General features: G+C 37.3%; 1 protein-coding gene across 3 annotated transcripts; it reads right to left on the bottom strand.

The window, feature by feature from the left end:
* Nucleotides 1–45,791: 45,791 nt before the first annotated feature.
* LOC131031589 (uncharacterized) lies at nucleotides 45,792–180,270 on the bottom strand. 3 transcript variants are annotated; one of them, XM_057962739.2, is made up of 4 exons: nucleotides 179,384–180,262; nucleotides 133,277–133,390; nucleotides 79,397–79,646; nucleotides 45,792–46,247 (listed from the first exon to the last, which is right to left on the bottom strand). In XM_057962739.2, exons 1-4 carry the CDS (start codon nucleotides 180,130–180,132, stop codon nucleotides 46,080–46,082), a joined length of 1,281 nt encoding a protein of 426 aa, XP_057818722.2. In that variant the 5' UTR covers nucleotides 180,133–180,262; the 3' UTR covers nucleotides 45,792–46,079. The 3 variants fall into 3 exon arrangements, with proteins under 3 accessions (XP_057818722.2, XP_059063329.1, XP_057818723.1); XM_057962740.2 differs by lacking the exon at nucleotides 45,792–46,247 and adding an exon at nucleotides 50,232–50,773 and having other exon boundaries at nucleotides 179,384–180,270; XM_059207346.1 differs by lacking the exon at nucleotides 133,277–133,390 and having other exon boundaries at nucleotides 179,384–180,254.
* Nucleotides 180,271–288,358: the final 108,088 nt, after the last annotated feature.

Genomic DNA, 288,358 nt, shown 5'->3' with positions numbered 1-288,358 from the left:
TGCATAACATTGTAGTTTGTATATGAGACACTTAGGGAGATGTGCATACATTGGGAGTGTGTATGTTGGAATATTTTATTATTTCTCCTTACCTACCCTTGCATCTCATTGGGTCACGTGCCATCATTGTGTTCTATCTTGTCTCTTAGCCTTGCCTTTATAAGCAGGCTCATCATACAATTTTTGTATGATCCAGTTGATCTCATTTTGCTCTTGATTAGAATATAGATTATTCTTATCAAAATTATTGTCTCTCTTTTGTGCTATTCAATGTGCTCTTGATCTTGGCCATTTTCAACAAATTCTTACACTAACAATAAGTGTAACAATTTCAAGCACATAGCTAATTTTTGTAGAGTTAATTTTTTTGATCCTCCAAGATAAAATAAGAAAGAAGAATCTTTTGACAAGAAAAAGGATGAACCAAACAAAGTTTGGAAAAAGAAAGAGCAAAAGGAGAGATCTATGCTTGTACAAGTGGAACTACATGCTCAAGATGAGAGAAACCAGTGGTATATTGATAGAGGATGCCCAACTCACGTTGCCTAGCAACAAAAGAAAATTTCTCTTTTTGAAAAGGGTGAATGAAGGAATGGTAAAATTTGGAGACAATGCTACAACAAACATAAAAGGCGGTACACTCGGTCTATAAGATAGAAGAACTAAAAACAAGAAGGTGTTTTATATGTTGAAGGGCTAAAGAATTATCTACTAAGTGTGAGTCAAATGTGTGACAAAGGGCACACCTTTACATTTCATTCTGGAGGATGCAAAATTATGAAAGATGGAAAACTAATAGCTGATGCTTATAGTTAGGATGGAAATCTCTACACTCTTAATGAGGTTGGAAGTGAAAATGGCTACATGGGACATGAAGATGAGAGTTGGTTGTGGTACAAGAGGATGGGACACCTTATTTTTTATAATGTCGTGAAGACTAACAAAACGAAAGCCCCAAGGGACATGCCAAAATTAGTAAAACCATCAAATACCATTTTCAAACAATGTCAATATAGGAAAAAAGAAGGACAAGCTTCAAATTGAAGGAGTATTCTACATCAAAACCTTGTGGGCTCACAAGGACAAAAAGATTGCAAGGTGAGTACTCTTTCATGTTTTTAATTGATGATTATTCTAGGATGACATGGGTTGCATTTCTTAAAGAAAAATCTAAATAAATTGAGAAGTTTAAGGCATTCAAAGTCTTAGTAGAAAATGAAATAAGACTAAAGATCAAATGCCTTAGATTTGATAGAGGAGGAAAATTTTCCTCAAACGAGTGAAGAATATTATGAAAGGAATGGGATACAAAGATAATATTCAATTGCAAGGACTTCATAGAAAAATGTAGTAGAGAGAAAAAAAATAGTACCATCCAAGGTATGGCAAGAGACATACTCAATGAATACAAGATAACTAATACTTTTTGCAAAGAATCGGTTCATACAATTGTATACATCTCCAACTGAGCACAAATTAGGGTAACTAACAACAAAACTCCTTATGAACTTGAAAAGGAAGGTCTGCATCAGTAAAGTATTTCAATTTTTTGAGAGTAAATACTATATAATAATGGATGAAGAAGATTTAAGGCAAAATTTGATTCTAGAAGTGATGAAACTATCTTTCTTGGATATTCCACAAGAAGCAAAGTTTACTGGTGCTATAACAAGAGAATGCACAAAGTTGTTGAAATTGCTAATATGAGGGTCGAAAAAGAGAAGCATAAAAGAGAAGATAGCATAAGAAATTGATTATCAAATCATAAAAAGCTACAAAGAAGAAGAGATGGAGGTTGGATCTAAAATTGAAGAAGAACTACAAGATAATACAAGAACTTCATCCAAGGCACCACCCAAGAGACCATCTAGGTTTGTTCAAAAGAACCATCCTAAAGATTTGATTATTGGAGATAAAAGTACAAAAATTCAAACAAGAAGAAGACTTGCTAATACAATAGAGAATTAAGCCTACATTCGATTTCTAAAAAGGACCAAAGAACTTCTTAAAAGCAAGTGAAGATAAGAATTGGACCGAACAGAAAAGAATGAGACTTGGGAGCTTGTCCTAAGACCTAAGGACAAGAATATTATTGGAACCAAGTGGATGTTTCACAAGCTAAATGAAGATGGGGAAATCACATGGAATAAAGAAAGACTCGTGTGCAAAGGCTATGCACAAGCTGAAGAAGTCGATTTTGAAGAAACATTCCCCCCTACTGCAAGATTAGAGTCTATCAGAATGATCTTAGCTCTTGCAAGTTTCAAGAATTTCAAAGTTTACCAAATGGACATCAAAACATCTTTCTTAGTGGAGACCTTGAAGAGGAATAATATATTGAACAACCTAAAGGATTCATCTTATTAGAGAATAAAGATTATGTGTGTAGACTGGAGAAGGCCCTCTATAGGCTAAAGAAAGCTCCAAGAGCTTGGTATTCAAGATTAGACAAGTACCTCCAAGAATAAGGCTTCAAAAGAGGAGTAGCAAACACCAAATTGTATATCAAGAATGAAGAAGATAAGTTGTTAATTTTTGTGGTATATGTTGGTTATATCATCTTTGGGGTGACAAGAATAAGATGTGTCAAGACTCTGCTTCCAACATGCAAATTTAATTTGAAATGTCAATGATAGGTGAGCTTTCTTTCTTGGTTTACAAATTTCCCAATCAGATAAAGGAATTTTTATTTCTCAAACCAAGTATGTTAAAAAATGTTGAAGAAATTTAAGATGGAAGACTATAATCCACTAAATACACCTATGGTTACTAGTTGCAAATTGAGAAAAGATGACAAATCTCCTATAGAAAATCAGACAATGTATAGAACTATGATTGAAATTTTGTTATATAACATAGCTATGAGGCTCAACATTATGCTTAGGTCAGCTCTGAAATAAAGCCATGTTAATGTAGTCAAGAAAATAATGAAATATTTGAAAGGGACTATGGATTTTGGATCAAGTGGCATCCAAGAGATGAAGATTTCACCCTTACAACATACATGGATGTTGATTGTGCTGGCAATGTTCATCATAGAAAAAGAACTAGTGGAGGTGCATTCTTTCTTGGAAATTGTCTTGTATTTTGGATAACCAAGAAACAAGCATTAGTTTCACTATCTAAAGTAGAGGAAGAATATATTTTCATAGTAGCATGTTGTACACAAGTTCTATGGATATAAAAAGCATTGAAAGCATCAAAGTTGAGTATGAGAACCCCATTTCCATACTGTGTGATAATACGAGTGCCATTAACATCTCAAAGAATCTAGTTATGCATTCCAAGACGAAGCATATTTCGATTAAGTATCATCTTTTTAGGGAGAAAGTACTTGAGCAACATCCTCAGAGGAACACACTACCTTTGCATGCATTCTTGTTCATATTGACATCTCTGCTCCTCTCCCGGGTGATGTGGTTCTTATGGTGGGGGATAGGCCTTGGTCTCAACTGTTGGATTTTGAAGGCCTCCCCTTTCGCTACAGAAGATGCTTCTCTACTGGCCATCTTGCTTCGGGTTTCTCTTCTCCACAACACAAAGGGGTTTCTACCTGGTGGAAGAATGCTACTGATGACCACTTAACAATACATGCTATGGATTTTGCATTTGTTGGCTCCTCCCATGGGGATTATGTTGTGCCCCCCACAGCTCCTATTGCTCCTTCTGATGTTTTTGTGGCCTCGTCTCTGGAGGCCCCCACTTCCACTTCTCTTGTCCTACAGCCCTCCCCTACTGTTGGATCTGCTCTTGCTACTGCTGATCTATCACAACCTATTGTTGTTGATGTTCAGCATCCCCCTTCAGCCCTCTTCCAACCTTCTGTTGTCTCCAGTGTTGTTGACCTTGTGGGGGCCCTTCTGGTGGATCTTAGCATTACCTCGTATGTGGTTGCTCGTAGGAGAAATAGGAGATCTTCTCCCCTACCCCATACCCCCCCTCATGGGGTTTGGGGTGCTCCGTCCCCCCCTTGAGTGGGGTTTGTACCATGGTTGGTTGTTTGTTCCTTTCCGCCTTTGGGATGCGGTTCTCTTCCAACATCATCTCTCTTGATGTTGTTTTTTGTTAAGGGTCAGTGCCCTAGTTAACGTTGTTTTTTTAATAAAAAACAAGTAAATTTGGAATATGTTGCTACAAAGGAGTAGATTGTAGATATTTTCACAAAGCCTCTTCCAAAAGAGACTTGAGTATCTAAGGGAGGAATTGGGAGTGATGTCACTCTTATCCATTCACTAAGTCTTTCAAGAGAAGCAGGGGGAGCTATTCATTGCCTTATTCACTTAGCCCTAGATACTATTTTCCATTGATGTTAGAGGGGGATAAGTTTGTGTAAGAGGGAACATCTCAATCAAGTGGTTTATTTCAAGTTAGCATGTTGCTTTCAAAATATTTTTCTTACAAGGGTTGCCATCAATGACAATGGGAGAAATTGTTGAATTATATTGTCATTGATGTCAAAGATAGATGTCTATTAAAAGTAGAAGATTAAGGGAAAAAAAAAATCGTCATATAAATAAGAAAAAAAATAAAATTAATGCAACATTATATGGTCAACTTGGTTTGGATTTTTGGAGTCTTTTATTACAATAAAATAAAGTAAATATTAAGGTTGACCCTCCTCTTGAACCTGGCACCTATTTTTGGGAGGTGCTTTTTAAATTAAATAAATAAAATATACCTTGGCCAACCTCAGTTGAATGCCCACCTTTAGAAAAGATTTTAAATCAATTAAAATTAATAATTAGAATTTTGCTACTAGCTGACCATCATGCAAAGATTTTTTTAAATCAAAAAGAAAATTAAATAACTTTGTTGGCTGACCTAGGTGAAGAGGCATGTCCATTGGTTTGAAAAGGACTTTTCTTGGGTATAAATATTGGTTATTTGGAGGTTATTTCAGTATCCATTCATTGAATATCTTCCCAATCTAGAGGATATAATAAGAGCATAAAATCAAACCTCTAGAGAGCATATTTAAAAGAAGAAATTCAAAACATTAAGGGTAGATTGCAAGAGTAGAAAATCAAATGTTTTAAGGGTTGATCCATGAATAAAGATTAGGTCCTTTGAGAGCACAAATCAGAGAAGACAATGACCAGATTTGTGAGATTTCTTTAAAGATTATATTTCAAAACTGAGTGGAGGTTTAAGAAGAGAATTTCAAGGAAAACTATGGGAAGATTTTGTTGAAGACATTGAAGGGATCTAGGGTAGATCTAACAACTATCACTTTCTTTTCAAAGGTTGGTGCCTTCTACTTTTCAAATTCAAGAGGTTGGAGCCTCTCACTCAAAGAAATTGGTGTCTCTTGTTGAGTTGGTGCTCAATGGATGGGATTGGTGCCTACAAAGTTACAAGAAATTTCTTATAAAAAACAATATTTGGTCGTGGTTTTCTCTTGCAATGGTTTCCATGTAAAATTGTGTGTGCATCTTGTATTCAAATTCGCTAGATCTTGCTTGTGTGGATGTTTTGATTATTGCTTATGATTTATAAAGTCATAAATTAAAAAATTATTCTTATACAGATTAACCGCCACTCTCAAAACATGTGTCTGCATTTTTTCTTCAATGATATTTTATAAATTTCAATGAACTAATTTGATTTCCCCAAAATAAAAATAGAGGCATTGATTGTTAATGATGCGATTATCCTTCTAATTAACTATAGCTTATTTGAAGTTGAAAATATTGATATGAACTCTAGGACTTGGCGTCAAATTGAACAATGCAATGGATAAGATGGTAAAATAAAAGCACTCCACTCACTATGTCATCCCTCAGCTAGTGTGGTCATCATCCCCTTATTAGTCTGAATCTCAAACATATAGGTAGCATGATACTTCTAAGAATGCATGCAAATATACTGGTTCTAGGACAACTTGTAACCATAACAAACAATTTTGTCAATCACATTTTCTAAAATTAGCTAAAAAACTATCAAACCTATTTTTGTGCTTGACCAATGGTTTAATTTTTAATTGCAATCATTTTATCCATCAATTGTGGCATAATTTTCAATTGTGTCATTTGACCGACCATTTGCAAAGCAATATTGCAATCGCATCATTTCTAATGTCAATTGCGGTAGGCATTTTTAATTGCACCAAAATGCTCATTAATTGTGGCGCAAAATCATTTGTGCCCTTATAGTCATTTGCAAACATATAAAATAGCTGGGTCAAAGCACATCATTTGCAGGAAATCGTTTGTTAATTTTTCTAAATCACATTTATTGTGTTTCTTTCAACATCATCTATGTCAAAACACATTATGATTCACAATTGATTATTCATTTTTCTAGGCCTAATGAATGCACTTAAAGCAACAATTCAGAAGTTGAGAGTTAGATACATATTGCATTAGGCACTAAGCTACATGCCCATATGTTCAAAATTTCTTTGTGAAGTGATTAACTACTGGAATGCTCGCCATCACATTGGCTACTTCAATCTCCAAGGGCTTTGGAGCTTTGAAAATCTATAAACAAGTTGAGTGCAAATGAAGACAAATGATCCCCAAGCCTCCTATATATAGCCATCCAAACCCTATTTCTTTCCATTTTACATCCTACATGCCCTACCATCCTAGTCCTAACTTGTCAAATGTTGCCCCCTTTTGACCTATTCCATTCTAATTTACCATCTTCTGCAACCTAATCTATCCAACCTTTTTTATCGTTTGACCTAAAACTATTTTTTTTCCCAAACTCTCAAAGGGGCATCCAACCTCCATCTCTCAGTCCACTGAAGAAAACTAACACATATCATCACCGCATTTTCTATACTTTCTTTGAAACAACACTAAAATACATTGTCTCAAAGAGGGGTAAAATGTAGACACGTAAAAACTACTAACACATTACTCCATTTCTCATCATTTCATAATAATTAAATGATTTTATTATTTAATTATTTAAATTTTATTTTTCCTCCATTTCTACTATAATTAAATAAGTTATAATCTTTAATTAATTCACTAATTTGTCATTTTCAAAGTTATTTACTTAGCTGATTATTCCTTCATAAATTGAATAAATTATCTTAATTTATTTGATTCCCCTTTCTAAATATATTTCTTCTAAAAAGAAAAAGTTATCAATTTATTTATTTTTCCCATGCACTTTCCACCTCATCACTTAAATGCCACTCACTTCTAGTCCAATATTCAATCAAATCAATCTTCTCTCTAATCTATTCAGTCTACTTACAATTGCTCACACTTCTCTAATCAATCAATTCTACTTCACTCGTCCTCTCAATCAGTTCACTCAAATCAAGCAATCATTTAACTCCTCAAATTTACCAATCAATTTCTCTCAATCATTCTCATCTTTGATCTATCTACTCAATCTCAATCGTTGATCAATATTAGGAACAATCTATAGATTCAACCTTTATTCATCTTATTTATTCTCCAAATATCTTTATACTCTTGTGATCATAGTTATTATAAGTGCTTTATGCAAAATTTTGAGAGCAATTATACTATTACTCTTCAAGGTGCAACTGAAAAGCAACGAAGATAAGATAGATGATTGCATGAGTTTACTATTGTTGGTTTGATTCGTTAATTATGCAATTACTTTAACACTTCATTAAGTAAATTGACTTGATTGCGATTGGGTTCTTACTATCTATAATTTATTTATTCACAATTCATTTCATGTCAATAGTTGTCATTTGCAACACAAAATGGAAAACCACTATTCAAATTAAAAAGGGAAGCTCCTTGTAAATAAAACTAACTTAAAGTTGAACAATATGTGCTTTCAATTTACAATTTGTATAAATGTTTATTGAGATGTATTATTATGTGTCAAGAATTTATTTATTTTGGCAAATTCTTAAGCTTTCTATACAATGTTGATGAGCTCTAAGATATAGCTCGTGCACTGAGTTCTACATTTAATTTAACATATCATTCATGTTTTTGTGTTCGCCTATTCAATTTCATGTGTACTTATCTCACTCAGTTTCTATTTTTAACTAAACAATGTAAACATGTAGTCAAAGGATTTGTTTTACATAAATAAATAAATAAACACATAATATCCCTTGTCTAATGTTGAAAGAGCATATTAGTCTTTTACCCTTGTCAAATCTTGAAAGATGTGCATTTACATTTAATTTATCATAAACATGAACCACTACAAAGTTCATTATATAAATTATCTATTGAAAATACATATTGTTTATTTTTATATTAGTTTTTAATTGAAAAAGTCTATTTTATTTTATATCACATCTAGGAAGTGTGAATTAAAATACTAACAATATGTATATCAAGTATATGTGTGTGTGTATGCATACATGTGTGTGTGTGTGTGTACACATATACACACATATGTATGTATGTATGCACACACACATATGTATACAGACAAACACACACACACATACATATATATACATATACATACACATACATGTGTCTGTTTGTATATGCATATACCAATGCATATATTTATTTTATGTGTATGTATGTATAAATGTGTGTACACACATATGTTATGTATGTACAAAGGTGTATAGATAAGCATTTTATACATATAGATATATAGTTTGTATTATATACACATATATACATGTTATATGTATACATATGTGTGTATTATGTTTATGTACACATGTACATTGTAATGTCCCCTTATGTTATTCTTTATGAAATAGGGATCAATTAACTTTATCCATCAATTGCAAGAGACTTCTTTCCTTGAAAAACTCAAATAATTCTTAAGGTAATAATAATAGAAGTTATTTGATTGCAAAAAAATAGTTTATGATGTCACTTAATGAATGATTCTCCTTATAGAATATAATTGATACCACTTATATTTAGATATTATATGTTATATGGTTTTTATTAGTAAAGCAGCGTTAACTAGGGCGTTGACCCTTCACATGGTAAAAAAACTATCAAAAGAAAACAAGCAACATCAAGAGAGATGATGTTGGCAAAGAGAACAACAATCCAAAGGCGGTGACAAAAAAATACAGTAGGACAGGCAAGGAATCCTATCCAACCGGAGGACAAAAAGACCCCACTCAAGGGGGGGAGAGCCACCCGACCCCCAACAAGGGGGAGTTAGGGGCAGAGAAGAAGACTTCCCCTTTCACCTACAAGAAACCACAGTCCAAGCAATGTTGTCAATAGGTCCATCAAAAGAGAGATCAACTGAAAGGGACCCCACAGGGATACAAACAAAGGTGTCAGTAGAGTGCTACAACAGAACAACGGGAGGTTGTTGTAGAGCAGAAATAGGTTGTGACGAAACAACAGTAGCAGAAGCAGATCCAACAGTAGGAGATCGAGGTTGTGGGACTGGAGAAGCAAAAGAGGGGACCTCGGGAGATGAGGCCACAAAAGGAGCGGTAGGAGCATCAGTAGCCATGAGGGGCACAACATCGACATCATCCTCATGGGAGGAGTCAGATGATTGGTAGAGAAGCATCTCCTGCAGTGAAAGGGGAGGCCCTCAAAGTCCAATAGTTGTGTTTAAGGCATATCCCCCACCATGAGAACCATCTCTATAATGTCACTTTCTACCGAGGGCAAGGATAATAAAAATCGGAGATTGGGTGAGGGCAAGGCAATGATGGGCAGGTCTCAGTACCTCCGACACCCCTTTGTATGCTACCAAAATTACTGCCCGCCGGTATGGTTCGATACAGTAACCCGTCGACTCGAACTCGCCCCTACCCCCTATCCCTACAATTTATAGGGGGTAGGTCTAAGGACTTCTTGAATTCGCCAGTGAACAAGTCGAGCCTGCTTACACATCCTCATGACATCTAGGGTGGGCGGGAATTATAGCTAGTCCCACACAAGGTGACGATCCAAAGCTACCAGGTGTAGATTTACTTTTTAGAATCATATCATGTAGCTTACCTTGTACGGTTAATGGATTCACCAATATGAGGATAGGCCAATGGATAATTCCAATAAGGACCCTTGCCGAATAGTAGGGGGCTAGCCCTCCAATTAACCAGTTAATTAATTCGGCCCCACTATTTTCGGCTGGATAAACCTGCAAGAAGGCGAATAGTAGGGGGCTAGAATTTGTTAGAATAACAATTCCAGTTGCATTTAGCACCCTACGGAATAATGGCAACCTCTACCAGGTTAATTAATTCTGGGTTATGAGCCCCTACTATTTGAAGAGGCCGCCCTAGACCACCTATGCCCATGCCTCTGCTCCTGGGTCCAGTGCTAGCTAAATCTTATCCCCACGTCATGTTGTGGAAAGGTCGTATATAATAGATGGCTCTTGATGCTTCTATCTCTGCTACTGGTTCTATGGCTAGGACTGGGTCTCGCTCCGGTTCTGCAAGAACGTTTAGTCATGCCAGAAATTCCAGCGAGGCAACCCACTAGCCTTTTCTCCATGAACAACTTAGGGGCGGTGGGTTCACCATCCAGATGAACCATGTGCATGTTATGTATAGAATCGAGTGCGTCACTTTAGCGGGCTTGATAGGGGTGGGAGGAGAGATTCATCGTGGAGGTCAGGGTGGGTTGTTAGTACTCGAAGCAACAGAACAGATCGATCATCCGGATGCATGTGGGGAGAATGGCTCCTTGTTTTATCGGTAGCTCTACTTCTCGTTGTTTTGTCTTTCCAATTAAGGTCCCTCTCTGTGTATTAACTACACTTCCTGGAACACGTGTGTATCCCGTATTTGTTGCTTCCTAAGAGAGGAGAGGAGATATCAATGTCGTCAAGAATGCAAGAAAAGGTAGTGTGGTCCATTGAGGACATAGCTTCATCGACCTTCAGGACGTGGCCAATAGAGTTACCGATAGCCTCATAACAAGAGTGCTCCCAAAAATGAAGAGGGAGATTGATGAGTTGGACCCAATCTAGGCGCACATTAAGTGGTTTAGTGAGAGGGTTAAAAGAAGTTGTCCAAGGCTTAACAGAGAGGGAGTGCACTCCCCAAGCCCACAACATGCCCAAAACCAAATCTCGATCAGCGGAAGAAGTGAAGGAAGAAACAAAAAAGCCTTTAGCACAAGGGAAAATCTCAATATTAAGAGCAACCAAAGATCGCTAAGAGTCACTTACCCAGCAATGAAGGTTCGGTAGAGAAGGTCAAAGCCAAAAGAATTTGTACACAGGAGCACAACATTGGTAGAACCCAATGTTGTCCACGACATCCTACCCACAAACCACCACATGGGAGGATTTGGCACAAGGAAGAGGACGAACCCCCTTCGAGGGTTGGGTGGAAGATCTGGCCACACGAGAAAAGCTACGCTTGCCAGCAGGTTTGGGCAAAGAACCAACAACATCAACAGGTTTGGGCGAAGCTGCAACCCCAGCAGCTAGAGAGCTGATAGCAGCAGTACCCACAGCCGGAGAACTAGGGAGCATTGGTGTTGCACTCGGAAAAAACCCCATGGGGAACATGGGGGGCCTCAGCAACAACCAACTGAAGAGCATCAGGCCAAACAACAACAACAACATCAGACAGACTATGGATCATAGGAGCAGACACCCCTATGCGAGAAGGAAGGGGGGGAAGTCCGAAGACGAGGGAATGCCCAAGACATTCGCAACAGAAAACCCTTGAGAAGCAAAAACCATCGTCAAACCAGAGGCACTGACAACAGCGTTCAAAAGCAAAGAGGCGAGAGAGCTGTCATTCAAATGCAAAAAGGCGGGAGAGTCGTTGGGGAGAACCGAGAGAGTCATCATGTTATTCTATATCATCATCTATCGTATTGTTATATGTTATATGCTATCTCGATTATGGCACTTGGATATATGCAAAATGGTCTTCAATAAGATATATATATATATATATATATATGTGAGAGAGAGAGAGAGAGAGAGAGATATATGCAACTATGATTGTATTAGATACTGCTGTCCCTGATATAGCTTGAAGGAATATGCAAATGAGATACCAAATCGGCAGAAATGAAGAGAGAGTGTTGCTCTTTCAGAAGTGTTACTGTGTGATGTATGCTTCGAATCTCCTTCCTTAGGTTATAGCAATAATGCTATAAGAGTTGTGTCTGATCTGGCAAATGGAACTTACGCTGATAATGGTCTTAAATCACTAACAGTGATGAGATATAATTGTGGTCTCTGATTGTCACTTGAAACTCGTGCAATAGTGGTTTTGTTTCTAATATACACTTAAAAGTGCGCACCCGTAGTGCCAAAGGAAATGAAATCTCAAGAGAGAAGATCCGTTAGGATACAAATAAAAGAAAAGACGAATTCCAATGTCTGCTTGAACGAGTTTGAACTCCCTTATGTATCTTGCAAGATGGGAATGATTACATTCTAAGAGATATGTCTCATCTTAATTAGATATCTCTATAATTAGATCGCATCTCCTCATAACATAAGCAGATCAATTTAATATGCAAATCGTAACAATTCATGCTTAAGGACTATTTGTTAAGTCTTAACTAATTGTCGCCATTAATTACTCCAAAGGCACATGTTATCTTTGTGTTAGTCGATGTCCTTTGGTTGTTATCTCTTAATCACTGCTACATTAATTCAAATCGATTGTCATTATTCATTAACTATTGCTTGGTCTAATTGCTCGAACATGGTTCATGAGAATTGATATTCCTTTTGGCTTCTTATTGCAGCGATGATGATGATGTAGATATACTTATCAGGCTTAATCATCCTTTGATGGATATTGGATCGGTTTAGTTGATGCCTTACTCTGATCATTTTCCTTTGACATGGACTACCAGATCCTCTTATGTAATGATATGCTTCGTGATAATGATGATACCTTGTCAGATATCATATGGCAACGATAATAAAGAATGGATGTATATATGGTTGATGAGGTATGGATATGTATTGTCTTCATGATGATTCATGATGAAGAGGGATTGGCATAAAAGATCTTCATGATTACTTGTATCACCAGCATTATGGTCACTACTTCAGTATGGATCATACCTCCTTCGTGTTGTCTTGATGATGATGTTGAAATACCATCTTTTGAGCATATAAGGTTATGCATCTATTGTTGGTTACGTCGATCATATTTTATCAATGTAATTCATGGTAGGGTCATTATCTGTGTATGTGTGAGATGGGTAATTAGCAAAGTCATCATATGTGACATTATGTGAGTTTGGTATTTTGTATACTCTTAAAGCCTTCATTCCTTGATGAGTGGATAACATATCAACTTCTTGTTTTACTAACATCCTATCTTATATGCTTCACTTGGGTCCTTGATAGGAAAATCGTGAAGTCTTATGGAATAAGGCAATTTTCCACAATGTTTCTATGCTACGATTGTTATAAATATATAACTAACTATTAGTACTATTACAAATTGTTATCTTCTAACTTCTAGCTAATTGAGGATGCTTTTAAGGCTGCCACCTGTTGTAATGTTTTCACACATCGCGTCATTGCAAATGGGGACCCCCTACTTTTTAAGCCCTCTCGGTCTTTTGGTTTTTTGTTGTTGGGTCTTTTCGCGACAGTCTCCTTAGTTTGCGAGTGTTTGGGGATCATTTTGATTAAGTTTGCTTTTTGTTTGAGCAAATTTGGCTAAGTCTAGGGCTCGTTTTGTAAATTTTAGGGTTTCTGCCTTTAGTCCTAGATTTTAGGGGTTTCTTTTAGGGTTTTAGAAAAACTAAACATGTCACTAGAATTAGGACCCCTCAAGGAACCTCCTAGTAAAATTTGAGCCAAAACGGAGCAACTTTCTATTTTTAGAAAGTTCCTATTTTTTAGGGATTTTAGTGAGTCCTAGAATGTCTTCATTTTGCCAAAAATCAAACTTACTATTTTTAGTAAGTTTGTATTTATAGTAAGTCATTCATGTTTCCTATTTTGGGGTCTAACGCTGACATTTTGAAAAGTTTCTATTGTTGGAAAGATTATTTCTGACAGGACCATTTGGGCAATCGTTGAAGATCAACCATTCACGACTATTTCTAAATCCGGAATGTTTGAAAAGCAAACAAAATCACTCAAAAATGGTTGTGTGTTGGCATCACGTCTTGGAGTGGAAAGCTCAAAAAATCATCCAAGTGTGGAAAGCAACGTAAGATCCTTCAGTAAGTCAATCTGACATCCAAATGAAGGATTTTGGCATCAGGGAAGGAAGAAAGATGAATTTGCTTCCCTCAGGCAATCCAACACCCAAATCAGGAAGAAGGCGCCAAAAGTGAGGGTTCATGGAAAGTTCAAAATGCATTGAATTCCTTCCTCCTAGCAAAATTCCTCCCTAAGACAAGGGAGGGCGCTAAAATCAGTAAGTCATGGAGAATCCAAAAACAAGTGAAATTCCTTCCTCAGGTGAAAATTCTGCCCTAAGACAAGGAAGGGCGCTAAACTCACATCCCCATGGAGAAATGGAAGAAGTGCAAGATTCCAAGACTAAGGCAAAATTCTGCCCTAGGCCTAGGAGAGGCGCCAAAATGAAGAATGCATGGAGAGACGAAAAATCATGAATTCCTCCTTCCTTGCCAAAATCCGCCCCAAGCCAAGGTAAGGCGCCCAAATGGAATGCTCTTGGAATGATGAAGAAAAGGAGAAATTCCTACTTCCTTGGAACATAGCGCCCATGAAGTAGAAGGGGCACCAAAATGTAGTATGCATGGAGGGATAGAAAAATTGTGAATTCCTTGGCCTAGGTAAAATTCCACCCTAGCACTGTGGAGGGCGCCAAAAGTCAAGTAGCAAGGAAATTTTGGAAGTCATTGAATTCCTTGACCAAAGGGAAATAGCGCCCTAGGGAAGAAGGAGGCGCCAAAGGGAAGTAATGAAGGAGAAAATTAAAAATCATGAATTCTTCCCTCAATGCAGAAAACCGCCCAAAGTGTCAAGAGGGCACCAAACAGAGGTATCCATGGAGAGCAAGAATTTCATCCATCAAAGTCAAAATTCTATACCCAGTTAGGAAAATTGAAAAATTCTTCCAAGGCTTGGAAATGATGAATTCCACCATGAAGAGTCAATTCCATGCCTAAGTTGGAAAATTGAAAATTTGTCTAAAGCATGAAAATCCAAAGGTCAAGGAGGAAGGAAAAGCAGAAATCCCCTCGGGTAATTTTTTGAAATTTCAATTTTTAGACACCAAATCTTATCAGAATCCGAAATTTTTTGCAGATTTGGAATCGTGAGAGAATTCTCTCTCTCTTGGACCTGGGTCCTAAATTTTAGGAAAATTCCTAAAAAATAGGAAATGTGGCAAATTGATGAAAAAGCTCCATGTGGGCATGATGAATTCAAAGAACAAAAAAATTTCATCCTCAAGGAACAAATTTCCAAAATTTCTTCTCCAATTCCAAAATGTGCCTAAGGTTGGAAGCAAGACGTAAAAATCAAGGTTTAGGAAGAAAAATTCAAAATTCAAAAAAAATCCTTCCTCAGGGAAGAATTGCGCCCAAGAAGAAGAAATTCCAAGAAAGTGGAAAAATTCACTAAGTGTTGGAAATTCTTTCCTTCAGGACAAAATTCTAGGAAAGTGAAAATTGACTAAGTGTTGGAAATTCCTTTTCCTTCATGACAAAATTCTTGGGAAATGTGAAATTTGGCTAAGGCATGAAGGAATTCCTTCCTCAAGGGGTAAAGTAGAATTAAGGTTTTAAGGAGGAATTTTTCCTCCTCATCAAAATTCCTTCACCATAGAGAAAATGTGCCCTTGGAAAGGAATGGTCGCCAAATGAAGGTAAGGAAGGAATTTTCCTTCCAAGATGAAATTCCTCCATGACATGAAAATTTCACCCAAAGAAGAAAATGAAAATTTGAAGGCAAAGAAGGAATCGAAGATGAACAAAATGAGAAAATTCCCCTCCGGAAAAAAACTGAAAAATCCATTTTTGGGCATCAAATCTTATCCAAATTTTAAAATTCTTTCAGATTTGGGTTTCGTGGGAGAATTTTCTCTCTCCTAGAACCTACAACCCTATTTTTGGAAAGTTCCTAAAAAATAGGAGATGGTGGAAAATTATGAAAAATCTCTTCCAGAGCAAGGAAACTTCAGGAAACTTCAAGAAAATTCATGGATCAAATTCTTCTCTCCTGAAGTTTTCTCTCTCCAAGGTTTTCTTGCCAAGTGGCAGTCAAGTCGACACACGTTGAATTAATGAAGCATCTCTTTGCATGCAGCCGTCACATTTATGGCATTATGACAGATTCCTTCTGCATGCAGTCGTCACGTTCAAGAGATGATGGTGCATTCATGGCATCATGGCCGATTTTTGCATGAGGGTACATTCATTGCATAGTGGGCACTTTTTGAGTGTAATGGTTAATTAATGCTTTATGAGTGCCATTTTTGGCAGGATTGTAATTAATTATACATGGGCTTAGTGGGTATTAATTATTGATTCCCACCTTGTTGCATCTTGAGTGAGGAATCTTCTAGGGTGAAACCCTAATTAGGGTTTTGCATGTAATCATGGCCTGAGGCCTATATAAAGGGGTGACCCCCTCATTTGTAAGAGGAGGGAGCTTTGTATAGAATTATTGCGATAATTTTTTGAGAAAATAACAGTGAAACATTGTTCTTTGATGGTGTCTACTTAAGTTATTTTTTTTAAACTTGCATGGTTTCACCTTCCTCATTTATAGTAGAGTTTTATTTTCTAAGTTATTAGATAAAGTGCTTTGATTTCAATGGAAAATGTAATGGTGTTCAATAAATTTCTATGCTTCATACTTTTTGCATCTTGTTGATTGTAAGTTGCAGTGTAAAGTTTGCCTAAGCCACTAGATTTGTGCTAAGTTCGGTTGTGGATAGTCGTTCAGATTGCATCATTTTGGGTATTCAAATGCACTTTCTCGATTTGAAAATCCTTCAACATCCTCAAAAGATTGCACCGGTTCTTGCGGAGTTGTAGTTTATCTTGGCAACAAGAGCTTGGTTTATTTGGAATTTGTCCACCATAGCACTATTCATTGTTATCTGAAGAGGGGAAAAAGATGGAAGAAGAACGAAGGGACAAAAGGAGGTTAGAATGCAAATAAATCAAACAATGACACAATACGAATGCAAATAACCAACTTTATACCTTGTCTTTCACCTCTCCCTCGGATTGATCTTGATGAAGTGGAGGATGTGCCCTTTGATGCTCCACTTGATGTGTTCTTTGCTTAATTTGGATGTGGATTGCTCTCCTTTGCTCAACAAGATTATGTTTGGATTGGATTTGGATGATGAGGATGGATAAGATGAATTGGATTAGATGATTGAAGGATTACGAGGGCATTATGAGGGCATGATGAGAAGAAGATAGAAGAGAAATGGACAACATGACAACGTATGAGAAGTGGGTGCTTTGTGAGGAGATGACACTCCAATTTTTAGATTGGAGGAGACCAAAATGAAGGGCCAAGATTGATTTGGTTATGGAGGGTTGAGATTGATTTGAAATGGTGGGCATGGATCAAGGATGCCTTGGAAGAATAAAAAGGAATACAAAATTCATTTGGGAAAGGGGAGAGGAATTAAAAAATTCCAAAATAAAGGATTCATGGAAGGATTCTAAGAAATTTGAATTTTTTTTAGGGACTCAATGTTGATGTGACATGATGGAGGGATTCAAACAAATTTGAATTTCTTTGAGAGGCTCAAGATTCATGTGACATGAGTGGGGAATATAAAATTGTGAAATAATGATAAATGGGATTAAGAGAGATTCTAGAAGAACTAATTAGGTTAAGTGGGGATTAGGAAAAGTGATTTGTAGGAAATCACATGACTAGGTTAATTAATTAATTAACTGAGTGGGTTTAGAAGAAATAATTATTGGAGGTACTTTAGAAGAATAGGGAAATAATTAATTTGTTTGATAAATTAATTATTGGACAATAGTGACAGGATTAATTAAATTAGATTTAATTGGCACTCAGAAAAATAAGGATAACATAATTAAATTAATTAATTACGTTGACAAGCTTAAATTAATTAAATATTAATTTTAGGTGTCTACATTATCATTACCCTTGGGAATAGATTTAGATCCTTCTAAACCCTTTCCCCTTTATTTTCAATTCATTTTAGTTCGTTCGAAGCAGAAGCATTGCAAAATTATCATATTTGATGATGGAGTTCTAGCCACAACAAAGAAGTGAAAAAACGATCCAAACGTAAGGCCCCTTGGATTACCAGCAATCACATTAGCCAACTGAGTCATGTCTGTAGCATAAAGGAACCTTGGAGTCGATTGTTTGAACTTTCCTGCAATCTTAGCATGCAATCGTACTTTGATCAAAAGAAAGTGAAGTGACCGTTAGGCAACTTTATTCTGTGTTAGGCACTGTCATAAAAAACACGTCAACAGAATTGTCGCTAGAGGGAGGGCTAAATACGCAAACTCCTGATTCTATCATTTCAAATTTGCAAAGGTTATCTCAAGCCATTTTTTTACCCTTCTCCACAGCCAACAAAATTGGCACTAGAGGCAAGGTCGAACATCAAATCGTTCATTTTCACAAGTGTAGAAATTCAATTTGGCTGGAACTAGCATGAGCTTTCAAGTGTAGAATAAGAGATATGTTAGATCTCAACAAAAGTGAAAAATTAAAAAATCCCCCAAAAAAACAGAAAATTGAAAAAAAAAAAAAAAAAAGAAGATTTCTCAATGGAGCAGCTTCACCAAAATGAGCAGGAAGTTGACATTCTTCAACTATGATGGAGATTCAATGCGCAATTACATCCACAAAGTTTGTCCAAATTTCCATCAAGGAATAATTGTAGAATTCATAACACCGGTGGACACAATGAGATGCATTGTTTAACATTTATGTCAAGGATGGAATTACCCTTGCAAGAAAAAATTTCCTTTTCAAAAGTACATGAGCCCATTGTACCAGGAAAAGTAGAACTCGAGGCTTCAATTGGTGAAAGTGAATTTTTCATGAGGTTTAAGGAGATGGTTGAGAAAGGATTAAGTATTGAGAAAGACTTGTGCATAGAGGACATCTTGCTTCCATGTTGATGTAGGATCCATAATACCTCCCATTTTGAGGTCACATGTCCATCACACAGGGAAGTTATTTACCAAGCTAAGATGCAGGACAATCAACATAGTTTAGTCAAGAGAAAATTTGCATACTTTATGACGTGGAAAGAAACACTTGCTGAAGTGGAGGTTGACAAAGCAATGGAAGATGCTCAAACAAATGCAAGCAATGTTTCCACAGTCACGCAAGAAGAGATGCTCCTTGATGAAGAAGTTCGTTCGTGCATGCTCCAAATGGAAGAAATGATAAGCAGCTTGAGGCAGGAAGGAATATGTGATAGTCAATGGGTCGTTGAGATGGAAGTCGATTATGAAATGCAATTCAAGTCGGCGCTTGACCCATTGCTCAAAATCCAAGAATTGTTAAAATAAATTGAGATACGTGAGATGCCGATCGAGGAACAAGTTGTCGTGATAGAAGTAAAGAATGAAGAGCAATTCGGGTTGGGGCTCAACTCGTTATCAAATATTCAAAAGGAGATAGTTGGAGAAATGCCCTCTATTTCCAAGTTCCCATTCAAATCCAGCTCACACCATAGTTTTCTCACCATTGAATGTAATCCCAATCTGCATATTTCAGATGCAAGTGGGATGATACATCACCAGCTCCGACCTCTTGATGAAGTAGTGAATGACATGCAATAATTCTCGCCCATGCTCAAAAACCACCAAGTTGTCTCTTTCCTTGCTCCTAAATTTGAAAGTTATGAATTTGATTATGGAAATTTAGGAAGAAGAACTTGTTTATGGATTGATCATGGTCCCGATGAGTTGCCACAGTTGATAATATTTCCTGAAGTTTTGCTTGAGTTTGAGATTTGTATTGTGAAAGATTACTTTTCCGAGTTTAAAGATAAATTTGCAAGGCTTCGAACCATGACTAATGCCCAGTTGCTCATGCGCATCCTGAGAAATCATATTAGGAATTGTATATATTTAGGTTTTGTGAGTATTGTCCGTTCGAAAAAAAATAAAATTATTAGATTAGGTTTCCTTTTTGTTTGTTTGTTTGTTCGTTCCCCCTATGGGTTTTGGCTTTCCTTTGGTTTGTTTTCCTTTTGTTTGCTTTGGGTTTTGGTTTTGGTTTTGGTTTTCATCTTTTGGTGTTGGTTTCCCTTGAGCTTGTCCACTCAAGTGGTTTTGCTTAGGTTTAGGTTTTTTGAGTGGCTTAAACTGTTCGGAGTCCTTGTTTGTGCAGGGGTGGTGGTATTGTTCCTTGATGTTGTTCCGCCTATGTTTTCCATGACATCTGAACACTTGCTCTAAGTCATTTAAATCTCTTAGGAGCGGTCATGGCCAATGAAGATCTTACATCTTGCTTCAACGCCACTGGAATCTCCAAACCCATAGTAGGTTTCATTGCCTACAAGCCAAAGGAATTGATGGAAATAAAATGAAATATCAAAAGAAAGATGAAAAATGAAAAGAACTATCAAAATATTGGCTTTGGGAATATGCAGTAACTCCACTGGGGCTATGGACGCCTGGCTGGCAGCGGAGCAATATTCGTGGAATTTCAAAGACAACCTCATCCGAGCTATAGATGCTTGACTGGCAGCGAGGCAATGTCCCAAATGGTTTTGAAGTATAGAAAACTTTAGCTTGCCATGACTGATCTTAGGAATTTTGGATAGTCTTCAGAGATTGAATTAATGCATATGCACACACTTAGGCAAACATGCTTTAATCTAGGTTCTAGTCCTAAGTGTTTTTCAACACTTCACCCATGAATTGGATTTTGTCTTTGAAATGTTCATGAACATTTATTTGGGTGAGGGGCTAGATGTTGTGATGTTTTCACACATTGCCCCATTGCAAATGGGGGCCCCCTACTTTTTAGGCCCTCTAGGTCTTTTGGTTTTTTGTTGTTGGGTCTTTTCACGACAATCTCGTCAGTTTCCTCAATTTGCGAGTGTTTGGGAGTCAATTTGATTAAGTTTGCTTTTCGTTTGAGCAAATTTGGCCAAGTCTAGGGCTCATTTTGTCAATTTTAGGGTTTCTACCTTTAGTCAAAGAGATTAGGGGTTTCTTTTAGGGTTTTGGAAAAACTGAACATATCACTGGAATTAGACCCCTCAAGGAACCTCCCAGTAAAATTTGAGTAAAAATGGAGCTAGAAAGTTCCTTATTTTTGGGGATTTTACTGAGTCCCAAAATGTCTTCATTTTGCCAAAACTCAAACTTACTATTTTTAGTAAGTTTCTATTTATAGTAAGTCTTTCATGTGTCCTGTTTGGGATCTAACACTGACATTTTGAAAAGTTTCTATTGTTGAAAATATTATTTCTGACACGACCATTCGGGCAAGTGATAAAGATAAAGCATTCATGACTATTTTGAAATCTGGAAGGATTGAAAAGTAGACATAATCGGTCAAAAATGCCTAAGTGTTGGCATCAAGTCCTGGAGTGGAAAGCTCAAAAAATCATCCAAGTGTGGAAAGCAATGTAAAATCCTTCAGTATGTCAATCTGACATCCAAATGAAGGAGTCTGGCATCAGGGAAGGAAGAAAGATGAATTTCCTTCCCTCAAGCAATCCAGCGCCCAAATCAAGAAGAAGGCGCCAAAAGTGAGGGGTCATGGAAAGTTCAAAATGCATTGAATTTCTTCCTCCTAGCAAAATTCTGCCCTAAGAGAAGGGAGGGCGCTAAAATTAGTAAGTCATGGAGAATCCAAAAACAAGTGAAATTCCTTCCTCGGGTGAAAATTCTGCCCTAAGACAAGGAAGGGCGCTAAACTCACATCCCCATGGAGAAATGGAAGAAGTGCAAGTTTCCAATACTAAGGCAAAATTCCACAGTAGGCCTAGGAGAGGCGCTAAAATGAAGAATGCATGGAGAGACGAAAAATCATGAATTCCTCCTTCCTTGCCAAAATCCACCCCAAGCCAAGCTAAGGTGCCCAAATTGAATGCTCTTGGAATGATGAAGAAAAGGAGAAATTCCTCCTTCCTTGGAACATAGCACCCATGAAGTAGAAGGGGCACCAAAATGTACTATGCATGGAGGGTTAGAAAAATTGTGAATTCCTTAGCCTAGGTAAAATTCTGCCCTAGCACTATGGAGGGTGCCAAAAGTCAAGTAGCAAGGAAAATTTGGAAGTCATTGAATTCCTTGACCAAAGTAGCAAGGAAAATTTGGAAGTCATTGAATTCCTTGACCAAAGGGAAATAGCGCCCTAGGGAAGAAGGAGGCACCAAAGAAAGGTAATGAAGGAGAAAGTTAAAAATCATGAATTCCTCCCTCAATGCAGAATACCACCCAAAGTGTCAGGAGTGCACCAAACAAAGGTATACAAGGAGAGCAAGAATTTCATCCATCAAAGTCAAAATTCTATACCCAGTTAGGAAAATTGAAAATTCTTCCAAGGCTTGGAAATGATGAATTCCACCATGGAGAGTGAATTCCATGCCTAAGTTGGAAAATTGAAAATTTGTCTAAGGCATGAAAATCCAAAGGTCAAGGAGGAAGGAAAAGTAGAAATCCCCTTGGGAAATTTTTTAAAATTTCCATTTATAAACACCAAGTCTTATCAGAATCCATATTTTTTTGTAGATTTGGAATCGTGAGATAATTCTCTCTCTCGAACCTGGGTCCTAAATTTTAGGAAAATTCCTAAAAAATACAAAATGTGGCAAATTGATGAAAAAGCTCCCTGCGGACATGATGAATTCAAAGAGCACAAAAATTCTATCCTGGAGGAACAAATTTTCAGAATTTCTTCTCCAATTCCAAAATGTGCCCAAGGTTGGAAGCAAGATGTAAAAATCAAGGTTCAGGAAGAAAATTTCAAAATTCAAAACAATTCCTTCCTTAGGGAAGAATTGCGCCCAAGAAGAAGAAATTCCAAGAAAGTGGAAAAATTAATTAAGTGTTGGAAATTCCTGTTAATCCTATGAGGATCCGGTTAATATTGAGAGGGGGGGTTGAATTTGTATTAACACCAATTTAAAACTTTAAAGCCAAATCAAACTTGCAACAAATCTAACTTCATTTACCACATATGCCAATTCATTAAACAATACCAGTAATCTTTGATAAACTACTATAACCGATATATTCAGAAATAATGAATAAAATAAGATATTCAATAACATCACATGAAAATCATTCCACACATGAACACAATAATTTTGACGTGGAAACCCAAATAGGGAAAAACCATGGTGGGAGTTAGTACCCACAAAAATTTGTATTATTTTGAAGTACGCCATGTAGGAGCTTAGCCATGTTAGGAGCTTACAATACGCCCTGTTACGAGCGGACCCTATTAGGAGTCACCCGGTTAAGGGATTTGGAGGTGCAACCCGACTAACAGCTTATGATCTGTTAGGATCAACCTCATGAGAGGATCTACCACTCTTTTTGAGAACTACCTTGTTAGGCGATTTACAAGGTTAAGGACTGTCAGGACCTACCTGGTTAAAGGATTTAATCTGTTGTAATTGTTAGAGAACAACAGTGAAAAAGTGATCTGTTACTTGCACTTCTCAGCTTGCTAAATAAGATCCAGTTATGATTCACCTTTGCAACTCTCGGGCAAATCTCACTCTTCTCTGGTACGGCTTCACACTCTTCTCTAAGACCACCGACACAATAAACATCAGCTAAGCCAACATAGATAATGCTTTCCACGAAGTCGGCCACTAAACCCTAAATTACATCATAGATCATCACATATCTTTACAATTCATTGCAGATCATCATGTGGATCATTACAATCAATTACAAATCAATGTCAGTCGTTGAATGATCATAAGTCGTCACGACAAGTCGATCTGGTACAAAGTCAAACCCTTAGCTCACTCCGCTAAGCACTTTGCACATTCCCAAGAAATTCTCTCTCCAAACGCGCCAAAACATCTTTCAAACATTTCATGCAGTTTGTGTCGCGTTATCATCAACACATGAACTTGTTGTCGATCACCGCCATAACAAAAATCATTACCGGTTTGATGATTTGATCACCGATTCTAAAACCCTTCTTAAACCCTAGCAAAACTTCATCAGAAATTAGAAACATGCCTTCTGATAGTCATCACAAGATGCGGTTCCGGTCAAATACTCATTACCATTTCACAGACTTTCGTATATTGTTAGTAAACCTTATCTCCAGTAGACTAAATCACTTAGATGACAAACCAAACATCAAGAAACATCAGTTGCCATCAATGACAACACAAATAACTGATCAAGTCATCTAATCACAAAATCTCAATCTCTTCATCATAGATAGTCTTCTATCCTCTACCGGTGCAGTCATCAGTCTTTAACTGCATCACCTCATCTGCATCAGTGATGTCAATCATGCCAACAATCTCTCCCTTTGGCATTGATGGTAATACCAATTAGATATACCAATCAGATTGCAACACCATCATTTCTACTTGCTATCAGTATCATATCATCTGTCGGTCTCCTTCTTTTGTCTTCTCACCCTAAACCAATACTTCTCCAACTTCTCTAATCCTTTTCTTCTCTCAAATTTGATCTTGTTCTTCTCCCAAATTTGATCTTGTTCTTCTCCCCCTTTGACAGCAATGCCAAAGGTGTAAATGCATCACCGATCTTCTTTACTGTTGCTTCTGTCATCATCATCACTACTTAACCAAATCAAAACATTATATCCAAACATTATATCAGATCATGAAATCAGAACTTTATATCCTAGTTGCTCCCCCTACGAAGTAGCTTGCACATCATCAATCCTTAATGAAGAATAAACATTAGATCCATAGGATTGATGCATCTCCATCATTCTAGTTCTTTCGGTGTAGGGGTCTAACCCCTAGTAAACTCTAAGAAACTCAAATGTAGTCTTCGGTGTAGGGGTCTAACCAAATCAAAACATTATATCCAAACATTATATCAGATCATGAAATCAGAACTTTATATCCTAGTTGCTCCCCCTACGAAGTAGCTTGCACATCATCAATCCTTAATGAAGAATAAACATTAGATCCATAGGATTGATGCATCTCCATCATTCTAGTTCTTTCGGTGTAGGGGTCTAACCCCTAGTAAACTCTAAGAAACTCAAATGTAGTCTTCGGTAAGGGCTTAGTAAACATATCAACTATCTGATCTTTACTCTTCACATATTCCATCTTAATTTGTTTTTCTTGAACTCTTTCCCTTAGAAAATCATACTTCAATTCAATGTGCTTGGTTCTAGCATGAAGTAGAGGATTCTTAGAAATATTTATTGCACTTGTATTATCACAATAGATAGTCACCAGTTCAAACATATCTATTTTGAATCCTTCTAGCACATGTCTCATCCATGTTGCCTGCGTGCAATTCATAGATGCAACAACATACTCTGCTTCAGTTGTAGATTGAGAAACACATGTTTGTTTCTTGCTCATCCATGCCACTAATCTTCCACCAAGAAGAAAGGCTCCACCGGTTGTACTTTTCCGGTCATCCACATTACTAGCCCAATCTGCATCAGTAAAGACATCCAAATTAAAATCTCCTTTATAAGGATACCATAAACCATAGTCTACTGTGCCTTTGAGATACCGAAAAATTCTCTTCACTACCACCAAATGTGTCAACTTAGACTCTTTCTGAAATCTGGCAACTAATCTGGCAACATGAGCAATGTTCGGCCTACTATGAACAACATAGTGCAACTTACCAATCATAGACGTACTCTTTTTCACAAACAGTAGGAGAGTCATCTTGTTTGGACAACTTGCAGCCTATCACCATCAATGTTCCTACCGGTTTGTAGTCTTCCATGCCAAATGTCTTCCACACCTCTTTGGCATACTTGCTCTGACAAATAAAGATACCACCATCTAGTTACTGGACCTGTAACCCAATAAAGAACTCTATTTCACCGATTAGAGACATTTCAAATTCCTTTTTCATTATATCAGCAAAATTCATACACATATCATCATTTCCTCCAAAAATTATGTCATCTACAAACACTTCTGCTATCAGCATCTTGTCTCCATAAGTCTTCAAATAAATGTTGTTGTCCTCACTGGTACGTTGGAATCCAATTTTGATCAGATTTGCATGTCACCTCTCATACCATGCTCTTGATGTCTGCTTTAGACCATACAGTGCTTTATGCAATTTACATGCCATGTCTTTATCATCAGATAGAGAAAATCCATCCAACTGTTTAGTGTAGACTTCTTCTAAAATCTCATTCAGGAAGGTTGATTTGATAAACTTTGAATCCCTTATATGCAGCAAATGCTAGCAACATTCTCACTCCTAATCTAGCAATAGGTGCAAAGGTCTCTCCATAATTCTCACCTTCTTCCTGTGCACACCCTTTGCAGACTAACCTTGCCTTGTTTCTTACAATTTTTCCTTCTTCATCCAACTTATTCCTAAAGACCCATTTTGTTCCAATTACATTCTTATCCTCCGGTCTAGGAACAAGTGACCATGTCTGATTCTTCTCAATTTGATCTAATTCTTCATTCATTGCATTAACCCAATCATCATCTTTTAGTGCTTCCTTTACTGTTTTGGGTTCAATTGTAGATATCAAACAAGAGTTTTCTCTTATTTTCCTCCTTGTTTGCACACCAACATTCTTATCACCAATTATCTCCTCTTGTGAATGGTTCAATCTGATATACCTAGGAAATACTGGTACTGGTTCCTGTATCTTCTGCTTCTTGTTCTTCATTTTCTTCATCGCTGACATCACTTATCGGTTGAGCCCTAATTCTCCATTTGTCGGTTCTTCATTTTTTTGTGCTTCCAGTTCAACAAGCACAAGTTTCTCATCATCTTTTTCAGACTTAGATCTGCTGGTACCTTCTGAGTTTGCAGAGAGATCATCTACCTTCGCATTAGCACTTTCAATAATCTTCTTAGTTTTCTTATTGTAACATTTATATGTCTTACTCTTAGTAGAGTAACCAAGAAATATTCCCAGATTTTGCATCAAATTTCTCAATGTAATTATCTTTCTTAATAAAACATTGACTCCCAAAAATTTTGAAATAACTTACACAAGGAGTTTTTCCATACCATAGCTCATAGGGTGTTTTGTTATTACCTCTTTTTACTAGTACCCAGTTTAAAGTGTATACAGCAGTGTTGACTGCTTCTCTCCAAAACATTTTAGGTACATTACCCTGTAATAGCATGGTTCTAATAGCTTCAACTATTGTTCTGTTCATCCTTTCTGTTATGCCATTCTGTTGTGGTGTCCTTTGTGCTAACATCTGTCTCTTGATACCCTATCTACCACAATACTTAACAAATTCATCAGATGTGAATTCTCCTCTTCGGTTTGATCTTAAACACTTCAAGTTCTTACCAGTTTCATTCTCAACCAGAGCTTTAAATGATTTAAATTTACTAAATGCTTTTCATTTCTCCTTCAAAAATGTCACCCACATCATTTTAGAATAGTCATCGATGAAAATCATAAAATACTTATCACCGTAATAACTCTTTGTTCTCATAGGGCCACAAAGATCGGTATGTACCAAATCTAAAATATTCTCAGAAGTACAATTCTTGCTCTTGAAAGAAATAGAGGTCATCTTACCAATTTGACAATCTTTGCATATCACACTATCTGGTTTAACAAGTTGGGGCAATCCCCTTACAACACTTGACTTGCTTATCTTAACCAAATTATCAAAATTAACATGACAATATATTTTATGCCACAACCAACTGTCTTCCATTCTTGCAACCAAACAATTATTAATATTACTATTCAAATGGAATAAGTTACCTCTAGTTTGCTTCCCGGTAGCAATCAGTTCACCATTACCTCCAAGAATTCTACAGACTCCACTTTTAAACTCAAGCAAATAACCTTTATCATTGAGCTGACCAACACTTAAAAGATTATCCTTTAGACCATCAACCCAAAACACATCATCAGCCTCATGCTTTCGTTTGAAGACTAGTGTCTTAAACAAGCTCCTAGGGCTTGGTATGCAAGATTGGATAAGTACTTACTACAACAAGGTAAAAAGAGGAATAACTTTTCTTGGGTTTCCTGCTGATAAGAGATTGGAAATATTTTGGTAGTTCTATCTTATAATCTCTTATATAAATTTGTTTGGCCCATCCAAGTCACCAACAATTTTTTGGCGACTCTGTTGGGGACATGAACGCATTCGGAAGCCTCACGCTTTCGTTTAAAGACTAGTGTCTTGCTGATTTTTTTTTTAAAAAAAGAGGAATAACTTTTCTTGGGTTTCCTGCTGATAAGAGATTGGAAATATTTTGGTAGTTCTATCTTATAATCTCTTATATAAATTTGTTTGGCCCATCCAAGTCACCAACAGTTTTTTGGCTCCGGTGGGGACACAAATGCATTCGAAAGCCTCACGCTTTCATTTGAAGACTAGTGTCTTGCTGATTTTTTTTTAAAAAAAAAGAGGAATAACTTTTCTTGGGTTTTCTGCTAATAAGAGATTGGAAATATTTTGGTAGTTATATCTTAGAATCTAAGATATAAATTTGTTTGGCCCATCCGAGTCACCAACAGTTTTTTGGCGACTCTGTTGGGGACACAAACGCATTTGGAAGCCTCACGCTTTCGTTTGAAGTCTAGTGTCTTCTTGTTTTCAGAATAAATTTTCTTGGGTTTCTGCTAGGATACAATATGCATTCAAAAGCCTCACGCTTTTGTTTGAAGTATACCGGTATCCTATTCATTGTAATTCTTGTTTTTGTAAATTCTTGTTTTTGTAATTTCTCAAACTTTCACCAAGGATATGTTAAATGGCTGCTCAAGGTCCTTGGGGGAATGTTTTTGGTCTGTTGAATTTGACTCCGCCTTTGCATGCTCTTCCTGATGCTTCGAGAAAGAACTTTCCCAAGTTCTTTGGAGATGGACAGCAACACCCTGATGAACACATTGCTGCTTTCTACATTGCATGTGGTGTTCATGGTGTTGAACACGAAGATGTTTTTGTAAGGCTATTTATGGAGACTCTCCAAGGTATTGCAGCTGATTGGTTTTATAACCTTTCTGCTGGTTCGATTATATCTTGGGCCACACTTAAAGTCAAGTTTGAAGAGAGGTTCAAGCCTGTAGAAGATGTACATGCATTGTTAGCTCAATTGGCTCAAATGAAAAAAGAGTCACATGAACCCATGCGGGATTTTGTGGCTAAATTCAATAAGTTGTGTAACAAAATTTCAGCTATTGCTCAACCTACTGTTGCAAATTTGACGTGCTTCTTCATCAATTCTCAAGTGCCAGAAGTATGTTTCTTGTTGAGAAGGGAAGTTACAAGAGGCCTTGCAGCAGCGCAAGCCTTGGCAATTGATATTGAAGATGATCTTATCCTTGCTAGTAAGATAAAGATAGAATCAAATGGGTCCAAAGAAATCTCTTCATTGGGATCATGGGCTACCAAGAGAACAGATCCCATGGTGCAAAAGTTGGCTAATGAGTTGATTGCCCTCAAAAGGCAAATAGCTCAAGGTGTATTCTCTTCCCCTTATGATGGCATTCCAATGAGGCCATACCCAAATATAGCTCCTAGTTATGTAGCTGAAAATCAAGATAAGCTTCCTTCAACACTAGAAGGGCTTGCTCTTAAGGCACCACCAACAAATGTAGCAGTGGAGGATTCTGAATTTGAACAAAGTAATCTTGCTAGTCTCTTCCAAGAACATGAGGAAGCAGAAGTAGCTGGCGACTCTCAAATCTGGTTTATGCGGTTCTAGAAAGGTGATGAACAAAAAGAATGGATCATGTCGGATACCATGGACAATGCACAACAAGAGGTTGAAGGCCACTCTTCCAAGATGCTGATAAAGGAGGAGAATCATGTCATGGTATGTGAAAAGATGATTTATGAACATAAAGACAATTCTATTTTGAAGTTTGGAAAGTTTGATGAGAGTTGTCATGAAGCAAATTTCAGCTCTCCTATTCAAAAGAGTAAAGAAAACATTGAAGAGGATACATTTTGGGATGAGATGGAACTATTTTGTTCAAGATTTGATGCCAAACCGATATCCTATAAGTTAAAAGATCATGAGTAGCTTGAGAAAGATGAAAATCAAGAATCTATTTTCCAAGATGGAGGTTTTGATATTTGTTCAAGTCCTCAAGAAAGTTCTATAGAAGAATCTTGTTCAAGTATTGTTGATGATTCTCTCAAATCTGAAGTTTGTAAATAACATACCGAGGAATGCAATGCAGTCATGGTTTCATTTGAATCACATGAAGATCTTTCTGTCCAGCATAAGGTTATGGTTGAAGAAGTAGCTGATAAAGATGTAATCAGCAAGAAGAATTCTCTTTTTGTACGATCAAGAGGATGTCCAATCAGACATCTTTCTTGGTTGGAAGTCAATGGGAGGACAAAAGTTTCAGTTTTTCTTGAGCCGGTAGATACACTTGTGTCGCGCACCATGGTGGGAACCTCGGAGCACACCAAGGTGGGCACCGCACCTGCCTTCAAAAATTTCCAGAAAAGACAAAAAAAATTGAGATTATAGAATTTCCAACTTGCGAGATAGTAAAAAAAAAAAAAAAAATTGAAGAAAACGCGGGTGCCATCTTGTTCCCGCCCGAGTGCCCACCCTGGTGCGTAGCCCAGCCAAGGTGTGCGCACCTATTGAAGAGGCCAAACATGCATTTTCGGCTAAGCAAGAGCAGTCTAGTTTCAAAAATCTACTTTGGAGCAGCAGTATATATGATTCATTTCAAGAGGAAGGTGAATTTGTTCATCTTTTCCAAGGAGTGTTGCATCAAGTTCTGGTACAATTGTTTGTTCTTCAATTGGTTGTGGCTGCTCATGATCATGCAAGGTACCATAAGTTATTGAAGAAAGGCAACTATTTTGTTGAGCCAGTGAATGGTTTCATTTGAAAAGTTTTCTTTGTGGCTAGTTTAGGATAGGTAGGTTTCCATATTCAATAAGTGCAGTTGCACAAGTTAGCATCTTAGTTAGTTGCTTTGCCTCAGTCATATCATTCGTCTTGTCATCCGTGTCTTTGTTGCTTGACTCTGTAACCCAATGGATACTAAGGCACTTAGAGTTTTGGATTCTACTCCCTTCAATCGCTCCAACAATCAAATGAAGTTCCCCAGTCAGAGCCAGTTGCTGTCCTCATTTTTGTTTTAAAAAATAAGGACCATTACATGGAATTTTTGTGAAATTTTTTTTAAAATTACTCTGTGGCACACTTCCCGAGGTAGAATTTTGACTAATCCTTGGACTTGCTTAATCCTCAGTCCATCCTCGAACCACGTTTCAAATTTCGTCGCATTCTGGATTCGTTTGCTATGTCTTTCCTTCAATTTCAGGTTTTTTCTCCCTGACTGCAGGTGGAAAATTTCTCTTGAATTGCAAGTTTTAATGATTTCTATTGTTTTAGTCTTTGTAGGGAAATTTTTGGCTAATTACAAGTGCACTTTATTGAAAAATAAGAACTTGTAATTTGCTTTTTATTTCCCCCTTGATGCTTTTTGGCTTTTTAAGTTAAAATAGGGATTTTTTGGATAAATTACAAGTAAACTTGTAATTCTTTTCTAAAACCCCTACTTAATGTCTTTTGCTTGTAATAGGGATTTTAAACCTCTATTACATATGTGCAAGTTATTAAAACTTGTTGTAGGGATTTTATTTTCCCTTTACAAGTAATTTGTAACTTGCACATCTCTCCCCAAAACCCGATTTTGCCTAGAATTGAAATAAAGTGACATTTTAAACTGCTATTTTGCTCAAAAAACCCGATTTTCTCCATAAAGTGCAAATTGGGGAATTTTAAACTTGTAATTGCATTTTTAAAACCCAATTTTGCCTTGTTGATGGAAAAAGTGAAATTTTAAACTTGCAATTGGATTTTTAAAACCCGATTTTGCCTTGTTGAGAGGAAAGTAACATTTTAAACTTGTTGTTTGGTCTCAAAAACCCGATTTTCCTTATTGCATGCAATTTTAAACTTGTTCTTTTCTAAAAACCCAACCAGCAATATTGGAAGATTTTGTTGAAGATTTCCAACAATTTTTGTGGAAAAATTCAAGGAGGAGGAAGGCGTTTTGGATTCCTTGCTATTTTCATGCATTTTCCAGCTCTCTTCATGCCATTTGGAAGACATTATCGCTAGTTTTATGGGGTTTTAACAGAAAAAATATTTTTTGCCAAAACCATGATTTTCTTTCCCAAGTTGCCACGTTTTCATCTCTCCTTTAGGCATTTTTGCTTATTATGCTAAGGCATTGGGGTTTGATGGAGGATTGATCACTTCTCGTGCCATTAAGTTTGCATCTGGTGCCACGTTTTGCTGCCCAAGGCATTTTGTTAAAATGTGACTAGGGTTTTGGAATGCGGTTAATTTCTTTTTAAGAGTTCTCCTTCCTTCTTTCAAAGATTGATCATCTTTTTGAAGAGGCATTTTCAGTTTGAAGCAAGGTTTGATTTCTTTTCTTACTTTGTTTCATTTTCTTGTTTTCTTGTCTTCTTGTTTTTCCTTTCTGGTTGTAAATTTGTATATGATAATTTTTCCCCAAAATTCGGTTTTGTGAGAGGAATTTTCCCCTTGCAAGGCAATTTGTGGATTGCATTGTTCTTCCCCATTTTCCCTCTTTACTTGCATTCGAGATTTAAAAACCTGATTGCATGTAAGATGAAAATAATTGATCTTCCTTTATGGTTGTAATATTTTAACCATCTTTTGTTGAAATTCCAAGTTTCAAAGATGAAAAATACCCATTTTTCCAAAATTGGGTTTTTAAAACTTGATTACAAGTAAAAGTTCTTCCCATTTTTCATGTGATCAACATGGAAAAGTTCTTCAAAAATCCATTCATAACAATCCGCACTTGTTTTTGGTCATAAGCTTCATTTCCCTCATATCAAGATCCCTATTCCCACCATTTCATCCACTCATTTCACAACTTCATTCATTTTCCCCATTTAAAGTCTACCTGCGGTCAGCCATCTAGAACCCAGAATTGGTCCAAAATGCACTAAACACTTGAAAATGAGTTTTAAGGCCCAATTACAAGTGCAAACTTGTGTTTACCCATTACACATATGAAGTTGCATGTTTGTTCTCCACAATTGCAAGTTAATGCTCTTGTTTTCCCCACACATGTAATGCAGCTTCCAAAACCTGAAATTCACTTGTGAGCCCATTTTTGCATCAATTTATCTCTTCCCTTGTCAGTCTGGTTTGCACACACGATCTACCAAATCAATGGATTAAGGCATGGGCCTTATTTTGCAAGCAGATTTCAAGAATGGAGGATGATACAAAAAAGAGATACAACAACAATTCATAGTTGAGAGCATAGAATGCTTTCAAGACAAAGATGGTCATGACATGAAAAGAGGAAGGCAACCCTTTCCCTCCTGAAAAGATAGTACTACCCCAAGCAAGAAGACAAGGATGCAAGTTCTCGTTCCGATTCAAGATGTCTTTACCAATCCAAAATAGTTCAAGTTCTAGCATCTTGAAGCGACATGAAGATCATCACATACAAAGGATGATGTAGTTAGAGTCACATCTTTAGACACATGGAGTAGTTTTAGTTATGCATTTGTAATTTTGTTTTGATAAATTACATGTAAAAAAATAACTTTGTAATTGCAAGTTAACCCATTACTTGCACTTTTGTAATTACATGTAAAGCAACTACAAGTTGTGTTCAACTAGGACTGTAGTTGGAATAAGTCATAGTTAGTTATTGAATAAGTCTTGGTGCTTGAGAGAATTTATCAAGTTAGTTGGGATCCTCCCACCTTTTTCTCATGACTCCTCTCCTATAAATACTTGAGGGGGTCTATTGTAATTTTTATCTTTTGGAAAGCAAGCAAAAACTCTGCCAAATTTACAGCAAAGAAGTCTTTGAGCTTTCATGTGTGAATTCAAGAATTGAAAGGAATAGAAAGAAATTGCTCAAGCTTTGAGTCTATGTGCTACATACTTGAGTTTGTGTTCTATATTATCTTTCTTGCAAGTGTTTCTTAAAGAGCTTAATCACATCTGATTTGCAGTCTTTGTGTTGCAAGTAGTTGAGGTTAATATAGATTAAAATAAATATTTTGTTGAGAGAAGTTGTAAGTCTTTGTGCTTTCACTTGTTCTTAGGAGAATTTAGGAGTAAATTTTGTGAGAAATAGCTGTGAGTCTTTGAGCTTATACTACTTCTCATTGTTTTAAGTAGAAAAGAATAAGATATTCCAGTCTTTGGGCTGTTATAATTTGTTCTTGATAGCATTAGTATAGAAAAGGGTAGATAAGACTTCACATAATCAAGTCTTTGAGCTTGATATTGTTGTCTCATCCTGAAGGAAGTAACGAAAGTCTTTGCGCTTTCAGGAAACTTCATTTCCTTTCTCTCATTTCATTTTGAAAGTGGTTATTGTTGTTTATATCAAATCGCTATCCTTTTCTATGAAGAAAAAAGGATATTGTCTTTCTTGAAAGAAGAAGAAAGATTGTTGTCCCATCCTATTTTATTTTCAAAGTTGTAGTTAGATAGGGGGAGCCTTCCCTTAATTAGGAGAGTTTTACTCACACGTTGTGGTTGAAACCACAATTTTGTATATTTCCACAAGTGTACAATTTTGTATATTTCCACAAGTGTACAAAATTTTCAACCAACTTAAAAGATTATGCTTTAGACCATCAACCTAAAACACATAATCAACATTACTCTTCCCATTTAGAGAAATTGAACCTTTACCTTTCACCATGCAGGGAGAGTTATTTCCAAATCTAACAACACCACCATCAAATTCATCAAGAGTTATGAACTTACTTTTGTCTCTGGTCATGTGATGAGAGCAGCCACTATCTATAATCCATTCATCACTAGTCTCCATGTGAGATACCAGTGCCTTTTCATCTGTCAGTTCCTCTTTCACAGCTACAAACACAATTTCCTTATTGTCATCTTCATCTTTAGACTCCTCATCGGTCACACCTTCATCTACTACAACATAACATTGATTTTTACCCTTTCCTCTATATTTTCTAAATTTTTCTTTCTTGTCAACATTAGGACAATTAGCAGCAATATGACCAATTTTACTACAAGAGAAACACTTCAAAGTTAGCTTTCCTTTATACTTACCGGTGCCTCTTGGAAATCTCTTTGCAAACAGTGCCTCAAGTTCCATCACTTGATCTTCATTGTCTTCTTTCCCCTATTAACTTCCATGACTTGACCTGCACTCATGATTTGACATATATGTTTTCCTTTTCTAGCAGATGAACCGGTAACAGAAGCTTTAAAGGCAGATTCAGTAGATTTTGTCACACTATTGTGAAAACTATTTAAATCAAAAGTTGTAAGCTTACCAATCAATGAATTAACAGTTACCTTATCCTTTGAAATAGATCTAAGTTTTTGGATTGTAGATACCCTTATAGCATACTAAGGTTGAAGAGTTCTAAGCATTTTACTTACTATTGCGTCATCATCCATTTTACCTCCAGCACTGTTTATGCCACCAACAACTTCTTTGATTCTCTAACCATATTGTGCAATATTTTCTCCTTCAAGCATTCTCATGTCATCGAACTTTCCTCTCAAGCTTTCCTCTTTGTCTCTTTGAACATGCTCATCTCCTCCATAGATTATATCTAACTTTTCTCAAACCTCACCTGTAGTTTCCAATCCTTAAACATCAATATATCCTGAATCAGATAAATTACTAACAATAGCTTCTAAGGTTTGCATATTATCTTGTTGCTCTTTAGGTTCATCCGGTGTCGAGGGAGTAGTAGTAGGAGCAACATATTTTGTTTCAACTTGCTTCCAATATTGTGCACAAAGACCTTTGATGAAGACCTTCATTCTATCTTTCCAAATCTTATAGTTATCCTTGTTGAACTTGGGACCCTCTTCTTCATCATCTCGACTTCCTCAGAATCTTTCCCTCAAGCGGTTAGGCTTTCTACACATAGAGGACCAAAGCTCTGATACCAATTGTTAATCCTATGAGGATCCAGTTAATACTGAGAGGGGGCGGTGAATTAGTATTAACACCAATTTAAAACTTTAAAGCCAAATCAAACTTGCAACAAATCTAACTTCATTTACCACATAAGCCAATTCATTAAATAGTATCGGTAATCTCTGATAAATTGCTATAACCGGTATATTCAGAAATAATGAATAAACTAAGATAATCAATAACATCACATGAAAATTATTCCACACATGAACACCATATTTTTGACGTGGAAACACAAATAGGGAAAAACCACAGTGGGAGTTAGTACCCACAAAGATTTGTACTCTTTTGAAATACACCCTGTTAGGAACTTAGCCCTATTAGGAGCTTACAATACGCCCTGTTAGGAGCAGACCATGTTAGGAGTCACCTGATTAAGGGATTTGGATGTGCAGCCCGATTAGGAGCTTAATGACATGTTAGGATCAAACCTTGTGAGAGGATTTACAACTCTTTTTGAGAACTACCCTGTTAGGAGATTTACAAGATTAAGGCCTGTCAGGACCTACCCGGTTAAGGGATTTAATCTATTGTAATTGTTAGAGAACAACAATGAAAAAGTGATATGTTACTTGCACTTCTCAGTTTGTTAAATCAGATCCAATTATGCTTCAGTATCTGCAACTCTCAAGCAGATCTCACTCTTCTCTGGTACAACTTCACACTCTTCTTTAAGATCAGCAACACAATAAACATCAACTAAGCCAACATAAATAATGTTTTCCACTAAGTCAACCACTAAACCCTAAAGTACATCGTAGATCATCACAAATCTTTACAACTCATTACAGATCATCATGTGGATCATTACAATCAGTTACAAATCAATATCATTCGTCGAATGATCATAAGTCGTCATGGCAAGTAGATCTAGTACAAAGTCAAACCCTTAGCTCACTCTGCTAAGCACTTTGCACATTCCCAAGAAATTCTCTCCAAACGCGCCAAAACATCTTTCAAACATTTCACGCGGTTTGTGCCACATTATCATCAACACATGAACTTGTTGTCGAACACCGCCATACCAAAAATCATTACCGGTTTGATTATTTCATCACCGATTCTAAAACCCTTCTTAAACCTCGGCAAAACTTCATCAGAAATTAGAAACATGCCTTCCGATAGTCATCACAAGATGTGGTTCCGGTCAGATACTCATTACCATGATAAAAGCTTATATTCTAAACCACAAATCACCAATCATCCACTTCAAGTAAAACATTTCTGCATATACCGGTTAAAGTCCTATTTCATAGACTTCTATATATTCTCGGTAAACCCTATCTCCAGTAGACTAAATCACTTAGATGACAAACCAAACATCAATTAACATCATTTAACATCAGTTGCCATTAATGACAACAAAAGTAACTAATCAAGTCATCTAATCACAAAATCTCAATCTCTTCATCACAAATAGTCTTCTATCCTCTACAGGTGTAGTCATCAGTCTTTAACTGCATCACCTCATCTGTATCAGTTATGTCAATCATGCCAACATCCTTCGTTTAGGACAAAATTTTAGGAAAGTGAAAATCAAGTATGTATTGGAAATTCCTTCCTTCAGGACAAAATTTTTGGGAGATGTGAAATTTGGCTAAGGCATGAAGGAATTCCTTCCTCAAGAGGTAAAGTAGAATCAAGGTCAAAATGAGGTTAAGGAGGAATTTTGCCTCCACATCAAAATTCCTTCACCATGGAGAAAATGCGCTCTGAGAAAGGAATAGGCGCCAAATGAAGGTAAGGAAGGAATTTTCCTTCCAAGATGAAATTCCTCCATGACATGAAAATTCCAAGGCAAGCAAGGGATCGAAGATGAACAGAACGAGAAAATTCCCCTCCGGAAAAACTTTGAAAAATCCATTTTTGGGCATCAAATCACATCCAAATTTCAAAATTCTTTCAGATTTCGATTCGTGGGAGAATTTTCTCTCCTGGAACCTAGAACCCTATTTTTTGAAAGTTCCTAAAAAATAGGAGATGGTGGGAAATCATTAAAAATCTCCTCCAAAACAAGGAAACTTCAAGAAACTTCAAGAAAATTCTTCATGGATCAAATTCTTCTCTCCTAAAGTTTTCTCTCTCCAAGGTTTTCTCGCCAAATGGCAAGCGAGTCAATGCACATTGAATTAATGAAGCATCTCTTTGCATGCAGTCGTCATATTTATGGCATTATGACAGATCTCTTCTGCATGCAGTCATCACGTTCAAGAGATGATGGTGCATTTATGGCATCATGGCCGATTTTTGCATGAGGGTGCATTCATTTCATAGTGGGCACTTTTTGAATGTAATGGTTAATTAATGCTTTATGGGTGCCATTTTTGGCAGGATTGTAATTAATTGTACATGGGCTTAGTGGGTATTAATTATTGATTCCCACCTTGTTGCATCTTGAGTGGGGAATCTTCTAGAGTGAAACCCTAATTAGGGTTTTGCATGTAATCATGGCCTGAGGCCTATATAAAGGGGTGACCCCCTCATTTGTAAGAGGAGGGAGCTTTGTATGGAATTATTGTGATAAGTTTTTGAGAAAATAGCAGTGAAACATTGTTCTCTGATGGTTTCCACTTAAGTTATTTTTTTAAAACTTGCATGGTTTCACCTTCCTCACTTAGAGTAGAGTTTTATTTTCTGAGTTGTTAGATAAAGTGCTTTGATTTCAATGGAAAATGTAATGGTGTTCGATAAATTTCTATGGTTCATACTTTTTGCATCTTGCTGATTGTAAGTTGCAGTGTAAAGTTAGCCTGAGCCACTAGATTTGTGCTAAGTTCAGTTGTGGATAGTTGTTTGGATTGCGTCGTTTTGGGTATTCAAATGCACTTTCTCGATTTGAAAATCCTTCAACATCCTCAGAGGATTGCACCGGTTCTTGCGGAGTTGTAGTTTATCTTGGAAAAGCAGAGCTTGGTTTATTTGGAATTTGTCCACCAGAGTACTATTCATTGTTATCATTGCCCTTAGGAATAGAATTAGGTCCTTCTAAACCCTTTCCCCTTTATTTTCAGTTCATTTTAGTTTGTTCGAAGCAGAAGCATTGCAGAATTGCCATATGTGATGATGGAGTTCTAGCCACAATATAGAAGTGAAAAAACGATCCAAACGTAAGGCCCCTTGGATTACCAACAATCACATCAACCAACTGAGTCACGTATGTAGCGTAAAGGAACCTTGGAGTCGATTGTTTGAACGTTTTGCAATCTTAGCATGCAATCGTACTTTGATCAAGAGAGAGTGAAGTCACTGTTAGGCAACTTTATTCTATGTTAGGCACTGTCATAAAAACACATCAACAGAATTGGCACTAGAGGGAGGGCTGAATACGCGAACTCCAAATTCTATCAGTTCAAATTTGTAGAGGTTATCTCAAGACATTTTTTTTACCCTCCTTTGCAGCCAACAAAATTGGCGCTAGAGGGAGGGTCGAACACCAAATCATTCATTTTCACAAATGTAGAAATCCAATTTAGTTGGAACTAGGATGAGCTTTCAAGTGCAGAATCAGAGATATGTTACATCTCTTATATGTCAAAAAATCCAAAAAAAGTGAAAAATTAAAAAATCCCCAAAAAGTGAAAAATTAAAAAATCCCCAAAAAATCAGAAAATTGAAAATTAAAAAAAAAGATTTCTCAATGGAGAAGTTTCACCAAAATGAGCAGGAAGTTGACATTCTTCAACTATGGTGGAGATTGAATGCGCAATTACATCCACGAAGTTTGTCCGAAATCGCATCAAGGAATAGTTGTAGAATTCATAACACTGGTGGACATAATGAGATGCATTGTTCAACATTTATGTCAAGGATGGAATTACCCTTGCAAGAAAAAATTTCTTTTTCAAAAGTATATGAGCCCATTGTACCAGTAAAAGTAGAACTTAAGGCTTCAATTGGTGAAAGTGATTTTTTCATGAGATTCAAGGAGATGGTTGAGAAAGGATTCAGTATTGAGAAAGACTTGTGCGTAGAGGACATCTTGCTTCCGTGTTGGTGTAGGATCCATAATACCACCCATTCTGAGGTCACGTGCCCATCATGCAAGGAAGCTATTTACCAAGCTAAGATGCAAGACAATCAACATAGTTTAGTCAAGACCAAATTTGCATACCTTATGTCGTGGAAAGAAACACCTGTTGAAGTGGAGGTTGACAAAGCAATGGAATATGCTCAAACAAATGCAAGCAATGTTTCCACAATCAAGCAAGAAGAGATGCTCCTTGATGAAGAAGTTCGTTCGTGCATGCTCCAGATGGAAGAAATGATAAACAACTCGAGGCGGGAAGGCATATGTGATAGTCAATGGGCCGCTGAGATGGAAGTAGATTATGAAATGCAATTCAAGTCGGGACTTGACCCCTTGCTCAAGATCCAAGAATTGTTAAAAGAAATTGAGATACGTGAGATGTCAATTGAGGAACAAGTTGTCGTGATAGAAGTAAAGAATGAAGAGTGATTCAGGTTGGGGCTCAACTCGTTATTAAATATTCAAAAGGAGTTAGCTGGAGAAATGTCCTCTATTTCCAAGTTTCCAGTCAAATCCAGCTCACACCACAGTTGCTTGCCATTGAATGTAATCCCAATCTGCATATTTTAGATGCAAGTGGGATGATGCATCACCAGTTCCGACCTCCTAATGAAGCAGTGGATGACATGTAACAATTCCCGCCCATGCTCGAAAACCACCAGGTTGTCTCTTTCCTTGCTCCTGAATTTGAAAGTTATGAATTTGATTATGGAAATTTGGGAAGAAGAACTTGTTTATTGATTGATGATAGTCCCGATGAGTTGCCACAGTTTATAATCTTTCCTAAAGTTTTCCTTGAGTTTGAGATTTGTATTGTGAAAGATTACTTTTCCGAGTTTAAAGATAAATTTGCAAGGCTTTAAACCATGACTAATGCCATGTTGTTGTTGCGCATCCAAAGATATCATGTTAGGAATTGTATATATTTATGTCTTGTGATTATTGTTCGTTCGAAATTTTTGTTTTTATTAGATTAGGTTTCCTTTTTGTTTGTTTGTTTGTTCGTTCCCCCTATGGGTTTTGGCTTTCCTTTGGTTTGTTTTCCTTTTGTTTGCTTTGGATTTTGGTTTCGGTTTTGGTTTTCAGCTTTTGGTGTTGGTTTCCCTTGAGCTCGTCCACTCAAGTGGTTTTGCTTAGGTTTAGGTTTTTTGAGTGGCTTAAACTGTTCGGAGTCCTTGTTTGTGCGGGGGTGGTGGTATTGTTCCTTAATGTTGTTCCGCCTATCTTTTCCACGACATCTGAACACTTGCTCTAAGTCATTTAGATCACTTAGGAGAGGTCATGGCTAGTGAAAATCTTACATCTTGCTTTAGCGCCACTGGAATCTCCAAACCCATAGTAGGTTTCATTGCCTACAAGCCAAAACAATTGACGGAAATAAAATGAAATATCAAAAGAAAGAAAAGAAAACATGAAAAATGAAAAGAACTATCAAAATATTAGCTTTGGGAATATGCGAATAACTCCACAAGGGCTATGGACGCCTTGCTGGCAGCAGAGCAATATTCATGGAATTTCAGAGACAACCTCGTCAAAGCTATGGAAGCTTGACTAGCAGTGAGGCAATGTCTCATATGCTTTTAAAGTATAGATAAGTTTAGCTTGCCATGACTAATCTTAGGAGTTTTGGATGGTCTTTAAAGATTGAATTAATGCATATGCGCACACTTAAGAAAACGTGCTTTAATCAAGGTTCTAGCCCTAAGTGTTTTTCAACACTTCACCCGTGAATTGGATTTTGTCTTTGAAATGTTCATGAACATTTATTCAGGAGGGGGCCTAGATGTCGTGATGTTTTCACACCACCCCATTGTGAATGGGGACCCCCTACTTTTTAAGCCCTCTTGGTCTTTTGGTTTTTTGTTGTTCGACCTTTTCGTGATAGTCTCATCAGTTTCCTCAATTTGCAAGTGTTTGGGTGTCATTTTGATTAAGTATGCTTTTCGTTTGAGCAAATTTGGCTAAGTCTAGGGCTCGTTTTGTCAATTTTAGGGTTTATGCCTTTAGTCCTAAATTTTAGGGGTTTCTTTTAGGGTTTTGGAAAAACTGAACATATCACTGGAATCAGTACCCCTCAAGGAACCTCGTATTAAAATTTGAGCCAAAACAAAGCAACTTTCTATTTTTAGAAAGTTCCTATTTTTTAGGGATTTTAGTGAGTCCCAGAATGTCTTCATTTTGCCAAAAATCAAACTTACTATTTTTAGTAAGTTTGTATTTATAGTAAGTCATTCATGTTTCCTATTTTGGGGTCTAACGCTGACATTTTGAAAAGTTTCTATTGTTGGAAAGATTATTTCTGACAGGACCATTTGGGCAATCGTTGAAGATCAACCATTCACGACTATTTCTAAATCCGAAATGTTTGAAAAGCAAACAAAATCACTCAAAAATGGTTGTGTGTTGGCATCACGTCCTGGAGTGGAAAGCTCAAAAAATCATCCAAGTGTGGAAAGCAACGTAAGATCCTTCAATAAGTCAATCTGACATCCAAATGAAGGATTTTGGCATCAGGGAAGGAAGAAAGATGAATTTGCTTCCCTCAGGCAATCCAACACCCAAATCAGGAAGAAGGCGCCAAAAGTGAGGGTTCATGGAAAGTTCAAAATGCATTGAATTCCTTCCTCCTAGCAAAATTCTGCCCTAAGACAAGGGAGGGCGCTAAAATCAGTAAGTCATGGAGAATCCAAAAACAAGTGAAATTCCTTCCTCGGGGGAAAATTCCGCCCTAAGACAAGGAAGGGCACTAAACTCACATCCCCATGGAGAAATGGAAGAAGTGCAAGATTCCAAGACTAAGGCAAAATTTTGCCCTAGGGCCTAGGAGAGGCACCAAAATGAAGAATGCATGGAGAGACGAAAAATCATGAAATCCTCCTTCCTTGCCAAATTCCGCCCCAAGCCAAGGTAAGGTGCCCAAATGGAATACTCTTGGAATGATGAAGAAAAGGAGAAATTCCTACTTCCTTGGAACATAGCGCCTATGAAGTAGAAGGGGCGCCAAAATTTAGTATGCACGGAGGGATAGAAAAATTGTGAATTCCTTAGCCTGGGTAAAATTCCGCCCTAGCATTGTGGAGGGTGCCAAAAGTCAAGTAGCAAGGAAAATTTGGAAGTCATTGAATTCCTTGACCAAAGGGAAATAGCGCCTAGGGAAGAAGGAGGCGCCAAAGGGACGTAATGAAGGAGAAAGTTAAAAATCATGAATTCCTCACTCAATGCAGAATACCGCCCAAAGTGTCAGGAGTGCACCAAACAGAGGTATCCATGGAGAGCAAGAATTTCATCCATCAAAGTCAAAATTCTATACCCAGTTAGGAAAATTGAAAAATTCTTCCAAGGCTTGGAAATGATGAATTCTACCATGAAGAGTCAATTCCATGCCTAAGTTGGAAAATTCAAAAATTGCTTAAGGCATGAAAATCCAAAAAAAGGAGGAAGGAAAAGCATAAATCCCCTTAGGAATTTTTTTGAAATTCCCATTTTTAGACACCAAATCTTATCAAAATCCGAAATTTTTTGCAGATTTGGAATCGTGAGAGAATTCTCTCTCTCCTAGACTCGGGTCCTAAATTTTAGGAAAATTCCTAAAAAATAAGAAATGCGTCAAATTGATGAAAAAGCTCCCTACGGACATAATGAATTCAAAGAGCACAAAAAATCCATCCTCAAGAAACAAATTTCCAGAATTTCTTCTCAAATTCCAAAATGTGCCCAAGGTTGGAAGCAAGACGTAAAAATCAATGTTCAGGAAGAAAAATTCAAAATTCAAAAAAATTCTTTCCTCAGGGAAGAATTGCGCCGAAGAAGAAGAAATTCCAAGAAACTTGAAAAATTGACTAAGGCATGAAGGAATTCCTTCCTCAAGGGGTAAAGTAGAATCAAGGTCAAAATGAGGTTGAGGAATTTTTCCTCCACATCAAAATTCCTTCACCATGGAGAAAATGCGCTCTAGGAAAGGAATGGGCGCCAAATGAAGGTAAGGAAGGAATTTTCCTTCCAAGATGAAATTCCTCCACGACATGAAAATTTCGCCAAAGGAAGAAGATGAAAATTCCAAGGCAAGGAAGGAATCGAAGATGAATAGAACAAGAATATTCCCCTCGAGAAAAAAATTGAAAAATCCATTTTTGGGCATCAAATCACATCCAAATTTCAAAATTCTTTCAGATTTGGATTCGTGGGAGAATTTTCTCTCTCCTGGAACCTAGAACCCTATTTTTGGAAAGTTCCTAAAAATAGGAGATGGTGGAAAATCATTAAAAATCTCCTTCAGAGCAAGGAAAGTTCGAGAAACTTCAAGAAAATTCTTCATGGATCAAATTCTTCTCTCTTGAAGTTTTATCTCTCCAAGGGTTTCTCGCCAAGTCGCAGCCGAGTCAACGCACGCTGAATTATTGAAGCATCTCTTTGCATGCAATCATCACATTTATGGCATTATGGCATATTCCTTCTGCATGCACCCATCATGTTCAAGAGATGATGGTGCATTTATGGCATCACGGGCGATTTTTGCATGAGGGTACATTCATTGCATAGTGGGCACCTTTTGAATTTAATGGTTAATTAATGCTTTATGGGTGCCATTTTTGGCAGGATTGTAATTAATTGTACATGGGCTTAGTGGGTATTAATTACTGATTCCCACTGTGTTGCATCTTGAGTGGGGAATCTTCTAGGGTGAAACCCTAATTAGTGTTTTGCATGTAATCATGCCCTGAGGCCTATATAAAGGGGTGACCCCCTCATTTGTAAGAGGGAGCTTTGTATGAAATTATTGCGATAAGTTTTTGAGAAAATAACAGTGAAACATTGTTCTCTAATTGTGTCCACTTAAGTTATTTTTTCAAAACTTGCATGGTTTCACCTTCCTCACTTAGAGTAGAGTTTTATTTCCTGAGTTGTTAGATAAAGTGCTTTGTTTTCAATGGAAAATGTAATGGTGTTCGATAAATTTCTATGGTTCATACTTTTTGCATCTTGCTGATTGTAAGTTGCAATGTAAAGTTAGCCTGAGCCACTAGATTTGTGCTAAGTTCAGTTGTGGATAGTCATTTGGATTGCGTCATTTTGGGTATTCAAATGCACTTTCTCGATTTGAAAATCCTTCAACATCCTCAAAAGATTGCACCGGTTCTTGCGGAGTTGTAGTTTATCTTGGCAAAGGAGAGCTTGGTTTATTTGGAATTTGTCGACTAGAGCACTATTCATTGTTATCATTGCCCTTAGGAATAGATTTAGATCCTTCTAAACCCTTTCCCCTTTATTTTCAGTTCATTTTAGTTCATTCGAAGCAGAAGCATCGTAGAATTGCCATATTTGATGATGGAGTTCCAGCCACAGCAAAGAAGTGAAAGAATGACCCAAACATAAGGCCCCTTGGATTACCAACAATCACATCAGCCAACTGAGTAACGTCTGTAGCGTAAAGGAACCTTGGAGTCGATTGTTTGAACTTTCTGCAATCTTAGCATGCAATCGTACTTTGATCAAGAGAGAGTGAAGTGACCGTTAGGCAACTTTATTTTGTGTTAGGCACTATCATAAAAAACACGTCAACACCACCCTTCATCACATAATTGCTTAACATTACTACGTCATAGATAGGGACATCATATACGTTAGCTTATGTGTGTATATATGTATATGTATGAATATATACAATACATATTGTGTATATGCATATATATATACAGACATATATGTGTGTATTTACATATATACATGCATATATATACAATATATGTATGTGTGTGTATATATGAGAGAGGATGACCAGAAGAAGAAAGGAAACTGCATTAAAAGAATATAATGAGCTATGAGAGAGAGAAAAAGGAAACATGGTAAGTTTCAGCATAAATCTGACATAATAAAAACCATCCCAGCAACTTCTAGTTTTGAGATTTGGATATACATCATGTTTTCTGTTCAAGAAAGCATTTCAATATTAACAGAATTAGACAATAAACCCTTGGAGCACTGTCTTCCCCAGATTTTATAAAACAGAATATAATTCTCTTTTATAAAAAATCATTATTTCCAACTAATTGTGGCCAAAAGCTTCACAGATACAACAGGCATGTCAATAATATTCAATGTACATGAACATATAGCCTAATTCAACTATGCAAGCATGATGCCGAATTTCTCACAGAGATAATGAAATGAATTCCCTATTATGATCTTTATTAAGAGCCTCAAATTCATAGCTAAGCGGTATTACAGGCTGAATACTGCCAGGATTCAATGGAAAGAGAGTTCGATAATATCCACCCATAATTACCTGAAGATCACATGTTGAAGCCACCCCAGGCATCTGTCCATGTAAAAGACATTATTCAGAAACAGAAAATTCAAGGTACGAAGAAAGCAACTGAACAACTTACCTATCTCATATAGTTTAGCAGATTCCATGCATAGGTGAAATCCTACACATTATCTTACAACCATGTACATAGCATCCAAAAAAATTCATTCGAAGAAAAATTGCACTCTAAAGTACAAAATCCAAGAAATACAACCCTAACAATCTGTTAGAATCTGGAAGTAATTAAAATTTTGCAAGGGGCGGGACTAGAAAGAAATCCATCCATAAAAGTGATGCTCACTAAGCAACCACTGCCAAACCAATACAAGAAGAAAAATGATCTGAGTATACCATTGCATGACCTTACAGATTATGATCCGAAGAAATTGATACTACTATAGTCAATTAAGTTGTGATGCTAACCTGTATTCACTAACTGACAGAAAGCAAACATGGCCATCTATCAATTAGAATTAGTTCTTCAAGATTCATAGCTTATGAAGATTCCCAGCTCTGTCCATATTAATGATCAGGGGTGTGCAATTCCTTCGTGAGCCAAAAAGTGACATGAAGAGTGCAACCATTGTTAATGTTTTTACTTTCTATAAGTTTCCAGCATGCAGGGATGCAAAAATCAGGAAGATATTTGGAGAGATCCACCATGTCTCATAAGTCATTGCATGGGACCAATTCATCTTAGGTGCAGAGGAACCAGCAAACTATGACAACTTGCGAATAATTAGTTTGTCAAGCCCTCCCCCTCCCCCTCCCCCTTAAGGATTACCACCACCAAATCCGTTTCTCTTGATCATGGAATCCCATTCCTTGCTTCTGGTGTATTGAAGAAGCCCTAAGTGCTGTAAAGTCAACAAACCTTTGATATATAGCATTCTTTTCTACAGGGTACATCCCTCAAACAATCACCATTAAGTCTGACTGTCTCGCAATCTTCTATTTAAAGGATTAGTTCAGACCTCTTCATGTACCATATTGGATCAGTTACATAAGCAGCTATGTGCAATGGTGTAGACAGACCCACTTATATGGAATAACGGATTGCACTTTCAAATTGTAAAACCCTAGTTGGGATCCCTCTCACAAATAGAAGCACTCACATGGCTCATCATGGTACTAAAGGTATCTTACATCTCCCAAGATTTGGAGAATCTGGGATAAGTATCTTATTCCAGGTTCCTGCAACCCGCCCACTAGTCATCATTCAACAGTTATTGCTTTGCTATCCTTGTCCATGTTTTGACTCTCCACTAGGACAATTCACTTAACTAATAAAAGCAGTCTGCATTATTGCAGCTGAATTATCCTCTCTGATAAAAGATAGTAACTAGCGTATCTAGTTTTGATATCATGAGGAATTCTATCTCACATAGACCTCTAAAGTTCTAAACAACTGGGGTGTGGTGACCAGTGATAAACATATGTCCAAGCTTTCACCAACACTTTTATTCAATCAACCTTCAAAATGTCCTTCAATGCATTGCTTAAAGTATGTATGCAACATGGAGCCATACTAAAGCATGCTTCAACTAAAAGAAGTCTCACCAGTTATTTAGGCAGGAGCTTTTGTGCACGTTAGATTTTTTCATTTACAATATACATGAGGGAAACACTGTCCAGCTCATAGAATTGGGATAAGTATTTTACATTTATACAGGAAGAGAACCCTTTATCAAGAAAAAAGTATTCTAGAATGATCTCACAGGAATACATGTAATCATGGGTTCTTTAATAGGACTCATGGATTTATGTTTTAATTGATACGGAAATCAAAAAGTATTAAATATAATTTAAAAGCATTTTTAAACACTTTGGAGGAAAAAATTAATTAAAATAAATAGAGGGCCCAAAAGGCAATTATAAAAGAAAGGCACTACTCAAAGCAAATCATCAAAACTAGTCATTTGACTTTTTCTTTCAAGTTGGATTTGAAACATTCAAGGGCAAAGAACCTTTTGGATTCCATATTTGAATTTGAGGACAAAAACCCTCTTATCCATTGGAGGTGATTCCCTTCCGAAATCACAATTGTGTTGAATTATTACAGGGTTGAGCATTTGTGATATTTTTATATCAAGTGTTGCTAATTTTTTATCATTCTAGAGTTATTCACTTATAGGATACTCTATTTATGATGTTTCCAACCACCATAATGGTTGCACCCAGCTTTTGATCATTGTTTTCAGTTATCATCATCAAGGCACCTAAGGTTTCAAACTATTGCTATTGTTTGAGAAATATTTCAATCATTGGATTAGTTGTAATTCGTGATTCCAACCATCATTTTGGGGAATTTTGTCATTATTGCTGAGATAGGGTTTGGATTTATTGTTTGTTGAGGTTTTTAACAACTGATCGATGTTTCCAACCCTTATAATGGTTGCACCCAACAGTTGATTAATGTTTCCAGCCATATTTGATATTGCGGCCGGTGTTTGAATTATTTTTCTTCTGGTGCAAGTCATATAAGACATTGGATCTACGGCCTGGGGTATTTTTATAGCCTACATCTTGCATCCTAGTGCCATTGTACAATTGTAACTTTGTTGATTTTAAAGATGTCAATGCTAATATTTCTAATAAAGTTTTAGATCTACAAAAAAAATCACATCATTCCTGCCCTATTTCCATTCCTGGAGGAGTTATCCATTGTAGCTGTTAATTTTATAGGGATTTTCAGATATATTGCTGTTATTGGAGTTGCATTGTTATTTTCTGTCAAGAGTTGCTGATTTCTAAGCCCTAATTGCTATTGTAAGTGAAACTATTGATTTGTTCATGAGATGGAACAATAATGCACTTTCATAATTATTTGCAGACCTTTTCATGTGTTGATTTAGGGTTTATTGTTGTTGAAAGTGATTAATTTCCAGTTATTTTAAGCTATCATTTACCATTGTAATCAGATCTGCTATATATTATTGAATGTATGAGGGTTTTAGAATTATAACAGCCCATAGATAAGTAAAAATTGTTGCAATAATTGATTATATTGCATTTGAGGGTTTTTACCAAAGTTCATATCAGCTTGTGGGGTTAGAATTTCTTGTTTGGAGTTGAGTATTTTGATTGACAAGGGTTTTCAAATCATATTATTGCAGATCAGCATTAATTTTAACAGGGTCTGGCACATACATTTGACATTGATTCATTATTTTAGCTTGCACGTGTTTGAAAATTCATCTATTTCTGAAGGTTGTCTGATTGAGGACAAATACAACTTAAGACTGAAGAAATCAATTTAGGACATTTTTCCCAACCAAGATAGGGTACACATGCAAATGATAGCCATGTCTATGTGGATTCATATGTATCTCAAATGCTATAAATAAGGACACAATCTTTGGCTTCCATTCATTAGGTAGTGTTTCAACATTGCCGTGGAAATATTCATGTATTTTAGGGGATTATAAAACAAGTTTGAAGCATATTTTGAAATTGTTCATACTAGTGCATACATATTAACATTATCTATGGTAAAACGAATTATTTTTCCACAATCCATGATAGCTGATAGTTATTGCTTCTGGTTTTGATTTTGTGATTTTTTGCATCAACGTTTTGGATCACACTCTGTGATCCATCATCAGGATGAAAGAATGCTCAAGAATTAGAAACGTTGATGCAAAAAATCACACACAACAAAACCAGAAGCAATAACTATCAGATAATCTAGGGTTTTAGGAGGTTTTTGTCTTTGATATTTAAACCCAAATTTTAAATTTCCAAAATAGTTTTCTTAAATTTAGTTTAGGACATTATAGTGGTACCACAACATATCGCTTAAATTTTATATTTGTAGGAAAATAAAGGAATATTAGCATTAATATTTAGAACTATAATAAATCTTTGAGAGGAAAACATCCAACTCTATACATAAAATTTCTTGACTTGGCAAAAACTCAACAACTTAAAAAGTACTAAAATTTCTTATTAAACCCGTTTTTTTTTGCAAAATTCAATTAAAAAATGTATCAATGAGCCTAAAAACCATGAGGAAGTGTTTTCTATTAAATGTGATTGTTCAATACATATGGATTACAAAATGGCATCATAGTACAAAGCTGGAGAGTGGAAACAAACACAATAGCTAGCTACTAACTAATAACTATTATGAATTTGTGATGATTGTGTTTGAAAATCATCATCATAAATTTCATATCTAGGCAACTTAGACATTACAAGTTAGGAGCAATGGCTTCTTGTATGGCTGCTTGTTGCCTTGCCCTCTCTAATTTCTTTTATCTAGTGCCGTAAGGAGAGCTATCATCTCTCATTTGACCTCTTCAAGAGCTTTTGTACATGGCCCAACATCACAACAAGGAACGCCTGCAAGATGGTGTTTGAGGCGATTGATGCCTCCACTATGCTTCTTCGTGTACCAAGTACAAACAGCAGTCCCTAATACCGGTCCCACTATGGCATATTTCCAAGCAAAGTTATGTCTATCGACAGGTTTCCTTTCAATATTTTGACATGCATTGATGCAGATCCGGATGCCATTGTGATTATTTATCAACCTTCAACATCAATAGAAACAAAAAAAACATAAACATAAGCATAGAGCTAAAGTTGTAAAAAAAATTAATCTAATAATGTATCAATAAGAAAAAAAAATTTATTTGTATCAAATATCTAATTTCATTTACTAAATAATAAAAAGAATATAAAAATGAATTATAAAATATAGTAATTTTTGTTTAAAATTACTAATTTAAATTTCAATATCAAAAAAACATTATGAATAAGTCTGAGATTCAGGTTGACAACAAGGAAGGCGCATCATCTTCTGGCACCAGGATCAAATTGCGAGTTAGTCGGGCAGTAGTGCTTCCTCCTGAGGAGGCGACAATTCGTGGAAAGGAAAAGTCACGGTTTCATATTCAGGTGATCAATCTTGATAATCTAGAAGAAGGGTCGCAATCTGATGATGCTCCTAAGTCTCCAGCTTCGGACTCACCTCATGAGATCCCTTCCTCAGTTTCCATTGAGACACCCCTTTCTCCTCCTGACTTAATGGTGGAAGGGTCTCCTCAAAATGTTGTTCCTATTTCAGCATACGAGCCGCCTCCTGATCATCAACAAGATAGTGTGTTGGAAATTCCTGAAGATACTCCTGCATGTATCCAGCTGTCAAAGATTGATACCTCCACTTCTGGCTTTGAAGAATTTATGAGGCAATCTTCATGCCCATTGGTTACTGAGCAAACCATGGTCGACATCCAAATAGATACTCCTACGATGACCACAGTTGTTCAAACAGAAACTGCTTCTCCTTTGCTTGCAGTTGTTACTGAAGGAGAATTAATGGCTTTACCTCCGTGGCTTAGTTCTTTTACCCCAAAAAGGAAGAAGCAATAAATCTCACCTGATGCCTTTGATTATCAGCAACTGAAACAGTCTAGGCCCAAGGTTGCTAAAAAGGCCAAGACTACCTCCAGAGTAACTGTTGATAGCAACAAGATGAAGGTAGCTGAAATTGTTGAACCTCTTGCAGATAAGCCACTTGAAGAGATGTCAGTTGTTGATTACAAAGTTACAAGGGTAGAATTGGGTAAGCAAACGCACGAGGTGATTAAACATGATGCCCAGTTTTCTGTAGCTTCACTAGTACAGCGGTGCGATGAACTTCTAGCTAAGAAAGACAAGCTAGAAGAGGACAACCAACAACTTGTTGCAGTTGTTCGTAAAATCACAAAACATACTGGTGAAGTGAGTAATCCTTCAAGTTCTACCGAGGCACGAGAATCAATTCGTGGAGTTGAAAGGGCTGCTCAAAAAGTACAAGCATTGGATTCCTGGGTTGATCAGCTTCATGATCTATGTGCACAAGTGCTGAAAGACATTTTTCAAATGATGTCTAAGTTGGAGACTATTGAAGAGAAATTAAGTCATACCTCTGACGCTTTTAAAAAGAATCTGGAAAGTGTTAAAGGTAGTTTGACAATCTGGCACACCATGCCCCAACAACAATTGAGTGTTCTACAGGAGCATGCCATTATCCCTTCCAGGGTCATGTACTTGGAATTTGAAGAGCTTCTAGGCCCTTGTTCTTAAATCCCTCATTGAGGAGATTGATGATGCAATGAGATTATGGGGTGAAGTTTTCCAAGATATTGTTTCTCATTGTGAAAAGGCCTCTTGCAACATAATAAGTCAGGCTGGAGAGCTAATACCAGAAGAAGAAGTTCTTGCAGATTTACAGATGAGGATTCATAATGAATGGAGGAGCGAACAATTCTCAGCTGCTTCAATTCAAATTTTGATGAAACACCAAATCTTTTTGCATGAAATTCAGTCCATCTTGGAGAAGAACAACTCTATGCTCCTCCGATGCCATGATACCATTGTGAAGACCATGGTTGTTGCCAAGAACACCCATGAACTGGATCCTGATGAACTACGAATGATCGTCCAGAAGTTTGAAGGATTCGTGTCTTCACGTGCTGCAGCTTAAGTTTTTTTCAACACTTATTTGTATTTTTCCAGATTTGTAATCTTTTAGTTGTAGTTTTTCTTTTGACAAGTTACATGTAAAAGCTTTTTTGTAAAATGCAAGATAAGTCATTACTTGCACTTTTGTAATTACATGTAAGGCAATTACAGTTTGAGTTCAATTAGGACTGTAGTTGGAATAAGTCATAGTTAGTTATTGAATAAGTCTTGGTGGTTGAGAGAATTTCTCAAGTTAGTTGGGATCCTCCCACCTTTTTCTCAAGACTCCTCTTCTATAAATACTTGAGGGGTCTATTGTAATTTTATCTTTTGGAAAGTAAGCAAAAACTCTGCCGAATTTGCAGCAAAGAAGTCTTTGAGCTTTTATGTGTAAATTGAAGAATTGAAAGGAATAGAAGAAAATTGCTCAAGCTTTGAGTGTTTGTGCTACATTCTTGAGTTTGTGTTCCATATTTCCTTTCTTGCAAGTGTTTCTTTGAGAACTTAATCGAATCTGATTTGCAGTCTTTGAGCTGCAAGTATTGAAGATTAATTTAGTTAAAGTAGAAGTTCTATTGGGAAAAAGTTGTAAGACTTTGTTCTTACACTTGTTCATAACAGAATTTAGAAGTAGATTTTATGAGAAATAGTTGTGAGTCTTTGAGCTTATACTACTTCCCATTGTTTTATGTAGAAAGGATGAGATATTTCAGTCTTTGTGCTGTTATAATTTGTTTCTTAATCAAATTAGTATAGAAAAGGGTAGATAGGACTTCACATAATCAAGCCTTTGAGCTTGATATTGTTGTCCCATCCCGAAGGAAGTGACGGAAGTCTTTGAGCTTTCAAGAAACTTCATTTCCTTTCTCTCATTTCATTTCGAAAGTTGTTACTGTTGTTTTATATCGAATCACTATCACTTTTCTGTGAAGAGAAAAAGATATTGTCTTTCTTGAAAGAAGAAGAAAGATTGTTGTCCTATCCTATTTTATTTTTAAAATTGTAGTTAGATAGGGGGAGCCTTCCCTTAATTAGGAGAGTTTTACTCACACACTATGGTTGAAACCACAATTTTGTATATTTACCCAAGTGTACAAAATTTTCAACCAACATTGAGGTGGATTCATTTGGAATCATTAAGTAGTGTACTTGGTCGATTCCAACTCATACAAGGGGTTTTCACAACGATTCCAGTGGTCAATAAAAGTTTTCATAGACTTTTCTTTAACCGTTTTACCATAAATATATGACCACGACCCTAAACAGAATATTTTTCAATGTATTTTTGCAAGAAATACCAGATGAGCAAGACTTTGACGGCATGGTTTGCATGCACTTCACGGGACAACAACTCTTTTGTTCAGGTCACACTTAAACATTTCTCCCACCCTTGCCATTGGAATATCTATTGTCTTCCATTCGAACAACTTCAATGCCAGCAATAGTTGGTGGTGGGTATCCACTCTTCCATCCATTTGAACAACCTCTCGTTGGGATGTGCGTTCCAGATGAGAGATTTTTCTTATTCTCCTTTAATTAAACTTACTCTATATAAGTTTTAACTTTAAAATTAGGTTTTTAATTTATTATAATTTTATTAAATTTAATATCTTTTATTACTATTATTATTAATAAGCTTACAATTAATTTAATGAATTCTATTGTTTATTAAATTTAGAATAGATAAATTAAATTATATTAATTAATATTAAATTAAATATTATTTAATATTTATTGTTAATTTTATTTATATTATTATCATACATGTGTTGTTTTATGAATGACCTATTAAGTAGTATTTATATTAATAGGTTTTGAAAAATTGTGATAGGAATATAGTTCTACTTTTATTTTGTTAATATTTATTATTAATATTTAACATGTTTAAAAACTAAATAATATCAAATAACTTTATATTAATATGGTATTAAGATAATAGTTAATAAAATTATAAATTTAATATAATATAGATTTATATTATTATGACATTAATATAGTAGTTTTAGCCTTTAGGTATTAGATATGTATATATTTATGATTTTGTATGTTTATGAAACAGGCGTACCCAAAACGTACCCAACACCCTCCAAAAAAATTGTTGTACCCACGTACCGAAACTACGTACCTGTATATGTATCCGTACCCGATTTAGTAACTTAGATTGGTTTGAGTATTGCTATAATATGACCTACCACATGTCCATCCACATGTCTCCATTTATGGAGCTATATGGATATGATGCGCCTAACTTCCTAGATTTGCTACTTGGAGACAGCCAAGTACCTAGCGCCAAGGACTTGTTGCAGGACAGCCAAGATATTATGAGGTCCTTGAGGGAAAACATTCAAAAGGCACAAAATCAACAAAAACAGTATGCTGATCAGCACAGGGTTGAAAGTTCATTTGAGGTCGATGATATGGTATACCTTATGTTACAGCCTTACCGATAGTCCACTCTCAGGAAGAGTGGAGCAGATAAACTTAAGACACATATTATGGACCATTCAAGATCATCAGACATATTGGAGAGGTAGCTTATGAGTTAGAGTTACCTGTAGACAATCGGGTACATAATGTCTTCCATGTGTCTCGCTTTAAGCCGATTGGGCATAATGTGATTCCTTCTACAGTGTTACCACCCCTTGATGAGGAGGGGACATTGATTCTTGTGCTTGAGGCCATAATTTATACTCGAGAGAGGAGATTGAGGAGGGTTATCAAGGAGTATCTAGTGATGTGGAAGGATTTGTCGGTGGAGGATGCAACATGGGAGAGTGTGCAAATCTTACAGCATCCGGAGTTGAGGTTGCTTGAGGACAAGCAATCTTAGGGAAGGCGGACTGTAATGTCCCCTTCCTAAGGACAGATGTTTCTAGCAGGGGTTATCCTATTATTGGGGTCTTGTACGCTGACACAATGGATAGGGAGACCAGTTAACAGTCTTGTAACCCTTTGTGGAGCTTTGGGAGGCATTTCGGGAGTTCAGGGGTAGTCTCCTATTTTTTAAGAGGAGACTATTAGTTGACCACCCGGAGGCCTGTGGAGTATAGCAGGGGGCTTTATGAGCGTTTACAGTTGATCAAAGACAGTCTCCTACTTTTTAAGAGAATCCCTACTTTTTAGGGGGAGATTGGCAGTTGGTCATCCACACCTAGACATCAATGGAGTATCAGTTGGGCCAGTAGATCTCAGTTGTGTTGATGTGTTTTTTACGCACATGCGAACACAGAATAAAATACCAAAAAGTATCCTATCCTCTCTTGAACAAATTTACTCAAGTGTTGAAGATTGGCTTAAGGATCACTTGAAACAACTCTGAGGTTCTAAGATGTCAGGTCACAACGTGTGGATAAGCACAGTTGGTCGTTGTGAATACTGTTTCATCAAGGGGCCTTTTACACAAGAAAAGATTTCATGAAGTACTTTGCGGATGATATGCGGTGAAGCTCCTTCCTAACAAAACTGAATGTTTGTCAAAAAAAAATGGCAAAAGATGAGGGTTTAGAGAAGTTCTAAGCTTTCCTAGGAATGGATGGATGAAGACAACATCAGTGAAACTCTACTAGTCTTTTCTTCGCCATACAAGAATAACTCCACCAAAGCTAGTGCAATCTTCTAAGGATACTTTAAGCTTTTTGAGATTGTTACTAAACATTAGACACCATCACTTGAATGCATATTCATGATTAAGTAACGATTGAACTCAAGCACTTTTAATGATTCCAATTGACCACACAAGACACACTTACAATCAGCAAGAGGCTAGTGGTATGGATTACGAGTTTCACAATACATCAAGTATAACATTCCATCATTCAATCTAAACACTTAAACTAATATCAAAGATTAACTTGAGAGGATAAAGGACCATGCAAGAAGCTTCGAAGATTGAATAGAAACACCATAACTTCAATGTTTTATTAATCCAAAAGCCAAACAACAACAATTCTTCAAGTCCTCTTATCACTCTTGAATCTTATCTCTAATATCTAATCTCTTTCTTACTATTTTTTTAATCAAAATCTCTATTTCTCTATTAACTATTACAAATGAAATGAGTGGAGTTTATATAAGACTCCCAAATACAATGAAGGGCCGAGATTGAATGGAGATCAAGGGCCAAGATTTTGCCACCTAAACCCTAATTAGGGTTTGACACAAATGAAACCCTATCTAGATAGACATCATCATGGAAACAACCAATGAGAAAATAGCATGTGCTAACACAGAAATCGAGGAAGGATCCTGTTGTGCGTTATGCACACCCCACCTCGTCCTAGACAAAGGACCCCCATTGTTGCCCTTCTGCTATTTAGAGCCAAAGAGTGTAAAGTCAAATTTGCAAGATGAGTTTTCGCATTTCATTGTAAAATCCGAGTCTTCCCATGAGCGACAAGTTACTTAAGAAGTTCGGCATTTTTGATAGCTTTGCGGGAATAAGAAGTCATGCATATTGATCTAAATGCCCGAAGTTTGAAGACTTAAGGCAAAGGAGGCGCTTAATAGGGTGAAGGTGAAAGTCGCGTAAAAGGACCGAAATGGCCGACAAGGCAAGTCAAACCGAGTTCGCGCAATTCATCTAAGCAGCCCGATTTTATTAAAAGGGCACTTTAACTTGAAACAAATTCACACACTCTCACCAAAATACCCGAAAATGACTGCGCGATCATGGATATTGGAATTGCAAAAGGGTTCGATCGTTTTGCACAAAACTCGTACATTTCCTCCCGAAATCGTGAATTCATCAGAGAGCCAAAATCACGTGAAAGCCATGAATCGCGAATTTCATCCCCACAAGCCAAAAATAAAAGAGACTCAACTAGCCAAAATCCAAAACTCAACCCTTTATCAATTTTTGCAAGAAATGAAATAAGGGGAAGAAGTTTGCTCATTTCCCTATGGATGGCCGAAAATAGCGAAGTGGGCAAAATCTCACAAAGTTTCTACAGGGCCCGAAATTAACAAGGAAGTCGCTTTAGCTTAAAGGACCCAAAGGCGAAATCGCACATTTTGGTGTAAATGCCCGAATTTTGCATTCAGGCAAAGGGGCATTTAGACCAAGTTCAAATCGTGCACTAAGACCTCAATTGGCCGAAGTTTTAAAACCCAAAGGCAAGTCTCACATTATGGCCCCAAGGCCCGAAATTAACTAAGGAGGGCATTGAAACTTAAAACAGTCAAAATCGCACAAAAGGGCCTAAATGGCTGAAAAAGACATAAGTTGCGCAATTCATCCCATTAACCTGAAATTCACCAAAGAGGGCGTTTTGACCAAAATCGCAATTCAGCTCTATAGCTCGAAATTTGTGAACAAGGCGGCATTTAGAGTTAAGGAAAAAGTTTAGATTGCGCAAAAGGGGAAAGTGCCCAAAGTTTGTAAAAGCGGGGTGATATCACATAAATATAAAATCGCACAATTCACCCAAGAATCCCGAATTTCAAAGGGATGTTTTATAGTTCCGCATTTTTTGAAATTACAAGACAAAGTTCTCTCATTTGTACTCAAAGGCCCGAATTTCACTTAAGGGGGCATTTTAAGTCAGAAAATAAAATCACATATTTTGCTAAAGGGCCCGATTTATGTTTTAGAAGGGGGCTTATTAGGGGGAGATAACAAAGAATAAGGGGTAAATTTAGAATGAACTTTCAAAATGCCAAATCGCACATTTTTAGTAAAAGGCCAAATTTCATTAAGACAAAAGCAAGGGAGCATATTTAAACGTTTCCATTTTGGCCCAAAAGGCCGAGTTCCTCTAGGTCTTGCAATTTTACTTTTGAAACCGAGTTTTCTTCTACTGGAAGCATTTTAAAGTTAAATTTAATGTTTGATAAATTCATTTATTTTATTTTTTGAAATGTTTAATTTAAGTCAAAATCAATTGCTTGCAAAATCAATGACATCGAGAGCTACAACGTCAACTTGAAGCACAAATTGGAGACGCGACTACCCTAAGCGTTGCCAATGAAGAACACACCACAAAGCGCAAGACAAAGCATGGGGAAGCGCACCACCAGACCACAAGGTTGGAGTCCACCAGCCAGACTGAAGACAAAGAACACTCGGAATGTGAAAAAAAATGTGCATTCTCAAAAAGATACACAGCTGGATTTAATTCCAGAAATTCAGTTTCCGAAAACTGAAATTGTTTATTGTGAAAAGAGAGCTGCCTGTGAGCCTCGCCTAATGGATTCAAAATGAGGGGACATAGGTCAATTATCTCCAACTACCGGATAGACCTGAATTGATAACAAATAGTTGTAGGTAGTTGAGAATATGGTTGGGGGGGTAACTGAAAATTGAGTGGGCATGGGTTGAAGCTGCCAAGTTCTAGAAGGCAGATCAAAGCTCTTGGATGCAGTCAATCCTGACCATCGGTTTGAATTATAAAATCTATAAAAGGCAGAGGCCTTTCTTTTGTAAAGGGTTAGATTTTTAGGGTTAGATTGTTAGATTTTAGTTAGAACAAGTTAGAGTTTTGTCGAAAGTTAGATTTTAGAAGTTAGGAGTAGCATAGAAATGTTGCAGAAATTGTTGCAATAGCAGCTAGAATCAATATAATGGACATTGATTTGGTGTTTATCATCTTGGTTTTAGTCTGTTAGCATGGTTTTCTTCAGCAGTTTAGATAGACCTTTTTTTTGGTGTGGAGGTATTTGATGGATTCAGGCTCATACCATTGGGGATATGTTGATTGTGTATCCCTGTGTATGGTTAGTCTGAGCCATAAAAATTGTGTTTAGTTCAATTGCAAGTGTCCATCTGAGTTGCACCAGAATTGGGTGCTTAGCCATGCACCTGCAGTTTGAAAATCTTCTAAGTCCCCTTGAAGATTGCACCGTTCCTGCGAGGTTGTGAGCTATTCTGGCCAAGCAGGGATTGGTTATGTTGAATCCGTCTACTCGCACACTATTCTTGTTAATCTTAGGTCTCTTAACCCTTCTCCTTTGCTTTTATTTTCCAGTTTGAGAATCGCAGCAGACTAGCTTGTTGCAAACGTAAGGCCCCTTGTGCTCCCAGCAAAACACATTGACCGTTGAGCTATCCCGCAGTCAAGAACTGACATTTGGAACCTTGAGGTTGTCCCCTTTGATCGATTAAAAACAGCATTAGGGCTTCCTTATTTCAAGAGAGGATAAGATACTCAATGAATAAATTATATTCTACGTTGGCCGGATAGAGTCGTAGCAATACACGACTTTAGCCACATCAACACATCCTCCAATGAGAAAATGAACTGCCAAGTAGGATCATAACAAACTATCTTCTAGAATCTCGTTTCCTTTCTCTCGTTCCTTTCTAGCATATTCAATGAATCTGGTCACTATGCCATCTATCTCTATCATCGAAATCTCAGGAAGAGACTTCAATTGTTCTTCCATGTGCATGACCTAATTGAAAGCTTTGACGATGGCATTCTCCCATTCAAGTTCAAGTTCTTAAGTCTTGCTGGCTAATACTACAAACTCAAGCATATCATTCAATTGTCCTTTGGTGATCATTCCATCAATCCCATGGAAGATAACTTTTATTCTTTCCTCCAACTCTCTAGCTTCTATGATAGTCCCAGGATCAATCTTTCTTTCCAAAACAATTTGTGCTACTTCAACTATCTTATCATGAATTCGGTGCATATCATCTTGAACTTGACTCCATCCGTTTCCAATCTCTTCAAAAATGATCTTCTTTGTGTGAAGTATACTGCTCCATTGTAGAAAATTGGGAGTAGATCCTTCTCTTCTTATTTTCTCTCTTGACAAAACTTCCCAAGGTGTTTTCCTTATTACTTGCAGTACTGGAATGATGACATCTCTGGCATGAGCAAATGCTTCAAAAGCTTCTATGAGGACATGAGTTCTCCCAAGAACCTTTATGACTGTGTCTAGTGTCTTCATTATGCCCTTCATGAACTTGCTAACTCTAGTGTATGTATCTTCTATCCACGTATCCATCAACTATGTCAAATTCCTCATCTTCTCCATATGATCAACTGACTCTGCAGGAAGCAAGGGTGGCGGTGTAGCTGCTAGGCTCTGATGTCTCAATGGTTGCTGAAATTGCTGGACATAATTCCTCCATGCACTTATCTCCTTTTCTAATCTTCTATTCTTTTCTACTTCAGCTCTCAACATATCATCGAATGCCTTCAATGAATCAGTTGCATCACCTATAGCTTGCTCGGAGGTGAGTGGACCCAACTCAATAGTCTCCATATCATACTCATCTGCTGTGATCTCGCCTTCATACTTCTCAACCCTCGGAGTAGTTATTTGCAACTTCTTTGATCCCGAATCATCTCTAATCACCTTGGACATCTTTGTAGCTTTCCTCTTCTCGGTGACTTCTCGAGTGAGATGGTTGAGGTGCACTCCCACTTGCGCTTGCTTCATCTTTATCATCTACTCTTTCTTCTAAGTGGAATGTCAGTGCTATATTCTGCTCTTTCAACTTCTGGTGTTGTATGTCTATCCATATGTAGGTGTATTCCAAAACTGGTTTCATCAACTCCTTCAAATCAATAACCTCCATATCCACCCATTTGAATTTGATCTCTTTGTCTTCTTTGGTGTAGGCTACTTGGAGATATTTGTCGTCGTCTTGAACTTGGTTGACAATATGAAATAACTTGCATTTTCTGATAAAATCGAGAGATAGCCTGGAATACATCTTCTTCACTTCTACATCATCTTGAACGTTCCTCCAATAGTTCTCTAGCTGCCACCGGTGTCCATATTTCTTTCCCAGAACTTCTTTTACATTATCATATGGATCGAAGCAATCTCTAGGCGTGAATGGATTAAGTGAATGGAATGCTAACTCTCTCTCGGCATCCTCAGCTACATGAATAGAAGAGCATACTTCAATAGAATCTCCAAGCGTGATAAGAAAAGAAACACTGGTTCCATGCTTATGCCTATATGCCTTGACATATGCCACCAATTGTCTCACCACCTCGAGTAACACCACTCTATTTGTTGGGTAGTGCGACAACATGTAGGGAGGAGAAGGACATCCTTGAACTCTGATATATATGAATTTCGGGAACTGGATGAACCATGCACCATGTTGTTCTACCAATGCTTGTGCTTTTGGATTGAGTCTTCGCTGCAATCCACCTCGAAGCGTCCTCGTGATATGCATAGTGAATGCATCATTCACTCTCCTATAGTGTTGTTTTGGTGGATGATTAAGCTGTGGATAACACTCATGCACCTTTATTTCTCCGGGTCTCTTTCCAACTATGCCCGTGTACATAAGTCTTGGATACTCATAATTTCTTGCAAGGGAGTATATGACATAGGAGCTCATATAGAATGTTCTGGTGTGCATCAGCCTCCTTAACTATAGATCAATGTTGTTGTTGATGAGCCTCGCCCAATTGATTGCATTCTTGCCATGAGGGACAATCTCAATGAAGTAGAACATCTAGTCCTCAAAATATGAAGCCTCAAGTGCACCAACCAATCGATGGAGTAGAGTGATGAAATCTCTGAATTCATCATTGAAGTCCACCCTATGTAGTTTGTCGAGCCATCTGCTCCTACCACCTCTACTCTTCTTCAACCAAAACTTGTCAATGATCTTTGCACAAGCATCCGGATCATCATCATAGGCAGACTTAGCTCCTTCCATGCTTATGTAGACCATGCCCTTAGGCTCAGGTAGATGAAATGTTTCACTAATTGTTGTCTCCGAGAGATATGCGAGCACTATTCCATCCTTCGCCACAATTCTTCTTGAGGTAGAGTCGTAATGTTGAACACATTCCACAATCAGCTCATAGCATTGCACCACGGGAGGAAAGCCAGCTGCATTTATGATCCCACTTTCAATCATCTTCTTGGCTGTAGCAATAGGTTCACTTGCGTATGATGGGTGCCTGAACTTCTTGGTCTCGAACTTGCCGAGATTGGTGTCAGCTATTTTGCTCCAATGCAAAGTGATCCTGCTTTTGAATGCACCACTCTTCGAGTCTTCCTTGATGAGTGCCTGACGGGAAAAGGTTTTGCTCAGTTTAGGAGCCACCATCTTTCACCTATGAGTGATGTAAAAGTTAGAGTAGTGGTGAAATATTGATGTAACGAAGCCTATTTACTCAGCTATGAAATGAATCTTGTATCTTAAAAAATATGAAATCAGTTGCTAAATAAGACTGATTTACTCTCCTAGATGAATTAGGGAGGTCTAATTTGCCAAAACAAAATCAATTTCTGACCTTAATCAGACCTGTATCTGATTTTATATCAGTCTAAATGATGCATTTACTTCTGATTTAAACTCAAAATATGATCACTGATATGACTGCTGATGTCTAAGGGTTCGCCATCTCCTTGAATTTGCCTTGATTCCTTGCTATTGAAGGATGAAATTTGCCCTTTAATCTGCTCAAATTCGCCCTTGTAATGATGAATTCGCTGCTCCTTTGGGGTGAATTCGCTGTAGAAGATGATGAATTCACCTTCTTGCTGATAAAATTTACTGATCTGCTCTTGAAGTTCGCTAATTAGAGAGATGAATTTTCTTTGATTGATGTTTGAAATGAAGATTTTCTCTCTCTTATAGGCGATTAGGGAAGGGTGGTGTCTTTTCCCATATTAGGCCGACTTAATCTAATTAAATTAAAACAATAAATTTCATCTTAAGCTGGCCAACTATTGTGACGTTTTCACACATCGTCCCATTGCAAATGGGGACCCTTGCTTTTTTTGCTTTTAGGGTTTGTTTTTTGGTCTTTTAGGGTTTTGTTAGTTAGCCTTTGCATTTTGAGTGTCGCCCAGGTGATCACATGGATAAGCAAGTCCGGCTTGAGTGATGTCTTGATCCTGAAATTTGGCTAAGTCTGGAATGTCCTGAAAATTTGGCTAAGTCTGAAAGTCCTGATCCTGAAATTTGACTAAGTCTGGAAACTGAAAAAACCTCCAAAAACTAGATTTTGCTATATAACTCCTGGAGGTCTGAAACCACTCTCAAACATCCTGAAAGTATATATGGAATATAACTTAAAGTATAAGAAAGAAGAAAGATAGAAGGAAATGTCATTCCATAAAAATTATCCTGATGGAGAGTTCAAAAAGTCAAATGTCGCTCCTGTCCTTCACTGAGGATCCAGAGTGAAAAGCGCTCCTGTCCCTCTCCAAGGGTCCAAGGCGAATCGCTCATGTCCCTCACCAAGGGTCCAGAGCGAAAAAGCTTAGTGGAGTCATTCCTGACCTTGTTTGGACAAATTGGAACATCAAAGGCATGGTGAAGGACGAAATGAGCATGATAGAGCATCGAGACAAGACAATGAAATGATGAAGTTTTTGCCTAGAAGGTCAAATTCGCTCCTGTCCCTCACTGAAGGACCAGAGCGCTTTTCTTTATGTGCACAATTTTTAGACCTTTTTTGGACATTAACTTTTATTCATAGCATGAAGTAAGGTGAAATCTTCCCTAGCAAAGGAATTTCGAGATAAAAAGTGAAGCATTTTGGCCTAGAAGACAAAATTCGCTCCTGTCCCTCACTGAAGGACCGGAGCTTGAATTTCAAATTTGCACTGTTCTTGCAGGATCAAGACAATTTTATGATTTGAAGAGACCAAGGAAAACATCATTTATCCATTGAATATAATTTGGAAGGCTAACAAAGGGCAGATAAGCTTGGATTTGCAAAATCGCTCCTGTCCCTCACCAAGGGACCAAGGCAAAATGCTCCTGTCCCTCTCCAAGGGACCAGAGCGAAGTTATCAAAATTCATTATTTTTTGCCTTATTTTAGCAAATCGCACTAGATGCCAAGTTCGCCAAAAAACTTCGAAATATTTTTAAAAATTCTAAATAAATTGGCATTTAATGAAAAGCGCATAGCATTTAATAATTAATTTTGAGCCTTGGAAAATCGTTTTTTTTAATTAATTGAGGTATTTCGAAATTAATTATTATTAAATTAAAATTTAAAAAGAAGAGCGCTTGAGGTATCATTTTTTATTGCTTAATTAAGTCGGCCTTCTCCTTTTATTAATCTTTGTTTATTTTTTCCACCAAGTCGGCCTATGGGAAATTGCAATGGTAAGCGCCTATATAGTGGGGGTATCTTGAGCGATGTTAATCCATCATTCACTCATTCACTCAAGTGCGATTTGGAGAAGAGCAACAAGGTGCGAAATTTGGTCTAGGAAGGAGCGATTTTTGTTGAAGGCTAGAGGTGGAGCGAATTTTCCTCAAGGCGTTGAAGGCTAGAGGTGGTGAAGTTGATAGAAGAAGCACATTTTGAAGACTTCGATCCACATTTTGCCTAGCAAACTTGCTTAATTTTGCATCTTTTCTTAGATTTAGTTCTCAAGTGGAGGTATGGCGAGATTCTCCTAGTCTCAATTTTGAATTTTCAATTTTCAATTTCAAGTGGCTTAGTTAAATTTAGGAAATGATAATTCAAAGATTTATCATGAGGTTTCCTAATTTAAAACTTAAATCCTCTTTCTAGTCTATATTTCCACGTTGCAAAACATGTTACTAATTTTGAAATGTTGTGTAGGTATCAAGATGGCGACTCCCAAACTCTAAGGATCTACAAGTCGGAAGGCTCTCATCAAGGAAAATCAAGCCAGATCAAGGACGGTCTCCTCCAAGGACGATCAAGCAAGGACAAGGGCGACCTCCTCCAGCCTAGCATAGACAAGGACGGCCTTCTTTGGACTAACGTCATCAAGGGCGACCTTCTCCAATCCAGTATTCCAAGGCAAGGTACATCAATCGTCCTGCACATCAAGGACACAAGAAGTCAGAGCAAAGGGTTCGTTGAAGAAGCAGATAGTTCCAGATGAATTAATTAAAGCTAGCTTCTCAACAACATCAAGTTGAATATCTACCAAGTTACAAGTGTCGGACGAGGTGGCATCCTAGTCATCGCTCATCCAGTCAGTGTGGTCCACCTCAGCATTTCCAGATTCAATGTACCTAACTCATGGAAGGTGGCACAAACTTCTATGTACCTACCCCGGCTATTCATTGGTCGAATTTTCTAGAGAGGACATGTGTCCAAGCAATACAATTTTATCATTGGTCAAGCATTAAATGTTATGTAATGGTTGTAACAAACCCTAATTAGGGTTTTCATTGTAAAATCTTGGCCATTGATCTCGAATTGATCTAAGCCATTGAATTGTATTGAGGGCACTATATAAGCCCTGGCATTTCATTTTGTAAAGGCAATTAGAGAGAGTTAGAATAGTTAGTAAGCAGTTGGAAGTATTAGAATAGCAATTAGAGTAGAGTAGAGAGAGAAGGCAAAGATTGTTGCCAAGATGTTGTTGTAAAAGACTTGTAACTTCATTGAAGAAATGGTGAAATTTATGGGTTGATTCGACAATTTGCATGGTCTTTATACTTCTCATATTTGATTTCATGTTAATAAATGAGTGGAAGAAATGTGCTTGATTGATGGTGGAATTCGTATATCCATACTACTAGCAGTTTGTTGATTGCAGACTTGCCTTGTGTAGTCAACTGGAATCATTCAGCTTAAGCTTAACTTCAATTGTCGCTTCTTCATTGATATGCATCAACCTGATGGTGTCTATGCCTGCAGTGATGATTTGAACATCATAAACCTTTCCTTCGAAGATCGCACTAACCTTGTGGAGATGTTCCTGTGATGTCAAAACGAGACTTAGTTAGAATTCCATCAAAGATCATTCATTGCTCTTACATTCTTAGTGTTAGGATAAGATCCTCTCCTCGCCCTCGTCTTTTTTCCTTTTTTCAAATCAAAGCTAGCAAGAGCCTGTGTTCCAGCAATATTCAAAGCAGATCAGACGTTCAATCATCAAATGTAAGTCCCCTTGTGATTCCAGCAAATCACATCATACCACAGAGAGCTTATCCACACGTAGAGACCCTACATACAAGAACCTTGAAGTCATCCCGATTGATCCTTTTCGCGACATCTTCAGCATTCAGAGGCTTTACTCAAGAGAGGATAAGGTACCCTTGGGTATTTTATTCTGTGTTTGATTGTGTACAAAATACACGTCAACACCGACTTACCTCTTTTGTTTGAATTTTGAATCTTGTTATTGTTTGATTAGTGTATTAAGAAAATTCGCTCATCTATCCCATCTCCTAAAGTTCGCTCATGTGTATCAAATTATGAAGTTAGCTTGTATGTATTGAATTTTGAAGTTCACCCATGTACATTGATCTTTGAAGTTTGCTCATGTAGCTCAATTCCTGAAGTTCACTCACCTCCTCCATTTTGTGAAGTTCAACATGAAGTTCTTGAGGTCTTGGAGAAGAAATGAATTTCAAATGAGCTTCTCTTCAATCCTTTTGTTGTTTCATTGATTTAATCCTTACACTTATACATACACTCAAACAAAGCTCTTAAGGGAAATCCGCTCATCTCCCTCCAATCATGAAGTTCGCTCATGTAGGTGAGTTTATGAAGTTCACTCATGTAGGTGAGTTTATGAAGTTCGCTGATCTCCCTCCAATCATGAAGTTTGCTCATCTCCCTCAAGTAATGTAGTTTGCTCATCTCCCTCAAGTCATGAAGTTCGCTCGTGTGGCTGAGTTCATGAAGGTGAAGTTTTCTCTTAAGTGCTTGAACATGAAATTTGCTCATCTCTCTTTATTCTTGAAGTTCGCTCATCTCCCTTCATTCTTGAAGTTCACTCATCTTGTTGAGTTCATGAAGTTCGCCTTAGGTGTTTGAAGATGAAGTTTGCTCAAGGTAAATGCTATCACATCTCTTTTGCTCCTCTCTACTTCCAACATAGACTTGGCTCATCTACCTCAAATTATGAAGTTCGCTCATGTACCTCCAATTATGAAGTTGAAGATTGCTCCTCTTTTTGCTGCTGAGGGTGTGAAGTAGATTTCAAACCAAGACTAAACTTTCCTTTGCTCACTTTCACTTAGTCTCTCAACTTCAATACATGATAAAATGTTCAACATGAGATCTTAAGATGAGTTTTCACTCAGTGGGAGAAGTGCAAGAAGTTCGTTACATAAGGGGTGCACATGAAGTGAAGTTCGCTCCTCAAGAGGAGCACTTGAAGTGACTCTCTAATTAGCAATTCTTCTTCACTCATGATTGAATTAATGATATCTAGACTTTACAAACTTACTCACTTCACACTCGCACAAGGCTGTCCACCTGACTCCCAGCCTTTTGACCACCTATACTCCTTTGATGCAAAGGCCAATAGCTAAGGACTCTAAGACGACCTAGAAAGCAAGAAAAAAGTGGGGGTCCCCATTTGCAATGGGGTAATGTATGAATACCTCACAACAAGTTGGAGGTGATCGGAGGATGGCCTTGGAATAATAATTAAATATTAAAGTATTAGCTTTAATATTTTAATTAATTGAATAAGTGTTTGTTTTATAATAATATTAATTTATATTATTGGAATAAAGTAATTTAAATAAAGTGTCCAAGGGGACCACCTAGTGGCATGACCCCAAGGACCCTTAATAAGTTGTTTTTGAAACAACTTAATATAATAAAGAAGATATAAGGGGGAATACATTCAGCATGGGAAGATTCTTTTTTTTTTTAATCTTTCAAATGCTAAGGCTAAAGGGGGTTCGAACTTTATGGAGAGCATTCCATAAACATTAAAAAAGGAATATTATAATAAGATGCCATTGAAAACCCTAAAAGAGGGTATGGCAAGAGTGGAGAAGCATAAAGCAACCTTGAGAGTTGTAATTTGACATTATTGGATCATTTTTTTCAGCTTTGGCATTATGAACTTTGGAGCTCTGAGTTTTTTATTGTGGAGATGGAATCCTCTGCAATTTCGAGGTGCCTACAGGTGTGAGAGACCACCCAAGGGCCTTCTTACAGTACAGGGTTTATTTGGAAGCTACCATTTTACAGTTCAGGGAGAGAATTTGCAGAAGATCTAAGAATTTCAAGGGCAGAACAGAGAATTATAGTTGCAGATCCAGTGGATAAGACTCTTCACAATCTAGGAGTACCAACTACTTGCTGTGCATACCCTCATTGCAGCCATGTGTGGGGGTTATTTGTTCCTCTGACGGGGTTATTGGTGCTGATTCAGACCTGCACCTTATATTTCAGACTCAGCCATACCACATTTTGTTGGATGTTTGCCTTTTTGGCAGCCACATGAGACTTAACACAGATCTGGGCAAGGTTTGGCACGATTTTATCAGACCAGCAATTCTTCATATCTGGCCATATCAATTGGAATCAGCAAATCAGTCCCAGACACAAATTTACATCAGCCACTGAAGGGTTTGATTATTCAGCAAAGGCAGATCAGACTTATAGCAGACCTGTAGCTAATTTTCTAGGGTATGTAATTGCCCCCCTGTTGTTAAAATTAAGTCAAATAAAATTGTCTTTACAATTGTATAATTCAATAGTTTTATTTTCCAGCACTCTTTTCTGTTATTACACTTCAATTGTTGTCAAAACTCAAAAAAAAAAAAAAAATTCAGAAAAACTTCCAAAACACAAAAAAAATCAGAAAATAAACAAAAAGAATCCAAAAAACAATCAGACCAGCAAGTGTGATCCAGGAGTGGATCATTTCATTTTACACAGCAATTGTTTTTAGGGTTGAGTTTAGTTGGTTAGTTGGAGCCCTTTGATGCTTTCAAAATTGATTTTTGATCTTTAGAGTTCTCTCCAAACTTCTTAAAAGAGTAGGCTATTTCTATAAAGTCACTTGGTTGCCTCTAACCATCATCCCTAGTCTTCAATATCAATTTGGTATGATCAAAATTGCAAAATAATATCATTTGGGTGCTTTCTACAACTTGGAGATATTAATGAGTTATTTAATTATTATTTCACTTGTTGGAAATAATAAAAGGGACAACTAATGTAATAGATCATTTTAAAAGTGTTGAAAAGTTAGTTCTAATGGATGCCTTTGAAAAGAGGCTTTATTCATGAGAAAACATTATTATTCCTCAAAAGGGTGAAAAGTGCTCCATAAAGTTAGTTATTTTATTTTAGAGCACATAAGAAAAAATAATATTTTATTGCTTGAAAAATTTATAAAAGAAGGCTAAGGGCTCATTGTTTGTATTGTTGATGAGTTTAATTTTTCTGCTGCATTTTGGGAGGGAACTTGTGTTCTTCTCGAAAACCCTTGAGAACTAAAAACCTCTTTAGTTGCAGGTTTCAGTGGTTAAAGATCCTCCCTAGCTGGTTTTTGGTGGTTTCACTTCACAAATCACATTGGAGATTCAATGCAATTTGTTGTTTTCTAAAAAAACATCAAGGTTTTGTTTGGATGTTCATTTTGAGTTTTGGGTTGAGATTTTGATAGATTTCAAAGATTTTACGTGCTGGCCATACTGTGTGAGTTTTTTTGAATATACCCTAGTTGGGCCATACCATCTTTCATGCTTGTGGGGTTTGATATGAGGTTGAATTCATTAAGGTAATTTGGGTTATTATCTCTATTGCTGAGCAATCCCTTTATGCTCTTTTCCAGGTGGGTTTTTCGTTGGTATGAATTTCCAAAGGGCCAACATAGCAAGTTGATGAGTATGGCATGTGATGCATAGGTCCAAGCGCTTCCATTTGGGGGTCTTTTTCAGTATAATATTTGTTGCCCGACATGCCTCTAACTATTTCAGTCATTGAAATGAAGAGCAGATAAAGTTTGGGTGGTTGGATGTTGCCTTTAGCTGGCTGCCCATGTTTTTGGAATTAATTTAATTTGAATGTAAACTGTGAAATTAGGTACAGACCAGAAATCTGCTCTTTGGTGGCCATTTGAGGGCTGTTTGTGTAGAGTTGGAAAGTGTTGTTGTGTTATCCATAATCGGTGAGTGTCTCATGCTATTTAGAAGTGGATTTGAGGAGTTCTATGGCTGTCATTGCCTGTGTTTTTGACCTGCAGAAGACTTGTAATCCTCTTCTTTATCTCTTTTGAAGTGCTAATTCATACTAGGTATGCTTGGATATGTGCAGCAAACTTGGGCTTGCATTTTTAGTATCATTTTATGGCAATACATCAGTTCTAGCTAGTTATTATTTGCGATTTGGAAGCCTTTGGTGAGTGCTGGGAACATATGTTGCTGCTGATGACCTTTGGGGAACAACTCTATTCAGGTTTGGTGTGTTTATGAGTAGCTTAAATTGCTGTTACAGACCTGTTACCTGCTCAAAAATAATTAAATATCAAACTTAAGGATAAAGTAATAATATTTAATTAATCAATTATAAATCAACTACTGATCACTGCCAAATCAAACTGCGAACTGAAGTGCTGGAAATCACTAATCTGAACTGGATTGGAGCTCTGCCCAAGACTGCCAAAAATAGTATTGCCTGAACTGACACTTACTAAAAATAGTAAGTCATGAAAACAACTCCGAAAAACATGCTCGTCGCACCCCGTGAATGAGCTCGGAAAACCCAAAAAAACCTCAATCTAGTCAGCTACCACCAACTTACTAAAAATAGTATGTTCAGAAATCACTTCAGAACAAGATGCATGTTATACCATTGCGAAGCCCCCAAAAAACCCAGAAGAAATCCACAATCGGAATTGAAGAATCCCTACCAGACAAGCATCAATTGGCTCCCACAATATTCCACAAAAATAGGAAACCCTAATTCCTTATTCTAGTCAGCCTACAGGTCTCTGGAAAAGGCTAATGGACCACCAAGTTTCCCTTATTGAGAAGGGGACATTACAGTGCACCCTCCCCAAGATTGCTTGTCAACAAGCAATCGCAAGGCTAGATGCTGTAGAATTTCTTCATTTTCCCAAGTAGCATCCTCAACAGGTAAGTTCTTCCACTTCACCAAGTATTCTCTGATGGTCCTCCTTAGAAAATGTTCTCTGAAATCAAGAATTTCTTCTAGAATAAGCACCAACTCTCCTTCATCCAAAGGAGGTAAATCAGAAGAGACCACAACATTGTGTCCAAGCGCCTTTTTGAGGCATGACACGTGGAAGACATTATGCACTCTGCTACTCACTGGTAGCTCCAACTCATAAGCCACTGCTCCAACTCTCCTGATGACCTTGAACGGACCATAGAAGCATGGCTTGAGTTTCTCCGCTCCACTCTTCTTAAGAGTAGATTGTCTGAAAGGCTGAAGCCTAAGGTAGACCATGTCCCCAACCTCGTATGAGCGCTCTACAGGCTGCTGATCAGCATACAACTTCTGTTGGCTTTGCGCAATTCGGAGATTGTCCTTCAATGCTTTCAGAATATCTTGACACCGTTGAATCATGTCCTTCGCCTGGGAGGCTCTGCTATCACCAAATACGAAGTCAACAAAGCTAGGAGCCTCGTAACCATACAATGCCATGAAAGGGGACATCTTGATGGACATGTGATAAGTGGAGTTGTAACAATATTCTCCCAAATGTAGCCATCTCACCCATGCTTTCTGCTGATTTGAAACATAGTTTCTAAGATAACCTTCCAACCACTTGTTCACTATCTTCGTCTGCCCATCCGTTTGTGGATGATAACTCATGCTTGGAGTAAGCACAGTGCCACACAATTTGAATATTTCCTGCCAAAAAGTGCTTAGGAACTTGATGTCCCTATCACTTACAATGTTTTTAGGCAGCCCATGCAACCTAAACACCTCGTGAAAGAACACATCCGCAACCTGAGCTGTTGTGAATGAACTGGTAATGGCATAGAAATGAGCAAACTTTGTTAATCTGTCTACCACCACATAAATGCAGTCCTTGCCATTCACTCTAGGCAACCCGGTGATGAAGTCCATAGAGATACTTTCCCATTTTTGATTGGCAATAGATAGTGGTTGCAACAATCCAGCAGGTACAATATGTTCATCCTTGTTTATCTGACAAGTATGGCACTCCTTGATGTATCTCAAAACATCATTTTTCAACCCTTTCCAAGAGAATCTCTCTCGGATCTGCCTATAGGTCTTGAAGAAACCTTGATGACTAGCAAGGGGAATGTCATGAAAGGTTTGCAAAACCTTCTCCTTCAACTTGGATTCGAGCAAAATGACTCTACCCTTATACATAATCAACCCATCCACCAAATTGTACTTTTCATCATGAAAAGTACCATCAATAATGCTGGTTCCAAACTGATTTTTGGCATAAACAGCAAGCAACAAGTCCTTCCAGTCTGTAATAAGCTCGTACAATGAGCTCAAATGGGGTCTTCATGAAAGAGCATCTGCCACAACATTGTTTTTGCCTTTGACATTCTCAATGTCAAAGTCGTAAGCTTGTAGCTTACTCACCCATTTTTGTTGTCTCTCATTCAGGTCCTTTCGATGCATGAAATGCTTGAGTCTATTGTGGTCTATCTTCACTACAAACTTGCTTCCCACCAAAAACTACCTGAACTTGGCCAAAGCGTGCATAATCGCAAGCATCTCCGTATCATAGATAGAATATGATCTCTTAGTTCCTCTCAGTTTTCTGCTTTCAAACACAATTGGATGCTTGCCTTGCATCAATACAACTCCAACCCCTTCTCCTGATGCATCACATTGAAGCTCAAAGGGCTTCGAAAAATCAGGTAGAGCCAAAACAGGACATGTACTCATAAGTTCTTTGAACTTGTCAAAGACTTCTTGTGCTTTATCTGACCATGCAAAAGCTCCCTTCTTAGTAAGATCTGTGAGGGGGGCAGCCATCTGAGAATATCCCTTCACAAACCTCCTATAGAAGCCGCATAACCCTAAGAACCCCTTCTGATGCGTTATGTTCTCAGGTGGAGGCCAATCAATGATAGCCTTGATCTTTTCAGGATCAACCTTCACTTCCTCTGCACTGATGATGTGACCGAGATAGAGCAACTCTCTCATGCCAAATTCACACTTCGATTCCTTTGCAAACAATGACTCAGACTCCAGAATGCTAAGTACTTCATCCAAATGTTGTAAGTGCTCGGTCCATGATTTACTAAGTACTTCATCCAATGCTTTCCACAAAGAAATCATCTTGCAAGGTACCCTCCAAAATACTAGTAGCAAATTGATTCTTAGCATTTTCCACAAGAATTTGTTCCTTCCAATTTATTTTAATTTCTATCATAGTGATCAAACGTGGCCTTCTTGATAATGCATCAGCCACTAAATTCTTCTTATCCTTGACATTATCTATGTCAAAATCGTAAGCTTGCAACTTACCCACTTTTGTTGCAATTTATTAAGATCTTTTTGGCTAAGAAAATACTCTAAACTATTATGATCAATTTCAACAACAAATTTATTTCCAACCAGGAACTATCTAGATTCTAAACTTAGACAAAGCATGCATGATGACTAACATTTTCTTGCCATAGATGGAGTAGATCCTCTCCACTCCCCTCAACTTCCTACTCTTGAAGGCAATTGGATGCTTATTTCGCATCAATATAGCACTAATTCCTTCTCTTAAAGCATCACACCCGAGCTCCAAAGGCTTTGTGAAGTCCGGTATAGCCAACACAAGACAAGAGCTCATGACTTTCTTGAATCGGTCATAAGTTTTCTGCATTGATGTAGACCATGCAAATGTCCCCTTTTTGGTCAAATTAGTGAATGGGGCAGCCAACTGTGGAAGTCCCTTCACAAACCTTCTACTGAAGCTACATAAATCAAAGAAACCTATCAAATGAATGAGAGCCTTTGGCGGTGGCCGGTCCAAGATCGCCTGAATCTTCTTTTGATCAATTATCACACCCTTAGAGCTGATCACAGTTAACATGTATATCCCTTTGCATACAAGGATTGGGCTTCAAGAATTATCAAATACTTCATCCAGATGCCTCGTGCTTTTCACAAGTCTTATTGTTTATCAAAATGTCAACAAAGAATACTAAAACAAATTTTTTCAGCTGCTGATTGAAGACTTGGATCATGCAAGATTGGAATATTGTAGGTGCGTTAGTCAAGAGAAAGGCATGACTAGGAACTCATAATGTCCAAAGTTACATCAGAATGCAATTTTCTAGATGTCTTCTCTAGCTCTGATTTGGTGATACCCAGATCTTAAGTCTATTTTTGAAAAATAAACTGCATATGCAATTTATCAATGATTTCAATCCTCAAAATTAGATACCAATTCTTAGACGGTTTCTTGTTTAGAACATGATAATCTATGCACACACGCATAGTTCTATCCTTCTTCACTAGAACAATAGAAGATGCAAAAGAATTTTTGCTAGGACAAATGTATCTTATCTCAAGGAGCTCCTTAACAGCTTTTTCTATCTCTTCCATATGTCTTCTAATGGCAATAAGGAGTGGTAATGACAAGATTTGCTCCTTCCAACTCAATTGCATGGTCTATCCCTCTATCTGGTGGTTTTCTTGGAGGTATTCCACTAAAAACTTTGTTGTTCCTATCCAAAAAAGTCTAAACATCTGCATGATAATCTTTTCATTTTCTGGAGAATGAGTAAGCATAATCAAGCATTGGGTTGCCCACTGTACTTGGACATGACGGAATAATCTCACCATTCTTTTGGTTGTAACAACATGAGGAGTGCCATTAGACATGCCCCTCAATACAACCTTATTACCATCAAAATGGAACTTAAGTTCCATGGTCTGAAACTTTTGAGTAATCTCACCCAATGAGTGAATCCATTTAATAGCATCAATGTCCCCTACTCTCACCACATAAAATTCATCCCTTACTACATAATTCCCAAGTAAGAGGCTCACCTTAAAATTTATTCTAGTGCAATGAAGAGTAAAGCCATCAATAACCCTCATGTTGAATCCTTCAAATTCCTTTGTTTTGAGCCTCCTAGCAACAACTCCATCTATAAAGTTATGGGTGGCTCAATAATCATCAGCACAATGATTCTTTGGTCACACAACATTACATGGATCCTAAAAGGATCATACTTTCGGGTACTTGAAAGTTGGGCAAGTGTACCTACAACCATCTTCTCTTCATTGAGCTATTTTGGTACATTTTCTTTAATATCAGCTTTTCCTCTAAGTTTCTAGTTCTGTTTCGTTGTCAAAAACCACCTCCAAGTAGTGAACTTGGCCTTTCCCAAGGCACCTATGACCAAAAACCCAAAAGTCCTGAAGCATAATTTCTTCCTTCTCAATTCACTTTTGGCCTCATCTTCTAACTTGGGTGAAATCTTTGGCTGATTGTAAGTTTTTTGGAATGGCTCTTTGGATGGGAAGCTCTTCTTTTGAGACTTGTTCATAGGAAGAGTAGATTCAAGAGCTGGAGCCATCTTGATTGCCTCTTGCAGAGATGTAGGCTCAAAGGCTTTGAAGAAGCCCCTTAGTGTCTCTATCAGCCCTTTTGTGAGCAACATAACCTTCTTTCTATGACATCGGGGACCATAACAAGAAGTTTTTGGAAATCAGCAATGTAACTCTCAACCGTGCCATACTTCTTGAGTTGGGCCAACACAGGAAATTATTTGTTGCATCCTTGTATCAAACTCAGTTTTCAATGCAGAAGTAACAACCTTAGTTGCAATTCTATGTGCCTCTCTTAAAGCAATAGTTTTCTATTTTGATCTTATTTCTATTTTTTATGAAACCAAAATAGGGCCTTTGTGCACCCAAGTTGCTTCATCAAGCCTAATTCTTTCTAATAAAAACTATTTTTTTCTGGAGGAAATAGCCCTATCAATGATTTTGACATACTCCTCAAGTGTACCTTCAAACCCAATTTCCTAATTTTCATCACTTCCAAGGAATTGGGGAGGAATTGGCTAAATTTTCACAATGTCTTCCAATCCCAAGGAATTCTTTGCCACTCTTTCAACCCTTTCTTATTGCTTCCTAAATCAAATATACTTATCCTTCTTTTGTCCAATTATTTTTCCTACCTTCACAAGTAATTAAAACCAATCCATCTTCACGATACACCTTTAGAGGGTGATCAATCCTATCTTTGCTTACACCTGCAGATTCTGCAACCTCCTCAATATGCATTTTTCAACAGAGAATTTCTCTTGATTCCTCCATTTTAATGTCTTTTATCGATCTAGGAAAGTAACTTTTGGTCTCCATTCCTACAACATCTTCAAAGGTAGGAGCAGAAATGGAGAACTTTCCTTCCTTACAAACACACAACCACCATCCTTATGTCCTATCTTCCTACACTTTTAACACCTAAAGGCAAGACATTAATAATCCATTTCTTGTTTCCACACCCTTGAAGAACATAGTCTCACTACATGCAAAACTGGATTAGCAAGATTCACATTAACACAAATTCTTGCATAGGATGAAAATTTCTTATTTTGGGTGGCCCATGGAATACCAATTGGGCATCCAATAACAACAACAAATTTCTTCAAAATTCTTCTCTCCCAAAATCCAAGGGAATTTGTACAATCTAATCCACAATGGGACCGAAGTAATCAACTTCACTAGGGGTTTAAACAAAGGTAGCATTGATCTCATGTATAAGCCAAAGTTTTTCATGAACCAACGACCTCAAAGAAATATTTATTCTTTATTGTCTTTTGACTGAAAGGATAATTGAAAAAACCTTTGATTAGATACCTAACATCTGGCCTAAGACAATCTTTCCAGTTCTACCCAATCTATTTCTTGAGATATTCCTTTGCCAACCAAACCCCAATGAATTTGCAGATTTGGGCTCTCTGTGAAAAATCTTCCCTCGCCCTAACCAACTCATAATTCAAAATTTCAGTATTTGGGATATCTTGTGTAATCTTATTAAGGGTCACTTCCCCAAATTCTAACACCTTTTCTTATTTTAAATCTCTCTTACCCACCTGCAAACCATCAAAACTATCAAGAGACCCCCTATACTACCCATTTGAGGTGATGCCCCTTCTCCACATCTAAAATTTTCCTCAAACAATTCATCCTTAAGCCTTCTTTCTCCATTGTTGATATCTAGTACTGCTTGCCTTATCTTAGCTACTTTCCCCTTCTCTATTATTATTCACTCAAACTCTGCTCTTTGATCGTTTGCTGCTTCCCACTCTAAATCTTTCATTGCCTGCACCTTCTCTTCTGCTAACTTTGCCACAACTTCCACCTACTCTGCTCCCTATTCTATTTACTTCTCTACTCTTTTCTTTGCTTACTCCATTTTCACTGTTACCCAACTAGCAGAATAATTCATATAACAAGACAACCAAAATTTGAAAAACCTAAACCTGATGATTAAAATTAATTATTATTATTTTGATCATCTAACATAAAATACAAATATGGTCTTAAATTGAATAAAACAATACAAATCGAAAGGTTTGAAACAAAGTTTGAGTGAGCAAACAAACCAGGCTATCCAAAATTATGCTCATTATATGATTTTTGTATTGAGCCTTGTTGGAATTTTTATAAAATATGCAATTTTCCTTTTTGTGAATGCAATGATGAGACGAGTATGGAATATAGAACGGCAAATGCCAACTCCAATAAATATTGATTAGCAATAATTAATAGCAGAAATAAATAAGGGGAACCCTGGAACATTAATACATTATGGATATTGCAACAGATCTGACAATTAATAATGTTGATATAAATATGGAAACCATCATAAGTCAAACATAATTAATTAATTATTAGGGAAGAAGATCTGAATAATAAATGCTAATATAAATAGGACCGTTGATATAAACATTGGATATACTTGTGTAACAGCAGTAATAAACTCTTAACAAATATTATTCAGTATCTCAGATAATTTTATTTGATTTATTTTTGCAAAATGCCACTCACAAGTGTGTCGTACAATAGTACAAACTGAAAATCAGACCTAAAGGTGGCAATTAAGATGTAGAAATGACAAATTGATGGCTGTATGATACCCTCTTCAACTATAAGACTGCAATTAATGATATGAAGTGGCTGGAATATGATGTACGACTGTGGAATATGCCATGTGGCAGCTGAGATATGTTGTACAGATGCTCAACAAACCCAATCATAGCTGATCAAAGGGTTATGCAGCAGCAATAATGCCCTCAAATTCTTTCACAGTTGCCAATAATAGAATATTACTTGATTTTCTTGCAAATACTGATCGGTCCAATCCTTTACAAACTGAAATCTTCAAATAAATCTCAAGAATCAGCACAAATGTGATCCCTAGATGGAATCACTTCACATGGAAAAGCAGGTTTTCATCCTCCCATTCAACAATAGAAACCAAGAGGTTTTTGGCCCTTCATATCTCTTACACCAATGTGTTTCATCCTTAAGTGCTCAATCTTTGAAAAAGGAATTGAAAAGAATGACAATGGTTGATTGGATTTGACCAATTGCCATCCTTTTATAAATTATTTTGGGCCCTCAATTGCAATTTCTCTTTTCCCTCCAAAGTGTTTAAGAACACTTTTTGAAATAAAATAATACGATTTAAGTTCCTTTTTTTCTAAATAAATTGACTTAGCCAAACCTAAAATATTATTATTGGTAAACATATACGGGATATCCATATGACTAATGAAATAATAAGTTCCCTCAATTTATCCCTTAGCCTACGGGAAATGAAAAAATAGGATGTACGTTCTCCGAATGGATTTAATTCTGAAACGGAGACATGCCAATTTTCGCTTAAAGTGGTATTTTTAACAAATACCTATTTGCTGATCATTATTCTGCAGAGGATAAGGTGCGAGGAGAGAAAAAAAATTGTTGAAGGGTGAACCTAGAACAATCAAATTTAATTCCTAAACCATGTGTACAGCTCTCAATTACAAAATTAATACAATATTCCTATATATGCCCAATCATTCTTGCAAAAAGAAAAATTATAAGTCAAGGATAGCCAAAGATTAACCTGATAGATATCCAACATGTAACCATAGAGATTGGGATACTCAGACAGCTTTTTCTTGCTGCACTTAAAGAGAATGTGATAAACAGGATCAAAGCGAAACATGGTAGTAAATAACCGAACATCTGCAAGTGTTAAGAATTCCCCACACAAATATCTTGAGGAAGCCAAGTGTGCTTCTAAAGTATCTAGTGTATCAAATAGACAATCTACTGCAGTTTCATATGCATCCTGGCTTTGTGCGAATCCACATCTGCAATAAAGAAGACATATAGAATCAACTAATTACATTGAAGCATCAGGTTGAAGCTAATCTGTAAGATTAGATAAATGTTTTATGACAGCACTGACAACCACACAAAATATACTTTTAAAGCAAACAAACTGTTTAGGAAACAAAATGAACATACACCATAGGTATTGTGGAGAAAGAATAAATACTTTATAACATAAAAAACGGAATACTTTCAAATTTCCTAGTTACTCCTAGATGTTAAGAATATATTTTTTTAACAGTGATATTGTAAGGAACCATGTAATGTCCCCATTTGGGATTTACCTTAATTTAGTCCTGAAACAACAATTATAACTTAAAATGAGAATTATAATACATTTATAAATATAATTTCATTGATTCTAAAGACGTTTAACTATAATATTTAACTCATAATGCTAAGAATAATTTTGGAAGATGGAACTTATCTCGGTGACTTCCTTTGATTTATATACTTGTGATATGTGCTTTTATATTGTAGACTTCTGCTTTACTAGATAGATCCAAATCTGAAAATTAAATAGCTAATCCCCATCCCCAAAATGTCCGTCTACTTCTCCTTCTATACCTTCATATTTATTGAAGAGTCACATTCTTATGCATATAGGCAACTCTCTTTCAATGAGACATGTCCCTTTGCAACTAGTCACTGAACTTCAATTTACTATTAATTGCTGTCATTTGTTAATCATGCTGCCAATTATGAACTCACTGTTCTTTAAGGCTTGTCGGCTTATCTTTCTGATGATTATTATGCCAAGGTCTATCCCCTTGAACGTATTATTTCATGATTTATATAGATTACTCCTTAGTCCATAATTGTTATATCTCTTTAATATTAATGATTCATTTGACTTTGTATAGATCTCCAATAGTTCGCATCAGATAGAAATTGCAGTACTGATACAGGAAACCCAAAAATATTACCATAGTTCGATTTAGAAGAGTCTGAAGTTTTATCGCATCTCGATTGATGTCTCCATGTACGTGCGTTCTTATGTTGCCAAGGGTGGATCAATACCATTCTCCTTGGTTGTAATACGATTCCTTGAACACTGCAAAAACATAGTTCTGAATGATTAAGATCATTGCTTATCCTGTTGGTCTGGCTATTATCCTTTAGAAGACGTTCCTGTCGATCTCTCCCCATGGAAGTGATAATGAATGCCTTCTTATATTTTGTAATTGAAATGTTAAGTCACTTTGCAAAAAGAACGACTCCTACCTATCCATCATCGCCTCCCTTTTTAATACTAATCGCATCTCTTCATGTCCCTTGTAATCACTGATAACTACTTAATCACAATCGCTGCTACTTGATATGAATCCCTGGTTTATTGATCTATGTTAATTTTGATGATTAATTGCCTCCTTGAATTAACTAACAATATCCATGGGAATTGTAATTGATAGTTACGATATTTCTCTTAATCGATTAATGATGCTTATCTATCATCTTCTTTGTTATTACTTAACCCATAGATGTCTGATAATAGTTAATCAATTCCTTTCCATTATATCACTAATCTATAGTGATTATTCTTTTGTCATTTTCTCATCGGTAATGGAGATATCACTGAGTATTATCTGTATTATTAGATGCTAAGGTCTTACTTATGATACTTTGTACCTAGCCACTATATTGTATTAAATATTAGTCTTTGATAATCTTACTCAATGTTGTCTGCCTTGTGTAATAAGCAAAGGTCTCAATACAATCATTGCTTTGAGCCAAGTGAGAATTAATTTAGCATTGCTTCTTTAGTCACCGCTGGCGTATAGTTTCATGTGTAATCTGAAAGATCCCAAATTCGCAAGTTTCAAAATGATCAAAGATGCTATCAATTAGGTTTTCATCTCCTTATAACTCCTTTCCCTTTGCAAGTCGAACCCTAAAGAATAATAAAGCTTGCGCTTTATAATTAAAGTGACACTTTCCCAATTATGGCGTCAAACTATAGAAAAATATCACTTTATTGCGAATAAATAGCTTCAAGCATCCAAAAAGACTCCGGGAGGTGAGAATCATGTAGCAAAGTTCAAGACCTTTCCAACGAGTTATAACACATAGGCATATCAAAACAGATGAAGCCAAAAACCCCTTATTACTCCGAAATGGCTATATACATAGCCTTATTTTAATTTATTTAATCGCTAACTTAGGAAATATTTAAATATATTAAAATATTTCCATAGATCCAATAATAGCTCAAAATAACCAACCAAACATGAATCTAACTTTGTCACCTGTCTGTGACTGATGCCGGACAAGATGGGCCAACTGGCAGTCCCATCCCTAAAATCTAGGGATGCTCCTAGAAACTAGGAAACACACCCAATCTTCCTGAAACTGAAACCATGGTATGGTCCCATGGAACCTCAAATATGGAAACTGCCACAACCTCCTAAAAAGTAGGGAATCGCCCTAAAAAGTAGGAACCTCTCTCCAAACACCTGTAACTGCTCAAAAGGATCCTGCTCTACTCCTTGGTCCCTCAGGTGGTCATTCAGTCAACTGCCAGTTCTCCCTAAAAAATAGGAGACCTCCCTAAAATGTAGGAACTGTCGTCCGAAGGTCCAAAATGGCTCATAGAGCCCCTGCAAAGCTCCATGACCCTCAGAATGAGTCCCCTAACCATGTCATTGACCTACGGGAACTCGAATGGTAGGTCAACCCCTGCTCATCTCATGTCACCTAGAAAAGGGGACATTACAATCTTCTCTTCCCGAAGATTGCTTGCCCTCAAGCAATCTGCACCTGCACGCTGAAAACCAATTCACTGGATCCCATATCAATCTGATAAACGTTGCTTCACCCAACCGCTGCGCTACTCTGATATAAACATTTGTATACCCAAAGTGAAACAACTCATCATGGATCCACTGAAGAAATACACCACACATGTCAATACCAGGATCCAAAATCTTTGCACTGTCATATCCATCCATCATGTCAATACTCATTATATTGCTGCTGTGAACCTAAACATCATCTAACCAGCTAAGAACTTCACTCCAATTGAAGCCACAAGTACTAATAACCATCAATGCTGATATGAATCCATCAATGAGCCAATTTCCAACAAGTAAAGTGTGTTGAATACTTTTCCAAGACCTCCAAATAGTTGTTGTAACTTTAACTATATTTCCACAAATTAATGTGCCTTCATTAAAGGTTGCTAAGTAAATGTTTTGTTGAGCCATGTAATAAATGAAGTCCCTTACATGCTGATCTTCATAGCCGACTGTCAAATCTAAGAAAACTGAGTCACCAATCAATAAGTACAACGCTGCCTTATCATATGAAAGAGGTGACAAAATCAAAGGTGCATTGGGAACACCTTCTATGCCAATCAAAGATAACTCATTAGTGGCTGGTCCACTATGAGTCTCATTATCAATTCCATCACCCCCATGTAAAAAATAACCAATATCAGCTGCAAAATCAGAATTAGATAACTCTTGTTCCTCCTTACCAATATGGTGATGAGTATCATGAATGTGCTGAAGTTGAAGCTTGGCCTGATGAGCTATCAACTTGGCTTGCTTGGCTCTTGCCAACCATCCTTCATTCATCCTCTGAGATTGCTCTATATCAGCTATCCCAAAATGCACAAAATCTGATTTATGATGGATTGTATTATTCACATTATCATAACCCATGATTGCACCATGTGTACCTTCAAGTCTAGAATGCAAATCATTATTCTCTTCTCGACCAAAGACTGCCATAGCTTGAGGAAGAGAAGTTATATCACTTTTGTTATGAACCTCGTGGGGTGGCTCGAATGACATGCTAGAGGCTGCTGATTTGCCAAGTTCAACATACACCTCCCCTATCAAGATAGACTCACACACATCCGTCAAACTCTCCTCGGAACCATCACCATTAGGCACTTTTGAGCCTCGGGACTCCTTAATAGTTAGGAGAGTACAACTTTTGATAGTGCCACATTATCACACCATAACTGCTTAAGACTCCCCTATATTTTGTGTCAGCATCTACACTTTCTTTATTATGATATCTCGCCTTGCAATTTATCACTATGTTGATGCTCATACACATGCCAGAATTCTACCCATTTGATTCACTGAAATATCCCATTTACTCAGACATTTAGACAAACAGTTTGCTTGCATGTATGGAATGATGTTTTAAATGTTTGTTTGCAAGGTATGATCATTATTACTGCAGATTGGTATTGCAAGAATTGCCAAGATCTTCATTTCCATGCATTTAACTTAAGAGATTACTGAACTAAAATCAGAATAGTACTCAAATCAGAAATACAGTGAGCATAATTTATTTTCTGACCTTTCATATATTTTTCAAAATAAGATTGATTTTGCAGCACTTAGATAATACCCAGCAAAGAGCAGACCTGTAGATGCCACAATAGGGAATGTAAACAACTCAAATACTTGCTCAGGCTCTTTCCCACATCCAGATTAGATGACAAATCAGATTGTAGATTACTATATGCTCCAGCTGGAAGTGAATAGCTGCTCAAGAATTCTTTAATACTGTCATAAACTCCCAGAAATTAGAGATTTCAGTCACATGCCAATGCTTGACTAAGTGCCCAGCTTCAAACAAAACCCACGTCCACCATTCATGAAAACATAAAATTGCATATAAATTAATAAGCTGGAAACCCCAACGCCTAGGGCACAAATTGTTGGAATCTTTTGCCGTTGCGCCAAAAGCTCGAACTATCAATGCCCAATACAAACACCAGATTTAACCTGACCCACAGGAGGCAATTAAGCCATGTCATGAGTCCTCAAGGAGGTGCTGACCACCAAGTCAACAATCTCCCCCTCAGCACCAACTAAGTCTTCAGCATCCACTGAAGGGAGACTCGAACCCGTGACCCAAGGCTCTAATACCAATTGTTGGAATCATTTGCCATTGTGCCAAAAGCTCGAACTATCAACGCCCAATACAAACGCCAGATTTAACCCGACCCACAGGAGGCAGTTAAGCCATGTCACGAGTCCCCAAGGAGGTGCTCACCACCAAGTCAACAAAAATCACTTATGCCCAACTAACAAGAGAATTATAGCATTTATCTTCCAAGCCAAATCTTGCAAGATATCCAAATAACCTGCAAATCTGCCATCATGAAACCCTCCAAAGAGATTTCCAGTTGAAACCTCCAACAATCTGATAACAAAGGACAATGGTGAATTTTGGGTGAATCCACACCAAAGATGGATTTGGATTTTTTTCCAAACCGCCGAGAAACTCCAAGGGTTTATGTCCTCAAATTTCCTGTAAATGAAAGCCAAAGCTCTCAAGCCTCTCAAAGAGAAATAAAATAAACCAAGTATATGTCAAATGAGCTCCAAATGAGCCCTTTTATAATTCTCCAAGGAAGCTTCTAGAAAACCCTTAATTTTCCCTCTTTTAATATTCATATTTACTTGTAATTGGGAATAATAATCAAGTGACCCCTTATACAATTTTAATTAAGATAAAGTCACTTTATGAATTGATTTTACCTTATATCACCCAATATTGGTGCCTATCTCCATAAAACACTTTATTAAATTATTTCAAACGTTATAATTCCCCAGGCACCAAAATAAAGTCACTTTATGAAATTACTTAAAAATCTCTTTAACCCCCTTTATGTCGTTGATCCGAATTATGGATTCGGATGACAACACCTAAGTGAGAACCTGTGGTATTGTAAATTTTGTTTACAAGAACCAGAAAGCATAAAATTGAAGCAAGCCAAAAAGTAATCTATTCCACTCGAAAATCGAACATATAGAAGTTCATGAGATTCCAAGGGTCATAAAAACCCCTTGAGAATCGAAGTCCAACAGTCACATTTGTTTGTTACATAATAAAATCTAAAACCTACGAAAATTTCAAAAAACTATATGAAATTTTATCCTAACTTTAACTAGGCATAACTTTCTGCTCGGGACTCGAAATTATGAGCCATTTAACTCGTTGGAAAGGTCTCCAAGAGTTGTAGGCGAAATCTTTCGCCACTTTCAAGGGCTAAAAATGCCCTGAAGGCCTTCAAAAATGCCATTTACTAATGTCTAGAAAAACTAAAAAAATATGAAAATATTTTTTCAACTATTTCAGATTTTCTTCTAGATCATTACTTCCCCCTTGGAAAGCAATGGGCCCCATTGCATCAACACTCTGAATGAGATGAGGAAAACGTTCTTGAAGCTGCTCTCTGGTAAACCACTTTCCTTGTTGAGCAATCTGCCCTACTCGAACCACTTTGTACAAGTAAATTTGTTGCTGTTTGAGTGTTTTCACCATGGTGTCTACAATCTAATCGCATTGGAATGGGGTAGCTGCATTTGGATTCAATTCTGTAGTGGAGATTGTTTCTGCCACATCTGCAACATCTAATAGTGGAGGAAAATATGGCTTCAAGAGTTCCACATTGAAGATTGGATGAAGACCCAGAAATGGAGGTAAATTAAGCTCAAAAGCATTATCACCAACTTGCTTGATGATGGTGTATGGCCCATAACGCAGAGGACGAAGCTTCCTATTGGCACCCTGCAATCGTTCCTTCTGGATATGCAACCACACCTTGTCCCCGACTTGAAAATTATGAGGAGTACGATGCTCATCATGTCTATCCTTATACTTCTTATTGGTGTGTTCCAAAATTTCATGAACTTGTTGTTGTAGATGATGAATTCTATCGATGAACTAGGCTGCCTTATCTTCCTCCTTACCAACACGTGGAACCAGATCAAGTTGAATAAGTGGTATGGCAACGTCCATGGGTGCAAGTGGCTGATAACCAAGACAAACCTCAAATGGGTTGTGGCCAGTTGAACTGTGAATTGCCCTGTTGTAGCTATGTTGAACATATGGAAGACTTTCATCCCATGTGCGGGGATGTTTTGAGTGGTACATTCGTAGGATGTGTATGATCATCCGATTCACTACCTCTGTTTGGCCATCTGTTTGAGGGTGGAAAGCAGTAGACTTTGTTAATTTTGTGTCCATCTTTTCCCATAGTGTAAACCAGAACTTACTAAGAAACCTGTTGTCCCTATCCGAGATAATGGTATTCGGCAGACCAAAATGAACCCAAATGTATTCAAAGAATAGCTTTGCAGTGTCCTCTGCAAAAATTGTTTTTTTACATGCCACTATTACTGCCATTTTCGAGAACCTATCTACCACAACATACACACAATCATGGCCTCTTTTGGTGGTAGGAAGACCAGACATATAGTCCATAGAAACTGAGTGCCAAGGTTTTTCAGGAACAGGAAGTGGTGAGTACAGCCCAAGTTTACGATTGGCAGGCTTAGCAATAGCACATGCGGTACAAGCTTGAATATATGAAATAACATCATTTCGCAATTTTGGCCAATAGAAATACTTCTGAAGTATAGCAGTAGTCTTACCTATACCAAAGTGACTAGCAACCTTACTATAGTGAGCTTCCCATATCAACTTTTTGCGTTCTACATTGGGCACACAGATTTGGCCAAGGTGACAAAGCATTCCATCCTGCAAATAGAAGTCATTCACTTCATGTCCCTTCACTAATTGATTATAAACATCTGCAAATTCAACATCGTTCTCATACAAGCAAGCCCAGGCTTCAGTTTGATGACCACATGAGTTCAAAACCATACTTATGGCTGCAATTGGAGGCCTGCTCAAACAGTCTGCTACTTTGTTAGTACTTCCCTTCTTGTGGCGAATATTGAGGTGAAATTGTTGAAGATATGTTGACCATCGTTGATGTCGATCATTCTGCAACTTCCCTTGTGTTTGCAAAAATTGAAGGGGTTTGTGATCTGTGTGGATGACAGTCTCCTTACCCAAAATGTAATGTTTCCACTGCTTACAAGCTTGAACAATAGCATACAGTTCCTTGTTGTAAGTAGCATATTGACGCACTGTATCAGAAAAAGTCTGACTGTGATATGCAACTGGATGACCATGTTGCATGAGGACTACCCCTAGAGCATATTCTGATGCATCTGTTTGTATTTCAAATGACTGTTGCAGGTCAGGAAGAGATAAAACTGGTGCAGAACATAACCTTCGTTTTAGCCCCTCGAATGCTTCTTGTTGAGCACTTGTCCATTTAAACTTTGCTTGTGTCCCTCCCCTCGATGACTGATTTAGAGGCCAAGACAGATGGGAAAATCCCAACACAAATCTGCGATAAAAGTTTGTCAGCCCGAGGAAACTTCGTAACTCTGTGAGATTTCTAGGAGACGGCCAGTCCTTAATCACTTGTATCTTCTCCGGATCAACATGGACACCTTCACTGTCAATAACATATCCTAAGTATCTAATACTCTGCATACCGAAGGAGCACTTTTCTTTGTTTGCATAAAGCCCATGATCTTGTAAGGTTGAGAGAATTTTTTCCACATGTTGCAAATGTTCCTCCCAAGTTTTGCTGAAGATGAGTATGTCATCAAGATATACCACCACGAAGGAATCAGTGAATGGTCTAAGTATATCATTCATCATTCTCATGAATGTCGTTGGAGCATTTGTTAGACCGAAAGGCATCACTAGCCATTCAAACAATCCCTCTTTAGATTTGAAAGTTGTCTTCCACACATCGGCTGATTCAATTGGTACTTGATGGTACCCTGATTTCAAATCAATTTTGGTGAAGAATCGGGCCCCTCTAAGCTGGTCCAAGAGGTCATCTATCCGGGGAAGTGGATACCTATTTTTGATTGAAATTTTATTCAAGGCCCTATAGTCAATACAAAGTCTCCAGGTTCCATCCTTTTTCTTTGCTAGAACAATGGGGCTGCCACAGGGTGATGCACTTGGACGAATATGTCCCTTCTCAATCAATTCTTGTATTTGCTTCTTAATCTCATTATTCTCTAATACTGACCTACGATAGACTGGTTCGTTAGGTAATGGAGTTCCTGGTATCAAATCAATAGTATGTCTCACTTGGCAGTGTGTAGGTACCCCAGTTGGTAACTTAAACAAATTTTCATATTTCATCAAAATTTGATTCATTGATTTTTTCTACAGTGTTGTGGTGTTTGTGATGGTATGGGAATTATAAACTGATTTCCTTTCTTCTTCTTCAGAATGAATCATCAATAAAATGAATGTTCCCGTTTTGGCAACCAACCTCTTACATTGCTTGGCACTAATCAAAGAGGTAGTGTATGCAGGGCTTACCTCTAGTATTTGGTAGTTTTGCTCACCTAATCTGATGATCACGCTGCGAGGCCTGGACTCATAAACACCATGTCGCTGGTATATATATGGTTGTCCCAACAGAACATCACAAACATCTAAGGGAGCCACATCACAAATTACCTCATCTTTGAAAGGTTCTATGGAGTATGAAAGGCGACACCACTGGTGCACCTGGATATCTCTCCCTTGACTAACCCATGCCATTGAATAGGGTTGTGGGTGGGTTGTTGTTTTCAGATTCAGTCTCTTCACAGTCTCTGTTGATATTAGGTTCTTTTGACTTCCGCTATCAACGATAAAGTGCAGGGCTTTTCCTCCGACCCACATCTGTGAATGGAACAATCTCTCCTCATCCTCCCAGGGCAATATCCTTGTAGTAGCTACCGTGGCATATGGATCAGCCTCAATGACCTGTTCATGACTTCCTTTTGTGCAAGTTTCTGCCACCTTAGATTATGCCTTGTCTTCATCTGTCTCCATCATTAAGCTTTTTATGGTTCTGCAATCTTTTGTATTGTGAGAGGGACTCTTATGGAATTCACACCACATACCGTTCTCTTGTGTCTTCTTCATACTCCATGTCTTTTTTGTTGGTGAATTGGGAGAGGGTTCCTTAGAGGTTTGTTTCCATGTAGTTTTGCCACCTTCACCCTTCCATCTGTTGTTTGCAAAGTTATCCCTCCTTCCTTTCTGTTTGAATTTCTCCTCAATTTTGGTAGCAAATTTATATGCACTAGGTAAAGTCTCTATGTTTAGGAATTCCATTTTGGTTTGGATGTACCTGTGGAGTCCACTCTGATATTTCAAAACTCGATGCTTCTCACAATCTTTGATGCCAAGCTTTACTGCTAAGGCATGAAACATATTAGTATATTCCCGAATAGTTTGGTCCTTCTTCTGTCAAAGCAATTGCCACTACATATATTTCTGTTCATATGTATCAATAGGAAAATATTCTTCCTTTATGTGCTCCATGAATTCTCCCCATGTGGGTTTTTGATCAAAAATAAAAGTGCTGCCATTTTCTGCTGCCTTGGATGCTAACTTTGCTTCCCACGAATCTTTCACATGATTTTCAGCTTTGAGGAGAGCGAAAGTTATCTTCTCTTCATCTGAAAACTGATTGACAGAGAAATATCTTTCCAGTTTTGAAACCCAATCATGTAGTACCCCTGCCCTAATCAATTTCTAATCTGAGTTTAATCTTGGTTAGTTTATCTCCATATTATGTTATAGTCAGATGTTTGATTTAATGCACAGCTGTTGATGTGGTTTTCACGCTAGTTGTATGCAAGTTGTTCAGTGTTCCTTTCTCGTGGTATTAATATCGGGCTAACGCTTTCATTAAGTTTATATATGTATGCATGTATGACTCTTGGTTGCAGGAGATTTCAGGTACAATGCCGCATGAGTGCGAGGTTCGTCTTCACCTGGATTTACAGGTTTGAGTGTACCTCTTTAATCCTTAGAGTTGGATTAGGTGGTCGTAAGACCCTAGTTGACCCTAGTCATGCTCAGGTGAGCATCGTCAGTCGTCGTCGGTAATCCCTTTTTGTTCGGGTTTGCGAGTCGTCTGTTTGGTTGACCTTCTCGGTTTGCGTGCTTGGTGTGTATGGTTAAATTTATTAATTAGTCCTTAGTAATTATTTGGATTATATATGTGTTCGTGCATTAAAGATTAATGGACTAGATTAATCGGGATTTCGTTATGCGACTTTCATTGATATTGGATTGCTTGTCTTAAATTGGGAGTAAGTTCAATTAAATAGCTAATTTTGAATATTAAATGCATTTTGTATATGCGGTTGAAAAAAAGAAAGTTTTGTATTTAATTGCAATAGATTTAATTGTATTCTGTTGGCTTTTGAGATTAGAAAGGTTAAATTGAATTAAATGAGGAAATCAATTTTAACTGGGAAAAGCAATTTAATTTATTGTAATAGTTAGAAAAGAATTAATTTTGAGAATTATTTTAAATAAAAATTTTAATTCCAAAAATGGAATTTTGGTCAACTCTTCCTTATAACCTAAAATTTTTGGGAATTTTTGGGGATGGATGTTTTTTGGAAAAATGTTGGTTGGAAAATATTTTTTTAGGATTGAAATTTGGGGGTTTTGGGAGGAAGGAGTTATTCTGGATCTGACAAGTGGGCTCTCCTTCAGCTCTTCCAGGAATGCGTATGAAGGTAGGAATTACCTTAACTGTTCTTCATTGTTGCCATGGAAATATATTCTGTTGGTAGAAAACAAAATGCTGGTTGTTAAAGATCTAATCTGTTAAAATTGAATTTTAGTTTTAGTTTTGGACTTATGGGTTTAGATCTATGCTTATTTGCTTATGATCTTCAAGAAAACAGTTTGGTTGCATCATTGTGGTAAAAATAGTTCCCTCTTTGGCCCATTATGAGTTTGGCTGGAAATTTTATTTGAGGTTTTGTTATTCCTCATTTCTTGCTTGGGCGGTTTGATATCCCATTTGTGGTTGGATAGAATGAAAACCCATCAAATATATTATGATACCAAAACCTAGTTCTTGTAAACCGAACTTATTAAATCAAAATTTATTACAAATTGAGTGTGTAGTTTTTCTTGAGTTTCGAACTGTGAAAAACTATATAAAAAAATAATATAAATAAATTTTTTTGGATTGGGGTTTGGAGGGCGGGGAGCGGAGCTCAACCCGCCTCCTCCTCCCCCCCTTTTCCCTTTCTCCCCATGCAACCCGCAGCCGGCGGAGGCCGCAGCTCGCTGCGACCCCCGCGGTGGCCGCAGGCACTGCGTCTCCGCCGCGGTGGCCGCAGGGAGCGGCGCGTCCCCCGCGGTGGCCGCAGGGAGCGGCGCGTCCCTGCGCGGGAGCCGCAGGTTCGGCGCCGCTGTGGCTAGGGCACGGGCCCGGTTCCCCTCGCGCCATGAACTTGGTTTTTAAAAATGTTTTTTTATGTATTTTTTTTATATAAAAATATATATATATATATAATATTTTAATATTATTTAATGTTAAGTTTTTTATTAAGTTTTAAATTATGATTAATGTAGCATAAAATTTTAATTCATGATTAATTTGATATTAATTAATTGTATATCGGAATATGTACGTTAATTAATATCCAAGTCTCATTTTGTGATTAACGCATTGTTCTAATTAAATTCTAGAACTGCTAATCTCGCAATTAATTATTAATTGGTTATATTTTGGACTAATCTTGGATTAATAAATTTATATCTTACCTTCTAGCTGATTAGAGTATTTGGCTAATTGAGGTAGTATTGTTTAAAAATAAAATAGAATATTATGTTAATGGAAAATTATTGAAATATGATATAATTACCAAGTGATGATGTTAAATATTATCCAAGAACATATCATTTGAGTAATTGAGAAGTGAAATATTTTATCGTTGGATAATTGAATTTAAACGATGTGTTTTTGGGAATTTAAATTAGTATCATTTGGGAAATTGTTTAGTTACTGATATGCTCATGTAGTAAAATGAATGGTTAATTTATATTTTCCCTTTGTTCGAGGAATAGACAATGGTACTATTGCTAATTGTGGTATTGTACTCACCTGGTAACGGTGATTTCCCATCAATGCATTTTGAAAACTTAGATCAATCAGAGAATTGGATCAACTGTTAATGCTTAAATCGATTTGAGAAAATATTGTCTTTTCCGATTATTGCCTATGCGAGTTTATTTTCTGTATTCGCTTTTGATTATGAAATGGCAAGTCGTGCTTTGTTTGATAGGTCCCTGTCGTAGGAATTGATTCGGGGTACCTGTTTCTGTCCTCGGTTTCAAGTTGATGGTTGTTTTGTGGTAGTGTCGTATTTGGTCATATCCTTTGTGTGGGTGTCGAATGATGATTCGTGTTTGACCAGATGGTTGTTCCTCCTTCTTGAACTCCGTTCGTCTGACCATGTCTATTCCCCGGTTTTGAGTTCGTCTGAGTTTAGTCTAGTGTCGTATGGGAAAGTGGCTTTCGATTGGGGGCCGCGCCCAAAGTGGCTGCTGGGTAACCCATCGAAAGTCAATCTAATAAGTGATAACCTATCAGTAGATTAGAATGTAATCTCTAAGTAAGATAAATGTGCCTCACACATGGGACGAGTGCTATCATAGACTCGACATGTTGTGAGAAGGCCTGAAATGGCAAACCATCATCCTTGTCTTCACGAGAGGATGTGTGGATCCACATGAGGCTTGGATGGGCCGGAGGCTCGGATTAGGTTGCCAGGGTAACCCAATGTATGGGGCCGGGACCTATGAAGACCTGCCAGGGTAACCATACCAGGTTGTGTGATGACACTTGTCCCTACGTTCGCTAGGTGTGTTGTCGTTTGTCCTATTAGGAGTACCTTTGTGGGTCGTCCTTTTGTCTTTGCCCTTGTGAGTACTTGGTTTCATGTTAGACCTTGGGTGGTGATGACTCGGTTTTGTGGATGCTCTCCTGGACCTTTGTATTAGCTTTGATTATGTTCAGCTGGATCCTTTTCTTTTCAGGGATCGTTTATGTATTAATTGACCGATGCGGTCGTTTGTACATTGTTTATATTTCGCCTTGATGGCCGGATTGTAATGGTGTAACCTCTTGTATTCTTAACTTTATTAATTATCAGAGGGGTCTTGCAGTTGAGCAGACCCGGAGATGTAGCCCTTTAGGGGTGAACTCCGAGATCATTATGGTGTTATGTGATGTTATTCTCTTATGTTTCCTTTAATCAGCTTTATCATGTATGATTAGCTTATGTTAGAATGGATAAGTGGATAATGGAAATTAACTTTAAATGCTTATTTGCAGTCTCCTTGAATGCCATTTTGATCGAATGCATAAGTGGTTTAGATGAGATTTATTGTAGATGCATGTATGCAATCATCTTTTAAAATGTATTAAATTGGAATATGAAAGAATGTAACTTAGAGTAATGGAATATATTCAGTTGTTGTTAAGAAAAAATTAAGTATGCTTGAAAAGATCTCATATGTTTATGATGAAATTCTAGTGTGTTAGAATATTCGATGTATGGCTTGTATTTTTATGAAAAGCTTGAAGGAAGTTTATGAATAGATCTTAATGGATGAGTCCTTGCTTGTGATTTATATTTCCATCTTCTGAAAGAAATTATCCTGATTTAGAATTATCTCGTTACTAAGATAATCAGCTTATTGGATTATTGTGTGAGTTAAGTGAATTGTGAAATTTAAGTAATCTCGTTGGGAAACTCTTTAGGTGTTAGTTGATGTCTTCCGCTATGTAATCTGAATCTTTGATATCTTGCTGTATCTTAATGTGGTGTAACTTTTAAAAAAAAAAAATTATTGCACTCCATTTGTATGTTTTAGCTTTATCCCTTCGGGGTTTCCTGGCGAGGCATTACAAATCATCAACAGCATCTGCATCGATCTTTCCTTGAAATGTGGGTATATCAAAATTCACTTGCACCTTGAATGGCGTATACCCTGTGAATGGTGGGTTTGCTTGTGACCCACGACTTTCCAGCATTTGCTTGAACTACTCCATCACTTCTTCACGTTGTTTTGTTAGTGCATCTGCAACTAATGCTTTAATGTCATCGTTGGTCTGCAACTTAGCCATCTGCGATCGTGTGCGTCTCAAAGGAAGGTAGTCTGAAGGATTCCTTGTTTCCAATCCCAATCTTTGATATGTTGATCGCGTGTGATATGACATACAGGAGCAAACTTGCTCTGATACCACTGATCCGAATTATGGATTCGGATGACAACACCTGAGTGAGAATCTGCAGTATTGTAAATTTTGTTTATAAGAACCAGAAAGCATAGAATTGAAGCAAGCTAAAAAGTAATCTATTCCACTCGAAAATCCAACATATAGAAGTTCATGAGATTCCAAGGGTCACAAAAACCCCTTGAGAATCGAAGTCCAACAGTCACATTTGTTTATTACATAATAAAATCTAAAACCTACGAAAATTTCAAAAAAACTATATGAAATTTTATCCTAACTTTAACTAGGCATAACTTTCTACTCAGGACTCAAAATTACGAGCCGTTTAACTCGTTGGAAAGGTCTCCAAGAGTTGTAGGCGAAATCTTTCGCCACTTTCAAGGGATAAAAATGCCCTGAAGGCCTTCAAAAATGCCATTTACTAATGTCTAGAAAAACGAAAAAAATATGAAAATATTTTTTCAACTATTTCAGATTTTCTTTTGATAAGTCGTCATATCATAAAGTCATTTAATATAATTAATATTATTAAAAATAAACTTGGTTTAACTTTAATAATTGTCAATATCAACTCATGGGAATAATCCATCCACTTTCCAGATATAGATATGATGTCAACTAACCACCCCAGTGAATTACTATAAATAGTAAGTATGAGCAAGACATCAAAGTGACTTACTAAGAATAGTAAGTGTGAATCGAAGTGTCCTAAATGATCTCCGAAAGGCACACCAATACCACAAATAAACTAGGACACTGTTGATGTGTCTGAAATCGCATTGCTGCAAACTCCATACGGCCAACACAGAATAGAATAAACTTGCTGATTATCCTACCCTCTCGAGATAAGGAAATCCCTAGTGCTATTTTCTACGTTTGATCAAAGGGGACAACCTCAAGGTTTCGTTTGTCAGGTCTTGACTACGGGATTACTCAGTGGTTTGATGTGTTTATGCTGGAAACATAAGGGGACTTACGGTAGGATAGGTAATTGCTGGATGAGTTCCCCAAAACTTTAATGGTCTTACTTATCAAATGATTTCAGTTGGGTCGATACTGTTTTCACTAGAACTGCAGATTTTCTCGGTAAAAAAGGGGGAAAAAGGAGGGAAGGATAGGGAGAGAGAGATACATAAAATATAAATTTTAATTAAAATAGCAGATTTAGTAAACAGACAAACACCTCCAAATAACTAGACTAAGCATTACCAGTTATTTAAGCACAATACTTGCATCAATCTAGTGCGATCTTCAAAGGAAAATAGGATTTTCATGCTATCAAATACAACATTAGAACTTTTACATTCATTCAGTGAGCATTCAACAACCGAACTAAGTATATGAAAGGTTCAGATTAACCATGCAGAAGGAAAGGCAATCAGCCATTCCCCAATGGTGTGAACAGCGAGGATTCTATCGGATATTTATTTGAAAATGCTATATAAAGGAAAGAAACATGACTGAAAAATTTCTAAACTAATGAAGAAGGAGACCATGCACTCACAAGGAAACTTGGAAACAGTCTTAACTTTGCATTAAATCCTGTAAATTTTGCCAAAGCTTTTGCAACAATCCAAGAACTTCTTACAAAATGAGGGAAAACCAGTCCCTTAAATAGGCTTCAAAAATGGATGAATGGCCAAGATCTTATCTAAACAAGTGGCCCAGATTCATCCATAAAACATGGCTACCCATACCCATAAATGGGAGGCAAATATCAACAACCACCCCAAAGGGAGTAATAACTACCCAAAAAGGTAATTAGAACATATCCCAAAATAATCCCAAAAAGGTGCATTCATAAAGTTTTACATTTTAGTTGACTTGGAAGTTAAACATGACCTTTTGGCCAAAAAGTGCATTTTCAAGATTTAAAAGGAAAAAGCACTTTCTAGGAAAGCACTTTCTCTTTTCCATTTGTAGATTCCTTTTCCAAGAACTCATCTTCACTATGCAAATATTCTTGCCAAAGATCACGACCTGCCGCACGCTCCTTACGAACGTACTCCTGGAACCTGATGCATAATTGGAATAGCAGACTGAAGGGAGGCATAGGAGGATGACGAATTTTATATTGCATGCCCTCGAGATATTGGTCCATGTGCTTCAAACCATCCTTCCAGCTGGAACGATTACACTCGAAGCACAACATGTCTAACTGGAATTGACCAACAAAACTTAGGTCCTTAACAGAATAGGTGATCCTATCCGTCCCTAGTCTTTCTTCCGAGTCTGGTCGTATCACTTTATCGGACAGGGCATTTTGCCATCCCGAGACCATTGATCGGAGGATCATTTTGCCGAGTTCTTGCATGGTGTTGAGAATTGTCTCGCACACATCGTGTTCTTCATCAATGATTTCTCTTGTGTCATTCTTCATGGTGATAGTCTAGTACCATTCCTTAAGAGTGTTGATGTTATGAGGATCTAGGATGGTGGGTAATGTAGGAATCTGTGCATGGGTCCAGAAGAGAGCTCTCATGAGAGGAAGGGTAGTGGCAGCCAATTCATGCATTCTAAGGGATTCCCTCTTTACCTCTAATAGCCAGACCAGGGTGGTCTCTCGATGGTGAGCCATCTCTTTTACTTCTTCGAGGATTCGTTCTCCCCTCCCTTTGATGCCTTGTATCCATTCTTTGACGGCCCTTGCAGTGTCCCGTACTCCTTCAAATTCTGTTGTGGTCCTCTATGCCAATGTTGTCGGGGGAACGTGGGATTCGGAAGCATTGTGTAATGGTCTCAGGAGTTGATCGATGTATCCCTCGGCCTGCTCAGCACGAGCTCAATACATGTCCTTTTCAGTTGTTATCTCTTCAAGTTGCCTGAGCATGTTCTGTACTGAATCCTTGAATTCCTCCTTTTTCCTATTCCTTAGTGGCTCGTCCGATGGGGATGATCGTGATGCTATAATCTGCCAATGTAATCTGATCTGCTAGCTTGTCTACAGGCGGGGTGGCAATGTGAAGAGTGCAGTTCCTTTGATCATCTTTAGTCATTCTAGAATATGCCTTGGGCTTTTTCTTGCCCTTAGCTTTAGCTTGGTCCATGCATGAGAAGATGTCCTCCAAATCAATAGGTGGTTTGGTGGCGGCCTTGCGCTGAGATCTGGCAACCAACCATTCTTGAGGTACTGTCTGGGCTGATGATATGGTTAAGTTTGCATTATGTTCTTTGATGTTTTCAGCCGACTCATCGCAAATTCGCAGCTATTCTGTTACCGGAGGGGTGGAGGAGGTGTCAAGCTCTTTGCTTGCAGCAAAGTTTTCTCCTAATTCTCTGAACAATTGTCTGATGCCTTCGTGTGATGGTAGCTCTTCAGTCTTTTCAAGCTCGCGGGTCTCCTCTGTCTTTTGCTCTCCTTCAACGGTAGAGTCATCTTTGGCAGTGTTACGGAGCAGCAGTTCATGGCAACTCTGTTGGGTGGGTTCATGCACTTTGATCCCTTGGATGGATGGAATTTCTCCTTCCTCAATTTGGTTACCCGGCTTGGCTGGTTCAATAGCTATTAGCTCGGCTTCTAGCATGTCGGGTGCGAGAGGATCATCAGCTCCAAATGCATCGATGTCACTCTGGGAAGGAGGAGCAGGTATATAATCCAATTCTACTACATCGTCAAACGAACTGGGGTCTTTGACGATGAAGTGACCTCTGGCCTCCTAATGGGAATCTTTTCCCTTCTTGTTCTCTTGGATGTCCGAGTTCCTTTGCAAGCCTTAGCCTTCTTTCTCTTTTCAGGTTTCTCAATTTCTTCTCTGAGTGCACTGGAAGTTCCCTCATCTTCAGAAGACTGAGAATCGAGGCTACCTATTAAGTGGTAGGTGAACTGGACTCCCTCATGAATTAGTCTTTCAATCTGCTAATGCAACCATAGGTCTGTATATCTTGTTGGGGCTGCCATGACTGCCTCAAAATCAGTGATAGGGTCCTGCGACCAATCAACGCCTGGCAGAAGATGCCTCATTGCCTCAAATTCCCGGACTTGCAGACAATTCCCTGAATCCGTGAGTTGATCCGGGACTCAGCGGTATTCAAAGAGTCGCATTTGCTACACACTCAGCCTCGAATATTCACGCCTCCGGACCTCATAGTCATCAGAGCAGTTTTTCCAATAATCTTCAACTGATTCCTTTGCTCTGTACCGCCTGCCATAGGCTCTCTTTGCCAGATTATCGTGATCAAAGCATTTCCTTGGAAAATGCTCTTGTAGGCCATAGGAAGCCAGCTCTGCGAAGGATTCCTCTGCTAGGGTGGGGGTCTTCAGATGGACATCCTGGTTGCCTATAATCATGGGGAACGCGAATCCAGCCTGCTTGCTATCTCTAAGTAAGATGTCGGTCGGACGCGACTGCCTTGCGACCTCCATAAGAACTATCTTGTCGGTTGGGTACCGTGGAAGTCGGAGAGGGGCACCATCAAAGCCTGCTATTCGGATATAGGAGAACCTTGGGAACTAGATGAAACAGGCTCCATATCTCTGTACTAGAATAGTAGCTTGCTCCGAGAGCCTTATGTGTAATCCTCCCTGCATTAGCCTGACCAGGCGCATTGTGAAGGCGTCATTGACGCGCTCATACTGGCCAACTGCATAAGTTGGGCTGTTCTTTTCTCTCTGAGCTATATCCTAATAATGAAGTTGTGGGTAACAATCATATACCTTTACCTAACCAGGCCCATTCCCGATTTCACCTTTCATTATCAAACCTGGCAGTGGCTAGTTCTTGGCGAACATGTAGACCAAGTAGGAGGTCATAGTGAAGTACTTTTTTCTCTCGAGTTCAATTAGCTGAGTGTGGATGTTGTCTCTTATAATCTGGGCCCAGTCAAACTTAGACTTCCCAGCGAAGACTTGCTCTGTGAAATAAAACATCCACTCTTCAAAGTAGTTGGATTTAGGAAGTCCCATAACCCTGCTGAGTAATGTGACCATATCCCCATGCTCATTGTGAAAGTCACTTCTTGGGGTCTTTTTCCCAATTCTGGCGCTTGGAGGCCTTCTCTCCTTGTACCACTCTTCGTTGATCAGTGTTCTGCATCTGGTCGGATTCATATCATACGCCCCCTGTGCTTCGTCTACAGTCGTGGCCGTGGGATTGTTTGGGAAGGGAATGTCGAATGCGTCGCCAATGGCCTCAGGAGTGAAGTTGGCAAGGGTCATATTCTCGAGGAGCACCAATCTGGAACCTGGCTGATAATGTTGGGCAGCCTCTACCACTAACTCATAGTTTTGTACTGTTGGAGGAAATCCCGCCGCTTGGGCGATGCCACTTTCCACCATCTGTCTGAGCTTTCCATATGCGTTAGGGGAGAAGACCCGATTCCTGAAGTCTTGGATATCAATATGGCCTAGGTCAATATCACCGACACTGTCCCAGACGCTTTGAACTTTTGACTCCCTCAATACCCCTCTTTGATACTGGTACTTCAACCTTTTGACTTTGCGTGGAATATCTGCTTTGGATGTTGGCGATGTCTCGGCTGTAGCGGCCGTTTTTTATGATTCCACCGCCGATTTAGGCATTTATCCTGCACAGCCGGACGCGGATTACAGGGCGATATAAAAGAAGTAAGGCGGGTTAGATAGAGAATATGCCAGCATTCAAGAATTAATTCAAAAATTGAATTGGAAAAGGCGTGATATTGCTAACTGAGAGCTTGATTGAGCAAAACATTTATTCACGAAGCTTTTGATCACGAATTATACTTAAGCATTTTTGGGATTAATTTTCAAAAGGGACAAAGCTCAAAAAATTCTCCTAAGTTTGAAAATGCAATTTCTAGCTAATCCTTAGGAGCAAATTCTAATTTCGATTGCTTTGCATGACGCTTTAATAATCGGAAAAAAGATGCGAATTTGAAGATTTAAGCATTTTAATCACTTTTGCACAGGTATGCATCCAATTTATAAATATTTTAGATGATCAAGAGAGACAAAGCGTACTTACCTGATGAAAATGGACGGTGAGAAATTGCCTGACTTGCTATGCAAAGACGAATGGATAGTTCTGCAAATTTTGAATTCCAACGGTTATCCTCTAATTCAAATTTTCGCGGTTGTGGTTGGAAAAGAATTTGCAATGTCAAGTTTTAAACTGCAATTTTTACCTTGTGCGATTTAGCAATTTGAACCTGGACGCTTGGTAGGGTTTATGTCAGCATTTTACTTTGGATGCAAATTATACTTAATTGGCTCCGTATCTCTCTTTAACCCTCACGCGATCCCTTTCTCACGCGGTTTACCCTAACTTCGGCGGAATGGGGGAGCTTTAAAAACTTCAAATTCTGCGCAGCTTCATCCTCCAGATCGCGAACTTCGGAGCTATGGGGGTTTCTACAAACTTCTAAACTTCACGCTTCGTTCCCAAATCACGAACTTCGGATGCTTTTGCGCTATGATCTTCTTGGAGGAATGGAGGATTTTATCAATTTCGAATTCCTTATATTTGGCCTATGCGTCATGATTTTGGGCTCTCTGGCGAATTTCGGACCTTGGAGAGCTTTTGAAAACTAATGAACTCTTCGCACCTTTTGGCTTGTCGCCTAAGTTGGGCGTTTTTGACGATTTTGCAAACTTTAAAACTTTCTAACTTAACTCTCCCGCAATACTCCCTTCTTTCGCGATTTTCAGCGCTCACGAGGCTTTTGCGAACTTCAGACCCTTTGCCGTTTTTGCCAACCTTCTTTTCCTTGCATTTTGGCCCTAAGGTCCGAATTTCGGCGTTTTTAGAAGTTTTCGTCAACCTTTTACTTTTTGAACCTTAAGGCACTTTTGCGAATTTTCTGAACTTTTTGGACCTTAAGGAGTTTTTGTCAACTTTAAGTGAAATTCGGACCTCTAGCACTTTTTGCAATTTTCGGAGCTTTCAACAATTTTGTCAACTTAAAGTGTTTTTCGGACCTCCAGAGGTTTTTGTCAATTTTTTAAACTTTTCTGAAATTTCCGCCCCAGGGTCCGAAATTCGGCCCTCTGGGCAATTTTGCCAATTTTTTGCAAATTCTAAAATTTTAACCCCAGGGTCCGAAATTCGGCCCTCTGGGCGATTTTGCCAATTTTTAGCATTTTCAAAATTTAACCCCAGGGTCCGAAATTCAACCCGCTGGGTGATTTTGCAAACTTTGTAACTTTTCGGACCTTAGGCCCATTTTGCCAACTTTTGTGAATTTTCTCTCATTTTGGCCAGGAAGTCCGAAATTCGCCCCTCCTGGGCATTTTGGCGATTTTAAACTTTTCCTCAAGAAGTGCGAGCTTGGGCACTTGAGCGAGTTTGTCAACTTTGGCATTTTGCAACGAAATCTGCTCCTCCTTTCTCAGTTGGCGAAAATCGTCATTCGTTCAAATCTTATAAACTCTTTAAGAGCAAACATCATGCAATCTATCTCATCGCTCTTACGCGAAAAAAAAAGGCAACTTTGGGTCCTCATGCGATCTTCAAACGCATCGTCCTTTGCTTGGCAGGCTTCGCCAACCTGTATCATCTTACGCCTATTCAAGGCGATTTCACAATTTTGAACAATCTCTTGGAATTCGTGCCCGAGGGCTAGACTAGCCTAATGGAATCACTGGCTTCTTTTCTTTCAACATCATTACTGCCTCAACTTGAATGCGGGCTCGCTCGAAAGGACGCAAGACACTCAAAAAGGGAAAGGGGGACCCTGTCGGCGACAAGGAGCGTGTGCAACGTACAACAAACACTAAGCTGAAGAATACTGAAATAAGCACCCAAAGGTCAGTTGAAGAACCATAGAACACCCTCATAAGGGTCTCCCAATCACCATCTTAGCCTATGGGGACCAAAGTCATATCCTAACCTATAGAAATAGATGATGCCTAAAAAAGGGACATTACATTCGCATATTCTGTCTTACAAGTGTGACAACTAATCTTTAATATGTCCCTTACTCCAAATAATAATTTTTAATTCATGATTTACAAGTCTTGAGCAAGAGCTTAGATAAAAATTGATACCAACATTTCCCTTTTTCATTTATATTTTAAAATCTTTAGCAATCTTGGGCACCCCTATCATTTGGCATGTAGCTACCAACGTATCTACAATTCTTCAAATTCACTTGTCAACTCAATTGCCTTTTTTTGAGCTCAGCTTTATCTTCATTTGCTACCTTCTCAATATTTGTGGTACTCAAAATCTTATGATTCATATAAAATATTCTAGATGACTAATCCTCAACCAAGTTGGTTGTCTATCTCTATGTGCACTTCTGTAGTTGCTTCTCTTCAAGTTCTATAGTTTACCCTTACCATAGTTTCAATCTCTCAGAATTTTCTTTGGCCTACACCAAACTGCTATCCCCATTTCCTATAAGGATCTTAATAGTTTGCTATGAGCCAACTTTCATCTTGGAAGTACTTCATTTGGGCTTCACCCCAAACCAATAACATTGATATGCATGTGCACATTGTTGTGACGTAATCACACATCGCCCCATTGCAAATGGGGACCCCCCACTTTTTCACTTTAGGCTTAGGGTTTTAATGTTGTTGTCTTGGCTTAGTGTCAATCTCTTAGTCTTTAGCCTCTTGGTGAGAGGAGGTAAGTCTTGTGAGCCAGGAAGGCACAATGTCATCAAGGGTAAGAAATGTTGTCAATGTCATCAATATCGTCAAATGTTGTCAAGTTGCATGATATTTTCCAATGCACTTGGTTGCTAGGGTTGATTTTCTTAAGTGTCGGAGTCAGTTAGATGGGAATTGCATGATTAAGTTGTATTAAGTGATCAAGTCACTAGGATCTCAATTGTAAACATGACTAGGTCCTAGGGTTTTAGGGTAGCATAGGTCAATATCGAGGCATGGTGATCAAGAATTACCTTCCAATGACAAAAGACATCCAAATGATGAAGAATGAAGGCGATGAACTCATGGAAATTTGGAGGAGAAAATTTGACTAAGTTAAAATTATGCTTAAGTCATGTTCATGATACTAGCTTTCTCATCAACGACAACTTGTGCGAATGGACCCTAGAAATGCACCCATGCTAGGGAAGCAAGAATTCCAAGATAACCTAAAGCAATGTTAGTAAGAGGTCAAAATTAAAGAGTTTGGGTGCAAAAACAAAATTTGGCTAAGACAAGATTTTGCTCAAGCCTTGGTCCTTACCCTGAGCTACGTAATTTGTGCAAATGGGGCATGAAAAGGCGCCTAAGCAAGTAAATTTCACACAAACGCATGCCTAAAATGCGCCCTAGCAACAAATCTTGTGCACTCAAGCACCAAAGATGCGCCCTCCCTTGAGTTTTGTACAAATGATCATACAATTTGTGCCCTCCATTTGTGCAAATGTGCCCTACCAAGAAGGAGTTGTGCAAATGACCCATAAAATGCACCCTACAAAGGAGTTGTGCAATTCAACATCATTTTTGCACCCTCCCATGAGCAATTTGTGCAATTAGAGGAAGAAAATCCACCCAAGCAAATAGGGCAGGCCTAAGGTCAGACGTGTAGACCTAAAATGCAACTAAGAGGCCCTAATTTGAAACACGTGCCCATGATAGGTCTTGACCCAAACATGTGGGCTTGAACATGAAATGTGTACAATATAAGGGTAATCAATCATCAAACGTGTGGAGGAGACCTAAGTAAGCATAAGATCTTGACCTAAGCCAAGTGTGTGACATAGGGCTAGACCTAATTCAAACATGTTAAGCATGAAAACCTAAATCAAACATGTGGAGAGATAGGTCTAAACCAGACGTGTGCCCTCAAATATAGGTCTAAATCAAACGTGTAGGCTCAAATATAAGGGAGGACCTAAATCATGGAGTGCAAAATCAATCATGAAATGTGAGAATGGATAGGTCTTGACCTCAGCAATGTGAGGATCTAAGCATGAAGCGTGTGGAGGAGACCTAAATAACATAAGTTCCCGACTAAAAGTCAAATGTGTGGACTCAAGCATGAAGGCGGACCTAAATCACAATATGTTGGCCTAAATCGATCATCAAACATATGGACTTAAAGAGCATACTATGTGGGAGGCTTGTGTTAAGATGAAGCATGTGGAAGGCGGACCTAAATGAGGCATATAGAATCTAAATTAAAGCCTTGACCTAAATTATAAGGCTAGGACTCAAAACATGAAACGTGCGAAGGAGGAAATCCTAAGGCGGGTCCTAATTCCCATTTAGGGCAGAGCAAAGTAATTAGTGCAATGGGAAATGTGATAAATAAGGTACACTCAACCTCACTTATATACCCATCCAATGATGAAAACAAATAGAGCCCACATTGTTAAACAACAATGAATTAAACCTTTTCAAAGCAAGAAATGAGGAAACATGTGAGCAAATACATAGGATAGCCGACTTCAAAGATGGAAAATATAAAGTGCAAAGGGTAAGATGAATAAACTAGGGCTACCGACCTATTAAACATTCAAATAAATTTTATTTCAAACATCAGAATGTAAGTTGGCTTGGTAAGAGAAAGATGAAGGTAAGAATGCCTATAAAATAAAGATTGAATGCCTCATTTGTCCCAATTCAAAACAAATTTCATCAGACTTAGAAGGCAGACTTAAGGTTATTGCCAGCAAATCTTATGAAGGCAGATTCAAACAAGATGCGAGACATTAAAGGTAAACTCCATCAGCATTTAAGGCAAAGTGAGGAGTGAAGGGTGTTATAAGGGAAGGCATTAGATATTCATTTAAGCAACACACATACATTTTTTAAGGAGCAGTACAAGCATGGACCTTAAACCTGCTCTGCAAGCAAGACCCTCAAATGTGCCCATGTGTCATGACTTGTGCAGGGCTGCCTCCAATACGTGCTCAAGGGTTTATTCAGTGCAAGGAACCCTTCCAAATGCGCCCTTATAATCCATTTTTGTGCACAGAGCCAACCTAAACCCGCTGTGCAGAGACAGGGTTCGTATGTGCTCAACAGGAGAGGAGGTAAGAAGTGATCAGGTCAGATCAGACCTTAAAACATAGGGCTCAGGTCTAAGATCAGAGTTCAGACCTACAATATGAGCAATCAGGCTTTGAAAAGACTAAATCTCATAACTCAGACCTGAAGCAACAAAGATCAAACCTTGAGAGATCAAAACCACACTTAGAATCTGGCCTTCCTATCCTAAATTATACTCCTAGTTCACTGTGCAGAGTAGACGTGGCCTCATAAAATGAAATCAGACTTAGAGCGAATCAACATCAGAGGTAAAACAGAATTAGGAGCAGATCAGAGAAGCAAACCTGAGACAATTACCTTGCAACTTTAAAAGTGAATTTTATCAGATATTGAGCAAACTTAAGCAGCATTTGCATCTTTTGAATCAGAGCTTTTTTTAGCTGATTTGGTAAGATTTCAAGGTAGATGTGATCAAAATCAGAACTAATTAAAGGGGAATCAGATCTAGAAGGGTGGGATTAGATCTGTGACATCACCATGTTCAAGTTTTGGAAGCATGATAATTGTAGTATTAGTGTTATCTCATGTATAAGTTTAATTATATTTCATTACTCTTGACTCTCAAATATATTCTTTTAGATTTGATGCATGGGTGAAGCAAGGAGGCGAGTACATAGAGCATGGGGCTAAGGACCTCACCACTTGAGAGAAAAACCAAGTTATTCACTAAGCCAGATGGAGGAATTCAACAATCATCGTGACTTCAAAGTGAAACATGGAGATGGATACCGTTGTGACGTTTTCACACATAACCCCATTGCAAATGGGGACCCCCACTTTTTTTCACTTTCTAGGTTAGTGGTCTTAGCTTAGTCGTCTGGCAGTGTCTTTAGTTATTAGCCTTTTGCTTGTAGGAAGTGCAGTGTCTCAGGTTGTCAAGGGGTGATCAAGTCATGTCTGTCTCTTTGGGTGGAACTGAGGTTAGGTAGCTCTCAAGGCTTGGCAATGAACGATATGATAATCACTTCATTAGAGATGGAAACAGTAAGTGCAAGTGTTGAGTCATAGGAATTGAGAGGTTAGATGCAAGTCAATCAGAATGAAGGCCTCCCAACCGTGGGGGCTTGGTTGATGATGAAGGACCCTTAGGGTCGGACAGGTGAGTGCTTGATGTTTGAAGAGATTGAGTTGTTTGAGCAAGTAAAATTTATATCTTTGAGTCACTATCAGTGAGGGATGAAAACCTTGACCACTGTCAATGCCCTATGAAAAGCCCGACCACTTCCAGTCAGTGCTCATCCAAATCTCCGACCTGCCTTATACCCAGCCAGTGGGGTCTCAAAAGTCCGACCACCTTGAAAGCATTTCCAGTGACCCTTCAAAAGCACGATCAAGGTGTGGAAGTTTTATACTTGGCAAGATGAACATTGATTGAGGTAAATGCTTATGTTTTGGAGGTAGTGATGAATGACTTAGGTGAAATCTTCTAGCAAAGACTCAAAATGCTTTAAACCAGCTAATAGAACAAGTGAAGTTGACACCTTTGGGTCACTGTCAATGATCCTTTAAAAGTCCAACCATTTCCTGTCAATGAGGTCCCAAAAGTTTGATCTCATTTTGGCATTGTCAATGCTTATTCAAAAGCCCGACCACTTCCAATCAGTACCCATCGAAAAGTCAGACCATTTCCAGTCAGTGCCTCTTCAAAACTTCGATCAGCTTGGCATCAGTCAGTGACATATCAAAGTTCCGACTTGCTACATGTTAGTGTCAATGACATTCAAATTCCCGCCCAAGGACTTGTGTGTTTGTGCTGCTGGAGATTGGAATGATTTCAATGTTTCAACCTGCAAGTGATCAAGTTGATGAGAGATGCCCTTAATTTGAGAAGGGGGGATGTCACTGTCAGTGACCCCTTAAAATCTTTGACCTGCCTAGTGTCACTTCCTGGACCCCCTAAAAACCCAAACTTCCTATGCCCCCCTAAAAGCCCAAACTTCTTGACAAGCACTGCCAGTGCTACCTTAAATCTCCGACCAGCACATGATGACTTCCAGTGGGGTCCTAAATCTCCGATCAGTCTTTAGGTGACTTCCAAACTGCTCCTATAATCCGTGCCCAGAGACAAATAGATAAGAATCAGGTGTCAAACAAGATGATCAGCAAGTCAAACCTGTAAGCAACTAATATCAGACATGAAATCAAGTAAAACCAGATCAACTCAGACCATGAAGTGGCTGAAAGCATGAAAATCAGACCTCAGGGAATGCAATCAGACCTAAAGACATCGCTTAATCAGACACATCAGAGCACATAGAGATGAGAGATAAGGTAAAATTAGTGTGCATCATATGTATTTGACACCCTCTTGTTTGTTTTGCAGGTAAAAGCAGAGAATCAAGTCTGATTGTGAAGGATCGGAGCGGCACTTCTAGGAAGGATTCTACCACATAAGTAAAGGCAAGGGCCCAAGGAAGAACTTAGCAACAAATGATGAAGATCAGCTCAAAGATGATGTCAAGTCAAAGACAAGTGAGATAGGAGGCAAGGAGGAGTATGATCAATGCATTCACTACATCAAGGAAAGACACTATAAAGCAAGTGTAGGGCGTAGCATCTAAGGAAGTCAACACATATACTTCACTGTTTCAACATTACACTTCAAGCTAAGGAGGTATATGCAACATGAGGATGCCAGCTTGCTTCATGAAGAGAGAGATTTCACCACATAGAATAGATCATGGACAAGTTCAAAACATCGTAAGGAAGAAATTATTATAGAAGAGGAGGAGGATGCAAAGGTGATCACGACAGGAGATAGTTCTAGAAGAGTTAAGCAAAGTTAGAAAGATTGATCCCCAAAGATAATGCATTTTGGGTATATCTCCTACCTTCATCTCATTCCCTCCATCATCACTGGAGGAGCTTGGAAATGTTGAGTATCAAGAGATACGCATCAATCACATACATTTGTGATGAGTTACAATAAGCAGCTAGCCTTAGGAGATCGCACTGTTCAAACTAACCTCATGCATATCTTGTGTGGTCAACTAAACTCATTTATCCAAACTAACTTCAATATCCACCTGTTCAAACTAACTTCAATTGCTACGTTAGTGATTTGAACATCATATGCTTGCCTTAGGAGATCGCACTAAACTTTGTGGAGTTGTTGCTCTGCATGGCAAAGCAAAGTCTAGTTGAGTTTCATTGTCCATCACTCTTGCATTCTTAGGATTAGATTAGCTTTCTCAACCCTTTATCCTTTTGCTATTTTTTCAAATCAAGTTAAGTGAATTTCCACATTCCAACGACATTCAAGCATTCAAGACTCAACATAAGTCCCCCTTGTGATTCCAGCAAAATCACATCATACACACTTAGTCTATCCAAGAGCACGTCAAGACCTGACATTCAAAACCTTCGAGTCATCCCATTTGGTCACGCAATTTAGCTCTTGGGGAGGATTTTGTTCAAGAGAGGATAGAATACTTAGTATTTTATTCTGTGTTGCATAGTGCAAAAAAACCACATCAATAATACCATCAAATGAGGGAGGCAAGTCAGCATTGTGAAGAGTTCATCACATTCAAGGCTTCATCATATCATCCCTATTATTAGGACTTCAAATTATCAAGGATCAACATCAAGGGTCAAGAGGGAGGCGAACAACATCATGACGAAGGACTTAAGCAAGGATGCAACCACCACATGAAGATAAGTTCTACAACAATATGACATTCAATGCTAGCATTACAGCATGAGGAGCAAAATGCATTCCAAGCTTTATTGCATCATGGCGACATGAGGAAGTCAGACTTCAAGGCGTAGGAAGGATATCAAAATGTACAAGAAAGATAGAAAAAGGCATTGTTGCTTTGATACTCAAGGCATGGTAAAGACATAGCAATCAAATGAAGATAAAATTTGACATATCTTAAATTTCCTTCGGAAATCCAAGACTAAGTGCTACTACCATATGAAGGTACCCTCACACATCAAGGCAAGCTTTTCAATATAAAGTGTAGGCATCATAGAAGATAATCAAAGATAGTAATAAAGGACTTCAAAGAGAAAAGATTTATCATCAAACATTATCAAGAAGTCAGGTAGTAGGAAGACAAGTTGATCAAGACAGGTTGATCAAGGCAAGATAGGCAAGGGTAAAAGGTTGACTTGACTAAGATGATGGTTCCCATCATCATCACACCAAGTTTGGAGATGTTGAGTAAGTATCAAGAGATATTGCTCAACTATTTACACATGTGATGAGGTACCAAGTCTACAGAGCAAATTGAGGTGGCATCCTTGTCATCACCGACCAATCAAAGGATTCAAGAGATATTGCTCAACTATTTACACATGTGATGAGGTACCAAGTCTACAGAGAAAATTGAGGTGGCATCCTTGTCATCACCGACCAATCAAAGGATTCCACGTCAGCATGTTCAGATGCAATGTACCTAACTCATTCAATGGAGGCACAAAATTTAACATACCTAACCTCATTTTCTATTGGTTCACATCCAAAGTTCGACATGTGTCCAATTCAATGTAACTATTTCATTGGCTAAGAGAGAGTTTGTTGTAGCAAACCCTAAGAATCTCGGCCATCAAATTGATTTGAGCCTTTGAATTGTAATGAGCTCTCTATATAAGGCCCAATCCTCTCATTTGTAAAGGGTTAATGGTGGAGTAATGGATAATAGTTAGTAGGAAAATAGTTAATAGCAAATAGCTACAGTAGAGTAGGAGAAACGGAGATTGGTGCCAAGACTTTGTTGCAAGAAACGTATTATTTTTATTGAAGATATGGTGAACTTCATGTGTTGATTCTCTCTTCTTCTCATTTGTTTTCATGATGATTAGATGGATGAAAGTTATTGTGGATGATTCATGGTGAAACTCTGAAGTCCATACCATTTACAATTTGTTGACTATAAGTTGTTGTGTATGGTTGGCTTGAACTCTTAAAATAAGCTTAACTTTGATTACTACTCATTGATATGCATACCTTTGATTGTGTCGATGATAGTTAGTAGTGATTTGAACATCATTAGCTTTCCTTAGAAGATCGCACCAGCTTTACCTAGTTATTCCTTGCATGGCAAAACAAAGCATGGTTGAGTTTCACTAAGTCATTCATAGTCTCTTACATTTTAGGAATTAGATTGGACTCCCTAAACCCTATCTCTTTTGCCTTTTGTTTTCTAAATCAAGTTAGTTTCCACGTTCCAGCAGGGTTCAAGCAATGTAAATCCCCCTTGTGATTCCAGCAAAATTACATCAACCATTTAGCTATCTACACGTCAAGACCTAACAATAGAAACCTTGGAGTTGTCTCAGTTGATCACATAATTTATCATCCAAGGAAATTTGATCAGGAGAGGATAGACTGCCTTTGGTATTTTATTCTATGTTGCATAGTGCATAAAAAACACATCAACCTAATTGGCACTAGAAGGAGGGCATGATAGTGAATACATAAATGTGAACTCTTGAACAGGTGAATCCAGTTGAAGATCAGTGGAGAGTCATCCTCAACGCTCGACAAAGTCATCATAAGAAAGGAAGGTGATTATTGGACCATCAATTGGACTTGCGAAAGAAAGGAAGCAATTCACACAGCTAGAATCAGCTGAGCTTTCAAGCCAAATTTGAGATTTGCTAAATCTCTCTTATTCAAAAAATCCAAAAAAATTGAAAAACCAAAAAGATCCACAAAAAAAAAATTCAAAAATTAGAAAAATTCAAGAAGAAAAGATTTCTCAATGGAGCAACAACATCGCCAAGACGATCAACAAGTTGATATCTCTCAACTTTGGTTGTCTTTGATACCTCTCAACCTTGAGGCTACGTCATGTAGACTTCTTCCTGCAAAACACCATTGAGGAAGGCACTCTTGACGTCTATTTGATGGACTTTCTAGCCAAACTGTGTTGCAATGGTTAGAACAAGCCGGATGGTGCTCATTTTGGCTATGGGAGAAAATGTCTCCTCATAGTCGATGCCCTCTTTCTGTGAGAACCCTTTAGCCACTAATCGAACCTTGTACTTATCAAGAGTTCCATCAGCCTTATACTTGACTTTATAGACCCATTTGCAGCCAATGGGTTTCTTCCCAGGTGAAAGATCAGATAGAAGCCATGTGTTATTCTTAAGAAGACTATGATGTTTAGCTTCCATAGCCTTCTCCCATTCAAGCTTTCCTTGTGCTTCAGAATAAATCTGAGGCTCATAAATACTCTGAAGATTTTCCATGAGAGGAAAATTCACTGTGTTCTATTTCCTCTTGCCTCTAGAAGATCTCCCCTCAACAAGTTCATCATCACGAACAACACCAATGGTCTTTTCCCACCATTTAGATCGGTGAGTAGAAGCACCTGTATCTAACTCAAGATGCTCAGCATGGGTAGGAGTGTCTAGAATAAACTCATCTGGATGTTGATCCAAGTTTTCCTGAGGAAAATTTGGTGGAACAAGATCGTGTTGGGGAGAATCAACAATCTTTGTGTCAGAATCAACAGAATCCTTCCCTTCAGGTGGAGCTAAGGGAAGTCAAACACCCAAATCCTTAGCCTTAACTAAAAACAAAAGAAGAGAGTTAAAAAGGCCCTCCTCCTTCATCAAACACAACATCTCGACTAGATATGAGATGATTAGTGTCTACATCAATCAGCCGATTAGCCTTATGGTTGTCACTATAGCCTATGAACATCATTTTTTGGCTCTTGGAATCTAGTTTTGATCTCTTTGCATCAAGAATCCAAGTATAAGAAATAGAGCCAAAAACTTTCAAGTGGCAAATTTTGGGCTTCCTCCCAGACCAAGCTTCTTTGGGGTCATCTTCTTAATGGCCTATGTGGGAGACCAGTTCAGAAGATACATTGCAATATAGACTGCTTCAGCCCAAAATTTCTTAGGAATATTCCTATTTTCCAGCATAGACCAGGCCATTTCGGTGATTGTGTAGGTCTTTCGCTCAACAACACCATTCTGCTAAGGAGTATCGGGTGTGGTAAGCTAATGCTTAATACCGTGTTTTGCACTAAAGTTGGAGAAATCAATAGAACAAAATTTCCCCCCATTATCTAACCTAAGAGTTTTGATGGGACATCTTGACTTTTTTTCAACTAAGGCCTTAAAACTTCTGAAATTTAGTAGACACTTCTAATTTGTTTTTAAGAAAAAACACTCACATTTTTCTACTAAAGTCATTGACAAATAACAAAAAATACCTAGTGCCAATGACCGATACACTGTTCATCGATCTACAAACATTTGCATGAACCAACTGCAAGACCTTGGAGGCTCTCCAAACATTGCCATCTGAGAAAGAATTTTGATGTTGCTTTCCTACCTAGCAAGCTCCACAAACACCATGACTCTGTGACTAAATCTCAGGTAACCCAACAACCAAACCCTCTCGAGCCAACTAAGAGAGATAGTGAATATTTAAGTACCCATGTCACTGATGCCAAAGAGTGTTGATGGAAGAATTCTTTGTTGCTGTGGCATGATCCTGAGAATCACCAATGTCAACAAGTCTGTAAAAACCATGATCCTCAAGGCCAACAACAACTGTAGTGCGAGTCTCCTTGTCAACAATGTTGCACTTGTGTGCATTGAAGATGACATCTAGCTTCAGACAATGGCACATAATCTAACTGACTCAGAGAAGATTTGGTTCTATGCTTGGAGCATAGTATACATAGAGAAATAACAATTTTCTCCCTCTAGATTGAATCTGAACGTTGCCCTTGCTGACAATAGTATACTCTTCTCCTCCAAAAATCATGGGATCATTGAAAGCGATGTACTTTGAGAACCAATTTCGTTGATTTGTGAAAGGACAAAAAGCTCCAGAGTCAATGTACCAAGCAGATGATCTAACATGATCAATTGGTCTTTTGGTCATAAAAGCATAAAAGGCAAACTCCTGCTCAATATGCTCTGCAACATGGGCCTTTTGTTGAGACCCTTCCTATTTCGATTGCTCAAATGTCAATCGTTTCCAGCAATCCTTCATATGACCAAACTTGTGGCAGTAGTTGCATGTAATATTCTTCTTGCAGTTCTCCTGAGATTTGCCTTGTCCTTTCTATTGGAAGGACTTGCCTTTGCCTTTGTTCTTATCCAAGGCTTTGGCAGTGAATGCTTGTTCAATAGAAGATGTGCTAGTGCTATTGCCAAACTGTTGTTTCCATCTATCTTGTTGCAAAAGCTTGTTGCAGAGAATAGGAAACTTGAGATCAACACTAGTGGAAATAATATTGAGTGTCACAAAAAAATGCTCGTATGATAGAGGCAAGCTTTTTAGCATAATCACCACCATGTCTTCTTCCTCCATTTTGTGACCAATAGCTTCCAGCTAATCACATATATCCTTGATCTTCATAAGATGCTCCTACAAAGACATCTTATCGTCCATCATTATGGAAAACAGCATGTTCTTCAAAAAGAACGCTCAACTTTTGTCGGACGTTTCATGGAGGTCCTTCAAATGTTGCCAGATTTTTGGAGCAGTCTTACCAGATGAGACTTGAGGGAGCTGATCATTAGTGTGGGATACTTTGAGCATAACTGCTTCTCGATTGCGCTCATATTTGTCTTCATCTTTTCCCGCTACTGAAGGCTGAGTTGTAGTAGCCAGAATGACCTCATCAAGATATCGATATTCGAAAATAGTTAGCATGAGCTATTTCCACATGTTATAATTGCGGCCATTGACTTTTGACTTCTCTACAGCATAATGTTTGTTAGCGACACCATCCTTCACACTTCTCAATGCACAAAAAGTCACAAGTGACTGCGAAATTTTAAAATGGGTCAAAAAATGACAACTTGCAGGCATGGATCCCAAGGCGTTGCAAAAGATAGATCAACCAACCCTACAACACTTGCACAAAACCCAAGGTGCACAGATCCCGCGGAAATAATCAAAAAAATAAAATCTTGATTTTTATTCCAAAAAAACAGTCAAAAAACAACAATGGCCCAAATCCAAAGGTCTGCAAAAAAACCTAGGTCAACCATGCAATTGTTGCAGAAAATAAAAAACACAACCTAGAAAAAAAGTTGGAGCAAGCCCATGATTATCAGAAAAAACCCACAATTTTGTTGGAAAAATTGTGAAAAACATAACAAACAGTAGACCCTACGCTGATGAGAAGGAAATCGCGATGCAATTCGAGAAGAAAAAAATGTGTCCACGGAACCCTCGCTCTCGACACAAAAAACATGCTTGTGCAGGCAGAAAACGTATCAAGATTTTTGCAAAAGATCCATCACAATGAAAGAGAGAAGAAGACAAAGGAAGACATCGCAAGATGATACTATTGTCAATTTATGACACAGTTGGTCCATCAATGAGAACTAATAAGATATACGTTTCATGGACCAGCGCTGCCTCAATTGATCAAGGACAAAACCAACAGAATCATGAAATGTTAAGTGTTATCTTGTCAGGAGGAGGCTTCCGGACCTCCTTTCCTCCCTTTCTTCCTTTCCTTTCGGACCCAAGAATCCTGGAACCCCAAGTTTCCAAATAGCGAAACCCCCAGGTTTTCGGACCTTCTTTCCTCCCTTTCCTCCTTTACTTTCGGAATCCCCAAGTTTCCAAACCCCAAAATCCTAGAACCGCCAGGTTTTCGAACCTCCTTTCCTCCCTTTCCTCCTTCCTTTCCAAACCTCAGAATCTCGAAACCCCTAGGTTTCCAAACGTCGGAATCCGAAAACCCCCAGGGTTTCAGACTTCCCTTTCCTCCTTTCCTTCCAAACCCTAGAATCTCGAAACCCCGAGTTTTCAAACCTCCTTTCTTCCCTTCCCTCTCTCCTTCCAGACCCTGGAATCCTGGAACCTCTCCCCTTGCAACATTTTCCTGAAGGTCCGACGTCCAACTTCCAACTTCCGACAACTTGTGACACTTCCAAATGATATGATCAACACTCAAGGCTCTTAATGCTCCACCAACCCCTACGACTTGTCTACTTTCATTCATGGAGCTACAGGGGCGCTTTTAATGTTTTTTGTAGGATTTCCATCAAGTGGAGTCCAAGGCCATGCTTATTTATGGTTACTTGATGGCCTTCATGTCAGGTCTACATGATCTAGCCTTTGAATGTCAGACAATCCACCTTCTAGAAGTACTCTTCTTGGGATTGCCTTGTCAAGGTATGGCCAAGTTGCTCGCAGGCACAACCATATCAGATCTTTGCACTTCCATGTCTTCTCGAACTGACATTCTTTTGTGCACGCCAGGGTCAAGGCTTCCCCCACTTGACCATTGGTCTCTCTTCTACGACTAGTTCGCTATATATATGCTATTAAGCCTCATTGTAAAGGGTTCTCTCCCTGTTGGCTTGAGCAACTCTTTGCTCTTTCACTTCTCTTGAAAATTTGTATAGTTTCTTGCATTTCTACAACAGTAAGTTTGGCCATTGGCCTAAGAATGAATTGAAATTATCATTCTTGCCTCCCTTCAACTTATACATGTGTATGTTTTCTTACCTTCATTGTAAGTGTATGTTTTGTAGCTTTCTCTCGCGTATATGTTGTGTTAACTTGTTTCTGAGTGTGACTCGTGGGAAACATTTTCCCATTTTGACATTTAGCAAATTCTAACCTCTATAGATGTGTTTGGGATCATTCATGCAAATGAAGTTTGTGCGTCTCCAGGGTATTTCGATTGATTATTTGTGTCATTTCGAGGTGGGGAGAGGAACATCTCTTATCTTGGTGCACCGTCTCCTTTCATTTCAACACTTCTTTCTTCTCTTTTCCTCTACAAGCTGTTAGGGTAGGTTTAGAAGTAGAATTTGGAGTGTTGAGGTTGTTCAACACCTGCACTTGGATTGAGAAGGAAGTCAGCCTTCTCCAAAGATTCAACCCCATTGTGCAAGGTCCCACACTTCAGAGTAGTTTCCATGTTTCACGAGGTTGCTGAGTTGATAACTCAATAAGGGTGCAAACGTTTGTGACAACAGATACCAAGAGGTCGCACGAAGAAAGAATCCCCAGTCGCGGAGACAAACGGGTTAGAAAGACAGAACGCACGTAGGAAGAAAAGATCACATCGCAAGAGAAATAAATCACAAAGTGAAACCCTCGAACGAGCAAAATGTCGTGTGAAAGAAATCACCTTGTTTTAGAGAAAACAAGCCATGAAAAAAATTCTCCGCAAACAAAAAAAACTTGTGAGTTACAGATCAAAGAACCCATGAATTTTTATTGCAAAGAATTTTCACCCTCTCTAATACCATGAAATGGTAATTGCTTGATCAATTATGAAAACGATAGTGTACATATAGGCAATTACAGGACAATGTTTCTCAACAAACGAATTGTAAACAAAAACTAAAATAAAAAACTAACTAATTAAACTAAACTATCGTAAATGACCATTAAAGAATATTAAATTTTACTTTAATAATTTTCCCTAACTCTCTAAATTGGACTTTGGGCTATAATTATTTCATTCTACTTTTGAACAAATAACAAGATGTTGAAATGAACCTGGAGAGTTCTCTTGGAGATTGTTGAGGAGGAAAACCCGCTTCAATTGATCTAGTTTCAGTGGTGCAATATCCACCTATTGTGACGTATTCACACATCGCCCCATTGCAAATGGGGACCCCTACTTTTTGCTTTCTGGGGTTTGTTTTTCTAGGTCTTTTAGGGTTTTGTCTATTAGCCTTTGCATGTTGAGTGTTGCCAGAGGGATCACTAAGATAGCAGCCTTTGCTTGAACCAAGGTGAGTCCACAGGGCCCCAAAATTAGGGTTTCTTTGAAAGTCTTCCTTAGGATAAAGCTTTGCTCTTGTTGCTAATTGTGTCTTGTTTGAGGAGGTCAATGAGGCTTGGTGACTGAATATCATCCTTGAAGGTCTGAGTTAAGTCAAATTGGTGAGTGATGAAGTCTGGAATGTCATCCTGATCTTCAAATGTCCTGAAATTTGGCTAAGTCTGGAATGTCATCCTAATCCTGAAATTTGACTAAATCTGGAAAATTGAAGAATCATCCAAAAACTAGATTTTGCATTATAACTCCTAGAGGTCCGAAACCACTCTCAAACATCCTAATAGTATATATGGAATATAACTTAAAGTATAAGAAAGAAGAAAGAATCCTTAGGACAAAGCTTAATGTCACTTATACTTAAATGTTATATTCCATAAATGAATCCTGACGGAGAGGCTAAAAAGTCAAATTTCGCTCTTGACCCTTCCAAAGGGTCCAGAGCGAATTTTAATTTCGCTCCTAACCCTTCCAAAGTGTCCAAAGCGAAAATTCACCAAGGACTCGGGATCTCACCTAAGTCAAAGAGTGGTTGAGCGAATGGGCAAGGATATGGAAGGATATGCATCAAGGCGTGAGTCTAGGCCAAATTCAAGTCAATTCCAAAGTAAATCAAGCCTAGAATAGGAATTTCGCTCCTAACCCTTCCAAAGGGTCCAGAGCGAATTCCTTTGTAAGACCCTCTACATTGCCCAAAGTCATGAACTAGCTCATTCCCAGGCATTTGTAAAGGCAAAACACTTATTTGGAGTGAAGAAATGTGAAAATGCAGTCAGGATTTGAGCCCAAGGAAGAATTTCACTCCTGACCCTTCCAAAGGGTCCAGAGCGAAATTCATATAAGACCCTATTTTTCACAAAAGCTTGAGCTATGTGTCAACTTAAAGAGCAAATTTGCATGGTCATGATGGGAGGAAGCCTAACAAAGTGTGTCCAAGGCATGAAAAAGGAGAAAGGAAATAAGAAATTAGCTCAAAATGAGAATTTCGCTCCTGACCCTTCCAAAGGGTCTAGAGCGAAATCCTCATTTGACCCTCAATTTTGGCCTAAGGCATTAAAAATGAAGATTTTTGAGCCAAGTGGATAGCAAGTGGACTTGAATATGGCGAGAGGAGGGTGATTTTGATCAATTTTGAAGATGGATTGGATGAAAGAAGTGAGAAATCAACCCAATCTATGAATTTCGCTCCTGACCCTTCCAAAGGGTCCAGAGCGAAATTCCAAGAAGACACCTTTTTTCTCCTGGTTTGCACTAAAAGTCTTGTTCTTTGGGCATGGTGGGGGTAGGTGGATATGTTCTTGCTTTAGGGAGTGATTGAAAGTGTTGAAAAGTGAGGATCTTGTCCAAAATTGTGAATTTCGCTCCTGACCCTTCCAAAGGGTCCAGAGCGAAATTCTTCATAAGCCTCATTTGCTTCCTTGTTTAGACTACTAACCTTGTTCCTTGGGCGTATTTGGAAAGGAAATGACATGTCTTTGCCTCTTGAGGTGGTTTGGAGTTGGAGAAATGAAGAATCAAGCCTAAAACATGACTTTTGCTCCTGAACCTTCCAAAGGGTCTAGAGCGAAAATCTTCATGGACCTCATTTTCTTCCTTGTTTGGCCAAGTTCTTAGTGTCCAAGGCATGTTGGAAGAAGGATAGACATGTTCTTGCCTTGGGGAATGATGGAAAGCAATAAAAGATGAAATATCAAGCCTAGAATGGGAATTTCGCTCATGACCCTTCCAAAGGGTCCAAAGCAAAATTTCACTAAAACACCTTTTTTCCCAATTTTATGCCAAGGCAAGTATGGATCAAGATGAATAGAGCTTAGAAGGATCCCTCGGCATGCCTTGGAGTTATTTTTTGCCATCAACAATGATGATTTTGAGCTAGGACATGAATTTCGCTCCTAACCCTTCCAAAGGGTCCAGAGCGAAACCCAAATGGGTCCTGTCCTTGGGCATGGTCTTGAGCGAATTTCTCCTTCCAGGCCTTCTTGGGGGTCAAACAAGTGTTGTCTTCATGAGGAAGGAGTCCAAAGGTGAGAATCATGGCATAGCAAGGGAAGAAGGAAATGGAATTGTGTCCTAATCTTGAATTTCGCTCCTGACCCTTCTAGAGGGTCCAGAGCGAAATTCCCCAAAACTACCCTTTTTCCTCAATTTTATGCTAAGTCAAGTGTGGGTCAGGATGGGGTAAGATTGGAGAAGTCCTTGAGAAAAACTTTGAGTTGCTAGTGATCCATGAACATGAAGGAATTGAGCCAAATCTAGAATTTCGCTCCTGACCCTTCCAAAGGGTCCAGAGCGAAATTCCTAGGATCACCTATTTTCCTTGCAAATCAAGTTAAGTTTTAGGTTTTTATGGCCTAGATAGGAGTGAGGTGATGTATCCTTGGTCTTGGGGGTGGATTAGAGTTGAGAGAATGAGAAAATAAGCTCAAATCATGAATTTCGCACTTGACCCTTCCAAAGGGTCCAGAGCGAAATTCTAAAATCCACCTATTCCTTTCATATTTGTGCCAAGCTAGGCCTAGACAAAGATGGTAGAAGCCCTTGAGATTGCCCTTGAATGGATTGTTGTCTCCAAAAATGATGATTTTGGGCTAGAGGAATAAATTCGCTCCTGACCCTTCCAAAGGGTCCAGGGCGAAATCCATTATGGGTCTCGTCCTTGGACATGATTTCTAGCGAAATTCTCTTTTCTAGTCATTTTGAGGTCAAGCAAAATGTTGCAAGCATGGGAGAGGGATCCAAGGACGAGAGTCCAAGTATAGAAAGTGAAAAAGATGGACCTTGGTGAAGGAAAACAAGCAAATCATGAATTTCGCTCTTGACCCTTCCAAAGGGTCCAGAGCGAAATTCTTCAAACCACCCTTTTCCTCCTTGAGTGAAGCTAAAACTTTAATGCCTATGGCATGGTTGAAGGTGGAGTGAGGTATTCTTGCCTTGTAAAGTGAATTGAGGTAAAGGAAGTGTAAGATCAAGCATAAAACTTGAATTTCACTCCTGACCCTTCCAAAGGTCCAGGGCGAAATTCACAAAATCTCTTTTTTCCTTCAAAATTGTGTTAGGTCAAATCATTGGTGAGGGTGACTGGGCTTAAAAGATTGCGTCAAGCATGCCTTAGAGGGGGTTGTGAGTGAAAGAAGTGAGTGTTTTGTCCAAGATCAAGAAATTTGCTCCTGACCCTTCCAAAGGGTCCAAGGCGAAATTCTTATAAGGCCTGTCCTTGGGAAGGATTTTGAACGAACTTTATTTTAAAGTCTTCTTGTTGATGATTTAAGGTGAAAATGCTTTGTTGAAATGAATATGTCATATGTACTTAATCACCTTTTGGTTTATTTTGCAGATGGAGAAAACCAGTCCAGCATCATCAAGGACGACCTCTTCCAGTCCAGCATCATCAAGGATGACCACTTCCAGTCCATCATCGTCAAGGACATTCCACAAGCAAAAGGGAAGACTCAAGGTGCTTTAAAGCATTGGAAGACTCAAGGTGTTCAAGGAATTGCCAGCTATCTCCAAAGCCCTTCACAAGATGACCAAGAAAGGCTTTGCCAGAACTCCCAGGCGGAGGTGTACTTCCGGAGAAGGATGACTTGAAAATCAGGAAACTTCATCAGACACATGGGAGTCAAGGAGAGGTACTCCATTCATCAAACACATCAAAGATAGAGGAGAATCGACCAAGGTCAGTACCAGGGTACATTGAAGAAGCAGACAGTTTCAGAAGAGTTAATTAAAGTTAGCTTCTCAGCTTCATCAAATTGAACATCAACCAAGTTACAAGTGTCAGACAAGGTGGCATCCCAGTCATCATTCCTCCAGTTGGATTGGTCCACCTCAGCATGTCCAGATTCAATGTACCTAACTCATCGGGGATGACACAAACTTTGAGAAACCTACCCCTGCTTCCTATTGGTCCTCACCCTTGGAATGTAATTTTCTAATTGGCTAAGGAAGTTTGTTGTAACAAACCCTAATTAGGGTTTCTATTTTGTAATCCTAGCCATTGATTCTAAATCAATCAGAGCCGTCTATTTGTAAAGGGCTCCCTATATAAAGCCTTGGCTCCTCATTTGTAAAGGTTAATAGCTGGTTAATAGGGAATAGTGGGTTAATAGTTGGTTAATAGAGAATAGATAGTAGTGAATAGTCAGACAGTAGGAAATAGTTAGAGTAGAATAGAAAGAGAAGGCAAAGATTGTTGCCAAGATGTTGTTGTAAAGGACTTGTTAACTTCATTGAAGAAATGGTGAATTCTATGGGTCGATTCAACAATTTGCATGGTCTCTATACTTCTCAAATTTGATTTCATGTTATTAGATGAGTGGAAAAAATGTGTATGATCGATGGTGAAATTTGTATATCCATACTACTAGCAGTTTGTTGATTGCCGACTTGCCTTGTGTAGTCAACTGGAATCATTCAACTTAAGCTTAACTTCAATTGTCGCTTCTTCATTGATATGCATCAGCCTGATGGTGTCCATGCCTGTAGTGGTGATCTGAACATCATAAAGCTTTCCTCAAAAGATCGCACTAACCTTGTGGAGATGGTCCTGGGATGTCAAAGCAAGACTTAGTTAGAATTTCATCAAAGGTCATTCATTGCTCTTACATTCTTAGTATTAGAAATAGATCCCGTTTCAACCCTTCTCCTTTTTCCTTTTTTTCAAAATCTAGGACCAGTAAAAGCTCACGTTCCAGCAATATCCAAAGCAAATCAGACGTTCAGGTCGTCGAATGTAAGTCCCCTTGTGATTCCAGCAAAATCACATCGTACCGCAAAGAGCTTATCCACACGTACAGAACCTACATACAAGAACCTTGGAGTTGCCTCGATTGATCCTTCGGTGAAATCTTCAGCAGTCGGGGAACTTTGTTCAAGAGAGGATAAAGTACCTTTAGGTATTTTATTTTGTGTTTGCATGTGTACAAAAAACACATCAACACCACCCTAGCTGCTTGTTGCTTTTAGTTTGAGTTTTCAGTGATGTTGGCTTGAAGTTTGGTGATAAGGGTTTGAAAACAATGAAGATTTATAAAGTATTTTGATTTGGGTATTCAGTTTTTGGTGTGTTTGGTTCCTTTTTGGAGTGTTGTTGAGTTTGGTGTGTTTTGAGCATTTTCTCAATGCTGGATGTACCATTTTCACAAACACAAGGAACCACAAATTTGCTCATATCTATTAGAGTAAATTTTATTTGGTTCTGGTTATTGGTTCAAAGATTTTCTTGTGGCTTGGCGATAAGGATTCATATATCATACGTGGGTTTTGGTTGAGAATTTATTTTCAAGCACCAAATCACCCCTAGAGAATAGCACCCATCTTTGGGTATTGAAAGGTGAAAGTTGCAGGGTATTTTCTTGGTTCTAAAGGCTGTAAATCCTCCTATATTTGGCATCTAAGGTTTCCAAAAAGGTATGAACCAGTATTGAAGGTTTTTGAAGCAACTAGAAATTCTTTAATGAATCACCCCTGTGCATTTCTTCCTCTCAGTTTGTTGGAGCAGATTTCTGAGTTGGTTTGGTGAGTATAAAAGGCTTGGTTATGTAGAATATGGATTGTGGTATACTGAAATATCATTGCAGACTTGTAGTATTTATTGTATGAGTATTTGATGGTGATTTTGAAGGCTTTTCAGACCTATAGCAGCAAGAAGACATATTTCTGAAGGTACTAACACTTAGTCTATTTTGTATGAGTATTTGATGGTGATTTTAAAGGCTTTTTGTAATATCCCAGTATTTTTTTGGTTTTTTTAGGCCAAAGATAATCATCCACAAACAAATAAACCGTTAAGGTTAGAAAGCATAACTGAAAACTTGCTAGAAAATGCAACCCTTCCACTTTTTGATCACCGAGTGCCCAATATGGGAAGGTGAGAGCATACGGTGTTGAGGGGATCATTAGCTTCAAATAACTGGAAACAATACAATGCTTGGGCGGCAAGCCAGCCCCTTCCGCTTATCCAGCAGGAATGCAAGAAACTTGGCAGTGAACCGGCCAAGAGAAACATACAAAGGCACAGATCACTCAACCGCGATATTTCAGCGGGAGGACTGAAATTACAAAACAATCTCAACTCAACCGCTTATGCAGCGGGAGAACCATTACACTCAGACATCACTCGACCACTTATGCAGTGGGAGGACTAAATTACAATTTACTTGAAAATAGTTGGCAAGCCAGCTTCTTCCACTTTTCAGCAGGGTGAGAGTTACAAACCAGAATTGGTTAGTAGTACTACTACTTAAACTTACAATAATCAAGATAATGTGAGAAGAGAGTAATGCTAAATATCCAAATAAGAACATGAAATTTCTGCTAACATCAAATCTGCAGGCTAGAATTGCAAAACCAGTAGCCTAAGGATTCACTAAAATGCTCACAAGTCTCTCAATACTTATCCAAAACACCCAAAATCAGTTCTAAACAATTGCTATGCCCGCCACAATGAAAACAAATCCAAGGAAAGACATCGAAACACCCATATTTATTTTACACGCTTCCCATTGCATTCACAAAACCCAACGCCTAACCTGGGAAGTTCGATTTGCAATATAAAAATACACACTCAAAATAAGATGCTAAAAACTTACAATATGCATCGCCGGTGGTAGGAAGGAAGGATGAGCCGGTACCCAGAATGATGGAATTGCCTGGTCAAGAGGTGTGAGCAAAATACACTTTCAGCAATTCCGCGACCAACAACCAGAAAACACTCCAATCCCAAATAGAACACTCCACAATCTGCAACTCACTCATGAACAGCGCTGGGAATACATGGACATAGCTAGGTACTATCTTGCAAGTACGAAATTGAGACTTAGCTAGGAAGCCACACTTCGAAGCTCAAATTTTCAATCGCCAACTCGGCAGCATAACAATGCAAATTCATTTCATACCAAATGAGAGGCCAAGCACCTATATTTATAGATTTTTCCCTCTGAAATTCAACTGCAAATGGCGCCCAAAACCATTAAAATTCAATTTCATTTCATGTCATAGCCTCCCCTAGACATGGCGTTAATTTTCCCAAATTCCCTAGGCAAAGTTCGAACTTTTTCCTAGGTGACAGCTTTGCGATATAAAATAATAAAAACATGAAATATTTCATCTTTCTCAACGCCACCCTTTTTAATGCCATTGACTTAGGAAAATAACAATATTGCTGGCAGATAGATATTTTTCCTAAGTTGCCCCATAGCACAATTAATCAGTAATAAAAATAATTAAATATCAAACCTTAGGATAAGGAATTAATATTTAATTAAATAACTTATAACTCCAATACTGATTAATACCAAAATCAAGGATGAAGCTGTGCGATGAAGACCACTGAACTGTGTTGAGTCAGGATCCTGTCTGAGACTGCTAAAAATAGAAATGCTCAACACAACCACTTACTAAAAATAGTAAGTCAAGAAATACTACTACGAAAAACATAATCTTCGCACCCAGAGAAAGAGATTGGAAAGCTCAATAGAACTGCATCAACCAAACAGCCAAACCCTAACTTACTAAAAATAGTAAGTTCCGACTTCACCAAAGAATCAAATGCATGTTATGCCACCCTAGAGTTCATGGAAAACCCAAAAGGAAACCATAAGCAAAACTGAAGAATTCCCTCTTAACAAACCCTAAAAAGCTCGTGCAGAACTCCACAAAGGTTAGAAACCCTAATTCTCTCTTCCAAATAGCCTACGGGTCTCCGGAATAGGCCAATGGACCACTGAACTAATCACTGCAGAGAAGGGGACATTACACTTTTCAGACCTATGGCAACAACAAGACAAATATTTTTGAAGGTACTCATGCTTAGTCTATTTTGCCAAGTGCATACTTAATTGTAATGTCCAAGTTGAATGTCAAAACATCCTAATTTTGTGAATAGCAATTTGTATGGTTCATGTATTTCAGTTTTAAATGATGTTGATGTTGTTTTTCCATAGACATGTATTTTCTATGAATGAATGAAACAAATCAGATCAGATTATTGCTTGTATTTCATTTGTATTGGCAAAGCATTGTATGTCAAAACTCTTCAATAGAAAAGACAAAAAAAATTAGGGTTATACATTATAGTGGTATCAGAGCGAATCTTTCCAGCCAACTTGTGTTTAAACAACATCATTGAGTTGCATACCTTCTATGAGTGAAAGAGCACAAAGGTTTTTTTAATAGGGAACAAAGGAAGACTCATTGGCAGCCCCCATTAGTTCTAGAAGGGGAGACTATTTCAAGAGTCCTTGGAATACTTCAAGATCCTCCCATGGACAGTGAGAGTACTACAAGGAACGGTGCAGAAAGGGATCAAAGACGAGCTAGTTCTGTTAGCCTCAACTCAAGGATTAAGAGAAAGTTTGATACAATGATGGATATGATGTCACAACTATTGGGCAAATTCAGTTAGTGTATACCACAAATGACACAAAATAATTCACAAGGCAATTAGAACAATTCATAAGGTAATCAAACACAATGGTGAAAACAATTCTACCAATCAACAAGGGAACAATGAGAGACATACTATAGCAGAAGGGTCAAGTATAGTACCTAGGCCCACTTTCATACAAAGATATGTCATACAGATTGCTCATGAGACCCCACTACCATTGGTGGATGAGTTGCAGAATGCTTTTGCAAAGTATAACACCCTTCCTGAAGTGATCAAAAATCGTAGTCATTGGATGAGCTCATGGAAAAGAAGAAGAAGAGGGGAGGAGGAAGAGTTAATCATAGAGGACTGGCAATACAGACAGACCTACAACAAATCTTGAGCAAGGTTACACTTGCTCACTTTGATAGCAGTCACAAATGCACAACTAGAGCATGGGTTCAAATGTCAGATAACTACTTAGCTCTTAGACCAATGGCCGAGGATGAGGCAAATAAGTTTGCCACTCCACACTTGGATGGTGTTGCACATGAGTGGTGGCACCGTGGCCTTATCACCTTGGGTCATGTTGACATGCGTTTAGTGACCACGCGCAACACAAAATAAAGTCTTCCAACGATCACTTTACTCTCTCTTGATCAAAGTTCAATTGTATGCTAAGATTGCAAATAAGTTCAAACAATTGACTCCAAGGTTCCGGTTATGCAATAGATGTGACTCAGTTGTTTGATGTGATATGCCAGTAATCCAAGGGGACTTAAGTACACTTAAAGAAGACTAAACAATTTTATGACTTTCAAGGAATTTGATCACGAATGATTTGTCAATGAGAAAGCTCTTTTTTAGGATTTTTTATTTGAAAATGCTGAAAGTAAATGAGAAAGGGGTTTAGAAAAGTTATGCTAAAATCTAAGAACAAAGGAGAAAATGATTGCTTAAGTGAAATCAACCACACTTTTCTTCGCTAACTTCATACAACTACACAAAGGTGGTGCAATCTTCAAAGGTTGTGCAAGAGATTTTCATAAAACCAATTAACACCATCAAAGAACAATGTTCATCCTATGATCAAAGTTAAACTTTCACATAAAATGGCTCAAACCAACCTTACATTGTTGATAACAATCAGCTAACAACAAAAAGTATGAGCAATAGATTTCACTCTTAACAATATCATCAATGTCATTCATCTAAATGCTTTGAAATAAATCTACTATAAGTTAGGAAAGCAAGACCATGAAAGCTACAAAACAGGACTAGTATACACCATCAAAAGAACAATGTATTACAATTTATTGCTTCAATAGCTTATCGCAACAATCTCTCCTCCCTTACAAATGAAGGGGTCACCCCCTTATATAGGCCTCCAGCCTTGATTACATGTAAACCCTAATTAGGGTTTGACCCAAAAGATTCCACACACATGATGCACCAAGGTGGGAATAAACATTAAATTCCCATCATGCCTACTTACAATTAATTACATTCTTGCCAAAAATGACGTCCATTGTGCATTAAATGCACCACTATCCATCAAATTGGCCCAATATGTCATAAATATTCCTCCATGCAAAAAAAATCAGCCATAATGCTATAAATGCTCCATCATCTCCCAAATGCAACGACTACATGCAAAAAGATACTCCACTACATTATTAATTACGATGGCTTCCATGCACTCTACCACCACTATTGGCATTGTGTTATCATTAATGTCAACTGGTATAGGATGGCAACCGGTATGGGAGAGGTATGTGCAGTACTGTCACTGATGCATACCAGATGTGATGTCTTTGATGTCACCTAGCTTAGCAGGTCACCGGTAAAGGAGAGAATGTCATTCAGCACAATGGCCATTGGAGTCACCGGTACACAGGTTAGTGTTCGACTTGTGTTAAAGATATGGACAGGAGACCGGTATGATATAACAATCGGTAAATGATGACATCTATAAGTGGGCAAGATCTTGGGCTATTGATTGTGATGAAGAGGAGGAATGTTATCAAGATTCACATCAACACCGGAGGAGAAGTTGTGCAGGTCAACGGTATGCTATTGGATGTCAATTTGCAAGACTCCCACCGGATGAAGAGAAGACTGACAATGAGTGTGCCCAAACCGGATCACATGTGCCTGTTTGAAGATATACTGCTCAAACAGGGAAGCCACATTGGTGTAATGCAAGATGCAAATGACAAGGATCCACTCCCACCGGTAAGTGGAGCTTATCTACTATTATGCAAGGGGTGCATCATAGTTCTCCGAGATAAGACAGAAGAGTTAAAGGCAGGTGATTGAAGGCTCACACCGGATCTACCGGTGAATCACAAAGATGCTTCAAGTGCATGAAATCAAAGATATGCACTGAACCGACAAAGAAGGCATGATGGGTTACCGAGATAGATGAAGAGTGAGGGGTTTGTCACTTAGACAAATGAGTCTGCCACCTTGACAAACCGGTTAAGAGAAGAACCAGTCAAATAATGAAGAAGGCAAAAGGTTGAGCAGTTGCAAACAGAGAGTGCAACCGGACTGAAAATGGAGAAAGGCATTGTTACAGATGCAAATAGATGAAGTTTGATGTCATCGGTGTGCATGGTATCTTACCAGTTTACATGCAAAAGATACTTCAGGTATAGAGGACAACCGATAAGGAGACAAAGTGCAGATGCAGAAGACTCCCATCTGCTGAAGATGTGCATGAGGTAGGTTGGCAAGTGTGCTTACTGGTTTAGGTGCTCCACCGGAAGAGAAGAAAGGTGCAAGGTTGATGACAAACCAGTTAGGGTATAACCGGCAGGGTTTGTGAACCGGTAGATGAACCCAGTTATGTGGTTGGTCGGTGATCCTGTCTGAACTGACACAGAGGTCTAGCTGAGATGGATACCGATAGTAATGCCACGTGGTGTTGAAGTGGCAAGCATGCATCCACAGGTCAACCTGGTGTGTAGGTGAAGTGTCTGTCGGCGAGGTAGATGGTGGCAGGTCAACATTTATGTCGACTGCGTGATTCATGGGATGTGTAGCAGAGATTTGCGGCTCGATGAAGAATGAAGATCTGCGTGATGCTACAACCAAGGAAGGATATCCAGTTGCAGATCTGACCTAGAGAAGGCAACCAAGGGATCATTCAATATGATTGACAGAAGTAGGTCGAGGAACAAAGTCATGTTTGCTAAACTTAGCAAACGTGTATTGGAAGCCACGAGATTGGTGGAGATTGATTGATTTGTTGCAAGTGGTCGATCTCTGGAAGGAGATCTGATTAGATTTGGTTTGCCTCGAGGTCGATGAAGAAACCCTAACTGGCTGAAGTTTGAATTGGTTTTTGGCGGGAAGACTTGTTTATAAATATGCAAGTCAAATCGATGAAAGTGTGTTGTTGGATGATGCTGCCAGTAGATGTGATGCCAGTTGAAAGATAAGTGTGCTAACAAAGAGATGATCTAACTGTGAATATAAAGCAACTGAGCATTTGAAGGTAAACCGGTGGAAGGGTTTAGCAGAGGTTTAACCGATAAGGCCAGAGCCACCAATAAACTGCAAAAGTGCATCAGTGAAGTCAACCGGTAGTGGCAAAACCAGCAAGAAGGCAGCTAAGAGTGAAGTGGTGGAAAGTGAGTGTCAGAAGAGAGCCAGTAAACCAGAAGCAGAGTAGAAGGAGAAGAGACAGAGAGAACAGGAAACCGGTAACCAGTTGTAGAGGCAAACAATCGGTAGAGTCTAAACCGGTAAGGCAGCAGCAGTAAAAGAAGGGGAGCAGAGAGAGAGTAACAGAGGAGATCCAGCACGGCAGAATTTGAGTAGCAGAAGATCAAATCAGAGAGAGCAGAGAACCGATAAGGCAGAGGAGAAGTAATACCAGCAAGGTGAAGCATATTCAGTGGTTGCAAGTCTCACTTGTAACCGGACTACTACTATTGCATTTGATATTCATTGTAGATCACTGAGTTGGAACTCAGTAAAGGGGTTGGTGCTCCTTGGGTTGGTGCCCTAAACATTGTAATCCGATTTTCATTGTGAAGCTGGATTGGAGCAGTAGACTCCAACAGTATTTCTCATCGAGGTTTTTCCCACCTTGGGTTTTCCTCGTACATACAGGTGTGATGTGTGGTGCTTTTGTGTGATTGCATTGTGTAATCTCTCTTTATCCTACTGGTAAGTTAACTTAGCTTTAGATTGTTAACCAGTAATCATTCTTAGTGTTAAAAGGGTAAAAAGTGGAAACCACTGATTCACCCCCCCTCTCAGTGGCATCTTGTCTCCAACAACCACTTGGTCAAATATTTGCATCATGAATGTGCCACCATGTCATGCAGTCAAAAGATTCTCATCTAGAAATGGACAACCATTATCTTGCTCATTAATGGTATATGCAATGAACCTCGCGACGATGGCCTCCAATTCTCCTTCGAAGACACTTGGCATGCTTTCCATCAAGGCAATTTCTTCTTCGCACTTGGAGAAAAATTTCTCCCAATCCGCCGCCAATTCCTGAGTCCTCCACATTGTGCTAGAGAATAAGTAAACATTTTCTAGAGATGTGTTGGAAAATGATTCCACAAAGAAATACTCATGTAATTTGTCCCTAAGGAAATCCACCGTCAACTCTTCTGCAGTCATCCTTCTTGAAAATAATGCCCCGACTGCCTTAAGGATTTCTCTTTGTACTTTCTTGACTGAGTCTCTTAAAGAAGCAGACTCCCTACTGAACCTTTCAAAATATTCCTTTTCGGTGCAGACGACATAAAACCACCACGGGAAATCTTAACATCGTTGTCCTAGACAACTTTCCCGTCAATCAATGTCTGCCTGGGAATTTTCATTAGTACTTTGAGTCGCAAAATAGTTAAGTCTTGGTAAATGTGCACATCCTCCCATGAACTATCCACAACTTCCAGCTTGTTCAGGATTGAAAGAATTTTGGAGTGAAGGCGAGCCAAGTTCTCAATGAATCCTCCTGCTGAAATGAAGAGACCTTCCACCCACTCCTTTGAGCCTTGAGCTCTCTTCCTGACTTCTTCAGCACCATCAACAAATTCCTTAGGAAGAGAGGAGGGAAGTACAAAGAATGGGTCTTCTTCCTTGAGTGGATGTCTAAAACTCCGGACATACTCGCACAAGGCTCGATTTTCGCTCTTCGGCCTCTTGTACTTTTCTTTCATCTTTTTCACTTTCTCCTTCGTGGCCAACGAAGATCCTTCGAAATCTTCCGCTACCTATGTCGTGGATGCATGCCCCAAATCGAATTCCCCGACTGCATATTCATCAGCCGTGATCTCACTTCTACCTTTGTCTACTATAGGCTCGGCCAACTGCAGCGTCCTGGATACGGATTCATCACGTGTGATCTTAGAAAAATTTTGGGTTGTCTTCTTTTCAATCGGTTTATCCATCCTTCTTAAAAGTCTTTCCAATTCCTGTGCTGGATCTACTTCTTCCGGCACACTTCTCGTTCTTTCCCTAAGCCAATTAGGAGCAGAAGTTGGTTGATCCTGAACTTCCATGTGCGCTTGCTCCTGTGAAACTTCCTCCATGTATTCGAGAATGGTTTCAATGAAACCATCCTGGTCTTATTCTTCTGGATGTGGAGGAACTTCATGCCTTTAAGCTACTGGTTGAACTAGTCTATGAGAAGCACTGGCACTAAGCCTATCTTGTGCTGGTGCCTTATCAAAAATATTATCTTGAGGTTGATTTCTTGGAGCTTCTTGTAATGTCCCCACCTTTTTAGCATCTCAGTGGAGTTCTTAGCCTTTACATTCTCCGAAGGCTAAGTGGAGAAATAAGGAGAAATTGATTAAATTAATTTCTTATTAAGTCATTAAATAAAATAAAATAAAAAAAGGTGACTTTATATTTAATTAATTTAATTAAAAGTGACTTAAGTGATTTATTTAAATATTTTAATGTTATTATAAAGTTATAAAGTAACTTTATAATAATAAATTCACTTTAATATTATAATGTGTGAATATGTCTTTAATCCCACATTGGCCAAGAAAGTGTTCGAGCTCTCATAAGAAAGAATAAAAAGGGACTTCAGAGCTCATTTTATATCATCCATCCAGAGAATTGATATTTGTTTGTTATGAACTTGGGAGAAGAAGCCAAGGGTTTCTGATTCAGTCAGCCATTGGAGAGCGACAATTCTTCAGTGTTGCAACCATTTGAGGTGGTGAAATATCCACTGAATTTGGCATTTCAGGAGAGCTTCATTCTGGAGTTCTATTTGGGCTTTAAAAAGAAGGGAAGACATCTAGGGTATGCAGATTTTCGAATATATATCAATTGCAGACCTACAGTTTCATTTGGCAGCCATTAAAAATCAGAATTGAAGCAATCATTTCAAGATACAATTGCTGCTACAGTACTGCTGACGTGTATTTTGTACACGATCATACACAAAATAAAATACCCAAAGACATCTTATCCTCTCTTGAATAAAGTCTCTAACTGCTGAAGATTCACATGAAGGATCAGTTAGGATGACTCCAATGTTCTGGTTAGTAGGGTCTCTACGTCTGGATAAACTCCAGTGGTATGATGTGATTTGCTGGAATCACAAGGGGACTTACATTTGATGATTGAACTTCCGATCGGCTTTGCTGGAACACAGGCTCTGACTAACTTGGATTTGAAAAAATGGAAAAAAGGATAAGGGCGAAGAGAGGATCTAATCCTAATACTAAGAATGTAGGAGCAATGATTGATCTTTGACAAAACTCTAACTAGGTCTTGTTTTGACATCAATGGAACATCTACACAAGGCTAGTGCGATCTTCTAAGGGAAGCTTTATGATGTTCAAATCATCACCGCAGGCATAGACACCATCAAGTTGATGCATATCAATGAAGAAGCGACAAATTGAAATTGAGCTTAGGCTGATCGATTCCAGTTGACTACACAAGGCAAGTCTGCAATCAACAAACTGCTAGTAGTATGGATATACGAATTCCACCATCAATCAATCACATTTCCTCCATTCATCTAATCATCTACCATCTATGATTGAAGACTCAACAAGAAACCATGCAAATTGCAAGAAACGACACACTTCACCATTACTTCAATGAAAATGGAGTTTGTTTACAATCAATGGCAACAATTTCTTGCCTTGTCCTCCTATTCTACTCTAATTACTATTCTAACAACTTCTAACTACTCTCTATCTACTAACTGCTTTCTATTATTTTCAACTCTCTCTCCTAATTGCTAATTAGCCTTTACAAATGAAATGTCTGGGCTTATATAGTGCCCACAATACAATTTGATGGCTTAGATCAATTCAAGATCAATGGCCAAGATTCAACAATGAAAACCCTAATTAGGGTTTGTTACAACCATTACATAACATTTAATGCTTGACCAATGATAAAATTGTATTGCTTGGACACATGTCCCTTCTAGAAAAATCGATCAATGGATAGCCGGGGTAGGTACATCGGAGTTTGTGCCACCTTCCATGAGTTAAGTACATTGAATCTGGACATGCTGAGGTGGACCACACTGACTGGAGGAGTGATGACTAGGATGCCACCTCATCTGACACTTGTAGCTTGCTAGATATTCAATTTGATGTCGTTGAGAGGCTTGCTTTAATTAACTCTTGTTCTAACTCCTTTTGTCCTTGATTTGCAAGATGATGATGTACCTCGCCTTGGAACGCTGGATTGAAAGAGGTCGCCCCTGTCCTGGCTTGATCGTCCCGGCGAAGACCGTCCTTGATCCGGCTTGATTTTTCTTTGATGAGATCTCCATTTGATGCCTACACAACATTTCAAAATTAGCAACATGATTTTGCAATACATAACATAAATTAGAAAGCAAATTTTAGGAAACTTAATGATAAGTCCTTTATTAATCATTTCCTAAAAAAAACGATTGAGCTGCTGGAATTCAAAATTCAAAATTCAAAATTTAAGCTATGACGATCAACATTCAAAATCAAAACAATAAATCCATATTGCCATACCTCTCCTGAGAGCTAACTCTAGAATGCAAAATGAAGAAAATTCACCTAGGCAAAATTGAAAATTTGATGGCTTCAACATGATCTCTCTCCAAATAAACAATCCTCTTTAGCAATTCGCCATCTTGGAGGAGGGGTCTTTGACGTGATGATAGCAAGTTCGCCCTAACTCTAACTTCAAGCTCGCACTTCCTTTGATGATGTTTGCGCCTTCCTTGGATAGAAACTCGCACCTCTTTTGCCTTCTCCAAATCACATATGAAAAGATGATAAACGATGATGTGAAAATGACATGAACTACTCCTCCTTTATAGGCGCTTAACCCCTTATTCACCTTTAGGCCGACTTTGCCAAAATGAGGCAATTAAAATGATTTTTAAATAAATAACAAGGGCTGACCTTCATAAAATAAACTCAAGCGTTCAACTTATTTTTATAATTAATTAACTTTATACCTTTAAAAGGCAAAAATTAATTAATAAATGTTATGCATTATTTTTAAATGCCACTTAATTAAATTTTCAAGACCTATCGGACTTAGCATTTAAAATAAATTCAAAACTTGCTTGAACGCCAAAATTGGAGAATTGGGAAGAGTACAAACCTCATCGCCCTGGTCCCTGACTGAGGAACAGGAGCGATCCATCAACTTAGTCTTGATCCTTGCGTTTTTGACGTTCAAAGTTTTCATCCTTACGTTGGTATTGCCATTTTCGCTAGGTCCTTCAAGCTTGATTGACTTGTTCTTGCAAATGAATGTCCTTTAGATATGATATCGCCCTGGTCCCTTGGGGAGGGACAGGAGCGATCTAGATCTTTTCACTTGAAATTCTCCGTTCTTGATATCAACTCCTCTTTTATTACCTTTCAAACAACACTTCAATCCCTTTGCAACTTTGTTTTAACGTGATCTTTAAAGGATAACAATTGTTTTGGCAAATATCGCCCTGGTCCCTTGGAAAGGGACAGGAGCGATCCATGTGTTTTCTCCTTCGCCTTTGTAACTTCGAACTTCAATCTTCATTGTGAAGGATAAACAATGCTATTCTTTCATTCCACTTTCGTTTCGCTTGAATTTCACAAGATACCTTGATGTTTAGAAGATCATCGCCCTAGTCCCTTGGAGAGGGACAGGAGCCATCCTTGTGTCCTGGTCTAAATTCGCCATCTTTCCATCTTTGTTCTTCGTTCATTGCCTTTTAAAAGATGTCCTTGATCTTGTGTAAACTTGCCTTGACATGCATTTGAAGGAAAATGAAGGATCCTATGTAAATCGCCCTGGTCCCTTGGAGAGGGACAGGAGCGATATAGCCTCTTTGTTCGATTTGATGATTGTTTAACGTTTGAAACCTTTGTAAATCATCTTCAAATGACACCCTAGACCTTTTACGACCTTGCAAAACCTTGACTTAACGTGATTTTTGAGAGATTTAGCCAATATAATCAATATCGCTCTGGTCCCTTCCTGAGGGACAGGAGCGAACTTCAAGGTTTTGAGTTTGTCCTTGTCTTCTTCAACTTGTAGTTGCTTTCCACACGTAAAATGAAGTCCCCTTGATCCCTTTGGTCACTTGACACTTGACAAATTTTCGAAATCTAAGCCATTATAAGAATTTCGCTCTGGTCCCTTCCTGAGGGACAGGAGCGAACTAGGGGTCTTGGTGTAATTCCTTCAACATAGGCGACCTTTGTAACTTTGTGCTTGATTAAGACGCCTTAAAATGTCTTCACCACCATGTATCCGAACTTGGAATGTCCTGAACTTGAAGAAAAGGCAACATAATCATCATATCGCCCTGGTCCCTTGGAGAGGGACAGGAGCGATCCTGGCCTTGTAGGCTTCATCTTTCCTTTTCACTTTCAAAAATTATCTTCAACGGATTCATAATGTACCTTTTCATTCATCCATGCCTTGGAAATTATTTAAATTTGGCAAGAAAATCATCTAAGACAAAAATCGCTCTAGTCCCTGCCTGAGGGACAGGAGCGAACTTGGGCATTTGGGTCCCTTGTTGATGTTTCATAATCTCCAATTTGTCTTCAACGGGTTCAACTCACCTCCTTTCTTGCCTTCGAACTTAAGACTTGCTTGATCTTTGCCCAGAACGTGCCTTATGAAGAATTTCGCTCTGGTCCCTGGGAGAGGGACGGGAGCTACAATAGACTTCGCCTTGGTCCATGACTGAGGGACAGGAGCGATTTTTGCATTTTGGTTCATTTTTCTTCACGACGGCACTTCAAGTTATATTCATTTGGTAAAATGCATCTCCTTGGACCTCTTCAAATCGTCAAGTCATTAAAATCCTGCAAGGACAAAGCAATATTTGATTTTAAGCTCCGGTCCTTCACTGAGGGACAGGAGCGAAATTTGCTCTCTAGGCCAAATCGTTACAATTTTCATCAAAAAAAGTCTTGGCTAAGGAAGATATCATCTTACTTAATGCTATGAATAAAAGTTAATGTCCAAAAAAGGTCTAAAATTGTGCATATAAAGAAAATCGCTCTGGTCCTTCAGTGAGGGACAGGAGCGAATTTGACCTTCTAGGCAAAAACTTCATCATTTGACATTTCCTTCTATGTTTCTTCTTTCTTATACTTTAAGTTATATTCCATATATACTTTCAGGATGTTTGAGAGTGGTTTCAGACCTCCAGGAGTTATATTGCAAAATCTAGTTTTTGGAGGTTTTTTCAGTTTCCAGACTTAGTCAAATTCAGGATCAGGACATTCCAGACTTAGCCAAATTTCAGGATCAGGACATCACTCAAGCCGGACTCGCTATCCTATTGATCACCTGGGCGACACTCAAAATGCAAAGGCTAGCTAACAAAACCCTAAAAGACCTAGAAAACAAACCCTAAAAAGCAAAAAAACATGGGTTCCCATTTGCAATGGGGCGATGTGTGAAAACGTCACAACAAGTACCCGCGCTACAGTAGACGCTACAGTAACCGCGCTACATTACTCGCGCTACAGTAATCCGTGAATAGTGAAACGCTACAGTGGCGTGAATAGTGACGTGCTACAGTACTAAGAAATCAGGTATTTAATTGGCAAATTATTCGTAGCTACAGCAGGAACGTGTTTAATTGGCAGTCCATTGAAGAGTGGAGACCATCATTTGCAGCAAGCATTTTACATATCAAGTTCTCTAATTTTGCTGTCATAAGTTTTGGAAATTACATGTTATACCTTTGTAACTATTTGGTGTGAGAATAACTAATAAAAACTTCATTATGTTGCTGCCACATAATTTCTAGTTTGCATGCCAAGTGTTTGATGATTTGTCAAGCAGCTGTAGTTGTTATTTTTAGTTACTTATATGCATCAAAATCAATTGGCATATCATTTCTATGACATTGTTAGTCAATCTTTCATGGTTAGAGGCATTCAAAACATTAATTGCAGTGTACAAGACCCAAACAATACAAACAGAAAACTCATAACAGCAAGTACAGACTTTGCAAGACAAGTGTTTGACAAAATTCCCAAGGGTAGAAATCAATGATTTAAGGGCAAAGTTAGTAAGGGTTCTTACATTGGTATCAGAGCTAAATCCTACCATCCTGAGGGTTTAGCAATCACATGCAGCCGCCTGAGGTTGGCTCTCACAGATATTACACTCGCAGGCGAGCTTTGTTTGACAGGGAACAAGAATTTGACAGGCAGCCGGGCACCATGGGTGACAGGCAAGGGGGTAGCCCACCCAGAGGCGATAGGAATGAGGAGCAAGAAACAAGGGAATTTTTCAGAGTAATGGCTACAGGACAGCAGCAGATGGCTCAGGCCTTGCAGGCACTCACCACCATGATTGAGCGCATGAACCCACAAGACAGACAAAATCAGGAGCAAGGGGATAACAGGAGTGCAGTGGGGTCACCTAGAGCTCATAGGACTCATTCCAGGACAGCAGACAGGCCTACACGTTCTACCTTCATTAGAGATGAGCCTGAGGTAGCACCTACAGGAGAACCAGGAGAGGAGATGTTCGCAGATATCCTCATGGCTGCGAATGACGAATGGGATTTATTAACTCCACAGGTGCGAGAGAGGATGACATTCAAGAGATTTGTTAATCAGAGGAGAGAGCATTACAGGTCACTCAAACAGGATAGGAGGCCTAGAGGTCAAAATAGTGAGCTAAATAGAGTTACAGGCAAGCTTACTATGCCTACATTTGATGGAAGTGGTAAGATGACAGCTCAAGCTTGGATTCATAAGCTTGACACATTTTTGGCACTGAGGCCAATGACAGAGATTGAAGCTATCAAATACGCCACTTTGCATTTGGAGGGAGTAGCACATGATTGGTGGTACCATGGTATGGTAACACTTCAGCATAATCAGGTGACAGAGTACCAGGACTTTGTGGAAAGGTTAGTTGAAAGATTTGACAAGAAAGATCCAGAGGTTTACTTCCGGGACTTAGCACAAATGAAACAAACAGGCAACTTGGAGTATTTCATTGGTGAATTTCAGCGGTTGGCAGTCATGGTGCCAAACATTTCAGAGCGTAGATTGATAGTTCTTTTCATTGAGGGCCTATCCGAACCACTGAGAGGTTGGATAAAGGCATTTGATCCTATTTCTTTACAGGAAGCTATGAAAAAGGCAATAAGTATGGAACATGCAGTCCCAACAAACAAATTTCAGTCCAATGGAGCATCTTCTAGTAAGGATAACAAACCATTTTATAAAAAACCAGAGAGGACTAATTTTAAAAATGATTCTAAAGATAAAACTCCAGCACCTTTTGACAAGGAAACATTAAATGATTTGAGGAAGAAAAAATTATGTTTCTACTGTAAAGGACCCTATGATGCAAACCATGATTGTCCTCTTAGACCAAAGGGCAAAGCTAACAGAGTTATGTGGGCATACTATGAGGAATCAGAATCAGATAATTCAGACCAGCAGTCTGATATAGAGAAAATAGATGGTGAAAAAGAGGAAGACAAGGCTGAAAACTTGTCTAAAATGGAGTCCAAGGATGGGGAAGGAGATGGGCAACTTAGGGAAGCTCGTCTCACAAGTATTAGGCAGGAAGGGTCATTCCGGATGAGAGGAGTGCTTGCTGGACAGCGAGTCATAACTTTGGTTGATATAGGTGCCACTCATAATTTCATTGATGCTAGGATGGTGGAGAAGCGTGGCATACAAACAGAGGAGTTTGGGGGAATTAGAGTGAGGGTAGCTGATGGCTATGTCCTCAAATGTGATCGTAAGATCACTGGACTCCCATTGAAAGTTAATAATTATGACTTTAAGGCAGATTTCTATGTTGTGCCTATGGGAGATACAGATATAGTCCTTGGGATGAGTTGGTTGCATGATATTGGGGAGTTCACTCTTAACCTCAAGGAGATGGAGATGAGGTTTAAAGTGAATGGGAAGACACATATTCTTAAGGCAATCAGGGACAGTGATTTCAGGATGGTTTCTTTCCGGAGGATGGCTAGATTGATTCGACATGATCAGGTAGAGTGGGCAGCAGAGTGCATGTTGATGCCATCACAGGAGGGACAGTAGAAGATTGAATATCCTCCTGATATTCAGGAGCTTAGAGTTAAACACTCTAAGGTGTTCAGTGACATTCCACCAGGTAGACCACCAGACAGGGGTATTGAGCACATCATTGAGTTAGAGGAGGGGGTTAAACCCATCATGATTACACCTTACAGGCATCCGAAGAGGTTGAAGGATGAAATTGAGAAAACCGTAAAGGAGTTACTTGCTATGGGCCACATTAGACCAAGTAAGTCTCCTTTCGCTTCTTCAGTGGTCTTAGTGAAGAAGAAGGATGGGACATTGAGGATGTGAATTGATTACAAGGTGCTTAATAGGAAGACAATTAAAAATGGGTACCCCATTCCTAGGATCGATGAGTTGATAGATGAGCTTCATGGAGCTTGCTTCTTCTCGAAGATAGATTTGAGATCAAGTTATCACCAGATTAGAGTTAGAGAGCAGGACATTGAGAAGACAGCCTTTAGATGTCATTGTGGCCATTTTGAGTTTGTAGTTATGCCATTTGGGCTAACTAACGCACCTGCTACTTTTCAGGCAACAATGAATCGGGTTTTCCATCCTCAGTTGAGGAAATTTGTTCTTGTCTTCTTTGATGATATCTTGGTGTACAGTAGATCTTGGGAGGAGCACTTGGTTCACCTTCACACGGTGTTGGATATATTGGGCAGAGAGTCCTTGTATGCAAAGGAGTCGAAGTGTGATTTGGGCATGACAGAGTTGTTGTACTTGGGTCACATCATCAGTGCAGAGGGCGTACGCATGGATCCTGAAAAGATTCGTGCCATTGTGGAGTGGCCTTCACCGGTGAACCTTACACAGTTGAGGGGCTTTCTGGGATTATGTGGTTTCTACAGGAGGTTTGTGGATGGATATTCTAGGCATGCAGCACCCTTGACAGATTTGATGAGAAAGGGAGCTTTCTTGTGGACTCCTGAGGCACAGGAGTGTTTTGAGAAATTTAAGGAGTTGATGACTTCTTGTCCAGTGTTAGCATTACTAGATTTCAGCAAACCTTTTGAGCTACATTGTGATGCTTCCGGGGAGGGCATTGGAGCGGTGCTTATGCAGGAGAAGCATCCTATTGCTTATGAGAGCAGGAAATTGAGAGGGCCGGAGCGGAGCTTCAGCATTTATGATAAGGAGATGTTAGCTATTATGCATGCTTTGGCTAAATTCAGGCAATATTTGGTAGGTAGCAAATTTTCTATCAAAACCGACCATAATAGCCTAAAATACTTTTTGGGGCAGCGAGATCTCAATGATAGGCAGCAAAAGTGGGTGAGCAAGTTACAGTCCTATGACTTTGACATTACATATTTTAAGGGGACACAGAATCTAGTTGCTGATGCCTTATCACGTTGGCCCCATTTGAGCTTATTGACAGACATATCGGAGGATTGGAGACACTTGATCCTTGCAGAGTATGCAAAGGATACTTGGGCAGCTGGATTCATAGATGGGACTATTCAGGACAGCAAATACACCCTTGTGAATGAGCTCATCATTTACAAAGGGCGAATATTTTTGGTTCCAGGATCAGCAATGAGGAGGATGGTTCTGAAATCTTTTCATGATTCACCTATGGCAGGACATCCTGGTTTCTACAAGACATACCGGCAGATTAGAGAGCGCTTCACATGGAAAGGGCTCAAAGCAGAGGTACTTCAGTATGTTAGGGAGTGTCCCACCTGCCAACAGAATAAGCAAGAACACTCCTATCCAGCCGGTTTACTTCAGCCACTTCCGATTCCTGATAGGAAGTGGGAGTGTTTGTCTATGGACTTCATCACAGGACTGCCTAGAGCCCAAGGCAGGGACTGCATATATGTGGTTGTGGATCGCCTTACGAAGTTTGCACACTTTTTTCCAATCACTGCTACGCAGGTGGCAGAGTTGTTCTTCAAGGAGATATTCAGATTACATGGCTTACCTCGGAGCATTGTGAGTGACAGGGACAGCAGGTTTATGAGTCACTTTTGGCAGGAGCTATTCAGGTTGTGTGCGACAGAGCTCACTCCGAGTACTAGCTACCACCCTCAGACAGATGGTCAGACGGAGATAGTGAACAAATGGGTGGAGGGATATCTCAGAAATTATATAGCAGGGCAACAAAAGGCATGGGTAAAGTGGATTTATCTCTGTGAGTATTGCTACAATACCACTTATCACATGTCTATTCAGATGTCACCCTTTATGGCCCTGTATGGGTATGAGGCACCCAATTTTATGGATCTACTTTTGAGTGACAGTAGAGTGCCCAGTGCAGGTGATTTGTTACAGGAGAGTCAAGACATTGTTAAGACTCTCAAGGATAATATAATTAAGGCACAGAATCAGCAGAAGCAGTATGCAGATCAGAAGAGGACTGAGCGGACTTTTGAGGTTGGAGATATGGTGTATCTTATGTTGCAGCCTTACCGTCAATCCACTCTCAAGAAGAGTGGTGCCGAGAAACTTAAGCCACAATACTATGGTCCATTTAGGATTATCAGGAAAGTGGGAGAGGTGGCTTATGAGTTAGATTTACCGGCAGAGAGCAAGGTACACAACGTTTTTCATGTGTCACGCCTCAAGAAGGCGTTAGGACATCATATTGTGCCTTCTACAGTACTACCACCCCTGGATGATGAGGGAAAACTTGTTTTGATACCAGAGGCTATCATTGATTTCAGAGAAAGGAACTTGAGGAGACGTACCATCCGGGAATATTTGGTGAAGTGGAAGGATTTGCCAGTAGAGGATGCTACTTGGGAGAATGAGGAGATTTTGCAGCATCCCGAGTTGAAGTTGCTTGAGGACAAGCAATTTCAGGAAGGGCGGACTGTAATGTCCCCACCTTTTTAGCATCTCAGTGGAGTTCTTAGCCTTTACATTCTTCGAAGGCTAAGTGGAGAAATAAGGAGAAATTGATTAAATTAATTTCTTATTAAGTCATTAAATAAAATAAAATAAAAAAAGGTGACTTTATATTTAATTAATTTAATTAAAAGTGACTTAAGTGATTTATTTAAATATTTTAATGTTATTATAAAGTTATAAAGTAACTTTATAATAATAAAGTCACTTTAATATTATAATGTGTGAATATGTCTTTAATCCCACATTGGCCAAGAAAGTGTTCGAGCTCTCATAAGAAAGAATAAAAAGGGATCAACAGTAATCCGTGAATAGTGAAACGCTACAGTGGCGTGAATAGTGACGTGCTACAGTACTAAGAAATCAAGCATTTAATTGGCAAATTATTCGTAGCTATAGCAGGAACGTGTTTAATTGGCAGTCCATTGAAGAGTGGGGACCATCATTTGCAGCAAGCATTTTACATATCAGGTTCTCTAATTTTGCTGTCATAAGTTTTGGAAATTACATGTTATACCTTTGTAACTATTTGGTGTGAGAATAACTAATAAAAACTTCATTATGCTGCTGCCACATAATTTCTAGTTTGCATGCCAAGTGTTTGATGATTTGTCAAGCAGCTGTAGTTGTTATTTTTAGTTACTTATATGCATCAAAATCAATTGGCATATCATTTCTATGACATTGTTAGTCAATCTTTCATGGTTAGAGGCATTCAAAACATTAATTGCAGTGTACAAGACCCAAACAATACAAACAGAAAACTCATAACAGCAAGTACAGACTTTGCAAGACAAGTGTTTGACAAAATTCCCAAGGGTAGAAATCAATGATTTAAGGGCAAAGTTAGTAAGGGAGTAAGGGTTCTTACACTTCTTGCTCAAACATCTCCACTTCCTACACACTAGAGGCACTGGTCGGCAATTGTGCCTCTTCTACTCTTTGCCTTTTCTATTGAGGCTCTTTCTGTTGAACTTCTAGCTAGACTTCTGGATGGGCATCTTTCCTCTTCCTTGCTCTAGACTTCTTAGGAACATTCATTTCTTTACTATCTCCAGCTCCTTCTTGTTGGATTTCTCCCTCTTCAACTTGGGCTTGCGATGATCCTTTTGTGGCGTCACTATGGGAATCCAAGTTTCCCATCAATTGGTAGCTCAGGGAAACATTTGCTTCCTTCAGCATCTTGATGTGCCGATCCACCGAATGTCTGGTAAATTTCAGAATTGGTCTAGCCAAAACATCTAAATCATCAATTTCAAGCTCTGACCAATCCAAATTTTGGATGGATGTATCCTTCAACTTTTCAAATCCTAGTTGTATCACATCCTGATCTTCCTTCACCTAATCTGGCACCTAAATGATTTCACCAATTCTGATCATGTCAAGGGGCAATCTGGAAAATATTATTTTCCTGATCTCAAGATCATCCCTCGCATTAGCCCAAAAGTCTTCTAGGTGAAATCTGTGTTTGAATTTCATTCTAGCGACCATCCTGATTTTATTATAGGAATCAAAGTATGATTTGGTCGTATGGAACATCAAGTGATAAAATGCCAACTCTTTAAGGGACTTTTCAGTTGTCGTCAATGACGAACACAATTCCACAGTCACCTACGACAATAAGGAATTCAATGGACAGCTTCCTTTTCTTCTTTTGAATCATGTCACAAGTTGTCAATTGCTTGGTGAGCTCCAACAATACCATTTTGTTCATTGGATACCTTGGTAGCTTGTGCAGCTGGAAGGAAAATCCTTGGATCCGGATGTAAGTAAACTTCGGAAACTGGATGTACCAAGCTCCTAAATTTTGTATCAGGAACCTAGCTTCTGGCGACAACCTCATGTGAAGTTCTCCCTGCAATAGTCTGGTCAAATACATTGTGAATGTATCATTCACCAGCTTGAAAGAATCAGTATTGTACATGTGCAACTGGGGATAGCATTCGTGGACCTTAAACTATCCTGGCCCACATTCCATGGGCCATTTCCCTGGTAAGCTGTCAAAACTGCCCATCCTTGTCAATGAATAAATCACATACGAGCTCATGTAAAAGGATTGGGTACGCTTCTCCTTCAGATTCTTCAACTGTTCATGTACATAATGGCTGATCAACCTTGCCAAATCCACTATCCCATTGGCATTCATAACTTTGCAAATGAAGAAGAACATCCAGGTTTCAAATGTGAAGGATACGAACATCCCATAATCCTATTCAACATCATCACAAAGTCCACGTATTCCTTCTTGAAGTCAAAACTGGTGATCTGTTTAGGCATCTTAGAGATATGTGGTCTTGACTTCTGTATCTAGGTTTTGTTGATCACCTTAGCACATCTTTCAACACCAGAGCCATATACTGCTGCTGCTCTATCCTTGAGTTTGCAAGTCATAGAACAATACACTAGAATTCCAAAAGTTTCTCCAATAGCTTTGGCTGTCAGCTTAGACAAAAGCTTGCCATTTGATGTCAAAATCACTCTTCTTTCTTCATCATAGTGCTTTGCGCATTCCAAAATCAATTCTAGACATTGAATGGATGGAGGGAAACCTACAGCTGAGACAATTCCGCTCTTAACAAACTTGACTGCAATAGGCGATGGATTGCATCCAACAATTCCAAAAATCTTGTGCCTGAAAGCTCCCAGTTGGAAAGTCCCCAAGTTGGTATCGCTGATTTCCTTCCACTTGGAAATAATCTTGGATTCTGAAAGGAATCCCTTCATCTCGTTCTTGATCTATGCTTGCCGAGAAGTAGTTGTAGCCTTGCTAGATTCCGCCATTCATACAAAACAAAGTAAATTAACATTAAAATCATCGTAAGGAATTAAATAAAAAAATGGAGAGGGAATTTCAGCTGACAAATTCCTAATTCAGAATAAAATAGAACCTCAGTGAACAAAAGTTTCTGGAAAATAAATAAACTCTTCTCTGATTTTTTTCTCCACCTCTTTGACTTCAAATTTCCCCAAATCGTGTGTGAGAAATGTAAATAGAATTTCTCCACTAAATTGCTAAGTTGGCGAGGAGTAAACTTAACAGCTGCATTTTTAAAAATGCATCATACTTTCCTTAATAACTTGTCAATCAAACGGGGTCCGTTGTTATCGTTGGGTTCAAAATGGAAATTTCCGTTATTCCCTAAGTCATGCGTAGTAAATTCGGAATATTCCTTTGCATGTCGCCAACTCACCAATTTTTTTTGAAAATCTTTCTATTTTGAACTGAAAAGGTTATTTTCGAAAGATTTTCCTTTCCTTAAAGAATTTTGTCAATTTATCTTCTTTCCCGGATTTGGAGAGAGAAAATTTTATCCGGGAAAAAATTTTTGTGCTTTTTGAATTCATCTTGTTCCAATGGAGATTTTTCATCAATTTGTCACATTTCCTATTTTTTAGGGTTTTTTTCATTTTTGAGTTTCGGAGTTCAAGATAGAGAAAACTCTCTCCCTTGACCCATTTCCACCTTACCTCCGAATTTATTCAATTTTGGCAAATTTCCATGCCTGAGAGGATTTTATTTTCTCCTTGAGGGGATTTTCCTTCCTTCTCCATCCTTGACTTAATTTCCATGCCCCTTCTTTCCAACTTCTACCTTGGGCGTGGAATTGACCTTGAAGAAAATCTTGTTTGGAAGGAATTCCTTCCTTACCCTTATCCAGCGCTCTCTCTCTGATTTGGACGCTATATTCATAACATGGAGGAATTTTGCATTTATTGACTTTTCCTTCCTGCCTCCACTCTGGCACCCTGACTTGGACTTGGGCACTAAATTGACCCCCTACATGATTTTTGTCATCGAGGAAAATTCCTCCATCACCTCATTTTGGCACTCCTTTCATGCTCTTGAGCACTGATCACCTATGCTTCAGGAATGTCATGCTTGGGAGAAATTCCTTCAACGCTCCACTTTGTCGCGTTATACCTGACTTGGGGCGTTGATTCCATATGGTCAAGGAGGAAAATTCCTCCTAACCCTCAATTTAGCACTCCCTTACCTGACTTGGGTGTTGTTTTGCTAGTGTGAAGGAATTTGTATGTGGAGGAAAATTCCTCCACAACCCCATTTTAGCACCCACTGCTTGAGCGCTAAACTTGCCTTGTGGAGGATTTTTGGAGTTGGAGGAGGATTCCTCCATGATGCCTCTTTGGCACCCAATGCCATGGTAAAGATTTCACTGCCTTAGGAAATTTCTTCTTGACTTAGCCACCTTTGATCATTTTCCAAATTTGGGATGCCATCTTGGACTGAAGTGGATTTTTCTCTGCCAGACTTAAAAGATTTTCAATGCTTTCCACTTCATAAAGGAATTCCACACTTAGTCATTTTTAGATCAACAACCTGCTTTTTCAAACTTTCAGGATTTAGGCAAATATTCAAGAATGTTTAGTCTTTAGTGTCGAGACCCCTGTCTGTGAAATCAACATACTTACTAAAAATAGTAAGTACTTCAAAACATCAATATTAGGGCAAATCAAGGCAAGATGACACTTACTAAAAAAAGAAACTGCTAAAAATAGTAAGTTTGAATTTTGGCAAAATAAAGACAATCCGGGAGGCAGTGAAATCCCTAAAAAATAGGAACTTTCTAAAAATAGAAAGTTGCTCAGAATTCGCTCAGAATTCACTAGTAGGTTCCTTGAAGGGTCCTGATTCCAATGCAAAGTTCAGTTTATTCAAAACCCTAAGGAAAAGACCTCAAATCTAAGTCAAAAGGGCGAAACCCTAAAATAGACCAAATGAGTTGCAGACTTAGCAAAATTTACTCAAACAACTTGGAGACTTGATAGGATTTACCCTAAAACACTCGCAAACTAAGGAGACCAAAGAGACTGCCGCGAAACGACCCAACAAACCAAAACCAAAAGACCAAAAGGACCTAAAAAGTAGGGGGTCCCCATTTGGAATGGGGTGATGTGTGATTAGGTCACAACAGGTCACAGATCTATCACTACATATGATGAGTTTACTTATAAGCTCATTGAGAGATTTGATTAAAAGGACTTTGAGTTGCATTTTACAAAGTTGGCATTCCCAAAGCAATATGGTTTAGTAGAGACTTACACATCGAAATTTCAAAGGCTATCGATGATGATTTCTAAGATTACAGGGAGGAGACTGGTAGTCATTTTCAATGAGGACTCATGGAGCCTATTAGGGGATGAGTTAAGGCTTTTGATCCTCCACTCTCGCAGGAAGCTATGAAAAAAGCAAGGAATATAGAGTGGGCTGCCCCTAAATCAAAATTTCAGTCCAAGACCTTTTCTAGCAAGAAAGATAATAAACACTTTTCAAAAGACTTCAATCAGCCAAAAAAGTCAACTATAAAACTTGATAGTGAGGCACTTGATGACCTAAGAAAGAAAAATTTATGCTTCACATGCAAAGAACCTTGGGCCCCAAGACATCAATGTGCAACTAAAGGGAAGGGAAACCAAATAGAGTATTATTCAGTTGATGAATCAGCTGCAAAAAAATCAGACCCGCAATCTGATTTGGAAGAGAAAGAGGAAGAAAAGTCTTCAAAAGAATCAGAAAAGGAAGAGGAGAGTGAGGGTGAACTTACCCAACAACATAGCTTTCAAAAGAATGAATCTTTTTGAGTTTTAGGAGTATTAGGTGGACAGTGATTGGAGGCATTGATAGATATAAGGGCTACTCATAATTTCATAGATGGAGGACTTGTAGCACTTAGAGGGCTCAAGATAGAGGATGTGAATGGTTTTAGTGTGATGGTTGTAGATGGGTTTACTATTACATGCACTAGGATGATTTCAGAGATGAGCCTTCAATTAGAAAACTATTAAGTCAAGGATGAATTCTATGTGGTTAGCATTGGAGACATTGATTCGGTGTTAGGTATCCAGTGGTTACAATCCCTTTAGAAATTACTCTTAATTTTCAGATCATGGAGCTGAAATTCAAATCAGAGGGTAAGTGTTGAGCATAGTGTTTTCATTGATGTCAAGGTATCAAGGAGAATGTTGAAGCATTGAATTACTTTTGTCATGTCATGTCAAAGCATTTGAAATTTGTGAAGGATAGAGTCAAGTATTGTTGGATAGTTCTCATCATGTACCAGTATCAATTGTTCCTAATTGTCTAGCATATTTTTTGTTGCCTGGAAGTGTCTGCAGTATGTTTCTGAGGTCTATTGCTAAGAGACAATATGTGCACCTAGTTGGACTGTCACGGTGTTTGGAACTACATTCTACTATAGTTGATAGATATGGCGAGTGTGGTTTGGAAGTAAAATAATGTTGCATATGAAGTATAATATTCCAAAGTTTTAGAGAATTTTGCCCAGCGGATAAAACGTTAGAGATGACAAAGTGTTCATAGTGCTAGTTCACTGACTGAGCAAATGTTCCTGTTGGATGCACCAGAGTTTAGTAACGTGTGCCAACTATTATGTAATGTCCCCACTTTGAAATAGAATTTAATAATAAATATTAATAATAAAATTTAAATATTAAAAATTAAATGAAAATAGAAAAAAATATAATTAAAATTTAATTAAGTAAATGAATGGTCAAAAGACATTGAAGGAAAAGTTGCGACTCCCTCAACAATGAGATATAAAAGGGAGAAGAAAACCTCATTTGAGGGGAGAATAATTGGGAATCGGAGGTGCAGATCTGATTTAAATAAAAGTGCAGACTTGATTGTGAAAGGTTGTGTCCCTTTCAAAGGGCAGAAATTATGAAGAGTTGCACTCTTTCAAAGGGTTCTAATGGTGAAATGGTTTGTCTCTTGCCAAAGGGCATATATGATGAAGAGGTGTGACCTCTCCCTCTAATTAAGAGATATAAAGGAAATGAATTGAAAGAAATTAGGGACATCACCATCGATCCGATCAGATCAGATCAGATCAGAACTGTTATTAAGGTACAGGCAGTAAAATCCTTGTTCTTGGTGTCATACTTAATGAATGAAACTGAAGGAGAAATCATCGCGGAAGAGCATCAAGCCATTTTCACGCTACGGTAACCAAACTTAGGCACTCATAACATTGGTACATATACTCATGATCATACCGTTACAGCAATGCACTCACCACGCATAAACAGCAGTTGGGTGTACAATACAACGATAACATTAATATATAATATATCGCATATAGCACTAACCTTGTATATATATAAGCAGGCATATCCTGCAATAGTCTAGGAATTGATGATAATCTGAGTAATGATGATTAATTGAGACTATCTGAAATTAAATATTTTCTGAATATTGATACATCTGGATACTAGTAATTGCCTGATAAATAATCTGATAACAATCTGAATATTGGTAGATAAAAATCTAAATAATCTGAATATACAAACATTTGGATACTGGTACTTGTTTGCTAAATAATCTGATAATGAACTGAATACTTATAAATAAATTAGGGCACCCTATATGATAGGGGGAACTGCTGTACAAGGGCACCCTATATGGTTACATTCAGTAGGGGGAACTCCTGTATTAAGGCACCCTACATGGTTACATTCAGTAGGGGGGACTGTTAAAGACACCCTACCAAATCTTGCACTATAGTTCACCACCATAATTCATGATTTTTACTCTGTTAATGTTACAAGAATTCCTCTTTATGTTATACATAGCTAATTCTATATATATATATATATATATAGTCGCTCATATGATCATTCTTTAATGTAATTTGTAGTATCTTTTGACTTTATTTTTGCAGGGTCATTTGACAACGGCAGTGGCTAAGGTACCTTCTCTCAACCCCTGTAATAAGAACTGAGATACATAACTAGGATATTTTAAACCAATTTACTAGGGGACATTACATATTAACAATGTGCGAAGGTATTTTGGGACCAATAGAGTTCGTATTGGGTAACACATTGTGTGATCTTACTCCTAGTGTAACGTGTTGGTTTTTTTATCAAGCCAACTGCATGTTTGGTTTAAGGAATGTAATTGTGTTCAACTTGCGAATATAGTAAATATGTTCTAGGCCAACATGAAGATGTAATTAACATTGGAATGCATATATAATGTCCATAAATTCCATTCCAATGTGAGGTGGTAGGCGAAGCGAAAAAGTTGTGCAAGCTATATAATCGGCAGAAGTAGACATAACAAAGAGTGCAAACTATATTGCATATCTAATGCACACTGTGAGAGTGTTTTGTGGCAGAGTAGATCTAACTTATGATGCAGTTTGAGTGTGGAAGGTCTGCATGATTCATCTTTTGCATTTCTTATCTTATTTGTAATTGAGGTTGGTGCCTCATAATTTAAGTTGGAGCACAATTATTTGGATTAGGAAATTGGTGTCTCTTGTAGGTTGGTGGCTGGAAATCTGATTGGAGATTGGTGTCTCTATCTTAGGTTGAGATTCATGTGGATTGGTGCCTGCAAAATATTGTAAGTTCTTATTTATCTTTGTGAGGCTGGATGAGGACAATATATCCAAGCAGCTATTCTCGTCGTGATTTTTCCCTTCTAGGTTTCCACATAAATCTAGTGTTCTCTTGTGTTGATGTGTGGTTGTGCTTATAATTTGCATAGTTGCTTTAATAATAGTGTGAGATATGGTAATGATTTTCAGGTTGCATTGGTTTTAAAGTTGAAACTGATATATACTGATTCACCCCCCCTCCCAAAATAACTATGTGCTTAACAATTGGTATCAAAGGTAAGATCCTTGGAGAAGTTTAATAGCTTGAGATAGATCCAACATGGCAAACACACAGTTGCTCAAGAATGTCTTTCTTCAAACAAGGCACCACTTTTTGATGGATTCAGTTATGCATTTTAGAGTGTAAGGATGAAAGTCTATTTGATGGCTTTAGGGTTTGATGTTTGATAGGCAGATGCGGATGGCTATGAGATTCTTGAAAATCCTCCAAGAGATCACATTGGAAAAAAAGCTTGTGAGAATAATGTTAAGGAAAGAAATGCTATCTTATTTGGTTTATCTAACTTTGAGTTTGTTATGATAATGCAAAATTGCAAGACTGCAAAGGAAGTTTGGCATAAGTTGCACAATATTTATGAAGGAGATGACAAAGTCAAGCAAACCAAGATCCAAACCTACTAAGGATAGTTTGAGAGTCTAAAGATGAAGGAAGAAGAAAATGTTGTTGCATTCCTATTCCTGGTTGATGAAATAATTAACACCATCAAAGGACTTGGTGAAGAAATAAAAGAAGTCGTCATTGTGAAAAAGGTACTCAAATCACTTCCCCTAGATTTTGATTCAAAAAAATTTGCAATTGAAGAAGCTAAAGATTTAAATATTTTGACAATGGATGAATTACATGGAATATTAAATGCATATGAGATGAGACTTGTAAATGAAAAATCTTCAAGAAAAGAGGCAAGCTTTTAAGGCATCCAAGAACACTAAAGAATCTAATGCTAATGATGATTCAAATCTGAAAAAACTAACTTTGTAAGGAGATTGCAAAGAGGTTTCAAAAAATACAAAGGTAATTTACCTTCAAATGTTTCAATTGTGGTGAAGTCATTTTATGGATAAGTGTTCCTACACGTAGGCAATGATGAAGAAAAAGATATAAATCCCATCAAAAAAACTATAGAGTCAAAGCCTAAGAAGAAGAACTTTCAAAAGAACAAGAAAAGTTTCTATTCTAAAGAAGATAGCAACTCTTTTGATGAGGATGATCAAAGCATCTCCAGAAGTGAATGCAAAAAAGAAAGAGCCCTATTCATGGCAATGGAAACTTTAGATGGTAATGAAGAAAATGTGAATTCCGAAAATGAAGAAGATGAGGTGGATCTTGTGGAAGAGTTATATTGTGCCAGTAAGGAAATCAAGAGACTTAAGAAGAAGATTATGGAGGAAATGAAAGTCAAAGATAAACTAACATGGATTCTTGAAAAGTCCGAGAAGCTGATCATTGATCTAAAAATTCAGATAGAAGAATCTAAAAGGATAGAAGATGTCTTGACGAAAAGATTAAAGGCAAAAGATAAGGATTGTAAAAGCTTGAAGCAGAGATAGTTTCACTGAGAAAAAATTTAGAGAAAACAAACAGTCAGCTAAGCAAAATTTGAAGTTTAGAAAGAGCACTGAGATTCTAGATGTGATAATAAATAGTTAGAAACACTGCATATCAAGACCAGTATTGAATTTGATGAAATTCAGAACACTGTGACTACTAAACATCCCACAAAGACAACTTCACAGGTTCCAAATGAGAATGGTTCCAAAAGATCAAGCTTTGAGCATTCCAAGGTGACTAAGGACAACAAGAAAGAAGACAATGTTTTCATTCTAGTTCACAAACAAAAGAGGACATCCAGAAGACAAAATTAAAGAGGACAAATGTACAATACTAGGTTCAATTATTCTTTTTTTGGCTACCTTTTTAATTGCAATCAATTTGGTCATAAGGCAATAGATTGTAGCAAGTTTCTTGCAAAAAGAAATAACTTTGTGAGCACAAAAACATTTGCACCTTTATTTGAATTAAATGTTGCAACAGCTTATAAGTGCAACAATTTTGGACATATTGAAGTAGAGAAAGCAGGAATCGCCCAAAATCGCCGAGTTTGGGCGATTTCCGAGTCAAGTGAAGGTTGTAGAGTCTACTAGGCTCAGACTCGGGCTCAGTCGAGTTTGGGCCAAAAACTCGCCTAAAATCGCACTCGGACAAACTCGCCTAAAATCGCCGAGTTTGGCGAGTCCCAACTCCCAAACTCGGTCGGCGGCATGTAACTTTAAGTTAAAAAAAACACCTCTAATATGTTTTAAATTGATTTTTTTTTGTTTATATTATGCTTTGAGCCTAAAAGTGAACTTCATTTCATTCATTTGGAAAAATAGGAGGAGAAAGGTGAGTTGTGAGGAGAAACAATAGAAAAATAAAACCTGACGCCTTTATAAAATAATAAGTCTTTTGGCATCACAGGGCGCTGCACCTCAACCTCGCCCTGTATCGCGACAAGGAGCACGCCAGGGGCGCTGCCCCTAAACCCCTTCTTGGATCTCAAATCAGCAGATTGGAGGATTCAAAGAATATGCCAAATTCAATCTTTAAATTCCCCAACTGACTTGGTCAACTATAGAGTTATTAACTCTCTCACTTTAGGCTCTGCAAGACCTAGGCGGGTGTACCTATTCACTAGTTGTTCACTTAGTGTTGTTTATAGAAGATTGTGTGATTTTACTCAAGCTTGACTCCTACCTCAGGATGGCATTGGGTTCTGGGATAGAAATATAGCAGATGAGTTCACGATTGTCATTTAATGGAAGCTATTCGGTCTTTGTTATCAATTCTATAAATCTAAATGTCTATGTTACTCCTATTCCTACCTTATATCCTAATGGAAACTATTTTATGCTTGAAAGTAAAAGTGTAATTGATCTGAAAAGGTTGCCGCTCTCAAATGATCAGTGCCTTACCTCTCGTTGGGCTACAAATGAATTTCCACCAAGACTTAATGTGTAACTCTTATGGGACAATGTTTAAACCCACCCTCCGGATGAATCTGCCAGTTATCCTTCCTCCAATAGATTTGTTTTAATCAACTTTTGCAATAGTTTGCCTAAATGAGTTTAACCCCTATCCTAGGAGACCATTCAGGGAAGAAATGCAAGGAACAATTATATTTCATAGGCACTTCTTTATTCAAACTGATAACAACAAGGAAATAAACTTCACTATGAAGATTTTAAAGTAACCTTATCTCTCTAAGATAATACCACAAAACAACTACCTACAGGAAAGCATTAATCTATAACAGTATAGAAAGAAATGCAACTGATTATATTGATACTAGTTTCTGTAAGTACAAAATGTCTCAAAAGTTATTATTCTGAAAATCTTATTCCCATCTCCTCTTCTTACAAAAGGTCTTATATATATATGAGACCAAAAGATGCCTTCCCGAAGAGGTACATCCTTTGGGACGTTTGATTATATTTTATTAACCACTGGAGGCATTTAATTAATCCCAACATGTTTGTCATTAGTGCAGCACCTTCGGGTTTCATCCCTTTGAATATTTCAATCCAAAGTCCATTTTACTTTATCGATGTAGGTCTCCCCAATCATTCCATCGGACATCGGCACAACATATTCCTCTCTTCCGATGGACCAAGTCATCCCGATGAATCCTCCCTCGATTGGATTTTACTTTTGCCTTTATGTCCATCGCAACAAGTTATTCCGATACATCCACCTTCTATCCCTCTGTGGCATTCTGCCCATCGGGCATCGGCACAACTCCGAAAATGTTTCTCCGATGATGCACGTTAGCCCGATAAGTCTTTCCTCGTGGTCCAAACCTTGCTTCCCTTGTCGGGTCATCTCTTCAGGCATCGGAATGACTCAATTTATGTTTCCCAGAAACATCATATTCCATCGATAGTCATTCTTTACTTCGGTGAAACTGACATCATCGCCGGCGTATCTCTCGATCTCATCGATATCTTCATCTTTGCCGAAGCTTTACTTCAGGTGTCCGCGTCGATGTAATATTTCATCAAAATCTTGCTTTCGATGAAATCCTTTCCTCGCCAAGTCTCTCCATTGTTTTATCGATGTTAGAATTCCATCGAAACAGTTTCACTATCCAGCCCTTGTACCAGTATCGATGAAATTCTCCCTTTCGGTGAAAGAAGAAAGTCGTCCTTCGATCTCTTATGTTCGATCGATAACAAGTTATCGATGGAAATCTCTCATGTTTCTTCGATGCCCTGCCACATGTCACCTTGTGCTTGACTCCCAGATCCACCTATTCGCCACCTGGATCTGCCACTGGACCTCCCCCCCCTTGTCGCCAAGTCGCGACGGTATCTGGCAAGTTGTTTCTCCTTGCGCCATAGTGACCGCCATTGGATTATCCACGATCACCGTCTGATCTGCCCAACTCGCTCGACCTTTAGCTCTCATCATTGCCAGTCTGTAAAACTTCGGTTTCCTTGGGATGTGTGCGCGCACGTGGGGTCCATTGGATCACCAAGCTTCCTTCACGCCAAAAGCTATTTATCTTTCGACACTATCGTTGTGTGTGGCTTTGCACTTAAATACAAAATATTCTCTCCCCACAACCAATGTGGGATAACACCTTATGCTTGAATCCTGCAGGCTTCTCTTTTTTCTTGCTCACTGTTTTGCGTTCCTCGGGGTAACATAATCCGCTCGAATTTCCTTCCTTGAGCCCAGCTAGACCATCCTCATCGGTGTAACTCATCAAGCCCTTTCCTGCCGTTTGCACCCTGGGAAACCGCCATCGGATTCATCAGTATAAGTTGTACCGATCAACATGCACCCCTTTTCTCTTCAAGTGATCTTATCGGGGTAACTTATGCCGATAAGTCAACTTTCATTTTCTTTGCAGGATATGATTTCTTTCTTGAATACATAAGTTTATGAGCTACTCAGCGGATTCCATAGGAACTGAATCAAAGGTGCAGAAGGCATATAGACCATAATATTTAAGGTGCTTGATGGACTGCAACTTTATTCAATTAGGATTTGTGGATGTATTTTAGAAGTGTTCACAGAATCATTCTACTCATGGGACCCTAAACTTGCCAGAATTTAAGGTTCCAATAGTGGCTTTGTCTGGGGATGGGGGTATGCTACGAGTACCTTCAAGAATCCAGCATCTTTGGTTTAAGGAAAACATACAAATGAAAAGGCCACGGTATATACAAAAAATGGGTCCTAATCTACTGTACATGGAAAATATCTTGCTATTCAAGAAATGAATTTTTTTAGGAATTGTCCATGTACTATCAATTCCTGAATTTCTCCTTGTAGCACTCTGTAAAAAATAGGAATCCTCTCTTGCTTTGCCCATAATTATGTATGGTCCTGACCATAAGGCTTCAAACTTCCCATGCTTGCCCTTGTCCTGATTTCTAGCATCCCACATTAAAACCCAATCTCCTTCCTCAAATTTTCGGTCCCGAGCCTTTTTGTCATATAACCTCTTCATTTGCCTTTGGGCCTTGATATTTCGCTCCTGAGATTCAGTTCTTACCTCATCTAACTCAGCCAATTGTTCAAACCTCTCCTGTAGAGGATCAACATTATCGATTCCTTCCTAAATCATGAATTTACGAACTAGCAGCAGGTTGTCAAGAGGAATTTTGGCTTGTTTTCCATACACTAATTTGAATGGAGACTTTCCCGTAGATTTTTTTACTGTAATTATGTCCACCCAAAGTGCTAAATTCAACTTTGAATCCCAAGCCCTTTTGTTATGTCCAAGTATTTTCTTAATGATCTTAAGAATGTTTTTATTACTAGATTTTGCATGTCCATTGGCCTGAGGATGGTATGGGGACGAGAGTGATACCTTAATGTCGTATTCCTCGTAGAAAGTATCAAATTCTTCGGATCTGAAGCACATACCGTTATGAGTAATTATTCTTGCAGGGACACCAAACCTGGTAATAATGTTCTCCATCATGAACTTAATCACCACCCTACTAGTAGCTTGTTTGGTAGGGATTGCCTCTACCCATTTAGTAAGGTAGTCAGTGGCCACCAATATCCACCTGTGCCCTCCACTCGAACAATCTGTTATCTCTCCAATGAAATCCAGACCCCATTGCTAGAGCGGTTCTTCCACCTGCATAGGTCTTAGAGGCAATGCCCCTTGGTATTTCATTTTCCCTGAAAACTTCTGGCATGCCTCACACTTCCTGACATATTTATAAGAATCGTTAAAAACATGTGGCCAGAAGTACCCTGCCCTTAGTATCTTGTGAGCAGTGGTTTTGGCAGAGAAGTGTCCTCCACATAGTCCATTATGCACTTCCTTCAATACCTTTTCAGCCTGAGACCCATCCAAGCAAAGTAACAAGATTATGTCCCTATTCTTCCAATACAGATCTCCATCGACTATCACATATTTGGCTGATAGTAGCTTCAGAGTCCTCTTTTGGGTGTCATTCATACCATCGGGACATTTCATGTGCTTTAAGTAATATACTATGTTTGCATACCAAGATGTATTTTCAATATTGAGGTTAGTTTCTTCCAACCCTACTCCATTTACCTGAGCCTCTTCCATGTCTACTTTGGCTATGAACTTGGCCAATCCCTGTCCCTTTACAACTTGTGTTATCTTAATATCAATACTGAATTCCTGAATTTAGTTAATCCATCTACACCTTCTCCCTGTCACTTCAGTTTGTCTGAGAACGTCTTTCACCGCTGCATTAGGGACGTAGGCAATTACCTCAGCACCAACCAGATAAGGTCGAAACTGTTTGACCGCTTTCACCAATGCGTAGGCTTGTTTTTCATTTATCTCATACTTTACCTCCATGGATGACAGAGACTTGCTATAGTAAGCAATAGGCTGCTCGTGACCATCTACATTCCTTTGTAGCAACACGGCTGCCAGGGTGTGAAGGGAAGCAAAAGAAAAAATCAAGAAGGGTTTAGCAAAGTCTGGTGATATCAGGACAGGCGCCTCAGTGATTGCCCTTTTAATGGCAACAAACGCATCCACTACATCAACAGTCCAATCTATTGTAGGTCCTTTCTTCAGCATATGAACTATGGGTTTTACAATATCCACAAAGTTCAAAATAAATCTTCTGACGAAGTTTATTTGTCCCAGGAATGATTGGATGACCTTGACTATTTTTGGAATAGGGAACTCATTGATTGCTGCCACTCTTTCTGGATCAATTCTTACCCCTTATTTGGATACAATGTGCCCCAAGAGCTTACCTTCCTCAACACCAAAATGACATTTCTTTGGGTTGAGGGATATCCCATACTCCAAGGCCCTTTTGAAAATTTTCTCCAAGTGAGTGCAATGGTCCTCTGCCTTTTTTGAATAGGCAGTCATATCATCTTGATAGATCACCATGATTACATCGATAAGTTCTGCAAATGCTACATCCATTGCCCTTTGGAAAGTGGCTCCTACATTAGTCAGCCCGAAGGGCATTCTAGCATATACATAGGTACCCCACGGCATTGTAAAAGTTGTTTTATACTGTTCAGCTTCTTTGACTTTTACCTGATTATAACCTGAAAATCCATCCATCATGGATAACAGCTCACATCCAGTTACTTTCTGCAACGTCATGTCCATATTGGGTAAAGGATAGTTATCTTTCAATGATGATATATTTAGGTTTCTGAAATCCACACATAATCTGATATCCCCATTCTTTTTTCTTATAGGCACCAAATTTGATACCCAAGCAGAATACCTACAGGGTTTAATTATTCTTGCATCCTTCATTTTAATTATTTCTTCTCTCATTTTGGGTAACAATGTAGGATTAATGGGCCTTTGTCTCTGCCTGAACGGCTTAGCATCAAGTTTGAGTGGTATTTTGTGCTAGAATAAGTCCTCCCTGTAGGCTTTAAGCTCATCATACGACCAAGCGAACACATGTCTATACTTCCTGAGCAATATCACCAACTCTTGCTTCATCTTAGGGGCTAACCTCTTCCCAATGTACACATGCCTCGGGGATTCTTCATTCCCCAGATTAACTTGCTCAACGTCGCTTCCCTTAGTTGGAGTCACTTTTGTTTCTATTTCATCCTGTGCGTCAAAAGTCCTCTCTAATGCAACCTAGCCTCTTGGCAATTTGTTGGATTTTAACTGTATAATTTCTTGTCCAAACAATGTTTCTTTCCCATCAGTCCTTTCCACGAAGTCGTTAAAGTTAACGGCATGTGCTTAGTAGTGATCCACACATTGCAAGAAGTTTAGTAAATCAGCAATCCGCCATTATATTCCTTGACCTATCAATCCAACTGATTTGGAAAGCATCAAATAGTTCTATCGTATCCCATACTACATTTCTGTATTGCTTTAACCTAAGATGTTTAGAAGCATATTTCTCTCTAATCTGAGATACTATCAACTCTGAAACTCCAAACACACTAAGCATTTTGATTCCATGCTTAACTGCCAGATTCAATCCAGTGAGCAAGGCTTCATATTCAGCAATATTATTTGTACATTCGAACATTAGTCTGAAAGAATACTTGAATGTTTCCCCATTTGGTGAAATAAACAAAATCCTGGCTCCACTTCCTTCTTTACTGCACGACCCATCAAAATACATGCGCCACAATTGATCCTCAGTTTCTTGGATGCAGGATTCGATTGGAGATAACTCTTTTGTTTTTGGCTTCGTTAGTTGTACTTTAAAGTTATCCATATCCGACTGAATGAAACATACTGGCTCAGGAGATTCCACCTCCTCAACGATGTACGAAGAACGAGGCTCTCTATCAATCCTTACTTCATGTCCATTTACTGGTATGGTAGCATATGATAAGTCTAATTGGACGTGTCCACCTATCAAATTGGACCATTGTCTAGACAGTAGCATCCCATAATTAGGAGGAACGTCCACCACTGTGATATCTGTTTTATAAGACGCTTTAGGGCATGCTGCCAACTTGAATTCCACATCTTTCATGACGCCTACCACTGGCACAGATCGATTATCCATAGCATAGCATTTGCCAAATACTGTATCCACTCCCATTTTGAGTTCTCTCATAACTCCCACAGGCATAACATTTATTGCTGCACCCGAATCAATCATGCAGTTCTTTATCATTTTATTATTGATCATGAGAGTTAGATAAAAAGGGTCTACTTGAGAAGGGCTTTTTGTTATTGTCGACCCCAAATATATGGCGGGGCTGAATCAACTCCATTATTTTTGTTCCGACCATCCTGCTTGCAATCCTTTGATTTTTTGGGACATCAGTGATCATTTTCAGAGTTTTCTCCCTATACTCTGGAAATTTCATCATTTCCAGCAAAGGGACAGTAACCCTCATTTGTGTCATGGCGCTAACAATGTCAAACGATGTGCTGGTGGGAACTAGAAAAACTTTTGCTATTTCCTCTTTTTCTCCGTTCTGTGGTTTGTTATCCGGACATCTTTTTCTCTTTTCTTTCCTAAATCCTTATCTTGGATATCATTTGGCTTACTTACTGGTTTAGATACTCTGTTAGTTTCTTTCACGAACATGCCAGACGGCTTCCCCTGCTCAAAATTTATGGTTCTATTCCTCAAATTATAAGTTCTTTTAGCTTGTTCGACCGCAGCTGCTATGATTTTCTCCCTTTCTTCCTCAATAGGAATCCTAAGACTGACTTCATCCTCTTCGTCTGAAAACGCTTGTTTTACGTAACATTGTTGACCGATCCGTTTGGAGTTTATATCGTAATCTCCTTCCTCTTTGGATGAGTCGTATTCTCCAAATGATAGCATGTTTATAGTCTGATCGTCAATGTACCCCTCATAGTTCTCTTCTTCTTCCTGCCACTTTTTTGCTATTATGCACTGGGAAGGAGAATGTGGCATGTCACGGGCAAAACACCACATACCATCATCTACCATGTTATTCGTGTGTCTCTTCAAAGGATCTGGGGTTTGGATGTTATCCCTTTGGCCTTTTTCCACAGGCTTTCTGTCCTTCCAGGTTGTATTGTAAGGCATATCATGCAGTCTGGGTCTATCATGGTGGAAAAACTGATGCTTGTTTGTCTTGTTCACCTTCATGGACAAATCTTTTAAGGCATTCAGTACTTTATCAAATTTGTCTTCATCTTTAACTTGCTTGGGAGCCCTAGGATTAAACAATCTTGTATCATCTCTTTTCCCTATCCTTCCAGCGGCCTTCTTGTTATTCTCTATGGTGATAGCAACCTTCATTACCCCTTGAAGGGTTGTAGGATTTTTTGTCCTGAGCTCATAATTCATTTTGCTATCAAAAGCATTGATGTAATAAAGAATACTTACTTCAGGAACTGGCTTCATCCTATTGGGTATTCTGCTCATAACTTTATTAAATCTTTTGTTAAACTCAACCACTGTTTCATTTTGCTCTTTCTTGATACTTGTGATCTCGTGCAATGCAAACTCAGGGCTGTTCTGATCTCCATACTATTTGAGAAAAAGTCTTCTAAACTCTGCAAGGCTACCTATTGAAAAATCAGGTAATGTTCTGAACCAATCTCATGCATCTTCTGTTAAAGACTGCATGAATAACTTCATTTTAACATCTTCGTATGGGGGGCAAAAATCTTCCATGATTGTATCAAAAGCTTTGCAATGTGCTTCTCCTGTGATAGCATTACTCCCAGTGAATTTTGGTATTACAATTCTAATTTCATTTGGAATGGGATGAGGATACACCATCATTCCTAAGAAATCAAATTGTCTGATGCGCTCTGTATTCATCAATCCATATCCTCCCTGGAAGAAATTCCCATGGTTCTGACCCACATTATTATTACAAGGGGGAAATTGGTTTTGAGGTTGGAAATGGTTTTGATATGCAAAGTTGTTAAAATGATTGTGCTGATATTTAGGAGGTATATTGGTGTATGTAAAATTGTTGAAATGATTGTGCTGGTGTTCAAGAGGTATATTGGTGTATGTAAAGTTGTTGCGTCTATGATCATATAAAGGGTTTTCAGATGTCTTATAGGTATTGTTCTTCACATTGATTTCATCTTTATTGCTTCCCCCCTTGTTTGATCCTTGGGTTGCATGTTCACACCTCGCCTTGTACTTATTCAGGTCATGATCAATGTCATCTTCATTGACATTCATGCCCAACTTAGCACATAATTCTACACACTCCCGTATCCGTCCAGTATCTTTCATTTCAGTAGCTACTTCTAACATTTGTTTCATCAAATCTTCCATACGGTCTAGTGCATCCATCTTGCTTGAACCTGAGGAACTTGATGTACCTGTCCTTGAATTCGGGCAGTGATTTTCAAAACCAGGATGGAATTTTTCTTTTCATGCTTTATCTGCAGCTGCCTGTTGTGACCATTTCACACATCGCCCCATTAGAATGGAGACCCCCTCTTTTGCTTTTGGTTTTGCTTTCTCTCTGCTTGTTTTTCTCTCTGCTGTTAGGTTTTTTGAGTGAGTGAGTGGTCTATATGGGCTGGCTGGATTAGGGCTAAACCTTGGAAGCTCGTTTTGGGTTTCTTTCAAGCTAAGTCTAGTCAAATTTTGGAAGATTGTTAATCGTCTGCCTGAAGATTCAAGATTGCCAGATTGAAACGTGCCTTTCAGGAGAGTCAAATTGGTTAGGTCAGGGGCAGGATGAATAGGTCTCAGGTCAGGTCTAGATTGAAGGAGTTTTTTTGGGTAAGGTCCTGTTTGTTTCTGAGTCTGAGTTAGCTAAGCGTGGTCAGTGAAGAAAGGGAGTTGATTTGGTTAAATGGAGAATGAAATGAATCAAGGGCCTGAAAATGTCAACTTCGCCCTGACCCTTCCAGAGGGTCCAAAGCGAAATTCTTTGTAGACTGGATTCCTGTAATGTCCCCTTCTCATTGATGTTCTTTCAGTGGTCCATTAGCCTATTCTTGAGACCCGTAGGCTAGGTGGAATGAGTAATTAGGGTCTAGCATCGATGAAACGAGGACTTACTATTTTTAGTAAGTCAGGGGATGACCATTCTGGTGCCACTGTCCTACTGAGCACTCCTTGCTTTGCCTCTGGTCGCGATGATCATATTTTTCTGAGCATTAATTCTTGACTTACTATTTTTAGTAAGTGGCTGGGTGGCACATTTCTATTTTTGGCAGTAGACAGGGGTCTGAATTCTGTAGCAGTCTGTGGTTGTCTGGGCTCAGTTTCATCTTGGTGGTGATAATAATCAGTGTGGGAGACATTTGCAACATAATTAAATATTATTTCCTTATCCTAAGGTTAATATTTAATTAATCTATTTATTGGCTACTGGTTTATTAAATTTGGGATTAATGCCTGTTTAATCCTAAGTTTGGGCGAAATTCAGTTATTTTATGGAATGTGAAATATTTTTAAAAGGGATATTATTTCACTTTACATCGCCATTATGTGCCTAAGTGTCCAACGTGGGTCCTCCCCCTTCTTGGGCGTGAGTTTTGACTTAGGAGAATGGGCGCTACACTTGGGTCCACATGTAAGTGGAAATGAAATTCAAATGCAAGCGTGGAATTTGGAGGGATGTCATTTGAATTTGATGAATGAAGTTATAAATATGAGGCTTGGGTTCCCATTTGCATCATCTTGAAAATCTGTAATGTTATGCTACCGGATTGGCGACAGAACTTGAGGCTTCGGAGTGCATCTCCCTAGTGCTACCCGGTTTCGTACTTGAAATACAGTACCTAGCTGTGCCTTGTATTCCTCTACCGTTTTCAGAGCTTTGCCATTGACATCTTGGTGTTGCAACGATTCTGTACTTGCTGGTTTTGCCTGTGGCTGAAGCATATTTTTGCTCACATCTCTCTGCTGGAGCGTCTGACAGTTATGGGTATCAATCCTATCTTCCTTCCCAGCACTGGCGAATAAGTTTGTAATTTTTTAGCACGTTTGTTTGAGTTTTGAATTAATTATGCAAAATCGAAATTCCTAGTCTAGGCGTGGGTTTTCTGCCTTGCATTGGGATGCGTGCAAAATAAATAAGGGTCTTTTTGGGGTGTTGTTTTGATTGGTTAGCATTGCATATGTTGTACGGTGGGTTTGGGACTGGTTTGAGCTAAATCGGATGTAAAATGAGGGAGATATGAATATTCTGGCATTTATCTGGGCTGCTGGTCTGTGTTTCCAGCCTGCAGATTTGGTTGTAACAGAAATTTATATCTTTACTACAGAAATCTGCATTACTCTCCTTCTATCTTTTCTATTATTGTAAGGTTAGGTAGTAGTAATACTAACCAGTTCTCTCTTTGTAATTCTCATCCCGCTGAATAAGTGGAAGAGGCTGGCTTGCCGCCTGATATGCAATAATTTGTAATTTTCAGTCCTCTCGCTGAATAAGTGGTCGAGTGATAAGTTCAATGTTTTTGGTCCTCCCGCTGAAATATGCGGTAGAGTGATTGTTAATGTAATGTCCTCTCGCTGAAATACACGGTAGAGTGATTGAACTTCTGTTTCTTGTAATCTTTCCCTTGGTCGATTCACCGCCAAGAAGTTTAGTTTCTATCCTGCTGGATAAGCAGAAGGGGATGGCTTGCCGCCCATGCAATTGTAATTTTCAGTTTGTTTATTGATGCTGACGATCCCCGGAACACCGTATGCTCTCACCCTCCCAGTCTGGGCTCTCGGTGAACAAAAGGTGGAAGGGTTCCCTTTCAGTTGTTTTGCTTATTACTCTAACCTTAACGGGTTAATTGTTGTGGATGAATTGCTATTGGCCTGAAAAAACAAAAAAAAATTAGTGGGATTTTACAATTCCCTTCACAATTTTGGCTAAGTTTTGACAGTTTTGAAGATGAATTTATGTGTTCTTGCCTAGAGAGGGATTTGATCGATTTTGGAGAGCAAGATGATGCCTGAAAGAGGATTTTCGCTCCTGACCTCTCCAGAGGGTCCAGAGCGAAGTTCATTCTAAACACAATTTCTTGCTTGGAGTCAACTTATAATCCTTTTCCTAGCCTTGAAAATGATCTAACCTTGCCTTGTGAAATGGTTTGAAACTTAAAAACTGAGCAATTTAGCCTGGAATGAAGATTTCACTCCTGACCCTTCCAGAGGGTCCAGGGCGAAAATTTTATTTCAGCTTATTTTTCACTGACTTTGGCTAAGTTGTGATGTGCAGGGTCTCTTGGAATGAAGATTGGACATCATTTGATACATTTGAAGATTTGGAAGCGTGCAAAATGATCAGTTTTGGACAAGGAAAGCAAATTCGCTCCTGACCCTTCCACAAGGTCCTGAGCGAAATTTTGAATAGCTCTCATCTTGCAATGAAAAGGGTCAAGTTTTGGGCATGAATGAAACAAGGACAACTCCCTTTTGCCTCCTGAGGAAGTTTCAACTTGAAAGAATGAAGGATTTTGCCTAAAACCTAATTTTCGCTCCTGACCCTTCCAGAGGGTCCAGGGCGAAAATCTTCATGGGAGGCATTACTTGCTCAGTTTGGTCGAATTGAGATATCAAAGGCATGATGAAAGGTGGAAAGAGCATGTTGAAACCTTTAGGTATGTTTGGAGATGAAGAAAATGAAGGATTCTGCCCAAGAAAGGCAATTTCGCTCCTGACCCTTCCAGAGGGTCCAGAGCGAAATTCCTCATAAATCACATTTTTTGGCCTTCCCTGGACATGAGACTTTATTCCTAGGCAATAAAAGGTGAAATCATACTTAGCGAAGAAGCTTCAAGGTGAAAAAATGAAGGATTTTGGTCAAAATAGTGAAAATCGCTCCTGACCCTTCCAGAGGGCCCAGAGCGAATTTTCTCCAAAACACCTTTTTGCTATCAAACTTGGCTAAACCAAGTGGGGGATAAGATGAAACTCAAAAGGAATTGCCCCTGAGAATATGTTAAGGTTGGAGGAAATTATCAAGAGGTGGAAGAATTGAGCCCAACTGTGAATTTCGCTCCTGACCCTTCCAAAGGGTCCAGAGCGAAATTCCTAAAAATCACCTTTTTCTTGCAAGGTCAAAACAATTTTTGGTTTTTTATGGTTTGAATGAATGTGAGGAAGTATCTTTTGTCCTTTGAAGATAATTGGGATAGTCAAGAAGAAGCAACCAAGCCTAGAAAAGGAAATTCGCTCTGACCCTTCCAGAGGGTCCAGGGTGAAAATCCTAAAACCTATCTTTTCCTCCAAAGTTTGAGCAAAGCTAAGCCTAGGCATGGGTTTAAAACGACATTTGGATTGCCCTAGAGTGGAAATGGATTGCCATGAATGCAAGTTTTGAGGCCAAGGAAGAAATTCCCTCTTGACCCTTCCAGAGGGTCCAGGGCGAAAAACCCTAAAATCACCTTTTTCCTCCTAATTTGAATGAAACAAAGCCCGGAATTCAGTGAAAAAGCCTATTTGGAATGCCTTGAAGAGGTTTTGAACTTTTGAAAATGAAAATTTTGAGCCCAATTATGAATTTTGCTCCTCACCCTTCCAGAAGGTCCAGAGCAAAATTCCCTAGAATGTACTATTTCCTTCAAAATTTTGATGAGCTAACCCAGTGATGGAAGGAAATGGATCCTGGAGATTGCCTTAGAACAGTTCAATGATCAAGCTAAGGTGGATTATGGCCTAGAATAAAAAATCGCTCCTGACCCTTCCAGAGGGTCCAGGGCGAAATCATCAGGAAGCTTCATTAAGCCTCAATCCAACCTTGATATTCCCCAATTTGCACTAGATTACCTAAATTCAAGACATTTGGGAGGTTGAATTAAATTCGCATTAATTAAGGCATGGGCAATTTAATAAATTAATTTTTAGGCCTTAAAATAATTAAAAAATCCACCTTGGAGGCATTAAAATTAATTTTAAAAATTAAAAAATACAAAATGAGCGCTCAAAATCATTATTATGCCTTTATAGGCAAGTCGGCCACCTTTTCAAAAAAAAATTATTTATCTTTGCCCCTAATTTGCCAAGTCGGCCTTGAAGGGATTAGGGTGAGCGCCCTATATAAAGGGGGAGTGTTGCTTCAAATTTTCAAATCATTCATTCATTCCTTCTAGGTGCGACTTTGAGGAGCAGATTGAGGAGCGAAATCCAGCAGATTGGAGGCTAAATTTCCAGAATTTGCAAGGTGTTGGAGGCTAAATTTCCAGAATTTGCTAAGTGTTGGACGCTAAATTTCCAGAATTTGCTAAGTGTTGGAAGCTAGTGAAGGTGACGTTCTTTTGAAGGTTAATTAAGACATAATTCATCCAAGAAGGCCAGCAATTCAATCCTTATCCAGCAAAGTCTGATCTTCTTTCTTCATTTTTCCAAGGTTGATAGTTAAGCTTTCAAAGAGGGAGGTATGAAGAATTAAATTTTTGAAATTTATATTCAAGACTTGTTTTGATTTCATAGCAATTTTTTAGAAAAAGGTCTAAGTCTTGAAAGTTTGATTCCATTCATAACTAATTGAGAAATGAGGAATTCTAGATTTATCATTAATATCTTAAATCTTCCCTTTGAGGAGTCTTAATTTCTACGCTTTAAGGTATGATGCTTAAAGACTAATTTTGAAATTTTTGTGTAGGCATCAAATGGCGACCCCCAAAGCTGGAGGATCTACTAGTCGGTAGGCTCTCATCAAGGAAGATCAGAGGAGTGACGAATTGGAGACTAGGATCGTGTCCAAGTGGAGTAATATCAGAGACACCAACTTAGGAAACTTCAATGTGAAGAAGTTTCGAGAGGTCCCCTACATTGGCAAGCCATCACCTATTGCGAGGAGGATAATTGAAAGTGGCATCATGAAGGCTACAGGTTTCCCTCCCGCCGTCAAGTGTCATGAGCTAATGATCGAGTGTGCCCGCCACTATGACTCACAATCAAGGACGATCGTAACCAAAGATGGGAACATCTTAGCTTACCTTTCAGAGGAAGCTATAAGCGAAGCTCTTCATCTTCCAGACCATAAAGATATGATTTACAAAAGCTTAGAAGGAGCAAGGTCAATCTATGAAGATGATCCTGAGACTTGTCTGAATCTCATCAATAAGAATTGGTTGCTCAAAAGTCGGCCTTGCCTGAACAAGATTCCCAATACACCACATAGGATCAACTTCCAGGAGGAATACAAAGATTTGATAACTTTGCTCAATCAAGTTACAGGGGCTCCTCAAGCCTTCTTCTTCGAAAAGTGGATGTTCTTCTTCATTCAAATGATAGTCCAAGGAAAGGGAATGCTTCATTGGGCCAAAATCATTAGCAATTGTCTAGACGTGCAGTTGAGAAGGCTAAGACCCACCAAATCATTCCACATGAGCTCATATGCTATATATGCCTTAATCAGGAGTTTTGAGTATGCAGAGCTACCTCACAGAGGAGTGATCGGAAGAGGACCCGGAGAAATGGGAGTTTGTGATTCTTATGTTCATCTGCATCATCCACCTAGAGTGACTACAAGTTAGTCAATGACACCTTCACGATGAACATTACCAGGATATTGCAAGGTGGGATTCACAATCGACTATCTCTGGATGCGCAGGAGCTTGTGAAGAAGTATGGTGCATGGTTCATCCAGTTTCAAAAATTCACATACATCAGAGTTCACGGGTGTCCTTCACCACCTTACATGTTGCCAAGATATCCAACAGACAGGATAGTACTACTTGAGGTGACTAGACAGTTGGCAGCTTATGCGAAGGCATCTAGACACAAGCATGGAAATGGAATTTCCGTGCCCATCATACTAGGGAATTCAGTTGAGGTTTGTCCTAACACTCAAGCCTCGCAAGATGCAGAGAAGGAATTATCTTTATACTCATTCTCATTCTTTGCCTCGCAGGAGAATTTTGATCCTCATGGTTACATGGAAGAGACAGTCGGCAGGAAATACAAGCATGAGTTTCAGGTGGAGGACTTTTGGATGAATCTCCTAGGTGATTTAGAGGTTAAGAGAAAGATGCATTCCCGGCTACCCTTAGATCTCATCAGGAAATGCAAAGTTTATAGAGTAGCCGATCAAGCCCAAGATAATGGTAGATACCTCCAGTCATCTTATGAGAAAGAGGACAAGGAAGTGAAAATAAATTGGAATGAGCCCGAGGTTTTAAACTTGAGAGCCTTGATGGCCCCCGTTTTATCCTGCACTCGCAGATTGGTGGATGTACAGCATCTAAAGTTGAAGGAGCAGAATGTATCAATGACATTTACTTTGGAGGCAAGACCAGAAGAAGGAGAAGCAAGTGTGAGTGAGAATACTTCTCATTCCAAAGGCTCAAAGAGGAAAGAAAGACCTGAGAAAAGGGAACCCTCCAAGAAGAAACAGAAAACCAATCCTGATCACCCACCAAGCACATCTTCTCGACATGAAAAGAAGGCAAGTCAAGGAGAAGATCAGGAGAAGATGGTATATGAAATTGATGAATCTATGGAATCCATGGTACAAAATGACAAGCAAGAAAAGGGACAGACACCTCAGCAGTCGTCGAGTCAATCTCCCCAAGTTGATGCTAATGAGGTACATTAAGAGAAGAATGATGATGAAGCGACATCTCCTTTCCGAGAGGATAGACCACTGCTTAAAGAAATACAAGTAAGGGAAACAAGATCCGCCATTCCGAATTGGTTAAAAGAGAGACTGACAAGGGTAGTTGTGGTTGAAGAGGAAGAAGATGTATTTGATTTAGAAAGCCTTATAGGAAATTCTCAAGAGGTAATAGAAAAGAAGAAGGCCACAAAGATGTCCAAGGTAATTAGAGATGAGACAGGATCCAGGAAATTGCAAGCAGCTACACCAGTAGTGGACAAATATGAGGGTGAGATTCTTGCAGATGAGTATGACTTAGAAACATTTAAGCTTGGTCCACTTACCTCCGAACAAGCAATGGAAGAAGCAACCGATTCATTTGAAGCACTTAAAGACTAACTTAAAGAAGAAATGGAAAAGAATAAGAAGCTTGAGAAGGAGGTCAGTGCTTGGAGAAGCTATTTTAGTCATCTCAATCAGCCTTTAAGACGTCAGGATCCAGCAGTATCCCCTTTACAAGCACTCCCTCTTGAATTAGTGGGTGAGGTAGAAAGAGTCAAGAGCTTGGTTCAACTTATGAGCTCTTGGATTGATAAATCCCACACGGTAGCTGTTGAATTTGCAACAAGAATGATTAAGACAGTTCATCGAGCTATCCAAGTCCTTGAGATTATCCATAATCTAATGATAACTGTAGCTACATTCACTCACACTAGAGATGTTATCATTCCTGTCCTACAAGTGATAAGACAAACACCAAGACGGATTCTGGCACAAGAAAAGATAATGGATGGAGGAACCCACAACCTCCTCCAGTGGTCAGCTCTGCTCCAGATGAAAGAGGTCCTTTTTGAAGACATCAACACCAGATGCAGTCAAGTTGAAGGTATCATTCATCCAATTCAAGATAAGGTGTTTGAGGTGTTGTGTACCATTCTTGGCAGGCGGATCGAGATTGAGACAGATGTGGACATCCAAGAGTTGGAGGAGAGAGTCAAGGTCATCTTTTGCAAAGAAGAGAACGTCATCACAGATAAGCAACGAGATCAGATGTACACTACTATGTTCCTGATTGAGAAGACCAAAGAGCTTGAACCTGGATGGGAGACAACTCTTCTCACTGCTTTTGATCAAGTCCTTCACTTGGAAGAACGAATGAAGAATCTTCCTGAGATTCCCATTGCTGAGATTGAGGGAATTGTGTCCAGATCATTGAATATGCTAAGAAAGAGCATAGGAAAGGGAACAAAATTCTAGATGAAAAGTTGTTATAGGATGATGTGGCAGCTTAATTCCTATTGGTCTATGTTTCCTCGATATTTGTGCCAGTTAATTATTGGCTATGCATTTAATGATGTTTATCTAAATGGGGACCTTTTTGTAACAAACCCTAATTAGGGTTTAGGTGTCAAAATCTCAGTCGTTGATCTTCTTTCGATCTGGGCCATTCATTGTATTTGAGGATGCTATATATACCCTCACTCATTTTCATTTTGATAGTTAGAAGTTAGAAAAAAAAGGAGAGAGAGCTTGGAGAGAAGAAAGTAATTGTGTAGCAAGCTTGAGTAGTGAAGAAAGAATTTTGAACAATTGTTGTCCATTTGGCTTTGAGATCAATAAAATATTGAAGTTATGGTGTTTTATTGCAATACTTGTGGCTATCTTCATGATTGTTTATTTTCTTGAATCACTCTCAGTTGAAGTAGTATTTAAGTTTAAGTTTGAAGGACTAAGTGTTGTGCTTGATCTTTGGTGAGATTCACGTTCCAAACCACTAGCTTCTTACTGATTGTAAGGACGCCTTGTGTGGTCAACTGGAAATATTGAGATTGCTTAAAAATTCAATCATTTTTGGAAGTATTGATATGTATCCCTATGATAGTATCTATATCCTTGATGATTTGAAAGTTACTGAATCACCTTAGAAGATCGCATCAATTCCAGTAGAGTTGTAATTTTTTGGCAATACTGAAATTGGTAGAATCTTACCAAATCTAGCCTTCATTGAGTCATTCTTAGGATTAGATTAGCATCCCTTCCTTGAAACACTTATCCTTTTGACATTTTTGAAAATCTGTTAGTGTTAGGAAAATCCTGTTCCTGCAGTCGAAAAGAGAGTAACACGAACAAGCTTTCTCTGAAAGTACGTAAGGCCCCTTGAAGAAACAGCATATACAACGACCACTGGTGCTTATCCACACGTAGAGATCCTACAACAAAGAACCTTGAAGTCATCCCGATTGATCCTTTTCGCGACATCTTCAGCATTCGGAGACTTTATTCAAGAGAGGGTAGGATACCTTTGGGTATTTTATTCTGTGTTTGGTTGTGTACAAAATACACATCAACACTGCCAAGTCCTCATTTCTTGGGTATGTAGGAACTGTGTGGTTCTGTTTATTCAGAGTTGGATGTGAATGATTTTCAGAGTAATACTGATTATACTTTTCATTCATGAAGTCATTCCTGTGTTCCATTGGATTGTATATTAATTCTTTCTTTGGATTCTTCTTATTTCTTTTCTGATCAAAGTTTAATTGTACTATTGGATGGCCTTGTGTTACTGACCTCCTTCCATACATAAAATTTCTTATTTCAGAGTCGCCACCTTTCTTCTTGAAAGGAAATTGTATTTTGTATATGAGTTCTTTCCCACAACAGAGTCTTTCTTAAATGAATGCTTTCCCTAGCAGAGTCGCCAATCTGTTGGATCTCAAATCAGCAGATTGGAGGATTCTAAGAATATGCCAAATTCTATCTTTAAATTCCCCAACTGACTTGGTCAACTATAGAGTTATTAACTCTCTCACTTTAAGCTCTGCAAGACCTACGCGGGTGTACCTATTCACTAGTTGTTCACTTAGTGTTGTTTATAGCAGATTGTGTGATTTCACTCAAGCTTGACTCCTACCTCAGAATGGCATTGGGTTCTGGGATAGAGATATAGCAGATGAGTTCAAGATTGTCGTTTAATGGAAGCTATTCAGTCTTTAAGCTATTCAGTCTTTGTTATCTATTCTATAAATCTAAATGTCTATGTTACTCCTATTCCTACCTTATATCCTAATGGAAACTATTCTATGCTTGAAAGTAAAAGTGTAATTGATCTGAAAAGGTTGTCGCTCTCAAATGATCAGTGCCTTACCTCTTGTTGGGCTACAGAGTCTGAATTTCCACCAGGACTTAATGTGTAACTCTTATGGGACAATGTTTAAACCCACCCTCCGGATGAATCTGTCAATTATCCTTCCTCCAATAGATCTATTTTAATCAACTTTTGCAATAGTTTGCCTAAATGAGTTTAACCCCTATCCCAGGAGACCATTCAAGGAAGAAATGCAAGGAACAATTATATTTCAAAAGCACTTCTTTATTCAAACTGATAACAACAAGGAAATAAACTTCACTATGAAGATTTTAAAGTAACCTTATCTCTCTGAGATAATACCACAAAAGAACTGCCTACAGGAAAGCATTAATCTGTAACACTATAGAGAGAAATGCAACTGATTATATTGATACGAGTTTCTGTAAGTACAAAATGTCTCAAAAGTTATTATTCTGAAAATCTTATTCCCATCTCCTCTTCTTACAAAAGTTCTTATATATATATGAGACCAAAAGATGCCTTCCCAAAGAGGTACATCCTTTGGGACGTTTGATTATATTTTATTAACCACTGGAGGCATTTAATTAATCCCAACATGTTTATCATTAGTGCAGCGCCTTTAGGTTTCGTTCCTTTGAATATTTCAATCTGAAGTCCTTTTTACTTTATCGGCGTAGGTCTCCCCAATCATTCCATCGGGCATCGGCACAACATATTCGTCTCTCTTCCGATGGACCAAGTCATCCCGATGAATCCTCCGTTGGTTGGGTTTTACTTTTGCCTTTATGTCCATCGAAACAACTTATTCTGGTACATCCACCTTTTATCCCTCTGTGGCATTCTGCCCATCGGGCATCGGCACAACTCCGAAAAATGTTTCTCCGATGATGCACGTTACCCCGATAAGTCTTTCTTCGTGGTCCGCACCTTGCTTCCCTTGTCCGGTCATCTCTTCGAGCATCGGAATGACTCAATTTATGTTTCCCCGAAACATAATATTCCATCGATAGTCATTCTTTACTTCGGTGAAACTGACATCATCGCCGGCGTATCTCTCGGTCTCATCGATATCTTCATCTTTGCCGAAATGGTATGGGTCTGATGGGGTAGGTCGATAGAGAAAGTAGGCAGGGGTGGGGGGTAGGTCGGTAGAGAAAGTAGGTAGGGGTGGTATGGGTCTGATGGGGTAGGGGGCGGTATGCCTGGGAGGAGCCCTTGATAAGCGCACCTTCCATTTCGAAAGCCATAGCCTCGCTCACATACGGATCCAATTGACTGAGATTCAGTAGTAGTTGCATCTGATCGAGATCCCTCTTTATTGAGTCCACCCAGCAGCACCCATTGACCTTTCATCCGTTGACCCACTAGCATCAGTGCACGGCTAGATCAATTGCCCTAAATAAATAATAGGCACTAGTTCCATTAAAAATCCTTTACTTCAGGTGTCCACGTCGATGTAATATTTCATCGAAATCTTGCTTTCGATGAAATCCTTTCCTCGTCAAGTCTCTCCATTGTTTTATCGATGTTAGAATTCCATTGAAACAGTTTCACTATCCGGCCCTTGTATCAGTATCGATGAAATTCCCCCTTTCGGTGAAAGAAGAAAACCTTCCTTCGATCTCTTATGTTCGATCGATAACAAGTTATCGATGGAAATCTCTCATGTTTCTTCGATGCCCTGCCACGTGTCACCTTGTGCTTGACTCCCAAATCCACCTGTTCGCCACCTAGATCTACCACTGGACCTGCCCCCCCCCCTTGTCGCCAGGTCGCGATGGTATCTGGCAAGTTGTTTCTCCTTGCGCCATAGCAACCGCCGTTGGATTATCCGCAATCATCGTCCGATCTGCCCAACTCGCTCGACCTTTAGCTCTCATCCTTGCCAGTCTGTAAAACTTTGGTTTCCTCGGGATGTGTGCGCACACGTGGGGTCCATTGGATCGCCAAGCTTCCTTCACACCAAAAGCTATTTATCTTTCGACACTATCGTTGTGTGTGGCTTTGCACTTAAATACAAAATATTCTCTCCCCACAACCAATGTGGAATAACACCTTATGCTTGAATCCTGCAGACTTCTCTTTTCTCTTGCTCATTGTTTTGTGTTCCTCAGGGTAACATAATCCGCTCGAATTTCCTTCCTTCAGCCCAGCTGGACCATCCTCATCGGTGTAACTCATCGAGCCCTTTCCTGTTGTTTGCACCCTGGGAAACCGCCATCGGGTATAAGTTGTACCGATCAACATGCACCCCTTTTCTCTTCAGGCAATCTTATCGGGGTAACTTATGCCGATAAGTCAACTTTCATTTTCTTTGCAGGATATGATTTCTTTCTTGAATACATAAGTTTATGAGCTACTCAGCGGATTTCATAGGAACTGAATCAAAGGTGCAGAAGGCATATAGACCATAATATTTGAGGTGCTTGATGGGCTGCAAATTTATTCAATCAGGATTTGTGGATGTATTTTAGAAGTGTTCACAGAATCATTCTACTCATGGGACCCTAAATTTGCCAGAATTTAAGGTTCCAACACCCCCGTCGTAAAATTAGGGGGGAAACTACGCTAATAAAAGTAGGGAAATTTTCACCTCCGAGTTTGATTAGGCTCCATATAGCAACATATACTGTCATTTGGTGCATCAAGAGTTGGAAAGGAAGAGTTTGCATCTCATTTGATCATATGTGACATATATTTTTCATTCCATTAGTTTTGTAATATTGTATACATTTGACAATGTTTATATATCTATGTTTGTTATTTCCTTCAGCTACAATTTGCATTTATGCTTATGTGATTGATGTATACTTGTGTATGTAATCAAATTAGCTTCTATTTGATGATGTTATTGTGTCTTTAAGGTGTATTTAATAAAGGATGCAAGAAACAAGTTTTAAATCTTTAAAATCTCTAAATTTCTTCAGTTTTTCACTTTGTCGAGTCTGAGCCAGGTTTCATTTACCGAGTCGAGTCGGCCTCGCCGAGTCCGAGTCCCATTTCTATGATTGCGAGACACTGAAGAAGTGGTTTTGTGAATCCTCCTAAGACGGATATAAAGGAGAACAATTCAACAAATCACAAGAATGATACTGAAAAAGAGTGGAAAAGGAAACAAAAGGAATAGAGGTCAGAAAGTTCTATGGTTGCATAGACCACACTTCATGTATAGAGTGGAAAGAACATGTGAATCATTGATACCAAATGTTCTAGTCACATAACTGAAGATAAATGCAAGTTCATGATCTTGAAAAAGTTTGATGGTGGAGCAGTAACACTCAGTAACAATTCAGTGACAGAGATTTCTAAAAAAGGTACTTTGAGTCTTGATGGTCGAAAAACCAAGACATATGATGTCCTATATGTGGAAGTTTTGAAATATAATCTTTTGAGTGTAAGTCAAATGTGTGACAAAGGTTAGTCTTTCATTCAATGCTAGTGGATGTGAAATTAGAAAAGCAAATACTTGTGAGTTAGTTGAGCAAGAAATAGGATTCAGTATCCCTTTCTATAGCGGAAGTAGAGTATGTTGCAGCAGTTTCCTATAGCACTCGGGTGCTTTGGATGAAACAAAACCTAAAGGACACAAAATTGAGCACAATATGAAAATTTGAGCATGATGAGCCCATTCCTATTCTTTGTGACAATACAAGTGCTATAAATATTCCAAAGAATCCGATGATGCACTCAAAGAAAAAGCATATTCAGTAAAGTATCATTTCTTGAGAGAGGTTGCAGACAAAGAAGTGAAGATGGAGTATTTAGAGACAAAAGAAGAGATTGCAGATATTTTCAAAAAATCCCTTCGAAAGGAATATTTGAATATTTCAAGCAAAAGATGGGAGTGTTATTTCTCTCTTAAATTAAGAGGAAATACAAGTTCAAGGGGAGTGTTGACTCCCTACAGCAAATAGAATTGGTAGTCTTGTGATGAAGTGTAGAATGTAACAATGCATGGTTAGCATCAGATAGGGGGAGAGAAAATCTCAGAGCAAGGATCTGAGTATTCCTTTTCCATAGATGTCAAAGGAGAGAGAGGATGCCAAAATGTAGAGCTTTGAAAAGAGAGATTGAGCTTTGAGGAGAGAGATTGCCAAAATGAAGAGTAATACAGAGAATGGAATGATATTTATAAGGGGATGTAATGTCCCCATTTTTGGAGTAAGAATAATTATTTAATTTAATTAGTTAAGTTGTCCAAATTATTGTTATTTAATGGATAGCTTAATTAATTAATAGTACTAAGTTAATTATTTATAAAGTTATCAAATAAATTAAAAATTAAAAGATGACTTTATATTTAATTAATTTAATAAAGTGACTTAATTTAATAGTATATCATAAAGTCACTTAAGTGAAATAATATTAAATTAATATTATTTCTAGAAGCTTTTGGATGATGGATTAAAAAAGTATAAAAGGAGGTTTAGCTCAGCTTCTAATCAGCCAGGAATTGATATTTGCTTTGTGGAGTTAGTGGAAACGAAGGTTTCTGCAGAATATTGTCTTTGGGAACGAAAACTCCCATTGATAGCATAACTAAGGGAGTGAAAGATCTCTCAAGGGGTTGCATTGAGGAGGTGATGCTTCAGTCATCTCATTTGTGCTACATTGGTGACCAAGGGCCAATTTTACTTGGATTCATATTGGAGATATTGTTCGGCATCAAATATCTTCAACAATTCTACTATTTGGAGCTGATTTGTACTACCGTTCACTGAGTCCTTATCTCAGTAATTTCTCAGGTTTATATCAGATTGCATTGGTGCCACGGTTTTGCTCACAATACCCCTTTGATGTATTGACTTTGCCCCCAAATTGGAGCGCTTCGTATATGATGAGTCAACAATGGTTTTGATGCTTGAGAGGGGGCGTGGAAGCTGTTAATCATTTATTATTATTGTCTGAAGAATTCAGAACAGGGGCGGCTAGGAGAAGGCCACGATTTAGCTAAAGGCAGCTCACTCTTCATTTGGTATTGCTTGCCTCTTCAACAGTCACCTTAGGCGATTTCCTTGAAACATTTTGTGGAGATTGAAGGCACTTCTAAGGTTATTTTTCAGGTCTACCATGAGGGTCGATCAGACCTATTGATCATCTGATTTTTATCCATTACTTCTTGCTGGAGGTTCAAAAATTATGTGGGCATCAGTGCATTGACATTGTGTGATCGGGACTATCATTCCAATAACAAATTAGGAGCTGAAGACTGCTGGGATCATTTCATTTTTACAGCTACAACTACAAGGACAAGGCATCAAACTCCAAGGAGGGCAATTTTCATCTTAGAGTCCTCCAAAAATCCTAAATAAATTCTGCCATCATCGTTGGAGGTGTCTCTTCAGTTCGCCAACAGCAAATCAGGTTCTTAATCGTTGTTTGCCTATGAAATATCATTTTTTCTGAGTACCTAGTCTTCAGAAAATCAGGGGCAGCCATTAGAATACCTCCTATATCTATTTGGGTTGAGTAATAAATGCTATGGTGGCATTTGTTAAGTCTGAATTTGTAATCAGAACTTATGAGACAGCAGTATTGAATATTTTGCTTATTCTGAAACATATATGGCAAATGTTTGTTAAAATGCCCATTTCCAATTTGAAGTACATTTGAGGTATATTCTTCATGATTTGTTGCTTATACATTCTCTACATCAATTGCAATTAGTACATGATGGATTTTAGTATGTATGAAAGATGTTTGACAATCTTCCTTGAAGTTTAACTTCACCGTTTACACCTACATTAGCAAGGAACATTATAGGTTAACATTCTTAAAGAAATCTGAAGTTTTTCATCAGTCATATGCCGAGTGAAAACTGCATAACACGCAAGTAATACTAGCTGTCCAAACTGCATAACATGCAGATTATACAGACAGAAAACTAGAACAGCAAGTTGTCAACCAATTAGACAGCAGTATTGAATATTTTGCTTAATCTGAAGCATATATGGCAAATGTTTGTTAAAAAGTCCACTGAAGTACATTTGAGGTATATTCTTCAAGATTTGTTGCTTATACATTCTCTACATCAATTGCAATTAGTACATGATGGATTTCAGTATGTATGAAAGATGTTTGACAATCTTCCTTGAAGTTTAACTTCACCATTTACACCTACAATAGCAAGGAACATTATAGGTTAACATTCTTAAAGAAATCTGAAGTTTTTCATCAGTCATGCCGAGTGAGAACTGCATAACACGCAAGTAATACTAGCTGTCCAAACTGCATAACATGCAGATTATACAGACAGAAAACTAGAACAGCAGGTTGTCAACCAATCGTTTGACAATATTCCTTGCATTTTAGTCCAATATAAGCAGGGGATATTTCAGGGTAGCAAAAAAATTGTGTTAAGCTCAAGAATCAATGCTACATGGGCAAACATTTTTCCAAAGATAGAAGACTTTTAGCGGGTAAACCTATACCCAAGGTTGATTTTGAAGATGATTCGCCCAGTGCTAAGAAGCCAATAAACTTGTTGATAGAAAAATGTTTGCTACTAAGCAAAGACACTAGGAGTAACCTTGTTGATATGATCTTTTAAAGTACCTCACAAATTTCGATTTGACCCTAGAGACCTGAAAAAAGGGAATCTCAAAAAAAGAATGTTCTCTACCTTAGCAATTGGTGAGTGGAGTTAAGAACTGTTATGATATCAAATATAAATGTACGTTAGTGTTAAGGTTCGTTAAAAGTTGCCTTCAGTTTTGTACTAAAATTGAATGTATTTATTTGGTTGTTAGAAAAACAGTACCATTTCCTTACCCACATGTATAATGTGAAAAGATAACTTTACAAGAGAAGTGAAAAATCATTCGACCTAATAACTTCCCCCAGAAAGCTCTGTAAGGAGACTCTAACATCAGGATTAAGAACATTAAATAATGGTATCTGGATACATCATATTATGTCTGATTCAAAAGAGCTAAATTCTTTTAAGTGAAAAATGGTAAGATTATGTCTGCTGTGAAATCTAAAATATTAAAAATGAAAAATTTGAAGCGATAAGTCACGACAAAGAGTTCCAAGGTGTGGTAGGGGATGCTGTGTTCAATGTCGTTTGAAAAATATATTGCGCACTTCAGGCTGAGTTGTGGCATGTTCTGTTCTGTGTAGTTTCCGGTAAGGGGCAAGTTAAGAGGAAAATAAGAAGCAAACAAGGGAAGATGTTTTAGGGCCTCGAAATCCTTCATTACTAATTTCAAATCAACTCCATTGCAGTGAATTTCAGGTTTGTGGCCATATGAAATTTTTTAAATATTTTCAAGCCCGTGTATATATGAACAATGCTTCGCATATGAGCTGTTTTGACCTTTAGTGTCATAAGCAATAAATCTTATATCTTTTGAATTGAAGTACAAATTGGGGATTTTTAACCGGCATTTTGCTAGAGAAAAAGAGAGAGAGACCTGTAAACTCCATTATTGATGTTGGGGAAGATGATGTTATTCCATTCGCGTATTGGGTCGGCGAGCGAAGGTGGTGAGAGGTCCAATTGAGGATTGGTGGCAACTGTGTTAAAATTGGAATTCAATATTTGGATGATGTCTGCGCTTTCGTTATTAACAACGTCGTTGGTGAGAGTATCCCAGAGCATAGGAACGGTGGCGCGACCCTTATACCCGCCCTTCCGCTGCCGGTACACATCTCGCAGCGTGTTGCGTCCGTGAAGCTTGTCAGCCGTAGGGCGTAATTTCCCTACGACATCGTTGTCATTGTCATTATCATTTGTACCTCGAAACTCCCAGAGGCCATTGATGCCGGGCGAGGCAACGGAAAGAGGGAGGGCATGGTGAAGGCCTTTGAGCGCCCTGACAATGAGGGCGCGGTGAGCCCAAGGACATTCGAGCGCAGCATACAAGTGGTATCTGGGTGATGAATGTTGGACTACGTCCCCTTCTTCCGGGCAGCCACGGAAGGCACTGTCGGGGCGAGTGTATTCGCCCCTGCGATCAGAGGGAGCGAGCTGTTTCATCATCAACTTCCATCCAGTGCTCCATGCGCTTCGAACCGCGCCCACTAGGATCCCTGGCGGCAGTCCCTGTTTTTCCGCTTTTACACACCGGAGATTTCTGCTCACCACACTCTGCCTCTGGCCTTTGGCTTTTGTAAACCCAATTGGAATTGGAGTTGGAGTTGCAGTTGCAGTTGCAGCCATTCCTCTCTGCCCGCCCTGGAAATTCAAAAATATATAGCAGTGAAGGTGTTGAAGGAGTCCTTCGCCATCCAAATGGGGTGGCCTTTAGTTCTTCATCATCAAAAAGATTATGTAGATTACTGTAATTTCCAAGTTTATCATGAATACATGTAAGATAATTTAAATTCACATTCACCAGTCTTGTAGGGGAAAAAGCACCACTCTAGCTAACTTCGTGCATTCATATATTCTAAACAATACATTGGATTTTGAAATTGTTAACCGCTTAAATCTATTGATTTTGCTTCTGGATTGTAACGATCCGATTTATACGGGTTGTTATGCATCAAAAGATCAAAAAGTGGTCATTTCAAAGTGTCGCTCGATACTTGACCTCTTTTGCGTCAATAACGTCACACGAAAGGCCAATATCCATTTATAAAATACCTAAAAACTAATATGTTTTTCACCTTTTTATAAAAATAAATTAACCTAAATAGTTTATGTTATGCATATTATTAAAAATATATTTAATATTATAATGTTTAAAATGGGTGGTCGGAAAAATTGTTGACCACCCATAACCGCCTTCCCGCGTATGCATTATGGGCCCATGTGGCACGAACTACCACCATCTATGTTGCCCTAAAAACTTAGGGAAATGAAGATTTTTTGGGACATTTTCTACATTCGTTGTCATTTCTCCTCCATTTCTCCTTTGCAACCATTTTTTGGCCTCCTTTGCAACCATTTCGTCGGCTCTTCTGTGCTCCCAGGTAACGGTCGCACTCTTCCTCCTTGCATATTGGATGTCCAGTGATGGTTTTGCTCCTTTGCAGTTGCATTATGCTTTGTTTAATGATGATTTCTTTGTATGCGGTTTAGAGTTCCATTTCAATGCTCTGTTACAGTTTAATTATGTCGAAATCCTCATAGAGAATGGCAAAACAATCGAATATCTCTTCGTTTTCTTCGAAACCCCTTCATTATTTTTTATTTCATTTTATGGTTTTGTTGTTAAACGGTGTTTCTATGTTTATAATGCTGAAATCATTCAGAGAATGGCAAAACAATTGATTATCTCTTCATTTTCTTCGAAACCCCGTCATTATTTATCATTTCATTTTATGGGTGCGTTATTAAATGGTGTCTTTCTGTTTATAATGTCAAAATCATTACAATGAATGCAAAAAAAATTGATTATTGTTCATAATTGTTCGAAACCCTTTCATTATTTATCATTTTATTTTATCGATGCGCTATTAAATGGTGTATCTCTGTTTATAATGTCAAAATCATTACAGTGAATGCAAAAAAAATTGACTATTGTTCATAATTATTCGAAACCCCTTCATTATTTATCATTTTATTTTATGGGTGTGCTGTTAAATGGTGTCTCTATGTTTATGATGCCAAAATAATTACAGAAAATGCAAAAAAAATTAATTATTGTTCATAATTATTCGAAACCCCTTCATTATTTATCATTTTTTTTTAGGGGTGCATTGTTAAATGGTGTCTCTGTTTATAATGGCAAAATAATTACAAAGTGCAAAAAAAATTGATTATTATTGATAATTATTCGAAACCCCTTCATTATTTATCAATTTATTTTATGGGTGCGTTGCTCAATTGTGTCTCTCTGTTTATAATGCCAAAATAATTACAAAGAGTGCAAAAAAAATTGATTATTGTTCATAATTATTCGAAAGCCCTTTTTTATTTATCATTTTATTTTATGGGTGGGTTGTTAAATGGTTCTCTCTGTTTATAATGCCAAAATAATTACAGAGAATGCAAAAAAAAATTATTATTGTTCATAATTATTTGAAGCCCCTTCTTTATTTATCATTTTATTTTATGGGTGCGTTGATCAATGGTGTCTCTCTGTTTATAATGCCAAAATAATTACAGAGTGCAAGAAAAATTGATTATTGTTGATAATTATTTGAAACCCCTTCATTATTTATCATTTTTTTTATGGGTGGGTTGTTAAATGGCATCTCTCTATTTATAATGCCAAAAAAATTACAGAGAATGCAAAAAAATGATTATTGATTATTGTTAATTATTATTCTCTGTTTCATTTCAATGCTCTATTACAGTTTAATAATGTCAAAATCCTTACAATATAATAATGTCGAAATCCTCACAGAGAATGGCAAAAAAAAATGATTATCTATTTGTTTTATTTGAAACTGCTAGAGTTGTATTAGATTTAATTATTAGTCTATTATATTCTACGCTTAAGCTAAATTTAGGCATTTAATAATATTATAGGTATAATTATTAAATACTCTTTATCCCTTTAGGGTTTCTTTAGGGTTGCACATCTTTAGGGTTTCATATTCTCCTTTCATAAAGATTGTAGTGTATTTTTCTTTTTTATTCCCTCTCTGAATGATAATCTTTTTCTTCATAGCCTTTATTGTGTTTATGTCTCCAATCTTCTCTTGTGACAGGTATTTTGCTTGTAGGTGCTCTTGAGATCTCATAAGTTGTACTTTCTCAACTTCTTCATGGTATTAGAGCCTAAATCTGTTGTTATTTGTTCCTGATTTTTTTCAGAAGATTTTCTCTGGTGGCAAGGGTTTCAGTTTTTGTCAGAGTTTTTTAGTTTGGATCTGGGGTACCTCTTTGTTTCTAGGCATTTTGAGCTCAAACGGACCTCACCATTGAACTCAGAACACCCAAAAATCCCCCATTTTCATATAAAATTTGTCTAATTTGGACAACTTTGGCTCTGGAAAAAAATGGATTTTGGCCATTACATGGCACGTTTTTTGAAACAAAACAAAAAATCATTTTTCGGCAGTTTAACGGCTTGCCTAGGCCGAGCCATCATGCGACAGTCCGTGGAGCCGCAGGCGGTCTCCAAAACCACCATGGCAGCGGCCTCTGACCACCCACTAGTCATCACCCTACCGGCAGCCGCAACAGTCTCTTAACCACCTGGCCACCGGCTGCCACCCAAAGCTCCACCGCCGCCCAGCTAGAGTGCCACCTCTGCCCACTCTCCTCTTGCTCCTTCTTGCAAGTTTTTTGACAAAGAGGAGGTTTTTTTGTCATAACTTGGGCAAACGGAGTCGGATTTTCGAAAACAAATAGGCGTCGAAAATCTCTTTTCAAGCTCTATTCAGATCTATAGGTGAGATTTACTGGATTTTTCATCTAGTATCTGCTTTTTCCGTCCAAGTCAGCATTTTTTTTCTGCACTCCAAGAGCCATAACTTGGGCAAACGGACTCTGTTTTCAGAAAACGAATAGGCGTCGGAAAGGTCTTGGAGAGCCCTACTCAGATTTGGAGTTATTTTTGTTTAGAAAAACACCAGGTACACAAGATAGTGTCTAACACATTTTTTTAGCTCTTGTCTTCTTTTTTGGCTCTCAGATTGTATTGGTTTTTTGTTTTACATATTGTGGGGGGTGTTATTTTTTACTATATCTATAATTTACTTCTGAAAATCATAACACCTAAACTCAAAAAAAAAAAAACCAATTCTGCATCTTCTGTCTAGTCTGAAAGATCACTTAATTAAAAAAATCAAGAGCAGGTTCAGGTACAGGTACAGGTACACATGGCAGATTCTTCAGTTGAGCTTCTTACATCCCAGAATCATCACCTCTGGAAAGCTCATATGGCGAGAGGCTTATCAAATCGAGAGGGTTGCAGTCTTGTTTGGATGCGGATCAACTGTTGTTGCAGCGTCCTTTTGATATTCGTCAGCATCAGAATAAGATGGATGAGGTTATGGGTGTCATCTCCTTACATGTTTCAGACAACTTGCTTTTTCACCTTGATGGTTTGCTCACTTCTCGAGCTATGTGGTCCAAATTTGAAACTCTCTTTAGTACTATCTGTGATGCTAAAAATGTGGTTAGTATAAGAGGCATACACATATAATGAGACAATATAATATAATTGAAAACTAGATCAAAGATGCAAACCATAAGCCTTCCTCGAAATGTCTCATTTTCCTCTATTCTTGAGGACTTTTAGGTGTTGGATTGATGGGCTCTCAGCAGAGCAATGACCTCCAAAGTGACAACTCAAGAGTTGAGTAGCTATTTGATCATGATTGACTATGGAGATGATATGAAATGCATGATTTAAAAAACTAGATTAACATGCTATGATAAATCCAAAGCTAATTACTAGATAATTGAAATGCAAATTGCCTATAGTAATGATGCCTAAATTGATATGAGATGGGATCCATATTGCTCCAAAATGAGGGGTATTTATAGGAATTCCAAGGCCAAAGCTGAGGTGGCAGGAATCAACGGTCCAGATTTGATATGAAGATATCAAGGGCCAAGATTGAGGAAGTTGGAGAAGAGGTTGGAGGAAGGGACACTTGTCATCTCTGTGGTGACAAGTGTCAAGGAGCCTTGCTCATGAGAGGGCAAGTGTCCAAGGGAGGAGACATGTGGCAAAAGTGCCATGTGTCTCAAGGAGAGAATATCCACACCATGGGAGGTTAGGATAAGGAGGTTAGGATGTGCAAGATAAGATAGGGTTAGTTAAACCCAGGATTAGGTGGAATGGGTTAGGTTAGGGGATGGTTAGGTTGGGTGGTTAAAGTTAGGAGTCATGTGCTCATTTGAATTTAGAAATTCAAATAATAGAAAAATGGTAATTAATCTCAGCAAACTTGAGTTTGTTAATCTTAATTAGGGATTAGAAGAATTGATTAGTATGGGGAGACATTAATTAATTGAGAATTAATTAATCAAAGGGGGATGTGAGATGAACTATATAAATAAATCATTTAGATTTATTTACTAGTAGATGAATAGAGAAATTAATTAAATTGCTTGTGAATTCAATTAATTGGGAAGGGGAATTAATCAAATAACTGCGTATTTAATTAACTATCTTCAGACCATTTTTAGGTGTATACACTATCAATGAGTTCAAAGCATTACAAATTGAGGCACAACTCTCTTCCTTGTTGCATGAGTCCTTTCCTCACATTGAGGACTTTCTGAACAAGTTTAAAACCACCAGATCTATCCTACACAGTTGTGGTAAAAATAAGACAGACACGGAGTGTATCTACCTGATTCTCTCTAAGCTTAGAGGTCCCTATCAGATATTTGCTTCCACATTTTATTCTACTATGGATGCCTTGGGTACACGCTTCACCATGCCTACTTTTGATGTGCTATGTGATCGCTTGACTTGTGACCAAGCTCACCTCTCTCAGTTGGACACTCTCACAGGATCAAAGTTGAAAGAATTGGTTGCTCAGACATCTAAAGATAACAAGAAGCAGAAACCAAAGCCTGAGAAGGATTCAACTGGTAGTGAGCGTCCCTCCAAGCCACCACCTATGTCTGATTATAAACCGAAGTCCTATCCCAAAAATGAGCACTCTTCTAAGTCTGGCGAGTCTTCCTCCAAGACTAAGAAGAAATCAAATGAACTTTGCAGCTTCTGTGGCAAAGAAGGTCATCCAGTTTTTCATTGTTGGAAATGATTAGAGGCTTTGGAGGAAGCCATGCAACAGCATCATATTTCTACTCCTCAGCCTCCATCTTCCTCTTCTACTGGGAAAGGACATGCTCTTTCTACACGAGCTATTCCTTCTGCATCCACTTGGATTATTGATTCTGGACCTTCTCACCACATGACACACTCACTGCAACTTGTTACCTCACTTGCTCACAGTAATACTTTACAAATTGCAGTTGGTGACTCAACACAACTTTCAGTTTCAGGTTCAGGTTTTGTTCCATTGACAGGTGGTTGTTTTCAGGATGTTCTTTTGATTCTTGACATTTCGACAAACCTCCTCTCTGTTTATCAGATTTGTCATTCTGGCTCTAGTAAAATAGTTGAGTTCTCACCACATGATGTGTTTATTAGAGAGCTCCATGATCCTGATTTGGTTGTGCCTACTAGCAGTGTTGATCCTGATTCTCGCTTATACCAGTTTGATGGCTTTGAGAGTCCAAATGGTTCAGGTGTTTCTCTTGTAGCACATGTAGATTCAGTGAGCATACTTTGGCATGAGTGTTTTGGCCATGTCAATTACAGATACTTATAGCAGATGAGCACACAGACACTTGTTATTGGGCTCCCTTAGATATCTTGTACTGATGGTGTATGTCGAGGTTATTCACTTGGCAAGCATCATTGTGATCCTTTTCCTACAAGCAGAGCCACACATGCTAAGGCACCCTTGGATTTGATACACAATGATCTTATGTCATTTCCAACTCCATCTTTTTCAAGGTCCAAGTATGTGCTCACTTTCATTGATGACTTCTCCAAATGTTAATGGGTGTACTTTATTAAGTACAAGTTTGATGTCTTTGATTCATTTCGAGTCTTTAAGACATTTGTAGAGAAGCAGTCTGGTCTTTTTATAAAGAGGATACGCACAAATAATGGGAGAGAATATGTGAATAAGGCTTTTACAGATTTCTGCACAGAGCATGGTTTACAGCATCAGTTATCAGTTCCTCACACCCCTTAGCAGAATGGTGTTGCTGAGCGAAAGAATAGAACACTAAGGGAGATGGCCAATTTATGCTTTACTCATGTTCTATGCAGCTTGCTTTTTGGGCTGAGGTAGTTAATTGTGCCACTTATATTCAGAATCGGATGCCTCATAAGGCATTGTGCCAGTTGACTCATGCGGAGGCTTGGTCCCATGTCAATCCTGATGTTTCTTCATTCTGAGTTTTTGGTAGTGAGGCTTGGGCATTTATTTCAAATGCTCAAAGGAAATCCATGGAGAGGAAGAGTCGACCACTCATTCTTGTTGACTACTGTGAGGATGTTAAGGCGTACAGGTTGTTTGATCCTGATTTGTGAGAGGTCCTGTTTAGGCGGGATGTCCAGTTTGATGAGCACCTTCCTCAGATGGATTCTCCATCACCAACTTCTCCCTCACTGCCTCCTCCTCCCTCTTCATCTTTTGAGGATTCCTTATTCTTTGAGGATGATGCAGATGATGGTCCACCATCACCATCACCACCACCACCGCCACCAGCAACTCAACCTTTGCCCAAGTGGGCCCGGTTTATAGTTGATGTTGTTGGTTCTATGGCAGGTGATCCTTCAGACCCTCATCATACTCGTGCACATACATCTGGTTCTAGTCTTCTAAGTCATGCCATTTCAGATTATCCTCATAAATTTTTAGAGGCGACAAGTCACCCAAAGTGGAATAGGACCATGGATGAGGAGTATTCTTCTTTGATGAAGAATCATACTTGGGATCTTTGTACTCTTCCAAAAGGAAGAAATTTGGTTCGGTGCAAGTGGGTGTACCATACCAATTTTGTTGTAGATGGTTCTATTAATAAGTATAAGTCTTATCTTGTTGTGAAGGGGTTTTCTCAGGTGGAGGGTATTGATTACTCTAAGACCTTTGATCATGTCGCTAAGATGAATTCTATTTGCTTTGTACTTTCTCTGGCAGCTTCATGGGGATGGACAATTTTACAGATGGATGTGAAGAGTGATTTCTTGCATGGAGACCTTCGTGAGAAGATCTCTATAAAGCAGCCTCAAGGGTTTGTGTAGGATTCCTCTTTGGTTTGTAAACTTCGACATTCATTATATGGTCTCTAACAGGCTCCTCGGGTCTGGTATGAGAAGATGGACTCCTTCTTTCTCTCCACACTCTTTACACGTTGTCATTTCGATCCCACATTATATATTCAGCATCAAGGGGATGGTATAGTTATTTTTTTGCTCTATGTTGATGATCTTATCATTACTGGTGGCTCATCCTCCTTGATTCAAGATATTCAAAGAGCCTTGATGGAGAAGTTTGAGATGACAGATCTTGGCCTTCTGCACTATTTTTTGGGCCTACAGGTTATTGAGTCTTCTGATGGTATTTTCATTCTTCAACAGAAGTATTCTCTTGATATGCTTCATAGATTTGACATGCTTACTTGCAAGCCTGCACCCACACCATTTCAGTCAGGTGTTGTTTTGTCTAACACTTGTTCTACACCTTCCGTGGATCCTACCTTATATAGGCAATTGGTTGGCAGTTTGTTGTGCGGTTTGTCTTGTCTCTTAGTTCTTCCATTGGCAAGCAACCAAACGTATTTTGAGGTACATTTGGGGCACTACATATTTTGGCATTCACTATACTTCAGGATCCCCTTACATTGTTGGCTTCATTGACTTAGATTGGGTTGGTGATGCTCAAGATTGGAAGTCTACTTCTGGCTTTGTTTTTTGCCTTGGTTTAGGTCCTATCACATGGTCTTGCAAGAAGCAGTTTTCTATTGCATTATCATCTACAGAGGTTGAGTACCGAGTAACGGTGTTAGCTAGTCAAGAGGTTTTATGGCTTTGATAGTTGATGACTGAGTTTGGGTTCCCTCCTGATAGTCCCACTATTCTTTGGTGTGATAAACAGAGTGCCATTCACCTTTCCCGCAACCTAGTGGAGCACCAGAGGTCTAAACACATTGAACTTCACATGCACTTCATCAGACAGTTGATTCAGGATGCCTTTCTCATCTTGGAGTACATTCCTACAGAGGAGCGGGTTGCTGACATCTTCACTAAACCTTTTGCATCTCTGTGCTACCTTCAGTTGCGCTCTATGCTTGGGGTAAAGGAAGTTGTCCTTGTGGGGTCTCATTGAGGCCTTCCTTCCTTCATATTTTTTTTGCATGCTTTTCCCATCTCTTTTTGGAGTAGAGTTTTTTCTCAAGTGGTTTTCTCTATTTCTCCATTTCATAGAGATTTAGTTGTGATTGGGTACCTCATCAGGCCTTTTTGCCGGGATCCAAAATTTGCCTTCTTCATGTAGTTGCATTTTTCTTTCCTACATTTAGTTTTTTAGCTACTCCTTAAGTTCATCTTAAGGGGGGGTGTTAGAGTTATCTTGTATTAGCTAATAATTATTTATTTAATTATTAGTCTATTATACTCTACGCTTAAGCTAAACTTAGGCATTTAATAATATTGTAGGTATCTAATAATTATTCTAATTATTAAATACTCTTTATCCCTTTAGGGTTTCTTTAGAGTTGCACATCTTTAGGGTTTCATATTCTCCTTTCATAAGGATTGTATTGTAATTTTCTTTTTGATTCCCTCTCAGAATGATAATTATTTTCTTTAGAGCGTTTATTGTGTTTCTATCTCCAATCTTGTCTTGTGACAGGTATTTTGCTTGCAAGTGCTCTTGAGATCTCAGAAGTTGTACTTTTTCAACTTCTTCAGAAACCCCTTCATTATTTATCATTTCATTTTATGGGTGCACTGTTAAATGGTGTATCTTTGTTTATAATGACAAAATAATTACAGAGAATGGAAAAAAGATTGATTATTATTCATAATTATTTGAAACCCCTTCATTATTTATCATTACAATAATGTGTATATGTATATGTATATGTATATGTGTGTGTGTGTGTTATTGTCGACATATAACAACCTTCTCACATACACATTATGGGTCACTTGGCACGAATTACCGCCAACTACATTGCCCTTAAAACTTTAGGAAATGAAGATTTTTTGAGGCATTTTCATTGTTTGTTCTGCCTTCAATTTGTTAATATACTCACTGCAAATAATATTATTAGGCATACACTATATTACTTCCAATAAATTTCATATGAGAAATACAACAACATCATTCAATCATTAGTCATTTGACAAATGAATCTGCATCTTAATACAATATCTAATACAATATTGCATCTTAATACAATATCTGCTTTTAGTTTCTCTCCTTGATATATAATGTCTCAAGTTTTGTACCTATATGGTTATTGTCCACACACACACACACACACACACACACACACACACACACACACACACACACACACACACACACATATATATATATATAAAACACCATTTTATTTTGTTCAAAGATGTTCAATGATGGATTTGTACTCATTGGTACCTGCAGAAATTGATTTGTTTTTTCATCATTTATCCCAATGGCATTGAGGGTTTCATTTCAATGATCTATCTCTGTATATATATTTATACAAGTACACACGGTAGCATTTTCATTTTGTTGAAAGATGTTCAATGATGAAATTGTTAGTATCTAATAGAATATCAACAATATGCAGTTTTCAATCACATCACAGTTACATATTTTACTCCTGCATCTCATGATTTTAGTTTGTCTCCTTGTTATATACAGTTTCAAGTTTTGTGCCTATATGGTTATTGTCCATATCTATGTATACACATACATATATATATACACATATACATATATATGTATACATATGTACATGTATGTACATATACATGTATATGTATGTGTGTATATATATGCATGTATATGCATACATGCAGAAACACACACAATAGCATAATATGTTCTATAATGATGGTTGTTTCGAGTTATGTGGCTATATGGTTATTGTCTATATAAATGTGTAAATGTATATGGACAATAACCATATAACCATAGAACTTGTTGTAATCAACAACAATTTCCTTATTCAAGTGCACTCATTCAAGTTTGTACACACTTAATAACTAAATTTCTTCTACAGTCAACATTTAATGTTATAAATCTTTCAATTTAAATTATATTGTTTTTAGTAAACCAACATTTCTTTCAATATAGTCACTGTAAATAATATTAACAGCCATATTGGATGTCCAATGATGGTTTATGCTCCTTCATAGCTGCATTATGCTTTGTATATTGATGATTTCTTTGTATGCGGTTTACAGTTTCATTTCAATGCTCTTACAGTTTAATGTGCCTATATGGTTGTTGTCCACACACACACACACACCTATACATATATGGTTATTATCCACAGACACACACACACACATATACATATGTGTGTGTGCGCGCGCGCGCGCGTATAGACACAAACAATAACCTTTTTTTTTGTTCAAAGGTTTTCAATGATGGATTTGTACTCATTGGTACATGCAAAAATGGATTTTCTTTTTAATCATTATAGTGTGAACTTGACTCCACTTTCTTTATTTCATTATAGTGTGAACTTGAGGGTTTATAGTGTGAACTTGACTCCAAATTATTTGCTTCATTATAGTGTGAACTTGACTTATTATAGTGTCAACTTGAATCAACTTTATTTGCTTCATTATAATGTGAACTTGAGGGTTTATAGTGTGAACTTGACTCATTATAGTGTGAACTTGATTCAAGTTTCTTTGCTTCATTATAGTGTGAACTTGAGGGCTTATAGTGTCAACTTGACTTCACATTATTTGTTTAATTATAGTGTGAATTTGATTCATTATATTGTTTCAACATACATATATAATGTGAACTTGACTGATCATAGTATGAACAATTCAAAGCATAAAAGAAAACTGAACAATTCGAAGCAATGGAGGACTGCATATTTAATATGAAATGATCAACTGCTTCCCACAAAAATTCAAATTTGAAAATAGCTAGCTACCACAATCGAATGCATTGCACATTTGAATTACATTATATGATAGAATTTTTCATGTCACTTTCATTACAATCCAATTCATTGCATATTTCTAAGTTCTGGAAATTCCCTTTGCACATGCCTTTTGTAACTATTTGTTTGCAATATGTATGTATGTTATACATATGCATATGTATGTATATGTGAATATGTACAATTCTATGTACATGTGCATATGTATGTAGGTGGTTATGTATATGTATGTACTAATGCATTTGAATATGTATGAATGAATGTGTAAGGATTGTATGCATGTTGTCAAATGTTAAAGACGGTCAAAAAGTTGTTCTGCATTTAATAATGTATGGATGATTTGTTGTGACAACATTACGCTACCCTCGATTATTAATATTTTTTGTAGGCATGCTAGAGCATCGAGGGAAGAACCATACTTGTGGAAGATCATCATATCAATGTAAATGTGTTTATTAACACACTTCAATTATTTGGAGATTATGCCTTTAATGCTTACATTTTATATTAATTTGTGTAGATATCCTAGGTAGTTATGCATTTCTTATTAAATGTGTTTCTTAACACACTTTAGTTTGTTTTGCATTGTATTGTGATTGTTATGGCAGACAATTACAAACATGATAAGGAGTCACTATGTCGAAGACAACAAGCCTTCCTCTCATGTAAAGTCAATATGAATTTACTTTGGCAATGATCTAATAGACAATGCAATTTGTGATTTGTTTATGTTTCAGTTTGTGAATTGTTTATGTTTCAATTTCTAAATTGTTTATGTTTCAATTTGTTTAACTTCCTCACTTATTTCATATGGCTGCAAGAAACACACTTAGTTCACATTAGAAAAAAATATAGTAGAAAGTGCATTTTGTGAATTGTTTATCTTTCAATCTTCTCTTTGTGGGACTTTACTTTGGCAATGATCTAGTAGTGATTTGTTTATGTTTCAATTTGTGAATTGTTTATGTTTCAATTTCTAAATTGTTTATGTTTCAATTTGTTTAAATTCTTCACTTAGTTCATATGGTTGCAAGAAACACAATTAGTTCACATTAGAAAAAAATCTAGTAGAAAGTGCATTTTGTGAATTGTTTATCTTTCATCTTCTCTTTGTGGGACTTTACTTTGGCAATGATCTAGTAGACAATGCAATTTGTGATTTATTTATGTTTCAATTTCTGAATTGTTTATGTTTCAATTTCTGAATTGTTTATGTTTTAAATTGCTTAAATTTCTCACTTAGTTCATATGGCTGCAAGAAACACACTTAGTTCACATTAGAAAATATTTTAGTAGAAAATGCATTTTGTGAATTGTGTATCTTTCAATCTTCTCTTTGTGGGACTTTACTTTAGCAATGATCTATTAGATAATGCAATTTCTGATTTGTTTATGTTTCAATTGTCTCTTTTTGGTACTTTAATTTGTTTCAATTTCAACATTTGTATGCCTATGTTGTTGTGTTCATGTCACACACACACACACACACACACACACACACACACACACACACACACACACACACATCAAAAGGAAGTGCCCCATTTGTAAAAAAAAATAAAACAAAGAATTATTTTATAGTGCCTTATAAGATATTTTGGTAGATACTGCCAACAAGGAAAACTTGGCAGATAACAAGATATCTTGTAAGGCACTAGGAAATAGTTCTTTATTTGGTGCCTTTTTACAAATAGGACACTTCCTTTTATCATTCTGATGCAATGACCTAGTAGACATATTAGACACTGTAATGTATATATGATGACTGCAATATGAACACTTATAAGTATTCAAATTTCTCACTATCAAAAGAGGACATATCAGTGGCATCTGATTATTCAGATGCCACTGATATGGCCTATTTGATAGTGAGCAATTTGAACACTTATGTGGCCTCTTTTGATAGTGAGAAATATATGAGATTAGTTCAACTAATATATGAGAAATATCACATTAGAAAAAACAAACATATGGGATTTATAACAACACCATCAATTCATTGGAATATCCATATGAGATATCTGAAAACAATGGAGTTCTGAACACATTACAAAATATGGTAGTATGTCATTCTATAATCATATCACAATTATATCAAAACTCAAAATCTGCTCTTCGGAGGGCTCACAAAATATAATTGATCACAGACTCGGTCAATTCTCCATATGGGTATTAAATGGAGGAGGTGTCACAAATCCAACCCCAACAGACTGTGGCCTACTAGGGTTTGGCCCAACAACAATGTTTTCTTGGCTGGGAGGGGTTTGTAAACAACTTGCTATTTGAGCAAGCAATGCCTAGTTTACACCTGAAGTAAGTTGCATGGTGTCTGAGGATCCAGGTGCAGTACCAACTTGCATAGTATTAATAGTTGCAAAGGTTGGGGACAAGAGGTTCATCATTTCCATGAGAATTGGGTATCAGATGGGTACAAGTTCTACGATTGTGGCCACATCTTTCATCCTCTTTGCATGCTTGGCTGCCTTTCCAGCTTTCATCCTCGCCTTCTCAAGCTTTTCTTTTGTATCTTTCTTTGCCTTCTCTTGTCTTTGAATGAACTTCTCTTGGGAATCCTGCAATTTTTTGGCCTGTTTTTCCACCCTCATAGCCTCCTTTTCTATCACTTTTGCTTCACGTTGTGCCTTCCTCTGTCACATTTGTTCTTTCTTTTGTTCTGCCAATTCCTCATCTATTTTCCTTTCAGCCTCTTTATCTTTTTCCCTTTGAATGTACTCATCAGATGTCAAGATTTGTGACTGGCTACTAAGACGTAGCACCCCTTTCCTACCTCCACATGAAGATTGATTCATTCTCTGCACTGGAAGTCTTAAGAATCTGATGATTTGCCTTGGCACTTGCTACCCATCCTCTTGTATACATGGCACAAACTCAGGTTCATCTTCACTTATGTGAATTTCATCTTCACAATCAACACCCTCTTCCTGCTCCCAGTTGACTGCATTGGTGAAGTAATGTATCACATCTGCTGAATCAATTTCTGGCAGACTTGGCATGGGAAGGTTACATCATCACAATTGGCTGCTTCTTAGGTCCAGTCTGGTATGATGACTTGTGTTGGAAAAGACATACATGTTGATGTACTTTCCAAACCCTCATTTGGCTGGCTGGTTTGTGGGGGCAGGCCTGGTTCGGTAGTTTGTGGTGTCAAACTTGTACCCTCAACCGTTGCTTGTGTTCCGCTATGGCGTTCTACAAAATCTTGAATGTCTTCCTCATTATAACCAACCAACCGCAAGCAAGCTTCCGCTACCATATACTCTGGTTCTTCATCCCTTGAAGTAGCACCATGTTTTGTTCTAACAGTTGGTTGTATATCAACTGCAACCTCAAATGCCTCACTTGGCCTCATATCATTTTGTAATGTGGATCGGTTAAGTGGCCAAATCTCTATTTTACGGAAGCCACTAATTATAATAGCTGATGTCAATGCTTGGGCAAAGGCCTTTCTCACAAGAGTTACCAACTCTTCTCTTCCAATTTCAATTTGTGGGTACTTTGACATCCATATACTCCTCTGCTGTTTGAAATAATTCTTGAAAGGTGAGAATACAGAAACATCAAATGGTTGCAGTTTGTGGCGTGTATGAGCAGGAAGGGTTACCAAATATATACCTATCTGCCTTGCTTCTTCAATTGTCTTGAAGGCTACATGGCTTCCATGACCATCGAAGATTAGTAGGGCCCTACGCGAGGGTGAAAATCCACCAGGGACTGAACATGCAAAATATTCCAACCAATTTAAGAACAACTCCTTTGTCATCCATGCATGTTCTTGGACTTCCATGCATGCACCTGGCTTGCAGTTTGCAATGTAGTTTCAGATATGCCTCTTAGATTTGAACAAATAAAATCCAGGAATACTGAAACCACATGCACTAATACATGCCAAAACAGTATTCCACTCTCTACTCTTGGAAATTAGGTGCAGTACACACCTTTGGCCCATTTGGCTATCACTCTCATTCCACAATTCCTCCCAACTTGCACACCAATCTCATCACAATTCCAAATCTAACCGCTACCATAGTGATTGAGGTTGTACATTACCTCCAAGTTGTTATAGAAAGAGGAAACAATATAAGGTTGAAGCATAATAGCCCTATCGAAGTCCACTCCTTTTGTTGTTATCATTGTCAGATCAGGGTGCCTTTGTCTAAAACTTGCCCACCATGACCTCCCTGGCATCCCATTTTTGAATGGATTAGGTCCATTCTCAGTAATTTGGGCAACAGTTGATTGAAGTTGACTGATTTGGAGACCATGACCAATTTCAGCCATGTCTTTGCACCATTGGACAACTTCATCCTCCTCCTCTACTGATAAAATGGTGAATGGACCCCTTATAGTCATGGTTGTGGTTCCCATCAGCCATGCCCTCAAAGAGGCAATGGGGATACCATACTTGATTGATGTGCATCTAAGAGACATGTGCTTGTCTTATATACATGATATTGCTTCTTTCATGTCAGATATGTTCCATTTTGGTTTAGGAAGCTTTGAGGCCACCTGTACTTGTGGTGTTTCTAGAATAGGATTACAAGCTATAGTAGAGTGGTCATGTACAACAGTAGTTTCCACATTAGTTGCATTGTTAGGTGAATGGTCATCTACAACAAGAGTCACTGGGTCTTCATTTTGGACAAAACTATCTTAATCAGGGAAGTGCACCCCACGAATGACTCTAACTGTTCGACGTCTAACACATTTACTTTCCTTTCTACCCGGTGCCATAATGTTTAGTGAACCTACAATGATAAGGTACCAACGATAAAATGCAATTGTGTGTGTCTATATAAATATATATACAGGGACCAATCATTGAAATGAAACCCTCAATGCCATTGAGATAAATGATGAAAAACAGATCAATTTTTGTAGGTACCAATGAGTACAAATCCATCATTGAACATCTTTGAACAAAATAAAATGGTATTGTGTCTCTATTTTTGTATGCTTGATAATATAAACAACAACCATATAGACAGAGAACTCGAAACAACCATGCAGGAGTTAAGTATGTAACTGTGATGTGATTGAAAATTGGATATTGTCGATATTCTATTAGATAGCGAACAATTACATCATTGAACATGTTTCAACAAAATAAAATGGTTAGGAGAAATGATTGATGAAGATGGTAACATTATATCCATGAAAGTTAAAAGCATCTATGATGGAAAGGAATGTGTGGTTACAAACATCTATGCCCCTAATTCCAAATCTGCTAGGAGTAAATTTTGGGATAAAATCCAGTAAAAAAGAAGATCTTTTCCTAAGAAAAATTGGGTTGTTATGGGAGATTTCAATACTCCTCTACAAGGTACTGATAAATCTGGAGGAACTCAAGCTCAACTGGACAACAGATCTGATTTGATGGACTTCATCAATGTCAATGCTCTTATTGATATGGATCTTAAGGGAGCTTCCTACACCTGGTCTAACTATAGGGATGGTGAAGACCTCATTTAGGTAAGACTTGATAGATCCCTTGTTACTAATGATTGGATTCTTTCTCATAGATGCTCCTTGTTTGTCATCAATAGAATTAGTTTGGATCATTATCCCATTACCTTTGTTGCTGAGACCATTAAGAGTAATCAGAGTTTCCCTTTCCGGTTTGAGAAAATGTGGATCTCTCACCCCTCTCTTGATAAATCTATTGCCAACTGGTGGAATATTGATGTGAATGGAACTGCCATGTATAAAGTTGCTAAAAAACTTAGAAACATCAAAGTCAACATTAAGATATGGAACAAGAAGGTCTTTGGTGATATTTTTTACTCAAAGAAAAAGCTGAAGGAGGAATTAGAACATATTGAAAACTCTATACAGAAAGATGGCTATAAAAAGTATTCCAAAGCTATGGAAGATGATGTTTTAGTCAAACTTCACAACATCATTTCTAGGGAGGAAATCTATTGGAGGCAGAGATCTAGGGCGACTTGGTTGGAGGCTCGGGATAGAAACACTAAATTTTTCCACATGACTTCTTTGAAACATAAAGCTGCGAATAGAATTTCTAGATTAATTGTTGAGGACAAAATTTTTATTAATGAGGATGAAATTAGGGATGAAGCTGTTAGTTTCTTCTCTCAGCTCCTCACCGGGAACAAGGATATTGATTATACCCAACAACAAGATTTGGTTGATATCATCCCCAAGATCATTAATCATAATCAGAATAAGGCCCTTTCTGCTATCCCCTCTGCTGGGGAAATTAAAAAAGTTGTCTTGTCTTTTCAAGGGGATAAAGCTCTAGGTCCTGATGGCTTCCCTATGTTTTTCTTCCAGGAATTTTGGCATATTGTGGGAGAAGACACGGTCAATGCGGTAAAAGAATTTTTTGGTTCTAGGAGAATCCTTAAGGAATTCAACTCCACTTTTATTGCCTTAATTCCTAAGGTGGATGGGGCAGATTCAATGGGAAAATTTAGGTCAATAAGTCTATGTAACTCTTTCTATAAGATCATATCTAAAGTTTTGACTACTAGAATTTTGGCTGTCCTCCCCTTCATCATCTCTGAGGAGCAGAAAGGTTTTGTTCCTGGCAGGTAGATTTTGGATTCTATCATTCTTGTGCATGAGAATATTCACTCCCTCAATGCTACTAATAAAGAACGATTTTTGATAAAGTTGGATCTGGTGAAAGCTTATGATAGAGTGGATTGGCAAGTTCTTTTCAGAATCATGGAGGCTTTTGGATTTGATGAGAAGATGATCAAAATTATTAGAGAGTTGATCTCCACTCCTATGTTTTCAATTCTCATTAATGGATCTCCTACTAAATTCTTTAAATCCTCAAGGGGGCTCAGACAAGGAGATCCCATATCTCCTATTCTTTTCACCATCTTGGCGGAGAGCATGAGAAGATTGATCCAAAAATTGAAAGTGAATAAAATCATCAAAGGCCTTCAACCTTCCTCTGCTAATGTCTTTTGTTCTCACCAACAATTTGTTGATGATACTATCCTAATGGGATATTCATCTGTTGGGGAGGCTGCTGCCTTTAAAAGTGCTCTTAATCCTTATTCTTTGGCTACTAGCTAGCAAGTCAATTGGGACAAATCAGCTATATACTTCATGAACACTCCAGTCATAAGACAACAAAGAATTGCTAAAATTATTGTTTGCAAGGTGGAAATGCTCCCATCCACCTACCTGGGTCTCCCCTTGGGTTTAGTTCCCCCAAACTCCTTCTGGAATATGCTTAGTGACAAACTCAACAAAAAACTTGCTGGATGGAAAGGATCCATTTTATCTCAGGCTGGGAAGTTGCAGCTTCTTCAAGCTACTCTCCAGAATCTCCCTGTTTATGCTCTCAGTCTATTTGGTATCCCAGCTAAATTTGCTGAAGCATTAAAAGAATCCAGAAGAGATTTCTATGGTCGGGGGTTGAAGAAAAAAAGAGAATATCCTTGGTTTCTTGGGACAAAGTGTGTAAACCAAAGAGCAAAGGAGGGCTTGGGATTAAAGCTTTAAAAACTTTTCATAAAGCTCTCCTTGCTAAACAAATATGGAGAGCTTATGACATCAAGAAAGATTGGAACTGGATCTAGTTTGACAAATATATTTAGAATCAACCTCTCCAGGATTTCCTCAACTCTGAAGACATCCCTGTTGTGTCCTTCATTTGGAATAGTATTATAAAATCCATAAAAGTGGCCAAAGTTGGAGCTGGATGGGTCCTTGGAAAAGGTGACAAAATAAGGTTTTGGGAGGATCCTTGGATGAACAATGAACCTCTCTTTGATCAAGGCAACAGTCAATTTATTGAGGAATGTAAAAGGAGGTTTGAACCTATGGTGTGTGACTACTGGAAGAAGAACAAATGGGTTAGGCTTGATGTTATATATGCTGCATTTTCCCTGCTCTAGCAAGAGCTACTGTCTTTTTCTATTAACAAAGACTATGATGATGTTTTTCTCTAGAAGAGTAATCTTAGAGGTGACTTTACAGTTGCTTCATCCTACAAAAACACTTTCACTCAAAACAGTAACCCCATTTGGGGTAAAGCTTGGAACAAAATTCTTATCCCTAAAGTCAATATGTTCCTTTGGCTTGCCACTCACAATAGGATCCTAACTATTGACAATTTGGTCTGAAGAGGTTTCATGTTCCCTAACAAGTGCGAGCTCTGCCAGAAAGAGGAAGAATCAGTTGATCATCTATTTTTCCACTACTCCTTTACCTGAGAAATTTGGAGTAAGTTTTGGGTGAAATGGAAAGTTGATTGGGTCATGCACAAGAGTCTCAAGGAAATTGTCTGGCAATGGACATTCCCCACCAATTGTCCTCTTATCAAGAACCTTTGGTCCCTGATCCTCCCCATGACTTGCTGGGGAATCTAGAAAGAGAGAAATAACATAATATTTAGGGAAGCTAAGTGCACCTCTCAGGTGGTCTTTGAAAAAATTTGCAGGGCTATAAAAGAAAACATAAATATCCCTTACAGGAACAATAAGCAATGGCTTTTTACTGATATGAATGAAATTGAAAAAGGCATCCTTACTGAATGGAACTTAATACACAAAGTTTGTAGACATGACAATAAGAATAGGAGAGATAATATTGTTTGGTGATTTCCTGATCATGAATGGATAAAGGTGAATTTCGATGGGGCGACTAAAGGCAACCCTGTGAAGTCTGGTGGTGGAGGAGTCATTAGAAATGCTCAAGGTGTTTGTATTTTTGCTATTGCTTCTCCTTTTGGGGTCCAAAATAATCATGTGGCTGAAGCTTTGGCCATGCTAAAAAGCCTCCAGCTTGCTCAGGGATTCAAATTTTAAAAAAATTGGCTAGAAGGGGACTCCCTAAATATCATCCAAGCCCTTAAAGGTACTAGTTCTGTTTCTTGGAATATTACTAACTTAGTTGAAAGTGCTAAAAAATTATTAAATGACTATGTTAGTATTATCATAAGTCACACTCTAAGAGAAGGCAATAAGGTTGCGGACCTTTTAGCTAATGAAGGGGTCAATTTAGAGGTGGAGGTTAAATATATCAGAGAGACCCATTGTAAAAGGGATGTTAGAGAGCAATTATTATTTGATCACATCAATGGGTCAAGTTAAAATCATGATTATCTTCTGGGGTCCGGATCTCAAAGACAGAGTTTGGGGGCAGATGAAATGTCAGTTGATGATTTCTTTTAGGCATCGGTTCTATGATCAAATGTGTGATGGGGATTATAATAATAAATGTCGGTTTTGTGCGACCATTAACATTAGCTTTAAAACTACGGAAGGGACTCTGTTCTGTTATTTTAGAATTTTACACAAGAACTTGTGGTTAAACATGCGGATTGTGAGATACACCTTTGGGTACTTCTACTTCTTGTTCAAAATGGGAGGTAACTTAAATAGGAATTAGCCCCTTGGCTATGAAAATTGGAAGAGTGAACGAAAAGTATGGAGGAGGCTTCATAGATATGGTTTCACCGACTATATGGAAAAGCTGCATGGAAGCAGAAATTCGGTGTCACATGGCTTTGCTAGGGGCTGGGACAACAACAGAGTCACATTGTTTGGGGAGACATGGAAAATTGATGAGGATCTGGTTGCGGAGGTCACATATCTTCAGAAGGAGGGCACTAAATTCTATAGAGACCAGAAGTATGCTTCTGAAGCATTTAAAAACTTCCCGAAATCAGAGGATGAGAAGGCCAAGCTTGTCAAGAAAGACAACATCTCCTACTACCTTCCCCAGCAGGTAAAGTCCTTTTGGCAGAAATTTTTAAGGGTTTTGATGGAGTTTCTCACGGTTGATGGTAGATTTACTAAAATCTATAACTATCATTTTGCAATTCTTAATCACTTCCGCCATGGGGTTAAAATCTCCCTACCCTTTTACTTAGCATCATTTCTGAATGAGAGTTTGGCTGATCATGCTAAAAAGCCTAATTCTTACCCCATAGCCCATCAGGGGCTTATCTTGCTTATTTATGAATACCAAAAGGAAAAAGCTAGGGCTAGCAAGGATGATCACCTGGTTACTAATGCACATGTTTCTGAGAGCTATAAAGATTCTGAGTCAGATGAGGATCAGTCTAATGCCCCTACCCATAAAAAATGGAGAGTTGATACAGATAGTGTGGAAACGGAGGTGCATTGTGATTTGGAGGAGGAAAAGGGGAAGGATATTGAGACGAAATGGAGAGTGAGAAGGATGAGAATGTTGGAGAAGAGGAAGAAGAGAAAAAAAATGTTAATTCTAAAAACCCTTATTCTAACCCTATGGGCTCGAATAGCAAGAATGTCGCCCTGAACTCTATGGAGGAAGAAAACCCTAATTCTGTGGGCACTGAGCAGGGTAGGGATTCGGCAAATACTATTTTGAATACTTCTCGTAATTGTACTCTGGAATCCTTCAACTTCCAGAAATGGGTTATTGACAATATTACTAGCATTCCAAGCAAACAGAGGGACCTGGAAAATAAGATACACAATTTGATTAAGGAAACAAATTCAGGGAAAAAGAATGAGAAGATGGAAACCAGTGAAGTTGAGGAGGAAATTTAAATGGAGGACTGGTTGGAAAAAGACCTAATAAAAGGGGATTTGGATGTTATCAGAATTGTAAAAGAACGGGTTGAGGAGGATAAAGGTAACATCATCACTCGGGTTGCTTGAACTAAGAAGGCTTTGAAAAGCTTCATGAACCACAGTCTTGAGGTATTAAGAGTTTCGTCACATAATATGAATGCCTTGGTGGATCACTTAGAGAGGAAAATTCAGGATAAGAACTTGGTAATCATTGAAGATGTACCGACCTCCAGCTCCACTCATCAAATCTCAAGGCGAAGGACTAGGAAGAACACCACTGAGATTGAGACCAAAATCAAAGACATCCAGCTGAAACAGGAGAGCAATGATTTGAGAGAAACTGCTAAGGCTATGATGCTTTTGGTTCAGAACGTTGAGGAGTCTATAAAAGTTTTCATTTGATATGAAAAGTTGGGTTTTGGATGCCAATTTCTTGTTGGCTCCTTGCTGTCTTTTGGTCCCAGCTACTGGTTTTTGTACTGGTTTTTTGCAGCTGTTTTGTCTTGTTTCTTTCTTGCTCATCCTTCGTATTGTAAGCGGGTTTCGGGTCCCTTAAAACCTATTTTTTCTTAATAAAAAACAAAATAAAATGGTGTTGTGTGTGTGTATACACACACACAAACATAGGTACAAAACTTGAAACATTATATAACAAAAAGAGAAACTAAAAGCACGAGATGCATGAGTGAAAGATGTAACTGTGATGTGATTAAAAACTGGATATTGCTGATATAGTATTAAGATGCAGATTCATTTCTCAAATGACTAATAATTGAATGATGTTGTTGTATTTCTCATATGAAATTTATTGGAAGTAATATATTGTATGCCTGATAATATTATTTACAGTGAGAATATTAATAAATTGAAGGCAGAGCAAACAATGAAAATGCCTCAAAAAATCTTCATTTCCCAAAGTTTTTAGGGCAATGTAGTTGGCGGTGATTCGTGCCAAGTGGCCCATAATGTGTATGTGAGAAGGTTTTTATATATCGACAATAACACACACACACAGAGATATATATATATATATATATATATATATATATATATATATATATATATATATATATATATATATATATCTGTGTGTGTGTGTGTGGACAACAACCTTATAGCTAGTATATAGTCACTGTAAGTAATAGTATCAGGCATACATATTATTGTAATGATAAATAATGAAGGGGTTTTGAATAATTATGAACAATAATCATTTTTTTTTGCATTCTCTATAATTATTTTGGCATTATAAACAGAGAGACACCATTTAACAACACACCCATAAAATGAAATGATAAATAATGAAGGGGTTTCGAATAAAACAAATAGATAATTATTATTTTTTTGCCATTCTCTTTGAGGATTTTGACATTATTATATTGTAAGGATTTCAACATTATTAAACTGTAATAGAGCATTGAAATGAAACCTATATCACAAAATGAAGCAAATAAAGTGGAGTCAAGTAAAGTTCACACTATTAATGGACAATAACCATATAGGCACATTAAACTGTAAGAGAGCATTGAAATGAAACTATAAACCACATACAAAGAAACCATCAATAGACAAAGCATAATGCAGCTACGAAGGAGCTAAACCATCATTGGACATCCAATATGGCTGTTAATATTATTTATAGTGACTATATTGAAAGAAATGTTGGTTTATTGGAAACAATATAATTTCAATTGAAATATTTACAGCATTTAACATTGACTGTAGAGGGAATTTAGTTATTCTGTGTGTACCAACCTAAATGTGCGCCCTTGAATAAGGAACGTGCAGAGAGTATTTGCAGAGCTCAGGAATATGCAATGAATTGGATTGTAATGAAAGTGACACGGAAAATTCTGTCTTATAATATAATTCAAATGTGCAATGCATTCGATTGTGGTAGCTAGCTATTTTCAAATTTGAATTTTTGTGGGAAACAGTCGGTCATGTCATATTAAATATGAAGTCCTCCATTGCTTCGAATTGTTCAGTTTTCTTCTATGCTTTGAATGAAACTTGTTTTTTTTTTTTTTGATTTTATGCAAATTCTTGGTTACTGGGGAGCCTTACACCAGTTGTTGTAAATGCAGGTACCAAATGCAAATCCATTTAATGCTTGAAGTTGTGAAGTGATATTTGGAAGAATGTACACTTGAGTGTCTAAGAAGTCTAAAGTTGATTGTTTTTATGTCATGTAATGCACCAATAGTTGTGCATATGTAATTGTAATTGGAGTACACTTGTACTTTTTAACCACTTGCATAAAGTGGCAAATGTAAACATTAAGTTTAAAAAAAAATTAAAATGTTTATTATTTGTGCAAGTTGTTTTGTTTTAAAATAGGAAATGTACCAGTAGTTGTTTATTTTTTTTTAACTTTTTTGTTGTCAACTACTAATTCATTTGTGAACATGTATTGGTGTTAAAATAAATATTTACTGGTATTTTTATATTTAATGTACTGACAATTTTTTTTTATGTTTTGGGGGGTCAACATGGCAATAAGATGACGGTTATTGGAACTATGTTATCTATTGGTACTCTTCCCCTAACATGGAGTGTTCCCAAAAAAAATTGCCCTCTTTGGGATTTCGTCACACCCTCCTTTCTTTTGATGTTATCTTTCTTTGTTTTTATTGTTTTTTAATCTTTTTTTTTAATTTTTAAATATAGTTTATTTATTTATTTCTGTAATGATGAAATTTAATATTTATAATATTTTTATTTAGTTTTATGATTAATGGGAATGTCTTATTAAAAGGGTTCTAGAGAGTCATTTCTTCTGTGTGGGATTTTGCCACGCCTCCTCCCTGTGATGTTCTCTTCTTTGTTTTCATGTTCTTTCTTTATTCAAATTTAATTGTATATTTTTTCTTTTATTTTTTTAATGTAGTTTAGTTATTGTTTTTTTTCTACTTTTTCATTATTATTTTCTTTTTTACTTACTTTTTATGATTAATGAGAATGTTTCAAAAGTGGAATATTTTTATGTTAGGATTTGGATTGTTTTGTGATCTCTATTCATCTTCATTTCACTTTTGCTAACATTAGTTTACATATTTACTTCTTATTGATTTATTGTTGTAAATTATTTCTTCCTTGTTCATGATTTATTTAAATCAATCGCAAAGAGTTTAGAAATCATCTTCAAATTCCAAATCCTTAAATCCAAAGTTAAACTTTCTTGTCCCTTTCTTTATCCCTTTCTATTAATCAATATGAATTAAAATAACACATGTTTCATGCAACATGGTTTCATGTCATGGTATTTAAAGATATCCATTGTGTATTTAATTTCGTATGTTGGATAGTTAGGTAATACTCCAATTCTAAAGAACATTGAAGGAATCAAATCTACAACATTGCCATACAAGTCATTTGCATGTCTCTAAATGTTGTCTTCAATCTTTCTCATTATTGTCAATTCAGTCCACCAAGGGGTTTGGTCTACAAGAAAGTGTTTACGTATGAGTTAGCGAGGCCCTAAAGGATGTGTATAAACACCACCTTGACAAATACAAACACTTTTAAGGTGAAGGTGAGTAATTTTTACAAAAGTATATTCTATTAAATCATTCATGTGCATCTTAGATTATGCTTGCAAGATAAATTAGGTTTGCAATAGTTAGGATCAAACTTGCAAGGGTCAAAATCAATATACATCATTTATCTATAATAGTTTAAATTTAGACAATTTAAGGCATTCAATATTCTAATAATGGCCCGCTAATTTAGTATAGCATCAATAACAAGTGTTTATCATTAGAGTCTGAAATGATGGTGAGCAGGAAGCGAAGCACAGGGAGCGGGAAGCAATGTGTCGGGAGGGTTTCAGGTGAGAAGAAGGGATCAAAAGAAGCGGATGATCCAGACGATGGAGATGGAGAGTTTATGGTGGAGGTTGTGTTGGGCTTGGTTCTTATGGCCCGCATAGTGGAGACTTTTTGCTTGCGGTGGGAGTTGTTAGTGGGGGTGGCTTCGATGCCCTTTACCTCTGTTCTTGGGTTTTCTCCTCCACTATTGGAGAGGGATTCGGTTGTGTTGCAGGATCCTCTTTGGGCCTTATACTATAAAATTGGGTGGTGTGAGGATCTAAAGCTTCTTGGTTATGCTCTAGTTGGATTTCTGGTCTCCTCTTACAATGCGTTGGGGTTTTATCCTACTTCCCCTCTTCCTTTGTAGGAGGCTTTACTCTTTAGAGCTTTTTTTGTGGCTATGTTCTTTTTTGTTCTTAATTTTTGGTATGGCCATGGTGGGAGAGGCTTTCGTGGAGGCGTTAGGGTTTCTGTAGGTGAGGAGGAGTCTAAGGAAGAAGGCGATAAATATGGAATGACATTTGTAGTGCTAGGCGAGGTCTGGTCGCCCCTGTCTCTCGTGAGGTCAAGGGTTCATTCTTTGTGCCCAACGAGGCAGCTCCTTCCCGATGTGTTCTCCCTCTTGGCCTGGGTTCTTGTTGCTTCATTGGTTGTGAGGGAGTTATTTGGGAATCGAGTGGAGCATCTGGTGTGCGGATCTTCTCTGGGTTTTTTTTTCCTCCTCTCCCATTGGGTCATCTTTTTCGCTTTGGGATAGTTTTGCTGCTACAGGGGTGTTGTCCTCATTTTTGTTTTCAAAAATGATGGACCATTACATAATTATTTTTTTAAATGAAAATTTTAATCTATGGCATGCTTCTCGAGGCAGAATTTTGCTTCACCCTTGGACTGACTTAATCCTCAGTCCATCCTCAAACCACAATTTAAATTTCATCACATTCTGGGTTCGTTTACTACGTCTTTCCTTCAATTTTGGGTTTTTTTCCCCTAACTGCAGGTGGGAAATTTTCCTCAAGTTGCAAGTTTTAATGTTTTTCTTTGTTTTAGTCTTTGTAGGGAAATTTTTAGCTAATTACAAGTGCACTTTATTGAAAAAGAACTTGTAACTTACTTTTTATTCCCCCCTTGATGCTTTTTGGCTTTTTAAGTCATAATAGGGATTTTTTGGATAAGTTACAAGTTAAATTTAAATTGCAAATTTAAAAAGTCACTTGTAATTCTTTTGTAAAGTTCTTATTTTAGTCTTTTTACTTGTAATGGGGATTTTATTCCCCTATTACATGTGTTAAGTTATTAAAACTTGTTGAAGGGATTTTATTTTCCCCTTTACAAGTTATTATAACTTGTCTTTCTCTCTCCAAAACCCGATTTTTCTTAGAATGGAAATAAAGTGACTTTTTAAAACTTGCAATTGAGTCTCAAAAACCTGATTTTCTCCATAAGAGAAAATAAAGGCATTTTAAACTTGCTAAAGGGTTTTTAAAACCCGATTTTGCCTTGTGGAAAGAAAAGTGAAATTTTAAACATGTAATATGAAGTCCAAAACCCGATTTTCATTGTTTCATGCAAAATAAAACTTGTTCTTCATTTCCAAAAACCTGACCAGCCAAGAAGGCAGATTTGTTGAAGATTTCAAGCAAATTTTGTGGAGATTTTTTGGGAAGAAGAGGCGTTTTGGACTCTCATGCTATTTTCATGCATGTTCAAACTCTTTCCACGCCATTTGGTATATTCATTTGTTGGTTTGAAGGCGAGTTTGCAACAAACATGTGATTCTTCCAAGCCACATTTTGGTGGATTCAAGTGCCACGAATCTCTTCTTCCCTAAGTCATTTTTGCTTCCTTCACCTAGGCATTGAGGTTAAAGGAAGATTTGACCGGTTCTTGTGCCTATTTTCTTGCATCTTCAACCACGTTTTTACTGCTAAAGACATTTTTCAAAAACGTGGCTAGGGTTTTGAGAGTTCGTTTATTGCTTATTTAAGGGATTGTCTTCTTCAACCAAAGATTGTTTCATCTTTTGAAGAGGTATTTCGAATTGAAGCAAGGTATGTTTTCTTTTCTTCTTGTTTCATTTTCTTGTTTTCTTGTTTTTCCATTTTAGTTGTAAATTTATATATATGTTGGTTTTGCCCCAAAATCGGTTTTGTGAGAGAGATTTTCCCCTTTGCAAAGCAATTTGTGAATTGCAATGTTCTTCCCCTTTTTCCCTGTTTACTTGTATTTAGGATTTTAAATCCTAATTACAAGTTGGATGAAAATAATTGGTCTTCCCTTATGGTTATAAGAATTTAACCATCTTTTGTTGAAATTCCAAGTTGCAAAGATGAAAAACACCCATCCTTCCAAAATCGGGTTTTTAGAACCAGATTGCATGTTGAAAGTTCTTCCCATTCTCTTGAAAATGACATTCCCAAAATCTTCCCATGTTTATCCATCCATATTTCCTATATCCATACTTTCTATTCACGTCATTTCCCATAAGTCTAAATCTCATTTTTCACTCATTTCTCCATTTTCCGTTTTACAAGTATACTTGCATTCGGGTTTTAAAAATCCAATTGCATGTTCGTTCTTCCTCACTTGTATACTTGTAAAACTTTCCCCAAGATCCAAAATTGGTCAAAGTCAAATTTCCAGCATTCCCATTTATTTCCCATCTTTCTCTCACAAAGTTGTGAAGTGCAAGAGCTAGAGTTCTTCCCATTTATAGAAGGAAAAATGTTAGTTGCGGCCAATTATGATGTTGCCTTAACACTTTTAAGTCTTCATCGCAGTACACCAGGTTGTCCTTCAATGTCAGATTTACCATCCTCTCCCATTCCGAAGAAGATGAAGTATAAATATGACAAGTACCAGAATGAAGTTTCACCTTTGCAGGTTTCCTCTCCTTTGGATCACATCAAGGACACGGAGATAGGGCATGTGGACATGCCATAATTCATTAAGAGGGTGGAGGATCCACAAGATAGTAATATGCAGTGATTGTTGGACAATCACATTCATCATGCAGCTTCTTTTCCAGTGGTTACCTTAGAACCTAAATTTGTTCTCGCTTGCACCCATCACTTTGATAAGGAGACGAGAACCATTAGAATTGATGATGGTGAGGCAATAATCTGCCTTGATGCATATACTATTGATAAAGTCTTCAAAATACCACCAACACCTATTTATATGGAAATTTAAAAGGATAGTGCAGCTAAGTACTATGTCAAGAGGGAAAAGGATTGCAAATACCATATTAACAGGTGGATTCATGAACCATGAGCCGCCTTCACGAGATGGGCTAAGTTGTACCATTGTGACTTTAAGTGGGAAATTGGAGACATCATTACTCTCCTCAGCAGGATGATGGGTCTTGAACACTCTAATATTTTTGAGCCCTGGATGTATCATTTTACCATGTTCATAAGGCAGTCCCATCTTATATCATGGGGAGAAATTATCAGTGATTCTTTGTGCGAGCAACTTGCAACAGTCCCTACTACCATGACTTTCTACATGAATTCATACTTAGTGTATTTGGCGGCATCACTTAGACATTTCCCTGGTCTTTCAACCAAGGGTGATCGCTCACTTATACCTGTGTGGGAATATTATGATCAGATGCCTTTGAGACATAGTAGATTACATTTCAGAAGGGTTCAAGATGCATTGTTTGGTTACTTCATGTGCTACTTTGAAAAGACTCTAAAGAACAAAAGGGTGTCAGATGAAGCATGGGAAAGAATGAATGAGTATGGGTGCTTGTTTCTTCAATTCCCAACTTTCACTTATGTAAGAGTCAGATGATACAGTGGGCAGCCATACATGCTTCCGAGATACTCGACTGATAAGATCATTCTTATGGAGTTGGGAAGACAGATCATGGTTGTACATGCTCATCAATCTGTCAGACATAAGGTTGAAATGGGGATTTCTAAAAAAAACCCATTGAAGATTGGTCGGTATTCTCGTCACAATTGTAAAAGCCAAAGCTATGGAGACTAAGATGCATGAGATTAAACTCAAAAGGTTTAAGTCTAGGGTAGATTTTGACTACCGAGGTGGTGCAGGGCACCTAACACTCCAAACATGCAAATTTTGGTTGTTCCTAAGTTTTTGTGTTGTCTTTCATGATGTAATAATGGACCAACCATTTGGGATTCAGTAGAGCCATGGTTGAGTTGTCCAAGCTATTGGTTGTGTCATTTGTGTTAAGGATGCTATCAACCTAGGAAGTTGTAATGATAATTTTTATCACATGAGTAGTACTCTAGATCATTGGAAGCATGTAATAGGGGTCTAATTTATTGTTTTTAGGTCTTCTAGGATTCTTGAGGGTCTTTGGGAAGTTTGGAATGCACTAGAATGAAAAGTTGCATCTCAGGTGTTAAAAAGATGCAAAAGTTGTTGAGCAACATTTTGCAACTTTTTGCAAAAGTTGTATTTTTTATGATTGGCATTGCAAAGTTGGTTGAAACAACTAAACCATGAGCATATACGCCAAAATAAATTTCATTGTACAGGTTGGAGAATCTGGAATGCAAGAACAAGTTTTGTGTTTTCAAGAAATCTTGTCTTTTCACCATTTTCGACAGTTTTTCCTTATTTTCATTGCATTGTATGGTCTAGGTTGGTCTTGTTAGAGAAATCTCATTACAGGGCATTAGTGTTTGTTTATTTTAATTTCCAGCAAGGTAGATTAGTAAGTTTTTTTTGTGTTTGGTTGCAGAGATCTCATTCATTCTCTGTAACTAGATGTAAAACCCTTGCAAAGTAGGGTTTAAGAGCAAAATGGCTCTAACATGAGCATCCATTGATGGCACCAGTTGAAATAAAATGAAATAATAGGTTAGGATCTGTACATAAGTTTAGAATAGGTCTTGTTGTTTTGTAGGCCTTTGTGGTGATTGTGCAATGAAGCCCTAGGCTCGCTGCTGGGAGTTAGTGAGTTAGGACATCAGGAGATGTGCGTTTAAGAGCACATATGGATTGGTGGAGCCAAAACTAATACATGGATGGGTAGCCCTATGAATTTCCTTAAGTAATCCTTAATTGATTTGTGCAGGTTATTTGACTGGTGAAGCTTTCCAAAGCTATCTTTCCAAGTCACCCAGGTAGGCCAAAACCCTTGAAAATAGGACAGTTTTGGTTCCCACATGTTTACGGAAAACCCAGATGCAATTATTCAATATTGTATGCAAATATGAAAAGGGTACTCGAATCTGCATTTTTTTTGTGGCCTTGTGTGGAATTTTTTTGAACTAATCCCTAAAAACAGCCAATGGAGGGCTAATTGAATTAGGCCTATTTGAGCTCGGTGAAGACAAAGAGAGGTTAGGAAACCTTAGTGATGGGTTTGAAGATTACCAAACCCCTTAAAAACATCAAAGAAATAATGTAAATGCATTTTAAACACAAAGAACCAATTAGTGAGTTGAGATCCTTTGCAGAGGTTGTTGGAGCCTTAGGAGTGGTGTTGGGGATTGAGGTGGAAGCCTCAATAGGAGGTGTTGATTGTCTAAGATCAGTGGCTATACCTTGGAGGCAAGACAAATTGGAATCAGACCTTGGAGGTCTAGATAGAAAATCCCCTACCAAGTTCCTTTGGATGGGCTTGAGGAGTTAGAGGGTTGAGTAAGACAAGAAACCAAGAAGGTGAAAAGAACAAGCTCCAAGACTCTTTGCATTAGAGTGGTATCAGAGCCACATTTTGAAAGATTTGGTGTATGTAAAAATGTGAAGAATCATAAGCAAGTCCAATGTCTCCAAAGGCTATGACTACAGAAGCCATCCGACAGATGGTGGTAGAGATGATAGAAGGATTGAAGGATTCAGAAGGAAGTAAAGGAACCATAGATGCTAAGAAGGAGAAGGGGAAGGTTAAGACAGAATGGGGAGATGAAATGGATGAAGAAATGGAAGATGGAGAGGAACAAGTAGTAGTAGAAATGCCTCAAGACCAAAAGCTATTCTTGGATGCAGTCAAATCCATCTCCGAGGATAATTTGGATGGATTACCCACCTATGGAGGAAATCTCAATGGAGATGAGTTGCTAGATTGGATAGAGGCCCTAAATAATCATTTTGATTATGAGGAGGTAGTAAAGGAAAAAAGAGTCAATGTGGCCAACTCAAGATTGAGAGGATCATCATTAGTTTGGTGGAATATGATGCAAGAAGAAAGGGTACAAGAAGGTAAGAAGAAGTTAACTTCATGGGAGCGTATGAAGATAAGGCTTAAGGCTCAATTCCTACTAGGGGATTATGAAGTTCAAATCCACAAGAGACTGCAAAATCTGAAACAAAGGGAACTGGATGTCAATGCATACATTGAGAAATTCCACAAACTTAGTTTGAGGGATAAGAAGCATGAGAATGAAGTGGAGAAACTAGCCAGGTACATGAATGGCCTTAGACAAAACATACAAGATGAGATAAGTATCCTCACACTAGACACTATTCACAAGTGTTTTCAGTTGGCATTAAGGGTAGAGCAAAATATCAAGAGGAGAAGTCAGCAAAGTTAGAAACATAGAGGTGGTAAGAATTTTAGAGGTAGAGGAACCTTTGGTAGAGGGAAGAATGCTCCAAGAAATGAAGAGCAACAAAACCAAGAAGGAAGTGGGGAATCACAAAGAGGAAAATTTAGAGGATCCTTTAGAGGAAGGATCAATTTTAGGGGTAGTTTTGGAAACTGAGGAAGAGGAAATACAATCTTCACCGGTAGGTGTTATCACTGCAATCAAGTAGGACAAACCATGAGTAGGTTCCTGGGAAAAGCCTCAAGTTCATCAAGCTCATACATGGGTGAAAGAAGAACTCAGTTAGTGCAAGAGGAGGATACATAGAGTGAGACCTCTCCAATCAGCAAGGTAGGGCCATTGACAGATGGAGAAAACTTAATGATAAGAAGGACAATGCTCAAGATACCCCAAGCTCAAGAGCCACCATAGAGGAAAAGTTTATTTAGGACCACTTGCAAGTCCCATGGGAAAATTTGTAAGGTGATTGTGGATTCAGGTTCCATAGAGAACATTGTCTCAGTTGAAATGGTGGATAAACTCAAACTGAAAAGGTTAACTCACCTCACTTCTTACAAGGTGTCATGGCTCAACCGGGGTCAACATATCTTAGTTGATGAACAAGCCTAGGTGCACTTTGAAATTGGTGAGTACAAGGACAAAATACTATGTGACATATTGCCTATGGATGCTTGTCATCTTCTTTTGGGCCGTCCACGGCACTATGATTGAGAGCCAGTCATGATGGAGAAAAAAATAGTTATCTAATCACCAAGAATGGTAAGAAGTACCAAATGGATCCATTTCCTAATCCAAAAGAGGAAAAGAAAGTAGGGTCAAGTGTCATGTTGTTGAGTGGTAAAGAGTTTCTCAAAGTATTGAAATGAGAGGGTAATTAGGGCTATGCTACAGTAATAAAGCCTAGAGATGAAGCAAAGGTAGATCCAATGAGTGAAGTACCTCAAGAGGTGCAAGGGATACTAGAGCAATATGCAAAAGTTATAGGAGATGATATGCTTGATTCTTTTCCTCCAATGAGAGATGTGAATCATCAAATAGACTTGATACCAGGGGTAAATATGCCTAACAAAGCGACTTATAAAATGACACCTAGTCAAAATGAAGATATCGCCAAACAAGTGCAAGAACTCTTGGACACGGGGTTTATTTAAAAGAGCTTGAGTCCATGTGTTGTTCCTACTATATTAGTGCCTAAAAAGGAGGAAAATGGAGGATGTGCACTAACTCAAGAGCAATCAATAAGATCACTATAAGGTACCAGTTTCCCATGCCAAGGATTGAGGACCTATTGGACAATCTAGGAGGTGCAAGCTACTTCACAAAGGTGGACTTGAAGTCTGGTTATCATCAGATAAGGATCAGACCTGGTGATGAATGGAAGAAATCCTTTAGAACCAATGCAGGCCTATATGAGTGGTTGGTGATGCCAATTGGCCTCACCAATGCACCTAGTGCCTTCCAAAGCCTCATGAATGAAGTCTTAGTTGAGTTTATTCGTAGATTTGTTATTATGTATCTTCATGATATTTTGATCTTCAGCAGGTCCAAGGAGGAACACCTTAAGCATGTGGAGATGGTCTTGAATAATTGAAGGAGGCTCAACTCAATATCAATCTTGAAAAATGTGAGTTCTTGAAAATAGAGCTAGTTTACCTTGGTTTTGTTATTTCTCAAGGATGTTTAAAGGTGGATCCAAGTAAAGTAGAAGCAATACTTAATTGGCCTACACCTAGGGGCATAAGTGATGTTAATATTTTTCATGGAATGACATCTTTTTATAGGAAGTTTGTGAGAAACTTTAGCCATGTTTGTGCTCCTATACTCCACCATTAAAGGAGGGATTAAATGTCACTTTAAGTGGACAGAGGAAGCCAATAAGGGTTTGAAATGTTAAAAGAAAAGATAGTAGAGCTGCCAGCCCTTAGATTGCCTGATTTCAATCAATTATTTACAGTAGAATGTGATGCTAGCCAAAGGGAAATAGGGGTAGCTTTAAGCCAAGAAGGTCATCCTATAGCCTTCTTCTCAGAGAAGTTGAATGAAGCGAAGAAAAGATACTCCACATATGGCTTGGAGTTGTATGCAATAGTACAAGCATTGAATAAGTGGTGTCATTACTTTCTGCCCAAAGAGTTTTGTATTTTTCATTGACAACCATTCCCTTAGTTTCCTTAATGGGCAAGAGAAGTTGAACCAGAGACACCTAAAGTGGGTTGAATACCTACAATCCTATACCTTCACTACTAAGCACAAAAAGAGCACAACAAATAAGGTAGCTGATGCACTAAGTAGGAGAGTCACTACTATGTAGGAGATAGAATTGCAAAGTGTGGGGTTGAGTGAGTTAAAAGACCTCTACAAGGATGATAAGGATTTTGCAGAGATATATAGTGTTTGTTCTGATTTCTATAACACCTCTCATGTCTCTTATTCAAAATATATGATACAAGAGGGTTTGTTGTTCAAAGGACTTCTTCTTTGCATACCCCAATGTTCTATGAGACAAAATATTATCCAAAAAAAGCATCAAGGAGGTCTAGGTGGTCATTTTGGCATAGATAAGACTTTGGAGCAGGTTGGTAGGTTTTATCATTGGCCCAAGCTGCAATCAGAAGTGAGAAGGTTTGTAGAGCAATGTACAATCTACCAAAGAGAAAAAGGATCATCAAGTAATACAGGTCTATATCAACCTTTGGTCATACCTTAGAAACCTTGGGAATGTTTGAGCATGGATTTTGTGTTAGGCTTACCAAGAACTCCAAGGGGATTTGATAGTGTGTATGTAGTGGTTGATAGATTCAATAAAAAGGCACATTTTATACCTTGCAAGAGCACCAATGATGCCACCTACATTACATGCCTCTTCTTCAATGAGATAGTCTGAATTCATGGTCTTCCAATCAGCATTGTTAGTGATAGAGATGTGAATTTTTTAAGCCACTTTTGGAGGACACTTTGGAGAAAGTTGGGCACCAAGTTATCCTTTTCATCTGCCTATCATCCTCAATCAGATGGTCAGACATAGGTATTCAACATATCATTGGGTAACTTGCTAAGATGTCTTACAAAACAACATGGGCAGACTTGGGATTTAGTACTTGGTCAGGCAGAATATGCATATAATGACTCAGTGAACCAAAGAACAGGTAAAAGTCCCTTTGAGATAGTGTATGGATTTCATCCTAGGGGCATACTAGAGCTCAGAGATCTCAGTTCTATGGCACCTAAGACTGTACAAGGTGAGAATTTTGTAGAAGGTATCAAAGAAGTGCATGATAAGGTAAGGCAGACCTTACAAAAAAAGTCCAAGCAGTATAAGGTGAATTCTGATAAAACAAGAAGGAATGTGCAATTTAAAGTTGGAGATTTAGTGTTAGCATACCTAAGGAAGGAGAGACTTCCAAAAGGGTAACCTACCAAGTTAATGATGAAGAAGATTGGACCTCTCAAGGTGGTGCACAAATATGGAGAAAATGCATATGAAGTTAAACTCCCTCCCACCTTGGGTATCTCTCCTATCTTTAATATATGTGATCTATATCCATATAAGGGAGATTCTCAAACAAATTAGTTGGATACTTCATCATAGGTTAATGAAGATTGGGTGAAGGATTTTCCACCAAGCCAACCGGTCAAGTTGTAGAGTATCTTGGACACCAAGGTAGTAAAGAAGACAAGGGGATGAGTCTACAAGCATTATCTTGTCAAGAGGGAAGGGTTACTCGTATTAGATTCTATGTGGATGTCAAAATCAAATATACTTCAACATAGAGTGGAGATTGCTGACCTCTTAACTCAAGGGACTTGAGTTCTTTGTCCCAACACTAGTACATTCAGAGCTGATTTTCGACGGCCGTTTGTTGGATTTGCGATGAATTTTCGTCAGAGTGCCGACAAAATCAATTGTTGAAAACTCGGCGTCGAATTGGTCAATGATGCCATGCCTATTGAAAATACGACAATCCAATGGACTTTGTCGACGGTCAAAGAAGTCATCGAAATCAGTAGATTTCGTCGCAAAGCCAACGACGATTTGGAACTTCGCACCGACGGTGATGCTGTTTATCTGACGCTTGTGTCATCGGCCCATTTAGAGACATCGATGACTGTCCAACTATGAAGTGTCATCACACGTATAGCATCCTCATCGGATGTTTGTGTGGTTTGAGTCGGAAGTGCGACGACTCCAGAACATTTCACCGATGAGAACGTTGTATGTCCACCGATTACATTGTTGGTCGAAAGCTTGGTATTCGTCGTAATTCCGACGATGATAATTTTTATCAAAAACAAATAATTATTATCCAGTCATTGATATGTACAGTGAATGATATTCTATCCCCACCACCTATTAGTAGGGGCATAGGTTTGAGGCTAATATGAGGCGCATGGTTTCAAGCTAATATGATTAGGCACACCATGGTTGAGATGGTCCAACTCCCTAGTCTCACTCTACGACTAAGCTCATGCCATATCTAAATCAAAGATATATCAAATACATCATCGATGGAAAGCTACAAAATGCCATTTTCATACATAAGCAAGACATACACAATTGGGCACAATCACCAAGAGAACGGTAAAAAGTGTGTTTGAGATCATTATCCTAATTATGGTGTGGTCACAAAGAGATCACTGTAAATTTGTCAACCTCTTCATGACCACACCATAATTAGGACAATGATCTCAAACAAACTTTGTTCTCTTGGTGATTGTGCCCAATTGTGTATGTCTTGCTTATGTATGAAAATGACATTTTGCAGCTTTCCATCGACGATGTATTTGAGATGTCTTTGATTTAGATATGGCATGAGCCTAGTTGTAGAGTGAGACTAGGGAGTTGGACCATCTCAACCATGGTGCGCTTGCATATGTATATAGTTTTGTGTATTCATTAAAGATTTTCATTTAATTTTGAGCATTTTGGTTAGCAAATCAGGGGTGCACTTTACATTCTTGTTGTTATCCAATTCACTTACTTTAGATTTCTTTCTTTCTTTAGATTTGGGGTCTAGAGCTCCTCCCTAAGCAGAGATTATTGGTTTTGTCTCCCCTGCTTTGGTTGGAGAGTTTCTTGCTATCTTTGGTAGTTAGACCACATAGTTCAGCTTATCTTAGATTCATTAAGCTTTTTATTTGTTGTGTAGTGTCTTTCTTGATATGCTTGATTAGGATAGTGTTTAATCTTTGATTTGATAACCCTAATGACTAACATTTGTTTCTTGTGCTTCTCTTTGTGTGTGTAGCAATCAAATAGGTTTTTCTAACTATCCTTCTTTTTGCAGAGCATCATATACATATACATATTATGTATATATCTATATATCTACATATACATATATGACCAAATCCTATATATCATTTGGTTTGATTTTATTATTGGTTGTTTTCACATATGATATTATTATAATACCTAATGTTATAGCCCTATTTATTTTTGTTATCCAATTTTCATTTATATGTCAATTGCATTTAATAGGGCTTTTTTTGTTGTTAGCATCTTCATGCTTTGAGTCTAAATTTTAATATCTTGAAGCTTATTCCAGTCTTTTCTAAGGTCCTAGGTCCTTGTTGTTTTGGAAATCTCATTAAAAGGCTCCAAAAGGTTTCAAATGTACCTTATAAATGAAAAGAAGGGCTATATTCTTACGATTATATTGTAAAAACCTTATAAAAGAAGCACATTCATGTGACTTCATGAAAGCAAAAGTTTTTTCCAAAAGAAAATACTTTGTAGGGAAGGTCATTCAAGTCTTCAAATGCATGTTCTACATGTGACCAATGATTAACTTGAATCTGAAGGAGTCAAACTCGGGTTTGACATAGCTGGACTTGGGTTTTCATGCAAATACCCTAATAGGAAGAGGGACCAGTATTTGTGAGGGGTAACTTTGTCAACATGTAGCCATCACGTGGAATATCATAAGACCTCCAATTTTTTTAGAAATGTAAAATGGACATTTAACTATCTAAAAATTAAGGTTTGAAGGCGTGACTTTGTTACCAATTTTTTGACTTCAAGAGATAAAAAAATAGAATTATTATATACCTCATGTCTTATCATGAATTTAGGAAAGTTTAGAGAAAGGATTTATTAAATACCTTGAAGGTGTCTATAAGGTTGAGCTTATTTAAAAGGATGAGATTTCATAATGCGAGGTTTGGAGGGAAAATAATTCACTTGAAAAGGCATTTTAATTCAAAAGATGTAAAGACAAATAAAATTATTTATTTATTTACAAAAGTTTTCTATATAGGAGTTGAGAAAATACAACACCACAGTAGCCCAAATGATCTCTGCAAGCTGAAAAACCTGTTTCAAGGAGAAGCAAGGAAGCAAATCACAGAAGGAACAAAAACACAGGAAAAATATGCTCCAAAAGAGAGAGCTCAGTAATCTCCAAAATGTATTGTCAATAATAATCCTTCTTCATACAATGAAAAGAAAGAACTCAACCTTTAATAGGTCAAGAAACCCTAAAAGGGAAAACCCTAGGCTTGCACATAATAATCAATAAAAGAATTAATTATTATGCACCTAAAGTTAGCTTAAGTGTAAAAGAGATAAAGGGAACTTAAATAATTAAACAAATATTGTTTAATTAATCAAGTAAATACCCAAATACTCTAACACCCCCCCTTAAGCTAGACTTAGGGAGAAGCTAAAACCTAGAACAACTACTAAAAGCATGAAAGATGGGTCCCGACAACAAGGCTTGATTAGGTACCCAAATACAATGAAATCTCTATGAACTGGAGAAATAGAGAAAATCACGTGGGAATAAAACTCTACTCCAAAAAAGATGGGAAAAAAAATACCACTAAAGCATAAAGAACCTGCAAACTTTGTCGAAGAATAACTGCTGATCTGAAGAACCTCCACTGAAATAGAACATGACCAGGTAGAGAAGACTATGATCTGTATGAGTGCCCTCAAATGACACTACTCGAATTAGAAGGCAAACAAGGCAAACAACTGAAATCAAAGATACAAATGGCATGAAAACACCAAAGCCTGAAGAGCTGATCAATCAAACCAACTAGACAAACCTCCCCATAATGTTGAAGAGGGAGAGGGATAGTAACACTGAAAAGGATAGCCAAGAAGAACTGCATGATGAAGAACCAAGAACATCAAAGGTGCTGAGAAAAGTACATGGTGTCGTGGAAGGAACACTCAATTGACACACATCATGAGGTGAATGTCGTGGAAGGAACACTCAATGGACAAAGGAAGATGGAAAACAACAGGCAAACATCAACCCCCTCATGACACTTTATCAAGAGTGCATGTACAACAAGGCACAAGATGTGCATGATCCCAAGTAAACAATGCATGATGACACTTTATCTTAGTGCATTTGCATAAATACAAGCTACAATGATAAGAAGACTGGAAATAGACAGGAGAACCAAAATAGAGACACCCTACTCAGAGAAGAGATCCCAAGACCTGAAACAACCATGATATCCACTAGAGTGCTAAAAAGCAAAAAAATGAATAAAATATGCATGGAGAATAATATGGAAATAAAACTCATATGGCTGGAAATCACACAGCACATGCTTTCTAAAAATATAAAGTTTTTGAAAAACGGAGTTCGGATGCTCATTCTACGTCTCCTAGAGTGCAAAAAAAAGACCCCACTTTGACTGGAAAAAAACATAGTCAAATAGAAAAATTGGAAAAAATTACCAACATGACGAGGTCCGGCTCGGAACCAGTTTTTTGACACCTATTCGTTTTCAAAAAAATGACTCTGTATGCCCAAGATATGGCCAAAAAACCAAACCCCCCCTGAAAGAGGCAAAAAAGGTAGTCTGGTGGCTAGGCGGTGCTCCGGTGGCCAGTGGGTGGCGCTCCGGTGGTGGCCGGGTGGTTCTCCAATGGTGAGCTACTATTTCCAATGGTTGGGGTGGCCAGGCAGAGCGGAGCGGGCCGTGGCGGTGGAGCTGGCTGGCGGTGCAGAGGGCGGCGGTGATGCAGGGCGGTGGAGCTGGCCGAGCTGGGCTGAGCGGGCCGTGGCGATGGTGCTACAGGCGGTGGCTGGCGATAGAGGAGTTCAGGCTGGGTGGAGTGGTGGCTGAGTGCGGGTGGCGGTCGGGGAGGTGGGGCTATCGAGAAGCGGCGGCAGGGGGTTGGTGGTAGCGTGAGGGCCGGCGGTCGGAAGACAAGGAGTCGCAGAGTCTGGGGCCGAAGTAAGGAGGCGCGGGGCCCAAGGCCTGTAGGTCTGCGGCAGTAGCAGGAGCCCCATGGGTCTGCGGCAGCAGCAGGAGCCCCATGGTACCCTACATACCATGGGGACCCCCCCCATAAAAAATTGTCCAAAAGAATTTTTTTTTTTTTAAAACCCTTGCTTTTTGATTTAAAAAAAAAAAAAATCAAAATTCCAGCCTGCATGCCGTAAAAAGGCAAAATATTTTATTTTTTTTGAATTTTTTTTCTCGATTTGCATGCCAGGGCCGTACGACCTGGATCTGAGAAAAAAATACCCCCAGAGGCTCAGGAACCAAAATAGGTCAAATTTTATATGACCATAGTGGTTTTCGGGCCTTCTGAGCACGATGGTGAAGTTCGTTTAGGCCCAAAGTGCTCAGAAAAAAGCCTATACCTAGGTGCATAAAAAATCTTTCTGAAACCCCAAATGTGCTTCCAATACAAAAATTCTCAAAACAAGAACAGGTAGCTACAGATCTGAAGCTCTGATACCATATAGGAGTTGAGAAAATACAACACCACAGGAGCCCAAATGATCTTTGCAAGCCGAAAAACTTGTTACAAGGAGAAGCAAGGAAGCAAATCACAAAAGGAACAAAAACACAGGAAAAATATACTCCAAAAGAGAGAGCTCAATAATCTCCAAAATGTATTGTCAATAATAATCCTTCTTTATACAATGAAAAGAAAGAACTCAACCTTTAATAGGTCAAGAAACCCTAAAATGGAAAACCCTAGGCTTGCAAATAATAATTAATAAAAGAATTAATTATTATGCACCTAAAGTTAGCTTAAGTGTAAAAGAGATAAAGGGAACTTAAATAATTAAACAAATATTGTTTAATTAATCAAGTAAATACCCGAATACTCTAACATTCTAAAGGCCTCCTTCCATGTGATTATCAAGAAAATCAATTTCATGCATAGCTTGGAGGGAAATAGAAAGCTAAGAGTATAAGCTTTCATGTGATTTTAGGGTTTGCATTCTGTTTCAAATGAAAAGAACCATTTATAGCCAGTTTTTAGAAGTTATGCTAGGGTTCTATTGGGTCTCAAATCAATAGATTGGATAGGTTCTAAGGAAATGCCAACTCCTATGGTCAAACCCTCCAATTGACTTGGCCAACTTATAGAGTGAACCTATTTGGTTACTAACTCTCTCTTTAGGCTCTGCAGGACCTAGGCGGGTATACCTACTCACTAGTTGTTCCTTCAACTAATGCTTTTTATAGCAAATTTAGTGTCTTGATCTGACTTCCCCTATCTCAGATTGGCATCAATTCCTAGAATGGAGATATAGTAGATGAGTTCAAGATTGTTGTTGTAGAAGCTATTCGATCTTGGTACTTGAAATTTATATATACACTATTGCTAATTTACCCTAGAATTCCTACTCAACTACTCCTATTATTCTTTATGTGAAAGTATGAATTGATGGGTTGTGTTTTATAGATGACCCATGCCTTTCTTTGTTGTTTGGGCTACAAAGTCTTTATATTTCTTTAGGACTTATTGTGTAAACTTATGAGACAATTTTTAAACCCACCCCCTCTCGATGAGTCTGTCAATTACTGTTTCTTATGAGCTCTACTTCAATGTCTTTATTGTAAATTGCTTGAATGAATTTAACTCTAACATTAAGAGACCATCCAAGGAAGAAATACGAGGAACAATTACAATTCACAAGTAAATCTTTTATTCAAATATACAATATGAAACATAGAGTTTTACTGGAAGAACACAAGTAACCTTATCTCCTTTAGATAATATCACAAGCAACTGCCTGCAGAAAAATGTAGTAATCCGCAATGGTTTGAATCCACTTCTAGGATTCACTAAAATGCTTCATTTCAATTTTCTACGTTATTGTTTATAGGTGGAAAGCTTGAGGTTCAATGTCGAACTTGGTTGCTCTGATACCATATGTAATATTTCATTAATTCTATACTTAAATAAAATAAATTGTGATCTATATTAAGATAAAAAATTGAGCATTTCAAAATAAAACATAACTACTTTAGTTGAAGGAGAAAACTAACTAAATTTTCTTCAACATAATAAGAATCTAACTAATTTATCTAAAAGGAAGGTAATCTTTTAACGATAAAAAACATTGAACAAATACTATTAAGCTAATCAATATGAGAAAGGAATTCAAATGGCAAGTTTCATTTTTGAGGGAAGATATAAAGGTTCAGAGGTTACAATTCATTTAACTTTCCAACTAAAACTTTTTGTATCAATCCTCGACATAGTTTGGAATAGGGAGAGCATCATCAAGGGCTTCTCCATTCAATCGTAGACTTGCCAGTCTCCCATACCCCTTCCAATTGGAAGAGACCCAACCCTTCATGAGGGTGCATTCTAAGGATTGGGTCTCTTTTACATCTGGCCATCTGATCTTGGTGTTCAAAACCTACACGCAACTAGTCAGTCACACACTATAGGTAACCCCTAACTACTATGACCATCTAACTAGTAGGTGTATCTAGTTCATGTGATCTAACAGTCACTTAGATAAAGCATCACCATCTTGGCCAAGGTTTTAACATTGCAAGCACCAATGCGTTATTAGTGTTCACCTCCCTTGCTCAACTTGTACATCAAATTCTTGAGCTCAACAAACTCACTAGTTACCAACCATCTAAACAAGCCATCTGCTTAATGTGTACTAACAATAATGGTTATTAACGACCATCATATGATAAATAGCATACACTTGAGCCAACTAACTCACTGGTTTACTAACCAATTATCTAGCGAACTACTTAATGTCTACTAAGAATAATGGTCATAAATGACAATCATAAGATAATTAACATACACTTGAGTCAGTTGATTCATTGGTTACATAACTTCTAGGTTTAGCTGATCCAATTCGTTACATAACAGTCTCATGTCTACTGACATTAATAGTTTACAAGGACCTTCATGGGATTGTGACATAACTTAAGCCAACTACTACAAATCTCCTATCTCTAACAAGCTTCAACTGTCACCATGGAATTAAACCTAATACAACATTGGTTCCCTTATTTAGCTAAATTAACACATCATATTATGACTCAACAAAAAATACAATTCTAATATATATTTTTGTCTTTGTATATTTCCAAAAGTATGCATCTAATTGATGATAAGAATCCTTCTTCAGGTCTTGCAACCACGGAGACTGGTTATAATCTGATTATAACCAATGTGCATTGATTCCAAGATGAACCATATTCGGTTGAACTATGAGTTAAGAGTGGAAAACAAATAAACATAGAATAGCTGCAATACTCGGCTATTATGCCCTCGTGGGCTAGCAATCATATTCTATAGTGAATGCTCTGAGGTTGGTACTCAACCATACTATGCACAAGATATGAATGCAGTATTCAATTTTCTTATGAATAAGGTAAGACAGTGTATTTGATGAAAAGTAACAAAATATCATCATGATTTATATCTATGAATAAAATTATCTTCCTTAAGTTCAAGACTTGATAATGAATGAGTAAATCATTTAGGCTCTACAATTTATCTTAACAAGAAAGATCATGAACATGCAATAGCTATACATCGACTACTCAAGGCATAATTTACATGACTATGCAAGACAAAGTAATCACAGTTAGGCATGATAGTATGTTCACAGCTATCAGAGCAAGATTCTTTTCAATTCATTTGATGAGTAATATTTCCACAGTCAATTAGTGATACATGATTAACCTCTGCATTTCAGTCGGATATGAAATAGATACATACCTAATGTGAGAGGAAATGAGGAAGGAAATACCCCTCGAATACAACATTTGCACGACTATGATAGAAGAGAATCTGGAACAGTCTTTGTTTCCTCCTTCTTTCCCCACTACTAAAAGTTCACATATGCAAAGGAAAAACAACTAATTATATTATATATATTCGCCAAAATAGTATAGTGGTAAGCCTGAGGCTATAATCTACTCCTTTCTCTAAAATTCATCCATATTACAAAAGCTCCCTCCTTTATATGAGAGTATACATTATCACCAAGCATCGTGGCTTTTCAACATATAACCGTCAACTAACACTTTTGTTTCGAACATTACTTCGACTAGGTATTTTCTCCCTTCATTGAAATGTTGTATTCGGTCACTGTGGCTATCTCCTCACCGATACCTATCTAATATCCATCAGGTTTTTATGTCAAAGAAACCTTGGGCTTCGATGACCTCCTTTATTTTTCCACCGAAATACCTCTTCCATCGATATCACTATGCCCCGTCGATGAATGGATCTATTATCTCACCAAAGCCTTTCTTTATCCTCTCTTGTCGTCTTCCACCAATAAATTTATATTGGCGAAACAACACATATCGGAGACATGCCTTTTAACCTCCTTGAAACCTATTTCCTCATCGATATATATATGATGTCCATTGGGTTTCATGTCGAAGAAACCTTGGGCTTTGGTAACTTCCTTTATCCTTCCATCGAAACACTTTTTCTATCGACATCACTACACTCCTTTGATGAATGGGTCTATTGTTTCATCGAGGCCATCTTTCTTTTGATGATTTGCTTCTACTATCATCTTTCATCAATGAGCTCATTAGTAATCTTCCTCGATAAAGTTGCATCGGTAAAACCACACATATCGATAGCATGCCTTTTAGCCTCCTTGAAACTCATATCCTTATTGATATCTTTTATCGATGTAGCTTCCTTCTGTTTGATCGATATCATTCTTTCGATAAGAACGCTTCTTTTGGTAAGTTTCCTTCATGTTGTGCCAATGGTATTATTTCCTCGGAAGCCTTTTCCCGTCGATGAAAACCATCTGTGCTTTCTTCGATATCCTCTTTCGGTGGAATCATTGCTTTCGATGAGTCCCTTTTAGAGTTCATCGGTGTTACCTTTCCTTCGATACCCTTTTTATATCGATGAGACATCATTGGGTCTCATCGATACTATTTGAATTTTGGATATTTCAATAGAATGCTATTAGACTTGTTCAATAACTTATGGGTTATTACGGTATCAATGAAAATGATGATTTCTTCCAAAGATAGATGGATTCTATGATTTAATCTCTCAAATCAAGATATTTTACTTAATTCAGGTTTGATGCTCAACAGGTTCCACAAGCTACACCTTTAGTTTATGTCCTAGCACGTCACTGCAAGGAGGAAGGTTTATAAGAAAAGGACTGCATGCAACAGTCAAAGGGTTACTTCAAAGTTTGAATGAAAGGTTTGCCTCTTCAATGAAGGAGTTTCATAAAAAACATGAAGAGAATACATAAGGACATTTACAAAGCACCTCATGCCAACACCATGCAAACCACATGCAGAGTTTAGGCGTGATAGAAGTTAGCATCAAAGCTTCTGGAAAGAAATTGTCATAGTCATAACAGTAGATATCCACATTTGGAGGTAGGGTTTTCAGAACCCTATTTTAGAATTTTTAGTATCTTATTGTTTAAATCATGCATTGGATACGCCTACAGTAATGATTCAAGCAAAAGTCGGGTTAAAGGAGAAATCTGATTATCTATAAAAAATAATATAGTTTCAGCTTTGTGTTATGACAACATCTATAAGTTTGTCAATGCTTTCTTGCTCACCATAAGGGTTCCACATATTATTTAAAAGGATTGATTGTCTTGCTAGATTTTATTTTTCCTTGAAGTGAGCAAATCCCTAGGTCTCTTTTGTTCCATAGGATAGCTTAGAAAGTACAGTCATGCAAAAGTCATTTAGTGAAATCATTAAGAGTTTTTAATCCCAAAACAAATCTCAATCATAAATAGAAAAGGTGCAATAGTAGGACTGACACAAACCAGATAAAGATCAAGTACGGGAAGCAGTGAGCAAGGTCTTTTACATATAGGGTAATAAAAGTAATGAATAGTGGCCCAAAATTATTCAAAAGGTCAAGAAATAGAGCAAGCTCGAGAGTCAAATTCAAAAGACAAAGACATCATATGATCATTGAGCAGTGATCTGAAATGCAAATTATAGCAAGGTATTGTGACTATAAGATAGAAACCATCCTAGGAGCCTCCAATATATCAAAAGTTGAGAAAGTAGCAAGCTTATTGTACAAAGACAGTGATCACTATAAAGTTACAGTCAAGTTCAAAGCATTGATTTGTGGGAACAAAGGGTTTCATATGGGGATAGAGCAGTCTCATGAAATATCATGACAGTCATAATCATAATCTAAAGAGTAGTCAAATCTTCAAGATAGATTGGTGATAGTACAATCATTCATTAATTGTTTTGGACATTTCAAGCTATGTTTTCCTAATAGATGGTCAAGTATAGAACAACAACACTCAGAAAATATAGTCTAGAGAGATTGCAATCTACAGTAAAGCCAGTAGGTAGTCATACCTAGTACCAAATAAAATGACAGTAATCAAGTCTACCGAGTGAAAAAGAGCAGGGTATAAGTTTCTAAAAGGTCTTTTCAAACCTTAACAATAAATAACACGTTATTGTTGCAGCATTGTCAAAACTTGACAAGAACAACACCTTATAACCTCAAGAGGCATAGTAGTCATAGGGCAACTCATGTCAAATGTGCAACTCAATATAATAAATAATCTTAGTTTGTAGCCCTATAGCATCATAATGCAGTCCTTGACCAAGTATGCATACAAGAAACATCTAGTTCTATTAAGGCACAAGCATCAAAGTCAGAGGTTATGACAACTAGTCAAAAACATCAAGTACAAAAAGGTTAGTCTCAGTCACTAGAACACAATTTGCAACATGCATTAGGAGTTGTCCTCCTTACAAATAGTGCAACATTAAAAAGGTATTATCAAAGCTACAACCACAATTCAAAGAGGAAGCTTACAAAGATAGGACAAATCTAGGTAGAGTCATAAGTCAAGGCAAATACATAGTTGAAACTCAGTCCAAAATAGTGAAGAAGTGCAACAAATGACATGAGAAGTCTAAAGAAGTATTATAGCAATCATGAGTCAAGGATTAATGAAGAGATTTTTGGCATCCATGATACAATCCTCAAAAGCATCCATGATACAATCTCAAACACACTTTTTACCGTTCTCTTGGTGATTGTGCCCAATTGTGTATGTCTTTCTTATGTATGAAAATGGTATTTTGTAGCTTTCCACCAATGATGTATTTGAGATGTCTTTGATTTAGATATGGCATGAGCTTAGTCGTAGAGTGAGACTAGGGAGTTGGACCATCTCAACCATGGTGTGCCTGCATATGTATATAGTTTTGTGTATTCATTAAAGATTTTCATTTAATTTTAATCATCTAAAGAGCAATATTCACGACTTACAAGTAATAAAAAAACTTACAAGGATGAGGCATATTCATTACTTACAAGTAATAAAAAAACTTACAAGGATGAGGCATATTCATAACTTTTGCAGTCCTACCTTGGATATCAACACTAGAAGCAACTCATATTGTTTGTGTACAGACAAGACAATATGGGAGTTCATTATACCTAGCAACTTGTGGTGTTGTTGTTCGTGTTGGCTCTGTTGGACCCTGCAATTAAGATTCAATATACATTATTCAATAAGATTAACTATGCAACATAATGAAATATTGAAAAGAGTGTTATCTTGTTGAGCTTCGCTTGGTTTCGAGAATAGTTTAATATTATCTACTTAACAGGGCCAACCATGTGAAGGTGGAAGCTCATTTGGCCCCTCCCCCCCCCTAACATCACTCTAAATTCCCCATGAACATATTATAACATTCATGTTAGAGTAATTGGGTCTTTACTTGATTAATTAAACAATATTTGTTTAATTCTTTAAGTTCCCAATTATCTTTTTACACTTAAGCTAACATTAGGTGCATATTAATTAATTATTTTATTAATTATTATGTGCAAGCCTAGGGTTTTCCCTTTTTAGGGTTTATTGACCTATTAGAGGTTAATTTTTCTTTTCATTGTATTATCTTTTCAGAATACTTTTTTGGTGAATTGGAGCTCTCATCTTTTGAGAATATTTTTCCTGTGTTTTGTGTGTTCTTTAGATTATTGCTTCATTGCTTCTCCTTGTAATAGGTTATTCGGCTTGCAAAAGATCTTCAGGCTACTATGGGGTTGTATTTCTCAACTCCAATATGGTATTAGAGCCTACATCTGTTGCTGCTTGTTCCTGATTTTTCAAAAGATTTTTTGGATGAGGGTTTCAAGTTTTTTTCAGAATTTTTTATTGGATCTGGGGTAGCTATTTTGGCTCTGATACCATGAAGAAGTTGAGGAAATACAACTTCAGAGATCCCAAGAACACCTGCATTCAAGTGTTCTTGGGATCTCTGAAGTTGTATTTCCTCAACTTCTTCAATTCATTATTTCTACTATTAATAAAATATAGCATTCATTCATTAATATCACATAACATTCATTAACACATAACATTGATTAACATTAATTAACACACAACATTCATCAATATTAATTAACACATATCATCCATAACCATTAATTAGCACATAATTACATTCACTAACACATAAAAATCAATCATTATCAAATAAGTTAGATTACAATCATTTCTTTCTTTGTTTTTTCTTTGAATCTATGAAAAGACTAAGTGGAACATTGGTTTCTTCATCATTTCCCCCCTCTACAGATGTTCCGCCAACTGCTCGTGATCTCGATGTATGCCTAGTCCTATACTGAGGACGAGGACACTTAAGCGAAGGGGGGTCCTCTGCAATAACAAAGAAATGGGTTAAATTCAAAAAAAAAAAAATTATTGTTACAAGTATTTCATTAATTTAGAGAAAATAATTGTTGATCTCTTTACCTGATGGGGCCACATCATTTTGTGTAGCCTCAACCTCAACATGCTGAGCACCCTCTAGATCATATGGAGTTGAAATACTAAAGGTTACATTAATGCTGAACACCAATTGCAATTATATTTGTTTAAAACAATAATAGTGGTCCTCTTTAACTAAATGGGGAACATCACGTTCTTAATGTTGTGTACCCAGATCATGCTCCACTTGCTCACCACTGACTACATGCTCTAAAATACTAACAAAAAAGGTTACATTAATTACTACTCTAATTACAAATTAAGATGTTTAATTGTATTAATAGCTAAATAAATAAATTTGAATAGCAAATGAATACCTCCACTACTGGGATGCACATCTGGACCTTCATGTGCAGGTGGTGTTTCACAATTAGCAGGTTGCATTCCAATGACATGCACATTGTTATCATTGCTTGCTTATTTAAAACAAATATAGTCACTTTATGTTGGAACTCAACATCAATTAGATTATTGGTAAATTATTCAATTTGAAACAACTTCCATTTAGCATATTTACCTGTGTGACGGATGCACTTGAATGTTGTGTATGCCCACTCAATTCGCGTAGCCAATCAACCATGACTGAATAGCCTTGCTGGTAGGCAATTCTCTTGTCATCTTCTATGGGCGCTCTATTGAATTCAGAGCCCTGCATTTTTGCTTGGTACCGTGAATTTTGCTTGCATTGTTTGATAAAAAAAAATGTTTGCAATTTATTAATATTTTGATGCAATATTTCGTTTACATGAGATACTTACAATTCGTGCAACACGTTTCATGTAACCACCATAGCTGAGTTTGTGTTGCCTGTGCTTTTCTTGCCTTGCCTTGGTTACCTTTGACGTGTCACTCAGTCTATAAATTTTTTGAAATATGTTAGATTATATAAATATAAAGAGTAATTAATTAGTACATAATTACATTCTTAGTAATATCATGTACCTTCTTCTGGCGTCTAGTGGTGTATTTCCTTTTTCTTTCAATTTTCTCCTTGGCATCCAAAATTAGGTCCTTCCACTCCCTCTCTGGAATCATGGGGGGACGCTTGTACTTTAGGTTCCTCTCCAAATGGGTCCTGTATTGGTCCCTCACATACTTTAGATATGTGCAACCCTTATCAAGGAGCTTGGTTTTGTCAAAGGTGTCATTTCCAAATCACTCAACCATTTGGTTTGTCAATTCATCTTTTAACCTTTTTTCTTGGTCATTCCACCTTTTAAAGCAAAAACAAACCTATTAGATTCATAAATGAACTGAAGCTACATTTATTACACTTCAAGAAATGGATCAAAGGAAAACTATTCTAGCAATGATATGAAATCAAAATTGGATTAGTGTTAGTTCACATATGATGTACCACCTTTTATGTATGATGGGCCCAAATATTTGCAATGCAATGTCACTAAGATGTTTATAGAAAATATCATTGCCTGCAAAATATTCATGGGATCATTAGTCCAAAACGAGTGATCATAAAGTAAATTACAATTAGTGTATATATAATAATAATTTTAAAGTACTTGGAACCTTTTGTATCTTTAAGGGAATCATTTCTTCGTCACTCACCACCAATGTGGCCTGCAACGTTCCCGTACTAGCAATACGAGAAGATCCAGGAAATGATTGTATGTTATCAGCAGTAGTCGCCTCTGGCACATCCTCATGTGCATCTCCTCCTACAAAAAATGAATCCACTATGAAATGGCATTAGAATTCAAGAAAGAACGCTTGAAGGGAAATAAAAACATGACAGAAGATAGAGAAAAAGAGGGATCTACCAACAGTGGGCGGGCCAATATGACATGCACTAGAGGATGTCTGCATGCTATGTGTTGCCGACATTGTAGTCGGAAATACAGGTGAGGGTAACCTCTGATGAGGTGACAACGACATTTGCACAGTAACATTGACAACACCTAAAGAATAATACATTAAATATATCAAACATTAAATATATGAAAAGTACAAGAATTGTAAACAAGGATGAACCTTTATTTTGAAAATTGATAGTATCAAGTATGATGTGTTTTGGGTACTCAGAGTGATAAGCCAAGCAAGTGATATTACAAGAAAATCGTCATCACCTGAAGATCCTGCAACACCTTGATCATGGGAACAACTTTGATGAGGGCGGATAAATTGTTGTAAAAACAATACGTACATATTTTAGTTAATGACATAAAACAGAATAAAATATAAACCATTATTGAACTTTTGTTATAATTAAAGCTTTCATTACTGCTTACTTGCAAGTTTTTTGCTGTTCAAATCAATAATTCCACCCTCTCTCGTATCTCATCAGTGATAGGATGCACGACTGCCAAAGCAACAATCTCTTTTCTAATTTTTATAAGAGGCATTTTAAAGAATTTCATAAGGTCTGTGAGATCTTCAGGGTCATCATCGCTTAACCCTAATGATTCCACATCCCTAGAAAGGTGCTCAAGTACTGCAACTCCCTTTCCCTTTCCCCGAACATCCATCTGTGTCAAGAATATCATTAAAAATTACAAAATTAGTATAAATCACTAAAAAAAAAGAACATAATAATGTAGCAGTTTGCTTCTATCTAATTTGTACAATTACAATAAGGTTTACGTGCTCAGTAGAAGTGTCACAAGCTACATCTCTGTCTGTGATATGTGATGGATCCATGTCAGCCAATGACAAAAAAATAATATAAAAAACATTAGTGAAATTAAACCAATTGGAGGTTGGTTAATTTAAATGGTATATATAGTATGTACCACCCCCATGATATTAACTTTGTTTGTATATATACAATTCAAATTGTAATCGATTAGAAGCTCTTCTCCTGCACTTATTGATTTTAACGCACATACAAATACATGATTTCCCTCGCGCGCCTCAAATATGCAATTGGGTTGTTTATTAGTTGACCTAGGTCGCGTACTATTTATAAAACCTGCAATATTCCCTGTTGCTTTTGGCCGACCATCAATGTATACAGCCACTTGTTTACTTTGATCATTATCTTTCTGTTATATATAATTTGCTGACAGTGCATACCTATGCATACTTTTTTTATATTTAACAATCTGCATCCAATGATTATAATTGTAACAAGGTCCAACAAACTCCATCAATTCTGCAACTCTATTGTAACAGACCTTTATGCCATCCATGGAAAATAAGCCTAAACCATGTAACGACGAAGGCGCTATGCAATATATCCTATCGTTAACACAAAAATCAGTGTTTATTGGAGGAAGTTCCTTGGGCACCCATTGTTTCTGTAGATGTCTGTACCTCAGTGGCACCTCAATGTCACCTTTGGTCTCATCATCATAAGAACATGACCCCCCTTGAGCAAGGAAAAATTTCATGCGTTTATTGAATTTTCTTCTAATCTTTTGACCTCTTGTTGATCTCCCTATTGTAGACCTACTACATGTGTCACTTTCATTTTCTATTACTGCATTTTCCTCACTAGATGAAGACAGATCTGATAAATACCTATTTGGGGGTACCTGCACTCCATGAAATGAGAGAGTTAATTGGTAATGAGAGAGAAATTTTGCAAATGAGGGTAATGTTGATGAAGAAGTCAGCCCTAAAGTTGATTTTGGGATGAAAATTGGAATAAGTCCAATCGAGGCCTCAAGTGTTGATAACTGTATTAGATTTGCTGCTAATGTCGAGGTTTGAAAAACTGAGGAAGTTTGTTTTCCAAGTAATTTAAAAAAAATAAACTATTTCTATAGGGTGTATTGACTAGTTATACCTGTCCATCCATGAGACTATGTAGGATCCTTGTCAAAGGGGTTCAGGGTCCTGTACAATGTAATTCAATTATCTTATGTTAGCTAAAATTTACATAGTACACAACATGAACAACATGAACTTTGTAGACAAAAAGAGTATTAAATAATAAAAAGATGTCATCAAAATCATTGTAAATTTTTTAATTCCTTACCTTTACTTTATGTAGACTATGTAGGATCCTCAACTAAATGGTTGACGATGTTTGTAGTCAACGACCTATTCCCACCAAGGGTGACAACATCACACAGGGACTATACCTGAAATCAACACCATCAATTGAGCATCATAAGCATTACTACATTTGTAAGTTTATAAACAATAAATACATACATATTATAAGCATCATAAGCATCACATGATGTGTCATCATATATGTAATTGAGCATCACAATTAGCATCACATATCATCTGTCATCATAAACATGTAATCCATCACATATGTTTCATAAATCACCATCCATCACATAGTTAATAAACAATCCACGTTCTATAAATAAACACAAAGTTCAAAAAATGTCACATGCATCATCATAAACATGTGATCCATCAAATATGTATTTTAAATCAACATCCATCACATAGCTAATAAACAATCCAATTTCCATAAATAAACACAATTAAAAAATTGTCACATATAGTCACTCTCCCTATCTCCATCTCCATATTAAAAGGTGCATTATGAATTAATTATGTAATGGCATTATAATTCAAAACATAATGAATTAATTATGTAAAAAAAAATCTATCAAGAAGTCAATATTAAATAGATAATATACTAATCACATACCTCATACATTTCATTCTTCATCATCATGAACATCATCATCATCATCATCATCATCATCATCATTGTCTTCACCACCATCACCATCACCATCACCATCACCATCACCATCACCATCACCATCACCATCACCATCACCATTACCATCTTCTTCTTCTTCTTCTTCTTCTTCATCATCATTGAGAAACTATCGATCGTGATCATCATCCACTTCATCTTCTACTTCTTCAGTATCTTCTTCTTCGGTATCTTCTTCTTCCATCACATTATACTTTATCGGTCTTCCTCTTGGATCATGTCTAACAACAAATGACCAACCCAGTTTATGTGGAACCTCTGAGTAAAATACTTGCTCACATTGGCTTGGAAGAACATAGGGCTCATCCCCAACTGGTTCAAATGACCTTGTTTTTAGCATTATAAAACCATTATCATGTTCAATAATAGTTTTATCAGGATCATTTTTATTCAATCGTAGCCTGTACCATTTGACAACGAACAAAACTAATTTGAAGGAATTAAAGTCACACTCAAGTATATCATCCAAAATGCCATAGTATCGATTTTGAGACTGTTGAGGATGTATGTCATTTCTCGATGAAATATTTTTCACCTCAAAGACTACAGTGATGCCAGAATCACAAGTTTTCTTCATGTCATCCAACTATTTTATGCGAAATTTATGACCATTGCAACACATAGCGTTGTGGTGTTTGACCTGTGATATGTCAAACATGTAAAATTTATTGCATTGTGAGTTGATAAACATATGGGTGATTAATAAATTTATACGAACCTATTTATCTCTTAAACCATATGCTAAATCAATTTCCCATTGCGTAACATTGGAATCTCCATTACGATGTGCTTCTTTAACCAATGAAGCCACACCTTCCCATGTTAACGTGCATCTAGAATGTTGACAATGTTCAATCCATACCATCATCCAATCAAGATTGTTTGTAATATACAAATGTAGTGCATCCCACTCTTGACCAACTGTACAAAAAATAAATAGACGTCTTACAATCGATTTATTTTGAAGATTAAGAATTAATTAACTACAATAACATCTTATAATTACCTCTCACTTTCTTCATTCTACCTTTCCCCGTCAAGTACTCCCCTTCGAATTTGTTAATGGTGTTGGGATCCCAAATGCGATCCACATGGATCTTTGCTGCAAACTTAGGAAGATATTCAGAAATGTACACCATAGTTTGGTATACCATATATCCCTCCACCATAGAACCCTCAGGATGTGCTCTTTGTCGAACCAAAGCCTTAAAAAATTTCAAGTGCCTCTCAACCATCCATATTGACCTAGTGTGTATAGGTCCACACAATTCAATCTCCTCAACTTAGTGTATGAGGTAGTGTTCTTGTGCATTGAAAAAAGCTGGAGGTAAACACTTTTGCATTTCACACATTAAATGAGGAATTTTTCTCTTCCAATATTTTATATCATCTTTTTGGATTTCTTTACATGACAACCACCTACAAGGTATTCAAGACACAAAAAAATATATTACAGAACAAGTAAAACAAATCACAAATATAATATCTATACAATGAACTAAACAAATATCACTACTTACCTCGTGTATTTTCCAAGATCATATATGACTTGCTTGACATTATTGTCTAAGTCGTCTGGGAGAGATAGATGTAGAATGTACTGCAACAATTATAAAATTATCTTTTCATTTTTTTGTAACATAATGAAAAGTACACGTACGCGCATTACTTAAATACAAACTAAAAACACAAGAGCATGAATTACCTTAATGAAGGTATGCCAATCATGCGTTTTCATCCCTGGCCCAAATTCACTTTTCTTTGATATGAGATTGCTTATGTTCACAACAAATCCTATGGGAAATCGAATTTTTCGTATGACTTCTTTTATAGCATTGCTTTGCTAGTCCGTTAATAACCAAGGAAGCTCACTTATATTAATCTGGTCTCCATGGCTATTTGATTGAATGCCATTTATCATTGCATGATTGGGATCCTGAATGTCACTACATATTTTGACAATTTTTTCTTTGTCACGCCTTCCATCCAATATTTTCCATACTGTCTCTGTTATATTCTTTCCAATATGCATACTATCAAACAAATGAACAATTTGTAACTGCTCATAGTAGCGTAACCTACTAAATTATCGGGGATACCTTTTTAGTCCCTTAGGAAGGTGGTCATTTATGCCTTCACGACCTTCATGATCATCAATCACATCATCAGTAAACAAAAAAAATAGAAAAAATGTTTTATGATAAACCAATAGATGGAATGGCATTACCTTGACGATTAATTCTATTATATTCCAACTTCCACAGGTGATGTGTCATTCTTCATGGCTTTGATGTATTCTCTTCTTTTCCATTGAAAAAATGTTTTTTAGTATTTCGATACTTATGATTTTTGTGGAGAAAGTGCCTATACTCATCAAACACCTGCTTTCGTAAACTTTTTGAATGACGAGATTTCATCTTTGGACCACAAACAGGACATGCAAATTTTCCCTTTGTTTGAAGACCTACAAGATAATGTATAATTGGATTAAATATGATAATTTTTTGAATTATAATGTTCATGTACAACTTAAACACTATAACATACCACAAAAATGTGTTAGCCCCAGGGCATCATGTATTGTCCATAGAAGCATCGCATGGAATTGAAATTGTCTTTGTCTTATTAGTCTAGAGATGTCATACATAGTGACACCATTCCATAAATCCAACAACTCGTCGATAAGAGGCTCGATATATACATTCATATCTTTAACTTGGTACTTACCTAATCGAATGAACAAAAACATTACATAATTATTATGACCATTTTACTGCAATATTTATTATTAAATTTAGACCACTATATTTAAATGATAAAATACCTAGAACAATCATTGCCAAAATTATGTGCTCCCTCTTTATTGACATCCATGGAGGAATGTTATTGTTGCTAACAAAAATAGGCCACACTGAGTAAACAGATCTCATCTCTCCAAATGGATTGACACCGTCCGCTGCAAATGAAAGCCTGAGATTACGAGGTTCTTCTTTAAAGTGTGGCCACTTTTCCTCTATGTCCATAAATATTGAACCATCCGGAGGAATTCGAATAATGTCATCTCGACTTCTATTGCATGCATGGTAATCCATAAATTGTGCCAAGCTAGTGCACTTGAATAACCATTGCATACGTGGAATAATGGGAATATAGCGAAGAGCCTTGCGAGGAACCCTTTTTGTTATTTGATCTGTTCAATATCTACTGATATGACATTCAGGACATTCAGTTCGAAATTCATGTTGTTTGTGATATATAATATGATAATTGGGACAAGCATCTATTGCTTGATACTTAATTCCAATATCTTTCATAACGACAGATAATTATTGGTATGAGCGAGGTAGAATATTTGATGGTGGTAACAAAAACTCACCTATCAATTTACAACAAAAAAATATAATTTTTTATAATAAAGAATATTAATGGTACAACATGATTCACAGTTTATTATGACATATATGACATACCTTAACATACGTGACATTGTTATGTTGGATAAACCATTCATAACCTTCAAGTTCACCAATAATAATACAATAGAGAGAAGAGTTGCCTGCGAGCCTTCGTAAAGGGCCTCATATGTCTTCTCAAGTAGAGGGACATCATGAACAACATCAAGGTCATCTTCATCATCATGATCAGCTGCACGAGTACTAAATGAGTCATGGATAAATGTATTTGTACCATCATCTTCAATTGTGTTTTCTGGCTCATGATCGTCATCTTCCATGGGATCATTATCTTCATCTTCGATATTCACACCTCCATGTTCGTCCACTTCAAAAACCATATTCTTAGGGTTGTGGTTAGCCATACCATGTTCTTTGGGGTGCTTGACCTATATAAAATTGATAAATATAAATAAACCATGATCATGATCTCATCATCATGTGATTTATTATGTATATAAATTGTCAAAACAATATAATGAAAAACTTACCAATGGATGATAATCATGTCCACCTTCAATGTGACCATGCAACCTATAATGTTTCTTCATTGTTTTGATTAGAAGTCTTCTAGTCTTTAACCCCTTACAAATTTTGCACGGACAATAACATTTTCCATCACCTTTTCTTTTCAAGTTAGACCACAATCTAGCAATTGTCTCCTTATTTTGTTGTTCATTGATATTGTTTGACATGGTCTTTCTTCACAGGCAAGAAAATAGAAATTATCATCAATGAACAAAGCATCTTATTGAATTTAGATTTATAGTTTGCTTATGGTACATCACACAACATGGAAAACAAGAAATACTCAATAAATAACAGGATTCATTGATCTAGTATTATCACAATCTGCACTTGGCCTTCAATATTTTCTCCTCCTAACACTGTTTATCCATTACCTGTCAAGTACAAAACTCTAAAACCCATGGCTATTAAAATACATATGACAACATTGTAGCATCTTATAATCATTTGTTATAAAACCAAAGCACTTGGGAGTGATTCTTTTGTTTGTCACAGTCCAGGAAAACGGTGTCTATTGGAGCCTTGAATAACTGACTAGAAAGATTTTTAATTCCTTTTCTTTTTCCTTCTGATTTTTTCATTGTCACTTCCATCCTCTGAGTCAGATGCCCTCGCCCTTTTCTTTCTTCTTGTTTTTTCATACTCATTGTCATGCTTTGAATTATTTTTCTTTCTTGGTGACTCCTTATTGCTCTCACTGTCAGTTTCACTCTCAAACTCTGAGTCTGATGTATCAGAATCTGATGAACCTGATGAACTAGAAGAATCATCATTAGAGGTAGATTCATCTGACTCGGGAATAGACTTTTGCTACTGCATTACAAGCCTTGGCATATTCTTCAAATACTCACGTAAACTCTTAGTGATACCACCAAGACCAATAGAAGTAAAGAAATTGATAGCAAACCGTGAATTTTTGGGATTGTCCTTTGGAGAGATTGAATCAAAAGACTCCTGCATTGTTGGATCGTTCAACCTTTCATTAAGCAACAATATACCAAGCTGCTCTGCCAGCTCCTACAAGAGAATCTTTATAAAAATACGGGAAGAGGAAGTAGTATCTTCCTCTGTCAGACATATATAAGCAAGACAATGCCATGGAAGAGCATCTGTGCCAAGTAAGTGGGCAAAAAACTTTGCAACATTATGCAGTTTATTTGTTTCCAGTCTGTGTGTCATAGAATATTGTTGTACAAAACACTTATCAAAAAATTCCTCATAAATTTTATTGATCATATAGAATCTTTTCCCAAGAAGACCATAATAATGAAGGTATGTTCTCTCTTGACTAGGTTCAAGCTTGATCTTTAGTAGCTTATGACCAGCTTCCTCAAAATCAACACTTGACATGATTGAAAAATAAATTGTACGTCTTAAATTCTCCAAGTTTTTCTCTGTCTCATCTTGTATTCTCAGTGCTTCCTCACCTTCCTCTTCATCATCATCATCATCATCATCTGAATCATCACCTGAATCATTCTCCCCTTCTGCTTCATCTGAAGAAGCATCTCCAAGGATATCTTTCTTCAGTTTTTCATAGGTTACCTCATGCTCTAAGAAATCAGGATTTGGCTTGAAAACATCCAAACCAACTTCTTGATCAAGTTCATCTTCTAGGAAAACTTCATGTGTTAACTGATCTGGATGTACAACTGGGTGACCCTTGAACTTAGCTTTGTGAATTGCAAAAAGGCCTTCAATTAAAAACTATACTCGCTTGTCAATTTTCCCCTCATGGAGAATACCTCTAAATCTTTCAAAAATCCCATAGAGACCTTTGGGTGAAAGGTCTTGCAACAAAGAACCACATTCTTTCATGAACCCAACAAAAACCTCTACACTGTCATCTGTGGGGTTCTCTAGTAAAAGGGTGAGAAGGTCCAAGGCAATGATCTCATGTGCAACTTGTTGATTCACTAAATGAGCTATGAATTTGGCTGCTGCTATCAACATGTGCTTGTCATTGCATTTGTATGCCATCTTAAGCTGCAAAATAATTCTTCGCAAAAGCAGATGGCCAACTTCAGGAAATTTTGTATTTACCATAGCAACCAATGCAGCAAAAACATCTGTAAATCCAGGGGATGCCATTTGGGATTTCATACAAGATCTACAAAATAGACCCCTCCCATGGATGAGATTCTTTGCAAATAACTCAGGAATGATGTTCTTGATGTTAGATGCATATACCTTGTTTACTAACCCATTGATACTCTTCCGAAGGGCATCCCATGTCATGTGCTGGTATTCCACATTGCTCTTGTCTTCCACATCTTTCATCATTTGAGCCAGCTTAAATCGGGGAATGTAAACACCCCCACTTCTTCCAACACCCTTCTCAGCTCCTCTTACAGCACCTTCGCCATTCCCATTCTGAGATGGAGCAGACACAACACTTGAAGTTTTCACTTCCACTGCCTCTCTATCCCTCTTATTTCTAGAAGCCCCTTTACCACTTAATTCGTGCTTATTTCTGTACATAAACCCATCAGGAAGCATGAGTTTTTGCATATAAGCTCGCCCAAATATTTTATAGTTATTTTTCATCAAGATTCCCTCAGGAGCTAGTAGATCATGCTTCCATACTTTAATTATGTTTTCTCAAAGGACAATCCTAAAAATCCATGCATTCCAAACAACTTTTTACACCTTTGTTGGTTGTGGTGGCGTCACAAAGAGTTTACATCAATAAATAAAGAACATGCCAATGCTTTTAATGCAGCAGTAGAAGTCTATCTCTTATTCAATATCTCTAGTGATACCCCCATGATCTTTTGTTGGAGTAGAATTTGTTATATTCTAGAAAGGGTCTTGTCCTTTGTTGATGGGATATTCATCTACCTCAAGAAATAACTGTTCTTTTCTCCAACAAGAAGTGGAACTAAATGAAGATCTAGCACCATGAAATGAATCCTCAAAAGGATTACTATAGTTAGTTTTGGTAGATAATGATCTGGGTAAAATACTAATGTGGCTTTAGGAAACATTATGTACTAGCTTAGCATACTCTAACAACTTTGGTGCGACATGCTACATCCAATTAAGTCTCCATCGATATCTCTATTGTGTTTATGGATTGGGATTCAATGTACTCTTTTTATACACAGATTTTACTTTCAACTGAGGAGGTTTGTATGTACTTACTTGTCTTTCGATTGTATCCCTATTTCAATAATTTCTTCTATCAACAAATCATTTGTTGTAAGTTGTACAAGTGGAAGCTTGAACATGCCTTCCATGTTAGCCTTGTTGATACGTTCAACACCATCTTGTGCAACAAATCTTTAGAACTCCACTATTTCATTGAAGAGTGAGTAGTAGGGACAATAGGAAACTTACAAAGGTTTTGCAAGAGAGATAAATAGACCTAAATATTATGGCTTAATAATGATCAATAGGTAAACAGATAAGAAACTCTCAATATCAAAATGACTTTCTCAATTGTCTTTACTAGAAATGGATAGATATGCTAATAATGGCTTTATGACTGTATGTCAACTTTAGACTCAATCCAAGAAGAGCTAGAACTAATATGTGATATCTAGATTTATTATCTCTATAATATAACAATCCCATAATTATGTTTCCGTGCATCTATACCACAACACAAACATCATGCTAGTGTTCAGCCATAGCAATTGATATCCTAATTATAGAATATGAAATATGCACATAACTATGAATAAAGATTAAGAAAAACTAAGAAAGATGCTTATTGCAAACATAAATGACTAATGGACAATAATTGAATTCATTGTAGATAGTTTTGAATATCAAATTCAATTATTTGTGTGCATTTAGTAACTCATGTACTTGTGGCCAACCATTTATCTCTTTCATAAGTTAAACACTTATTAATAACATTAAATGGCTGAGTAATTATGTTTTAGTTGAAATTGAAAATAAAATATTTTATTTCAGGACAACTCACACTATTCCCTATCATATTTTAGACTCTCGGTTTTGTTAGTAGTGGTTTGATGTCTTTGGAGCTAATAATTGCATTTCTTTAGTTATGTTTGCTAGTGTACTCCCATCCTGTGCCAAAATGAGAGCTTTGGAATAGGGTATGGACATCCATCAAAGCATAAAAGATAGAGGAATTTTGTCAGATGTAGTTGCAATTGCTCTGTTAGCATGTATGCAAAATGTGGAAGCATAGACAAGGCACGAGAACTGTTTGACAGATTGCCTCAAAGAAATGTGGTTTCCTGGACTGCAATGATTGCCGGATATGCACAAATGGATTTGTTGAGAAGGCTTTAGAAACTTTCAAGCAAATGCAATCGACAGGTGTAAAGCCAAATTCCATGACCATTGCTACTATCCTCCCTGCCTGTGCCAAAATGGGAGATTTGGAACAGGGTATGGACATTCATCGAAGCATAAAGGATAGAGGAATTTTGTCAGATGTTGTAGTTGCAACTGCCCTGGTAGACATGTATGCAAAATGTGGAAGCATAGACAAGGCACGTGAATTGTTTGATAGAATGCCTGAAAGAAATGTTGTCTCGTGGACTACAATGATTGTTGGGTAAGCACAAAATGGATTTATTGAAAAGGCTTTAGACACTTTCAAGCAAATGAATTTGGAAGGCATAAAGCCAAATTCCACAACCTTTGCCAGCATCCTCCCTACCTGTGCAAAAATGGGAGCTTTGGAACAAGGTATGGACATCCATCAAAGCATAACAGATAGAGGAATTTTGTTAGGTGTTGTACTTGCAAATGCCCTACTTGACATGAATGCAAAATGTGGAAACATGGACAAGGCTCATGAAGTGTTTGATACGATGCCGCAAATAGATGTGATCTCATGTGAACAATCAACATGCGCGTATATGGAGGAAGGGATTGCTGCTACAAAATTGAATGCTCACTCCTCAATCATAGTTCTATGGTTTTACAAGATTAAACTAGGGCAATTAACCATCACATGTATATTTTTTGCAACATGAAATTAAAAACTAGGGCAATTTGAATCTACCTCCTGCGCGGGATTGCAAGCAATGCCACAACTACCTTTGATGCGGGTTTGATGTTCTTGGGGGTTGAAGTCACCACAGACGGCTATGTGGGATTGCAGTGCACAAATGAATTCCCCTCTTCTTCTTTTTTAAGTAATGGTCGTTGTCATCGGAATTACGACAAACTTGAGCACTTTTTTGAAAAAAATAAAATTCTCATTGCTAATGCCTTCTTCGTCGAAACCAAATGGGAAATTTCCATCAGAATTACATGAATGCGGGCATTTTTTCAAAAAAAAAATCAAATTTGGCCACAATATACCTTCTCTGTCGGAAACCTCAGTCGGAAATCTAGTCCAAATGTATTAGTGTGAGTATGGTGCAGGGCACCTAACACTCCAAGCATGCAAATTTTGGTTTTTCCTAAGTTTTTGTGTTGTCTTTCATGATGTAATAATGGACCAACCATTTGGGACTCAGTAGAGCCATGGTTGAGCTGTCCAAGCTTTTGGTTGTGTCATTTGTGTTCAGGATGCTATCAACCTAGGAAGTTGTAATGATAATTTTGATCACATGAGTAGTACTCTAGATCATTGGCATCATGTAATAGGGGTATAATTTATTGTTTTTATGTCTTCTAGGATGATTGAGGGCCTTTGGGAGCTTTAGAATGCACTAGAATAAAAAGTTGCATCTCAGGTGTCAAAAAGATGTAAAAGTTGTTGAACAACATTTTGTAACTTTTTGCAAAAGTTGCATTTTTGATAATTAGCGTTGCAAAGTTGGTTGAACCAAATAAAACATGAGAATATAAGCCAAAATCACTTTCATTGTACGGGTTGGAGAATCTGGAATGCAAGAACAAGTTTTGTGTTTTCAAGAAATCTTGTCTTTTCACCGTTTTTGACAGTTTTTCCTTATTTTTCATTGCATTGTATGGTCCAGTACAAACTTGTTAGAGAAATCTCATTGCAGGGTATGAGTTTTTTTTGAATTTACTTTCCAGCAAGGTAGATTAGTAATTTTGTTTGTGTTTGGTTGCAGAGATCTCATTCATTCTATGTAACTAGGTGTAAAACCCTTGCAAAGTAGGGTTTAAGAGAAAAATGGCTCTAACCTAAGCATCCATTGATGGCACAAGTTGAAATAAAATGGAATGATAGGTTAGGATCTATATATAATTTTAGAATAGGTTTTTTTGTTTTGCAGGCCTTTGTGGTGATTGTGCAATGAAGCCCTAGGCTCACTGCTAGGAGTTAGTGAGTTAGGACAACAAGAGATGTGCGTTTAAGAGCACAAGACAAAAATGAGACATGGTTGGGCATCCCTATTAATGTCCTTAAATAATTATTAATTTATTTGTGTAGGTGATTTGACTGGTGAAGCTTTCCAAAGCCATCTTTCCAAGTCACCCGGGTAGGCCAAAAGCCTTGAAAATAGGACAGTTTTGGTTCTCACATGTGTACGGAAAACCCAGATGCAATTCTCCAATATTGTATGCAACTCTGAAGAGGGTACACAAATCTGCAATTTTTTTGTGGCCTTGTGTGGAATTTTTTTGAACTAAGCCCTGAAAACCACCAATGGAGGGCTAATTGAATTAGGCCTATTTGAGCCCGGTGGAGACAAAGAGAGGTTAGGAAACCTTAGGGATGGGTTTGAAGATTCCCAAACTCCTTAAAGACATCAAAGACATAATGTAAATGCATTTTTAACACAAAGAACCAATTAGTGAATTGAGATCCTTTATAGAGGTTATTGGAGCCTTAGGAGTGGTGTTGGGGATTGAGGTGGAAGCCTCAACATGAGGTGTTGATTGTCTAAGATCAATGGCTATACCTTGAAGGCAAGCCAAAGTGGACCAGACCTTGGAGGTCTAGATAGAAAAACCCCTACCAAGTGATTTTGGATGGGCTTGAGGAGTTAGAGGGTTGACTAAGACAAGAAACCAAGAAGGTGAAAAGAACAAGCTCCAAGACTCTCTGCATCACGAGGTATGAAGGAAAAGATCAAAAAGTCCTTCATACATGTGCATCGTATTGAGGATATCTGGGTAGATCTTTTTATAGAAATGGAGGTTCTTAAGATGGACTATTGTAGGCTTACTATTGAGCAGGTTATTGATCTGAACCTGGTAGACATTCCACAAGGAATGATTGATGATGGGAATATGCTTGATCCAGAGTATGTCTCATGAAGGGTTTAGGAAGCCCCACTTCCTTTAATCCAATGGTCACATAAAGAATGCACTTCTATTCTTGAAATATTTCAGCCTATCGCAGCTAACACCAACACTTGGCTCAAAGGTAATGGTGTTAGATTCATCAAGATCAAGGTTGGAAAAGAAGATGACTCTATGGGGCCTCTTGGACGTAAGTCTGAGATTTAGATTGAAAACAAGGAAGGTGCATCATCTTTAGGTACTGGGATCAAATTGCAGGTTAGTCGGGCAATAGTGCTTCCTCCGGAGGAGGTGACAGTTCATGGGAAAGAAAAGTCCTAACTTCACGTTCATGTGATCGATCCTGATAATCCAGAAGAAGGACAACAATCAGATGATGCTCCTAGGTCACTAGCTTCATACTCACCTCATGAGATTCCCTCCTTGGTTTCGATGGAGCTTCCTCTATCTCCTCTTGAAATAATAGTGGAGGAGTCTCCTCAAAATGTCATTCCCATTTCAGTAGTTGAGCCACCTCTTGATCATCAACAAGAGAGTTTGTTGGAAATTCCTGAGGATACTCTTGCATGTATCCATTTGTCAGAGATTAATACCTCTACTTCCAGATTTGAATAATTTATGAGGCAATATTCATGCCCTTTTGTTACTGAGCAAACCATGGTTGCCATCCAAACAAATACTCCTCCCAGGGTGACCACAACTATTCAAACTGAAACTGCTTATCCTTCGCCTTCAACAACTACTAGAGGAGATCTAGTCATTTTACCTCCATGGCTTAGTTCTTTTACCCCAAAGAGGAAGAAGTAGGAAATATCTCTTGATGTCTTTGATTATCAACAACTCAAGCAGTCTACGACCAAGGTTGCTAAAAAAGACAAGACAATCTCAAGAGTAATTGTTGAAAGCAACAAGATGAAAGTGGCAGAAATTGTTGAGCCCCTTGCAAATAAGCCACATGAGGAAATGCAAGTTGTTGATTAGAGGGTTACAAGGATATAATTGGATAAACAAATGCATGAAGTGGTCAAACATGATGCCCAACAATCTGTAGCTTCACTAGTACAACATGTTAGACAGTTCAGATAACTAGAAGACAACTGAGAGGGGGGGCGTGAATCAGTTGTCATAGATTACCAGAAGCATTAGGAATTTAAAACAATACCGGAACCCAAAACAATAATACCAGAATAATAGTTAATTCAATTAAGCATAAGCAATAATGACATAATAAAAACCATCCACACAACACCAATATTTGTACGTGGAAAACCCAGTAAAGGGAAAAACCATAGTGGGAAGCCTACCCACAGTCATATAATATTTTTGCAGTAAGTATGTGAATTAAAATGAAGAAGCCTACACTTTCAGGAAGACCAATAGCCTAGAGCACACTGCTCATCAAATAAGGAGTCGCATTGGCTACATATAAATTCAGACTACAATCCGGAGAAGTGTTGAACTGCAAAAGATAGCATCTCCTATGCTTGAGTACAGTTCCACATAAGCTCAATACCAGAGGACTAAATCCTCTTACACAAACCCAATTCGATCTCCAATGATTGACAAATCCTTTGCCTGAATGATATTACATTATTCACACATGACATTCCTTGACCATGACCTCTTACAATAACCATGATGATCTACAATGAGATCTTACATCTTATTTATACAAACCCTCGACCATAAACAATCAGGTCAACCACCAGATAATAAACCAATTACATAATTACAAACCATGTCGGACTTAGACCAAAACAAATAATATCCAACACATAAGACATCTTGGAAATATAACAATGGGTCTTATCCACATGTTACATTAATGTCAATCCATAACCTAGATCAACCGAGACCAAGTATAGGTCCACATGCTTCAAAAATGATCTCCAAATGCCAAGTCTCGAACATGATCACCAACAACATCCTGAAACTCCATCAGAAGTTGCACCAACACCAATTATGCAATGCATCAAAAGATCTCCACCAAAAGCTCTGTCGGTGAAACCCTTGTCGGAACCAGAAACCAATCTTCATAGCAAGTAGGATAACATCCAATCACCAGACCAAAACCAATTGACCAAATATGAGGATAAGAATTATGAACAAGTTAATTCCATCACCATATTATACTGGAGTTAATCGGATCATGTCGGATCAAAGTTAACCAAAAACCACTCAACCTACTGGGACCAAAAGGGTATTGGTAAAGCATCCAAATAGCTAGTGTTGACATCAATGATAAAACATCAATTCAACACATAATTAATTCCACCAAATGGCCAACAATCTCCCCCTTTGGCATTGATGGCAACACTAGATGTGAAAAACATCTAAGTACCAAGAAATGCCAAACAAGTGTTCCCATGTGGAAGACAACCAACAATCTCCTGCATATAGCTCTGAATATCAATGTCTCTCCCTCTTTGAATAATATCTCTATAAAGTTTTGAATTTCTTTTTCATATCACTATCTCTCCCCCTTTGACATCAATACTAGAAATCTGATAGAAATATCAAAGCAAAAACATAAGCCTCTGAATCTCAAAGCTGGCTACTCCCCCTGAGCAGTAGCATCCCACATCAATGTCGAAATGAATAGTGTCTTTAATAATGCATACCAGACTGATGCCAAACCACATCAATCAAGTCTTTGTTGGAGGGGCAAAAACTTCCAATTTGTCTCTCAGGTACTCAAACGATTCCTTGGATAAAGGTTTAGAAAAAATATCTGTAATTTGTTCTTTAGTGTTCACATAAACCAGTTTAACTTCATTTGCTTCCACCTTCTCCTTCAAAAAGTTATACTTAATATATATGTGCTTTGTCTTAGAATGAAATACCGGATTCTTTGATATATCAATAGCAACAGAGTTATCACAGTGAATAACTACCAGTGCATCACAATCCACCTTTATATCCTTCAACATTTGCTTCATGCATAAAACTTGTGTACAATTAGTAGCAACAACAACATACTTAGCTTCAATAGTAGATAAAGAAGTACATGACTATTTCTTACTGATCCATGAAACCAACTTCTTTCCAAGAAAGAAAGCTCCACCGAAAGTACTTTTTCGGTCATCAATATCTCTAGTGCAATCAACATCTATATATGCACATAAAGTAAAGTTATCATCCTTAAGGTACCAGAAGCCATATTTTGATGTACCTTGCAAGTATCTAAAAATCCTTTTCACCGCTATCTCATGATTTTCTCTAGGATCACTCTGAAATCTTGAAATAAGAAAAATAACATTCATAATGTTAGGCCTAGTCTGAGTCAAATAAAGTAGACCTCCAATCATAGATTTGTATCTTGTAGGATTTATCGATGCAAAAACATCTTTTCTTGTCAATTTCTCACTGGTAACCATAGGTGTACTTACCGGTTTAGAATCTCCCATACCAAATTTCTTCAACAATTCCATAGCATATTTATTTTGACAGATAAAAATACCTTTGTCAATCTGAGTAATCTGCAAACCTAAGAAAATTTTCATCTCACCAATCATAAACATCTCAAATTATTTCTCCATATTCTTAGAAAATTCCATAAATAATTTATCTTCACCTCCAAAATAACATCATCAACAAATACTTCAAAAATCAGTATATCATCATCAATGATTTTATAATATAAATTACTATCAGCACTGCCCTTAGTAAAACCAATCTTCAAAAGATATTTATCTAACCTTGCATACCAAGCTCTAGGTGCTTGTTTCAATCCATATAAAGTTTTCCTTAACCTGCAAACCATATCACTATCATCTGATAGTGAGAAACCATTGGGTTGCTCAATATAAACTTTCTCATCAAAATCCCCATTCAAGAATGCACATTTAACATCCATCTGATAAACCTTGTAGTTTTTATAAGCAACATAGGCAAGAAATAATCTTACAACTTCAATCCTAGCTACCGGTGCAAAATTTTCTCCATAATCAATTCCTTCCTTCTGAGAATATCCTTTACAAACCAATCTAGCCTTATTCCTTATAACTTGACCATTCTCATTCAATTTATTCCTATAAACCCATTTAGTTCCAATGAGATTTTTATTTTTAGGTCGGGGAACCAAAGTCTATGTGTTATTCTTCTCAATCTGATCTAATTCTTCTTCCATAGCTTTTAACCAAAATTTATCTTTGCATTCCTCAATTACTGATACCGGTTCAACTTGTGAAATTAAACATACCTCATTAGTTTCCATTCTTCTTCTTGTCATTACTCCATTGATCTTATCCCCAATGATTTGATCTTTAGAATGATTCAATCTCACATACCTAGGTGTCTTCTGACTTTCTGTTCCTCTTCCCTGTTCTTCAGTTATTGTAGAATTCTCTAATTTTGCCAGAATAACTAGTTCAACTCTCTGTTCCGATAAAGGTGCTACCGGTTTAGATATAATCATTTCCATTGTTGGTTCCTTCTCATAAATTCTGATTTGACTTTTGCTTAGCTCATCTACTTTGACATTAGGTTTCTCCACTATTCTCTGCAATCTCTTGTTATAACATCTATATGCTTTGCTTTCATTAGAATAACCAAGAAATATGCCTTCATCACTTCTAGGATCAAATTTCCCAATAGTATCATCTCTCCTGATATAACATTTACTACCAAAAATTCTGAAATACTTAACTGTAGGTGTATTGCCAAACCATAATTCATAAGGTGTCTTACCGGTTTCTCCTTTGATATGTACTTTGTTGAATGTGTAAATCATTGTACTAACTGCTTCTCTCCAGTAGATATGAGGTAGATTTGCTTCCATCATCATTGTTCTAGCAGCATCCAAGATAATTTTGTTTTTCCTTTCCACAACTCCATTCTGTTGAGGTGTCTGGGGAGCAAAAAATTGTCTTCTTATACCATGCTTGTCATAAAAGTTATTTAACTCACTGGATGTGAATTCTCCACCATGATATGATCTCAAACATTTAATCTTCAATGCTGTCTCAGTTTCCACTTTAGCTTTAAATATTTTAAACTTTTCTAATGCTTCAGATTTCTCTCTCAAAAAAGTGACCCACATCATTCTAGAATAATCATCAATGATTAACATGAAATATATATCACCATGAAAACTTTTAACTCTAGCAGGGCCACACAAATTAGTATGAATAAGATCAAGAATATCATTTGATTTATCTCGTATACTCCTAAAAGAGGTTCTGACCTGTTTACCCATTTGACATTCTTTACATATCGGATTATAGGGCTTCATAATCTTAGGTATATCTCTAACAACCTTAGTTGAACTGATCTTCACGATGCATTCAAAATTCATATGACACAACCTTTTATGCCATAACCAACTTTCATCAATCTATGTAATCAAACATGTCTTCTCATTGGAGTTCAAATGAAATATATTACCTTTTGCCTGTGTATTAGTTGCAATCTCCAAGCCAGATCTATTATTGATTCTGCATTTTCCATCCTTGAACTATAATTGAAATCCCTTATCTACTAATTGTCCTACACTCAAAAGATTATGCTTCAAACCTTCAATATAATAAACATTGTCAGTATTGTTCTTACCATCCAACGATATAGTTCATTTTCCCTTGATCATACATGCCTTGTCATCTCCAAATCTAACTAGTCCACCATCAATTTCTTGCAAAGATAGAAACTTCCTTTTATCTCAAGTCATATGATGTGAACAACCACTGTCAATTACCCATTTATCCTTATCCTTAATTTTAGTAGCAAGTGCCTTCTCCTCAGGTACATTCTCTTCCAGTGCCATATTATCTTCCTTGATAGCCATGAATACCCATTCCTTCCCATTGCCGGATCCACTAGCAGAATCTTTTGTTGGTTCATCATTTGAATCAGTAATGCCTTCCTCATCCGCTATGTAGCATGATTTGTCTATGTTTCTCTTGAATCTATACTTGTTCTGATATCCAGGGTTAGGCTTAAATGATCTTTTAACTCTATCTTCAAATCTTGAATTCCTTTCCGGACATCTAGATGCAAAATGACCAATCTTATTACATGTAAAACATTTATAAGGTGCTTTTCCTTCATACTTACTTCCTACCAGTCCTTTCGGTACTCTTCTCGCAAATAGTGCTTCAAGTTGCTCAAACTCATCATCTTCTCTCTTCATATCTTCTAGTTCTTTTGCATATAAAGATTTCCAGTCTTGCTTACCGGTTGTAGATGTAGATGCATGAAAAGCAGGTTCAATCTTCACAACTCTCACAACTCCAGAGGGTCCAAATTCCTCTAGCTCAAAAGCAGATAGTTTCCCAACCAAAGTATCTCTGTTGACAAATGTATTAGCCATTGTTCTCAACTCATTGATAGCAGTAGCCTTCATTTTGTAAGCCAATGGTAGGGTTCTTAGGACTTTAGAAACAATTTCATCTTCACTCAAAGTTCCACCACAACATTGAATTCCCATAACAATCTCATTTACTCTTTCAAAGAATGCAGTAATCCTTTCATCTTCTTCCATCTTCAGGTTCTCATATGTCACCCGTTAACCATCAAGTTTAGCAATATTTACTATAGGGTCACCTTCATTAAGATTCTGCAACTTATCCCATATAGCCTTTCTAGATGATTTGTCTATTAATCCCATTATTTGCTAATCAAAAAGTGCACACAAGAGGGCTTCTCTTGCTCTACAATCATTCTCAAGCTTCGTGTCCACGTTTGTCCAAGGAGGATTGTCAGATCTTGGATTAAAGGGTGTGACACCATTCTGTGTGATCTCTCAAATCTCCTTGCCAAGACATCTCATATGAGTCTCCATCTGAATCTTCCATATTGTATAATTTGTTCCTTCAAGCCTCGGTATATCCCTTCGAAAGATAGCTCTAGAAGAACTGGATTAACTTGAACTGTTAGTCGCTATAGGCTCTTCCTCAAGCGGTTAAGATTTCTGCAGAGAGGACCAAATCTCTGATACCAATTGTTAGACAGTTCAGATTATTGGAAGACAACTGAGAGGGGGGGTGAATCAGTTGTCAAAGATTACCAGAAGCATTAGCAATTTAAAACAACAATACCGAAACCCAAAACAATAATACCAGAATAGCAGTTAATCCAATTAAGCATAAGCAATAATCACAGAATAAAAGTCATCCACACAACACCAAGATTTGTACATGGGAAACCCGGTAAAGGGAAAAACCATGGTGGGAAGCCTATCCATAGTCAGATAACACTTCTGCAGTAAGTATGTGGATTACAATGAAGGGGCCTACACTTCCAGGAAGGCCAACAACCTAGAGCACACTGCTCATCACAAAAGGAGTCTCACTCACTATATATAAATCTAGACTACAATCCAGATAAGTGTTGAACTACAAAAAGATAACATCTTCTATGTCTGAGTATAGTTCTTGTTAAGCTCAATACTAAAGGACTACATCCTCTTACACAAACCCAATTTGATCTCCAATGATTGACCAACTCCTCTGCCTGAATGATATTACATTATTCACACATTACATTCCTTGACCATGGCCTCTTACAATAACTATGATGATCTACAATGAGATCTTACATCTTATTTATACAAACCCTCGACCATAAACAATTAGGTCGACCACTAGATAATAAACCAATTACATAATTACAAACCATGTTGGCCTTAGACCAAAACAAATAATATCCAACACATAAGACATCCCAGAAATACAACAATAGGTCTTATCCACATGTTACATTAATGTCGGTCCATAACCTAGATCAACCGGGACCAAGTATAAGTCCACACGCTTCAACAATGATCTCCAAATGCCAAGTCTCGAACATGATCACCAACAACATCCCAAAACTCCATCAGAAGCTGTACTAACACCAATTATGCAATGCATCAAAGATCTCCACCAAAAGCTTTAACGATGAAACCCTCGCTGGAACTAGAAACCAATCTTCATAGCAAGCAGGATAGCATCCAATCACCAGACCAAAACCAACTGACCAAATATGAGTATAAGCATTATGAACAAGTTAATTCTATCACTAGATTATATCGGAGTTAACAGGATCATGTTGGATCCAAGTTAACCAAAAACCACTCAACCTACCGGGACCAGAAGGGTGCCGATAAAGCATCCAAACAGCTAGTGTTGACATCAATGACAAAACATCAATGAAACATGTAATCAATTCCACCAAATGGCCAACACAATGGTATGATCAACTTCTAGCAAAGAAGGACAAACTAGAAGAGGAGAATAGGCAACTTGTTGCAGCTGTTCATAAAATTACAAAACCTATTGGTGAAGGGAGTAATCCTACAAGTTCTTCCGGTTTACAAGAATCAATTCGGGGAGTTGAAAGAGCTGCTTAGAAATTACAAGCATTGGATTCTTGGGTGGATCAACTTCATGATCTATGTGCACAAGTGCTGAAAGACATTTTACAAATGATGTCTAAGTTAGAGACCATTGAAGAAAAATTGAATCATACCTCTGAGACTTTCAAACAAAATTTGGAAAGGGTTGAAGGTAGCCTGACAATTTGGCACACAATGCCTCGACAATAGTTGAGTGTACTTCAGGAGCATGTCATTATTCCTTCCAAGCTCATGTACTTGAAATTTGAAGAGCTCCTAGAGAACAAAGCCCCTATTCTCAAATCCCTCATTGAGGAGATTGATGATGCAATTAGATTGCGAGTTGAAATATTTGAAGGTGTTGTCTTTCATTGTGAGAAGACCTCTTGCAATATAATGAGTCAAAATGGAGAGTTGATACCAGAAGAAGAAGTTCTCACAGATCTACAAATGAGGATTCATAATGAGTGGAGGAGCGAACAATTTTCAGCTGCCTCAATTCAGGTTTTGATGAAACATCAAATCTTTTTGCACGAAATCTAGTTCACTTTGGAGAAGAATGACTCTATGCTTCTTCGATGCCATGAAACCATCGTGAAGACCGTGGTTGTTGCCAAGAACACCCACGAACCGAATCCTACTGAGCTACGAATGATCATCCAGAAGTTGGAATGATTCATGTCTTCACATGTTGCAGCTTAAGTGTTTTTTAACACTTGCGTTTTTTCCAGAATTGTAATCTCTTAGTTGTAGTTTTTCTTTAGACAAGTTACATGTAAATTTTTTTTGTAAATTACAAGTCAAGTATTTACTTGCACTTTTGTAATTACATGTAAAGCAACTACAAGTTGTGTTCAGTTAGGACTGTAGTTGGAATAAGTCATAGTTAGTTATTGAATAAGTCTTGGTGGTTGAGAGAATATCTCAAGTTAGTTAGGATCTTCCCACCTTTTTCTCAAGACTCCTCTTCTATAAATACTTAAGGGGTCTATTGTAATCTTTATCTTTTAGAAAGCAAGGCAAAACTCTGCCAAATTTACAACAAAGAAGTCTTTGAGCTTTCATGTGTAAATTCAAGAATTGAAAGAAATAGAAGAAAATTGCTCAAGCTTTGAGTCTTTGTGCTACATTCTTGAGTTTGTGTTCTATATTATCTTTCTTGCAAGTGTTTCTTTAAGAGCTTAATCAAATTTGATTTGTAGTCTTTGTGCTGCAAGTATTGGAGGTTAATATAAATTAGAGTAAATATTCTTTTGAGATGAGTTGTAAGACTTTGTGCTTACACTTGATCTTAAGAGAGTTTAGAAGAAGATTTTGTAAGAAATAGCTATGAGTCTTTGAGCTCGTACTAGTTCCTACTGTTTTATGTAGAAAAGAATAAGATATTTCAGTCTTTGTGTTGTTATATTTTATTCTTGATAGCATTGGTATAGAAAAGGGTAGATGGGACTTAACATATTCAAGACTTTGAGTTTGATATCGTTGTCCCGTCCCGAAGGAAGTGACATAAGTCTTTGAGCTTTCAAGAAACTTCATTTTCTTTCTCTCGTTTCATTTCACAAGTTGTTGTTGTTGTTTTATGTTAAAATTGCTGTCACTTTTATGTGAAGAGAAAAGGATATTGCCATTCTTGAAAAAAGAAGAAAGACTGTTGTCCCATCCTATTTTAATTTTAAGTTGTAGATAGATAGGGGGAGCCTTCCCTTAATTAGGAGATTTTTACTCACACACTGTGGTTGAAACCACAATTTTGTATATTTCCCCAAGTGTAGAAAATTTTCAACCAACAAGAAGGCCTCTGTGTGGGAGGTCCTCTTGCCTTTCTAGAGTAGCCTTGTTGGATCTCCTCTTGATGACAATGTGTGTGTTTATTTTCTTATTCTTTTCAAGAGGTTTTCTGGCGACTTTCAGGCTGTCATCTTACTATTTCTCTCAGTCTGTCCTAGTGAGGTGGACCATTCTTCTCTAGAGGGGAAAAGTTGTGGGCTAAGCTTTATGGGATGACTCCTGTTGGGGCTTTATGGGTGTGCCTTTGTTTCTTTCTCCTTGTTGCTGGGTTTCTTCTCATTTTTTTCTATAGAGATGGACATAATGGTGGAGCTCATCTGCACAGAGTCTGTCTAGTTTAGGCCTCTTTTTTTGCATAAGGTTTTGGGAGCCTTTTCAAAACCCATCTATCCAACTAAGCATTTAGAGTTGGTTTTTTGGTTGCTGGACTCTGTTTTGTGGTTTGAATCTTGGCTCTTTCTATTGATGGTCTTCATCTTCTTAGCTCCTATTAAGGTGGTTTCCTGTCCTATAGAGGTGGAGAGGTATTGTGCTGAAAGGTGGACTTTGATTAGATGTTGTGTGGTGGTGAGCATCTTCCTGCTGGTTATAGGAGCCATTATAAAACCCATTTTGAAGGTTAGGGATGTCTTTCAAAATCCCCCCTTTTCTAGCTTTTGCTCTATGTTTATCCTTTTGGTGCCTATTTCAGGTTGTGGAAGCCTTGTAAAACCCATAGGTGGGTTGGATGCTAGCAATTTTCAAGGGTCCTGTTTGACTAGTTGTTGTTTTTGGTTAAGGATAGGTTTTTCTTTTAGCGGCATGAGATCTATGTTACAGGTTAAGAGAGCCTAGGAAAACCCTTCTTTGTTGGTTTTGGTTGCCAGTTTAAAACCCAAGTTGAAGGTTAGGGGATCCTTTCAAAACCCTATGCGTCCAGATTGTGAATGTATGATTATCTATTATAATCTAGTGTTTCGAAGGTTATGGGTGCTTGGAATCACCCATGGTATCTGTTGAAGTTTAAGGGAGCCTTATTAAAACCCTTGTGCATTTGATAGGCAATGGCTTTCTTTGTATAGCTGAGATTGGGCTACTAGTTTCTTATGATTATTCTTCTTGGTAGCGTGGTATTGTGAGTTCTAGATGCTGGTAAAATCTGAGGGTTTTAGGTCCCTTCAAAACATGTTGTTAGGGGTTTTGGGTCCCCTCAAAACCTATTTTTTCCTTAATAAAAAATAATTGTTCATCATTAATTGTAGAACTAAGTACACCTAATCCAATTAATTAACTTTGATACATCTATTTTAATTATTTATCCTAACTATATTAGTTAAGTTCATTTGTGCTTAGTTGTTTACATTTATTTAATTACCCTAGATAATTTATGTAGATGGTGTTTTTTCTCTTATATTTATTTGTTGAACCCAATATTTTCTTACATGACTAAGGAAATTTGTTAAGGTTTCTTCTCCTTCATTAGGGTTTTAGATCAAGTTTCTTGTTCAACTTGTATTTAATATCAATTTTTTTAAAGATTCGATTATGCTTCTATGTTATTCACATAGTTTTGTAGCATTATAATTATTAAACATGTTCCTACATTTTTTTTTGCCTATGTGAAGTTTTGTCACCCTTATTTTTTGATGTTTTCTTCTTCTTTCCTACTATTCTTTATCTTTTCATATTGTGTTTGTGTTTTTTTCCTAATTCCAAGGAAATTATAGCCATTGATTATCCTTGCAAGGAGTCCAATTCACCACACAAACATAGATCCCTAAACTACTCATTACAAGGTATATATAAAACAAAGTCTTACTCTTGCTTTCTCTTTTGCTAATTCATCAATATACAATCCTTACTATAATCTTAAAGAAGGAATGATAAAAAGTAATAAATCCATAATATTGCATTTATCATGATAATACCTTTTGAAATTATATGTTTCACCATATAATTATTTAACAATTTCCAATATATTGATTGCAACAGAAAAGGATAACTTTTAAACAACTATAATATTTATGTTACTAGTTCAAATTCCAAAATTTAATATTTTCTAGAAAGGTATAAGAATATATAAAAAAACCTAGCAAGCATTTAGAAAGAATTATAAACAAACGCAAGCAACTTTATATGCAATAAAGTTCACTAGATTCCTATCAAGAATCAATAGTCTAACAAATAGAGTAGTCTTAATTTTATATATTGTTCAATACAATGTGATTCATCATAACAAATTATATAATATTTAATCAATAAAATTAATAGTTCACGTTCTCAATACTAATCCCAATAAACCAGTATTTGATCTGATTAGGACCAAGGCAACGATATACTAAGTGAAACAAAATTGCAGAATAAGTGTACAGATGCTTAATGTCTAATGTTTAACTGAAAATACATTAAACATTAAGAATGACATGAACCAGATGGAAGGTAATTACAGAGAACTGAATATTCAGAAATACCCCCGATGTGCTAGTGCAATATACAAAAGAAAGTTAATTAAAACTTAAAAAACACATTAAAGCACATGAAATAGAGAAAGAGAGAGAGAACCGGTTTGATCTCGGAGTTCATCCGGCTGAACGGACTACGTCTCCGGGTCTAGCTCAACTGAGTGACCGATTAATTAATAATGCTCCAAAAGTTGATTACAACATCTTGTAATCCATCCACAAAGTCGTCATACAAAATCCTTACTCGAACCCCCTTGCATACAAGCTCTCAAAGCCGCAAGTCTGGTTTCTAAAAGAGCAAGAAAAGACTTTGCCTGAAAGGCTTTACTACAACGATCGAGCATTATTACATCTTATTCTTCTCCTACAAGAATTCTTCTCATAAGAGAAACTCTCACTTTCTCCTAAATCCCTCTAAAATATTCTCTTACAAAAGCCTCTCCAAGACTAAGAGAACGGGATACAAATGGAGAATGATCAACTAATGGATCCCCCTTTTGAAAGACCCTGCTAGTCCCCTTTTATACATAAAAATAAGCCAAAATTGGGTTAAAACAAATTGTTTAAATATAGGGCTTATTAATTAACCCCATATCCGAAATCCCCCTTTGGCTATTTTACAACTTCGGCTTAAAACCAAATTGGGGTATAAAATCCCAACCATATAACAAAACCCTTATTTTAACAAAGGGTTGGCGGGTTTGTTAAGGTTTAAAAATAACATTTACCAAATTTTTCCCAAATATCATGAATGGCGCAACGGGCCCCATCAATTTTGGGAGGCCGGCAGTCGGGGGTTCAATCCCCAACGTCGGCCTTTTATGGTAAATCCCGACCATGTAAAAACAAAGCAAACCGCTCCCATTCCATGTGTGGACGTCCGCCTTTGGTGGAACGGCAGGTGCGCTTAGTTTTAAATAGGAGGTTGGGGGTTCGAATCCCGCCAACCCAAAAGCTTCTGTTTTTTTTTTAACAAAGCCTCTGCCACGTAGGTGCCACGTGGCACCAAACTATTCGCTCGTTCACCACGTCGATTACCGTGTCGTGACCACACGTGTCATCGATTCTAACTGCCATGTCACTTGGTTTGCTGACTGTACATGCCACGTCACCATGCTGACATCATCGTACGGAATGCCACGTCATCAACTTTCCCTCAAGTCAACCGAACTTTGACTGCCAATAACTTGAGCATACGATGTCGGATTTCGACGAAACGAACGCCGTTGGAATCGTGACGACAAGACCTTTTCGATGATGCCAACTTTGATTGATTTTGAGGAGTTTGGATTTTCACCTTTTTGGCGACCTCTGTATCTGGTTTGACCCAACTTTGACCGTGCGTAACTTAAGCAAACAGACTCCTTTTTCGTCCATTCAAGTTGCACCAGATTCAGAATTCTGTGCTCTACGCAATGGCATTGCTTCTGAGAGAAACTAGAACACTTCAATTTCAGGTCCTGAAGATCCTCCTGGATCAGTATTCTTTTCGTTTCTAACTTTCTCTAAATCCCTAGACGACATTGACATTGATCGTCTAACTATCTCAAGCAACTATCCAAAACATTAAGAAGTATAATTAAATGCCAATGTTTTAATACTCAACTTGAATAAGCTTCCTACATTAACATCATCTTCACAATATTTATTATTTCTTACGAGCATCATCATTAATTAGCTTAGTATTAAAATCATGATGTATATCATAGCCTAGCCATATTGTAACTTTAAGTATGCAAGAGTTAGTACCAAGATTGTTATTTTAGTAATAAATGTGAATCATAAAAATAGAAATAATAGACAAGGTAAGAGAGGTTGATTGCAAACTATTTAAAGCTCCCTACCCCAGAGCACTTGACATCAGACCTAACAACTCTTATAATAAATATTTCTTTAATATAATCAAAATAATCTTTAAATCCTAAAGAAAGGAGGAGGATTGAACTATAACAATTATATGTTTGGATTTTTAATTCATACACATCCTATTATTCATCAATACTATTCCATTAGTGTGGTAGAATTTAATACTTAACAATAAAATCATAGAGAAAGAGGGGGCCCAGAGAATGGGGTTAAGGAATCCAAGGCAAATGTGGCACTTATAGATGGCATGCAATAATATCTAAAATAAATAGCAAGCCCCCAAGCGTAACAATGTATATATACACTCCAAGGTGAAAGATAGAATAATAGAGAGAAATAAGAGAGAAAATATGTAATGTAATGCCATAGCATATATGATGCAAGAAAGAAAAGTGTAAGTCAAAAAGATGTAATACACAAGAGAAAGAAGGGCATATATATATATATATATATATGGGTAAGAGGAATTATATATTGATGATTATACCACAAGCTTATAAAATGAATATATAATGGTGTGTATTTATTGGCATATGAATGGGATAAATGGTTATATGTGTATTTATTTTAATTGGCTTGCATTATATTCCATTGCAACTCATTGTAATTCATCAAGATTATTCTAATAATCCTCTTATACCTTGACATTATAAACTACGCTTTGAAAATCATAAGTGCAAATCATTGGCCCATGCTTCCCCTCTTCCTAGCATTTTTTGTTCTATTATTGGGACCTTGGTAAGATTTAAAGAAATACTAGAACTCAAAATAGAAATTTTATGGCAATAAAAGATATCAACAATGATTAAATACCTAAAAAAAACATATGTTGTGATTTATGAAAAATGCCATGTCCAATCTTGTGAGAGGGGTAATCACAGTGGGGATGATAATGGAAATGAGGGGGTCTTGATAGGGATTTGAAAGAGTTGTGATAGATAAAGGCAATATTTGATCAAGCCATTAGGGAAGAATACAATGATTAATAAAATTCCAAATAAAAACTACCTATGGATAGGGAACATAATAAGAAGTTTAGAGATATATTTGAGGTAATTGAGATGGATACAAAGATGAGAACGAAGGTGGTAGAACCGTACAAAGTTTCTAGGTCTTTTATCCTTGTCTACTTTGGCATTTTTCATAAGTATGAAAACCCTAATAGTCACCCTAAGCCCTAGTTGCTTTTTTGTTATATTTATTTAGTAACTTGCAATTACTCATAGTTAATTTTAATTTATAACCTTGAGCTTTATTATACATCCTTTATCAACCCCTTTTCCTACCAACCAATCCATCCCATTAGGTCTTAATATTTTAAGATTATACCGAGGTCTATAGTCCATGAGAGAAGAAGCTTAAATATGGCACTTGGCATCTTAGCACATGCCTATGGGATCTAGAGATCTTTTCTCTACCAAATATATGTTGCTATGCTATGTTGCCACCTTTCTAGCATGTCCTAGTCTTCATTAGAGTCAAGCAAATAGAGTGTCTAATGGAGTAGTTTGTGATTGATCACATGCTAGTGTGGAGGTTGAACTATTAGAGTTTAGTAGCTATTGTGATGTTATAATTTATGTCATGTGCCTTGGAACCCACTAGGTAACCAAGCATGCAGAGAGATATTGTGGTTCACTTGGCAATTGAGTGCAAACTCATGGTGTCAATAAGGAGGGACCTAATGGATGGTGTGAGAGTGCACGATATCATGACATATGTATAGTCACAACAAGGTATATGATCTATATGCTGAGAAGAAAAGTGCAATCTTACATGGTAGTTTTGATTGGCCAATAATTCTCAACGAACATGAAAAATTTATCAAATTTAGTTTGGCCAATTGGATTCATGGATCTTACCATGATGAACTAAAACCAATGGTCCACATTCAAAATTCAAAAAAGTTAGTTGCAAAAACTTCATTCAAGCATGTAATGATAGAAGTGATTATTTTCAACCTATTTAGAGGCCATTGGGATGAAATAAATAGTACATCTAGGTCATTGTAATGTCTAATTTCAAGAATTTTCCAAAGAATTAAGATCTCTATTGTGTTCTCATGAAAACTAGGGTTTGCAATAAATTCTCATGTGGTGATTTTGTGCTCTAAATTGTTCAAATTTAATGTATTTTCTATTTTTTAGTTCCTAAATCCTCGTGTAAGTCAAAATTAAGTGAAGAGGGAGTAAAATTATAAATAATTCACAAACCCTAGCTTTGATAAGAAACCTTAAACTCTACATTCAAGAAAAAAGTGTTGTTCGATTGGTTAATCATCCACATCAAAGAGAGAGCTAGATGAAAACCTACTTATTCAATTACCAGGATCATCAAGGAGGCGTATACATGTTTGTGGTGCGAGTGGTATCACAAAAATATTATTAGATAGTGTAGGATGGTGCAAAGATATTGGAATTAATGTGATTAGCTGGTCCTTATTTGAACATTGGTACAAAAAAGAGACAATCCCAACTCCTGTTGGTGAATGCTTAGTTTTTTTCTTTTCCAAGCTCATGGTACCTGATACTTTTGTAAATGTAGACTTCATTAGAGTTTTAGAAAGACTATATGATGTACATAATAGAAAATTTTTAGCATATAACAATGGTGAGATGATATCGTTTACCAAGGATTGCATTACTAACATTTTTGGACTTAATCCAGTTGCCAATAAATTCATCAATTTAAAAAAATTTAAGGGAAAATACCAATTGCATATATTAAACTACATAATGATGCTTATCCTGAAGAATAGGCTAAGAGGATTGGATAAGAGGTCGATCTAACTTCCTCAAACTAAATAGGACCCCTTAGAATTGACACATTTGAGGATTAGTGTGTAACAACATATCATACTTTGTGTTAGGTTCTAGGAGAAAATGCAGGAGTAAAAGTTCCTATCCACCCCATGTTCATGGAATTAGATGTTCTATAATATGATGGTGAATACTATGTATGATTATATCACATTTATTGTAAAGGGTATACAAGCAATTGGTGGTCATCAAGACCAACGAGTAGAAATTTGAGTTTAGATGATACTATTTGTTGTTCCATACGTTCTTACATATGGGAAGAGGTTTCTAACATAAGGCTTTGCAATTATTAGAACTTGATGAAAAAGGATTCCCTATTCTAATCCAATGTTGGAATTATATCTAGGATAAGCATTGTGACAATACTAATTATGCTATTTTTTTAATAATGTTTTTTGAGAAAGAATTTGAATTTCTTCAAAGAGGACCAAGTTGCCAAAGGATATAATAGAACTTTTAAGGCCTAAAGATAGAACCCCTAATTTGGGAATTGGACATGATTGGGGTGAGAGCTTTTTGCATACCAACACCATTGCAATTAGAGTATATGGATACATAGTAAGCCCTCACATATTTCTAAAGTGTTTTCCTAATAGGTTAGCAAATTTAGAAGTGATTTGGAAATTAAATGAGTTAAATAAGGCTTACTTGAGAGGACAGAAGAAGGGATCCTTCTTCCCAACTACTAAGTTTTATGAATTTTCAACTACACATAAGGATGGATTGGATCAAATGTATCCAAAATTAAAACCATATAGAATGGGTCTAAAATTTAAGAGGATCTTTGATCTTGAAGGCTTCATAAATTAGGTCTTGAGATGGGCATCAAAAATCCTGCATTTATTCATGATATTTTATATGAAGGGGATGCCATAAGAAGTTATCTCACCATCAAAAGGTGAATGAGAAGAGAAAAAATTGGGTATGTTGGATTATTGGCGAGATTGTTGGATTTGGTTAATCATTGTTGCTGCTAGGATATGTTGTTGTCATTGATGTCAACATATTCCTGTGAGTTATTCCAGTCAGTTTGGGAAGAGTTTTCTGATCTGGTTTTTAGTAGTTTGGTTTTGTTGATCACTGTTTTGTAGAATCCGGTATTTTCTACGGTATATTCTAGTGTGATCAAATCTTGTGCTGAGACTTTGGATTATTGTTTGGTACGATCTTGTGTATCTTCATTTCAGATGGTTCATGATTTGGTGCTCCGCAAGTTATCTTTCCTCATGACAATTGCTGATTGGTTGTGTTCTTGAGCTTTAAGAGGTTGACCGATGAAGATTTGAAAAGAGGTGCTGGTGCAACTATTCTGGATGATTCTAACATGCTTGTTGGTGTTTCCTAGTCATGTCCTATTTATTTCAGCGATCCACATTGATCGTTGTGCGAGTTTTTGGCGATTTCTATGAACCGATGATGATTTTCATGGTGTAGCATGTTGCAGTTGATCTTAGCGAGATTTCTGGTGGATGTGATCATTTGGGAATTTGATTTAGGTCAATGCTATGTAATTTAAACCATAAATTGGTCTGGTGGTCGATCTTTGTACCATGCAATGTAATTTTTGTAATTGTAAGTTGAGGGTTTATCCGACCTTGTTATCAAGGTTGATGATTTGTATATATAGGTGAGATGCTTATGTAATTTAGCTGGCGGTATAATGTCTGCACTATCAGAGAGAGGTGATTGTGCAAACAAGAGAGTTATCATTCGGTGAAGTGTTGAGGTGAGATTGGTGTTGCAGAGTAGACATTTGTGCTTAACTGAAATTGTCATTAGGCATTTGTAGATGCTATCATTGCAGTTCATTCCTTCTAGGTTATAGGCTGAATCATATTGTAAGTCAGTGAGACTTCCTTGAGGGTTGTAGCCTTCCGAGCATATATCTTTTGAGTAGTGAGCTCTAGGAAGTGTGCCTGAATGCATGTGCATTCCCCATTGTAATATTTTCACATACTACTGCAGAGTATCATCTTACTGTGGGTAGGTTCCCATCGTGGTTTTTCCCTTAACTGAGTTTTCCACGTCAAAATTTTAGTGTTGTGTGTTATGTTTTTAATTTGCTTATCTATTTGTTGTTGCAGTTTATCAATTTATGTTTTGGAGTTTAATTTGTTGTGATCCGGTGAAGACTGATTCATCCCCCCCTCTCAGTCTTCCTTCTTGATTGCTGCCAACAGGGTAGGTATCATGAGAGGGGAGGGAAAAATAAGGTAGTTGCATGTTGATTACCCTAGTGTCTATGAAAATGAGAAGGATCCAATTCTCATAATATAAAGAATGTTGGAAAGTGAAAAGAAACTAGTTGGAAAAGCCCCTATAGTAGAGGAGAAACCAACAAATCAAAGGGATCCTAAAGCCCCTATTCCATGTCATGTATTTATAGTAAGTAAATCCATTACTCAAGAAAAATCTCAAGTTATTTTTCCCCTTCACAACTCAACCTACAAAAAATATAACAAAATATTCATCAGGATGGTGGAGGGAAAGCAAGAGGCAAAGGACATTGTAGGAAATGTTTTGGGGAAGCAGAAAGAAGTCAATCATCTAGTGTCTTCACCCCCAATGGTTTTAGTACCTATCATGCCAAGAAGTAGAATATAGTTGAATCTCAAGTACTTTAATGATGACACCAATGACATAGAGAGTCATGGATTGTGCATAATTCATGCTAGATGATGAATTTATCAAGACCCAACGGTTACATGATTTTGTGATGAGGCTTAAAAGGGATGAATTTTAAAATAAAGTTGTTGAATCATGAAAAAATTATATTCTTTAGAATACGATTAAAATTATCAAAATTTGTTGCAAGAGGGTGGCTTTGATGTTTGCAAGATCACTCTTAAGGAAGGACGACAATTAGTGCAGAATAGTGGTTTGTTGTTTCTCCTTGATTAGAATATATCCTCTATGCTTACATTAGACATAATAAGAAGGTAGGTTGAGGAAATGATTACTATGGAATAGAAAGTAGAGTGGGCTTTCTTTGGCTTAGGATTTAGCCCGGAATAGACCTTGACAATTTGGTTCATGACCCAAAACACCAATAAGCCAAAGGTGGTAAGTAGAATTCCTAAGTTGAAAGGAAAACTTATTATTAAAAGTGTTTAAAATACTCCTCCCCCCAATATGTATCATTGGTAGTTAACATGACTCTTTTTTGTGAAGTTGCAATCAAAAGTTATAGTTTGATTTTGATAAACTACATGAGAAATATATGAAGGATGTTGTGAAATTAAATTAATTGATGTATATTCAAATTGCATCTCCAAGCATATCAATGTCGATTGTTTCTACACCTTCAAGTTTTGCAAGACCTTTTCCATTAGACGAGGAGGTTCTACTTGTAGAGAGTAAATAATTGAAAGATCAAATGAAAGGAGCCAAGGAAGATAAAATGAAGATAATTGGAAAATTGGTTAAATATATAATTGATTACAAGATATCGATGTTAATGAGAAAATTTGATGATACTTTGAAGGCTTATTCATATTTAAAGTTATATTTTGAAAACATGGACAAGATAAGGATGACCTAAAAGAGATAACAAATAGATGGATTATAAAGATATCAACAATAAGGCAAGCATATAAAATTGTGATATTTGATGTAGAAGCTCTTGCAAATATAAAAGAAACAAATTAAATGATGATGGTATCTGAAGAAGGTGTTGCATATGTGTTAAAACTTCACAACTATATTAGGAATAAGATGAATTTGATTGAGAGAGTAGAGAAAAGAGTCATGCCAGATATTCTAAATGATAATAGACAAATTGAATCCATAGATCAATGGAAATGAAAATTTGGTACAACAAGGCCTAATATTTCATCTTTTATGTGTGATAATAAAGAGCATAATATGAGCCTATTAAATACCAAAATGGATGAATTATTCACCCTATGAGTGACTTTGGATAACTTCAGTAAAAAAACTAAGATAGTATTCAATGCATTATATGTTGGACATAATGACAAAATAGCTAAAGCACTCTCTTTCCAATGGCCTTTAGAGAGGGTACATGTATCTTGGATAGAAAATTTTAATGAATAGGCATATTTTCATTTCAATTAGTCATTAAGCCTTGATAAATGAAATATAGATTGGTAAATGACTTAATTTTGGTAGTTTTTTAGTGGTACACCGATTTTAGTTTCAGCAGGTGGCTTCAACATTAATATTGGCTCTCAAGTATAACGAATGGCCATGGGGATGAGAATGATGTCGTTCCAACCCAGAGTGAGAGATCATTATTAGTTTTTTTTTGAAAAATCCAGAGTGAGAGATTATTATATATTCTAATAAGTAGGGAGAGGGATCAATAGTTGATTTTCTTTGTTTTTTCAAATGTAAAATGAATAACATGTTTTTGGTTTTGGTGATAAGCATTATGTAATAATTATTCTTTATTCTGAATGTATTAAAGTGATGTGTTCAATGTGCATGTTTTTTATTAAATATAAATATGATACAAATATTTTTTATTATATATTTGATAAAATTAAATAATTATATGAAATCTTTTAAGAGAAATTTTGATTTATATTATTTTAAAAATAAATAAATAACATTTCTCCATAATTGTCATTTTTTAACATACATCCAAAAAAAATTGTTCATATTAATACATTTGAAATTTTATATTTATTATTAATAATTTTAAATTACAAATAAATATGATTGCATGCACAAATTACATTAATTATTGGCTATGTCCTTTTCTGATAAACTAAAAAAATACACCGAACTTCACAAGTGTGATAGCACACAAAGAAAAATGTTGGTCAATTGAGATTATAACTATTATGTTTCAACCATGTCTACCATAACCAAGCTTTGAAAGATTTAATTTCATCTTTATATATATCTTGATTCTATGGCTATTTTAAAGCGGAAGTTGTAGGAGTTGTAGTCAGCCTTGATGAGAGCTCAAGTATAAGATCTATTTTTGTTCCATGCATTAGATTCTAAGAATTCTCTTGAACTCAATACTTTATTTACAGACTGAAAACGAGGAGTATAGTTTATTTCAAGCAACAAAAAATGAAAACGAGGAGTAGAGTTTAGTGTTTTTTATCCCATCATTGGAAAATTACGGGTACTATGCCACATAATTACACATATTCCATACTGGTAGATAAAGCCACCTAAATATCCATAGTAATTGAGTCTATAGGCCTTTTTAGCCAGGTAAATTGTCAGCCAACTGAAAAATAAAATTCTCGCCGCTGCCTAAAAAGATGATAAAAGATATTTATTTATTTATTTTTTTGTTTCTTAATATTAATATTAACACGCGTAAGATGATAAAGATATTTATTTTTTATTTTTTTGTTTCTTAATATTAATATTAACACGCGTTGAATAGTTTGTGTGTGAATGCTTGCAGTGGTACGTGTGTCAACGAAGTTAATTCGCTTGCTTTGAGAATTGATGAGGGTGTGCATGGAACAAAAATGGCCTGGCATACAGAGAACATTTGCCATTATTAGGTTTAGGAGGACAAGAGGGTATTCAAGTTATTTGTGGAATGTGCAGCACGGTGTTTCTGGTTGGAGGCATTGTCTAGAGTTAGGATTTCCAAAAAATGTGTATTGGTATTTGCAGGGTTCCGAGGAGGATTGTTGTGATTATTGTGAAAATCTGTAGTTGGGTTTTTGTATGCATGGGGAGGAGAATTGGGTATTTAGAGATATTCTTGTATCTGCATTTGCATATGAGTGGGCAGGAGAAGAAGTGGGTATTTAGAGATATTACTGTATCTGCATTTGGGGTCATGCATTTGGGCTTTCGGTTAATCGAGGTAAGGTGTTTAAGATTCATGGGCATGGTTATTTGTTTTTTCCTGTAATTTTTTAAAGTCTAATGAGGTATTGGTGGCTTGATGGGCAGTGCGATTTGATTATGTCTGTAATTTTTTGTATGTATATAATATTTGTTTTCATCTAATTAGGTTTTCATTTTTTGTGTGTCGCCTGCTAGGGTTTGATAGAGGATATTTCAACTTCATAGACAACTCTTTGGAGAAGAAGAGTGTATTCAGAGATCTGGCTCTATCTGTATTTTGGGTTTTGCATTTGACGTTTTAGCTTATCGAGGTAAGGTGTTTAAGTTTGATGGACAGTGAGATTCGATTATGTTTATACTTTTTAGTATATATATAATTTTAGTTTTGATCTGATTAGGTTTTCGTTTTTGTGTGTCTCTTGCTAGGGTTTGATAGAGGACATTGCCATCTTCATATATAGCTATTTTGAGAACAAGAGGGTATTAAGAGATTTGGCTCTATCTGTATTTCAGGTTTTGCACTTGAGGTGTGAGCTTATCGAGGAAAGCTTTTTTTTTGCTTTATGGACACTGTGATTTGATTATGCCTCTAATTTGGTGTTTTAGTTTGATGGTTGTGGTTATTTAATTTTGTACGGTTTTAGGTTATTTGTTTTCATGTAATTAGGTATTCATTTTTTCTCTGTCTCCTGCTAGGGTTTGATAGAGGATATTGCATCTTCATAGTCACCTATTTGAAGAAGAAGAGGTATTCAGACATTGGCTCTATCTGTATTTTGGGTTTTGCATTTAAGGTTTCAACTTATCAAGGTAAGGTGTTTTTGCTTCATAGACACTATGATTTGATTGTGTAATTTGTATGTGTGTGTGTGTGTGTGTGTGTGTGTGTGTGTGAATATGTGGTTTTGGGCTTGTTGACATAAGTTGTTTTAGATTTATGGTTGTAGTTAATTAATTTTGTCTAGAATTTGAATTAGTTTTATGGACACTGTGATTTGATTTTGTGTATAATTTGTATGTACATACATACATACACACACACAGATATATATATATATATATATATATATATATATATATATATATATATATATATATATATATATATATGTATATTTATGTATACATACATATATGTATATGTACATACATATACATACATATGTACATGTATGTATATGTATGTACATATACATATATGTATGTATACATACATATACATATACATATACATATATGTATGTATACATACATATATGTATATGTACATACATATACATACATATGTACATGTATGTATATGTATGTACATATACATATATGTATGTATACATACATATACATATACATATACATATATGTATATGTATATGTATATGTATATAGACACACACACACACACACACATATATAAATGTATGTATGTATGTATGTATGTATATATGTATATATATGTATATGTATATGTATATACATACATATGCATATGTATATATATATACATACATATGCATATGTATATATATATATATGCATATGTATGTATATACATACGTATGTATATACATATACATATACATATATATACATACACATATATATATATATATACATACACATATATATATGTATATATATATGCATATATACATATATACATATATATATGTATGTATATACGTATATATTTATACATATGTATACATACAAATACATATATGTATATGTATGTACATATACATATATGTATGCACACACACACACACACACACACACACACACACACACATATATATATATATATATATATATATATATATATATGGTTTTAGCTTATTGACGTAAGTTGTTTTAGTTTTATGGTGAATACACTCTTCTTCTCCAAAGAGTCATCTATGAAGATTCAATATCCTCTATCAAACCCTAGCAGGGGCATAGAATTAAGAAAACCTAATTAGATGAAAACAAATATGATTTGGTTTTATGGTTGCGATGATTTAATTTTGTCTGTTATATATATAACATTTGTAATGTGATTAGTTTTAGGAGAATAAGAGGGTATTCAAGCCATTTGTGGAATGTGCACGGGGGCTTCACCCACTAGGTAATATGATATCATGTACGTTCATATTGGGGGGTTTAATATTCCCAAAATCCAAAGCAATATATTATTGATATATTAAGGACATAGGGGTTTTATAAATTGCTATCCCAAATATGAATATTCAAAGGTATTTTTTATTTGTCAAATGTCAGAAGTAGGGGTTGGACATAGGACTTCCACATGTGTCATCATCGGTGGATCACGAGAGTCAAAATTTTGAAAACATTAGCTATAACAAGATTTTTCCAATGGTCATCCCTTCTGATGTGTGCCTACAAATATACATCGTCAAGTCAGAAAGATGAGATTTGAAATTTTTCAGGATTCAAAATTTTGTTGGCAATTTGATGGAATTGATTATGATGTTTTGTCATTGATGTCAACACTAGTTGATTTGGATATTTACCGGCATCTGGTTGGTCTCGGTAGAATGATTGGTTTCTAGTTGGTAAGATCATGTTGATCCGATATACTCTGATATGCTTTGGCTTATGGAATTGGCTTAGATTTGCTATTCATGCTATTCAAATATATGTTCAGTCAGTTGGTATTGGTTTGGTGATCGGATGCTATCTTATATGCTGGTAAGCCTGGTTTATTGATCTGGTGAGGATTTCACCGACAAAGCTTTTTTGAAGATATTTTGATATTATGCATAAGTGGTATTTGGTGTAGCTTCTAGAAGGTATTCAGGATGCTGATGGTGATCGTGTTCGAGCCTTGACTGATTGGCACCATTGCTTTAGCATGTGTGGACCTAAATTGGGTTTGGTGCTATCTAGGTTATGGATCGACTTAATGTAACGTGTTGTTGGACTTCTCGATGTGTTCCCAAGATGAATTATGGTTTGGATGATATTTGTTTGGCCTTAGGCCGACATGTTTTATAATTATGTAATAGGTTTACTGTCTGGGTGGTCAACTTAATTGTTTAAGGTCTAGGGTTTGTATATATATATGTGTGTATGATCTCATTGTAGATCATGGTATGCAAGCGAATAATGTAATAATCATTCATGTAGAGGATTTGGTTGATCATAGGTGATCGAGTTGGGTTTATGCAAGAGGTTTAAGACCTCCGATATTGAGCTTAACCCGTACTATACTCAGGCATAGGAGATTCTATTATTGCAGTTCATTCTTCCTTCTAGATTGTAGTATGGATTTCTTATGTAGTCAGTGAGACTCCTTTTGTAATGATCATTGTGCTCTAGGTTGTTGGCCTTCCTGCAAGTGCAGGCCCCTCAATTTATAATCGCATACTGCATAAGTATTATCTGACTCTGGGTAGGCTTCCCACCGTGGTTTTTCCCTTTACTGGGTTTTCCACGTACAAATCTTGGTGTCATGTGGATGGTAACTATTCTCTAATTGTTGCTTGTTCTTAATTGGTATATCTGTTATTCTGATAATTGGTTTATGTATTCCAGTATTGATCTTATGTGTTTCGGTAATAAAGTTTTAAATGCTTAAAGTTCTAGTAATCTGGTGACAACTGATTCGCCCCCCCCCTCTCAGTTGTCCTCCAGTTATTTGAACTATCTAACAATTGGTATCAGAGTTGTGGTCCTCTCTACGAAAGCTTAACTCCTTGAGGAAGATCCTATGACATCTAACAATTCAAGTTCATCTGCAGCTATCTTCCAGAGAGAAATTCCTACGCTTGATGGAACAAATTACAGAGTATGGAAGATTCGAATGGAGACTCATCTGAGATGTCTTGGCAAGGAAATCTAGGAGATCACTGAGAATGGTGTAACCCCTTTTAATCCGGCATCTGGAAATCCTTTGGAAAACTTGGATAAGGATCTTGAGAATGATTGTAGAGCTAGAGAATCCCTCTTATGTGCACATTCTTATCAGCAAATAATGGGATTGACTGACAAATCAATAGCAAAAGCTATATGGGACAATTTGGAGACTCTAAATGAAGGTGACCCTACTGTTAAGATTGCTAAACTTTATGGTTACTAGGTGAGATATGAAAATTTTAAGACGAAATAAGATGAAAGGATTATTGCATTTATGGAAAGGGTAAATGAAATTGTCATGGGAATTCAATGTTGTGGTGGATCTTTGAGTGAAGATGAAATAGTCTCTAAAGTTATGAGAGCTTTACCACTAGCTTATAAGATGAAGGCTACTACAATTAATGAATTGAGAACAATGGAAAATACTTATGTCAATAGGGATACCTTGGTTGGGAAATTATCTGCTTTTGAGCTTGAAGAATTTGGACCTTCTGGAGCTGTGAAGTCTGAACCTGCTTTTCATGCATTTACATCATCAACTGACAAGCAGTATTGGAAAGATTTGTATGCAAACGAATTGGAAGATATGAAGAGGGAAGATGAACAATTTGAACAAATTGAAGCCCTATTTGCTAAAAGATTACCTAAAGGATCGGTAGGAAGTAAGTATGAAGGAAAATCACCCTTTAAATGTTTTGCATGTAATAAGATAGGTCATTTTGCATCTAGATGTCCTAAAAGGAATTCAAGATTTGAAGAAAGAGCTAGAAGATCTTTTAAGCCTAACCCTCAATATTAGAACAAGCATAAGTATAGGAGAAACAAAGACAAATCATGTTACTTTGTTGATGATGAAGGTGTGACTGATTCTGATGATGAATCGACAAAAGACTCTGCTAGTGGTTCCGACAATGGAAAGGAATGGGTGTTCCTCGCTATCAAGGAAGATGATCTAGTACTGGAAGAGAATATACTTGAAGAAAAGGCCCTTGCTGATAGAATTGAAGATAAGAGTGAATGGGTAATAGACAGTGGATGTTCACATCATATGACTGGAGATAAAAAGAAGTTTCTATCTTTGCAAGAATTTGATGGTGGTCTGGTTAGATTTGGAGATGACAAAGTATGCATGATCAAAGGAAGAGGAACCATATCATTAGAATGTAAGCACAATACTGATAATGTTTATTATGTTGAAGGTTTAAGGGATAATATTTTGAGTGTAGGACAGTTGGTGGATAAGGGATTTCAATTACAATTCAAGGATGGAAAATGCAAGATCATTAATAGATCTGGATTGGAGATTGCTACCGATACTCAGACAAATGGTAATATATTTCATTTGAATTTTGGTGAGAAGGCATGTTTGATTGCACAAACTGACGAGAGTTGGCTTTGGCATAAAAAGCTACGTCATGTGAATTTTGATTGTATGGTAAAGATCAGTTCAACTAAGGCAGTTAGAGATATACCTAAGATTGTGATGCCCTATAATCCGGTATGTGAAGAATGTCAAATGGGAAAATAGGTTAGAACCTCTTTTAAGAGTATACAAGACAAATCTAATGATGTTCTTGATCTTATTCATACTGATTTGTGTGGTCCTGCTAGAATCAAAAGTTTTCAAGGTGATAGATATTTTATGCTAATCATTGATGACTATTCTAGAATGATGTGGGTTACTTTTCTAAGGGAGAAATCTGAGGCTTTTGAAAAGTTTAAAATCTTTAAATCTAAGGTTGAAACTGAGACAAGATTGAAGATCAAGTGCTTAAGGTTAGATCATGGTGGAGAATTCACATCTGGTGAGTTTAATAACTTTTGGGAGAAGCATGGCATAAGGAGACAATTTTCTACTCCCTGGACACCTCAACAGAATGGAGTTGTGGAAAGAAAGAACATAACTATCTTGGATGCTGCTAGAACCATGATGATGGTAGCTAATCTACCTCATATCTACTGGAGAGAAGCAGTAAGCACAACAATTTATAAATTCAACAGAGTTCATATCAAAGGAGAAACCGGTAAGATGCCTTATGAGATATGGTTTGGCAATACACCTACAGCTAAGTCTTCAGAATCTTTGGTAGTAAATGTTATATCAAGAGAGATGATTTCATTGGCAAGTTTGATCCTAGATGTGATGAAGGAATATTTCTTGGTTATTCTAATGAAAACAAAGCATATAGATGTTATAACAAAAGATTGTAGAGAGCACTAATGTCAAGGTGGATGAGCATAATAGAAGTCAAATCAGAACTTATGAGCAAAAACCGATAGTGGAAATGATCATAACTGAACCGGTAACACCTTTACTAGAACAAAATGTTGAACCAGTTACTCTGGCAGTATCATAAAATTCAACAGTAACTGAAGATCAGAGAAGAGGAACAGAGAATTAGAAAACTCCTAGGTATGTAAGGTTGAATCATTTAGAAGATCAGATCATTGGGGATAATAACAAAGGAGTGATGACAAGAAGAAGATTGGCAGCTGATAAGGTAAGCTTAATTTCTCAAGTTGAACCAATATCAGTAACTGAAGCATGTAAAGATGAATGTTGGATGAAATCTATGGAAGAAGAATTAGATTAGATAGAAAAGAATAACACATGGATTTTAGTTCCCCGACCTAAAAACAAGAATGTTATTGGAACTAAATGGGTTTTTAGGAATAAATTAAATGAACTTGGACAAGCTGCAAGGAATAAAGCTAGATTGGTTTGTAAAGGATATTCTCAGAAGGAAGGAATTGATTATTATGAAACCTTTGCACCGGTAGCTAGGATTGAAGCTGTAAGATTATTTCTTGCCTCTGCTGCACATAAAACTACAAGGTTTATCAGATGGATGTTAAGTGTGTTTTTCTGAATGGGGATCTTGATGAGGAAGTTTATATTGAGCAACTTGATGAATTTTTACTTTCAAATGATAAAAACATGGTTTGCAGGTTAAACAAAGCCTTATATGGATTGAAACATGCACCTATAGCTTGGTATGAAAAGTTGGACAAATATTTTTTAAAACTTGGTTTCACTAAAGGTAATGCTGATAGTAATTTATATTATAAAGTCACTGATGATGATATACTCATTATTGAAGTCTTTGTTGATGATATCTTTTTTGGAGGTGAGGATAAGTTGTGCATGGAATTTTCTAACAATATGAAGAATGAATTTGAGATGTGTATGATTGGGGAAATGAAAATTTTCTTAAGTTTGCAGATTACTCAGATTGATAAAGGTATTTTCATCTGTCAAACTAAGTATGCTAGGGATTTGTTGAAGAAATTGGGTCTTAATAATTCTAAACCGTTTGGTACTCCTATGGTTACAAGTGAGAAATTAACAAAGAAAGATGAATCTGCACCGGTAAGTCCTACAAGATACAAGTCTATGATTGGAGGTATGCAATATTTGACTTAGAAAATCAAAGTGATCCTAGAGAAAATCATGAGAGTATGATGAAAAGGATGTCTAGGTACTTACAAGGAACATCTAAAATATGGTTTGTGGTATCCTAAAGATGATGAATTTACTTTATGTGCATATACAGATGCAGATTGGGTAGGTAATGTTGATGATCGGAAGAGAACTTCTGGTGGAGCTTTCTTCCTTGGTTCGATTGATCAGCTCTTCAGGCTCTGGTGTTTCATGCCATCTGTATCTTTGAGTTCAGTTGTTTGCCTTTGTTTATGCAAACACAGTGAGATAAAGTGCCACCATGCATTGTATACTTGGGATCTTGCACATCTTGTGCCTTATTGTACATGCACTACTTATAAAGTGCCATGGGGGGGTTGATGTTTGCCTTTTGTTTGCCATCTACCTTTGTTATGTGCGTGTTCCTTCCATGACATTAGCCTCATGATGTGTGTCAAGTGAGTGCTCCTTCCATGACACTATGTACTTTCTCTGCACCTTCGATGTTCCTGGTTCTTTGTCCTGCAGTTCTTATTGGCCATCCTTTTTAGTGTACCTATCCCTCTCCCTTTTCAGCATTATGGGGAGGTTTGTCCTATTGTTCTAATGCTTTCTTGGTTCGATTGATCATCTCTTTAGGCTTTTGTGTTTCATGCCATCTGTATCTTCTAGTTTAGTTGTTTTCTTTTCTTTCATTTGAGGGCACTCATGCAGATTACAGTCTTCTCTACCTGGTCATGTTCTATTTCAATGTAGGTTCTTCAGATCAGCAGTTACTCTTCGACAGTGTTTGCAACTATTTCATGTTTCAGTGGTGTTCTTCATGCTTTTTTTTGTTCCTATCTTCTAGAACACTCTAGTTTGGAGGCTTCTTAGTCCTTCACTTGAGCTTTCATCTCTTCTTGGAGAGGAGTTTTTTCCCATAGGGTTTTCTCCTTTTTCTCCACTTTACAGAGATTTTTTTGTACTTGGGTACCTCATCAAGCCTAGTTGTCGGGAACCATTATTGCTTTCCTGCATTTTTTACATGATTTTTTAGTCCTTATTTGTTTTTAGCTACTCCCTTAGTTCATTTTAAGGGGGGGTACTAGAGTAATCTTTTATAAGCTAATAATTATTTATTTAATTATTAGTCTATTATACTCTATGCTTAAGCTAAACTTAGGAATCTTATAATTCTTTAAGGTTTTCACCTTTAGGGTTTCGAGTATCCTTTTATAAGGATTCTCTCTTTGTATTTTCATAACAACTATAATTATTGAATTGCATTCTTGTTGCACAACCAATATGACTCCTCTTTTCTGGATCTCTGAATTATGGCCTCCATAGCTTTTTTGCTTCTTTCCTTTTGTGACAAGTTTGCATGCAGGTGATCTTTGGGAGATGTAGAGTTGATTTTTTCTCAACTCCAATAGAATTTTTTTTCATGGATCAACAAGAAATAGTCATGTACTTCCTTATCTACTGCTGAAGTTGAGTATGTTGTTGCTGCTACTAACTGTACACACATTCTATGGATGAAGCAAATGTTAAAGGACATAAAAGTGCATTGCAATGAACTGATAGTTATTCACTGTGATAACTCTGCTGCTATAGACATATCAAAGAATATGGTATTCCACTCTAAGACAAAGCACATATCTATCAAATACAACTTCTTGAAAGAAAAGGTGGAAGAAAATGAAGTTAGATTTGTTCATGTAAACACTAAAGAGTCGATTACAGACATCTTCACTAAACCTTTGCCTAAAGAATCATTTGAGTACCTGAGAGACAGATTAGGGGTTTTTGCCCCTCTGGTAGAAAACTGATTGATGTTATTTGGCATCAGTTTGATATGCATTATCAAAGCTATTATTCATTCTGGATTGATGTGGTGATGCTACTACTAAGGGGGAGTAGTTAGCCTTGTGATTCAGTAGTTTATGATTTTACTTTGATATTTATGTCAGATCTTTGGCATTCATGTCAAAGAAGGAGAGATATTCATGTGAAAAAATTAAGGAGTTATATACATTAGGGGGAGAAATTTATAGAGCTTAACTGTGATATCATCTATAGGGAGAGTATGAATCAGAACTTCATTGCTATATTCTTGTGTGGGAGACTTGTTTGGCATCTCTTGGCACTTGGATGTTTTTCACATCAAGTGTTGCCATCAATGCCAAATGGGGAGATTGTTGGAAATTTGATGGAATTGATTATGATATTTTGTCATTGATGTCAACACTAGCTACTTTGGTTGTTTACTGGTATCCGATTGGTCCCGATAGGATGATTAATTTCTGGTTGGTAAGATCTTGTTGATCCGGTATACTCCGATATGCTTTGGCTTATGGAATTGGCTTAGATCTTCTATTCATGCTATTCAGATATATGTTCAGTCAGTTGTTATTGATTTGGTGATCGGATACTATCTTATATGCTGGTAAGCCTAATTTATTGTGTTGGCATTTGCATGAAGATTGCATTGATGAACTATTGTGTTATCATTGATGTCAATTATAATCGGTAATGATTTTGTTATGATGTTGTTTTGGAATCGGTAGGTGAGCTAGTGAAGGAAACTGATATTACTTGAGAAGTTGTGAGATCAACCGGTAACCCTACCTGTTGATGTGCTAGACCCTAACCAATGGCGCTTGGTGAATCGGTTGTATTGGTTTATGATCAAATGTAGAATGGTAATGATTATGCCACATATGCATGTTGTATGTGAAGATTTTCAAATGGTTTTTGGTGCATAGAGATAACAGTTTTATCTTGGGAATGAGCGAGTACATTGCATGAAGTGGAAACCATGTGATGGGTTATAGGAATTGATGAAGTGATGATCAAGGAGCATTCAAGGTTGTCTTGAATAATGTGCAATGATTTCTATGTAATCCAATAGTCATACTTAAATTGATTTGTTTGTAATCTCTATGAGATCTTAGGTTTGTGATGTGTTACAAACCTATTGTTTTGATTATAAGGTCGATGAGTTGTTTTGTTGTAGTGTTGGCAATTTTGGTTAAGTATAAGTGGGATTAGTTGCCGAACCAGAAGGTGTATCTGTAGTATGTGTGAAGGTAGATAGAAGCATCAAAAGGATATGATCAAGCAAAGTAGTGTTATTCACCAAATCAGCAAACTCCTGTTGTTCTCTAACAATTACAACAGTCAAATCCCTTAACGAGGTAAGCTCTAACAGGCTTAGAGATATCTAAATCCTCTAACCAGGTGATCCATTAGCTTGGATTTCAAATCCCCTACCGAGGTTACTCCTAACTGGGTATTGCTTCTAATAGGGCATTATAGTCAATCCCTTAACCTGGTGGTCTCTAACAGGACCTGTTCCTAACAGGACTTTCTGTAAAGCTTTAAAAGCCTTGGCTCCTAACAGGGCAAAATTTAGAAGAGTTCAGAATACTTGTGGGTATTCATCCCCACCGTGTTTTTTCCCATTTGGGTTTCCACGTCAAAATAAATGTGTCAAGTGGTGAATGGTTTTTTGTGGTTATGTTTGCTATGGTTAATTTGCTTAATTGCTAAATCCACTTGGATATGATAAGATGACCGACAGTAATCTAAAATGTGCTTTTACTATTGTTAGTTAAATGTTTTTGTTAAAAGGTTTTGAGAGTTTCAGAGCTGTTATATTGTTATTCTGTTATGACAGTTAACCAGTATATTTGACAGTGATATTGCAATTTGTAGTTCAATGTTTGAACCAGTTAGTTCTAAGTTTAACTTGACAGATTGTTTTTGAGTTTGGTGAAAGTTTAGTTAGTTTTTTATCTAATGATTCACCATCCCCCTCTCAGTAGTTGTCCAGATCCTTATTGATTCATTATACCATCATATTGATCTGGTGAGGGTTTCACCAACATAACTTTGTTGAAGATCTTTTGATATTATGCATAAGTGGTGTTGTTGCAACTTCTAGAAAGGATTCAAGATGTTGATGGTGATCGTGTTTGAGCCTTGACTAATTGGGATCATTGCTTTAGCATGTGTGGACCTAAATTGGGTCTGGTGCTATCAAGGTTATGGATTGGCTTAATATAATGTGTTGTTGGACTTCTCAATTTGTTTCCAGGATGATTTATGGGTTGGATGATATTTATTTGGCCTCAGGCCGACATGTTTTATGTAATAGGTTTATTTTCTGGGTGGCTAACCTAATTATTTAAGGTCTAGGGTTTGTATATATATGTGTATGATCTTATTGTAGATCATGGTATGCAAGCGAATGATGTAGTAATCATTCATGCAGAGGATTTGGTTGATCATAGGTGATCGGGTTGGGTTTATACAAGAGGTTTAAGACCTCTGTTATTGAGCTTAATCAGAACTCTACTCAGGCATAGGAGATGATATTATTGCAATTCATTCTTCCTTCTAGATTGTAGTCTAGATTTCGTATGTAGTCAATGAGACTCCTTTTGTAATGAGCAGTGTGCTCTAGGCTGTTGGCCTTCATGCAAGTGCAGGCCCCTTAATTTGTAATCACATACTTACTACAAAAGTATTATCTAACTATGGGTAGGCTTCCCACCATCGTTTTTCCCTTTACCAGGTGTTCCATGTACAAATCTTGGTGTCATGTGGATGGTAACTATTATCTAATTGTTGCTTGTTCTTAATTGGTATATCTGTTATTCCAGTAAGTGGTTTATGTATTTCAATATTGATCTTTTGTGTTCTGGTAATAAAGTTTTAAATGCTTAAAGTTTCGGTAATCTAGTGACAACTGTTTCACTCCCCCCCTCTTAGTTGTGGATGACACATGGGGATCATTGATAAGAGAGGGTACATGAGGGTGATCAGTGATATAGATAACCGATTCTCTTTCCAATCACTTTCAAGCTTTCTACGATCTCTGCAGGAAACAAATCACCATTATCATTCATGAAGGCCTCAAACTCATCCAAGTTGTATTTTTGGCCTACCCTAACTTTGAATAACTTCCATGCTTTGGCCATTTTGGTCTTTCTGCCTTTTGCATTAAGATCAAAAAAATCAATCATGATCTTTGACTGTGCCACAATATCAAGGGTCCCCAACACAATCTTCACACTTTCAGCATTCTCCTCCTTCACTATGCGATGCACAATATCATAAGCATCAAAGGCATATCCCAAAATATAGACAATGGATGAGAACAAGTTCCCATAAACAATTCTATCATGTGCATGTCTGTTAGCCAGGAAATCCATCCCTAATATGTTTATCATAGACATCTTCTTGTCATCATTATCTTATTGTACACAATCTTGATGAAGGAAATGTTGCTTTATAGCCTTCATAGCTTTCATATCCTAATGATAGAAACAAATCTCAAAGCAAAAAAAATTGGGATTTATTTTTGAAATTATTGCCCAAATTTTTAATTTGCTATAGATCATCGTCATTTTGTTGAAAAGGATAAGACCCTTTCATCCATTTGTTACCTGTTATGTTCAAACCTACATATTGTACCTTTGACTGCAAAAATAGATACAATCAGATAATTCAATTGTTGGTATTTTGGATATGTTGCACTGGTTTTGTCATTGATGTCAACACTCATCAACACCTGTCAGCACTTGGAGATATTTGGTTATGTTCACCGACATGTTCAGTGACTTATGCATAGTCACCGGTATCTGGTTCACCGACAGGATAAATTGTTCACCGGCACTGAGGATGATCTATTATCATCTGGAGATCACTTGGTTATGTCGAAGACATTGTTTGGTTATTGGTCTAAATCAACTTTGCATATTTGATGTTACTGGCAAATAGGTCTAGGTTATGGATCGACAAGCGTTATCTATTCCATATCAACACGACACATTATGGAGATGTTTTATTGATTGGTTATTGTTGTAAATGCATTGAGCTGACATGATGCATCGCATATTGATTCATTTGTAATTGATTTTATTGTAATATCTTAGTGAGCCGACCTACACATTTGGTCTTAGGTTTTGGTATATATGTAAGATCTCATTTGTGAGATTAAAAAAGGTGTGGAAAAGGAATGTAACAAGGTATATGCAAATATAAGTAGAGCTATACACATAGACATCATTTGAAGATTAAAGGAAGGTTTGAAGAAGGCAAATCAGAGCTTAACCAATATTGAATCCAGCATATGAAGATGCTATTTTGAGTAGTACATCATCATTGGATTTAACCATCCAATTGTAGTCAGTGTGACTCCCATTTTGTGATTGAGCGGTGAGCTCTAGGAAGTTGGCCTTTCTAAATGTGTAGACCCCATTTGTACACACATACTATCTACAGTGGTATCATCTGATTGTGGGTAAGGTTTCCCACCGTGGTTTTTCCTCTCACAGGGTTTCCACGTACAAATATCTGTGTTAAGTGTTGTGGATGTTATTTGTCTTTCTGTTTCATGCATTAAACTTTACCGGTACTGTTATTAACTGTTAAACTATCTATCGACATTAAGTTTGGTTTACCGGTATTATGCACTAAGTTTGGTTAAGTTATATTTGGGTTTGAAATTAGTAGACAACTGATTCACACCCCCCCATCTCAGTTGCCTTCGGGCCCTAACATCGATCAATTTTGAATCAATTACTTTTCAATTCTAGCAGAAAAACAACTCATCAAGTTCTAATGTAATATTTGTTTTAATGTAATATAAAGAAAGAACTATAAAGAAAACCTACAACAACACTTATAAGCATTAAGAGGAAACATGACATAGTTAATGTTGGTATGATTGAGTCAACTATAGTGGAAAGCACACCAAACCCTCAACATAATAGAGAGACTATAGAGGTAGGTATACATAAACAACCAAGAGTTGGAGATGGGTCTGAGTTAGTGGAACAAACCATACTTATTGATCCTGATGTATTGGCATCTCGAAATCAAAAAGTGAATAGTTTAAGGGAAGAATTTATCAATGAGAAACTCACTCTCAAAGTATATTTAGAAAAGGGAGAACCTAAATTAATGATCCATTGTGAAAGTTGTGGCATTTACTATGGAACATGGGAAGTATCCATGGCAGCACAAACACTTTGTAATTCCAGAAAAAATCATATGTTTACAATATCCCATCAACGTCACATTTTAATGAAGAGGAATGGTGAAAATCATTAAATTAGCATAGAAAAGTAGACAACCATGGTTAGAGATCGATTTGAGATCAATCAAGCAACTAAAATTCTAGATGATTTCAACAAGACGCAAGAGCCTAATTTGTTCAAGGTGGTGGAAGCAATACTTGCAGGATATGAGGATAAGAAAAAAGTAACAGGGGAATGTACATGATACAATAAATGGTTTTGTTTGGTGCTAGCAAGTGGTAATATTGTCAGTTCTCCAAATGAACACATGAAATCAAAGAAGAACACCACTGCTACAGATGAGGATTCACATGATACGATTGTTTTAAGGAGTGGCACAGTTGGGAGACCCAAGAAGCCTACCAATGATAAGTCCCAACAAATTTTGACTAGGTTCTTGGTCCCATCATCACCATTTGTATTACACAGGGGTTCTACAAGTACATATTCTTCTACTTCAAGTGTGTTAACTACCCAAGTTTAAATTATTTGGAATATGATCTGTTTTAATTTGTTCATTTTTGTTTTATCATCTTATTAAATGTCATTCATCCCAATTGATGTTGCAATGTTGGGGGCATCGATATTCCCGTATTAGTAGAAATGGAGAGAAATTAGACACAAGATTTTGCATTTTTTTGAAATTGAAACTATTGTTGTTGACCTATTTAACCATGAGGTTCTTTTTGGTGCACTTAAGGTTGAGATATAGAAACTTGTTGTGAAAAGGCATTTGCATTTGGTTTCCAAGTAGCCAGCATTTTGATATCCCAAAACAAAGAGACCTGAACTTTGGGGCCTTGGAGCAAAGGGAAATGACATTGACACAGTTTGGACAAAAAATGGTTCATCATTGGCATTGAAACTTGAAGCGAAGCTAGAAGCTTTAGTATTTGTAGAATCCTGACTTGAACATGTAAATCTATTAGGTATTGGTCATACTAGAGTAGTAGAATGAAAAAATGTTAATGCATTGGAGGGTCTACCCTAAGTGCTTCCCATAGAGGTAGTATTTTGAACCAAGGAGCTAGTAGTATTTGCAAATATTTGCATATTTGTATTGTAATTTATCCTAGGATTCAAGCAAAAAACTATTGAGTTAAAGCCTCTCTCTCCTCCAATCTATTCCTTTTCACCCGAGCCTTTAATTCTTCAATTTGTGTTCTTAACTCATCTTTAGTAGGCTTAGGGGCTAAAGAAGAACAAGTATTGGCATAAGTATACTAGGAAATGGTAGAAATACTAGATATTGAGATTTGATTTCCCATTAGTCTTGGAAAAGCTTGAGTTTGAAGGACTTGTTGGTTGAAGATATTAGGGTCTAGTTGGAAAGCCACTTGTTGGGTCATTCTAGCCTCATATTATTTTTGAGCCGAGAAAAGAGGATCCCTAGATTGCTCCAACCATCTTGTCAATTAAAATGATAGTAATATTTGGCACAATATTTTTAGGGAATATAACATATATACCCATACCCCCTTGTGATCCTAAAGCAACTTCATAGCATTTTACAATTGCCTCCATAGGAGACTTTTATAACAATCTCTTATATATATTACTTCCAGGTATTTGTTCTATATTTGGAGTAGCAACTTGTTCTTGACTAGAATTTGGGGTATTTGAAGGAGTTGGCATACTTGATTGTTTAGGTACCCAAGCCTATTTTGGAGTCTCATGACCTACACCCTTTTTTTCTTATATTTGAGATCTAGTTTTTACCATTCCCTGTTTTTGGAGTAATAGTAATTCTTAACCACCTTGAACTAATTGGTTCAGAGATATAGTAAGTCATCACCCTTGATATAGGGAATAAAAAAATTCAACTAATATCTTTATGCCTTTCAACAAATTCTTGTAAAACAATAGTATTTCTTATAGATTCCCTAGCAGAGTCATCATTTTGTTATTTGCTTTAACTAATTGCCCAAGTAGCCCCTATGAGGTAGCCAATTTCAATTGATAGGGACTTGGATTAGTGGCTAACTTGACAGGATATTTGACTAGGGATAAGAAAGTAATCAAATCCCTCTACACTTTAGGCTTTGTTAGACCAACGTGGGTATACCTATATCAATACCCTTGTCGTCCTATATCGTTATTGGGTGGGTATTGTGACAGATTATTCTCAATGTATGGAAATCAAGTGGATGTATAATATTAGCTAGATTTGGCTATATCCCTAATTAATAGGCTTTGAAAATCTTGAGAACAAATAATTCTAGCCCTAAAACATAAAACTGAACAAACTTAAAACAAAATATCATGGAAATGAAATCTGTTATTGATAATTTGAATGATATGTTGAAGTTGCAAAACCAAAAAGTATGGTTGGTGCCTATTTTATGACAAATGGAATCAAGAATAAAATAGAACCACTTGAAGCAATTGTAATATGTTAACCAGAAACATACATTTTTTTTTAACTAATACCTTTCATCAATAAAAATATGATAATGAATTGCAAGCTCTACTTATTATATAAGAAAATACTCTAAAAAATCGTTGTATTTGATTGAAGCATTTAGTCTTCTACTTTAGACGAAGCAGAAATCAAACACGCATAAGAAATAGGGCGCAAAGATAAAATCAAAGAGGTTCTTGACCATTGATTTCATGAGAATTTGAAATACAAATATTGGAGATAGCCTGAAAATCATTTAACTTTGATTTCAAGATGTTGTAATATTACAAAAGCTTCAAAATTCTAATTGTACTCATAAACAAACATATACTAGAACAAAAAAGTTTCCATATTCTTAATGTACAAACTTACAAACAAATATATATTTTCTAAAAATTTAACTATTCAAAAAAGAACTCTTAAAACCTCCAAAATAAGGCCTGGAATTCCCTTTTGTATGATAAGGTAGCAACAAGATTCAGGACTTTGACAAAAAATATTTGGCATTAGGAAACTGCTTGACACACTAGAAGATAAATAAATTTTTGAGCTACTAACAGAATCAGACATTCTCCTTCATTCTCTATAGGTGGTAGTTGTTGTTGATAGCTTGAAGCCTTATTTTCTCCTCGTAAGTCTTCTCCGCAAGTTGAAGAAAATATGATAACCCTATAGAGACATTAAGACTACTATGACAGAGAGAAGCTTATTGCTGCATTGTAATAAATGTGAATTCAATTCACAAATCTTTACAACTAGTCTTCAAAATACTTGTAGCATGATTAGAATCAACAAATTTACAAAAAAATAAAATAGGCAGGAACCGATGGCTACTTCTTGGTTTAAAAACTTTAAAATTGTTTCCTAGAGAAAATTAGCAAATCCTAGACCTTCAACTCCTTCCTTTAACTTTTGGACCTTATGGAGATGCCTTAAATAGTACTCATCATCAATTATACCTATTTCTATCTCCATTTGTGTTAATCCTAACTCAAATTTTGATAGAGCATCTAAGTATGATTCCAACTTCTGCATTGTTTGTGTCTCATCTGCATGTATATCAACTATCATTGGATCTGGAATTGTTTTGATCTTTGATTTCTACTTTGTCCTTGATCTCAATTCTTTCTTTCCTTCACTCTCTTTCTTCTCTTTATCAAATAGGGAAGGCATATGACAAGTGACAATGCTTCTGAACTTTGGTAGCTCTATTCTAACCATCTTTCTGTATATCTTGTGAGTGAAAAATATTTGAATTAGAGCGTTCAACTTTTCCTTCATTTCATTAATCAACTCACACAAATATTTAGGCAAAGGCTTAACAAGAAAAACTTCTAAACCATCTATAAGCCTTTTCAAAAAAGAAATTGAGCAAGCAATATACATTTTCCACCTTAAATGGGACTAATAAAAGCCCATGAGCTCTTGGTGCTCCTTCAATGCTACCTTTGCATGATCAAGGATTGTATTAAATCTGGACTCTGAGAGAGTCTCAATCAACTCTGTCATAGATTTAACTTCTTCTTTTCTAACATCTTTGTAGAACTAATCAATTTCCTACTTCATTTTTTATTTTTCAATCCTTGCTATAGCCAGGTCATTTCTCAGACCTAATACCTCTTTAGAATTTTGGTGTCCCAGAGCTGGTAAATACTAATAAGGCCTAGAATATAGTTGCTCCTCTAATTGCTTAACTCTGTCCTTAAGAATATTGTACTCTTATTCCACCTTCTTGGACACCTTGTATGCAAACATTGCAACATTCACTGGTAGTTCTATGGCCTCTATAGTTGTGATATTTGAAATTATTTTCACAAAAAGTTGGCCATATAGCTCATCTTGATGTTGAATCATTGTGGGATTATGAGTAGACAGATACAAACATGAGATAGCCAATGTATCAAACTTTTAATTAAAGGTAGAGCTAAAAAATAGGCTATTAGCCTACTTAGGAGGTCAATATCCTACCTTCTCCTTAAACTATCAAATGCAATGGCTGAAGAATGATCCCAAACTTCCAAAAGAAAAACTCCACTCTTCTTGGAAATATGTCTCCCTATCTCATGGTTCATGTTCTCCAATTTCTGATTAGCACACTTTGAAACTTCATCCTTATGACTTATCTTTGCCCCTTCATCTAGAGTATTAAGTTTTATGGATCTTTCCTTTTGAATTTGATCTGATATACATTTAAGCAAGAATTTCTTAAATTATTTGGTTTGAATGAAGTTCTCATCACTCATGAATTCTTCATAGGCTATTAGACTTACATCTTTAGTAATATCCCCTCCCAATATGAAGGAACTTAGGGTCCTTTCAAGAGAAGGATCTTCAACATGTACCCCTAAAGTTGTGTCAATATGTGTGGTGGCATAGGTTTCTCCACTTGAATGTTCAATCAATCATAGGATTCAAATGGGATATCTTGTCTAGGAGACAAAGTATGCAATGGTGTAATAACCCTTGGACTCTTAAGGACAATGAGAGGTTGAGAACAGAAAGAGGAAGGGGCTATCATGGGTCTCTTTGAGGATGAGGCAATAAAAGGTCTTGGAGGGGGAAGGGTGATCTTGGCAAGATCTTGTAGGATTGAAGGGTCAATAGAAGTAGATTCTTAAAAACCTGGTGGGAGTGGGGATGCTTAAGGCTATGAGGTGGAGAAGCTAGCCCAATTAGAGATCTAGTGGAAGATGGTGATTTTGATCCCACCTCAATAAGAGGGTAAATAGGCCCTGTAGGTGAGATTTGTGCTCTTGATCATTCATTAGGAAATGAAATGCCATCCACATCCCTATAAGCACCAAATATTGCCTTCATTATTGCCTCAAAAATCAAAATCTTCTCCCAATGAGGAGCGTAGGAGCTATCATCTTTCTTCTTCAAAATTCTTATTATTCATTATTTTATACCATCTCTCTTTTTACTTAAGCATTCCTTGATAATCTTCAACATTTCTAATCAAGTCCTCCTCCTCATTCCATTTGTGATTAGGGAATTTTCCCTTTGCAAGCCCTCGTGCAAACCATTCAAAATCATAAAATTTATGTTTAGCAAATGAAAGTTTATACTTACCAAGATAGTACCTAAGATGTCAAATGCCTTCCTATTAGTGAAATGATATCCTCCTTCTTGGACTTGTGATGGGTGGAATGACCCTTTCTTATGAGCACCTCCAATGATAAACTTCTTAGCTTCATAAAACTAATGCATAATTTTCTGAATGACAACACTATCAGGTACTGTAATTGGAAAATATCTTGGCATAGTAGGGCTACCACAAATCCTAATGATAGTATGGTCCTTGAAATAGAACCAAGAACCTCAATTGTGGTCTATACCCTTCTCTAGGTCAAGGTCCTTAGGTCTCAAAA

Source organism: Cryptomeria japonica, chromosome 6 (genome assembly GCF_030272615.1).
Source record: "Cryptomeria japonica chromosome 6, Sugi_1.0, whole genome shotgun sequence".
NCBI lineage: Eukaryota > Viridiplantae > Streptophyta > Pinopsida > Cupressales > Cupressaceae > Cryptomeria > Cryptomeria japonica.
The sequence above is the reverse complement of the archived record's forward strand: the minus strand, read 5'-3'. Positions and strand labels throughout refer to the sequence as shown.

Coding starts and splice junctions, on each gene's coding strand:
- LOC131031589 (XM_057962739.2), bottom strand. CDS start 180,132: ATGGCTGCAACTGCAACTGCAACTCCAACTCCAATTCCAATTGGGTTT. Junction 133,391..179,383: donor ATCAATAATGGAGTTTACAG/GTCTCTCTCTCT, acceptor AATGTTGTGTAG/GCATCAAATGGAGATCTCAT. Junction 79,647..133,276: donor ATCCAGCGTTCCAAGGCGAG/GTACATCATCAT, acceptor TCTTTATTGCAG/ATGTGGATTCGCACAAAGCC.